Below are 288,358 nucleotides of genomic sequence, written 5' to 3'. Positions count from 1 at the left end.
GCAGATGACACAGCATTACTAACAGTCCACACATACACTCTCCAATTCAGTTATAGTAAACAAAACCAAAAAGCAAATGCTAATAGTAAAGAACCCTGGAATTATGCTCCCTGCATTATTAAGAATATATAGTCACACATACCATTGCATTAACCATGAAAGCTGCTACTATTCCGAAATTACACCCGTAACACACGCTAAATACCTCGGTTTATATACTGACAACAATCTTAAATGGACTAAACACATAGAATACCTTCATATCAAAACACTATGCACTACTGATGCTAAGTCTTTGAAGGAAAAGATATGATGCCAACCAATGTAAAAAACATCATATATCATGGAATTTGTGAAACGTTACTAAGGTACAGTATAACTATCTACGCAAACACAGCAAACCGTCACCTTCACCGAAAAATCGCTTCAACGGTGCTTTGGAGACCCAATTCACAACAGAAAATAACAGAATTCCCTAGTGGCAAAACACAAAATCCTGAGTATAAAGAAATTAAGACACTATTTCAACAACACTTACCGCAATAATAGAGAAACGTACTGCATAACCAGACTAAACACAACCAGACATTATAGAAATTTATATGGAGCAGCCATGAGAGAGCATCTTATACCCACATTATTCGACCAATTTCCATATAAGATAAAACTTCCGATCAGTTATAGATCGTTAAAAGACGAACTATGGAAATTATATCAGCACACTTAGAACTGCAACAGTTACCAGACATTTCACATAAAACATTTTAATCAACAGCAACAAACGCTAAGGAAAAAAAAAAGAGATTAAAAACGCTAAGATTAAAAGTTTAGTTAATCATTAATCTCAATGGCTTCAGAAAAGCTAACTCAAGCTTCGAAGTCAGTGGATAACTCCACCTCATCATTCATCATCCAATTACTGCGAATATTAGATTCGAACTGATTTTCATAAATATATCACTTCTGTTCCTTAAATCACATTACCCTATTATGTTACTACTACTATTATGTTGCTACTATTATTGCCCTTAATGTATAATTACGCTTTCACAAATTTTGAAGAAAAAAAAAGTGAATTATATATGGTAATATAGTAATTGTAAATTACGCATAGTAAATATGGTAACTTATCTCTGTGATTATCATTGAAAATAGCAATACATGGATGATTATAACAATGCGCGCTGTGCAAATTATAACGATATTATTTAAACTTTGTATTGAACCATAAAAAATGATTTAGTCTACTTACTCTAACATAAAAATACTCAGCAATGAAACGTTTAATCAAGATATTTAAAAAATGTGCAATTACTCTGGAATACTAGTAACATTATTATTGATATTGTTATTAAAATTATTATTTTATTCTATTACATATATCAATTATACCTATTGTAAAAAAGTTTGTGTTGCAGTGTTAATTTTGTTTATATGCTTTTGTGTCCATGTAATTTCTTTGAAGGAGAATAAAAAAAAAAAAAAATGAACAGAAAATGTATTAATAATACTTCAATTGTATGTTTGTAAATATTCCGAACATGTGTGAGGATAATAAACTTTGTCATTGTAAAAAAAATTACTTTCATGATGATTATTAATTAACTGTGATTAACAGCAAAATCGCCGATCACTACTTTGTATCAGTTTCATTTACACCACTTCCTCCTCCCCACAATACCACAAAACTTTACAAAACTCGATCATATTAAAGAACATTGTCGACAATCTTATAAAAATACAGACTGGAATTGCCTACTCAAAATAAATGACAAACAGACAATAATCCATGGAGTGGCTATTTAATAACGAGACTAGTTGCAAAAATGTGGTTTATTATTACAATCGTAGAACTTAATTGTTATCCCCTTCAACATGCTCCTTTCCTCTATCTATACACCGTTGCATAAGAATTTTCCATTTGGTAGCAGTGCTGCAAGTCATCAGGTGTTATCTGCTTCAGTAGCGTTGCCGTTTTCTCCTTTACCTCATCCGACTGACAGCGGAGCCGGACTTGCAGGAGAAGATCATTAGATGTGATGAGAAGTGGATTTTCCAGTACAATCCAGAAACAAAGAGACAATCGATGCACTGGAAAACTCCCACGTCACCGAGAATGAAAAAAGCAAGAACGAGCAAGTCAAAACTGAAGGCAGTGCTGATCTTTTCTTTTTCTTATATCAATGGTGTGGTAATAATTGAATGGGTACTTATTACCTTGAGGTTCTGGCCAAGCTGAAAGAACGAGTGAGGAAGAAGAGACCCGATCTGTGAGAACAACGCTTGGATTCACCATCAGGACAACGCTACAGCCCACAGTGCACTGTCTAAACAGTATCTGGCTGATAAGAAGGTCCCAGTGTTGGACCATTCACCTCACTCGCCGGACTTAGCTCCATGCCATTTTTACCTTTTTCTAAAGTTGAATCTGCATTGAAGGGCACCCATTTTCAGTCAGTGGATGAAGTAAAGGAGAAAACTCATTCAGCCACGCCTTCACAAACAATATCACACAACTAAAAAAAAAGATAATCTACCAACGGTCAACAAAAAATTACGAATACAAAGTCAACAGCAAACTATGTATTTTCCAGCTGTAACAAAAATCAGGAACTGAAGGAAGCGCTCTTGCAGCTAAAACCAAAGATCACTACAGGAACAGAGAAAATAAGACTCACAGACCTTTTCCACTGGCATTATTCCACAACAACTAAAAACTGCGATAATTACCACAATTTACAAACATGGCAAAAGAAATGATACACAGAACTACAAACCAATAGCTAATCTACCACTCATCTCCAAAATTCTTGAAAAAATAACACACACACACACACTAGACTACAGAACAACCAAATCTCACAAAACCAATACGGCTTTCAGAAAACAAAGAGCACCATCAACTTATTAGAAACAATTGCCGAAGCCATAAACAAAGCCTTCGATAAAAACAAGTACGCTGTCTTTATACTTCTTGACTTAACCAAAGCTTTTGATACACTAGAACATCGATTCCTAACCGGTGGTACGCGTATCCCCGGGTTCGTGCTGGGCCGTTCAGGGGGTACACGAAAAATATCCGGTAATGGGGGAAAAACAAGTAAAGTAAACAAAATGCAAAACGTTAGTTATGGAACAATAAATGTTAAGTTAGAATCACCGCTAATGGCGACACTTCAAAACTAGTCACATTAGCGAATGATGATTGGTGAGGGCGTGGCTAGGAACCGCTACCCCAAACCAATCTTCTACCGATCATTACGCACAGTTCATGCGTCACTTTGGTCACCCATCCTCCTTTCCAGAACAATCGCGTGTTACTAAGAAATGTTTCTAGAACTTCTCCAAAAATATAAATACATCCGTAGCCAGACTGTTTGATCAGTTCAGTTACTGACTGAGTATAAGTAAGTATGTTGTCTTTAATTGTGATTCTTTTCAAGTAGTTTTTTTTTTATTTAATGTTTAACGTAATTTCAGTTATTGTCAGTGATTTTTAAGCATGTCACTTATGGATCAGTGGTTGAAAACAGGAACGGTAAAAAACCAAAACTTGATGTGGATTGTGTGTTGTGTGTGTGGTGGGGGGGGGGGGGGAAGTATTATCCAACGGTTGCATGAAACCCTCTACTGATGCAACATTTAGAACCTACCGTATTACTTATCGCATAGCTGAATGTGATGCAAACCACACCATAGCTGAAGATTTAATTTCTCCTTGTATTAAGGATGCCGTTTTGCTGTATGTTTGGAGAAGAACATGTCCTCAAAATCCATGCGATCTCTTTTTCAAACAATACAATGCCTCGAAGAATTCAGGATATGTCTGACGATGTTGAAGCTGCAGTAGTAGATAGAATTAAAAAAGTAAATTCTTTTCCATCCAGGTCGATGAAAGTGTAGATGTTGTTGATTTATCTATTTGGCTCGTCATCGCAAGGTATTTGACAGAAAATGAAATTGAGGAAAACCTGTTGCTTTGTTACTCATTGACAGAGCGTACCACAGGGGAAGATATTTTTAATGTGATCGATGGTTATTTCATTGGAAAGGACATTAGTTGGTCGAATTGTTGTGGTTTATGCACTGACGGAGGAAGTCTATGTCAGTTATTTTATAGGTCTACTCGGCCGAGTTAAAGAAGTAGCTTCCCATGTACCATGGAGGCACTGCTGCATTCATAGACAAACACTTGCATCCAAGCCTCTTCCTAGTGAACTGAAAGACGTTCTTGATGAGGCTGTAAAAGTTGTAAATTTTATTAAGTCACGACCACGAACCTCCAGATTATTTAAAGCGCTGTCTGAAGAAATGAACAGGCTTCACAACACATTACTTTTGCATACGGAGGTAAGGTGACTATCTCGTGGTAAGGTACTTACACGGCTGTTTGAACTTAGACATGAAGTCCAGGTTTTTTTTTTTTTTTTTTTTGAAGCCCATTGTTTCCGTGTTGCTCCAAAGTTTCATGACAGTGGTTGGCTTCAAAGTCTTGCATTTTTATCAGATATTTTTCTAGAAATAAACAAACTCAACTTGGGACTTCAAAACAGCCCAATCACTATATTCAAAGTAACCGACAAAATTGAGTGAATGATTAAAAAACTGGACCTTTGGAAAGCGTGTATTGAAAGAGTTCAGCCTGGAGTTTTTGAAACTCTGCACAACCTCTTATCTGAGAAAGACTTGCACCTATCCCAAAAGGTGAAAGAGAATATTTTAAGTTCATTTTAGAAATTATGGACTTTACAACCGTGTTCTAAATAACTCTTTTAATTTCCCGACGATTGTATCTTCACATTAAGATCATTATCTGGAGTATATACAAATATACAAGGACAAGCTGAGTTACATTTCACACAGTAAGCTAAAGGAACAATGATTCGATCACCGGTTATTCTACTGGCATGATCTCTAGTGAAAGAAAAAAAAATTGCAAATTAATTAATTATTTAGAAAATACATCGAAGCTAAATTCTATTTAAGATAATATGAGAAAAACATTCTTTCTTATAGATAGTCTTCTTTCGGTAACAATGATGTCATATTTTTAACATTACAATTGTTATTTTAGATTTAGGATTATGGATTATCTACAGTCCTGTTTATAGTTAACTCTTAGAGAGAAAGGTTCCGTGAGTAGAATATGTGCCTTCCATATACTTGAGAATTTTCGACCATCAGTATTGTTCATATTGGGGTGGTTGATAAGAATCTCACAGGCTTCCTTAAATTTGCATTCATACCATGTTTTGGTGTGATGTAAACGACTGGTACTTTTCCAGTCAATTCTATGTAAAGTGTTCAGGGCATGATCAGAAAGATCATCATCACCATAGTTATTATATTTAATGCATCGTTTATGTTCCTTTTGTCTGATAGGAATTGTGCGTCCTGTTTCCCCTATATATGGTATATTACAGATGCAATAAATACGGTATACTCCAGGGTGGGCCAACGGAGGGAGTATGTTTTTGGATGAGTTGAGTAAGTTTTTAATTTTGCAGGAGGTTTAAAGGTAGCTTTGAGGTTTTTTGTAGTATTCTATTTATTTTATCTGATGTCCCTTTAATGTAAGGAATGGTTATAGTTTTATTCTAGTCTGGTTTTTGTCTTTGTTTTTTATTGTGTTCTTGTAGAGAATTTTGTTAATAGTGTTTTGGCTGTAATAATTTTTTAGAAAAGTATTGCTGATAATTTTAAATTCGTCTTTCAGCGCATGTTCATTGGAGCAGGTCTTCAAAGCCCTGTTTTTTAGAGTATTGATAACACCTAGTTTTTGTGTTGGGTAGTGGTAGGAAACCGATTCTTGATTTAAAAAAAAAAAAGTGGGAGAAAAATTGTCACAGCAGTGTAACACTCGGATCGAGAGATCTTACTCGCATTTTTTCATAATCAAAATTTAGTCGATCATTTGGATTCAACACGCCAACTGTTTTGTTTCTTTATCCGAAGAACACTTGTTGAAAATATTATGAAATGGTCTCAGTATTCATCTACACTATCACAACACCACAGATACAGAAGGATCACTTGGCCGATGGTACCATCTGACGACTAATGGTCAACTTATAAATAGTTCTCCCATCGTCTGGAAAGATGCTTGATAATAATAAGGAGAAAACAGAGAGAAAGACAGGCAGACAGACAGAGAGAGAGAGAGAGAGAGAGAGAGAACGCAAATACTACAGTTTAGAGCAGCGTTTCTCAACGGGGTTCCGCGAGAAATAATAATAAATAGCAGTGGCAAATAAATGAACTTAAACAGTGGAATAAAATAATAAACGTTCTCTGAAAGTAATAAATTCGAGTTCGCGTTAGTTGTATTAACTCCCACTAGGATGCGAGGCAATGCTGCCTGTGATCCACTTATCATACGGCAACTGGAGCTAGTTCTAGCGCTAGCTGGTGTTGCTTATGAGTCACTGTAAGCAAGAAACGCGAGGAGCGCAATCGTTCTCGTATCAATCCTATGTGTTTTCTGGCGTGTAGGTGCGTATTCACTCATTAATATGAAAAGTTTGAGCACTCGATTTTGCTATTTCATCAATTTATTAGTTATATCGTTCCAAATCGTGTGCATTTGGGTGTTATGTATTTATGAAAGTTAGACTCAAATAAATAATAATTATGTTTAAATAATATTATTAATTACATTATTTGGTACTTATGCATTAGCGGGAGTCAACCCGATTTTTCATGATTGTTTGTTTAATTTTTTTATTATACTTTTTCTATTATATTTTAATTAATTTACTAAATATTATATTACTAACATAACTGAATCTGTTTTATGAACAAATTTTCTCTGCCCTTTAATTTAACCATTTAAAAAAAAAAACGAATACCTTTAATGATAGTGTCGCATTATTAAGTATTTTTTATTGTTTCGAGACCAATTTCATTTGAGTTACGCGGCAACCACTGTTAGCTAACCTACGTGAAAATATATTCGCACTTTCAAATCTATATATCAATAGTTTGTTCTGAATGGTGAATAAGCTTACATAAGTGCTTTGCGCGATGTAAACAACAATCACCGTATACTGAAGTGTTCCGTTTTTTTTTTCTCTCTCTCTCTCTCTGTCTCTCCCGTTTTCCCATGTATTTCTTTTGTTTTCCTTTATTTATGTTTCGTGCTTCAGTTTTATTAGTCTAATTTTGATTTATCATCTTTTTTATATATTTTATTTTATAAAAAATAAAATGTGGAAATTTTTGAAGAGAAAAACTCCAGACAATTCTGATGAGGCTAGTGATGAATAATTAGAATCTCATACCGAATTTCAAAACACAAATACAAAAACGAATACAAAAAAAGTTCGTCTTTACAAAGAAAACTACTTATCAATGGACTTTACATTGACTGGTGATCGAGATTGTCCTCTTCCACTGTGTCTCGTCTGTGGCAAACAACTTTCAAATACAGCAATGGCTCCAGCAAAATTGAAAAGACATTTCAAGAAAAATCACAATGATATGGAAAATAAAAGTGCTGATTATTTTAAAACGCTATTGCAATCTCGAAAGAAACAGAGGGTAGTTTTTATAAATAAATTCAGTGTCAGTGAAAAGGTTCAGAAAGCAAGTTATTTGGTAGCAGAAATTATTGCACAGAAAAGGAAAAGTCACACAGTTGGTGAGAAGTTAATAATGCCAGCATGTAAAATTATAGTGGGTAAAATGCTGGGACAAGATGCAGTACGATAAATTGAAAATATTCCACTTTCAAACAGTACGATAAGTCTACGTATCCATGATATGTCAAATAACGGCGAGGAGGTTTTGTGTGATAAACTGAAAAATAGCAGTTTTTCCATCCACGTTGACGAGTCATCAGATCTTACCAATAACTGTTACAGTGTAGCTTTTGCAAGATTTGTTAATGAGGGTGAAATTCAAGAAAACTTTCTCTGTTGTGAAGAATTACCTAAGACAAGCAGAGGAATAGATATATTCAATATTTTATCCTCATATCTGGAAACAAAAGGTCTTTCTTGGAAGAACTGTATTGGTATCTGTACTGATGGTGCTCCATCCATCCATGGTTGGCTCCATAAGAGGTTTTGTTTCTCATGTAAAAGAAGAAAATGCTGATGCTGTCTCAACATTGTTTTATTCACAGAGAAGTGTTGATGTCAAAATCTATTGGAGATGAACTGAAAAACGTTTTTGGTGATGCCACAATGATGGTTAACTTGATTAAACAAAGGCCAGTTCACTCCAGAATGTTTAAAAGTTTGTGTGAAAACCTGGACAAAGAGCATATAAATCTTTTGCTCTATACAGAAATCTGGTGGCTAAGTAGAGGAAAGTTCTAAATAGGGTGTTTGAGTTAAAAGATGAATTGCAAAGATATTTTCAAGAAAGTCTTATTGTAACCCACCTGGAAGAACTGATGATAAAAATCGAACATTATTTTCCTTCCCTTCCAGCACAAATGTATGATTGGGTGAGAGATCCACACTCGGAATCTTCTGCTCATCCTTGACTTTAAGAGAAGAGGAAGAACTTTGTGGGCTACAATCTGATCGTACATTCAAGATGAGATTTAATGACCTGTCCCTGGTCACGTTCTGGATTTCTGCTAAAGAAGAGTATCCTACTATTCCTAGGAAAGCAATAAATATATTGCTGCAGTTTTCAACGTCTTACATGTGTGAGAAAGCTTTTTCTTGTTTGACAAGTATTAAGAGCAAAGACAGAAATCGTCATCTTTCTGTTGAAGAAGAAATCCGTGTTTGCTTATCTAAAATGCGACCCCGAATTAAGTATTTGTGTACCAAAAAACAAGCACAGGTTTCACATTAGAAAATTAAACTTTATTATTCATATTTGTTTCAAGAATAACAATTCGTTGGCACATATTTTTGTTCATATGACATTTTACTTTGATTTATCTTATTATTTTGAATATTACAAATAAATGATAAAGTTACAAGAGCACTTATTATTTGTTTTGTTTTCCTCGTGATCTTTAAATTCATAGATAATAAAGAAAGATACTAACAATAATATATAATAATTATTATGTAGAGGGGCTCCCTACAACATGGATATTATTTCAAGCGTTCCGCAAGGGGAAAAAGGTTGAGAAACGCTGCTCTAGAGGGAGATTTCGAACTAGATTTCTTGTATGTTCTATTAATGCAATATGGTTGTTCTGGTTTTTTATGCCGTCTATTGTGCTTTTACTATCACTGTAAATTGTTGCTGTCTTTTTTGAGAGGTGTTTAGTTTTAATTCTTGGAGATATGTAAGTGACTGAACTATAGCAAGTTGTTCTGCTTAGTTGTTGGAACAGAGAGGATGCAGTTTAGAGCAGTGTTCTTGTATAATGGACTGTCTGTTGTATGCAGTGAAAGAAGAACCGACGTTCCCTTCGGTTTTACTTCCGTCAGTGTATATTTGGAATTCGTCACTTTCAGAGCTTTCCTTCTCCTTAATATTTGTGTCCTTTGCTGGGTGAGGCCACTTACTGTAGTGAAGAGGACGTTCGTAGCAATTTGGATCGATGTTGCAACTTTCATTATATTTTCCGGAAGTGACGTCATATACAAGAGATAATTCTTGTATTTTCAGGCAGATCGGTATTAGAGTTGCAATAACACAAGCTGCTTCGAACGATATTGTCCTGTATCCTTTAATTATACGTATCCTATAAGGCGTTGAATTCTATTTAGTTTTTGTCGGTTTATATTTGATTTTAGTGTATGTTTCCAAGAAGGTACAGCATAAGATATCAGTGGTAATATAGCTCCGGTATATATTATTTTCAGCGCTCGTTGGCCTAATCCCCCACTTAATCCTTGTTGACTTAGCTAGGAGGTTTACTATTTGTAAACTTTTTTCGGCAACATATGAGATGTGCTTGTTGAAGGTAAATCTTTCATCTATTATTACTCCTAGGTATTTTAGCTCACTGGCTACCTCGAGAATTTCTCCGTTTAGGAAGACTGCAAAAGGTTGTTTTGATTTTTTACGTGAGATGTGAAGCACTTTAGACTTGCTGCTATTGAATGTAACTTTCTTCTCGCGTGCCCACTCTGCAATTTTAAGTTCTTCGTTGGCCGTTACTTCTAACTGTAAGCCGTCGCGTCCGCGAATCATTATCATCGCATCATCAGCGAAGGCTATGACTTTTGTTTCAGCAGTGAGAGGAAGTCTTAAAAGCGAGTCGTACTGGATGTTCCAGAAACCTGGCCCACAGCAGGAATCTTGCGGACAGCCTCGTTTGACCTTTTTCGTTACAGTTGTGGTTTTTAATGTCATAATTGCTCTTCTGTCTGAAAAATATTTTTTGTAAGGTAGAGTAAGTTTTTAGGGCATTTTAAATCTATTAATTGATTGATTATAGCTGGTCACCACGTAGTATCGAAGGCTCCTTGCACATCGAGTGAGATCAGTAGTACGTCTTTTTTTTTTTTTTTTTTGCTGTAGACTGTCTTCTGCGAACGCTTTAAGCTCCATAATTGCGTCTACTGGGCTGGACTGAGGTCTGAATGCGTACTAATTTTGCTTAATAGGTTTCTTGAGTAGACATAGTACATTATTCCTTTATTAGAAGTTTTTCTAGTACCTTACAGCAACGTTTATGAGACTGATTGGTCTGTATTTGTTAATTTCGTCGGATGTTTCTTTCCCTGGATTGATTATAGGTATATTTTTGAGTGTTTCCATATTCAAGGAAATCGTCCTCTTTTTAGGCATTTGTTCTAAACTGTTGTTATGAATTCGGGGAATTCGAGAAACGCTGTTAGGAGTATGTCGCTGCTTATTCCGTCTTTTCCAGGAGTTTTTTTTGGATCCATCGATCTTAATATTTACTTGATTTCATTGGTTGCAAATGAGTCGTCGTCAGGAAAGTCTATATCTGTTTCCATTCTCTTTCTGTAAGTTTTGAGGATTTCTTCATCTGTTGATTCATCATCATCGAGAATAAACTTCTCTATCATAATAGCTGCAGTTTCTGCTAAGTTTTTAGTGTAGGTGCCGTCTGTTTTCTTGATAGTTGATAGTATAGGTGTTGTCTAGTTCTTTCTTGCTGCTCATTTATACATGCAATTCCAAGGATTCGATACGGTTGAAACTGTAGAAATTTTTTCCCATGATTCTGTTTTAGCGTTTGTAATTTTGGACTGATACTGTATTTGGCTTTATAATAGTTCTGTCTTTTGCTCTCTCTTAAAACTTGGTTATTGTGTGGTCTTTGATGTAGTCGTCAGAGTGCGTTTTCTTAGGACTGTTAGTTCGTCGTTTCCACCAAGGTACTGATTTTCTTCCATCGATGTTTAGCTTCTTGGTTGTTCTGAGTGTTTGGTCGCTGGATTTTAACAGACCTGATGAAAGTGCAGAAGCAAGAAAGTTTATATAAATTTGTGCTGATGTCCAGATGGCTACGTTTTTGTCTAAGCTTAGCTGTTGTTCGCATTAAAGTGATATTCTGAGATTAAGCGTGATAATTCTCTTTTTAATGATTTTATAAATTTCTCTAGGTTGGTGTTATTGGTGACGTATTTGAAGTTAATGCGATAGTTTGTGTTGTCTATTCCGTTTAAATTTTTGTTACTGATGATGAAATTTATTATGCGATGGTCAGCACAGCTTTCCTTTTTGTGCGGTATCTGTTCGATACCGCACAAAATTATGGTAGAAGCAGGAGCGATTTCAGACATGTCCATTCACGTCCGCATTTCTTCTTCGTATTTTCGAAGGGCTTTTTCGAACTCTAATTCGTCCTGTGCCGCCATCTTAATTATTTAAAGTTGTAGTGTTATAGCTTTCTTATTGAACTGCTACTTTTTCTAAGGTACAAAGTTTAAGATAATGTACTTACAGTTTCCTGCTTGTTTCTAGAAGTGAAACAAGCAGGAATTGAGTTAGGCTTCAGACAGTTGTTTCTTGGGAATTTGTACCTCCCAGTGGCAGCAGATGAGAGAGGGGAAGGTGTTTGCCCTTGCTGTAGCAGTAATCCTATTATGACCGGCACATTGTCTTTCAGGTCGCTGAAAAATAGACAGTCGGACCAACAGTATTCAGTCCGTAAGGAAAAAATAAAATTTCACTCATACACGCTTAGAAATATGAAACTATATAGTAAATTATTCACGGTTAGATAGATCACTGTACAAGCTATCAGTCAATACGAGATACATCCAGTTTATCTGTTCGATACCGCACAAAATTATGGTATAAGCAGGAGCGATTTCAGACATGTCCATTCACGTCCGCGCGCGCATGCGCGTGCGTGTATGTGTTTTATTTCTCAACAAGTTAACGAAGATGCAACCGTGTGGAAAATCATGCGTCAAATACTGAGGTTTTTCGTGTCAGTAAGTTCATCTGAAGAAAGATATAGACAACATAGATATTTTAGTATTAACAGAAGTATCGACAACAAACGAATAGGCAAGTAGTTACCAAATGCCAAGCTTTCAATCAACAACACAAACACTGCAGACAAACTAAATGATACAGTAATATTATAATATTTAGCAAACATAAATGAGAAGTAACAGAAATAAACTATAAATTGGAATAGCAGTAAATATATTCATCAAAATAATATATATATATATAAACTCAAGAAAATCGACCGTAGGTCCTACGGTCGATTTTCTTGAGTTTAAAGACGAAAATCCCGAGTTTCCGGGAGAAAAAACTCGCTTGCTTGTGCCAGAGATTGACTAACTCGGGAGCCGGTCGAAGATAGGCTTAGAAAAAGCCTATTTCCTCCAGTCGGCAACTAGACTTAAACCTAAGTCTAACTTCGAGCGACCAAGCGCAGAAGACGCAAGCGCCACTTCCACTGAGCTACACAGGCCTATTAGGTAGGACATAAATATCAACATTATGAACATAAATAACAACACAGCACAATACCTAGACTTCCTATCAGCATATAACGAAAGGAGAAAGCCGAAAACACAATCATATCATCCTGTATTGACCACATAAATATACGGGTCTCTCCAAACAGTTATATAGCACCGTCAGTCATGATGTGTAAACTGACCATTATGTCACTGCACTACAGATGCATACTGAAATTGAAGCTGAGACTACAAAACCGAAACTATAGTAAATGACGAAATCGGAAAAATACACCGGAAACAGTAACATCTTCAGACTCTGCTGATTCTGTATATATCTAACCCTAAACTTAGATTTAATAAAATGCATAACAACTAACTCCTACTGTGAAGTTAAACACTCTCCTTTTTGATGATGATCAAATAATAATTACAAATTCTGAAGGTAACTTACAGAAAGCTATTTTAGATCTAAATGAGACAGCCAAAGATATTAAGGGAGGATAATATCAACAGAAAATAAAAAACGATGGCCCTTAAAGGACAAGATCCAATAAGAACTAAAATATTAATAGATAACAAGATTTTAGAACAGGTGAATTCATTTAACTACATAGGATGTATGATTACATATGAAAATGAAAAAGATATACACCTAAAAATTGCGACATATTTACAAATAACAGGTGTAATTAGCGCTAAGGTATCGAAGTGAAACCTGGACAATAAAGCAAAAAAGACAAAGTTTAATAACAGCTGAAATGAAGTTTATGAGAAAAACTGCAAAAGTATACTCTATTTGATCACAAAACAAATGAAGAAATTATGAAAGGATTAAATCAGGAATCAGTAATAGAAAAAATTATTTTTTTTTAAAATATAAACATAAATGGATGGAACACGTTGAAATAATGAAAATAGAAAGATTACCAAGCCAAGCTTTAAATTACAAACCACTAGGAAAAAGAAAACCAGGACATCCTCTTAAGAGATTCAATGAGGGCTTCTAAGGGTGGAACAGGCCACTCTAGGTTTAAATTCTTACAAGCATGATGATGACATAACAAATAAATAAGAATTAAAATACGCTCCCAAACCAGATGGAATCTTTGGATAACAGAAAACACATTAATAGATATACAAAGAAACGTTGCCCTGTGAAAACGATTTAAGAAGTCGCCTAACAATAGAGTTTTACAAGCGGAATACAAAACAAAATGAAATTACTTAACAACACAAATTAAAACCGCAAAAATAAACTGTTATAGTAACAAATTAACAACAGCTCAGATTAACGACAGCGAAATAAAGGAATCCTGGCAAAGGATAACTGAATGCTAGACAATGCACACAAAGCCACAGCCTCAGAAATGATAAAACACAGCTTTGTGTGAGCTAAAATCCGTCAAACAACAGGCAATCAACTTAATCAGCACTTTATGAACTATGTCCAACAACTGTAGGAAAAAGTTTTCCCTCATACAAAGAAATATTCTTTACTATGACAACGGGCAATCCAGTCAATGTGATAATAATACCTCACAGTAATTTAGTGAGTACAGGCATGGCAAACCCGAGGTACCTGATGCTGGACCATGGCTTACTTCATGTGATATACATCTGTTATATTATCTGTAGGCTGGTCCTCTCCCCTTCTTTCTTTGCTTCTTGCTCCTTGCCCGCAATGCTATTAGAGTATTCGAGGGCTAGGGGTGAATCTTTCCTATTTTGCTATTTCATCTTATGTGGAAAGGGCCTCTGCATCTCAACCACTTTCTTCATGCAGTGACTTCACTCCAAAATGCTAATATTATTGTGCCTTATAACGCATCCCATGCTGCGTCGACTGTCGCGCAAAATAATCAGAGCAGCTTTCAGGGCTTAGGCAGAGGGTCCTGTTCGAGAAGTATATTAGTCTCCATCAAAAGTCAGTGATACTGTGAATGAACAACACAGAAGGTCTAAGATTAATCTTAGAAAGGAATTTTACATAGGCACATGGAATGTCCGGGATTTACAGATGGGTACTCTTGAGATTGTCTGTAAAGAGATGGATAGGTATAACATTGACATCCTGGGAATTACAGAGACCAGATGGAATGGAGAAGGTCACTTCAAAAGACAGGACAGTAAGCTAGTTATTTACTCAGGTGGTGACTCAAAACATCATGGGGTAGCTGTGATACTGAAGACAGCTCAGGCAAGAAGCTTTCCTGGTTATAACCCCATTAATGATAGGACACTATTTATTAGACTTAAGGCTCAACCTACCAATGTATCAATTGGTCGGCTGAGCTATTTTATTCTAATTCCTATTCCAATTTCATAGGAATTCTATGGAAACTTTCAAACTGTTTTGGACAGCCTACCAAGGAGAGACATACTGTACATCTTAGGGTACTTAAATGCAAAAATGGGAAAGAGTATGAGAGTCAGGCCGGAGTGTGGTATATTTGGTCCTGTTGAACATAACACCCGTGGTGAAAGACTGTTAGAATTTGCCCGTGCTAACAGATTAGTTATTACCAATACCTGCTTCCAGAAACATTCACGATGGACCTATACTTGGACATCTAACATTTATAAGTCAAGGCACCAGATTGATTACATCTGTGCATACTTGTCCTGGAGCAGATTGTGGTACAGACCATCAGCTAGTAAGAGCCAAAGTAAGATTAAGATGCGAAAACTTCCAAGTCAGGCATCCCACTAGATTGGATGTTAGAGTAATTCCTAGTGGATTCACAGAAGAAACATCAACTCGGTTGGATGATTTTGTGGAGACCAATGAGGAAAACTCACCAGAAATGCTTTGGGAAGGAGTCAAGATGATAATACAGTATACAGCGAAGAAGTATCTCTGCCCAATAAGAAAACCAGGAGACCCATATATATCACATTCAACATGGGAACTAATCAAAAGAAGGCGGTTGGAAAAACAAAGAGACACAGGGACTGAAGAATACAAGAGATTATATAGAGAAGTCAGAAGAGCCATCAAGCAGGACCAGGAAAAGTTCTATACTATTAAATGTGAAGAAATAGAGTTTCAGATGAGAAGGCATAATTATAAAAGGATGTTTTATTTAGTTCGTGACTTAAAGCACAAGTTTAAGCCTAAATTGAATGTCATCAAAAACAGGTATGGATCATTACTAACAGAAGAGTTTGAAATCAAAAACAGATGTAAAGAATACTGTGAGGAACTGTACAGCAGAGTGGATAAAGAAAATGTGGAGCCCTCCCACCAAGAAAATTTTGATTTGGAACCTCCTCCACTTAGGAATGAAGTTGAAAGAGCAGTTAAGCTGCTTAACAGCAACAAGGCCCCAGGTGCAGATGAAATCCCAAAAGAGTTAATTAAGGCCACAGGGGACTGAGGTATGACAGTGTTTCATAGATTGATTACAATGATATGGGAGACAGGATCATTCTAGAGACTGGAAGAAGTCAGTTTTCATACCAATACATAAGAAAGGTGATATGAAGGCATGCAAGAATTATAGAACTATTAGTCATGCAAGCAACATTTTATTAAAGATCATGCTAAATAGGATTGAGGCCAAAGTTGAGGCAGAGATGCCCGAGGAACAAGCAGGTTTTAGGAAAGGTAAGGGCACCAGAGATCAGATCCTTTGCCTTAGACAGATAATAAAAAAATATAAAGAATTCAGACTCCCTCTAGTAATATGTTTCTTAGATTACTCTAAAGCTTTTGACTGTGCTCAGCATGTGAAACTGTGGGAAGTAATGAAAAGAATGGGTTTTCCTCAACACACTATCAGGTTAATAGCCAACTTGTATAAGGAGCAAGATGCCATGGTAAGAACAGATGTTGGATTGACTGACTGGCTTCAAGTTGGAAAAAAGGAGTTAGGTAAGGATGTTTACTTTCTTCTTACTTATTTAGTATATATGCAGAGGACATCATGCGTGAAGTATTGGATGAGCTCAGGACAGGAATTACGATAGGAGGTAGATTGATCAGTAATCTGAGTTATGGAAGAACTAGGACTAATTCTTGACAAAGTTAACAAGATCAGTATTAGCAGAGGACTTCAACTCAATCCTAGCAAGACAAAGATCATGATTCTCGAAGGAAAAACAAACAGAGAAGCTCAAGTGTACCTTATCGGAAAAAGAATTGAGTGAGTCAGCAAGTTTGAGTACCTGGGATGCATAATAGCCTATACTCATGCGGGCAGCAATGACAGAACACAAAATATTTTAGGCGGAACACTTAAGCCACTACACAGTCATGCTAAAACATATCAAATAACAAGACCACAGTTCATTTATTAGTATAAGGTTCCTTCTTTCTCTTCCATCCCTTTGGGGGAGGGTTGATCCCTCCTAATGAGGAATTAGGTATATATATATTTTATGACTAAATCCGTGTGTTTCACGGGGCAGGTTTGCCTGTTCTGAGGAACGAAAAGCCCAAGTTTCCGGGTGAAAATAAACCCTACCTCCATACGAGACCTTCTAACTCATCTTTAGTCGAAAGAGACCAGATAATACTTCCTCACATCTTGGACGAGAATCGAACCCAGGTCTTTCCGACCTAAATCGTCTATATCGACTGAGCTACGGAGGCTCTAAGACCACACTCAACAAACTACACAATACACGAGCCTAATAATCACCATGGCAAAGTCACCCAAAGCTTCTTCATTCCTGACATGATCAACAAACTCATTTGATGAGAGAAACGTAGAGACCTGCAGACAGCTGAAACCGGCGCTGTGTAGATATTGTAGAGAGATTGTAAATTAGAGGGAAATTCCACTACGAATTCCTCTCAAACATCAATACAAGGCACAAACACGTCATATCCACATCCAATCTCCCCCCCCCTTCAAAAAGGTTAAACTGTGCGCAAGTAAGTTCTTGTCAATGGGGTGCGTGTACTCGCTTCTACACGTTAACCGAGTACTTAAACGAGTACTCGTGATGGGTATTTGAACAAAACCACCATAGTCTATTATCTTCCTTAAAAAAGCTCAGCAGAACAGACAAATAAGTTTATTAAAAACGAATGAACGCAGTAATTTGTATAATCAATTTTTCTTGTGATAGAAAATGTAACAATAATGTTTTAATAGTATATATTCGGAGCTTCCGTATTATTCAGTCAGTATATACGAAGCCGTTTGGTCGGGAAGACCTCGGTTCGATTCCCGCCAGTGAAGTAAAGAACCTTTATCTAGTCTCTTTCAACTAAAGGTGAGTTAGCCAGTCTCGTACGGGTGGTAGGAGTTTTTTCACCTGGAAACTCAGGTTTTTCATCCCTCAAAACAGGCAAGCCGGTCACGTGAATACACATGGTTACAGTCATAAACGATACTACGGCAATGACGGCAACGTATATAAATATATAAAATAATATATATATATATATATATATAAAAATTATTGAGACATAAATGCAAATGACAAAATGCAGAAACGTTATGTATATTTTATAAAATTATTACTATTTAATTGTATTACTGGATTGTACAGTGAATTGTATGCACATTCGTGCTCATGCATATGTATACACTATGAATAAATATTTTGTTACGTAAATATATATATATATATATATATATATATATACTTATAAAAAATTAATGTACTTTGCATTTTGTACTGTACAGAAAATGTAATATGTTTCATTGTATATGTGAAAATACTCTATATGATAATAAACCTTGTGACTTTCAAAAAATAAAAGTTTTTTGTTATTATTTTTTTGAAATGGTAAACTCGGTGAAAGTTATGAAAGAAAACATAAAAATATAAAATAAAGAAAGAAAATAACGAACTAAGGACTGAATTAGCCTAACTGAATTAGACTAGCTGATTTATAGATCGAAAATTTTTAAAATCTGTAACATTTATTTTTAAGATGTATATGCACACTAATCGAATTTTAGAGTTGCACTAATCGAATTTGGGTATCCAAAAAAAGAAAAAATCACGCACTAACAGAAAACGCACTAATCGGAGGACATTAATCGAGGGATTACTGTATTCGTTACGGGCAACTTCTCAGATGCAGTTACTACATCAAGCACTCTTGAACCCCGAGTATACCATCACATGCTGTCACGGGTAATTATCCTTCAGTAACTGCATAAATTCAATTTCCTTCCTCTCATGTGTCCTCTCCTCCTTCCAATCTATGATCCCATAGTTGAAATCAACCATAATAATTACCTGTCCTCCAGCCATTGAGTCTATTTGTTGATTCATACTGTTTCCATCCAATGGTCTACAGCATCATCCAACTGTATATTGTGTTCTGCTGGCCTCTATCTCACTGCAGATAGCCTCAAATGTGTTAATTTCAATGTCCTGCAGTTGAACTTCTGCTCTCTTGCAGTTCATTCGCTATCATCAATAACACTCCTCCTACTCCCCTTCTTTTCTCTACATACTCCCGAAACTCAATACCTTTCACATTTTATCTCTCTAACTGAATCATCTTCTGTTAGTCATGTCTCGCTAATACCAATAACCTTTGGCCAGGATGAGCCAACCAATGCAAAAAATTCCTCCTGCTTGTTCTGAATGCTCCTGGCCATAGTGTACACAAGAGGTCGGAAACGTTCTCGGCCTCGACCAGAGATAGCAACACTATCGGCAAGATTTCTTTTCTAAGTTGACACATCTGTCATAAGTATCCATGTGAAATTGCAAGTCATTCTATAAAGTAATTTGTTTTATACAGCTGTCTGAAGCAAACGTGTTGTCTATATCCTTTTGAAATGGATACAATTGAGTATCGTGCGGTTATAAAATTCTTTGCAAAAGGAGGTTTAACGCTAAGCGAAATTCATTCCAAGTTCATAAAAGTTTACGGGCACTCTTCTCCTTCGTTTTCGACAATTACGATATGGGCTGCAGAGTTTAAACTGGCCGTACCAGCCTTGAAGGTGATCCACGTGAAGGACCTCCGAAAAGTGTAACAACACCAGAAATCATTGATCACTATAGGCATTTCAAAAGAACGTGTAGGATATATTTTGCATGAAGAATTGCAAATGAAAAAGCTTTGCGCAAGATGGGTGTCGCACTTGCTCACTGCAGATCAAAAACGCACTCGCATGAAAATCCATGAACACTGCTTGGAGCGTTTTAACAAGAATAAAAACAGTGGATATAAGCCGGTTGTTCAGCGCCAAAGAAGACAAAGTCGGTTCCATCAGCAGGAATGGTTATGGCATCGGTGTTTTGGGATGGTAAAGGCATTTTGTTTATTAATTATTTTGAAAAGGGTAAAACGATAACCGGAGAATATTATTCCGATCTTTTAACCACAGGTATTTTGGCAATGCGAAAATTAAGGGACCTGCATTATGAATTTTGGGAACATCCATCTTATATCCCCCAGATTTAGCTCCCTCTGACTTATCTCTTCCCAAAACTAAACCTCTTTCTCGCTGGTCAGCGTTTTTCTTCTAATCAAGATGTGATTTCAGCTGTAGAGGGTATTTTACAGATCTTACTGAGAACCACTACAGGGACGGGATAATGGCGCTGGAGCATTGCTGGAAAAAATGTATTAGTCTTAAGGGAGATTGAAAAATAAAAATAATTTAGAAATTATAAATTCGTTTTTTAATTGTTAGGGCGAGAGCCTTTCAGACGACTCTCGTATTATGGAAATTGTACCAGCACAATTAGCGTAATACACCGTGGAACTGAAAGGTTACACATTATCAGTTATCGAAGAGACTAAAGGGAAAGCACATGCACAGAGAACCCCAGCAGTAAATAAACAATTATCCGACTTATTCCAAAATGCTTATTCTAGCTTCGAAGACGGTGGGATTTATAAAGCAACACTATAATTCTATAAATACAATTAACATCCAGATTTTATTATCATAACCAATGTCCTCTATGGAACATTGTTCCTCTTCTTGAATCGCAAAGATATTATCTACTCTTACGAAAACCTGTTTCATCCCTAGTTACATATACTTCACTTTCTTTTGGCATGTCATAATATCTTTCTCTTATTCCACATCTATCAGTATTCTTTATAATTATTTATCTAAAAATGAATGTTGCACTGTATCATACATTTCATCTTGTAATATTCTGTTCTAAACGGAAAATATGATATACGAATAGTAGTAAAAAAGAGGATATATATATCTATAAAATGATATACTTTTTCTGAAATGAATATATTCAAATCGAAAATGAATTGTATAAATAATATTTATGATAAAAATAAAAATGTGCACAACTTCACATGGAAAGAAGATGCAAGGAATAAGAAATGCCTGATTGACTATGTTATCGTTGATATTTTTGTCATTTAGTCTTGAGGAGGATAAAATTGAATTTCATATTGAAAATAAGAACATGTAAGAATCTTTTAAAGCGAATAAAAGTTTATCAGCTCTCAGATGTGAACTGTACACTAAATTAACGCAAACATTATTCAAGAAAAATGAAACAGTTTGAGAACAGGAACCAAACTTTGGAGATACAGTGGGTGGGGTGGCAAATACTGAAGAAAACATTGATTGATTTAACTAGAGAGGCATGTGGTGAGGTTGTCTGCAAGGGCAGAAAAATCACAACTCCATGGTGTACACAGGAAGTTAAAGAGGCAGTGAAGGAAAAGAAGAAAGCGTATTGAAAGTTCCTGGCAAATAAATCAGCTTGTCCTCTTAGAGAATACAGAGACAAATGTAAGAAAGCTAAACACTTTGTAAAACTAGCTAAACAAAAGTCATGGGAAGACTTTGGTAAGAATATAGAAAATAAATATCAAGAAGGTGGTAAAATATTCTGTAGGTTGTTAAGTAGCTCAGAAATGGAGGAAAGAGTGTTGTAAAAGGAATTAGGATGATATGGGTGACATGAAAACTTGAGAAAAAGATATTCTTGATGTATGGAGTAATTATTTCGAACAATTACTAAATGAAACAATCAGGGACCACACATTGGTAAAAAAAAGCTCAACATGGATGCAGTCAGGAATACGTTTCCATACTTGAAGTAGAAAAAGATATCAAAAGAATGAAATTTGGAACGTCCGCAGGAGTAGATGATATTCGAGTAGAAATGCTCAAGTATGGAGGCATAAAAGTCTTACAGTGGGTGCACTGCATAGTTCAGAAGGCCTGGACAGAAGGACGAATTTCAGATGATTGGAGTAGAGCCCTAATAGACAGGATCTTGAAAATCACGCTTGATCTTGTTATTATTCAGGGAGTGAATGGTGTGATTTTAGTCTGATTAGTGGAATAATGAATTAATGACCATTTAAAACTATATATTTAGAAATGTATGTACATTTAATCATACAAATACAACACTTATTTTACAAATGATATTTTATCTTTTTCAATTTAGCTACTTGAATACAAATTCTACCTACGGTTTTTCTTTATGAACTGATCAATAACATCGTCATAAAAAGTTGGTTGTAACTTAATTTTCCCATGCAACACGCACGCTTGTAAAGGCTGGCTGAAGCTCACTGGCTAGAGCTACTTTGACAGCGTATGGCCTTGTGTTTAAGACGACGTGAAGGGAGCGAAAATGGCTATGCGCGCGCATGAAATCACAGTGATGCAGCGAGGACCTGGAAGCTCCTACAACCGAGCAAGACAAAGTAGCTTTCATTAAACGACCAAGCATCGGCCTTCGATACACAACGCAAAGCTCAATTATTGCCGGGCAAGCTTAAGACGTCTTCTCTCTACAAAAATAAAAAGCCTAAATGGAATGCTATAAATGCATACATTTATTAACAAATAAATATTACTTCTTTCTCAATTAATGAACTTGCGCAGCAAGCATGGAGAATTCGCCCCTGCTCATAGTACCCATATATAAAAAGGGAAATCAAAATAACACACGCTACCTCTGTTTATACATAGACAACCACCATAAATGTAAAAAACATGAGGGATGACAAACTACTCGATATTGCCGCTAAACTCTTCCAAGCAAAAGATGTGATGCTAACCAACGTGAAAAAAAAAAAAAAAAAACGCATATTTCATGGAATTTGTGAAACAATACTCAAGTACATTATGTAAATGAGTTCAAAGCAAACTATGATAGATACTGTGCGAATGCCAAATAGTTGTTCTTGATGTTCTTGATATGTCTCGATGAGTCTAAGGACTCCTTGAAGTTGCCTGTAGTACTACTACTACTAATAATAATTTGTATACTGAGTTTTCGTAGTAATAAAAAGAATAACAATGTTCTTAATTGTATATATGTAAATATGGTGTAATCATAATAAATTATGATATTGATATGAAAAAAATATTTATATTTATATTCCCAAAAAAAATTAATATATAGTGTAGACACTGTGTAGCGAATTTTTGTACATTTTTTATTATATACTCTGTATGATAATAAAAAATGTTATTATTGTTAAAAAATTAATTTTACACCTATCATTATTTTTTATATCTAAACTCTGATAAGACAAAATTAATGATTTTTAAAAATCCACCGACTCAAGCAGTTGATAATAAATATACAAGATGACCCATAAGTCACAATGGGATTTAAAATGTGATGAACTCATAACTAATAAAAACATCTCCAGGTTCTAAGAAAAAGAATGAAAAATAATAAATAAATAAAAGTTATGTAATGTTTCAATCCCTTCGTGACTTATGGATCACCCTGTATAACCATCGAACATACAAAGCACACAGAACAGTAAAACCACTACCATCACTCAGGTTTAAACAATACGATAGCTTGGAATTTACTGTGATGCAGATATGAACTGCAGAAGTCATATAGCCACATAAGTCGTCATTACAGTACAAATTAACGTAAATAAAGCTTACATCGAGTACATTTCCAGTTCTGCTTTCTCTCACTCTCTCTCTTTCTCTCTGTCGCTCTCTTCGACTGTCATATCTTTGCTAAAATTTGTTCACTCATCCCAGTTTTTCCTGAAATTCTCACTCTGTCTTCATTATCTGTATTCCACAATCGTGATATCATTTTGATGCTACTACGGATAACGTCATCAGGAGTTGTAGATACGCCATCAAGATACAGGAGACCACGATTGCGCACAATAGTCCAGAGATGTTTAATCAAAGATTTGTGGAGAGGCAAAATGACTTTTTCTCTTTATATGCCAAAGCTCCTTTCAGCATTGCAATTATCCTTTCGAGTTGTATTCGCAATCTTTGCTATTTTGTCCTGAATTTCAACTTGCTCTCTACTAACATTCCAAACTCCCTACCCTGATCAGTTTCTTCCAGCATAATCTCACCATTATAATATAATATTGGCTTCATATCAGCTTCATTCCTGATTATCCTGCCTATCTCTGTATCATCAGCAACCAGCTGTCGCCTGTCAAATCCTTCCCAATGTCATTAAAGTAAGATGAATAACAATGAACCAAGGGCTGATAGCCACGTCTCACTAATACGTGCAATCTGAACTCCCAACGGAGTGACCAGGGTATTAGTATACAATGAATTCATGCAAATTCTTCTTTTTATTTAATCACTTAAGTCCCATTTAATTAACGTTGAAAATTTAAGTTCCTAATAATCCATGAGAGAGAGATAATTAAAAGATCAAAGTTGTATTGATGAATTATTATTAGCTAACATCAATTGGTCCGGCAAAACAGCTATTCCAGAAAAGGCTATGAAACCCAGGGTGCCGGAAAACTGGTGGCAAACAAGTAATTAGATACTTTTACGAAGCTAAGCTTAGCTTCGTCAAGGTTACTCTGAATAATTCGCAATGGAAACCTATTCTTTCAATCATTTTATGGATCCATACAACTCCATCAGAAATCTGAATCCGGCTCATCTCCTCAGTGGAGGTATCTGACAACAATGCAACCTAGAGAGAAGACAACAATGTCACCCAGAACGAACACAACAATGAAGAACAATGCAACTGGAAACTATATTATTATTTCGAGTAACTAACATCTCCAAGATCTCAAAACAAAAATTTTATAGTTACGTAACGAACGCCAACAAAGGAATCGATAGTTTAAAAGTAGGTTTCCTTCCTCCACTCCATCAATGGCGTGGAGGGCGTGGGATACTTGGAAGTTTGACTTCTGTTGATTTCTCGTTCACTTTGATCACTATGCTTTATTTATGGAAGTGAGTGGTTACCAGTTCTGAGAGCACTACTTTGTCATGGAAGATGTGCTTTCCAAAGGGAACAGGGGACAAGTGAATGGTGGGGGACAATGGGTATTGAACTGACGACAAGTGGAGTGGTGAGGCGGGGATTCTTGTCGTTAGAAATGCCAATGATGATGATGACATCTTCCAAAAAATGAAAAAAAATGAATGAAGAAAAATATTAAAAAAAATGAATAGTTGCGTACTGTTTCTGGACGATCACTGTACGTTCTTACTATAGGTAAATTCCTCTATTAAGTAGATTCTGAGGAATAGTGATATTTTCTTCAAGCCATGCTTATAATTAGTAATCATTTTGGCAGCACGAAAGAGATATCTGTATCAGATTGCAAATCGTTTTCTACATTTTATGTAAGGAATTCAATAAATCGCCTCTAAAACGTTGTCTTTTTTCTCCGATCGTTAGGGGGGGAAAAACACGTGCGTGTGCATGCGTGCGCAATCTACAGGCTTGAATGATGTCGTTACTGCATATTATGTTAAGATATCTTGTACAGGTGCACCACTGATTTTTATCAATGATGGTTCATCAAATTCTTTGCCCGGACAACATTATGATGCAAACTTAATTATTTACATCTGTACTTGATATAGAAGTGTTTTGATTTTAGGCGTGTTCAGGAGTTATTTGTAGAAAACAGTTGTTCTAGCTGTATGAGTTAAACATGTAGTGGCAGATTATGAGAAGCATGTAGCCGTAATAGCACTTTACGGGGATGGAATTCTGCAAATGTTATTTTCAACACACTGAAAATTCTCAGCGTAAGTAGGATGTCTGTATCTGACTATTAACTGTTATATCGATATAGAAGACTTATCTGACCCCAAAAAATAGGTCGACCACGCTTTGTTAATTACAACAGCTTCTGATGGCTGTGAAGGACTCCTCTGTAAGCCTATGACTTTGACCCTGACTATGTAATCCTCTGTAATCCTAGATTAGGGGGTATCCTGTATCAAAAGCACTTCTCCGGCGAAGAAGTGCCTCTGACGCTAACAACAGACACATAGTCTCTTCAGAGATGAGATTTTCACCCTTGAAGAGTCGTTTAACGGCCAAAACGATCGGGTACCCAGTATTCAGAGAGGTCATCACCCTGCGTCGATTACAGTTTGGTGGAGGTATCCAACTTGCATTTCTGCAAGAAAGGAGACAAAACCTTCACCAATATGTATCAAGATAATGTGCTTGGCATCCTGTGGTACAGTCCTGAACATCATAGGCTTACAGAGGAGTCTCGGTTTCGCAGTTTGCAATGGTGGGAGGCGAATGTGCACGACCACATATCACCATTTGATTTGCCGTCTGGTAGTCCCGATCTGAATCCATTGATCTTCGAAGTGTAGTTGGAGCTTGAGAGAGTAGCCAATAAGAATCCGAGCATCGCAAGTCTGAAGATGGATTTGGAGCGAGTGGTGGTGGCAGCGTTTTCATTGGATGTTGTGCATATCGTCATCGATATGTGGCCCACAGACTTCGGATGTGCGTGTGTGTGTGTGTGTGTACATCCGAAAGGAGAAATTTCTTGATGAATTAATTTCTCCTTCTTCCACAGAAGGAGCCTCACAATACCTAATAATTTTATTCCCTTATAGGAAATAGGCGAGGCCTATAAACCCTATCTAGGTTTTGGAGACTAAGTGGGCAGTTCAATTTCCATTGGTAGCCAATACGAGATAGCTGGCCCATGTCTATCACTAATTACAGGCGGCCACTGATGAAGAGACCGGCAAACAAGTTCTGCCATCACTTGGTACCTAACCCTAACCGGTATGTTACTGTCTGAAATAATGTAGGTACTACGGTCGATTTTTTTGAGTTTACGGGAGGAAAAACCAGTGTTTCCGGGTGGAAAAATCCGCTGCTCGTTCCAGAGATCGAAGGAACGAGTTAGAGAGATCGAAGGAACGAGAGATAGGCTTTTTAAGCCTATTTCCTCCATTCGCGACTAGACTTGAACCTAGGTCTAATTTCGAGCGACCAAGTGCAGAAGACGCAAGCGCCACTTCCACTGAGCTACACAGGCCTATTAGGTAGGACATAAATATCAACATTATGAACATAAATAACAACACAGCACAATACCTAGACCTCCTATCAGCATATAACGAAAAGAGATAGCCGAAAACACAATCATATCATCCTGTATTGACCACATAAGTATACGGGTCTCTCCAAACAGTTATATGGCACCGTCAGTCATGATGTGTAAACTGACCATTATGTCACTGCACTACAGATGCATACTGAAATTGAAGCTGAGACTACAAAACAGCGTAACCGAAACTACAGTAAATGACGAATTCGGAAAAATAGACTGGATGCAGTAACATCTTCAGACTCTGCTGATTCTGTATATATATCTAACCCTAAAGTTAAATTTAATAAAATGCATAACAAATAACTTCTACTGTGAACTACTGTGAACTTATTTGATGATGACCAAATAATTACAAATTCTGAAGGTAACTTACAGAAAGCTATTTTAGATCTAAATGAGATAGCCAAAGATATTAAGGGAGGATAATCTCAACAGAAAATAAAACACGATGGCCCTTAAAGGACAAGATCCAATAAGAACTAAAATAGTAATAGATAATAAGATTTTAGAACAGGTGAATTCATTTAACTACATAGGATGTATGATTACATATGAAAATGAAAAAGATATAAATCTAAAAATTGCAAAATATTTAAAAATAACAGGTGTAATTAACTCTATGTTTAAACCAAACCTAGTTCAAAAACAAACCAGAATAAAAGTATACAATAAGTTAGTCCTACCAGTCCTATTGCATCGAAATGAAACCTGGACAATAAAAGAAAAAAGACAAAGATTAATAATAGCTGAAATGAAGTTTATGAGAAAAAGGGCAAAGGATGCTCTATTTGATCACAAAAGAAATGAAGAAATTATGAAAAATTAATCCAGGAATCAGTAATAGAAAAAATTTAAAAATATAAACATACAGTAAATGGATGGAACACGTTGAAAGAATGAAAATATAAAGATTACCAAACCAAGCTTTAAATTACAAACCCCTAGGGAAAAGAAAACCAGGACATCCTCTTAAGAGATTCAATATGGGCTTCTAAGGGCGGAACAGGTCACTCTAGATTTAAATCCTTACACGCATGATGATGACATAACAAATAAATAAGAATTAAAATACGCTCCCAAACCAGATGGAATCTTTGGATAACAGAAAACACGTTAATAGATATACAAAAAACGTTGCCCTGTGAAAATGATTTAAGAAGTCGCCTAACAATACAGTTTTACAAGCGGAATACAAAACACAATGAAATTACTTAACAACACAAATTAAAACCGCAAAAATAAACTGTTATAGTAACAAATTATCAACAGCTCATATTAACGACAGCGACATAAAGGAATCCTGGCAAAGGATTACTGAATGCTAGACAATGCACACAAAGCCACAGCCTCAGAAATGATAAAACACAGCTTTGGGTGAGCTAAAATCCTTCAAACAACTGGCAATCAACTTAATCAGCACTTTATGAACTCTTTCCAACAACTGTAGGAAAAGGTTTTCCCTCATGCAAAGAAATATTCTTTACTATGACAACGGGAAATCCAGTCAATGTGATAACAATACCTCACAGTAACTGTCACTTCTAATTCATCAAATTAATCCTAAGAAACGACAACTGATAGATGGAATTAGACCGCAAGATACTCAACTTACCTATGACCTAGTATGCTATAACTGTGAAATAAAATCTTCCAAACGGGGTACATGAATGAAACGCTAAAGACTGCATTAATGCCTCCCATACATAAACATGGAAAAAGAAACATCATAAATAACTGCAAACCCATCACCACATTGTCAATAATCAACCAAATCATGGAGTACATTGTGAATCACGAAGTCAACATACATAGAAAATTTCAAATCATTCCAATAAAAAACACAATATGTTTTTTTTTTTTAATTTAAAAAAAGGAATAGCAACACTCCTGGAAGATTTCACAGATCTAATAAATGCTATGTTAGATGAAAACAGAATAGTATTAGTTGTTTTATTGGCCTAACAAAACCGTTTAACACATTAAAACAAAAGTCCTGTTGAATAAACTAACACATATCGGAATCGGAGGTCGTCTACTCCAGTGGCTCAAAGAATACATGCAAAAACAGAAAGCACATCACACGTATAGGATCAGAGCAGCGGAAAGAGATATCGGTAACCAGTGGAAAACATTTTAAGAAATACAATTACATCATACGCATTTCGCACAGAATACAAACTTATCAGATTACAATCATTGCAAATTAAAATGTTAAAACTGATATTCTGGGAACAAAGATTATAGCCCATACTCATGCGGCAGCAATGACAGAACACAAAATGTTTTAGGCGGAACATTTAAGCTACTACACAGTCATGCTAAAACATTACTTTAGTCAAACTACAGAGTAGCATGAACAACATCTCAAATAACAAGACCACAGTTTATTTATTTATTTATTAGTATAGGGGTTCCTTCTTTCTCTCCCATCCCTTTTGGGGGGGGGGGGGTCGATCCCTCCTAATGAGGAATTAGGTATATATATATATATATATATATATATACATATGACTAAATCCGTGTGTTTCACGAGGCAGGTTTGCCTGTTCCGAGGAACGAAAAACCCAAGTTTCCGGGTGAAAATAAACCCCACCTTCATACGAGACCTTCTAACTCACCTTTAGTCGAAAGAAAGCAGATAATAGTTCCTCACGTCTTGGACGGAAATCGAACTCAGGTCTTTCGGACCAAATTTGTCTATACCGATTGAGCTACGAAGGCTCTAACACCACACTCAACAAACTATACAATACATGAGCATACTAATCACCATGTCAAAGTCACCCAAAGCTACTACATTCCTGACATTTTCAACAAACTCATTTGATGAGAGAAACATAGGGATATGTAGACAGCTTAAACCGGCGCTGTATAGATATTGTAGAGAGAGAGAGAGAGAGAGAGACTGCAAATTAGAGGGAAATTCCACTAAATTCCTCTCAAACATCAATACAAGGCACAAGCACGTGTATATCCAAATCCAACCCCACTCCCCTTCAAAAAAGGTTAAACTGTGCGCAAGTAAGTTCTTTGTCAACGGGTGCATGTACTCGCTTCTATGCGTTAACCGAGTACTTAAACGAGTACTCGTGATGGGTACTTAAACAACACCACCATAGTCTATTATCTTCCTTAAAAAAGCTCAGCAGAACAGACAAATAAGTTCATTAAAAACGAATGAACTCAGTAATTTGTATAATCAATTTTTGTTGTGATAGAAAATGTAACAATAATGTTTTAATAGTATATATTCGGAGCTTCCGTATTATTCAGTCGGTATATACGAAGCCGTTTGGTCGGGAAGACCTCGGTTCGATTCCCGCCAATGAAGAGAAGAACCTTTATCTGGTCTCTTTCGACTAAAGGTGAATTAGCCGGTCTTGTATGGGGTAGGAGTTTTTTCATCCGGAAACTCGGGTTTTTCATCCCTCAAAACAAACAAGCTGGTCTCCCAGCTTGCTTGTTTTGAGGGATGAAAAATGACTGTAGCCATTAATACACATGGTCATATCTTTTATGACTGTAGCCATTAATACACATGGTCATATCTTTTATGACTGTAGCCATGAATACACATGGCTACAGTCATAAAAGATACTACGGCAATGACGGCAACGTATATAAATATATAAAACAATATAAAAATAAAATTATTGAGGCATAAATGCAAATGACAAAATGCAGAAAAGTTATGTATATTTTATAAAATTATTACTATTTAATTGTATTACTGGATTGTACAGTGAACTGCATGCACATTCCTGCTCATGCATATGTATACACTATGAATAAATATTTTTTGTTAAATATATATATACTTATAAAAAATTAATGAAGTTTAATGTACTTTGCATTTTGTACTGTACAGAAAATGTAATATGTTTCATTGTATATGTGTAAATAATCTATTTGATACTTGTGAGACCTTGTGACTTTCAAAAAATAAAAGTTTTTTGTTATTATTTTTTTTGAATGGTAAACTCGGTGAAAATTATGAAAGAAAACATAAAATATAAAATAAAGAAAGAAAATAACGAACTAAGTGCTGAATTAGCCTAACTGAAGACAAAAGTTAAACAGTCTCACCAATTGTCTTGCAACTATTCAATACAAACGAAGGCATTCGGGAAGACAATTTGACGGCGGTCGTGCAAAAATTAGCGAAAAGTATGAAAACAGAACTCACTGGCGAAAAAATAAAATCTAGCCACCCGACCCCAAATAGAAGAAAAGGTCATCCCCATATATCATATTGCGTCTCGCTTCAAAATAAACTAAATAAAGATAAAGTAAAGGCAAAAAACCTTACATTTAGCCTGTACTGCTAATTTGCTTTCATAATCTGCTTTTGCCTTTCTTACTACTAGTTACCCTTCTGGCCTGAAACTTGTACTGTTCATGTGCCTTCAAGTCACGCTTCTCCTTAAATTCTCCCCCACAGTTGTTTCTTTTTCTTTGTAGCTCCAGCTTAGTGATGATATTCATCCATTTAACTCCCATCTGATTAACACTCCTGACTCTAGGTATGCAGTCAGCCATATATATATATATATATATATATATATATATATATATATATATATATATATATATATATACAGGGTGTTCGGGATAAATTTGACAGTTTCGTAAGGAAAACGAAAATCTTCTTTGTATCTATTAAATTTAATGAATTGACAAAAAAACATTACAGGCAGAGTTAATTACAATACTATCAACAAGATTTACTCAAAATAACCACCATTACCATCGATCACAGCTTCAATTCTGCTTCGGAACCTCGAACAAGCTGATGCTACAGTCTCCCTGGGAAGGGCCGCAAAAACTGTTTTAATTTTATCCATTAACTGGGCTTTTGTATTACTGGAAGTGCGATTGGTGTCTTTTTCAACTGCGCCCCATACAAAATATTCCATGGGGTTAAGGTCTGGGGAGTTTGGAGGCCAAACATTTGGACTGGTGAAGTCGTAGAAATTTTCAGACAACCATTTTTGACTTTTCCCAGAGGTGTGGCAAGGGGCCGAATCCTGCTGCCATACATACGGCCTACCCTTGTTATCCAGGGCTTGACTACAGTTAGCAACTCCACGAACAAAGCCCGAATTCCAATGCCAGGGTTCTTCAACACCTGTTCCTGCAGATTTGCGAGGAATTCTGCTGTACGAACGCAATCAGATCGTCTGCTAGGGATCTTTCTTCTTGCTACATCCTCGTAGTCACCATTGCAAGTCTCTAGTTCATGCCTGATTGTTTTTACTGTATTCAGGGAGCATTGGGCAGCAGTCGTAATATCCTTATTTTGATGGCGGGCACGAATCATCATGATACAAGTTATTCTCTTCCATGATTCAGGTGGGTTCCAGCTATCCATCCTTTCTGACATCTTGTATATGAATGAAGAAGGGTCCAAACTTTTAAATGAAGAGAAGTGTGTGTTAATACATGTAACTTACGGGAAAATATAATTAATTATAAATATGTCAAATTTATCCCGAACACCCTGTATATATATATATATATATATATATATATATATATATATATATATATATATATACCCTATCTTAACTGAACATTCCACACATTTAGTCACCTCCCAGGTTAAGACCACGTGATCACTCTCACTAATTGGGGACAACGTGGTCATAGGAGTACAGCAATCTCTCGATTAGTGTGCCTAATGCCTTTTTTAAAACAGGCGCATTAATAGAAAACGCACTAATCAAATATAATAACCTATGGGAAAATGTATAATTCGTTCCTCAGATTTCTTTTTTGATCCTTTATTTTTTTTTATAAAAGAATTAGGGTATGTCTCAGGGTCTAGTTAAAGGAAAACCATGAAGCTGCAAGATAATAAAACATATTCAGAATATAAATTTATTATTCTACTGCTTAACAAAGAATTGAGCTAACGTAGTTTTGCGGGCTTTTTGATTCTTTTTTTTCATACAACCGACGGTATTGCCCCATTGAGTCTTCTACTCTGCAAATTTTACTGCTTCTCTCTTCATCAGCCTCGAAGCATTGCTGCTTAAAAACTTCGATTGTACAAAAAATATGTGAAATCTCTTTTGACTGACTATCAGTCGTTAAATTTTCTTCATATTCTTCGGGATATTCCCGCTGTGCATCTAAATTTAGCAGGTCGAAATCACTCAATTCTTCAGAATGAGATTTAATGAACTCTTGGGCGTTATCATTGAAGGGGAGAAAGAAATGAAAGACGTTCGAATTGGTCGCCAACACGCGAAATCACGTACTTTATAAATAAAATTTCCCAACTGTTATACAAGCAAAATAGTTACCACTTTAAAAACTCCAATGATCATAAAAGAGAAGTTAATTTTCCGACGTGTAATAAACATCCCTTCAATGATAACTCATCCCAAAAAACGGATTGATTACTCTATTATCGGAATGTATTCTCCTTTTTGTGACATGCGCAGAAGTGTCGAAAGGTCTCGAATCTGTGGGCGTACTATAGCAGACGACATAAATCTTGGCGGTAAAAATTTGGAACATAGTATACATAGTCTACATGGAGGAAGTGTAGTATGCCATTAAAAATAACTTTGTAAAATGTTTTAAATCGATAACTAAATTATTTAATCATGGTGAGTGATTTTTTAAAAGAGTTAGCCATAAAAAATTTATAGATCGAAAATTTTTAAAATCTGTGACATTTATTTTTAAGATGTATATAGGTGCACTAATCGAATTTTAGAGTTGCACTAATCGAATCTGGGTATCGAAAAAAAAATGACGCACTAATCGAAAAGGCACTAATCGGGGGCATTAATCGAGGCATTACTGTATTCGTTATAGACAACTTCTCAGATGCAGTTACTACATCGAGCACTCTTGAATCCCCAGTATATACCATCACATGCTGTTACGGGTAATTATCCTTCAGTAAATGCATAAATTCAATTTCGTTCCTCTCATGTGTCCTCTCCTCCTTTCAATATATGCTCCCATAGTTGAAATCAACCATAATAAGTACCTGTCCTCTAGTCATTGAGTCTATTTGTTGATTCATACAGTTTCCGTATCCTGGTCTATTGCATCATCCAACTGTATATTGTGTTCTTCTGGGCTCTATCTCACAGCAGATAGCCTCAAATGTGTTAATTGCAATGTCCTGCAGTTGAGCGTCTACTCACTTTGGATGCAATTCATTCGCTATCATCAATAACATTCCTCCTCCTCCTCCTCCTCCTCCCATTCTTTTCTCTATATACTCCCTGAACACAGTATAGCATTCTCATTCAATCTCACTAACTATATCATCTTCTGTTAGCAATGTCTCACTAATACCAGTAACATTTGGCCAGGATGAGCCAACCAATGCAAAAAATTCCTCCGTTTGTTCCGAATTTTCCTGGCCTTAGTGTACATACGAAGGTGGTATGAAACGTTCTCGGCCTCGACCAACCACGGATAGCAACACTATCTGCAATGTTTCTTTTCTACGGTGGTACATCTGTCATAAATATCCACGTGAATGTGAAAATCATTCTATCAAGTAGTTTGTTTTATACAGCTGTCTGAAGCAAACGTGTTGTCTGTATCCCTTGAAATGATTACAACTGAGTATCGTGCGGTTATAAAATTCTTTGTCAAAGAAAGTTTAACGCGAAACGAAATTCATTCCAAGTTCATAAAAGTTTACGGGCACTTTTCGCCTTCGTTTTACGAAATGGGCTGCCGACTTTACACATGGACTTACTAGCCTTGAAGATGATCCATGTGAAGGACGTCCAAAAAGTGTAACAACACCAGAAATCATTGATCAAATGTACGATATGGTATTGGATGACCGGAGAGTCAAAGTGCGTGAAATTGCTGAGACTATATGCATTTCAAAAGAACGTGTAGGATATATTTCGGATGTAGAATTGCAAATGAAAAGCTTTGCGAAAGATGGGTGCCGCGCATGCTCATGCAGTTCAAAAACGCACATGCATGAAATTCTCTGAACAGTGATTGCAGCGTTTCAACAAGAATAAAACTGATTTTGTGCATCTATTTATTACTATATATGAGACTTGGATTCACCATTACACACCAGAATCCAAACAGCAGTCAAAACAGTGGACAGAAGTCGGTTCAAAGACAAAGTCGGTTCCATCAGCAGGAAAAGTTATGGCATCGGTGTTTTGGGATGCTAAAGGTATTTTGTTTATTATCTTGAAAAGGTAAAACAATAACCAGAGAATATTATTCCAATCTTTTAACCAGACTGGACGAAAAAATGCGTGAGAAAAGACCCGGTTTGCAAAGGAAAAAATCATCTTTCATCAGGATAATGCACCCGCCCACAAAGGTGTTTTGGCAATTGGAACATCATCCCGCAAGCAGGCAAACCGGCCCCGTGAACACACAGGTTACAGTCATAAATACTTACGGCAAGGAAGGCAACGGGAAACCACCTTGCTCATAATCATCTCTCCCTAGAATGGTAGCATATAGCTACCCTCCCGCGGCCGTATGGCAGATGGGAACCAGAAGAAGGGCTCTGCACTATGAATTGTTGAAACATCCATCCTATTCCCCCAGATTTGGCTACCTCTGACTTCTATCTCTTCCCAAAACTAAAACTCTTCAACGCTGTTCAGCGTTTTTCTTCGAATCAAGAGATGATTGCGGCTGAAGAGGGGTATTTTGCAGATCTTACTGAGAACCACTACACAGGGGCAGGATAATGGCGATGGAGCATCGCTGGGAAAAATGTATTAGTCTTAAGGGAGATTATGTTGAAAAATAAAAATAATTTTTGAAATTATAAATTCGTTTTTTCATTGTTAGGCCGAGATCCTTTCAGACCACTCTCGTATTATGGAAATTGTACCAGCACAATTAGCGTAATACACCGTGGAACTGAAAGGTTACACATTATCAGTTATCGAAGAGACTAAAGGGAAAGCACATGCACAGAGAACCCCAGCAGTAAATAAACAATTATCCGACTTATTCCAAAATGCTTATTCTAGCTTCGAAGACGGTGGGATTTATAAAGCTACACTATAATTCTATAAATACAATTAACATCCAGATTTTATTATCATAACCAATGTCCTCTATGGAACATTGTTCCTCTTCTGGAATAGCAAAGATATTATCTACTCCTACGAAAACCTTTTTCATCCCACTTCATTCTCTTTTGGCATGTCATAATATCTCTCTCTTATTCCACATCTATCAGTATTCTTTATAGCTATTTATCTAAAAATGAATGTTGCACTGTATCATACATTTCATCCTGTAATATTCTGTTCTAAACGGAAAATATGATATACGAATGGTAGTAAAAAAGAGGATATATATATATATATATATATATATATATATATATCTATAAAATGATATACTTTTTCTGAATTGAATATATTCAAATCGAAAGTGAATTGTATAAATAATATTTACGATAAAAATAAAAATGTGCACAACTTCACATGGAGAGAAGATGCAAGGAATAAGAAATGTCTGATTGACTATGTTATCGTTGATAGTTTTGTCATTTAGTCTTGCGCAGGATAAAATTGAATTTCATATTGAAAATAAGAAGATGTAAGAATCTTTTAAAGCGAATAAAAGTTTAGCAGCTCTCAGATGTGAACTGTACACTAAAATACACAAACATTATTCAAGAAACAATGAAATGAAAGTGAGAACAGGAGCCAAACCTTGGAGATTCAGTGGCAAACCTTGAAGAAAACCCTGATTGATTCAGCCAGAGAGGCATGTGGTGAGGTTGTCTGCAACGATAGAAAAATTAGAACTCCATGGTGGATACAGGATGTTAAAGAGGCAGTGAAAGAAAAGAAGAAAGCATATCAAAAGTTCCTGGCAAGTAAATCAGCTAGTGATCTTAGAGAATACAGAGACAAATGTAAGAAAGCTAAACACTGTGTAAAACTAGCTAAAAAACGTCATGGGAGGACTTTGGCAAGAACATAGAAAATAAATATTAAGAAGGTGAGAAGATATTCTGTAGGTTGTTCATGAAGCTCAGAAATGGAAGAAAGAGTGCTATAAAAGGAATTAAGGATGCTAAGGGTTACATGAAAACGGGAGAAAAAGATATCCTTCATGTATTGAGCAATTACTTCGAAAAATTTTGAGACCCAATACTTCTCCTAAGCTTCACGAACCCTAAAGATTCCTTAGCTGTCTTTAGACTTCGCAACCGTAACTCATGGATAAGATGATTAGCGCTATGCCTGTCGGTGTGTCCTATGTTTGTAAATGTGTGTGTTCACTGGACTGGTTTGCCTGTTCTATTGAACGAAAAAGTTTCGGGGTGAAAAAACCCCTACCTCCGTATGAAACCCGCTAACTCACCTTTCCTGGAAAGAGACCAGATAAAGGTTCCTCATGCCACTGACGGGAATCGAACTCAGGTCTTTCCGACAAAAGGGTTTCCTCTATATTGGCTGAGATATGGAAGTTGGGAGACCCAATACATATCAGGAAATAACCGAACCCCTAATGGCAAAACACAAAATCCTGGGTATGAAGAATCTAAGGCACAACGTGGTATTACTAAGACTATTTCAACAACGATTATCGTAATAACAGAGAAACGTACCGCATAACCAGACCAAACACATCCCGCTATACAACCAAGCATTACAACAATTTGTATGGAGCCACTGTGAGGGAGCACCTTATACTCACATTACTCAACAACTTGCCATATAACGTAAAATATCTAAACAGATACAGAACAATAAAAGCCGAACTATGAAAATTACATCGGCACACTTAGAACTGCAACAGTTGTCATACGTTTCACATAAAACATAGTAATCACAGCAACAAACGCTAAGAAAAACAAGAAGCAGTTTAGGTAATCGTCATCCCACCGGCTTCAAAAAAGCTACCTTCGAAATCAGTGGGTTACTCCATCCACCTCATTATCCTTTTACTGGGAATATTAGCACCTAACTCATATTCATAAATATACATGATGTATATATTTATGATGCATGTAATCTATGTCCATATATCTACTTGTATACATGTATACATTGTAAATAGCATGTATGTATTTATTCGTGTGGCGTCCCCCCCCGTTCCTCGAACTTCCCTTAGCACTGGTTGAGCCCTCCTAGTTATCTAGGAGGGCTCAACCCTCCTAGTCGTCTGGACTAGGAGGGATGAGATGTAGATCCGTGTGTGTGTGTGTGTGTGTGTGTGTGTGTGTGTGTGTGTGTGTGTGTGTGTGTGTGTGTGTGTGTGTGTGTGTGTGTGTGTGTGTGTGTGTGTGTGTGTGTGTGTGTGTTCACAGGACCGATTTTCCTTTTTTGAGGGATGAAAAATCCGATTTACCGGAGAAAAACCCTCGACTGGGTCGAAAGAGACCGGATAAGGGTTCCTCATGTCTATACAAACATTATAAAATTTTAATTGATAGAAGCATATTATTGTTATTAATATACTTCTATTATATTATTTTTCAAAAATGAATGTACTCAGTAATGTTTGACTGTAAACGAGTTCAAAGCAAAGTATGATAGATACTGTGCGATTGCCGAATAGTTGTTCTTGATATCACTGTATATATGCATATACTCCGCATGATAATAAAAAATGTTATTATTGTTAAAAAATTACTTTTACACCTATCATTATATTTTATATCTAAACTCTGATAAGACAAAATTAACGATATTCAAAAATCCACTGACTCAAGCAGTTGATAATAAATATACAAGATGATCCATAAGTCACGATGGGATATAAACTATGAAGAACTCATAAGTCATAAAAACATCTCCAGGTTCTAAGAAAAAGAATGAAAAATAATAAATAAATAAAAGTTATGTAATGTTTCAACCCCTTCGTAACTTATGGATCACCCTGTATAACCATCGAACATACAAAGCACACAGAACAGTAAAACCACTACCATCACTCAGGTTGAAACAATACGATAGCTTGGAATTTACTGTGATGCAGATATGAACTGCAGAAGTCATATAGCTACATAAGTCATCTACAAAACAAACAACGGAAAATAACTAGAAAATTCTAAAAGACGTAGTTCCTACACTCCTGAAAACACTATACAAGCGAAAACATAGTAAGATATCCTACAAACGTACGCATGTTGTGCATGTAATGAAAAATAAATAGATTAATGTCATTAAAGTACAAATGTAATGTAAATAGAAAAAGAGGACTACGAGACTGGAACAAAGAAATAGAAAATATAAAAAAAAAGGACAGTTACCAGAAAAGGTAACTGTCCTTTTGTACCTAAATTCCAAAACAATAGAATCAGAAATAGAGTATAAAAGAAACAGTGCAATTGCAAAACGAGAAGTGAGGAAAAAACATAGAGAAAGATGGAACAATTTCGTAACAGAACTAGAAAAGAATTTATTTAAGCCACAACAAAAAACCTATAAAGTAATAAAATATATTAATTAAAAAATAAAATAAAAGCTAAAAATACAAACAATAGATTTAGAAAAATGGGTGACCTATTTCCAAAATCTCTGGACAGATGAGAACAATAAAATAAAGTTTTATACGACAAAGAATGACCTAATAGAAAATATCACAATGTTAGAACTGAAAAATATAATAAAGAAGATGAAAAATAGGAAAATCGAAGGAGAGGACAATACAAATATAGAACTATATAAAATGTTTGGTAAAACATTTAATAAAAGACTTCTGAAATTTTTAATATGGTTTGGATGTGGAAAAACCCCTAACTCTTGGAAAAAAGCACTGGTTGCTATAACTATAGGGAAATAGTCTGCTGAATACAGGATATAAAATAAATGCAGGAATATTAAAAGAGAAACTAAGCATTATTGTAGAGGCCGAACTACTGGAAGAACAAAATGGTTCTAAAAGGCCGATCCTACATAGATTAAATTTTTACTTTAAAATTATTAATAGAAAAGAAAAGAGAATTTCAAAAAGAAACTCACGTGGCCTTGATTGATTATAAAAAAGCCTTTGAAAAAATTAGTAGACAAAAATTGTTTAAAATATTAACCGATTTAAACATGCCAAACCAACTTTTACAATCCATTCAAGAATATACGTGAAATAAAATAGCAGTTAAATTAGAACACATCTCAGAATGGAAAGATATATCAAGAGGAGCACGACAAGGATATACCCTCCAACTTCTGCTTTTCAATATATATATATATATATATATATATATATATATATATAACAATCTGGAAAAGTATAACACATTTGGTATACAAATGACCCCGCAAATGAAGATAGATACACTCCTATTCGCAGATGATCAAATAGTATTAGCTACCTCAGATGATTTACAAAGATCGTTAAAATCATTAAATGATATCTCAAAATAATATAATGTGACAGTATCTAAAGAATAAACAAATTAATGGCATTCGAAGGAGAAAACCCAATAAGAATTAAAATAGTGATAGATAAATACTAGAACAAGTAAACACTTTCAGATACTTGGGATGTGATCTATCATACGAAGAAGAAAAAGACATAGATACTAAAATATCAAACTTTGTCAAAGAAAATAGCATAATAAATAATGTATTTAAGCCATCCTTAGTACAAAAACACACTAGAATCAGACTATAATGTCTTGTCAAAACCAACTCTATTATACGGAAGCGAAACATGGACCACAAAAAGGAAAGATGAAAAACGAATTCAAACAGCAGAAATGAAGTTCTTCAGAAAAAAAGCTGGATATATCAAATGGGCCTACTAAACAAATGAAGAAATCTTACAATCTCTGATAATAAAACCAATTAATTACTACATAAGACAGTATAAACAAAAATGGATAGAACATTTAAATCGACTGGACAACAGCAGACTACCAAAAATATTATACAGATCAGTGTCGGCTCGTACATAAGCACTTCGACACTGCAGCACCCGTAAGAAAAAAATGAAAAAATTAAATTTTGTCTGTGTTTATAAATAATAACTGCTTACAAGATTATATAAATGCAATACAACATGTTAAAGGTTGCAGCTTATGTTTTGACATTGACTGAATAGGTAATAATTGGAATTGTTCGATTAACGCTTTAAATTACGAAACAAATGCACTGCCATCTAACGCCGATATTCGTTTGCGCTTGTCATTGCACGTTACAAGTGATTTCGACACTGCCTTTAGGGCAGTGTATCATATGCTTCCGCGCGTTATTTCTGTGAGATATGAAACGTTTATTATTGGTGCATGTTCGTGGTGAACTATTTTTTGTAAATGTTATTTTATTTTGTTAAGATAACATATAATTATTTATTTATTATAGATACAAGGCTGAATTATGACGAGTGTCACTGTTGAAAATATGAAAAGAATTACATTTTTTCAATTATCGTTACACGAAACAAATGCACTGCGATCTAACGCCGATATTCGTTTGCGCTTGTCATTGCTATTGATACGAAACTTTTATTATTGGTGTTTGTTCGTGGTGAGGATGAAATATTTTTAAGAAAGCAATTTTTAATATGTAAATTTATTTATTAATAAATTCGTTACTGATTAGGAAAAAAAAGTTTTTTTTTTTTTTTTTTTTTTTTTTTTTTTTTTTTTTTTTTGTATATGCAGCACCCCCACTTAAAATTTTCACCGGCCGCCACTGATACAAATACAAAATAAGTGGGGAAAAAAGAATCGGAAGACCAAGAAAGAGATGGCATGAGATCGGAACAGGCCACTTGGCCTAAAATACATGTTAGGTTTAATTTAACAAATGATAAAGCTAATTTTTTGGGAACAACGAGACGATATCAGCTTTATACACCGCTGGGTCTGAACACAAAATACTAACAGCAAAACACTTATGTTACTATGCAACTATGCTAAAATATTATTTCGATACCAACTAGAAATACATACTGTATAACAAGACCTCACACAACCAATTATATCACACATAAATAAAATAATCACTACGTAAAGATTACTCGAAGCTTCTACATGCCAGATATGCGAAATAAACTACCTTTTTGAATACAGAAACCAATCAATAAACTACTGTTTAAATACAGAAACTAATCTTTGTACGGGTTTATCGAGATAATTCTAATTACTTTCCAGCTCTGAAAGACAGCATATGTGCATGTGTGCAACATCAGTCCCGACCAGCTGCATTATGCCGTTGAACACGCTGTGCAAAGGATGCAGTTTGTGACATAGCGGGAAGGGTAGCACATTGCACAGTACAACCCGTGAATGCATAATAGAAGTGAATAAAAATGTGTCACTTGTGTCACTTTTCTCCTTCTTACACACACAAAGAAAACTCATCATACAGTGTCCCCGGCGGTGAATTTTGGAAATGTTTTTTTTTTTTTTTTTTTAAGATATCGCTTCCGCTTGAAGCACAATGTATTACTGCAAAGCTTCACGCTATTTGGATCATTGGGCGGGGCTCCACAAGGCCTTAAACAGGAATACTTTAATTTTCATTACTCTGTATCATTGCTTTACTGGGTGAGTCCACCTACTATAGTGAAGAGGATATTCGTTGTAGTTTGGATCAATGTTGGCATTTTCGTTATATCTTCCAAAAGTGACTTCATATATAAGATAGAACTCCTGCATCTTCAGGCAAATTGTTATTATATCAGGAATAACGTAAGCTGCCTCGAAAGATATTGTCTTCTGTCCTTTAGTTATTCGTATTGCTATAAAGCGTTGAACGCTGCTTAACTTTTGTTGGGTTTTTTTTCCTTAGATTTTAGCGCATCTTTCCAAGCGGGCGCAGGATGCGATATCAATGGTAGTATAGCTCCGGTAGTATAGTTCATTGGCCTAACTTCAGTTTTTCCTAGCCCACTTAGCTAGAACATTTACTATTTGCAAGATTTTTTCGACAACATATGAGAAGAAGATTCGCAATGCAAACCTACTGTTTCGATCAGTTTATGGATCCAGCTACAATTCCATCAGAAATCTGAATCCGGCTCATCTCTTCAATGTAGAGGTATCTGACAACAATGCAACCTAGAGAGAAGACAACAATGTCACCCAGAACGAACACAACAATGAAGAACAATGCAACTGGAAACCACATTATTATTTCGAGTAACTAACATCTCCAAGATCTCAAAACAAAAATTTTATAGTTACGTACGAACGCCAACAAAGGAATCGATAGTTTAAAAGTGGGTTTCCTTCCTCCACTCCATCGAGGGAAATTCTTCAGTGATTTCCTTCAATGGCGTGGAGGGCGTGGGATACTTGGAAGTTTGACTTCTGCTTATTTCCTATTCACTTTGATCACTCTGCTTGTATCACGCTGAACCTAGGTTTAGAAGATGGAAGTGAGTGGTTACCAGTTCCTGAAAGCATTACTTTGTCATGGAAGCACATGCTTTCCAAAGGGAACAGGGAATAAGTGAATAGTGGGTAATCTGTTGATCTGTTGATTTCTTGTTCACTTTGATCACTATGCTTGTGTCACGCTGAACCTAGGTTTAGAAGATGGAAGTGAGTGGTTACCAGTTCCTGAAAGCATAATTCTATCATGGAAGATGTGCTTTCCAAAGGGAACAGGGGACAAGTGAATGGTGGGGGACAATGGGTATTGAACTGATGACAAGTGGAGTGGCGAGGCGTGGGACTCTTGTCGTTAAAAATGCCAATGTTCTGCACTTAGAAATCAATCAATGATGACATCTTCCAACGAAAAAAAAAAACGAATAGTTGCATACTTTTCTGAACGACCTCTGTGCGTTCTTACTATAGGAGGAAAGGTACAGTCCTTAAGTAGATTATGAGCACTGCTATCATCATTATTCCTCATAATCTGCTTAAGAAAACTTTACTCTTCCTTCCATTTTGGCAGCTTGAAAGGCTCATTTGTACCGAATTGCCAACTTTTTGGTAGATTTTATGGAAGGAATGCTTTCTTATTCAATAAACCGCTTCTAATTAACTGGATATGTGATATTTTTCACCTTTTTTCTCAATTTAGAATAGCTGGCTTCTACTTTACATTTACTAAAATTAAAAAATAATACGGGTACGGGATATTTATTGTTATTTTTACGAAAAGCAAAGCGGCTGTAGCAATGTATGTGTGTGGGTAAGTGTCAAAAGTAGTAGATATGTTTTGTTCTTATCCATGAGTACTTGATATTTGTATGTATTCTTGATTTTTATCCTTCATCGCAACATGAAGCCAAGACTGATGTCTTGTCCTAGTCTTTAATTGATGTTAAAATGCTACTGTTAAGGGAAAGAAAAAAGAGTTTCCACAAATAGAGAAAAGTTGCACTCAAGAGGGACCAGAAGGTGCGACTGCTAGTTGCACGAGCTGCGGGGTTTTTTTTTTTACATTTATTCTGGTTTAATTTAGACTTTGCCCTTTTAAATGGTTTTACAAATATTGTGGACAACTGTAGGCTGTGAAGGAAGTTTGTGTTTTGGTCTCAGGCCATAAGTGAAAGGTTGCTTTTCTTGGACAACCCTGAGATGTAGTTACTGCATGTTATTTTAAATACCTTCTTAGAGTATTAGGAAATATCAGCTGGTATTATTACGAACTATTAAGAAAGGAACAGCGCAAGTGTAACAGCATAATTGCAAGTGCATTTTCTGTTTTATTTATGTGGAAGTTATCAAGAAAGGGGAAATAACTTCAGAAGTAGTTAAAAAATCGAACTTCAACATTGAAAAAACCCAAAAGACCAAAAGTAGGACACTTGCATTTGGAATTATTGCCGAATCAGTTCAGGCTATGAGGTCAGGATAATAAGTCAGTTAATTGCGTATTTTCTGCTGACGGTTTTACTGTTTTATTTTATAGATAATGTAAATAAAAACAGTATAAAACAGAGTATAATAAAAAATTTGGTCGTCATTTATATTCGACTACAAAATTAACAAGATAATGTTTTGCTTAAATATTTTATTTTTAACGGTGTCTCTGAAAGTGAGTATTTGATATAACAAACACTCTTAAATGCAAAATCCGGGTATCGAACAGAAATTGATCTACGACTCAACAGGCTCGCACGCAATGTAAATTACTCATCCCTATAAAAAAAAACAAGGGCTGCGAGCCTGTTGAGTCGTAGAAAAAGGAACCACTACAAGAATGAGTGACTAAGGTCTCTCGAGGACTACGTCAACCAGAACAGACCGTTATCTGGCTCTTAGCAGCAAGACAACCTACAATGACCTAACATTTCCATCCTGTGTTAAGAAGGAACAATTCAATAGGACTCTACGCAAGGAAGCCAGTAGTCTCTATCCCATTACTCATAAACCCACAGCACAGCTCAACAAAACTGGTGCCATAAGCATGTGATCGGTGACTTGGACACCCTGAGTGAGGTACACTTCTGTTCTCATATGAGTCCCATTTTGGCCTACAAACGGATTCAAGACGCTATGTGATCTGGAAAAAATGAGGAATGCAGTACTCTCAATCCGCTTTGTGTTTTTCGTAGGGATGCTGTAACAACGTTGAGGTATCTAGAACAGGTCCTCGAATCCCATGTGCGACTTTGTTGGAGGATAGTGCGGTTGGCCCAGAATTTCTTTTCGTGCATGACAATGCCACTTCCCATACAGTTCAAGTGGTGGAGGAGTATCTTTCAAATGTAGATATTCAACGACTTCTGTGTCCACGATCAAGAATTAAATCCGATTGAACATTTGGTACCTGTTTAGCAGTCAGAGGTGACCCTACGAAGTGCTGATGTTGTGTGACTATATTTTCGAGCATATTTTGTCGAGGCCTATAATGTGATATTTTTGGTAATTGTTATACATCCTTATGTAATTGCTCATGCTATTCCAACGTTTCTCGCTGTCTCCTCATCGCACTGTTATTTTCTTCTATGCGACTACACAAATTTTCTCCTGTTTCATCATTTCAGTTATATCACATTTTTAAGTTTTTATGCAAGCAGTGTGTGTGTGTGTGTGTGTGTGTGTGTGTACTTGAATTGTAATTACATTGTAATATATATATATATATATATATATATATATATATATATATATATATATATACAGGGCGTTCGGGATAAATTTGACAGTTTCGTAAGGAAAAAGAAAATCTTCTTTGTATCTATTAAATTTAATGAATTGACAAAAAAACATTACAGGCAGAGTTAATTACAATACTATCAACAAGATTTACTCAAAATAACCACCATTAGCATCGATCACAGTTCAATTCTGCTTCGGAACCTCGAACAAGCTGATGCTACAGTCTCCCTGGGAAGGGCCGCAAAAACTGTTTTAATTTTATCCATTAACTGGGCTTTTGTATTACTGGAAGTGCGATTGGTGTCTTTTTCAACTGCGCCCCATACAAAATAATCCATGGGGTTAAGGTCTGGGGAGTTTGGAGGCCAAACATTTGGACTGGTGAAGTCGTAGAAATTTTCAGACAACCATTTTTGACTTTTCCCAGAGGTGTGGCAAGGGGCCGAATCCTGCTGCCATACATACGGCCTACCATTGGCTACCCTTGTTATCCAGGGCTTGACTACAGTTAGCAACTCCACGAACAAAGCCCGAATTCCAATGCCAGGGTTCTTCAACACCTGTTCCTGCAGATTTGCGAGGAATTCTGCTGTACGAACGCAATCAGATCGTCTGCTAGGGATCTTTCTTCTTGCTACATCCTCGTAGTCACCATTGCAAGTCTCTAGTTCATGCCTGATTGTTTTTACTGTATTCAGGGAGCATTGGGCAGCAGTCGTAATATCCTTATTTTGATGGCGGGCACGAATCATCATGATACAAGTTATTCTCTTCCATGATTCAGGTGGGTTCCAGCTATCCATCCTTTCTGACATCTTGTATATGAATGAAGAAGGGTCCAAACTTTTAAATGAAGAGAAGTGTGTGTTAATACATGTAACTTACGGAAAAATATAATTAATTATAAATATGTCAAATTTATCCCGAACACCCTGTATATATGTATATATATATATATATATATATATATATATACATCCTCTGTCCAGAAAGAAACCAAACTTTTCGAAATTAGAAGAAACTAGTGGAGCCACCTGTTGTATCTTTTTGTTGTCAAAAGCGGCAACCTTCATTAGCTCTCTGTTTGAAACTCATTTTCCGACCGTTCATCAAAACACCCTATCACTGTTTATGACATTTGTTTCATTAGAAGCCGAGTTATAATGCCAAGAGTGATAGTGTGTTTTGACGAACAGTCGGAAAATGAGTTTCAAACAGAGAGCTGCGATTGACTTTTGTGTTTTAAACTTGGTAAAAGTTTTACCGAAACGCATCAAATGCTTCAAAAAGCATACGGTGATGAAGGTTTATCCCGTACTGAAGTTTTCGAGTGGTTTAAGCGATTTCAAAGTAGTCCTGAGACGATTGAGGGGCCAGGCCGTTCAAAAATTCGACAGAGCAAAGTTAATATCCAAAAATTGCGTTGATTTCATCAAAGAAAACCCGAAATCGTCTGTGAGATTGATTGAAGATGAATTGGGGATGACAAAATCAACTGTGCGCAACATTTTGACCGAGGGTTTGGGCCTTCGTAAATTGAATTCGCGATTTGTTCCTTACAAGTTGACCACGACCAAAAAATATATCCAATTGAACACTGCAAGGACCTCATTACAACCGCTCCTGAGAACTCAAACTTCTTTGAAACGATCATTACTGGTGACGAAACGTGGTGTTTTGAGTATGAGCCCGAAACAAAGGGCCAGAGTGCTGAGTGAAGACCACCAGATGAGGGGCATCCGAAAAAAAGGCGCTTGGAGAAGTTCAAAGTAAAATTCGTTACTTTGAATTCGTTAATTCGCTGATTTGTTTCTACGATTCCAAGGGCATTATCTACAACGAATTCGTTCCGCCTGGCCAAACGCTAATGGTGAGTTATATCTCCAAGTTTTGAAGCGATTGATGGCAAGAATTCCTCGAGTGCGGCATGAATAGCGTGATGCAGGCAGCTAGTCACTTTTGCACGATAATGCACCATCTCATCGTTGAACTGTGAGACAATTTTTGAGCAAAAACCAAGTTTGTGTGTTGGATCACTCGCCGTATTTACCTGATTTAGCACTCAATTGGCAGTAACCACAACCCTCAACAGTATCCCAGAAACCGATATAAAAAACTCATTTAACGAATTAATTGACCGCCCCAAACGCTGCATCGAAGCTGATGGGGAGTACATTGATTGAAATAAATGATTTGAATAATTATAATTGGCCTGTGTTTTGTTTTGTTTTTTATCAAAAGTTCGGGTTATATTATAGGGGAAAATTACATGAATATCATTTAAATTATTGTAGCATATTCAATGGACAAAACATTAGAGATACCTAACTCAGATGAGTGTTCCTCGAGCCATGTCTGTGTGGTTGCGGCCCGGTGAAGTGGCGCCTTGTCCTACTGAAACAGACCATCGGTTGCAGGATGAGCGAAGGCCATGAAAGTGTGTACCAGATATTCTAGTAACTCGCATCGTTTTATGACCTCTTCAGACACACTAAGTGACCACATGTGTCACATGAGAAGGCTCCCCAAACCATCGCAGAGCCACCACCACCTCCTTGAATAGAGCCGATCTGACACGATGGGGCCATGGTCCCATGCTGTCGACGCCATACACTCACGCTCCCGTCAGCTCGGTACAGCTGATAACGGGATTCATCAGACCACACGTCTCTAGTCCACTCTGCAGAGCTCCAGTTCTGATGGTCCTGAAACCAGGCAAGGCGCAATACCCGATGACGAGCTGTCAATAGCGGCAAGCAATTAGGGCGTCGGATCCATGGCATGCAGGGTACGCCGTACCATTCGCTCACTGACGATGCTTGGACCTCCGACATTGAAACTGGATGTGATTTGTGCCCACGTTGCCCTGCGGTTAGTGTGCACGAGCCTGGACAGTCCACGTCGATCCGGTGAGCAACGGCGTGTGATCAGCCACTATTTGCTCGGTGGGCGCTGGTACGTCCGTTGATGGTATACTCGCGGTAGACCCTTGATACGGTTGCCCTCGAGAAACCTAGGGTTCTTACCACTTGGTCGATAGAATGACCTATCTGCCTTGCGCCAATAATACGTCTATGATCAAAGTCGCTATGGGAAGCCGCGATGGCTGCCTATTTAAGCCTGCGTTCAGTTTTGGCACGGTTCATTCTGCGGGGAGGATGCAAGTGTCAACTCCCCATCACCCCCTATCTTTAATGTTTTGTCCATCGAGTGATATAAATACTTGGAAATAATGCTAGGAAAAAAAAACGTGTTATGCAGAATAACTTTTCTCCAGAGAAATACAAACACGCCTAGGAGATATTTTGTAGGTTGCCAGATGATTTTAAAAAAAAATGTTGTAATCGCCTGGAGAATGAATCAGAGGAGATATTCGGGTGGACTGAAGAAACTGTCATTGCAGGAATCGGAAAAGCATAATGCTGCACCAAGAAGAAGCACGAATAAATGAAGTGGGAGATTAATTTCATCGTCCGGTGTGACACCACTGCCGCACTTATTGGAGGCTTGAAGTGGCTTGAAAAAGTTCCATGTTTGGTCTCTAGAGCAGAGTTTCCGGACTATGTGAAAAATTAATAAAATACAATATATATATATATATATATATATATATATATATATATATATAAATCACTAAAAACTGGGGAAAATCGTTAGCCCACCCAAAGTACGAATGTAGTATAGTCTAAAAATAAAACTTTCGTGGATGGGAACTAAATAAAAAAAAAAAAGAATAAATAAGGAAAAACAGCTGTTGAGGGGGGGCTGGAAAGTTCTGATAAACACTTGGAACAAACAAATGAAATTAAAGCAACTATATAACCACAAGAAAGAACATATTAGTAGCAGGGTTATGAAGGAAACTTATGTTCTCATATTAAACTTATGTTCTTTCTTGTGGTTATTTCAGTTGCCTTAATTTCATTTTTGTTCTCGGTGTTTATCAGAACTTTTCAAACCTCCTCGTAACTATTACATATGTAATGTTAATAGTATTAATATAATAGTAATAGTATTACCTCGTAACTATAAGGTTAAAGAAGCTGGAGAATAAAAAACTGTCTTCTTTCCCAATGCAATGTGCGATCAAAGAGGAATCTGGATTTATAGTTGAGAAGAGAAGACGAAAGGAAACTATAGAATGAGAGATTTTAGGTATGTCTCTACACTATTTTTCGAATCTATAGTTTATTCATAGTATTCATGGTATATTTAAACTTATTTGGCTTTAAATTAAATTCTTTAAATTCTTAAATACTTGAAATTCTCATTGGGTGAACGGTAAAAGAATAAAACAGTACGATGCGGTAACATGAACTTCTATGTCCGATATCGAACATTCGCGATAATATGATAGAAGTCACCAACCAGAACATGAAATTTGACGCACGTTCGCTACACAAAAATAAATAAATAAATAAAAAGAATAACTTTAGACAATTCCTGTAACACACACACACATGCTTCGCGATACATATACCGTGTATATGTATATGTATCGCGAAGTACATTTATACTATATATATTTATATATAGTATAAATGTAGTCGATAGGACTACATTTATACTATATATAAATGTAGTCCTATCGACATTTTCACCCACACACACACACAAAAATTCGCACACTATTCTTTTGTTCTGCTTTCAAAGCCTGTCATTAGTCGAGATCATCCATCAAGTCTGATTCTCCACACTGCATGATCTTCTCTGTGAAATATTAACTTCGATTGATTTGCCGTATTCTTTTTTCCTTTTTTTTTTTTTAAATATCGAAAGCTCGCAAAATTACTGTGCCATTTCAGAAAAAGAGCAGGTCTCACACAGGACAGGCATTGGTGACAATCGTGTCTCAGTCAGCTACCCGAAGATCACATTGAAGACGAGCTGTGCTCATTTTGTTAAAAATAAACTGTTTATCTCGGTAAGTGTCACTCGGATTTCATTCTCTTGGAATTAACATTTCTGAAATGCAATGCACACGTTAAGTAGAAGTGTGGTTTAATCTACAAAATATTATTAGATCTTTAGCACGCACAGATATTTGTGAGTTCTCCACTGTCATTTATTTTTTATGTTTTCTCAATCCATAAATACCTTAGAAGTACATCAGAAATGATGAGGGAGAAAAATTGATTTTTTTTCCGAATATTTTTTGCAATTTACTTTAATAGAGAAATAATAAATGCACGTAGAAAACGAATCAAAAAATCAAAACCTTGACGAGATTCACTAAATATAAAGTGTAGCTTAAATTTGTCTTATCTTCTGTGTTCTGCTTATGTAAGATGCTGTACTTCTGTGTTATCTAGAGGCACAAATGGTGATGAGAATCACATTAATAGTTCTTAGATGTAGTATAACTTTGAATTCTTTTTTGCTAGCGTGCTATTATTACTTTTGCCACAGCGGAACCCAACAGGTTTGGGGGTATTTCGCTACTACTTGTCTCTACAGATTAATTTATAAACAATACCCTGTATATTAACCAACATGGAAATTTTATTGGGGGATCACATCAATAGTTGAAGAAATTTCATAACAAAAGGGACATACAAGCTAATGATGTCACGATGCTATCATATCAAGTATTTATTGAGACTTATGTATGTTAATGATGAAAAGTTGGAAAACATTGCTGTGCCATGTTTTCTCCATTAAATTTGCTTTGCAGCTAATCTTCTCATTAACCCAGTAAGCTCAATAGCCTGTCCCAGTCATGTAACATGGCTTTATAGACCCCTAATTAAAGCTATGATGGGACGAGTTTACAGGTTAATCCAAGTGAGGCTGGTTAACTCTCTCTCTCTCTCTCTCTCTCGAAATTATCGAAATTTTTATCGAAATTATCTTCAAATCCCTCTTTTAACATATTTAACATATTTACAAGGACTGAATTCTAGAACATCGTCATCAAATTCCTGTCATGTACCCTCAAGGGGTGTACAGGATATGATAGTATTACATGAAAAATTTACGTCATTACTAACTTCCTATCTACAATTTTCCTCCAAATCAGTCTGTTACTTCTCAAGACTCTAACATTACAAGATCTTATATTTCTATCGTCTAAGGCACTTTGTACCATATTAATCCACCTATATCTTGGTCTTCCACTGGGTCGTTTTCCTGCCAACTTGGCAGAGAACCCTTGTTTTACTAATCTTTCCTCGCCCATTCTGTTTAAGTAACCATACCACCTGAGATTAGCTCTGCTAATGCATTCCTGGATGCCGACAATGTCAAGTTCTTTTTTAATATTCTCATTTTTAATATGATATTGCCACTGATGCTATCTGTTCACGCCTCTAATCTTTCTCAGGACTCTCATATCTGCGGTCTCTAGTCTTTGGTCAAGTGTTTTACTTCTGACCCAGCTCTCAGATCCATAAGTTAAAACTGGTTTGAACACTGTCTTGTATACAGCTAATTTAGTATTCCGACTAATTTCTCTCTTATTCCATATGAATTTATTCAATTGACTTCCTACTATACCAGCTTTATTGATTCTGTTATCTATTTCCATATTTAATTTACCATTTTCACTAAAAACCGTGCCTAAATAGCTGAAATGTTTTACTTGTTCTATAGGTTCTCCATTCACAACATAGTTGATATTTTCAACGATTCTACCTATTTTCATTGTCTTTGTCTTTTTATTGCTGACCTTCATACCATATCTATTACAACAGTTATTCAATTTAGTCAGAGAGCCTTAAAGACTTGTAGCGGATTTATTTCGAAGTAAAACATCATCCGCATAAAGCAAAGAGCTGACATTAGCATCGCCAATTTTGATATCATGTTTAATAGCACTTTCCTGCATAATGTGATCATATAGATAATGAATAACAGAGGAGATAATGTACATCCTTGTCTCACACCAGATTTAACATTAAACCATCTTCCTGTACTTCCTTCAATTCTAACTGCTGACTTACAACTCAAATAAAGACTAAGTATTGCTTGATATAATGCCCCATTGACACCATATAACTGTAGCGTATTGAATAGCTTCTCTCTTGGCACCTTGTCATATGCATTTTCCAAATCGACAAAACTTAAATACAGATCTTTGTTATATTCTCATGATTTCTCCACTATTTGTCGTAAAGTGAAGATCTGATCCTGACAGCCTCTATTTGACATGAATCCAGCTTGTTCTTCACCAAGGTTTTCTTCCAAAATTCTTCTCAACTGTTTCTCAAGTATACTTGCATATATCTTACCAGGAACACCCAGTAGGGAAATACCTCTGTAATTCTCAGATTCAGTTTTAATTCCCTTTTTATATATGAGTACTATGAGAGCTCTACTCCAATCGTCTGGAATTCGTCCCTCTCTCCAGGCATTCTGAACTATGCAGTGCAGCCACTGTAAGACTTTTATACCACCATACTTCAGCATTTCTGGTCGAATATCATTTACTGCTGCTGCTGCCTTTCCACATTTCAAGCCTTTGATGGCTTTTTCTACTTCACGTATGGATATGTATTCCTGACTGTATGCTTGTTTTTACCACTGTGCTATCACTGCTTGTTTCATTTAGCAAATTTTCAAAGTAATTACTCCATACTTCAAGGATATCTTTTTCTCCCGTTTTCATGTCACCTTTATCATCTCTAACTCCTTTTACAGCACTCTTTCCTCCATTCCTAAGCTTCTTCAACAACCTGGATGCTAAAAAAGCTGCTAAAGAAACTAATAATCACTGCATTATTATCTCACTACCAAAAGAAAGCACTGGATTATAATCCTATGTTGATTATTACTTCTTAATAAATCGATATTTAAAAAAAAAATAGTTTTTTAATAGAATACAAATGCTATCTTAGTTGGGCGAGTGGTTTACATACCCGCTTTCCATCCATCAAGCTGTGGGTTTGAATCCCACCATGGGCACGGATGTTTCTGATGGTCTTAAGGTGGGAGATGGAATTTATTTATAACAGTAAAACGGAAGCTACACTATTTGAATAAATATTGTTAATAAACTCAAAAAATTCTTACTCAACAATGTATACTATAACAAAAAAAAAAATACGATTATGATATTTTTATTCGAGATACAAGTCTATGAAAGTTTAAACATACCAAAACCAATAACAGGTGATCAACTGAAATTTTCCAGTTTTTGTTTGTTGAAGAAATTAATACTTTTCTCTTTCAGAATATGTCAGCTTTCATTGTTATTTCGTTTGCCCTTGATATGTTTTTTTTTAATATTTGTATTTTTTTTTTCAGTGATTTTTCTTTTTAGCCTTCACTTCTTGGTGAGCTTTTACATCCTGGTAATCATTCTAGAATATTTGGTTTGGCTTTCGTTATCACTCTTTGCGTCTAAAGTAGTGATACTTCATACTAGTTATAAGGTACCTGAGGTAAATAAGGCCCATTTAAAAAAAAAAAACCTTATTAAACTGCTATAATTTATGATTTTATTTTTTAGTGCTTGCTCATAACAGTTACTTATTTTATTGCTAAAGACCTCTGAAAATGTCAGAAGTGAAGACGAAACGGAGTCTTTGGACTGATGAAAAACTAGAAGCAGCTATGAAAGCTATGCAAAGAGGACAACTATCACAACGTGCAGCATCAGAACGCTATGGAGTACCTAGAAGACCATTGAGGAACCATTTAAAGCCAGAGAAGATGACGAAAAGATTAGGAAGAAATACTGTGCTAACAAAAAAACAAGAGAAGAACTTGGTAGAAAGAATAGTAAAGATTGCTTCAAATGGCGTCCCTTTAACTCCGAAAGCTATACGCAGGCAAACTTTTATATTTTGCGAACAAAATGAAATTTCAGGAAAAAGATTGGTTGAAGTTATTTTTAAAGAGAAACCCAACAATTTCTAAACGTAAAACTCAATTTTTGAATCCTGCTTGAGCTGTAGTCCTAATCCTCCATCTTGTGATTCAGATAACTCCGATTATGAGATTCCATTGGCAAATCTAAAAACAAAGAACTCTTTGAAGTCATCGTTTCAGGAGTTAATGCCAAGGCCAAATTATCCAGTTGTAAAGGCAACACCACGAAGAAAAGCTTTTAAATTATAAGGGCCAGAGAGTGACCAAAGATCTTTTCAAAGAAAAGGATAGTAAGAAAGAGAAGGCTACCACTAAAAAACAGGAAGAACCCAAAAAATAAAAGAACAAAGAGTGTCCAAAGAGGGGTGGTATTGCCATGGATACAGAGAAGAAAAGGTTGCTGATATGAGGCAATGCACACAGTGTCTTAAATGGTACCATGAAGAGTGTGTTGGTCTCACCAAAGAAGAATGTGTTGGTCTCACCAAAGAAGAATGTGGCGTATTTGTATGCCCTTATGACTGTTCTTAAGCTAATAATTATGATTAAAATTAATAATGATTAAAAATAATTATATTCTTTTTTTTAAAATATTTAATTTTGGGCTTTATTAAACTACTGTGGTTTAATAAGGCCCACTCAAGTGTTTTTTAAAGACTTGGTTAAAATATAAATTACTGCAAGAATTGTTCCTATTTGCGTTTTTTTTTAAATTAGTGATAATATAAATAATATAAACATTAATATGAACACTGTTGTTTCAATTAATCTAAATAAGTCTAACTTATTCAAATTTTAAATAAGGCAGGCCTTGTTTGCCTCAGGTACTATATATGATTATTTTTAACAACAATCGATTTGAAACACGAAAACAGAGAGGCTCCAAGTGTTTTTTTTTTTCCTGAATCCTAAATGATCGCTGGCTGTTTCCTTCAAATCTATTGCGCATGTCTTATCTCTCGTACAAGGAAGTATCCGTTATATTGACATCTTGCTCAATATTTTGCAGAAGCTTTTTTTTTTTTTTTTGGTCGGGAAGTAATTAATCATATTGAATTACTCGTAAATGGGTCATTTGTATCAATCAGTTTTAACTATCAAGGTAAAAAAAAAAAGAACATGTGGCACGACATACTTGTTTTCTTCCTTCTCCAGTATTATAAGATTGATTTTGAACAGTATTGGAAATCCTCTCTCTCTCTCTCTCTCTCCATTAGGCGCATTCGACTGACGGGGACGATAAATATGATAGCATGATAATAGATAGAATAAAAATAGATAGCATGAGAAAAACAACTATTAACCAAAATATACAATCGCGTTTCATCAAGCATTTTTATGTGACTTACAACCCTATGTGAACCTGTGTGAACTTATAGTACATTAGTACGGAGCTGGCTAAGAATGTTTTTATCATATATATATATATATATTTTTTTGTTTGTTTTTCTATTTTTGCATTTACTTATGCATTTGAATAATTAAGAAAAAGCTCAGTGGTTGTGTCGTTTGCACACCACGGCGTTTGACTGCTCGAAGAAGACTTGCTTTCGAATCTAGTCGGTTAGTCGATCTCTGGCATGGGCAAGCGGATTTTTTCTTCCCGAAACTCGGGTTTTTCGTCCCGTAAACTCAAGAAAATTGACCGTAGAACCCATACTATTTCAGGCAATCAATGTATTGTGTTAGGATTATGGAACAACGAGATGGCGACACTTGTTGAGCCGTCTCTCTTCACTTCGTGCCGCTTAATTAGTGATAGCCTTGGCCAGCTATCTCTGATTGGGTACCAGTGGAGATTGCACTGCCCACTCAGTCTTCAAAAGTTAGATAGGGCTAAAACGGCCTTGCCTACTCCCTATACGGGAACAAAAAGGCGTTAGCTGATTTTTTTTATAATTATATGGATAAATTATTTTAGTAAATAGTGATATTTACCCAACTCCTGTTTTCTTAATATATTAATGAAACGCTATTTTTAATTCAATGAATCATCATAGAAAACCTGTGAATTTATCTAAAATGTGTTTGAAAATAAAATTGTAAATCGTTAGTTATTATTATTCTTGTTTTATTTTGAAATCAGTAAATTCCCCGGTCCCCAATCATCAACCACGTCACAAACTAAGCGTACTTTTCTGCTATGCGCTAAATGAAGGCAATGAAAATACATAACGCACACAATGTTTCTACCTTGGGAAACCAAAAATAACTGTGAAATTGGATGAAAAAGCGTACAAAGTTGGCAACTAGAACGTCGTGAAAGTAGCCAGAAGTTTATGCAGTTAACCATCAGAATGTAATACAACTAAATATTTCATTAAAATTTTTAATGATGCTATATGTGGAAAGAGAATTTAAATAAAATCCAAATAATGTTTGGAATATGTTAATAGGGTGCCTGTGTAGCCCTGCAATTGGTATTTGCACCGATAAAAGATGGCTATACATTCATGAGCCAAAACATTATATGACTATTTATATGACCAGTCTTGGCATTAACTCCACTAGGTCACGGAAGGTGTCCTGAGATATTCTGGACCAGCTAAGAAATTTGTGATATTGATGTTCGTAGTCATGTCCTCTTCGTCATTTATGAAGCGAATACTACTTTCAGAATACGTTTTATCAGGTCAATAAATACCAATGAAAAGTGTGCAGCTAATGCAGCAAATTTCATTGCTTCTAAAACTGAATCCTGGTTTAGAGAAGCCTACATCTCTAAACCAGTTTGTTAAATGCTTCCGTTCAAGGTGTGAAGATCATCAGTAATGCCTTTGCTGATGATCATCACACCTATGGCTTTGAATGACAGCAATATTATACAGAATGGTAGAAGTTCATTATTATTATTATTATTATTATTATTGGGTGCATGACCCCTTCAATGAGTCCAAGGACTCGTCGGGGGGGGGGGGGGGTAGAACTCTACTCTACTCTATTCCAGTACACACATCTCTCCGTCTCTCATATAACTTAATTCTCCACCTACTCACAATGACATCACTACCACCATCACCAACGCCATCTACTGCCTATCATCATCACCAGAAGTATTGTTGGTCCGTAAATAGTGTGTTCTGATGACTGATTTGTCTGTAAGTGGGATAAAAAAAATTGAGTTTCCGCCAGAAAAAAAAAAAAAAACCTACTACCTCCGTGTGATATCGGCTAACTCACTTTCAACAGAAAAAACCCATATAAAGATTTTTCTCATTGACTAGATCTTTCCACCCTTCATGTTGTTACTATTGATGCTATCAACTTATGCAGCTTGAAAAAAAAAAGCATACCGTATACAGAGCTATCTTTTTCGTTCTAAGACAGTGTTTCTCAAACTTCAGATATCCGTGTATCCCTTCTTAAATTTTCATTATTACCAAGTACCCCCTTATCAAAATAGTAATAAATAAATAAATAAAGTATATTTCATTGTAAATGTCTATTTTATTTGAATTTATATGTTCATGTAAACAAAAAAAATGATTTATTTTTAATAGAACAAAATTTGGAATAGGTTCCTCTTCATTTCCCGTCCATGAAAATCCACATTTCAAGTAATTCGTATCATACTTACGAAGATTTTTCATCTTCTTCCTAGTTGGTTCTCTAGAGATGTCAGACGACACACACACACACACACACAGACACACACACACCCTTATCAATTTCATTTGATCCAGATATAATATTAACGTTTTCTTGTTGCTTAGAGCTACTTGTATTTGCTATATTGCTCTCTTTTGTGAGTTTTATAAATCCAGTTTTTAACCAATGATCCATACTTCTTCTTCTTGTTGTGCTATCTTCTATCGAAGGTCAGCGACCATCTTGGCGAACAAACTGCGCTCTTGTGCTAATCTGAGCGGTTGTGCACTGCTCTTTCCTGTCCATTTCTTGATGTTGTCAAACCATGATATTCTTTTTCTTCCTCTAGTTCCTTTGCCACCAATTCTTCCTATCAAAATAGTTTGTAGAAGTTGGTATTTGCTGTTTCTCATGATGTGGCCAAGATATGATGTTTTTCGTTTCTTGATTATTTGTACAAGATGTTTAGCTTTGCCAATGGATTTTAAGACATCTTCATTGGTAATTTTTTCTGTCCATGATATCTTTAGCATTCCTCTGTATAGCCACATCTCAAAGGCTTCGATTTTCTTGATGGTTGTCGCCTTCAATGTCCATGTTTCAACTCCATAGAGCAGAATAGACCACACGTAGCATTTCAGCATTCGGCATCTGACTTCCATGTTTAGGTCTTTATTGCAGAATAGTGTTCTCATTTTCATGAAGGACTGCCGTGCAACCTCAATCCTTGTCTTTATATCTATTTCTGGATCCCACCGTTCATTAAGCCAGCAACCAAGATATTTATATCTTGACAATTGATCAATATTTTTCCCATTGAGTGTCAGTTTCATTGATGAGGCTGGATGTTTGCTGATGATCATGTATTTTGTCTTGTTGATGTTTATATTTATTCCCATTCTTTGGCTTTCTATGTATACTCTGTCAATGAGTTTTTGGAGATCCATAATATTATCTGCAATTAGCACGGTGTCATCTGCATATCGAAGGTTGTTAACAATCTTTCCATTTATTGTGATTCCCTCTGAACATTCTTCCAATGCTTTTTTAAAGATTAGCTCTGCATATATCTTGAACAGGAGTGGTGAGAGCACACATCCTTGTCTCACTCCTCTTTTGATGTTAATATCACTGGTGGTAATGTTGTCTAATTGAACGGTAGCTGACTGATTCCAATACAGATTTGTTATTAGTCTTATGTCTTGTTCGTCTAGCCTTATTTGTTGAAGGACTTCTATTAAGTTAGTGTGTCTGACTTTGTCGAATGCTTTTTCAAAATCTATGAAACACATAAAGACAGATTTCTGTTTTTCTATGCATTTTTGTATTATCAATATTTGGGTACAGAAAAGGGCCTCTCTAGTACCAAAACCATTCCGAAAGCCGAATTGTGTTTCACTTAGAGTTTCTTCACTTTCTATAAATACGATTCTGAATTACTTTCAAAAATATTTTTAATGTTTGGCTCATTAGACTAATAAGTCGGAAGTCACCACAGGAATTCGCTTTGGGTTTCTTTGGGACAGTGATAAATGTAGATTTGAGCCAATCTGATGGAAATTCATCACTTTCATATATTTTATTAAATAGTTTTTCAAGAAGTTTGATGTTATCTGGTTCTATTAATTTTAAAAATTCTGTTTGCACACCATCTGGTCCACTGGCTTTTCCTGTTTTGCTTGTTCGTATAGCATTCTCTATTTCGCATTTCATGATTGCTGGTCCTTGAATGTTATCTTTTATATTTATAGGCTTCTGTCTAGTATCATTGAAAAGTTCTGTTACATATTTTATCCAAATCTGTGCTTTATTCTCTTCTTCTAGAACTATTTTTCCATTTTCGTCTCTTAGAGACACTATTTGCTTTTTCCTCAGTTTTCCAGAAATTTCGTTGATTTTCTTCTGAAGCAGTTCAATTTCAGTACATAAATTTTTCATCCAATTTTCCTTGGCTTCTTTTATTTTTTTCTTGATGATGTTATGTGTTTCTGTATACCTGGCAAGGTCTTTGTTTTGTACATTCTTCTTGTATCAATAAGAGAAAGAATCTCATCTGTCATCCATTCCTGTTGTTTTATATTATTCACATAACCTACTTCTTCAATACTTGTTGTTACGATGGCATTCTTTAAGCTATTCCAAAGAGATTCCACACTTTTATTTTCTTCTATGTTAATCTGTTGTAATCGCAGGTTAAGCTGTGTCTTGGCACTTTTATTTATGTTCGGGTCTTTCAGTTTTTCTACAACAATTTTCTTTTTCTTCTTTTGTGATTTTTTAGCTGATTTTAATCTAAGACGTACTTCTGCAACTATGGGATTGTGGTCTGATGAGATATCTGCTCTAGGATAAGTCTTTTCACTCTTTATACTACTGTGGAATCTTTTATTTATCAGTATATAATCAATTTGATTTCTGACAATGTTATGTTGGTTATCTTGAGGCGATTTCCAAGTGTACAGTCTTCTGGGTGGAAGTTTAAAACCAGGTATTTGCTATTGTTAGATCTTCTTCCTGACAGAACTGGACTAGGCGATCTCCTCTGTCGTTTCTGGTGCCTACGCCATGTTCGCCAACAATTTTTCCATCACCCCCTCTTCCCACTTTTGCATTGAAGTCACCCATCACTATGTTTATATCATGTTTCTTTGTTAGGTTTTTAATCTCTTTTAGGTGTTCATAAAACTCTTCAACATCTTCTTCACTTTTGTCAGCTGTGGGTGCATAAGCTTGGATGATATTTATGTTAATGGGGTTTCCCTTAAGTTGTAACAGCATTATCCTTTCCGAAAATGGAATCCATACTTAAGAATTTGAAAACTAAAAAAATTACCGTATTTACTTGAATATAACTCGGACTTTTTTTCCCAAAATTAAAGCTAAAAAATCGTGTTGCGAGATATATGCGGGGATTTTCTGAAACTAAAGTTTTCAGAAAAAAAAACTGAAAATGGTATGACTTACCAAGAAGCTCCTATTCGCTATCGCTACTTTTGACATCGAGAACAGTTCCCTTGTGTGCATTGTCAAAGGCATCTACCCAAATAGCTTCATCTTCTTTCCCATTATTTCAAGCAAAAATTACCAGTAATATACAAGACTTGAGATACGTAATGAACAATCCTTCACGAATGACTAATGAGAAGTAAAAAGAAGAGCGCGAAACAGGCAGCAATGGCAGGCTGGTAGAAACAAGAGCAGCTATAAAGAAGTGCATATGACTGGTGCGGTATTAACAAAAGATCGCACTAACCAAAGACAAGTCAACAGTTGGGTTGAAATGTGCTAATTCTCTTCAACCGAATTCCATAATATCTGAAACACGTTCACTATATATTTCTTAGTTTGAACACGTTCATGATAGAGGTGATGTCAAGCAAAACCACATGTTGCACCGCAAAATATGGTTTTGCTTGAGTCTATACAGCTGTTTCTGTTGGAGGGGAGATGTGATTTATTAGTGCCGTTTTTATCTCAATTGTCAGATAGTTGCACTATTTGTTGAGAAATATATTACACATACTGCAAAAGTCTCCGTACCTTATTCAGTGATACAATAAAACTACTTATTTTTCTGGCGTCTTCAGTATAGTGACGCTGTTGGGGAGAGCGTGTTGTTTACCACAGGGAGCGAGTTACTATCGCCAGGACGCGAACGTCGTGGAGGTAGTAACTAGCAAATTGTGTAGGAGAATTCATACATAATATATAATTTATTGAGAAATATATACGTTTAAAATAATTCTTTTTTTCTTAATAATGATTCCATACGTTAATGATGCATAGCCGAACATTGCCACGTACCCCCGGGTGGTACGCGTACCACACTTTGAGAAACACTGTTCTAGGAGAACGATAAAGATGTGCGCATCGTCATTCACCGGGTAAAACATGAAAAAAAAAAAAAATTACGTCTTCGTTGGTTTTAATATCATGAAATTTACATTGCAAGATAAAATAATATAAAATTCTTCTCGCAAAGATTCATTTTACTACTTCTCTGATAACAACAACAACAAATGATATCCGAATTTGTTTCAGGTATAATTCTTCCCCATAAAAAAATAATAATAAAATAACATAAATATTTTGGGCCCAATTTCAAGAATGCATTCTTCCAAATTTCCTCAAGAAACATCGAGTCCTTGCATAATAACTCCAATAATCTGCGACTATTTTCTGCATGTAATATTTAGGAAATCACGAGAATCGTTTCACAGCAACCTCGGAAAGTATTATACTCTACTGTATAAACCTCACCGTTTCAACTACTTAATTAATCAACCAACTACACACAGCACCATTGTTTGTAAATTGTGTATATGTTCTCCTGGACTTTATCTGTCTGTAGGACGAAAAATCCGATTTTCTTGGAGAAAAAGCCCTAATACTTCCGTATGAGATCAGCTAATTCACCTTCGACTCAATTCCCAAATAGAGATTCTTCTTGTCATAGCGAGAGTCGAACGCATCTGCTTTCCAATCGAAGGACGAAATATACCTTCGTTCTTCCAATTACGCACGGAGGAAGACATTGGTTATTATTTTTCTTTAAGTGTAAACTTTAAACACAAATCCATCTGGGGATTTTCAAAATGTCTCCGACTCTGACAAAAATGCATTAAAACAAAGTCGATTTAAAACAACGAACACAGAAAGCATCCTGTATCATCCCCATCACAAAAGTAAGTTAAGCTTTTCTCTTTGTAGGTCTCAAGAAAACCAAAATGCATCATCTTAGAGTCACTTATGTGGAGGTAAGTTTTGATGCGAAACACTTTTAAGTTATTACGATTTCAACGTACATTGAAACGTAAGTTAATATAACTAAAAATAGTTTACCGAAAAAGTCGACCGAAATTATAATTTGAGATCATTTTAACTTTTTATTAACTAAAACACTAAATTAAAAATATATAAAAGCTCATTAATCATTAGATTTAAACTAACCTCAAGAACCTACTTTTAAAATTAATTTAGATTAGAATTATCGAGATGGTATTCGTCTATAAATAAAATATTGTTACCCTGATGACTTCTCATTGGATATATTTCCATTACAGATGCATCCATGGGTTACGGAAGAAGAAAATGATGGTCAGCTGACTCTGGGTGGATACCTGGGAGATGTGATCAAAACCCTGTCCGTATTTATGAACTTCAGGTACGAAAATCAAAAACAGAAACGGAAACGTGGAACACTTGAAAATAATTGGAATGTCTGCCAATGTGTTGTCTTGTCTTTGTTTCTAACGGAACAAAAGATGGTAACAGTTATGTCCTCATAGATGATGGGCCATCTCATGTTTTTCCTGATACATCGCATTCATAATTGATTCGTCTTTTTAAAGGTTTCATTATTCTACTTTTAATTGTACAAGATGATTTGGAAATCTAGAAAATGAATCCATACTGGCGATTGGTTATTAATTGTGAGATTTCCAAGCAGTGCCGAAGTTGCCTCTTAATGGATTTCATGATTATTTTATTCTATCTTTCCGATATAATGAAAGAACTGTTCCAGATTCTTACATTATGAGTTATTATAAGTATCTTTATTGACTCATTAATCGAATTTCTCTAATTAATCATGTTTTCTCTACATTTAAACTTATCTCGTACTATAAAATGAAAATTATTCCGAATGTGTTCAGTTTCAGCCTTATCACACCCGAAGACAGTGCATGGGGAATGAAGACAGTTTATGGAAATTTTTCTGGTATGATAGGCTTGCTACACAGAAATGTAAGTTCAAAATTTCCATTTTTGAAACTGTTCTATTCTTATATATGTGTATATGGAGATTCATTGACTCGGTTGAAATACATATTGTAAAAATATAGTTGAATGACTTAAACCGAGAGTTAAGTAAAAAAGGTTTAATAGTAAAACACGACTAGTTTCGGCTTATAACAGCCTTCATCAGGTGACATTATGAAAGAAAAGAAAAGACACTAAACACTGAAGCTTAAAGAAACTATGAACAACATAGAGAGTCTCTGTACATAATTAGGACAATTATGTATACATCCTAATTATGTATAGAGACTCTCTATGTTGTTCATAGTTTCTTTAAGCTTCAGTGTTTTTTTCTTTTCTTTTCTTTCATAATGTCACCTGATGAAGGCTGTTATAAGCCGAAACTAGTCGTGTTTTGCTATTAAACATTTTTTACTTAACTCTCTATTTAAGTCATTCAACTCTATTTTTCAATATATATATATATAAGTTGTCCAAAAAATTAGCCTTACTTACTCATTGCAAAATGAGTAAGTAAGGCTCAAAGCAAAATCATGGTCTAGCAATTGGTAATCCTTTATCTCCTGTACTTGCCAACATTTATCTGGAAGATTTTGAAGTTAAAGCTATCTCTTCCTCAGCAACTAGAATTTGGAAACGATATGTGGACGACATTTTCCTCATTTGGAGCCACGGACGTGATTCTCTCCTGGATTTCATTGAACATCTCAATAGTCAACACCCGAATATCCAATTCACGGCTGAGTTTGAAACTAATGGTTGCCTGCCTTTCCTGGACGTGAAACTGACCCGTTCTTCTGAAAAACTTAAACTTTCGATGTACAGAAAACCTACACACCGATAGATATCTCCATAGCCAGTCCTATCATTTCCCTCCTCAGAAACTTGGAATTATTTCTTCTACTTTGGGACATAGAGCTTGCTCTCTTCTTAACGACCCAGATGAACTTCGTAAAGAAATTAATTTTCTTAGATCTACTTTCAAACTGAATGGTTATTCTCAAAAAATTACTAAAAAATTCCTTTTTAATCCTTCTAGTCGCCATACTGATGAAATGAATAATGTTAAAGGCAATATATCTATACCATAAGTAAGCTCAGTTTCCCAAAATTTAACCAAGGTTCTCAAAAATATAACATTAGAACTTTATTTACTTCGCTTCCTTTCCTAAGATCCGCTCTCTAGTGAGCCGTCCAAAGCCTAGCCATCACAATCTAATATATCCCGATGTGTATAAGATATCGTGTGAATGCGACATTCCTTACTTTGGCCAGACGGATAAGTCTATTGAATTGCGTATGGAGGAGCACAGGAGGGACATCGCTTACAAGAGAACATGTGCCAGTGCTTTATCCAGCCATATCCTTTTTTCGGCTGATTCTGATGATGGAAACCATAGTCATACAATCTTTTGGGATAGATCTAACAACATTTTCCATTGCCATGACGAATTGAAGAGAAAAATTGTAGAATCTAGAGAAATCATCCTCAACCCTGTACATTTAAATAATAATTTAAGCTACAACCTCCCAGACTGTCATTCTGCTGTGATCAAATACTAGCGCTCACGAGATGCTATACACACGCACTCACCAAACAATGTGGCCAACGAAGGAATAGCTTTGAACACGTTAACTATAACGTTTTCACGTTAAATATGTATAGTAACTTTCCTGTGCTGTTTACAGTTTTTATCTTCAATGTTTAATGTTTTATCTTTTCTTTTATAAAAACACCTGAAGTTAGGCTGTAAAAAGCCGAAACTGGTCGTGTAATACTATTAAACCTTTTCCTTTTCTCTCGGTTTATATCATTCAATTCTTTAAAAAAAATATATAAATATAAATAATATATATATATATATATATATATATATATGTAATTAATTTTTTAACTTGGGGATACTGTATATTAGATAACCAAGTTATTTTATAAGCTTGATTATTTAACTCCTAATCCCAAGTATGCAAACAATTAAGTTTGCGCCTGAAACATAGTTCAAGTCTAAAAATGGTACAACACCAGGGCAACTCATTGTAAAGGTGGGTAAAGCTCTGATCTCTATTCTTATGTAAACCGGTCTGGGTAGTGACCTCACCCATAATGTATTGCAGTATACACTTTTAGTGAGATGTGCTTTACATTATGGGAAAATACTAAGAATAGTGATCAGAGCTTTACCCACCTTTACAATGAGTTGCCCTGGTGTTGTACCATTTTTAGACTTGAACTATGTTTCAGGTGCAAACTTAATTGTTTGAATACTTGGGATTAGGAGTTAAATAACCAAGCTTATAAAATTACTTGGTAACCCTAATATATATATATATATATATATATATATATATATATATATATATATATATATATATATATATATATATATATATATATATATATATATATATATATATATATGTTAAAGATACCAAGCAATTTTAAACCTGGTTTTATATAATACTTTCTACATATATATATATATATATATATCTTTAACATCAATAATAACTGCTGTAATTTTAATTCAGTTTTTGCTATGTGTGTTGCTATGTGTGTGCTACATGTAATTCCATATGTAGTTCCACAAATACCTCTTCTTGATAGAATATTCCTCATGTTTTACAATCTCCCAAGTCAAGATCGCATGGTCACCTTTGCCAATCGGAGGCAACGTGATTACATTGGTTATGGATAGCGCTTCTGATTCCATGACCAGGCCCAATACTCTCCAACCTCCAGTCCCCTCCATCAAGTGCTGCTCTAAGTTCCTTTCTTTAAGTTGCTTAAAGGATTTTATAGGATTAATAGGAGAAATGTTTCAGCACTTAGTTAGAGGGACCTGAACGAGAGGTCATCCCTTAAGTTGAATAAAGGTGTGGTTAGTAGGGGTGTGAGGACTAAATGTTTTGTTTGGAGAGCAGTGAATGAGTGGTATGGGTTGCCAGAGTCAGTTGTGAGTGCTTTTTCTGTTAATGGGTTCAAGGAGAGGTATGATAGATTGGTCTCCAGCGACGAGTCTTCTAACTAATAATAATATAAATGTAGAAAGTATTTTTAACTTGGGTATAATTATGTTAAAGATACCAAGCAATTTTAAACCTGGTTTTACTCCATTTCCCAAGTGAGCAAACAGACAATATGTCAAGTTTCTCCTGCAATTGATGCAAGACTAGCTGATCCCACAGGTAGCGCAAGATCGAGTCAACTCGTGGTAAAGGTGGAGCAAGCTCTGATCACTAATCTTAATATTTACCCTTAATGCCAAAACACATCTCCAAGAAGGGGATGTATGATGTTTTGTATTAAAAGCTAAGTAGTGGCCTTTAATACAAAACATCATACATCCCCTTCTTGGAGATGTGTTTTGGCATTAAGGGTAAATGTTAAGATTAGTGATCAGAACTTGCTCCACCTTTACCACGAGTTGACTCGATCTTGCACTACCTGTGGGATCAGCTAGTCTTGCATCAATTGCAGGCGCAAACTTGACATATTGTCTGTTTGCTCACTTGGGAAATGGAGTAAAACCAGGTTTAAAATTGCTTGGTATCTTTAACATAATAATAATATAATAATAGTAATAATATTTTCGAAGTGACTGCGCATCTACAGCATTCCTAACTTTAGTGTATACATCATATTCTTTACGTAACCCCACAGATAAAATCTAAGGGTGTAAGGAAGGGATGATGAGATTGTATAACCAGGAAATGTACGAACAAAGTTCACTGAGCTCTAACAGAGAGAGACAGAAAGATACAATGAAAGAATTTTCAAATAGTGCAAAGCGCGTAACAAGAGGGAAAGTAAACTCTTTGTCGGACAAAAGATGAAAAAATGCCCAGCTAACAATAACTGACAATTCAGCGTCTCGGCTGCGAATGTGCTTTTCGGTGGGATGATTAAGGAATAGAAGAGAATCTCAAGATTGGACAAGATGCCTTACTCTAGGGTGAAATCGCAGTGATAGTTTTCAACAGGAAACATCAGGATTTCTGTTCTAATTTGGCGATACATTCTCGACAAATACTAACTCCATTTTGTTTAGTCGGCCTGTTAATAGATACATAAAAAAATCCACTTTTTTTTTTTTTTTTCTTTTCCCCAGAGGAAGTAAGCGAAACTCAGCTGACAGCTATCAAAATGTCCGCGATCTCGTGACATCGATTTTCTTGAGGACTGAAAATCCTGAGCTTCCTTGCATGGCATGCCTGCATCAAGGATCAACTAATTCGGGAAAATGCTGGACAAAAAAAAAAAAAAAAAAAAAAAAAAATTCCAAGCGGAATCAAACCTAATCTTACTTCTTACTGTAAAGCATTGTGGAATAAGCAACATTTTCACAAGACTACCCGGTTTTCCGTTACCATCTCACTATGAAATATTAATAATAATCATAATGATCCAATTACTGATATTTAACCTTCCAAGAGGGAGGGGGGGGTACAGAATATTTATGATAATATTATCTGGAAAGTTTAAGTTATTACAAACTTCCTTTTGACAGTTTGTCTTCCAAATTAGTCTGCAGTCTGTCACTATTGTCAGATCTTATATTTCTGTCTTTTAAGGCACTATTTAATGTATAAATCCACCTAGATCTTGGGGGGGGGACTTGTTTTTTCAACCTCCCTTATTCTATGTAAGTTACCATAGCGCCTGACAACGTCAAGCATTGACTATTATTAACTGAATCATTATTGTGATTTAAAAGTATTTTATTATTAACGATTTCATACATGTAAATTAAAAAGTAATAAATTTCTAAATGTAAATAAACTTAAATTATTTAATTCCCGCTTGTGTAGAGAATACTGAATAGAGCAGCGGTTCCTAAACTGTGGGTCGCGATAAAGAAGGGGATTGCAGCAAACATTGTTAACCATAAGCAAATGAAATATTCATTATAGAACTGTTGAAATTATTATACACTACAATCTAAAAGTGTGTTTCTATATTTCTGTAGATTATTGCAAAAATAAGTGTCGTCAAACGTCATGATTACATGACACTAGAATATATAAAAAAAAAAAAAAAACTATCTTAAACCAATACTGCCAGGGTCCCTAATAATTTCGTCTTATGAAAAGGCATCGCGGATTTAAAAAAAAAAGTTTAAGAACCTTGGTATAGAGGACACATTCATTGTAAATTTTCGCTAGACTTTTCGAGCAATTTCGTCTGGAGTCATTTAAATGTCATTTAATTCATTCCTATATTCTAAATATAGAGTTCAACACAAAGGAAATCGAAAAAGAAAGCATCCGTATGAGTGATAATAGGAGTCCTTGATTGTTGTCAAGGAGGCCTTAAAAATTCCTCTCTCTTAGGTAGTTTTAGAACCATATTTCTTTACTCTAGGCTGGTTTCTAAAAGCAGTGGCGATTTAAAAAATAAAACACTCGTGTTTGTACTGGCTATAATATAGCATTTTTCTTTTCCGATTTGATTCCATGGGTAGACATGGTCTGCTAGACCTGACTGTCCATTATTATGGCGATAGATTTTTTTTATGTTCTTTCAGACGAATATTGACAGATCTTCCAGTCAGTCCAGAAAAGTCAAACTTGCAAGATCTCTCAACATCTGAATTCAGTATCTTCTGAATTTGTCTGGATATTCAATATAATTTCAATGTTTGTTCGAGTATATTAATAAATGGTGTCTTCTCCGTAGGAAGCTGATATTTCTATAGGTCCCTTTGTTCCCGTATTCTCACGTCTGGAAGCTGCCAGTTTCAGCAATCCCATATTGAATGGAGTATACACTATAGCTGGACGACAGCGCCCAAATTTGCAAAGCATGGATCTCTTGAATATATTTACACCAGAGGTAAAATTTCCCTAAATAATAATATTTCATTTTTGCCATGCATAGACGTAGTTAGAACGTAGTTACGCTATACACGAACGGTAACGTTAAAATTTATATCTGTATATGAATTTTTTATATTTCGTATTTTAAATTAATACTCGTAAATTATTAATAAAATAATTGATTTTTATTAAAATTCTTAGAATATAAATAACTAATCGAATAGTGATTAATTATGAGTTTAATAAAATAACTAATTCAGTTTAAAGCAATTATTTCATCGGTATCGTCAATAAACCAACCATGACTTTTCACTAATACCTCAGCCTATTTATAGGTTCATAATAGGAGGGCACCACCACCACACACAACTCATTGTGTGCCCTACTATTCTCTAGCTACACGCAAGGGCACTACCACCATTAGTGCACACAACGCCATCTAACGTCCACCAGGAGGAAAAAATTCTGCTGCCTCCACATGAGATCAGCTAACTCACCTTCAATTTTAAAAAAAAACGTATAAAAATTCTTCTGTCACGACGAGAATCGAAGTTCGGTCTTCCAGTCGAAGCGCGCAGTACCTTCTTCCAGTTGGGCTACGGAGGCTATTTATGAGGTTATATACTACTTTTATGCTATTTATGCATGTATATTATGAAATGCTGGTACATTGTCAATTTAATTGAATACTATAGTTTCAATCGAAAAAAATAATATTATTTCCTTTTGTGTAGTGACATCCTACAGGAAAGGAAGATCGTGTTTTAACAATGTATTTACTTAGAATAAAAGCCAAAAGGCTATTTTTCTGACAACTTTAATAATAATGAAGGGGATACAAATCCTTTGATGTTTATCTGCCAGTAAGCGAAACTCTAAGAACTAGGACTAAGATCTATGAGTTTCATACCGAAAAACTATCGGCAAATCCAAGTGTAAATAACCACTTGGTAGTACAACACCAAGGCAACTCGTATCAAAGGTGGAGCAAGCTCCCTCACTATCCTTGATATTTTATCATAATGTAAAAACACAGCCCCTAGGGGATGTAATACTGTATTTGCATTATGAGGAGAGGTCACTACCCAAACCGGTTTCAACCTTTTTTGAGGTCTCATCAGTGAGTAGGTAGACCTGGAAGATAACAAGGTCTACCTACTTCCAGGTCTACTTACTCACTGATGAGACCTCAAAAAAGGTTGAAACCGGTCTGGGTAGTGACCTCTCCTCATAATGTCATTACAGTATTACATCCCCTGGGGGGGGGTTTACATTATGGAAAATATCAAGGATAGTGAGGGAGCTTGCTCCACCTTTGATACGAGTTGCCTTGGTGTTGTACTACCAAGTGGTTATTTACACTTGGATTTGCCGATAGTTTTTCGGTATGAAACTCATAGATCTTAGTCCTAGTTCTTAGAGTTTCGCTTACTGGCAGATAAACATCAAAGGATTTGTATCCCCTTCATTAATGTATTTACTTATTATAACAAGGTGACAGATGCATCATAAAGGTGATGCATACCACCGTAGTATATTTAGATTTTGCAAAGGCCTTTGATAGATTGCCATATGACAAGCTGGTAATTAAATTGGGACGGGTAGAGTTAGACAGCAGGTTAGTGTGTTGGACTGGAGATTTGCTGTCAGAGAGAGAGATATATATCAGCCAATTGTCTATGGAAGAGCGATATCTCAGAAGAGGAAAGTCACTAGTGTGCTCCAAGGGTCTGTTTTGGGAACGCTGATGTTTAACTTGTATGTTAATGATACTGAGAGAGAGATCTGAGTGGTGATATGCAGTTGTTTCCAGATGATGTAAGTTGGAGAGAGGTTTCGAAAGTGGACTTAAATGCACTGGCTGAAAATGGAAAAGTGAGTATGACTACCAGTTAAATGTTCCAAAGTGTAAGTTTAAAATTTGGCAAGCAAAGATGAGATGTAGACTATACAATTGGTGGAAATATATTGGAGGAGATGAGAGAGATCTGGGAGTGATTGTGAACAGGGACCTAAAATTTCGGGACATATTGTTAAAATTGTGAGGAACGCTCAGCGAATTACTGGAATGATATGGAGGACAGTGACGTATGGAAGTAAAAATGTTATATAAGACTCTGTTCAGGCCACATATTGATCGCTGTGTACAGATTTGGTCACCTGGTTTTCAAATGGATGAAGAGACACTGGAAAGGATCTAGATACGATTGATTAAGATGGTTTCTGTTCTTTGGAATGTTGAGTATGAATACAGAGAATGTGGGAAGACAGGGGAGAACAAGAGATCATCCCTGAAAGCTGTATAAGAAGGGAGCAGTGAGATAAATGTAAGTTTTTTTGTTTTTTTTTGCATGATGAGTGGCGAGTGATGGAATGCATTGCCCGAGGAGATGGTGAATATATTTAAGGCGTAGTATGATTAACGGTGTGTGTGTGAGAGAGAGAGAGAGAGAGTGGAATTTCTTGCGATGAGTTTAGACTCCATGAAAGTCTGATGATGATCATGATAATAATAATAATAATAATAATCCTTCTGCATTACTTAACTTAAATTTCAAAGAAAAATACCAACACATTAACATTACGCTCTTCCAATATGGTGTGCCAATAATTAGAAGATCGTATACTAATACAGCGGCTGTAAGGTACACAAGGGCAGATATAGCAACATCTTATGCTATATAAGCCAGTGTAAGCCTATTAGTTATAATGTGTTTTTGTTTATAAATTGCGTGTGTTCTCCTGGAGGGTTTGCCTGGTTGTGAGACAAGAAAGTTTCCGGGAGAAAAATTCTTCTATCCCCGTACGAGACCGGCTGACTCATCTTCCAATGAAAATCTCTGATTTAAGGTACTTCACATTCCTAGATAGGATTCGAACCCAGTCTTTCTAACCGAAGGGACTTAGATACGGATGCTTGGTCTGACAATGGCAAGGTCAGTTGCAGAAATATCATACCGAAGTTTCAGGACGGAACCTCAGTTGTTGCCGCTGTAATAAGTGAGCAATTCGAGATGAGGCATTTCGACACCAACCAAAACCGTCAAGGTCATTAAAAATCAAATAAAAAGAAAGTGGTGATGGTTAAATATTCATTAGCGAATCCTTAGTAGGTTATGGGTGGATTAATGACTTTTATACTGATTAGGAAGGATGAATTTCATTCTCAACATTGTAGTTTCAATAAAATTCTTGTACAAGATGCTCGTTTAATTTTTGTTTTCAATAGTTATGTATTTTTTATCTTTTTTTAAGGTTTGGATCGCACTGATTTTGAGCTTTTTGTTAATAACTACTGTGTCTACTTTGTTGACTAAGATGGTGGAGAAAAGAAAGAGTTTAATCGGGCAGTGGTGGAAATATTTCTGGAATAACCTGGACCTGCTACTATATCAAGGTAAGATTGATAGTGATTGGCAATGCGAGGAGAAAAAATGAACTAAAATTGAAGCAATCTACTAAATAAAACTTTTACTCCTCCTCCTTTTGTTTAATGGTAGCCGCGCTGGCGATTATTTGAAGACAGTGAGCTCTTCATTTTTTATAAAGCTGTTCTGTCTTAAAACATATGAGTTATAATGAGGAACACTATGCATTTATTTTTTATTAATAAATCATTACAGATAAAAATGACTTATATCTTCCAAAATAAGTCTTCTTGTGCAATGCGTTGATCTTTGGATTTTCTGTTTTCTGAAAGACTTCTGTTATCACTTCAACTATGTTTCTGGGTTTAATTTTATGCTATCAGTTTTTGATTCGCCTTCCTTTACCATGAATATCATGCCTTAGAACAGGTGGAGGTTACAGAATGCAATATCAGAAGATGAAAGTGGTTAAGAGAGTAGAAGAATACTGTTTTTGTCAAAGGACCGAACTGTAGAGGCCAAATATGAGAGTAAATTTCCATGATGCCGAATCCAAACTATGGCTTTCACACTCACCAGCAGAACTTTCATTGCAAACACTGTTTATTTTTTCAGCTCTGTCTAATTTGTTTTATAGTACAATGACCTTTGTTTTTGGCTCGTTGATGCAATTCTTATAGAATAGCTTGGTACATTCCCTTCGACAGAAAGAGTTGAAAGACCAAAAAATTCAATAAAAGGAAAAAACTGAAGATATAGGATGATACAATCAAAGAAATAATCAAAATAAAAAAGAAGCCTATCAAAAATGGTTAAGCAGTAAAAGATTAGAAGATGAAATAGAATATAAAAGAATAAGAGTCATAGCTAAAAGAGAAGTCAGAAAAAGACATAGAGAATCATAGAACAAATTTGTTTCTAATTTAGAACATGATTTATATAAAATAAGATCCAATGTATATAAGATTTTGAAATACTTAAATAGAGATATTAAAGAAAACAAAATTAAACACTCAATGAAAATTATATGAATTTTTAAATTTCTATACATAATTGTGGACAGATAAATATTTTGAAAGACAACTGGCAAACATTTAATGAAAATGAAAAGAAATTAGCCTGAAAGAAACAAGAAAAGAGAAAATCCCCTGGAGAAGATAAGCTAGGTTCAGGACTATATAAATATGCAGGAAGAAGATTCAAAGAGAGACTCCTCTTATTTTTAAATAAAATCTATTCAACTGGTAACCCCCCCACAATAGAATGGAAAAAAGCAATTGTGATTCCTATCTTTAAGAAAGCTAATAGAGATGACCCTAAAAACTACAGATATATAAGTATACTAAATTCCTATTACAAAATATATATAGAATTTTAAATAACAAACTAATAAAATATTCTGAAAACTTCATTTTAGAAGTACAGAATGGATTTAGAAAAGGACGATCATGTATAGACCCGTCCTTTTGCCTAAACGTAATAATAGAGAAAAGAAGAGAATATAATTTAGAAACACATATTACATTTCTTGACTTTGAAAAAACATTCGACAAAGTTAAAAGAAGCATTTTATTTAACATATTAAAAGAAACACAAATACCAAATAATATCTTAAAAGCTATCATAAGTATATATGAAAATAATCAAATACAAATAAAATGAAATCATGAGCTATCATATACGAGAGCGAGAAACCAAGGAGTCCGACAGGGATGTCCCCTCTCGGCAACTATTTTTTAATATTTACCTAAATGAAATAATAATAAAATGGAATAAACATTTCCATCAATGTATTAAACTTTCTCCTACTGTGAACTTAAACAATATCCTTTCTGCCGATGACCAAATAATAATTACAAATTCTGAAGATAACTTACAGAAAGCTATTTTAAATCTAAATGAGATATCCAAAGATTATGGAATGATAACATCAACAGAAAAATAAAAAAAACTATGGCCTTTAAAGGACAAGATCCAGTAAGAACTAAAATAGTAAGAGACAACAAGATTTTAGAACAGGTGAATTCATTTAACTACCTAGGTTGTATGATTATATGAAAATAAAAAAGATATAAACCTAAAAATTGCAAAATATTTAAAAATAATCGGTGTAATGAACACTATATTTAAAACAAACGTAGTTCAAAAACAAACCAGACTAAAAGTATACAGTACATTAGCCCTACCAGTCCTATTGTATGGATGTGAACAAAGATGAAGTTTATGAGAAAAACTGCAAAGTATGCTCTATTTGATTACAAAAGAAACGAAGAAATTATGAAAGGATTAAAGCAGGAATCAGTAATAGAAAAAATTGAAAAATATAAATATAAATGGATGGAATGCGTTCAAAGAATGAAAAGAGAAAGATTATCAAAATTAGCCTTAAAGTACAAGCCATTAGGAAAAAGAAACCCAGGACGTCCTCTTAAAAGATTCAACGATGATTTCTAAGGTTGAACAGGCCACTCTAGGCCTGAATCCTTGATAGTGTTACGCCCTGATATCTTAAGAATGTAAAATTCTCAGTTATCATGGTGTAACATGAAGAGCGAATAAATTAAAATCCCTGCATGAAGGATAATAGATGAATTATTTAAGAGAAAAGGAAATATTCTTGCATCCAATAAAATATATAAAATATAAAGATTGTTGAACTAACTAACAAAAAGAAAGAATATATTAATGTTGTAATATGATATAAAAGAGAAAATTTAACTAAATAAGACAGAAAAGGATTAGTCATAAGAGATGGTATGTGAGAGGCTAGAGATTAAAATATTAAGTGAATTCATAGAGAAATTTTGGAAAGGGGGATTAAGTTAGAGGCTAGCGAAAGAAAAACAACAGACAATCGCTTAGGGTCAATTCCCGGACTGAGACATCGTTACGGGCTCGCGGACCAAAGGACGTTTGGCAGAAAAACGCCACCCTAATTGGTCGGTGAAGTAAAAATCGAGTAGGGGGCGGAGAAAAGAAGTTAAGGAAGGTGCCGTTAGGAGAGCAAGTATAAAAGGGTTGGGGTCAATTCCCGGACTGAGACATCGTTACGGGCTCGCGGACCAAAGGACGTTTGGCAGAAAAACGCCACCCTAATTGGTCGGTGAAGTAAAAATCGAGTAGGGGGCGGAGAAAAGAAGTTAAGGAAGGTGCCGTTAGGAGAGCAAGTATAAAAGGGTTGGAACCCCCCCCCCCACACACACACAGGGGCTTTTGGACTTTTTAGGGATTTTAGGCCTTTTTGGCTTTTGGTTTTTGGTTCTGTTCCAGGAGAGTTCTTCGCGAGCTCCTTCGTATGGGTTTCATGGTATTTTCCTGAGTGGCGAGATTGGAGTTATATCTTCGACATCACAACACGGAAACAAAAGTGAGCGGAATTTCGGTTCCGTATTTCCTATGTAAGAAGCGAAGAATGCCATATAGTCGAGGAAAAGAAAGCATATTCTTTGTGTTTCAACTTCAGTGACAACCACGAAAAAGGGAAAGCTGTAAAGAAATCGATATCCACGTCGCGAGTTGCACAGCCGTTATTTAGGCGATTCAAAGTGTGTCCTAAATAACGAAAGGTAAAGACCGCGTAGGCATAGTTCAATTCAAAAGGGAACATAGGAGAAGCAGATTATCGGAGAGGTTATACCAGGATACTTCAATCAGAAAAAGATAGAGGCCCATATGGAAAACCCAGGAAAGAAAGGTACTGTAAAATATATCTCGTGTTAACTAAGATTCGTCTGTATTAGTTAGCATTATTCTAATACTGAACTGTTGAAGTGACCAAGAAAACAATACTAGGACTTTAGTATCTGACAGAATATATTGAAAGTAAGCTGGCTAGTGTTAATGTTATATGAGTAATTAAGTGTCCTGAGAATTTTGCATGTCTATTATATTGTATAAGAAAGTTTAAATGTCTTAGTTATGTGTTAGTGCAGTAAATGGTTTAGTTAAGCTATTAAGTTTGGATAGTTAAATAGTGAGACTTAATCTTATATGTCCATGTCATATGAAGTTATGTGTTGAATGTGTATGGCGGCATGATTGTAATACCCATTATAGGATCATAGCTTAATTATTTATGATAAGCTAATGTCAGTTTGTAAATATTTAGTATAGCATTGAATTGAGTAATAACTAATATTTGAATTGTACCATGTTAAGGAATTTAATAAACCTTTTGTTCAATGATAAAAGAGTTGTCTGAAATTGCTATCCAATGCACCACTTGAAAATTACGAACGTAATCATGCGGGAAATTAATGTGTTAAGAAATGAGATAAAGTGTCACGACTGCAACATAGTTTCACTTTCAGACATATTTTAGTTATTTCTCCTTGTTTTTGTATATAATATCTTAAACTAAATGTCCCAAAAGGCGCAGCATAATACAAATATTAGGGATGATACTAAGGGGAGAATTAACTTAAGTATTAGTAAAAATTTTGGTGATATCTCGAGCATAGATAATAGTAGAACATAGATAAGAGGAAATTAATAGATAGAATAAAAATCATAAAATGGGACACAACAATAGGCATGATGATGATGATGATGATGAGAAAGAGTTGAAGTTCTTTCTGAGGAAGAAACTTCAGAAATTGTCGTATTACAAAATTTTCTGCCAAAATGTTTTTAATTTATTTTTTTTTTAATATTTCAGCCCAACATTAAAAGCTGGAAACCCATAGCACATTATAGTACTGTGGACGGGCTAAAGGTTAGGTAATTCGAAAGTCCCCTAATGATTAAACATGGAACTTTTTCGAGCCACTTTGCAAATCCATTAAATGGTCAAGTCCCATCAGTAACTGATGATCAGTTCATATGAATTAATCGTAACAACGCGAAACATATGGCCGAAAGTGTCTGGAATATGGTTCTATCTGGAGTTATGACATTCATTTTTCATTTTTGGAAACCATTCACTGATAACTTCGCAGTCGAAGACAATTATAAATATGCGCAGTATATTTTTAAATATAATTAAACATTTTATACTTATTTCCAACTTGTCCACTTTTCATTTGAATCACCCTAATGTTTTCTGAACCTGCGGCGTTGAATTAATTTCAATTGATTTTAATGAAATGTACTGATTTTTAAATTTCAATTTATTTTAAAATAAAATTAATTTCAACTTTATGAAAATGATACCAGACGAAAATAACGTACTTTGAATTTTTATATTGATAATTACCAAAATGTTCAGTTAACTTTCATTCTTTCTTATTTAAATTTTTATCCTTGTTTTGCATTCCTTTATGCAATCCTTCTTTTGCATGCAATTATTTTAGGAAATGTTAACGAAGGCATTTATAAGCCAATCAGTGGAGGTGCTTTGAGGATAGTAATGTTTGTATGGCTGATTGGTCCGGTCTTCATAGTCATGTGCACTTTTCGTGGGCTCCTAACTTCCACTCTTTCTGTTTACAAGACCAACCCCGAAATTGACAGCCTGGAAGATCTCCACAAGAGAGTGGGAATCATTCCAGTAGTCCAGAAAGCCACTTTTACCGAACTGTTGTTCAGGGTAAGTTGAAGCAAATTATTTGTATGTAAGGCAATTGAAAAGGCTGATATTTATATTATTATTACCAGCTTGTTTGTCTTTTTACACATGCCTCGTTTTTAGAACAAATGTAAATGGATTGAATATAATGGAGAGGGGGGGGGAGGTTTCAGGAAAGTTTTCATCAGATGCCAAAATTACAGCATTATATACCTTCTATCACAGGCGAATCAAGTGGGCATCGGACCTGGCGGCCTCCAAGGGCCCTGAGCTTATGTTATTATAAAGAAAAAATTATGTGTGTTTAATTTTTTTGTTATAGTGAAGCCCTAGTTCTCTTTGTAGCATGTACATATATAAACCGTTTTTTTATGAGTCCCCCAGCTAGCTTAATCCGCCCCTGCCTTCACTGAAATTATTTCTTCATACATGTTACAGAAGTCTAATTTAGGCTGACGTACAAGGTACGTTAATCTATTGTCAAGAAATAGCTTAAGGTAATATCCATTCAAATCTAGTTTGATTAATAGCATGAAAATAGGCTTTTCCATGATTCATTTTGCAACAGAAATATATTATAAGCTATTAAGCTACGGCGACATTTAAGTTAACATATATAGAAAATTAAAATACGTTCTATTTTACCAACTGATTTTTTTAAAAAAACATTTTTATATATAAATTATCTATATAAACTTCGAACAACTATTAGCAAGCATATAGTAAAAAACTCCGAAATTATACTTTTTCTCCTTTTACAGATCATAATTCTTATTTAATTACATTCAAATAATTTATTTACTTACGATTGATCTATATCTGTTGTCAACCGCAGACAACTGGAAGTGCATTTATTACATATATTTAATATCCAAAATACACAGTAAACAAGCTCAGAAGATGGTGTTGAAATATTGTACATTCGCTATAATAAGATTTTAACAAATATTTTAATCTCTGAAACTATAACATCCATTGCTCTAACTCACAGACATTATTTTATAATATAATATTTCGTTGGGTAAAAATTACGCAACGACCTATTACGAGAGTACGATAGAATATCTGAATATTTATTTTTTATTTTTTTTTAGTTATTAAAGCAGCTCTTAGCCCAATGTTATGAGAGGACTTTTCTAGAGTAGCATTTGCTAGTTATATAGCTCATTTCAGTCCATTTCATCCTTTTAATAAGAAAATCCTTTGAAGAAGAATAAGAGTATTTTTGATGTCTTTTGCTAATCAAAATCTCGTTACTTTAAAATCGAATCTCACAATTTTATTATTACTATAACTTGAAAGAAGTATTCGCAAGCGTATAATAAAAAATTGGAAATTATACTTTTATCATTTTATAGGGATCGTTATTTAATTACATTCAAATGATTTATTTACTTACGATTGATCTATATCTCTTGTTAACTGTAAACAACTGAAAGTTCATTTATTGCACATATTAAGTTTACCTTTCCTAAGAGATTTAGAAATGATATATAAATGATATATAAAAATGATATATAAATAGACTAAAGAGAATTATCAAAAATCAGCTAACGCCTTTTTATTCCCGTATATACGGGAGTAGGCGAGGCCATTTAGCCCTATCTAACTTTTGGAGACTGAGTGGGCAGTTCAATCTCCACTGGTACCCAATCAGAGACAGATGGCCCAAGGCTATCACTAATTAAGCGGTACGCAGTGAAGAGAGACGGCTCAAATGTGCCGCCATCTCGTGGTCTCTAACCCTAACACAATATATTTAATGTCTGAAATAATGTGGGTTCTACGGTCGATTTTCTTGAGTTTACAGGACGAAAAACCCGAGTTTCCGGGAGGAAAAACCTGCTTGCCCGTGCCAGAGATCGACTAACTCGGGAACCGGTCGAAAAAAGGCTTAGAAAAATTTCCTCTAGTCGCCGACTAGACTCGAAACCAAGACTTCCTTCGTGCGGCCTAGCGCGGTGGTGTGCAAACGCCACATCCACTGAGCTACACAGGCTCATAAAGAGAATTATATGTTCGATTATAATTGCTAATTATAGGAGCTATTATTATTATTAGTAGTATTATCCTTAAAATACTTCTACCACCTAAATACTGTTATTCTGTTTTAATATTAATTTTTTATTTTTTTTTTCGTGCCACAGGCATTTAACATCTTTTGCTTTCTAATCTCAAAATTTATGAAATATTGTTCCCCGTACTAAAAAATTAAATTTTGTAAACACATATTACAAAATAGAATCTAGTGTCAAGTTGCGTGTACAACTTTTACGTCGTCATGACCAAGCAACGATGGCCAACTTATACTTTTTTCACAAACCCCTCGTACTGTGATAGTCCACCATATCTGAAGTTTCAATTATTAGTTTTTCTTAGCATCACACCAAAGAGAAAATTACAGCAGGTTGATCACTTTTCAACACTTTTATTTATTTATTTTTCGAATATATATAATTCATTGAAAATAAATTAAAGGAATAAATAAATATAAATAAACAAAATCCTCTGATGCCTTTTTATTCTTCAAAGGGAGTGAAAAAAATTCTTTTTGCCATATTTGAAAATTAGTGGGCTCTCTACCTTTAGCTTATGAAATTTAATAATGAGATACCATTACGACTATTGAGAATAAAATGAGGGAATCTTAACAGAAACTTTCTTTTTAAGTAGGAAACCGAGAAAGGTGAAATAAGGCATGACATCTGGTTACGAATGAAAGATCATATGTGTGGAAGTAAGCCATCTAGCATTCGAGGAATCCTTCCATACGTGGAGCGTGGAAGTCATGCCATGATAGCTTCTAAAACTGACCTGAAAACTTTCATCGAGGAATATAAAGTATGCTATCAAAAATGCCAGTTCTACATTGCTAGATATCCAGTTTTCGAAACTCCTTGGACAATGGCTTTCAGAAAAACTATCCCAAAAGAAATTATGGAAAAACTAAATGTTAGGTAAAATATGTGGACAGCCATACGATGGCCATACTTATAGCACTCTATATTACTGTACTTTCATAATCTTGGCGATTATAACCTTTCTTTTTTTTTTAAATATTGGCATAATTAATCATTCTTGAGTACATTTCTTGTTTCATTATTCCCAGTTCAATGACCTGAATACAATTTCTTAGTATTTTGATTATGTCTTTATATGTAGGATATCTCAGGTGTATACATCTGACCTCATGACTAAATGGGAAAGAGACTTCAACTTAAGACATTCTGGATGTATCAGCAATGGCAATGAAGAAGAGGATCTTCATCCCCTTGGACTAAAAGATATGAAAGGGATTATTATAATATGGATAGTGGGGATTGTCCTTTCATTTGTTTGTTTACTATGTGAGAAGTTTTTGAAATATGTTGGTCATTAGAAATAGGGATGGGCAACTCATTTAATAAGAATTAAGTCGAAGAATAAATGTTGTTTAGAATCTTTAAGACCTTTCTGATACTACCGATTTGATAACTAGTTTCTCATGCTTAAAAAAAAATTGTATCTTAATTATGTACGTACGCTTTTCTATGATTTTTTTTTTTTTTGCAATAGAACTATATTTTGTTATAAATGCCATCAAGTTGGGATGGCATTTAAGTTAACATGTACAGAAAAAACTTAAGATACGTTCTTATTTTAGCAACATTTCTTTTAAATTTTTCTATATGGTTTAGCTATTTAATAACCAAAATACACAGTGAACAAACTCAGATGGTGTTGAAATATCTTACATCCTCTAAAATAAGATTTTAGTAAATATTTTAATCTCTATGCAATACAGTTTTATAGTAATAACACTATAATATTCATTGCTTTAACTTACAGACAAAAAATATATTTTTCGATATATCTTATAATTTTGTATAGCTTATCAAACGTACAACCATATGCAATAACATGTGCACTGTATTTCTGCTGAATATCATTCTTTATTGTTTAAAATGCTTTAGTTTTTGATACTTGGACAGAAAAAAACATGTCGTGTTATAGCTTTTTACTGATACCCACCTAAACTGCATACTGGATAATCGTAAGCTTCCGAAGAGCTTGTCTGCTGGATATTGATTCCAAGAGGTTCCAGAAATATTACACAAGTATTCTGTTTTACCTGTGGTTGATTGATACCCGCTGCTGGAAATATCTCATTCTACCACATCGAAAAGAAGCTCAATGATATTAAAAGCTGTTGTTGATAATGGTGGTGGGGTGGATTTAAAGTTAAGTCACTATGAAATTCCTACAAGGACTGCTCCTTTATGGGAAAGCCATGCTGTATCATCTTAGAATATCTATCACTTTCCATCCACCTGAATGCTGTATTGTTGATAACAATGTTTAGATGATCTGTATCATTCAGCTCTTAATCTGTTCGTCTCAAGGCGCCTACAAAGTGTAGGGAAAAGTTCTAAAACTGGGAATATTTCACAGTTTGAGATTTCTATAAGATGGGATTCCTCACTTCATGTAATTCGGTCCTCTATTGATTAATGCTAATTTCGCCTACTTTGGCATAACTGCATATTTTTTGCTGGATAGATGCAATGCCCTCAATAGCTGTACGCTGTTATATCTCATTTAGATAATGTCAGCAGATACATAATGTACTCACCAGATTTAGGACCTTTATTGAACACCGTTTTTGAATGCCGATAATCTCTTTGGAAGATACCTATGTAATATTAATAATAATATGACTAAAGAAAGATATATGATACCTGCTAAGTGACATTATTCAGGTATTACTGTGATTCTCTTTAGAATGGAATGGTTACGTGTAATATTTTGTCCACATGGCAGTGGAATCCACTAAAACTTGTTAGTTAGGTTAAAGAAACATGAGAAGAGATAGTGAAAACATCAGCTTCAGTATGAAAAATTCATTTGATTTAGATTAAGTTGTAGTTGACTTAAGAAGCACAAATATTATTCTAACTTATGAAGTTGGGGTCGAAACGTGAAATAGGAATTAGAGGTATGTCTGTGATGTGGCGCTTGCATCCTTTATGCTAGGCCGCATGAAGATAGACTTCAGTTGAAGTCTAGTTGCCGACTGGAGGAAATTTTTCTAAGCCTTTCTTTGATTGGTTCCCGTTAGTCGATCCCATGGCATGGGCAAGTGGATTTTTTCTCCAGGAAACTCAAGAAAATCGCCCGTAGAACCCGCATTATTTCAGACAGTAACATGTCCTCTTAGGGTGATTAGGTACCAATAGATGGCAGCACTTGATTTCCCTTCTCTTCATCGGTTTTCACACTAATAATTAGTGATAGTCATGGGCCAGCTGTCTCTGATTGGTTACCGATGGAAACTGAACTCATTCTCCAAAAGCTAGATAGGGTTAAAAGACCTCACCTACTCCCTATAAGGAAATAAAAGGCATTAGCTTATTATTATTTATAAGTATTAAAGCATCTACATATCAATAAAATTATGTCATTTGTACCTAAAGTAATGAGCATCCTTCAGACATCACAGAATGTTAAATCTATATTGCTAGTAGCATTTATTTTCAGGATGAAACATAACCCCAATATGTGCACATCGCCTTCCCACAATTCATGGTGATAAAAATGACTACCAATGATATGTCAAGCATTTACAGAGGAATTCATTTTGAGTGAGATGTCTGAATGACATGAACATGTAGATGAAATACGAGTATTATCAATCACCTTGCACTAATTGAAAACTACTGAAGCAAAACTCCAAGTGCAGTAAGTCTGCGCACATCAAACACCGAGAAAATTTGGAGAAAAGAGCTTTGCTCTTTTCTCCAAATTTTCCCAAAACACTTTTGTATGTCTGACAATTATTTCCTACTCTGCTATTTAGATCCCCGACAAGGACCAACTTTTCCTTTTTCATTGTGTCAGTTGTTTTCTCTAAAGCATGAAAAAATTCCTCCACTTCTACCTTAGTAGAACCTTCTGTGAGACCATAGGCAAAAATGAGTCTCATTGTCCAATTCCCTATTCTGATATTTGCCCACTTCACTCTATTGAGACTACTTGCCATTCAAGATTAGCCTCGTATTTAGTGTTGAATATTATGGCTACTCCTTCTTTTCCTTGATTGTTATTGCCTGAATATAACATTTTGTATTTATTGCTCAGAAATATCTCACCAGTTTTTGTATTTTTTGTTTCAGTCACCCCTATTATGTCGATCTGGTACTTATCTAATTCCTCAGCTAGCTCGTTTCTTTGCTATGCAGGCTTTTTATGTTGATAGTACCGATCTTTAACTCTGGAGATATTGAGTTGGAGTGTGTTTCAGGATTTGTTCCAGTAGCTGACTTTTTGCTGTGCCCTGGTTCCCTGGCGAAAACAACGTTGGCCTTGTTTAACCGGCGACGCTCCAGCCAGCATGAAATTCTGTAGTTTTACCATCATTTGAAATTTTGGTTTAAGCCAATAAGAATTCAATTTGGTCGGCAAAAATCCCAAATTGGCAGCCCATCCTCATCCTTTCAGTATCTAGGTAGATACCTAACAGAGTGCACCATGAGAAGGTGAGGATTGTACATTAGATCAGTTCTCTGCATTCTGTTGAAGGCTATTAGATGCTAGAAATATGTTCGACATCATTCGATGGTATTTCTTTCGAATATTCGATGTTCTTTTGATATTTAATAACGTATTCGATACTATAATACACGGCCATTTTCTTTAAGTTAGAAAATATAGCATTAAGGATGAGAACGTGGTTGCATTATTAAATAATCATGTCTACGGTTGGACTCTGATAACTAGTGGGCATCCACAGGAATCAGTGGTGAAACTACTGTTCTTAATTTTTTTTGATCATATTGATTATAGTTACTTTCATATTAATAAAATAAATCCTCCAACATCTATTCATAATAGCAGACTATTGTACCCCCTGAACTTTTTCTGGAAAGATTAGCAACATCTTTCTGGATGAAAGATGTTGCTCTGCACTAAATCGCTCGAAGAAGTGATTTAGTGCAGCGGGAGACACATGTCGCCTGACTAAATAAGTCTGAATAAATAATAAAGCTAACTAAATATAAGTTATATTATTATTATGTAAGGTTCCTCCATAGAGTCAAGACTCGTTGAGGGAGACCCAACATTGACATACTAACCGTTATTCACACAATACCTGTCATACTTCCCCTTAAACTCATTCACAACGACCTCTGGCAATGCATTCCACCCATTTACAACCCTCCAAGCAAAAAATCTAGTCCTAACACCTTTGTTAACCACTCTTACACAATCTCCAGGGATGATCCCTCATTCTCTCCCTTCCTTCACTGGTCTTAAAAAGGTTATCAGTATCAATCCTATAAAACCCTTTTAATAATTTATGACTTTATCATATCTCCTCTCATACATCTATCAACTAGTTTTTGAAGCCCACAGACCTTCAATCTATCCTCGTAGGAGACATCCCACAGACCTGCAACAATTTTCGTAACTCGCCTCTCCGCCATTTCCGCATCACCAAGAAATTCAGGTGACCAGATCTGTGCGCAATAGTCCACATGAGGTCTTATTAATACTTTATAAAGTGGGACAACCACTTCCTTATCCCTGTTTGTCAGTGTGTTCCTCAATAACCATGTAATCTGATGTGAAGTTTTGGCAACCTTTGCAATATGCCCTCGAAACTTAAGTTGTCTGTCCACAATAACTCCCAAGTCCCTAACCTCATCAACCTCCTGCAGTTCAGTTCCATCAATATAGTAAACAGTATGTGATCTCATCCTTCTGAAGTGCATCACCTTACACTTGGCCACATTAAACTGGCAGCCATTTAGTTTAGCCCGAACCACCAGCCTATTTAAGTCATCCTGTAAGATATCCACATCATCTGAATTAACTATCGCTCTTCCCAGTTTTGCATCATCAGCAAACAAGGGGATATCTCCTTTCAAACTATTCCCAATATCATTGATGTACAAATTAAATAACAGAGGACCAAGAACTGAGCCCTGAGGCACACCACTAGTCACCTGCCTTCTACTGGACTCCGCTCCATATAAATCTTAAAAGTATTTGTTTCTTGTAAGTGATTTGTTGCTTTCTGCTGACTATATCATGTTTTGCCAATTTGATGATCAACAGATAAGAGTTGATCTCTTAACTGATTTACATCGATAAGAGATCAACCAGGTAATAGCATTAAAGTCACTTATTTTATCCATACATGTGGGATAATTTCCTGTAATAATAACAAACCATAAAAATGCTTGACTTGTTAGATTAGTAATGAGGAAACTGTGACTGCAAAGTTATTGACAGTGAGCTGTGAGAGGCTGATTTGTCTGTAGGGGGTATACAAAAAATGGAGTTTCCTCTGTAAAAGGAATGGGTAAAAGGTATGATTATTAATATTATTAAAGAGAAAAAGCTTCTGTATTGTCCACAGTATTTTGAGTACTTTCATGATTTAAGATAATATGATAACATATCTAAATATTTTCAATTTTTACTTGAAACTATAGTTAACACTTTTTTTTCCTCAACTGCGTATTTCTCATGATGTATTTCATACTTTTATGGTGCTTATGCATCACGACATGCTACTTGTGAAATCTGGATGTTCATATTTAAAAAAAAAAATGAACCATATATTGTTTTAAATGTTTAGTGTTAATTTGTAAATTGCGACAATTTGTGGATTTCATTCTCAAGGCTGATATGAGTTAGGTACATTTGCTTCTCAGTTACAGATTTCAATAAACACCATCTCTTTTCATGAAACAAAGATTGTCTAACTCACACAAACTGATACCAACAGTCAAGTGGGTTAGTTATGTGTAGACTATTAGTGGTTACCACTGATCAATGTCACATCCTAATTATGAGAATCAATCCCAGTGGACAGGAAACAATTTCATGTTAAAATTTTCCCAATCCAAAGAATATGACTATTTACTAAAAGGAAGACGTACTGATATTCCTTTAAAAGCAGTTGGTTTTATTATGGTTCAAAATTTATTATTATTGTTTGCGGTATCATTTTAACTTCGTGAAATTCGTCTGCTATGGTGAAAAATGTATCGTCTGTTGCCTCACTGAAACAGAAAAAAGTAACAAAATGTTTGCAAAATAAGCAAATTTTTTTTTTTTTTTTTTTTTCAGATACAAAACTAAATGAGCTAAGCCTTTATCTCATAGCTGTAAAACTGTACTATAAGAAAAACCATTTCCAATAATCTTATAGCTTTGGAAATGTATATGGGTTGTCAAAATAATTCTTTATTAGCTACATAAAAAATATTTTATCTTCTACATATCAGGAAAAGAAAACATCCACCTTCTGAATTTAATATATCAGTCATAGTTATAGTTATCTTGCATTCTATGAGCTTTTATTATGTATGCTTCTCTAGGGAGTCCTTGGTAAAACATTTTCAAAAGTATATTATACAAGCTGTTTGAGAAGTAAAGAATCTTCAAATGACATAACATGGTTTATCTGAGCAAATCTCAGAAATTTATTGGCTTTTATTTTTACATCAAAATACCTCAACATCAAGCAATACAATCTTGAACAAATTCTGCAACAAACACAACTTTAAGGCACACTGACAATGTTTGCATATTAAAGTCAGCATGGAAGACACCTTAATATGAGCACAGAAAAAAATAATAAATTACAAAAGTTACAGTGAAAATGTTTGGGATTTGAAAAACAGCAGCTAAAATTTAAAATATCCAATTTATATATATAAAATTAGTTCAACATTTTCACACATTTAAGAAAACATCTGCACTAAAAAGTATGACCACCACAGTTCAATTAAGCTCTGAGTATTTTCATTACTCTATCTATACAGACAATTTGAAAAGCATTAACACACTACAAGCAACAGTTATTATTATTCAATGCTAATGGAAACAATTTTATTACTTTTGTATGTAAAGAGATCAATTAAACTAACTAACATTATAAATAAATGTTCAAAAGGTCTTTCAAAAAAAGAGAGGGGGGGAACAACTTATACAGATCATTCACTGTGTAGCAAAACATTAATATCTTATATTTTACACAGAAAGGTATATTAAGATTTTAAGTTGCTAGTCCTATCAATCCAATTAATGTATTATATACAAAATATCCACAATCTAAAAACCATCAGTTTAACAACATAACTGGAATGATACCTTTTTTTTTTTTTTTTGGTAATCTCACAATTTACAGAGTATGAATATTCTTGATAGGCTTTCCATTTGCAACTATAAAATCTGAAATTAGTAGTTTTGCTCCACTGCCAAACACAATCTGTTTCTTTATGGTGTGTTGAAAATCATGCCACTCACCACACACACACACACTAAAAACATCACATATTTTTAGGCTTTTTTTAAAGTAATGTACTACAATATAGCAAAGCTAAACAATTTTAAGAAATATACTCTTAGAAGTCTAACAAGGAATAGTAAAGCAGGTGTTTTCTATAAAACTTAATAAAACTATTTTGTTATTGAACAAAATGTAAAGGAAGTAAAATAAATATGCACATAAAAGAAAACAATTAGAGCATTACAAAAAACACAATTCAAAACTAGCAATTCAACTTGATGCAAGTTGAGAATGCATAGTATACCCAACAAATTGTTTAGGTGGCACTCAGTATGAATGCTCAATAACCAAAATACTTCAGTATATATAACATATTATACATATTCCCAATACAGTAATAATGTTACTGAAATATATAAAAAAAAAAAAAAAAAATCAGCTAACGCCTTTTTATTCCCGTATATACGGGAGTAGGCGAGGCCATTTAGCCCTATCTAACTTTTGGAGACTGAGTGGGCAGTTCAATCTCCACTGGTACCCAATCAGAGACAGATGGCCCAAGGCTATCACTAATTAAGCGGTACGCAGTGAAGAGAGACGGCTCAAATGTGCCGCCATCTCGTGGTCTCTAACCCTAACACAATATATTTAATGTCTGAAATAATGTGGGTTCTACGGTCGATTTTCTTGAGTTTACAGGACGAAAAACCCGAGTTTCCGGGAGGAAAAACCTGCTTGCCCGTGCCAGAGATCGACTAACTCAGGAACCGGTCGAAAAAAGGCTTAGAAAAATTTCCTCTAGTCGCCGACTAGACTCGAAACCAAGACTTCCTTCGTGCGGCCTAGCGCTGTGGTATGCAAACGCCACATCCACTGAGCTACACAGGCTCCTCTGAAATATATGTTACTCAATGTTTGAAAACAGATCAATTAAAAAAAATGACTGTATATCTTCTTATTAAGAATATATAGAGAGACATTTCAAATCACAGATGCAGGTTTTCTATTTGTTGTATATAAGTTTTTCTTTTATACTAAAATCCTGTTTTGGTTGTTAACATATGCTTACAGATATTATATATGCCAAATATATCTACATAAAAGATGAATCATAATACAAATTATGTCAATTTTTAAAATCATGATTGTTAGTCATGAAAATATAAATCAATATATCATAGTTATAATTACAAAGAGATGATTAATATTAATTAGGAATTATATACAGATAAGGATATAAATGACTGGAGCTAATTTAGTTTAGTTCAGCTAAAAAAATTCCCCTTCTTTTTCTATTATATATGCATAAAAAATTACCAGTAATCTACAAACAAGAAAAGCAACATACGCTTATATACACTCATAAGAGACCTTAGGCAATAATAATTTTTCACTTGAAAATACATTTTAACAACTGTATATCCCTACTATTTGAATTATTTATAAATTTTGATATAAATTGATTTACTGTTAACATATTCAATATGAATAAAAGTGAAATGAAGCTACAATTAAGATTATTTTAATACCTTCAATATTAATTTCTAAATGCAAGAATTCCACTTCAAATTTGATTATTCTAAAATTGCATTATATATCATGGAAATATCAATTTGCTTTTCTTGTGCATATTTAATTATTTTTGTTCCAACTAACTGAGCAAATTCACAATGATGTCAGTCATTTTACAGATAAAACAAGCATTATTAAATTTATTTCATGAAACTGTACATATTATCACATGACATCTCCAAGGAGTCAAAGGACTCGTCGGACTTAAAGGACTTAATATATATATTATCTACTGTAACACTGCAGTTTTTCAAATTGAGTCACTTAATCAGTTCAGAATAAAGTCTTCAAAATATTTATTTAAAATAAAGAGCCAATAGGCTTCATTTTGGTGATGTAAACATTATTTAAATTAAGGGGATATTAAATCCCACATTGTTTTAAAACCGAATAAGAAACTCAAAGATCGGAATCAAAGAGTTTCATGCAGAATACAGTAACTATAAAAGTATTGGCGACTACTAGCATAAGCTAAAGCATGTAGTTCAAGTATGTAGTACAAACTATGGCAACTCGTAGCAGAGTATATAAGTTCTTTTCGCTATACCCTTAGTATTATGCTTGGTCTAGCTACTCACTGATGAGATCTCAATAAAGATCGAAGGTGACCTCCCACCATAATGTATAACATCATATATCTCCTAGGAGATGTGTTTTACATTATGGGAAATACTAAGAATAGTCCACCTTTGCTACGAGTTGCCCTAGTTTGTACTACGTACTTGAACTACATGCTTTGGCTTACACTAGTAGTCGCCGATACTTTTATAGTTACTATATTCGGCATGAAACTCTTTGATTCCGATCTTTGAGTTTCTTATTTGGTTTGAAAACAACGTGGGATTTAACTTCCCTTAATTTAAATAATAGTCTTCAAAATAGAAAAGTACAATAATTCTCATATTATGGAAAGTATTAAAAAAAAAAAAAAAAAACATAAAATGAAGGCAAAAAGTAATACTATTCAGCAAGTGAAGAATGCAAAATTACTGCATTTCTCAGTTGTACACTCAACAGGGTTTGAATATTTTTATTCCTTAAGTCTGTTTTTTTTAGTGCCAACTAAAAAAAAAAAAGTATATACCAACAAATGAGAACTCGTAGAAACTGAATATTCATTAAATCTGCATTGTGTATAGAAGACGAGTACATACTGTTATGACTGAAACTATCCCATTTTCCTATCGAAGGATGTTATTCTTCTAATATCAACCCTCCCCTATCCTCCAACCAACAGGTCATGAATTCGAATCCCACTGTGGGCATGGATATTTGTGATTGTCTTACCTTGTGTACTACTATAACATTTGATATGATGCACTATGATCTTTGCTTTCCTTGTGCAATTAAAAAAAAAAAACATACATTACATAAATCACCCCCTATCCCTTATACACTTAGACTATAATGACTAATTTCTCTATGGCTTGCATCACTATTTTAACACTGATAAAAGTAAGTGTCAAGTCTCCACTTGCTCCCTAAATTTGTTGGCTTGGGTGGAAAAGTAGATAGTATCTGTTTTGCAAACATATGTGGGTTTGAACTCCATAGGTAATAAATGATTCTCATTGCAGTGTGAGATACCACCACCACCACCACCCTACTTATTGGAGGTCTGAAGTGACACAGAAATATATCATGTTTGATCTCTAGAATAGGGTTTCCAGATTAACAAAGTACAAGTCGCATATACCAATGTGCTATACTTTCCAATCTTTCATAAGTGGCAAACCAGAGAATTAAATTATATATATTTTTTATTCAATCTCTCTTGCAACTACAGCTAATGAACTAGAAATCTTTTTCCTCAAGAAAAAAGGAACAGTTATGAAAAACATCTTTAAAATCATTGCACATTTAGTTATTCTTCTTCCCCTCTGGAAACTTAACCTATGAAGGATGGTAATCTGCATTCGTGTCATGAGTTTGGTGGGCTGGTAACTCTACTAAGGAGACTGCACATGGTTATGCCAGTTTGAGACTCAAATAAGCATAATATCAAATAAGCATATAAATAAGCATCATGCCCAGAAGTGAAATCATCCACTACCTAATTAGAGCAAGCTCACAAGATATAATATGAGAATCAATGATAAATTGCCTAAGATATTCTTATATGAAGTTCACATCAGATATTTCACAATTATCAAGTGGTAAAATTCCTCTAATCTCTTTACACTGTATTTCTGCCATTCCTCACAATTTGGTTTGCAACAACAGTTGGACACAACTGGAATAACATTCTTTTGACCAGAAATTAAACATATGAAATTTAACCAACTGAATAACACTTAGATAAAAGATTAAACTAAATATATAATTTATAGTCTAACCAAATGGGAAAAAACTTCCAACATCTTTCTCTAATCCAGAATAATTTAATAATAAGGTGTGACACCTTTTGGCAACTGGTATATGGAAATATGAGTTCTGCATTGCTTCAACAAATTGGTATCATCTCTGGGTCTGGCTCCCACTGAAGAGACCACAATAAAGGTCAAAACCAGTCTGGGTAGTGACCCTTCCCATAATGCACAGCATTATACATGTCTGCAAGGAGATGTGCTTTGCATTATGGGATACTAAGGAGTGATCAGAACTTAGTCCACCTTTGCCACGAGTTGTCCCAGTCCTGAAGATACTTCAGGCGCAAACTTTGTTTGCTTACACTTGGATAAAGGATTAAACTAAATATATAATTTATTGTTCATTTTATTGTACATTTCTCAAAATAGAAGTATATTCACTCTTTGACAACTCATTATAACGAATAAACATATACTAAAATCATGGACAAGCCATCACATTCAAACAAAAGAATTACGCATTTGGTATACACTAAATGGGCAATTATCCAAGAAGCAACAAGTATTAAAAAGAAAAAATTGTTTGGGACACCAACTTCCCCATCCAGAGCATCAAAATAAAATATCTTAGGCCATCACAGACTTGCTCAAAAGAGTCTATAACAGAAATTAGTAGAATTTAGGACATATGCTAGAAAATATGAACTAGGCAAAACTGGTTGAAATGCATGCAAGAACAAAAATAGCAAATTCTGCAGGAAATTATATTCCTCAGCATTCAAAAGTTTTATCATAAATGATCTGTGAAGGATCAGAACAAAAGTTATCATTTAAACACTTAAAAAATTAGAAATTGTATAGCAAAGGCAATAAATGAAGATATGCAAGTGCTGTTTTTAATTATGTTTTCATTACTCTACATTTCAGTAAAGTGAGCAGCATTTGAAATGTCACTTCAAGTCACACATAATTACATATATTTTCCCTCTTTTGGGAGGATTAATTACTTTAATTAAGGATTAACGTGATGATGTCCCATATATAATACACCAAAAATATTTTAAAAAATCAAAATATATGTGAAACTGTTGTTTATACAGGATTACATTTGAGGCAAATGAGATCATGTAGAAAGTCTATTAAATGCATGGGAGCGAGGAGAGGAGGAAAGACCCAGGTTTCTAGAAAAGAAAAACTTGGCACACCTTCATAAAAGACTAACTCACCTTCAGTTAAAAAAAGCACTGAAAATATACACAAATGTAAGCAAAAATGAAAAACAGAGGTACTATAATCTGAAACTTTTATATGTAAGAATGACTAGTGCTCAAAAAAATAAAAATGAATTATCAGGCTTTAAAAAGTTAAACAACTTTTTTTAATTTGTTTAACTTTTTTTGTTTTTAAGTCTGTGCTAAAATTTTTTAGCACAGACCCAAAGCACTTTTTGTGATGATTCGAGCAAAGATATCAGTTTTGATACTATCCAGTGCTTTTTCTGTTAAAGACTAATGCAATATTAAGAAAATATTTAACATTTTCATTTCATTTTGAAAAGTGAGATCAAAACAGTTTGTAAGAACTTATTCTTGGAATAGACTTCAGTTTCCTTTGCTGCATGCAGTCACCATCAATACATTATCTTTGACTCTGGATACAATAACAGACAGACAGACAGACAGACACACACACACACACACACACACACGTTCAGCAAAATACATAATAAATAAATTGTTCAACCTTTCAGCATGTATACATACATATACTCTATATCCTACTTTATTTTAAAAAAAATTATAAATGATGAAAAACAATAAATTATATTTAATTTTTTTAATCCATTCTTTTGGGACCTCAACAGTTGGAAGATCTAACTAAATGTCATGAAATATATACTTATGTATATACTTATATATATATATATATTCAGCTGTGATATTTTAACAGTCATTAAAAGACACCCCCATCACACAAAGAAAACCCTGCTTATTGAAGACCTGTGAAGTGGCTGAATTCATGTTTGATCTAAAGCAGAGAGGTTTTGGATTATCTAATCCTTTGCCCACCTATGTTACTAATGTGTGATAGGTTTAAAATCTTTTATGGATGATTCACATAAATAAAATTAATTTCAATGAAAATTAATATATACAACCACTTTAAATATGCAAATAAATATCTATGCAACCAAACCAATCAATGTATCTAAATATTGAGGAATATCTTCAACAAAAGTATATTTAACCATCTCATGGTGAAGCAAATAAACACAAGCCTGCTGGCCATTAATGACAAATCACATTGCTTTGTCTTTTTACATACTAGCTAAATAAATTTAAAAAAATAGGAACTATTTCAATTGTGCATTAGATGATCCAATTCTGAAATGAGTACAAGAGTAATGAACTTTTCTGTCTTGATATGTGACAACAGTAACATTCATAACTACTTTTAAATATTACTTTTTTTTGTTAACCTACATACATTTTTTCCCTTCCTCAAATTCAGATTGCATGTTTCTATCATGAATGCACAAAAATGTATTCTGCATGTTTTAACATGAAGAAAACAAAAACATAGTTTAGAATTTTTTTCTTCCCTTGTGAAGAGGGTGTGTTGTGTGAGTGAGAATTTTTTTATTTATTTATTTTAACCAAAGCTATTTAGTCAAAACAGTCTGTCTGTATAGGTTTGGATGCATGTGTAAATGTATTACAGGCAGAATGTCTGATGAAATATTTTTACTTTTCCATGACAAATATTTCAGGATAGACCAATGGAAGCACATCTAGCTCTAATATATATTATATTTTCTCTGTTAACATGCTAGATCAAATGGCCTGTGATGACCAAGTAATTTGGCTTCATTAAACCTAATTAATGTCATGATAAGACACAGTTTCTTTGTCTGTTCTGCAGCAGGAAATCCCTGCCAATGCTAAATATGAAACCAGTTAACTCACCTTCAACTAAAATACTGTTATTAAAGATTCCTCATGTCCTAGACTGGATGCAAACTCAGGTCTTTCAAACCAAAGGATGTCATCAATATTGACTGCACTATGTTTCTATTATATATATAATCTGACTAAAATTTTAAATTGATGATATAAATAGAGAAAAAGTAATAAATAAAGCACACATTTTGATTTCATATAATAAACATGAAGTAACAATATTCAAGTTTCAATAATCATATGTGTACAGTATTCAGTATATGGTATTCAAGTTTCAGTAATCATGTGATGAACAATTTATAAATGAAATAAGTATAGCAATTGCAGCAAGGTGTAAAACTGTGTTGAAACATGACACTATACAATATAGTAAATCATCACCATATTGGATAATTAAGAGAATTTGAGTCTCCAAATGAGAAAATTCTTTTTGCTTGTCTAGAATAATTTGCTTTGCTAGACCATGCAACAAAGATAGGCCAAGTTTAAGAAGGCTAGAACATTTATGTGGAAAAACAGGAAATAATAAGATGAAATCTTTGCAGTTAAAAATAAATTTGATGAGAAATGAAGATATCGATGACTATGACGCAGTGAGTTAGCTTTGACCATGTTAAATGTTAACAATACCCTACAATTATCTACTGTTTTTTAAAATTAAAATTAATTTTAAAGCAGCCTCAGCAACATGTCTATCAATCATGTGATCAAATGATTTATATAGTTAACATGAAAGGAAGAAACTTCTAAATTTCCCTATACTTAATTGGATTTGTAAATTATAGAGAAACTACAGACATTTTTTTTTAAATCAATAAATATCTTCTTTTTAACCTCAACTTTTAATCCACTTAGTACTATTTTTTCTTGGACTTTGAAAGTGCTGAAAAGGAACAGATGTGTATGTGAGAGAGAGAGAAAATCATATCTTCAAAGTACTTGCAATCCATGTGTAAACTGCATTTGCTGCAGACTAAGGGTAACTAAACAAATGAACTCATCTATCCTTTCAAACTTCATTCTACAATCTACAGGTGTCATACTAGTATTAATTATATGTAGGTACTGCCAGGAGCTCATCAAGTTCCCTGGCATAAGTTTAGTAATTAAAAAATTATTACATTTGGTTAAATGAAACAAGTTTTATAAATTTTACAACACTACCTAAAATAATGACCACAAATAGAATTTTATTTATGGTAAAATTTCTCCATATAACTTAGCCAACAATCACACTGGCAGGGTTTAAACATTATCAGTGACAGTGATCATGACAAGGTTATTAGTTGAACAAATGCCTTCATTCTTATAACATATGATACCATTATCCATTATTCTGAATTTTAAGACTAGGATAGAATTGAATAACATAACTGTCATCTTCTCAACAAAGAGAATTAATGATTAAAAAAAATAATAACTTAAACACCTCTTTCTATATTTAAAATACATATGCAAGAAAATAGGTTAAAAAAACTACCCAAGAAACAATGATATCCTTAAAAATTGCAGTATAATTAACAAGTTTAATGATCGAGTGGCAACTATGTAGTTTCAAGAAAGGTGAAAAATAAAATATTGCTGAATAACTACAATTTTAAAAATAAAAAGTTCACAAGAGAACTTTTAAAACCAACTTAAAAATAGTGTAATATGACAAGAGTTCCATGGTTATTAGCTGAACAAATGCTCTCATTCTTATAATACATGATATCATCATCCATTAGTACCTAAAATACCAACCATGTTAAGAAGTATTTAAATCTAGGTTGATTATTCAATAACAAAAATCTTTTATTCAGAAATTGTCTCTTTAATCTGCACTAATTTTCATACATAAATACATAACATAAATCAGTCATGTAAACGGTTTTCTAAAAATAGCACCGAAACAAATTCTCATACAAATACAACCAAATACTAATAAATAACAAAGTGTAATAACATAGAAATTATGTCTCATTATTTATTAGGTGATCTTGTGCATAATTGAATAATATTTCACATATTATGAAATATGATAAATGATACTATATTACAATATTAACAAGTTCTGTGACATAGTCCATTTTCACTCTACATTGCCAAAATTACCTCTTTATTTCCTTTGTGAGAGTGAATACCAACACAAAGAATTTAATTTTAACTCAAAACAACAACTAAATCCCTCTAGGAATTTACGTATTGTTTTGAAACAAACAAAAAAAAAAAAAGTTAATTTCTTAATTATATGAATTTTAGCTAGCTAATTTTCTCTGTCACAAAAAAAAAAAATAAATAAATAGCTAGAAAGGATCCTATAAAAGGAAAAAATACTGGTCATAATAGGTAACAGCATTATCATGATTTATGATCATTACAACATACACTTGATTCAAAATATTCTGCTTACTATACATATTATTAAAAACATCTAGTATATTCATATAGCCAATTCAAATACATAACATCTTTTATATAAAATATATGATTACAAAAATTCTGGAATAAATTTATTATGCGCACATTATCAGTGACAAGTGCTTGACGATAGCAAGGATGTCTCTATGCTCCAAGAGAGGCTAAGTAAACAACAGTGAGAAATTGCATATACTGATCAGCCACAAACAGAACTCATCATATTTCAAATATACACAATAAAAGAGTAGCAAATCTGCATCAAATATGGAAACATTTTTGTAACTGAGAATGAGACTTGGCTATGATACACACACACATAAGTGAAGTCATGTTGAACATCAAATCCATCAAGGTCTAATAAAGTTCTTCCAGCAGAGAAAGCATTTAATCTGGAATCTATGTCTGGCAAATGGCACATGCCAAGCTCATTTAGCCAAGAAGTCATATTCATATTAAATTTCAATGAAAATAAAATTTGAAAACCTTAATTACTTGATTAAAACATTTGGCTAAACCTATAACAAGCAGTTTATCAGGTAAAAGAAAACTAAGAATCAATGTGAGTACTTCAATGTTGACTTGAAACATTAGCCAAAATTAATTATCCTTGTGATAAAAGCTTCACTCTCACAAAGCAACAATAAATTCCTCTTCTAAAAATAAACCAATTTATAAAATTCAGTATAATTTTTTCTATAAATGGAATATGCCATTTTAATGCATTATTGTTTCTATAATAGGACAATATTACTTGAAAAGCTGATTTGCTACTTATAATCTTATATATATGCATCATATGCTTGGAAGACATAACAGCAATTAGAAGTTGCTTTTTTTATATACATTCAGTTTAACATCCTAAAACACTGTAGAGCTTGAGATGAAATAATGAATAGATCATTACAGAGATGTGTATGTTGCATGATTTCAAATATACAACAAAATGAATTGTAATAATCTGAACATCTAATACAATGTTTCATCCTCTTTAAATTTCTTTCTATAACAAATCATGTCAACTACATCCAATCATCTTGACTAAGATAATCAAAGTTTATTAGAATATGGTAATTTCTACTTGTGTTTACAAAATTAAACACACATCTTATTTCCATATTAATGAACAAATGCACGAGAAGGATGAATATGCAATAAATATATAATTTTTATATATGTTACTGCATGAACACAAACTTATTTCTTATGATGTGATGAAGGAATGTAATGACTTAAATATATATATATAAAAAAAATACTACTGCAAAATATTTCATCATTTACGTTATACACATTCTATACCATAATGTTTATCTACATTTCACTGCGGAATGTGAATTACATTTTCTATTTCTGATTATTTAATATAAAATTCTGGAATGCTTAATATTTTTTTTCTGATCTATCTTATATCTAAAATATAAGAATGTGATGATCCCTTTCTTTCTTTTCTTCAAGGTTACACAATTCAATTACAATTCTTCATAAGGACTGTTTAAAATAACCATAGTGAAGTTTTAACTGTTCTTATAAAAACCAATGCTATCACAGTAAAAACTGATTTCTTTGGCAGTGATAGGCGATTTAAATAATAGGCTTGCACTCTGTTGAATTCTTAGTTTGCATATTACCAAAATTATGAATGACTTTTAGGATACTAGTATAAGTACCAATAATAAATATTGTTAATCCAAACAGACAAATTAGCACATCCTTGATCATTAAGCATATTAGCCTTCGCCTACCTAAATAAAAAAAAAAATTAAAATAATTACATATATATATATACACACATATATATATATACAGGGTGTTCGGGATAAATTTGACAGTTTCGTAAGGAAAAAGAAAATCTTCTTTGTATCTATTAAATTTAATGAATTGACAAAAAAAACATTACAGGCAGAGTTAATTACAATACTATCAACAAGATTTACTCAAAATAACCACCATTAGCATTGATCACAGCTTCAATTCTGCTTCGGAACCTCGAACAAACTGATGCTACAGTCTCCCTGGGAAGGGCTGCAAAAACTGTTTTAATTTTATCCATTAACTGGGCTTTTGTATTACTGGAAGTGCGATTGGTGTCTTTTTCAACTGCGCCCCATACAAAATAATCCATGGGGTTAAGGTCTGGGGAGTTTGGAGGCCAAACATTTGGACTGGTGAAGTCGTAGAAATTTTCAGACAACCATTTTTGACTTTTCCCAGAGGTGTGGCAAGGGGCCGAATCCTGCTGCCATACATACGGCCTACCATTGGCTACCCTTGTTATCCAGGGCTTGACTACAGTTAGCAACTCCACGAACAAAGCCCGAATTCCAATGCCAGGGTTCTTCAACACCTGTTCCTGCAGATTTGCGAGGAATTCTGCTGTACGAACGCAATCAGATCGTCTGCTAGGGATCTTTCTTCTTGCTACATCCTCGTAGTCACCATTGCAAGTCTCTAGTTCATGCCTGATTGTTTTTACTGTATTCAGGGAGCATTGGGCAGCAGTCGTAATATCCTTATTTTGATGGCGGGCACGAATCATCATGATACAAGTTATTCTCTTCCATGATTCAGGTGGGTTCCAGCTATCCATCCTTTCTGACATCTTGTATATGAATGAAGAAGGGTCCAAACTTTTAAATGAAGAGAAGTGTGTGTTAATACATGTAACTTACGGAAAAATATAATTAATTATAAATATGTCAAATTTATCCCGAACACCCTGTATATATATATGTTATACAATGTACACAATTAGTATATAATAACATTTTTCTCAGAATGATAATATGAACACAGTACTCACCTAGTATGAATATATATTATATTCTATGCATGTATTCATCAACAGGGGTACTATTAACTATTTCATGGTCCCATAAACCACCATTTCATAATCTTTAATGAGGTTAACAATCAAAAATATTTTACTTAAGAGTTTTGTGATGAAATAAAGGAAATTATTATTACGGGTTTCTCCATGGAGTCAGTAGACTCATCGTGGGAGACCCAAACTAGCGAAATAATATCTATCATATCTCTTCTTGAATTCATTTACAGACGAAGAACTCACAACTGAGTCAGGCAATGAATCCCATTCATTCATTCACCACCCTCCAGGCGAAAAACCTCGTTATTACACCCTTGTTAACCACACTTTTCTTTAATTTCCAGGGATGACCTCTTGCTCTTCCATCACTATCACACAGCTGAAACATTTCCCCTGCATCAATCTTATAAAAACCTTTTAGTAATTTAAATGTTTCTATCATATCCCCTCTTCTCCACCTATCAACCAACCTCTGCAATCCACAAGCTCTCAATCTATCAATGTAGGGACCATGTTTTACATCACTCACCAGCCTAGTCAACTCTCCTCTGAACCCTCTCCACAACCTCCTCATCTCCAAGGAATCCAGGTGACCAGACCTGAGCACAGTAATCCAAATGTGGAAGTATCAACGCTTTATAAAAGGCAATAATAACCTCTTTATCTCTGGATGTTAGTGTGTTCCTCAATAACCATGTAATCCTATGTGTAATCTTGGACACCTTAACAATGTGTCCCCTGAACTTCATCTCCTATTCACCAACACCCCTAAGTCCCTAGCCTCATCAATCTCTTTGAGTACCATTCCATTAATGTAGTACACAGCCAGTAATCTTTTAATCCCAAAATGCATAACCTTACACTTGTCCACGTTGAACTGATATCCATTACCCTTTGCCAGCTTATTTAAATCATTCTGCAAACTCTCAACATCAGCTTGATTTTTTATTGCACTACCCAACTTTGCATCATCGGCAAACAACTGAATATCTCCTTTCAAGCCATTTTCCTATATCATTTATGTACAAATTAAACAACAATGGCCCAAGCACAGAGTCCTGAGGCACACCACTGGTCACCTGCTTCATCCTGGACTCTGCTCCTCCATACACTACTTTCTGGTATCTCTCCATGAGCCATTGTCTTATCATATCACCAGTTTAGTATCTATTCCCATCTGCTCCAATTTGCGTAACAGTGTTCCATGGGGTATCCTGTCAAAAGCTTTAGCAAAATCCAGAAGTACCACTGTGTAGCCATTGCCTTTGTCCAACTCAGATGTCATTCTATTATAAAAAGTTAATAGATTGCTAAGGCAGGATCTACCTTTAACAAAACCATGTTAACCCCTACAGAGTATCATATCCTGATACACCCATTCTTGAATTTTGTCTTTAACCAACTTTTCCAATACTTTTACCAGCACTCACGAGATGGTGATTGGTCTGTAATTAACTACCGCAGTTTTAGAGCCACCTTTATGCAAAGGAACTACTTTGCCTTCCTTTCACTCCCTAGGGACCATACCAGAGTTCAAACTTAAGTTAAATAACCAAGTAAGAGGTGTTGACAATTCCTTTGCACATTCACACACCACCCAAGCTGATATTCCATCTAAACCTACAGTAGTGTTTGCATTTAAATTTTGCAATATATTTTAATACCTCTGATTTCTTAACTTCAATTCTCACATTAGTTATTGCTACAGGTACAAAGATATCCTCACTTGGGTGACAGACTTTTGAAAAGTGATCACTCAGTAACTCGACTATTACATCTGAATTTGTCACCTCAATACCATCAGCACTCACTAAAGTTATCCTTCCGAAGTCATTCTTCCTTTTACTTGCCACATAGCAGAAGAACTCTTTGGGATTACCCCTGATCTCATTGGCTAAGGTCTTCTCATAATCTGATTTAGCTTTTCTTACTATGCTGGTGGTAACCTTCCTAGCTTGAGCCTTGTACTGCTCATGGGTGTACTGATCACCTTTCTCCTTGTACATTCTGCATAACATTTTCTTTTTTTGCAGATCAAGCTTGATACTACTGCTCATCCATCTAATGCCAACCTTGTTTGTCTCCCTGACCATGGGGACACAATCTGACATTACTTTCCTCAGATACCCACTGATTTTATCCCATGCACTGCTAACATCTTCCCCTACAATATGTTCTGCCATGGGATGGCTGCAAGCTCACTCTGAAGCCTGTTATAATTGCCTAACTTGTAGTTCCATATATACCCCTTCTTAACAGAAAAATCCACAGATTTTGCAACCTCCCAAGTCAATACCACATGATCGCTCTCACCAATTGGAGATAACAAGGACACCTTACTTATGCATATATCCTCGGAACCAATGACCAGGTTCAACACTCTCACACCACGTGTCCCTTCAGTTATGTGCTGTTTCAAGTAATTATCTCGCAGAAGATGTATGAACTCCATTTCCTTTTTGCCACGTGATATTTCCTCCTTCCAATTGATATCACCATAATTAAAATCTCCCATAATAATCACTAAACCTGCACTCATTGCACTAATTTGCTGATGCATGAATTCAATATCCCCCTCCCCTGTACCCCCCGGCCTATAGCAGCAACCAACTGTATATTCGGTTGCGTTGTCACTATTTCACACCAGACCGCCTCAAATGAACTCTCATTTACATGTCTATCATCTTGATATACTACTTTCTTTGGTCTCTTGAAAAATGTGCAACATGAGTATGTTCAATAAATAAATAGCTTGCCTGTGCAAGTGGTTGTTTGTATAGTGGCGCCTCGCAATTCAACACTAATCATCGCCGAACTAATATCGAATTACAGGAGAATATTTCCCATATAAATCTATGGAAAATAGATTAATTCGTTGTCAGACCCTCCCCCCCATCCCATCATATTATTTACTTTACTTTACATATTTTACTATTGTATAACACACTAAATTACAAAACACACTATTGTATACACAATACATACAATCTATTCAGCTTAGATATTGGAAGGGAGTCTTCTTTATCCTGTTCTACCTCTTCTCGTCTCCTCTTTGTTTGAACAGGGATGAGGAACTGATCAAGGGTGGACTGTCTCTCTCTCTCTCTCTTTTTCAAGATGGTTTTGAAGTGATGCATGATGGTGTTGTTGAACAAGTCTGTCATTCTACTCACATCAGCAGTGTTGGGGTGCCATTCCAAACAAACAGACTGCACATTCTCCCAATGGAATAAAACTTTTTAATGGCAGCTATTGACATCGGCCCTTTTCCCTGCCATTCTCTTCTTCAGATGAAATTCCTCTTTCTCTCTCCTTTGTATATTAATTGTTCTTGTTTGCTGTTCGCTGAGTGCTCCGAGTTCTTCCACGGTCAGTTCGTCATCATGATACTTCACAAGTTCTTCTACATCAACTTCATCAACCTCTTCTATATCGAGATTCTCGCTGTCAAAATGATCTCTCGCATGGCTGCAGCTGCTTCTGATTCTCCATCTGCTTGGTCTGCACTGTTGTCATCCTGAGAAAAATTAGGAACTAGTTTCTTCCATGAGGCATGAAGGGTTCTCTGTGTCACTTCATCCCAGGCAGTTTTAATAAAGGAAATGGCATGGAGAATGTTGAACTCGGTCTTCCAGAAGTCCTTCAGTGTCTTGTCAAAAGAGTGAGTCAAGTCGAAAAGCCATGAGAACAAAGCCTTGGTGTAAAGTTTTTTAAAACACGCAATCAATTCTTGATCCATGGGTTGGATCAGTGACGTCATGTTTGGAGGCAAGAACTGGACTTTGATGAAGTCGAAGTCAATTTCAAGAATGTCCCCTAAGTCTTAAGGGCGGGCACTAGCATTGTCAAGGATCAGCAGTGCTTTCAAAGGCAAATTGTTATCAGTGAGGAACTTCTTCACACTAGGGGCAAACACTTCAAAAATCCATTCTTTGAAAACTTGCTGATCTACCCAGGCTTTTGCATCGGATTTCCACATCATTGGCAGTTTGGACTTAATTATTTTCTTCCCAAAGCACAGAGGATTTTCTGAGTGGTAGACCAGACAAAAGTGGCTTTAGTTTAAAGTCTCCACTTGCATTTGATGCCAATAATAAGGTAAGCCTATCTTTCATAGGCTTATGTCCTGGGAGCTGCACTTCTTGCATGATGTAAGTTTGATTTGGCAAGAGCTTCCAAAATAACTCAGTTTCATCCCCATTAAAAATTTGCTGTAGTAGGTAGCCTTCCTTCCTGATTAAATCTTCAAATTTTATCACAAACTTTTCTGTAGCCTCTTTATCTGCACTAGCAGCTTTTCCATCCCTTCATTGATTGAAGATCTATTCTTGTCAGAAATCTTCATTGCACCAGCAGACACCCTAGCACCCATAATCTTCTCTCTCTCTCTGTGTTACCAAAAAGTTGCCACAGTTGACCTAGGAACACCATATTCTTGAGCTACATCTGTAATTGTTCTACCTTTCTGCACTTTATCTACAATTTCTTTCTTCTTCTCTATGCTCAACTAAGTGTGCTTCTTTCCTGAGTTATTCCTCTGTTCACTTCTCTTTGGACTCATTCTTAAATTTCACTCAAAAAAATAATAATAACTGCAGCTTACTTTCTGAAAAATGCAGAAGTGAAAATTATCACAAACAACAAGAGCAAACACCAAAGCAGCTCAAGAAGAAATGACAAATAACAAATCACATTGCACAATTCTATGCAAGCACATGTGCCGGCACACAAAATTCAACTGTCGAATTGTGAGGCATCACTGTATACAATATGAAGAAGGACTGAATACTGAGAAGATGCATTCCAGAGATGTTAGAAGGAAAAGTGAAAATTTGTTAACTTACAAGAAGGTGACACCACACTGTCTGCGGATAACACACAGAAAAACTGAATAAAGAAAACTAGTTAAAAGAAGAAAAGAAAGAAAAAAACAGGTGAGAAAATAAACAGAACTGCACCCACTTAGTAAAATTTCTTGAATTGCAAGTAGTGAACAATGATCAAAACTTGAAAAAGAATTTTAAATTTAAAATTAAGTTGGACTCAATGTTTACTCTGCACACATGTATATTTCCTAGCCAATACATGTGTGTTGTATGGGAAATATAAAGACAATGCACAATCTTTCAGCATTTAAAAATTGAATCATGAACATATGTGAAATATCTAATTCAGAATAAAATTAATGTTTTTATGAATAACTTTCACTATCTTTAATTTATAAATTTCACTATTTTTAAATTTTAAAAGCATATATTTATGCATATTACCATATACTCTTTTTCTTGCCTGCAAATCAGTTGAACTTTTTTTATATATATTAAAGATTCCAAGAAATTATATTATTGATTTCGTCCTTTATCCAAGTGTAAGCAAATAAAGTGTGTGCATGAAGTCACTTCACAACTGGACTACTTGTATATAGAAGCTAATGACTTCACATCAATTGCCTTAGTATTCCATAATGCAAAACACATGTCCTTATGGACAAGCATAATGCTATGCATTATGGGAAAGGTCCAGACTACTTTCGACCTTTATTGAGGTCTCATCAGTGGGAGCCAGACCCCGAGGTGATACCAAGGTTGAAGTAATACAGATGTCATATTTCCATATACAAGTAGTCAAAAGGTGTCACACCTTATTACAGAAATACTCTTGATTAGAGATAGATGTTGAAAATTTTTTATAATTATGTAGCAAACAAATAATTTAAGTGTTTGCTATTAAAAATAATCCAAAATGAAGTTAAAAGTCCTCTTAACTATATTTGGTATGTGCAACAATGATCTCAAATGCACTTCTCTTAGTATAATGTAAATATAAGCTCCACATATGTAATGTTTTTATACTGCATCTCTCATGGATGTTGGTGAATTGCTGCACTTTACAGATTTTGTAGGTTAGGACTGGCCATCGTATTAATAAAGGTAGGAAAGTGCAAGCACTGCACACAGAAATTCAAATGATGAGCAGTTTTGCATTATGAAAGGATATATTAAAGAATTACTGAAAGAAGTGAAAAGAGAAGTGAGAGAGTAAAGACTGTCTATGACAGTAAGACAGGACAGAAATGACAGGAAGGCCAATAATTGTAAATGAGATTGTAAAGCTAGATTGTTCAGGTTAGAGATACTTTATATAAGATTTATGTTCTTCTTGTCAGACAAAGGCAGATCTTTATCTCCTTTATGGAAGATATTACTTTTTCAATCTGTTAACCTTTCCTAATTTATTTATTTATTTTTATTATATAATTATTTTTATTTTTTAATTAGTTAACCTTACTAAAGCTATGGTGGCATTTTTTCTAATTTTTCTGTCAACTGTAATGCTGCTCCATTTTTATAGTTCCCCACAAGATATCTTTGATACATAAGTGAAAATTCTATCATTAAAAATGAATTTACTTAACATAAGCTATCCGTTTCTTTTATTTCTAGTATTATACATATTTGACGAAGGATGATATAGAGGTAGAGTGCAAGGTATTCAATTTTCAAGAGAGAGAGAGAGAGAAAATAGAGAAAACAGAATGGAGGATAGGGCACTGTTGATCACAGCAGGAAGACAGAGATGTGGGAGACAATGCATTTGAAGCTACTAGCATGAGAAAGAGGCGGGGGGATGGGGTACAAGAGGATGATGTGAATGACAGGTATTAGCAAATCAGCACAATGGATGCAGAGCGAGCAGTTATTATGGGACTCTTTAACAGTAGCATTAAGGAGTCACATGGAAGAAAGGAAAGTTAATTCATAGAGATACTAAAGAATAATTATGTGAAATAGTATGAGATGGAGGGGATTCAGAGTTGAAGAGATGCTGATATGAGAGGGATGGCATCAGAGGATTTGTCCATAAACAAAGTAGCCTACAGTGCTTCTGACTATTGAATGTAAACATGCAATCTTGATATTATGGATTGCCAAATGTGGAGTGGAATTTTCAGTTAAGAGATCAGATTGCATATTAATAATCAGCAAGGGAAAAATTATAGCAATGCATGATGAATTATCAAGGGATGTTTGAAGGAAGCAGCATCAGATGTATACACAAGGTCAGGATAATAAATCAGGAGCTGAATGGATGAGCATCGTCATCACTAAACAGGAGCTGCTAAATAGAAAATGTTGTGAAGTCACGATGGTGGTCTGAAAAGTTCTCGGCCTAACATTGAAAAAGTGAATTTATAATTTCAAAATAATTTTTATTTTTCAACATAATCTCCTTTAAGACTAATACATTTATTCCAGTGATGCTCAAGCACCATTATCACGTTCCTGTAGTGGTTCGCAGTAAGATCTGCAAAATACCCCTCTACAGCTGCAATCACCTCTTGATTCGAAGAAAAACGCTGACCAGCGAGGATTTTAGTTTTTGGAGAGATAGAAGAAAGAGATTTTGATCTGCTGTGAGCAAGCGCAACACCCATCTTGTGCAAAGCTTTTTCATATGCAATTCTTCATTCAAAATAAATCCTATACATTCTTTTGAAATACCCATAGTCTCAGCAATTTCACACACTTTGACTTGCCGGCCATCCAATACCATATTGTGCACTTCATTAATGATTTCTGGTGTTGTTACAATTTTTGGACATTCCTTCACGTGGATCATCTTCAAGGCTGGTACGGCCATGTTTAAACTCGACAGCCCATTTCTTAATTGTTGAAAATGAAGGAGAAGAGTGCCCATAGACTTTAATGAACTTCGAATGAATTTATTTTGCCGTTAAACCTTCTTTTACAAAGAATTTTATAACTGCAAGATACTCAATTTTATCCATTTCAAGGGATACAGACAACACAGTCGTATAAAACAAACTACTTGATAGAATGACTAGCAATTTCACATGGATGCACACCAACGTAGAAAAAAAAAATTGCCGATAGTGTTGCCATGTATGGTCAAGGCTGAGAACTTTTCAGACCACCCTCATACAAAAAGAAAGGTGATAAGGTGATCAGCAGGCTCACAAGCAGTATGAAGCCCATGCAAGAAAGGTAACAGCATAGAAAAGAGAAGAGACAAAATCATAATATAAGAGGAAATCAGCTGAGCAGGCTGAAGGAAATCCTAGAGTTCTTTCACTATTTAGCAAGTAAAATGAAGCAAGGAAGGATAACTTTAATGAATGGTGATGGTGGAAAGATGACAAAAGGAGAAAAAAAAAAAAAACATGAGTTATTGAGTGATCACTTTGTGAGGACAGGAGGGGTATCATCTAGGGAAAGATACTGTAGTGACGGATGTCATGACTGATCTCTGAATAGAAGTAGATAAATCACAGGTACTTAAGGATATTCCTGAATCTTAATGAAAATACATTCTTGGAATTGAATTACATGAGCTGTATCTGTTATGAGACGATGCAAATGAATTGTTAGCGTTTCTGATCAGACTGTTTCATTTATGTATCAGCTTTGATAACATCCTAAAGTAGTAGAATGAGGGCAGTTCTACTGTATAAAGGAGGATCAAAGGCAGAGCATCAAATGATAGGCTGATCATTTATCAGGAATGGTGTTTATGGTAAAGGAGAAGTTGGTCAATGGCAAAATTCAGGAAATGGTGGATAGGAATATTCAGTGCCAGGTTTAAGCTTATTGCAGCTATAACTTTCAAGAGCTTCCCCTCTACTGAGTAAATTTTAGGTTTAATAGCTTTTTTTTGGGGGGGGGGGCCTTGTAATGATGAATGTCCTTATGTATCTAATTTATACATAAACCCAGCCATGGGAACATGGTATTTTACTATGGCAGTACAGTACTGGGAAAGATATATCTTGTTTTAGTAATTTATTCACCTCTACAATAAATCTGAGTTAGACAAAGAAATTACTACATCATAGTATTTCTGGACTTCACAAAGGCTACACTGACAAGATACTAAATAGAACCCAATTACAATTACAACAAATAAGGAAAGACATGAAGCTGACAATATGGATAAGAGGGTGGCTAATGAACACACAACTGAAGAGAATCCAGAAGAATGTGGTGACTAGTGAAGTGATACAGAACTCTATTGGTTGGACTGTATTGATTGGGATGGGACGTCGAGAGAGGTCACATACTATACACACACACACACCAGCTATCATATTTATTCTTGAAATCATTCACACTGCTTGTACACACAACATCCAATGGTAATCCATTCCAATCACACACTACTCTGTGAGAGAAAAATCTATCCCTCACCCCCATCTTAGCAGAATTCATTCTCAGCTTCCAAAGATGCTCTCTTGTCCTTTCCCCACCCTCCATAAAATAAAAAGTTCCATCAATTGAAATCTAGTATGACCCTCTCAGTAGTTTGTAAGTTTCAATCATATTACTCCTGTTTGCTTGTGTCTGCAGTCTACAAATCCTCAATCTGTCTTCATAATCAGTATTCCACAATCCTGGTATTATTTTTAATATTCTCCTTTTCTCTCTCTTTCTCCACTATATCAGAATCACAATGGAAACCAGGAGACCAGACCTGTGCACAACAGTCCAAGTGAGGTCTTATCAAGGCCTTGTAAAGAGGCAAAATGACATCCTTATGTTTACATGTGAACCTTCGCTTCAGCATTGCAATTATCTTTTGAGTTGTATTTGCAATCTTTCTTACATGGCCCCTGAACTTCAACTTGTTATCTACTAACACTCCAAGATCCTAGCCCCATCAGTTTCTTCTAGCATAATCCCACCAATATCATACGACATTGGATATCTAATCATGCCAAAGTGAATGACTTTACATTTACAGACATCCATTTTCCCATCCCCACAGTTCCAACCTATTCAAATCATTCTGCAAGACTGCATATCAGCAGCATTCCTGTTACCCTACCTATCTTGGCATCATCAGCAAATAGCTGTATGCCTAATTTGATGGGCAAATAGACTGTCAAATCCTTCCCAATGTCATTAATGTACAGATTGAATAACAGTGGGCCAAGGATTGATCCTTGAAGTACCCCACTGATGACTAAATTATGCAGATTCACCTCCCATGTATACTACTTTTTAATATCTGTCAGTCAGCCATCCTCTTATCCACACTAATATTTTATAATCCAAACCCATATTCTCCAATTTATGCAACAGTCTTCCATGACGTATTCTATCAAAAACATTAGCACAATCCAAAAGTACATTGGTGTATGCATTCCCATTGTCTAGCTTGATGGTAACATTATTGCAGAATGTGAGTCTCCATAGCTCAGTCGGTATAGATGAAGCCCTCTGGACGGAAAGACCTGAGTTCGACTCCCATCGATTACACGAAGCAACTTTATCTGGTCTCTTTCAATTAAAGGTGAGTTAGCCAGTCTCATATGCAAGTAGAGAGTTTTTCACCTGGAAACTCTGGTTTTTCATCCCTCAGAACAGGCAAACCTGGCCTGTGAACACACACCCATATGGATCTACAGTCATAAAATACATACTTAATCCCTCATCAGGAGAGTTCAACCAGTCCTAAGGGACAGTGGAGGAAAGGGCAGAAACCCACACGGATAAATAAAAATTACAGAATATGAGCAAGCTGTTAAAACATGACCTTCCCTTAGTAAAACCATTCTGTTCGTTATGAAGTAGAGATTCTCTGTCAACCCATTTCTGAATACGAGCCTTAACCCACTTTTCCAAAATCTTCACCACCATTCCTGAGATACTGAATGGTCAATAGCTGAAAACATCGGTCTTTGTGGTGCAACAGCTGTAATACCTCCTCCTCATACACCTGAGTTTCTTCATCCAGTACAGCAGGTTGATAGCTTTTAGCAAAATTGGCACTCATTAGTTGAACAACTTCTTCTTCATCTGTCACTCTCACACTATCTGCATTCAGCAGTTATTCTTTCATATTCATTCTTTCTTTTACTTGCAGCATATTGACAGAATTCTTTAAAGTTATCTTTAAGTTTGCAGAGCCAGTTTCTTTTCATATTCAGACTTAGCTTTCCATACAACAGTTGTCACTCTTCTGGCCTGCTGCTTATGATTTTCATAATGGACATCATCCTTATGCACACAATATTCCTTCCACATCATCCTTTTCTTAAAAATCTCTTGCTTGATAACATTATACATCCATATATAACCACACACAACCTATAATCAATAATCTATTTATATCCTCAGGATGACAGTGTATGTGTCATTTATATGAATGTCATTATTTATTGCAATATTTTATCATTATATTTTTATTATAAATGATAGCAAATTGATAGGCAACAGTAAAAAAACAAAAAAGTATAAGAGACAGATCTCTATCCTTTCAGGACACTACACCATGCTTAATCACTCTCTCTTTTCGATAGAGATGAAACAAAGCATTGGAATTATAATGGGACCCATTCTACACCCTCTGTCCAAAAAGAAACCTCATCATCATCAAATTCCTGCCATGTACCCTCAAGGGGTGTACAGGATATGACAGTACTACATGAAAAAATTACATCATTATTAACTTCCTATCTACAATTTTCCTCCAAATCAGTCTGTTACTTGTCAAGACTACAACATTATCAGATCTTATATTTCTATCATCTAAGGCACTTTGTACCCTATCAATCCACCTATATCTTGGTCTTCCTCTAGGTCGTTTTCCTGCCAACCTGGCAGAGAACACTTGTTTTGCTAATCTTTCCTCTCCCATTCTATTTAAGTGACCATACCACCTGAGATTAGCTCTGCTAACGCATTCCTGGATGCAGACAATGTCAAGTTCTTTCCTAATATCCTCATTTTTAATATGATATTGCCATTGATGCCATCTGTTCATGATTCTAATCTTTCTCAGGACTCTCATATCTCCGGTCTCTAGTCTTTGGTCAAATGTTTTACTTCTGACCCAGCTCTCAGATCCATAAGTTAAAACTGGTTTGAACACTGTCTTGTATACAGCTAATTTAGTGTTCCGACTAATTTCTCTCTTCTTCCATATGAATTTATTCAATTGACTTCCCACCATACCAGCTTTGCTGATTCTGTTGTCTATTTCTTTATTTAATTTACCATCTTCAGTAAAAATCGTGCCTAAGTAGCTGAAATGTTTTTACTTGTTCCACAGGTTCTCCATTCACAACACAGATGACATTTTCAATGATTCTGCCTATTTTCATTGTCTTTGTCTTTTTATTGCTGACCTTCATACCATATCTATTACAACAGCTATTCAATTTAGTCAGAGAATCTTGCAGACTTGTAGCGGATTTATTTAGAAGTATAACATCATCCGCATAAAGCAAAGAGCTGACATTAACATCTCCAATTTTGATATCAGGTTTAATACCACTTTCCTTCATAATGTGATCCATATAGATAATGAATAACAGAGGGGATAATGTACATCCTTGTCTCACACCAGATTTAACATTAAACCATCTTCCTGTACTTCCTTCAATTCTAACTGCTGACTTACAACTCAAATAAAGACTAAGTATTGCTTGATATAATGCCCCTTTGACACCATATAACTGCAGCGTATTGAATAGCTTCTCTCTTGAAAAAAGAAACCTAACTTTTTGAAAACAGAAGAAACTAGTGACGCCACCTGTTGTATCTTTTTGTTGTAGAAAGAGGCAATCTTCATTAGTGTTGTTTCAACTGTTTATTACATTTGTTTCATCAGAAGCCGAGTTATAATGCCAAGAGTGAGAGGGTGTTTTGATGAACGTCGGAAAATGAGTTTCAGAGAGCTGCATTTGACTTTCGTGTTAAACTTGGTAACAGTTTTACCAAAATGCGTCAAAAAGCATAAGTGATGAATGCTTATCCCATACTCAAGTTTACGAGTGGTTTAAACGATTTCAAAGTTCGTGAGATGATTGAGGACGACGAAAAGTCGGGTCGTCCAAAAACTGGACTGAGCAAAGTTAACATCAAAAAAGTGTGTGATTTCATCAAAGAAAACCTGAAATCATCCATGAGATTGATCAAGATGAATTGGGGATTCCAAAATCAACTGTGCACAACATTTTGATAGAGAGTTTGGGCCTTCGTAAATTGAATTCACGATTTGTTCCCCACAAGTTGACCAACAACCAAAAAATATGTTGAAAGTTTATTTTTTACTTGGTTAGACTATAATAAATTTAGTTTAATCCTTTATCCAAGTGTGAGCAAACAAAGTTTGCGCTTGAAAGTATCTTCAGGACTGGGGTAAGGTGGTACAACACCGGGCAACTCGTTGCATAGGTGGAGCAAGCTAACATCATTTCTATCTCAGTATCTCCCATAATGCAAAACACATTTCCTTGCAGATATGTCTAATGTTATGCATTAAGGGAAGGGCCACTACCCAGACTAGTTTCGACCTTTATTGAGGTCTCTTCAGTGGGAGCCATATATATACATATATATACATATCCGCAAGGAGATGTGTTTTGCATTATGGGAGATACTGAGATAGAAATGATGTTAGCTTGCTCCACCTATGCAACGAGTTGCCCGGTGTTGTACCACCTTACCCCAGTCCTGAAGATACTTTCAAGCACAAACTTTGTTTGCTCACACTTGGATAAAAGATTAAACTAAATTTATTATAGTCTAACCAAGTGAAAAATAAACTTTCAATTCAATAAGTTTACTTTAATCCTTTATCGAAGTGTGAGCAAACAAAGTTTGCGCTTAGATAAAGGATTAAACTAAATTTATTATAGTCTAACCAAGTGAAAAATCAACTTATAACATCTTTCTCTAAATCCAGAGAAATTCAATAAAAAGGTGGCACACCGTTTGGCAACTCCTATAGGTAGAGATGACCTTGCTAATGCTTCTGCCTGGTATCTCCACTTCGGCCTGGCTCCCAATGAAGAGACCTCAATAAAGATTAAAGGTGAAAACTAGTCTGGGTAGTAGCCCTTCCCTTAATGCATAACAATATACATATCTGCAAGGAGATGTGTTTTGCATTATAGGAGATACTGAGATAGGAGTGACGTTAACTTGCTCCACCTTTGCAACGAGTTGCCTGGTGTTGTACTGCCTTACCAGGGTCCTGAAGATACTTTCAGGCGCACTTGGATAAAGGATTAAACTAAATTTATTATAGTCTAACCAAGTGAAAAATAAACTTTCAACATCCTTCTCTTAATCCAGAGTAATTTAATAAAAAGGTGGCACACCGTTTGGCAACTCCTATAGGTAGAGATGAACTTGCTAATGCTTCTGCTTGGTATACTCCACTTGGGCCTGGCTCCCATTGAAGAGACCTCAATAAAGATTGAAACTAGTCTGGGTAGTGACCTTTCCCTTAATGCATAACATTATACATATCCACAGGGAGATGTGTTTGCATTATAGGAGATAATGACATAGTAGTGATGTTCGCTTGCTCCACCTTTGCAACGAGTTGCCCGGTGTTGTACTACCTTACCCCAGTCCTGAAGATACTTTCAGGCGCAAACTTTGTTTGCTCACACTTGGATAAAGGATTAAACTAAATTTATTATAACCAAAAAATATATTGAATTGAACACTGCAAGGACCACATTAACACTGCTCGTAAGGACTCAAACTTCCTTCAGACGATCATTACTGGTGACGAAACGTGGTGTTCTGAGTATGAGCCTGAAACAAAGTGCCAGAGTGCTGAGTAGAGACCACCAGAAGAGGGGCATCTGAAAAAAAGTCACTTGGAGAAGTCAAAAGTAAAGACAATGCTGATTTGTTTCTACGATTCCAAGGGCATTATCCACAAAGAATTCGTTCCCTGGCCAAACAGTCAATGGTCAGTTTTATCTTGAAGTTTTGAAGCGATTAATAGAGTTAATTCGTCGCATACGGGATGAATATCGTGATGCAGATAGCTGGTCACTTTTGCATGAAAATGCAATATCTCATCGTTCGAACATTGTGAGACAGTTTTTGAGCAAAAACCAAGTTTGTGTGTTGGATCGCTCGCCGTATTCACCTGATTTAGCACCCTGTGACTTCTTTCTCTTCCCCCAACTTCATTTGCCGATGAAAGGAAAGCGATATGACACCACTGAAAACGTTCAATCGGCAGTAACCACAACCCTCAACAGTATACCAAAAACCGATATAAAAAACTCATTTAATGAATTAAATGACCGTGCCAAATGCTGCATCGACGCTGAGGGAGAGAATATTGATTGAAATAAATGATTAGGATAATTATAATTGGCCTGTGTTTTATTTTCTGTCAAGAGTTCAGTTTCTCTTTGGACAGAGGGTGTAATGTGGAGGAAGGAGAGAAGTTTGGCAGTAATGTCGTTAAAAATTTCAAAGCAGCAACCTGATTATTTACCCTGTTTACTTGTTAATTATATATATCATCATCATCATTATTAGTCATCGTCGATCCACTGCTGGATGAAGGCCTTTCCAAGATTACTCCAAAACTGTCTGTCCATGGCTCTCCTTTTCCATGACACTCCTGCAAATCTGATCGTATCATCAATCCACCGTGATTTAGGTCGAATCCTTGGTCGTTTATCCTCTCATGGAATCCAATCCAGTACTTCTTTTGTCCATTGTTGATCTTGTCTTCAAGCAATATGTCCAGCCCATTGCCACTTCAGATGTTTCACTCTTCCTATGATGTCAGAGACTTTGGTTTGATTCTTATCCATGTATTCCTTTTGTGATCCAATCTTGTGATACCAAGCATAATTCTTTCCATACTAAATTATCTTGTTCTTAATTTTTGAATTTCCTTTGCATTCAGTGTCCATGTTTCACAGCCACATGTCAGTATAGGAAGAATACATTGGTTAAAAACTTTTCTCTTCAGGCATAATGGCAGTTGGCTTTTGAATATTGAATGTAATTTTCCAAATGCTCTCCACCCAAGCATCGTGAGTCTTTTAATTTCGTCCATGATATTTTGTTCCATTGATATCTGTAGTCTTAAGTATATGCAATGATCTACTTGTTTAATTTCCTCATTATTGATTTTTATTTTTTCTGGTTGGACATAGCTATGAAACATAACTTGGGTCTTCTTTAGATTTATCTTTAGGCCGGCTGTTTTCCTAGCAATTTGGAGTTCATAGACACGAGTCTGTAATTCATGTGCAGTTGAAGTAAAGATAACTATGTCGTCCGCAAAGCGTAAATTGCTCAAATATCTTCCATTTATCTTCAGACCTTTCCCTTCTCAATCAAGAAATTTGAATATTTCTTCTAGGCACGTTGTGAATAATTTTGGAGATATTGAGTCACCCTGTCTTATACCTCTCTGCATTCCCACAGTAGAGATGTTTCCATTGAAATGAATTGCTGCTGTGGCATTGATATGCTGATTTGATGGTGCTGATGTATGACTCCTCCACTTGTTGGGTTTGTAATGCTTTAAGTATTGCACAAGTTTTAAGTGAATCAAAGGCTTTCTCAAAGTCAATAAAACCAAGGCATAGTAGTAACTGATATTCATTGCCCCATTCAATAATCTGCTGTACAATTTGAATATGGTCCATTATACTAAAGCACCTTCAAAAGCCTGCCTGTTCTTTTGGTTGTGCTAGGTCTAGAGTTGCACCAAGCCTATGGAGCTAAGACTTTTGTAAACCACTGATAGTAGACTTATAGGTCAGTAGTTCGTCAAGTCTTCTATCTCATCTTTTTTATGTATCAGAATTAGGGTAGCCTTCTTCCATGTTGTTGGTACATCAGTTTTCTTCAGGCATAAAGTAAATAGTTTTGCTAAGAGTTTGTAGATTATTTCTCCACCTGCTTTTAGAAGTTCAGCTATAACTCCGTCCTCACCTGCAGCTTTCCAATTTTGCAAGCTTTGGATGCTCCACATAACTTCTTCTGGTAAAATCTGTGGTACTTAGCTGTGTTGTAGTTTTCTTCTTCATTGAATTCGTCATCCTGATATAATATTGAGTAAAATTCTTCAACACTTTTTACTATAGCATATCTATCTCTGGTGATAGTCCCATCTTGTAGTTTGATTGCAACCATCTGTTTGTTGCTGTTCATCAATTGCTCTTTGGCTTTTTTGAGATATGGTTTTCTCAATTGTTCATCATCATCAAATTTCTGCCATGCACTCTCAAGGGGTATACAGGATATGACAGTACTGTATGAAAAATTTGCATCATTACTAACTTTCAATCTATAATTTTCCTCCAAATCAGTCTGTTACTTGTCAAGACTCCAACATTATTAGAGCTTATATTTCTATCGTCTAAGGCACTTTGTACCATATCAATCCACCTATATCTTGGCTGGGTCATTTTCCTGCCAACCTGGCAAAGAACACTTGTTTTGCTACTCTTTCCTCTCCCATTCTGTTTAAGTGACCATACTGCCTGAGATTATCTGTGTTAATGCATTCCTGGATGCCAACAATGTCAAGTTCTTTCCTAATATCCTCGTTTTTAATATGATATTGCCATTGATGCCATCTGTTCACACCTCTAATCTAATTCAGGACTATCATATCTGTGGTCTCTAGTCTTTGGTCAAGTGTTTTAATTCTGACCCAACTCTCAGATCCATAAGTTAAAACTGGTTTGAACATCTTGCATACAGCTAATTTAGTGTTCCGACTAATTTTTCTCTTAATCCATATGAATTTATTCAATTGACTTCCTACCATACCAGCTTTGTTAATTCTGATGTCTATTTCCATATTTAATTTACCATCTTCACTAAAAATCGTGCCTAAGTACCTGAAATGTTTTACTTGTTCCACAGGTTCTCGTTCACAATGCAGTTGATATTTTCAACGATTCTGTCTATTTTCATATCATACATATCTATTACAACAGTTATTCGATTTAGTCAGGGAATCTTGCAGACTTGTAGCAGATTTATTTAGAAGTATAACATCATCCGCATAAAGCAAAGAGCTGACATTAACATCTCCAATTTTGATATCATGTTTAATACCACTTTCCTTCATAATGTGATCCATATAGATAATGAATAACAGAGGGGATAATGTACATCCTTGTCTCACACCAGATTTGACATTAAACCAACTTCCTGTACCTCCTTCAATTCTAACTGCTGACTTACAACTCAATTAAAGACTAAGTATTGCTTGATATAATGCCCCTTTGACACCATATAACTGCAGCGTATTGAATAGCTTCTCTCTTGGCACCTTGTCATATGCCTTTTCCAAATCGACAAACCTTAAATACAGATCTTTGTTATATTCCCATGCTTTCTCGACTATTTGTCGTAAATGAAGATCTGATCCTGACAGCCTCTATTTGGCCTGAATCCAGCTTGTTCTTCACCAAGCTTTCCCTCCACAATTCTTCTCAACCGTTTCTCAAGTATACTTGCATATATCTTACCAGGAACACCCAGTAGGGAAATACCTCTGTAATTCTCACATTCAGTTTTATTTCCCTTTTTATATATGGGTACTATGAGAGCTCTATTCCAGTCATCGGGAATTCGTCCCTCTGTCCATTGCTTCTGAACTATGCAGTGCAGCGACTGCAAGACTTTTATACCACCATACTTCAGCATTTCTGGTCGAATATCGAATATCTACTCCTGCTGCCTTTTCACATTTTAAGCCTTTGATGTCTTTTTTCCTTCAAGTATGGATATGTATTCCTGACTATATGCCTGTTGAGTGTTTTTAACCACTGTGCTATCACTGCTTGTTTCATTTAGCAATTTCTCGAAGTAATTACTCCATACTTCAAGGATATCTTTTTCTCCCGTTTTCATGTCACCTTTATCATCTCTCACTGGGTTTTACAGCACTCTTGACTGAATTTCTAAGCTTCTTCAACAACCTCCAGAATATTTTGACACCTTCTTGATATTCATTTTCTATATTCTTGCCAAAGTCCTCCAATGATTTTTGTTTAGCTACTTTTACACGGTGTTTAGCTTTCTCACATTTATCTCTGTATTTTCTAAGAGCACAAGCTGACTTGTTTGCCAGGAACTTTTGATATGCTTTCTTCTTTTCCTTCCCTGCCTTTTTAACTTCATGTTCCACCATGGAGTTCTGATTTTTCTATCCTTGCAGACAACCTCACTATACTTCTCTAGATGAATCAATCAGGGTTTTCTTCAAGGCTTGCCACTGAATCCTCAAGGTCTGGTTCCTGCTCTCAAACTATTTCATTTTTTCTTCAATAATCTTTGTGTATTTTAGTCTACAGTTGACATCTGAGAGCTGCTCAACTTTTATTCACTTTAAAACTTTCTTACATCTTATTCTTTTCAATATGAAATTCAATTTTATCCTGCTCAAACTAAATAGTGATCACTTCCAATTTCAAATCCTCTGTGTACTTTTCTCCCTGGTGTACTGCACCAGGGAGAAAACATCGCTATCAACAATAACACAGTCAATGAGACTTTTCTTATTCCTTGCCTCTTCTCTCCATGTGAATTTGTGCACATTTTTATGTGGGAACATGGTGTTAGTAATAACCAGTCCATGTCATGAGCAGAAATCCAACAGGTATTTGCCATTATTATTAGCTTTGCTCTTTTCTCCAAATTTTTTTTGTATGTCTGACAATCATTTCCTACTCTGCTATTTAGATTCCCAACAAGGACCAACTTTTTCTTTTTCATTGTGTCAGTTGCTTTTTCAAAAGCATCAAAAAATTCCTCCACTTCTACTTTAGTAGAATCTTCTGTGGGACCATAGGCACAATAAGTCTCATTGTCCATTTCTTTGCCATTCAGGCTTCTTATGTTGATAGTACCAATCTTCAACTTTGGTGGTGTTGAGTTGGGGTGTGTTTTCAGATTTGTTCCAGTAGCTGACTTTTTGCTGTTTGCCCTGGTTCCCTGGCGAAAACAACAGGGGCCTTGTTTAACCAGGCGATGCCCCAGCCAGCATGAAATTTTTCATGTTGCACCATCATTTTGTAATTTTGGTTTAAGTCAATAAGAATACAATTTGGCTGGCAAAATCTCAAATTGCCAGCCGATCATCGTTTGTTCAGTATCCAAGTTTTCAATTGTTTGTTGTATGAATTTACAATTGAATTTTCTTATTTCTTCAGTGATACGTTTATTGATTGTTTTGCACAATTCAGTGTATTCAATTTTATTTTGTAGGTTAATTGACTGTTAATGATATAATGTTAATAATTAACAGATAATGTTGGAGTCTTGACAAGTAACAGACTGATTTGGAGGAAAATTGTAGATAGGAAGTTAGTAACGATGTAATTTTTTTCATGTGGTACTATCATATCCTGTACACCACTTGAAGGTACATGGCAGGAATTTGATGTTGATGATGATGGTTAATTGACTGTTTCATTTCTCTTCGTTTCTTCATAAGCTGCTTTGTTTCTTCAGAGATTTTGTCTTGTTTCTGTTCTGTAGTACCAGCTATTTCAAGCAAGCATTGTAAAAGGTTTTGGGTAATAATGTCATTACTTTCTGATAGATCAGCAATGTCATCTATAATAAGATGTTTAAATCTATTGTTTAGTTTGTGTTGGAATATATCTTTTTTAATGTTGAGTTTGTGTACATCTATGTTTTGCTTTGATCTCCAAAACATTTTTCTTCTTTCTTTTTGACAGTTTATTTGGATTTTAATGCGTACCATACGATTGTCTCCAATGTTGAAGGTGTTCATAACAGAGCAGTCTTGAAAGATGTTTTTCTTATTACTGAGGATAAAGTCAATTTCACTAGTCTTTCCATTTGGACTTTTCCATGTCCACTTTCTATGTGTTTTTTTCTTGAAAAAGGAATTCATGATATACAGGTTTTCTTTTTCTGCAAATTTTATTAACCTTGCTCCTCTGTTATCTCTCATGCCATAACCAAAATTTCCTATTGAGCCTTCATCTGAATGTTGTATACCAATTCTAGCATTAAAGTCTCCCATTATAATTCTGAAATGATGTTTTCCTTTATTGTAGAGTTGGGATACATCATAGTAGAAGGCTTCAATTTCTTCGTCAGTATGACTTATTGTTAGCGCATAGACTTGAATGATCTTAAGAGTGTATCTTTTTAAGATTTGAACAACAATACTTGCTATTCGATAGGATACACTGTCAAATTCTATTATGTTCTTCAGTTTTTTGTTTATCAAGAATCCAACTCCACTGATTCTCTCCTTATCTTGGCCTCTATAATACAGTGTCTCCATTTTTTAATTGAAGAATTTATTCACCATTATGTATAGCTTTGCACAGTCCAAGAATGTGTGTGTGTGTGTATATGTGTGTGTGTATACATATACACACACACACACACACACACACACACACATATTTGTTTTTTATTTATTTTTTACGTAGGCCAGAAACCCTGCTCTAGAGACCAAACATGAACCTTTTTCAAACCGCTTCAAACCTCCAATAAGCAGGTAGGTGGTCTCACACTGGGCAATGAAATTCATCTACCATCTAAAGACAATCACAAACATCCATGTCCATGACAGGATTCAAAACCACACCTGTTGGTTGGAGAGCAGATATGCTAACGATTCGGCCAACCAGACCAGCAAAGGCATGCTAGGAAGTCATTGCATAACTGTTTTTGTTAAAACAATGTCCAATTTATTGTTAACAGCTATAATTAAGATGGTAACGAAATAAAAGTTACTGATTTCTTTTTTCATGGATGTATAAGTCTAATCATCAGATTAACTGAACAAAACTAAAACATATCACATAGAGATTGTGAGAAATATTTCAGTATTTTCTTGCATAATGTTTTAGGAATCCCAAGTATTGCAGTGTTTAATAAATGATCATATTTACTTGGAAAGTAACATTCTTTACATTTGTAACTTTGGATATAGAAGAAAAAATGTTATTTAAAATGCATCAAACATTCAACTTCAAATATTCTTTATTCACTTTTAATTACTAATCAGAAGAAATATAGGATACATTTCTGTCAAAACATTAATAAAATTTAAACTTACTTATATCAGTGCCCCAACAAGTGAAGATCTGTATCAAAGGAGGAAAAATAAGAGCCAAAGAACTACTAGCAAGTGCTCCAACAAGCGAAATGATGGAATCTAAATCAGGAATTGCTATAGCCAAAACAACTGCAAAAAATAATAATAATATTAAGCAGAGTAATACTGTGTACAAGTGAAGCAAAATAAGGCTATCAGTATAATAAATTAACAGTTTATCTAATGTAAATATACATACCAAAAACTAAAAAAAAAAAAAAGAAAATATCTATAAAACACTAAAAAAAAGTGATGGTCTTAAAACAAACTAAACAAGAACCTTGATAAGGTGCATTTCCCTCTCTAGTTTAGGGATAAATTGGCAGTCAAGATATAAGAAAAGTAGTTAAGAAATGGGTGAACAGAAATATAATACCGTAGAGAGAAACAGCATGGCTTTCTGAAGTAATCCTGCCTTAGCAACCTACTCACTTTCTATAATAGTGATAGCTGAATTACACAAATAAATAACTACACACCAATATTCCTAAACTCAGCAAATGCAACTTTGACAGGACACTGCATAGCAATTTATTATATTAATTGAGCAAATGAGATGACATGAATAAGAAGGTAGCTGACAGACATTTCAAAGATGGCAGAGAAGATTCAAGAGAAAGGCAGGTGAAAGTAGTTCATAACAAAACTGATTTTGGACTGCAGTTTAATTTTACATTAATGACAATGAGGGGGATTTGTGAACACACAAGATATAGTCATAGGATATACTGGGAGGCATAGGGCTAGTCACATTATCCTTGGGACAGGTACGATTTAGAAGAGCTCAAGTCAGCTCTGTAAGGCCTAATAAGCAGTAGGCAGAAGAGTTTATTTTATTGAGTTATTTTTAATAAATATTTATAGAAATATCATCATCATCAAATTCCGACATACCCTCAAGAGGTGTACAGGATATGAAAGTACTCCATAAAAAATTTACATCACCACTAACTACCTATCTACAATTTTCCTCCAAATCAATCTGTTACCCGTCAAGACTATTATCAGATCCTATATTTCTGTCTTCTAAGGCACTTTTTACTGTATCAATCCACCTATATCTTGGTTTTCCTCTAGGTCATTTTCCTGCCAACCTGGCAGAGAACACTTGCTTTGCTAATATTTCCTCATCCATTCTGTTTAAGTGACCATACCACCTGAGATTAGCTCTGCTAACACATTCCTGAATGCTAATAATGTCAAGTTCGTTCCTAATACCCTTGTTTTTTATATGATATTGCCACTGATGCCATCTGTTCATGCACCTAATCTTTCTCAGGACTCTCATATCTGCAGTCTCTAGTCTTTGGTCAAGTGTTTTATTTCTAACCCAGCTCTCAGATCCATAAGTTAAAATTGGTTTGAACACTGTCTTGTATACAGCTAATTTACTTTTGACTAATTTCTCTCTTAGTCCATATAATCTATTCAATTGACTTCCTACCATACAAGTTTTGTTGATTCTGGTGACTATTTCCATATTTAATTTACCACCTTCACTAAAAATAGTGCCTAAATAGCTGAAATGTTTTACTTGTTCTATAGGTTCTCCATTCCAAATGCAATTGATATTTTCAATGCTTTTGTCTATTTTAATTGTCTTTGTCTTGTTATTGCTGACCTTCATACCATATCCATTATAACAGTTATTCAATTTAGTCAGAGAATCTTGCAGACTTGTACTGGATTTATTTAGTAGTATAGCATCATCCACATAAAGTAAAAAGCTGAGATTAACATTTCCAATTTTGATATCAAGTTTAATATCACTTTCCTTCATAATGTGATCCATATAGATAATGAATAACAGAGAGGATAATGTACATCCTTGTCTGACACTAGATTTATCATTCAACCATCTTCATCTAACTGCTGACTTAGAACTCAAATAAAGACATAGTATTGCTTGATATAATGCCTCACTGACACCTTACAACTGTAGTGTTTAGAATAGTTTTTCTCTTGGCACCTTGTCATATGCCTTTTCCAGACTACAAAACTTAAATACAGATCTTTGTTATATTCCCATGATTTCTCAACTATTTGTTGTAAAGTGAAAATCTGATCTTGACAGCCTCTATTTGGTCTGAATCCAGCTTGTTCTCCACCAAGCTTCCCTTCCACAATCCTTCTCACCTTTTCTCAACTATACTTGCATAAATCTTACCAGGAACACTGAGTAGGGAAACACCTCTTAATTATCATATTCAGTTTTATTTTCCTTTTTTGTATTTGAATACTATGAGAGCTCTACTCCAATCATCTGGAATTCTTCCCTCTGTCCAGGCCTTCTGAACTATGCAGTGCAGCCACTATAAGACGTTTATACCTCCATACTTGAGCATTTCTGGTCGAATATCATCTACTCCTACTGTCTTTCCACATTTCAGGCTTTTTCTACTTCAAGTATGGATATGCATTCCTGATTGCACAACTGTTGAGTGTTTTTTACCACTGTGCTATTATCACTGCTTGTTTTATTTAGCAATTTTTTTCAAGGTAATTACTCCATACATCAACGATGTCTTTTTCTCTTCAGTTTGCATGTCACCTTTATCATCTCTAATTCCTTTTACAGCACTCTTTCCTTCATTTCTGAGCTGTTTCAACAACCTCCAGAATATCTTGCCACCTTCTTGATATTTATTTTCTATGTTCTTGCCAAAGTCCTCCCATGACTTTTGTATAGTTTTACATAGTGTTTCGCTTTCTTACATTTGTCTCTGTATTCTCTAAGAGTACAAGCTGACTTATTCGCCAAGAATTTTTGATTTGCTTTCTTCTTTTCCTTCACTGCCTTCTTTAACTTCCTGTGTCCACCATGGAGTTCATGCACCTAATTTTTCTGATTTTTCTATCCTTGCAGACAACTTCACCACATGTCTCTCTGGCTCAATCAATCAATGTTTTCTTCAGGATTTGCCACTGAATCTCCAAGGTTTGGTTCCTGTTCTCAAGCTCTTTCATTTTTTATTGAATAATGTTTGTGTATTTTAGTCTACAGAAATAATTTTATTCATAAATAAAAATAATATTAATAAATATTCATTAATATAAAAAATAAAAATTAATTATTAATTTTTACTAATAGTTATTTAAAAAACTATCAAGTCTTGTTTTGAACACCAATGTTCACATTTGCTGTAGTTACTTTAGTTATTCATAAGCATTAATAAAAGGTTTCTTGAGGTTATTAAAGACATAGTCTGTATAAATGGTTATAATAAAAGACAGAAAAACTTTATGCTGCTCTATCCACATTCCCCCTCATTAAAAAGTAAATGTAACAAGAAGGAATTCAAACCTATTAATCATATAAGAACAGTCCATTCATTCAAAATGCTTCCATATCCTTGGTAATGAGCATTCAAGTATATAAGTGTATATGAAATAACTAGCCAATGTCATATTTCATACTTTGGCCAAACAAGACAGGATGTTTAAAGTTAGGGAGAGAAAAAAATAGTTAAGTGGAATGATAACCCATAGACTTTACTTAAAGTCTATGGGTTATAAAAGAGGTTTCACATTGCAGTAGATAATCATGATCAGGGCCGGCGGAAGCAGGCATGCAGAGCATGCGGTGCATGTGGGCGCGGCCACGAAGGGGCACAGTTCATAAGTTAATTTTTAAGAAACAAATTTTTATCATAAAAACAAAAAATTCTTAGAATGATCAATATTAAAATAAATAAGGCCGGATACACTGAAAAAAATTTTTTTAAAAATTGTATATTGCTGCCTCTTTGATCAGCCAGCTGTTTACAATTTTGCAGCGAGAGCAGACGCTTGCCTACAGAATGTTGTGTCTACTGCAGTCTATCTAAAGTGAAATGGTGAACATGCGCAGAAACGAATTTTCATACAAAACATTTGTTGCTAGGTAAACCAGTCATATGGTACGCATCTCAGTAGGCTACTGACAGTAGCACAGTGAGGACTATTATTTCATCTCTGTGTCACGTTGTGTAATAATTTCTTGTGGATATAAAATAGAAATGGAATCAAAAATTTAAAAAAAAGTAGTTACCCAGTGCACAAAATCGTAAGTGTCATGCTGCGAAAGAAGCAGATATTAAGAAACAAACTGGGGCTCTTAATACATTTGTTAAAATATTAATATATTCTGATGTAGATTGTAATCAGAAATCAGAGTTGACGAACCATGCACATCATCTAGTTTTCATGAAAGTACTATTGCAACTACTGAACAAAATAACATGATGCATGATTTGAGTGAAAAACAGTTAGGAGAAGATTTAGTTGTAGTTGACCATAAAACTAACACATTGTTAGTCTCTGTAAATTTAGAAGATCCAGGTGAATGGGGAAATATTAATGCAAAATTTGGAGTTGTTTTAATTGAAATGGGGCCTGTTCAAAAGAAAAATATAATATATCCTAAAGATACATATGGTCGTACATTTGGCAACACATATTATAATAGAACAATGGAAAACGAGCAGCTCGTGCCAAGAAATGGCTCATTTATTCAAAAATTTTAAATTGTTTTTTGCTTTTGTTGCAAACTTTTTGCACCTACTGAATCAAGTAGTCTTGTAGAAGGTTATCACGATTGGAGAAATGTAAGTATAACTTTGCATAGACATGAGACTAGTTTTAACTCACATGAAAAATTTCTTAAAATGGATGGAACTTGATAAAAATTTAAAAAACAAAACTACTATTGATTGCCAGACTCAAAGCATGTATGAAATGGAAAAGAAACATTGGACAAGCCTTTTAGAACGCTTGATTGAAATTATAAAATTCCTTGGTAGCCAAAATTTAGCTTTTCGCGGATCACCTGATAAATTATATGAAAGGAATAACGGCAATTTTTTAAAATTAGTCGAACTGTTTGCTATGTTTGATCCCCTTATGGAAAATCATGTTGAAAGGGCCCTACAACGAAACAACACAGTACACTATTTGAATAAAGACAGTCGAAATGAAATATTGGAAACTTTAAGTAATGCAATCAGGGATACAATTTTAGTATCAATTCGAAAATCTAAATATTATTCCATAATTTTACACTGCACAACTGATGCAAGTAGAGCAGAACAAATGACCATTATTATTCGCTTTATTTCCTGTGACAATGGAATTGTCAAGATCAGGGAAAACTTTTTAGGTTTTGGAGATATATCAGATTCCACAAAACGTGATTTATGTGCAACAATAATGGAACAACTGGAAAAATGGAACATTCCCATTGAAGACATGCGAGGTCAAGGGTATGACAATGGGGCAAATATGAAAGGGAAAAAATATGGACTCCATAATTTGCTTTTGAACAAAAATCCTCAAGCTTTTTACATGCCATGTGCTGCACATACTCTAAATTTAATCATTAACGATGCAGCCAAAGTGAATGCAGATACAATTAGTTTCTTTGCATTTATTCAAGAAATATACAATTTCTTTTCATTCTCTTACAAACATTGGGCAACCCTTTTAAAGTTCGCAAAAAAATTTAACATTGAAATAGCCATCAGAAACACGATGGGAAAGTAAAATTAATGCAACCCGCCCTCTACGATATCAGTTAGGAGAAATTTACAATGCACTTTTTGAAATTTTAAATAATGAAAATTTTAATAAACTCAGCATGAAGCACAAACCTTATGTGCTAAAATAAAGGACTACAAATTTATTTGCTCTTTTATAACTTGGCATGATTTAACAGAACAAACACTGTGAGTAAAATGCTTCAAGACATGAACATTAACTTCAAGATATGAACATTACACTTGCTTTAGAATCTATTGAAAACTTAAAAATATTCTTACAACAGTATCGATCAGATACAAATTTTAAAGAAGTTCTAAAAATGGCAAAAGAATAGGTAGAAGGAGAACAAGAATTTAAAACTGGTACGGAAGTTCGACGACGAAAGAAGACACGACAATTTGACTACGAGCATCATTACGAAACGCCACAATCGCCAGAAGATAAATTAGAGTGAATGTATTTTATACACTTCTAGACGTTGCAATGTGTTCATTAATAGAACGTTTTGAACAACTAAAAACATATAATAATTTCAATTTCTTGTATAGATTACTACAAATTAACAAAGAAGATTTACGAAAAAAATTGTGACGATTTAGAGATTCTCTTGAAGGACTGCGACAATAAAGACGTAAATGCAATAGAACTATATGACAAGTTATGTGCTTTCCGGGATATTTTTCGGAAGAATAATTTAAATATTCGAAACTCTTTCGATATTCTTAATTTTATTGTGTCCAATAATTTATCTTTCCCTAACTTTTCAATTGCTTTAAGAATACTATTAACCTTACCTTTTAGTGTAGTGAGTGGAGAACATCTATTTTCCAAGTTGAAATTGATTAAAACCTACTTAAGAACAAGTATGTCACAAAATAGGCTTGTTAGTTTGGTGTTAATAGCTACTATTGACAATGATATATGTGCGGAACTAGATGTTAAGACCATTATTTCTAATTTTGTGAATATGAAATCAAAAACCACAGAATTTTAATTTAAAAAATTTCAAGTATATTTATGTAATTTAATTTATCTTCTGTTATTCTGTGAAGATTTTATTTTTCGAATAATTATATTAAATATTCTAATTATTTCTGAATTCTTTTATTATTTTCTCATCTATCTTGAGTTTCTTTTATTTTCCTAAAAGATAGTTCCACTTATAAAAATTATTAAAAAATTTTTTTACAACTTACTAAAAATTTAGTAAAATGCAAGAATTTTTTAAACTTTAGTTCAAATAAATTTTAACTTTAATTAAAATTCATTTTAATTTTGTTAGCAATTCGGATCGGTGAGAAGGCTATAATCCCTGTATCATCATATTCAACGATTAAAGTGAAGTGGTTTTATCAAAATTTGCTTTAAATTTTAAGAATTTTTTGAATATTCGGGTTTTTAACGATTATCCTGCCTAGTCAACACCCCCGGTTTATTACATTTAATGATTCAACATGTGGCTGTTCTGTCAAAATTTATTTAAGAAATTTCAAATAATTTAAATTTTTATTATCGTAAAAGAACCACACACGCCCTGATAGTTACAGGGGCACTTAGATAGAATTTGCATACAGGCGGCAAAGACCCTAGTGCTGGCACTGATCATGATTGCTCTTCAATCTAACAGAACAAATGCATGGCAAATGAAATGCCATGTGCAATAATAAATCAGATGTCATAGCTTTAAAAGACATTGAACTTTTATCATATCTTATATGTTTGTTGGATGCAGTTTAACTAAATTTGTGTATTTTATTCATCTACTGATTTTGCTCACTTTAATTAATGCATTGCAATTATTTTGCAGTTGTATGAAAAAGACTGACTACTGAAATATACAATGAAAACAAACACCAAAAATGTCCTGTTTATTGCCTATGTATGCAGAATGTTTCATTCAAATAATGGAAAATCAATAAAATATTTTTAACTTTATTCTAATTTCTTTTTAATTTGTAATTAACTATTTAATATTGGATTATTTAATAAAAAATCAACTCACATGTAAAAGTTACCATAGTGGCCCTGAAAGCATATTCAACAAAGCGTTTTCTGAGTGGTGTAAGCTTTTCCTTCAAATGAAGTTTTCCTTCAAACCACGGCCAAATGATTTGGAGAGGAACATACATCTGGAGGCCATAAGAGAAGAATATTGCTATTGCAAACATCAGTCGAACCGATTCACTAAACCTGAAGTAATTAGAGAAATTATTTTTAATGAAATAATCAGCCATTCATTTAAGACCTACCTAAATAATCAATCATCACACTATTAATTGTATCCATAAGTGACCAACATTAATCGCTGCATTTGAATGCATTTGGTAACAATACCGAGAGTTGGGGAACTAGCTTATGATGGGAAGAATGGTGGAAAACTGCGTGCGTGTAAGAGTGACTTAAGTTATGCTACTATATTATGATACATATATGCTAGATGATGGAGACGATCATGATGAAAAGATGATTGTGTGTTTGACAGGTAAGGATATTTGTATAAGTGAAGGCAGAAATTGTTAATCAGGATTCTAGCTTACCATTAAATTTTTAGATAATAATTTCTGAAAGTAATTTCCTAAAGTGAATGTGCACACTTAAAAATACAATAATGCTAGGCCCATTTTTCTTTGCAGTATACTTCCTCTCTCTCTCTTTCTCTTTCATAATGCTAGAAAATTATGCTCTTCTAGAGACTGAGGAATGCTCTGACATCAATTTTCCAACTGGAAGGGACAATCTCATAATGCTGTGCAACAAACATTGGATAGATACCCAATTTTCCAAAGAGGCTGGGGAGAAAGAGATAATTTCCTGGCAATACCCTTAAATTTATTTTTTATAGGACTGCCTAAAGAATACACTTTAGGCAGTCTTATAAAAAAACTTTACTATGAGAGTTGAAAATCAAATCAGAAAAAGTATTTCAGGATATATTGGAGTGTGTAGACCAAAACATTTATTTCAAACTATACAAAGAGCTCATAATGAAGTTGTCCATTCCAAGTAAATTTAAAAAAATGCTTTATGCACTATCATTCATCATATGTATTTCTTCTATATTTAATTTTTTTTTCAATAAATACTTACATTTAAATATAATAAATAAACATATAAGCCATTTCAGTCATAAGCAAGCAACAATGAAATCATTAATGGCAATCAACAGGATTATAGCATTCTGATAGCAAGGTAAATGTTTTAATACTAGATGATATTTAACAATATTTTTTTCTACAAATCCAATTCATTAATCATCCATCACTGATTATGGTTTGCAAAAAAACTATTTGATTATGCATAAACAAAATGTCATGTTATTTAATTATATAACTGGTTAAATGATCAGATATGGTGGCATGATATTTAAATTATGAATTCTCAAAAAACTAACAAAAGGGAAGGGAGATAATGACATGAATGATAAAGAAACTGCTAAGTTTTATGTGAATGCAGGAAATGATGGTGACACAACGATATTTTAAGAATAATGTTAATATCAGCCAGTTTATTATCTTATAAATGAATCTTGTGCAACTTTTAATTTAGAAGTCAAGAATTTTTTCATACACAGTATTGGTGTAGTACAAGTTTTGCAACCTCTTGTGTAGGGCTGATAAAAAAAAAAACTTTTGCTATATCATATCACAATAATGTAATTGATTAAATTTAGTCTGATCTGGAATAATTCATTTAAGCACAAAAAATTTTGAAAGCAACATTTCTGATATGTCAAAAACTACACTTTTGAAAGTAAGCACTGCAATCAATGGTGAATAATGCAAGTCATAAAAGTGCACTTATGAACAGAATTATCAATGGCATACATGGTATACCTCTTTCTAAATATTTCTGCATGGATATTGGGTAATCTGAAAAATTGGATGTGTTTACTAAGATTGTTCTTATATTAAATTAAACATGAACAGCAACATACCATCCTGGTGGAAGGTTGAGAGTAATGCTGCCCTTAACATCACTTCCATAGCAAAGATAGCCGTAAAATCCGACAGCAGTATAGAGACATGCCACAATCACCATTCCTGTGTTTAAGACTCCTGTTAAACCTCCAAAATCCTCAGGGGTTTCCATACTGTTTTCCAATGGGAGTATCTAAAAATAGAGTTCCCCTTATCAATAATATGGCTGTTACATTTATTCCATTTCTGTTTGTAATTCAAGCAATCGAGAAGCTCCAAGTAGTTAACATGAAATGCTCTTAAACACTAAACTTCATATATAAATACAGAAAATACTTCTCACAATGAAACAAAATTGGAAAAAAATTAACGCACATGTTCATTTCCAGATATATTGCTATTATTTTTATTATTATTCCATGGCCATCTCCATAGAGTCCTAAAACCCACTGTGGGAGACCTAAACTATCAACACAATATCTATCATACTTTTCCTTGAAAGGTACAACAGACAAAGCACTCACTCAGGCAACTCATTCACCACACTCCAAGCAAAATATCTAATCCTCATGCTCTTGTTAACCACACTCTTACCCAACTTCCAGGGATGACCTCTTGTTGTGCTCCCTCTAGCCAAGTGCTGAAACATTTTCTCTGCATCAATTTGATTAAAAGCTTTTTAAATAACTTAAATGTTTCTATCGTATCTTCCCCATTTTTTTTTTTTTTTTGCCTATCAACCAACTTTTGCAATCCACAAACCCTGAATCTATTCTCATAGGGAGCATTCCACAGACTGCTCACCATCTTGGTCACTCACCTCTGGATCCTCTCCACCACTTCCTCATCCCTAAAACCAAGTTGACCAGACCTGAGCACAGTAATCCAGATGTTATCATATCAAGGGTTTATAAAGAGGAATGATAACTCCCTTATCTCTGCTTGTCAGTGTGTTCTTCAATAACCAAGTAATCCGGTGACCCTGGATACTTTAACAATATCCCAAATCGTTGAAGTACAGTTCCCTCAATGAGGCACACAGCTTGTAATCTTTGTATCCCAAAATGCATAACTTTACACTTTTCCACACTAAAATGACATCCATTATGTTTTGCCCATACTGTCAGCCTATTTAAATCATCCTGCAATTTAAATCATCCTATCTATATCACCTTGATTAAGTATTACCCTACCAAACTTAGCATTATCAGCAAAACAACCGAGATGACGAAATTGTCGTTCAAATTATTTTCCATCTCATTTATGTAAAAATGAAACAGCAGTGGTTCAAGCAGAGAGCCTTGCAGCATACCACTAGTCACCTGCCTTTTCCTGGATTCTGCTTCTCCATATACTATTTTTTGGTATCTATCCATCACCATGCTTTTATCCATATCACCTGTTTCCTATCCATCCCCATTTGTTGCGGTTTGTGTAACTGAGTTCCATGTGGTGTCCTGTCAAATGCTTCTGCAAAATACAGCAGTATCATCATGTAGCCATTCCCAATATCCAACTTGGTTGTTACTATATTATAAAAAGTTAGTAGATTACTATGGCATGACTGATCCTTCACAAAGCCATGCTGGCCCTCATAGAATATCATATTCTTATCAATCCATTCCTGAATTCTTTTTGACCAACTTTTATCACCTCTCCTCAGATCCTAATTGGTCTATAATTTGTTAGCACAGATTTAGACCCTCCTTTATGCAAAGGAATTATTTTGCTCTAATTCCACTATTAGTGCTCAGTTAATGGCACTGGCAGTTACCCTGCACATACTCATAAAACACAAGCCAATATCACATCCCACAGGTGATATTGGCTTGTGGGTGTATCTGAATGCAGATACACCCACAGGTGTATCTGCATTCAGATTCTGCAATATACTAAGTACCTTCAATTCTTCAACCTCTGTTCTCACACCAGACTCTATTCACTTCTGTCATGCCAGTATCTTCACTAGGATGATTGTTATCCACCTTGCAAACTCAGTAGCTCAACATTACTTTGTAAGTTTCCTTTTTAAAACAGGGACATGACTAATATCATATATGAACATGTTTTGCATAGTCATTCATCTGTGTGATTAGTAAAGATGATTAGTTATACAGTATTCCACCATGGCTTAGTTATAAGCCATGGTGGAATACTTTAAGGAAATTTTATTGTCACATCAGAAATCAAATATATTTAAATTGTCTGATGAATTGAAGATGATTGTTTCCATAGCATGTCGCAGTAGCAAAGCTCTTATTGAAAGACTTGAGTTCAAATGTGATGCAATGATTATGAGTCTTATGGTGTGTTTCTGGAGCACTTGCTAGAAAGTAAGTGGGCCAGAAACATAAGCCATAAGAGACAGTTTAAGCTGAGTGCTGGTGTTCAATTATTTAAAAGCAAAACTTATGATTTCAGATTTTATTTCTATTTTAGGTCGTCAAATAAATTAAAAACGGTAGAATTCTATTGAAAATTCTGTTTTCAATAGGTAGTAACACAGTTTTCTGTGAAAAGTATAGGTTCTGTAGAATTAATAAGTGCTACAGAACAAAGAAATTTGGTTAAAAATATAAAAAGGTGATATATTTACAAATATTTCACCTTTTTATATTTTTAAATAAATACTCAGTAACAGTCAATTTCTTTCGAATGAGTAACTACTATAAAAACAGTCAATGCATGTCAAGTACAATATTGCATCACTTCTTGGATTTGGCAATCACTTTCATTGGATACCTTTTCTCTTTCTTAGTTCTCAATATCATGTGATTTTTTCTCTGCAGTTAACTTATATTTTTGGTGAGGAAACAGTGTGCCTTTTGGCAATAAGGCACTTAATACCAAATTAATTTTTTAGGATTTTTTTTTTGTTTAGTATTTTCTTCTATTTATTAAAAAAATAAATCAATAAATTCCAAAAAAAGTAATTTGGTATTAAGTGCCTTATTGCCAAAAGTCACAGTTTCTCAACCAGAGATATAAGTTTGCTGCAAAGAAAAAAACCATAATCAAATTAGAGGGTTGAAAGAGGAATCACTTGACTAGGATGAATGGATCATTTTAAAGATTTTAGAAATAAAGGTAAGTTAGCAAAGTCCTGAAGGATCAAAGCTGGATAACAAGGAGACCTTCACATAGCCTTTTAAGGAATGCAGAGACCCAACCAGGGCTTTTGACCTAATGTCCAATCCTCATCTTCCCATGGTGCACTCTGTTAGATATCCACCTGGATACTGAACAAATGAGGATGGGATTTAGCTGACCAAACTGCATTCTTAATAGTGTAAATCATAATGAAAAATGATAGTTATCTGATGAAAACAATGGAGATCTATTGTTTTGGTCATGAAAAAGGAAGAACAGTGGAAAGTCAGCTACTAGAACAAATCCCAACTCAACATTAGAGTTTAAGATTGGAACCATCAGCATAAAAAGCATTAATGGAAAAGAAATGGAACTAGCAGAAGAATTGGTTAAGTACCAGATCAGTATAATAGGAGTTACTAATTAATTACCATAGGCACAATAACTAATTGTGCCTATTGTCCCACAGAAAGTTCAACTAAGGAAGAAGTGAAGACATTTTTCAAGGCTTTAGAGAAGGAAGCTGACACAACGAAAAAGGAAAAGTTGGTCCTTTTATGGAGTTTTAAACAGTAGAGAGTAGAAAATGATTAAGACATATAGAAATGTGTTGGAAAAATTAAAAATTTGGAGAAGAGAAAAGCTAATAATAATGGTAAGTACCTGCTGGATTTCAGTTCAGAACATGGACTAGTTATTACTAACACTATGTTTCAAGATAAAATGTGCACATATTCACATGGAAAGAGAAGGCAAAAAATAAGAAAAGTGAAAAAACATTGTTGATAGCAATGAGCAGGATAAAACTGAATTTTTTACTGAAAAGAAGAGTGACTAAGAAAGTCTTCAAACAAATTTTGAAGGTGAATTGTAGACTAAAATATACAAACATTATTCAAGAAAAGAAATGACGGAGTTTCATTTTTCCTTGAAGAAGAGTTCTTGAAAAAAAAAAGAACCAAAACATGGAGATTCAGTGGCAAACCCCCCAAAAAACATTACTTGATTCAGTCAGAGAGGCATGTTGTGAGGATGTCTGCAAAGATAGAAAAAACAGAACTCCATGGTGAACTCAGAAAGTTAAAAAGATAGTCAAGGAAAAGAAGAAAGTATGTTGAAATTTCCTGGCAAGTAAGGAAATTACCATGGAGTTCTGTTTTTTCTATCTTTGCAGACATCCTCACAACATGCCTCTCTGGCTGAATCAAATAATGTTTTTTGGGGGGGTTGGCCACTGAATCTCCATCTTTAAGAGCTTGTGCTCTTAAAGAATACCAAGAAAAATGTAAGAAAATAAAGCACAGTGTAAAACTAGCTAAAAAAAAGTCATGGGAAGAATAAGAATATAGAAAATAAATATCCAAAAGATGGCAAAATATTCTAGAGGTTGTTGAAAAAGCTTATAAATGGAGGTACTGTAAAAGGAATCAGAGATGATAAAGGTAACATGAACTGAAGACAGATATTCAAGATATCTAGAGTAATTGCTCTGAAAGTCTGCTAAATGAAACAAGCACTGACAGTATGGTGGTAGAAAACACTCAACAGCAATACAATCATTAGTCATTCATATTTGAAGTAGAAAAAAAGCCTCAAAAAACTGAAATGTGGACAGGCAGTTAAATAGATGATATTTAAATATGGAGGTAAAGAAGGCTACACTGAATAATTCAGAAAGAATGGTCAGAGGGTTAAATTCTAGATGATCTGAGTATAGCTCTCATAATATCCATCTATAAAAAAAAAGAAATAAAACTTAATGTGAGAATTACATTGAAACTTCCTTACTGGCAGTAAAATATATGTCAATATATTTGAGAAAAGGATAAGAAAATTTGTGGAAGAGAAGCTTGGAGAAGAAAGTTGAGTTCAGGCCGAAAATCATTTGTCAAGATCAAGTTATCAAATTTTCCTTTCATGACAATTATTAACAAAAAAAACATAAAATAACATACAAAGAATCTGTATTTAAATTTTGTAGATCTGGAAAAGGTATATGACAAGGTGGCAAGAGAAAAGTTCAAAATGCTGCAGTCATATAGTGTAAATGGGACATTATATCAAGTAATACTTAGTTTATATTTGAGTTGTAAGCAGTTAGAATTAGAGGATGAAAGCGTACAGAAGATGGTGTGATGTTAAATCAGGTGTGTGACATGGGTACACAATTATGTCCACTGTTTTTCATCATCTACGCAGATCACATTATGAAGAAAAGTGGTATTAAACCTGATATTAAAATTGCAGATGTTAATCTCAGCCATTTACTCTATGCAGATGATGTCGTACGTCTAAATAAATTCAGTACAAGTCTGCAGGATTCCCTGGATAATTTGAATAGCAGCTGTAATAAATTTAGTATTTTTTTTTATAATACTAAAATTTTTTAGTATTATAAAAAAAAGTTTATAATTTTTTATAATACTAAAAATAAAATGACAGTGAATACAAACAAAACAATGAAAACATTAACTGCATTCTGAACTGTAGAAACTACAGAACAAGTAAACAGTTATTTTAGCATACCTTTTAGTGAAGATGGTGAATTAAATAATGAAATAGACAACAGAATTGATAAAACTGGTATGGCAAGAAGTCAACGTAATAAATTTATGTGGAATGAGAGAGAAATTAGTCAAAACACAAAACAAGATATATACTAGAATTATTAGATTTAGAATCCAATTTTAACTTATTGATCTGAGAGTTGGGTTAGAAATAAAATAATTGATCAAAGACTAAAGACCATGCAAGTTCTGACAAAGATTGGGAGTAAATAGGAATGGCAGTATCATATTAAAAATGAAGATATTAGGGAAGAACTTCACATTGTTAGTATTCAGGAATGTGTTAGGAGAGCTAATCTGAGGTTGTATATGGTCACTTAAACAGAATGAGAGAGGAAAGATTAACAAAACAAGTATTTTTTGCAAGGAAAAACACTCAGAAGAAGACCAAGATCTAGGTGGATTAACACAGTAAAAAAGTGCCTTAGAAGACAAAATTATAAGATCTGATAATATTGGAGGAAAATGGTGGATAGGAAGTTATTCTTTTTCATGTGGTACTATCATGTACACCTCTTGAGGGTGCATTTCAGGAATTTGATGATGAGGTGATATAGCCGGTCTTATATGAAAGTTTTAGCATTTTCCACCCTAAAAAACTGGATAGGAAACATATGCAATGACTAGCATAGCAGGTTATGGCCTTAATAGTCAAATTGTACAAAGTTAATTGACCATAACCAACTATTTGGATATATTTAGATCAAGTAGCTTAGCTCTGTATGTATATATAACAAATATATTATATTTATTATATAATTATATAATGCAATGTCAGAGCAAAACCACTGGACTTACTTCCTTTTTACTTACTTTCTTCTTTCCCAAAATCTTCTAGATCTTCAGATCAGGTAAATTTAAATACATTATTCCTTCATCTATTAGATTTTTTGTTCAACATTGCATACTACTATGTCTTGATTTTCTTGAATAAGCCTTTTGATGTTGCAACATCATTCCCTTTTCCACTACCTATTTCCTTCATATGCATAAGACTAGAGATCACAGATATGAGAGTCCAGAGAAAGATTAGAGGCGTGAACAGATGACATCAATGGCAATATCATATTAAAAACGAGGATATTAGGAAAGAACTTGACATTGTCACCATACAGAATGCGTTAGTAGAGCTAATCTCAGGTGGTATGGTCACTTAAACAGAATGGACGAGGAAAGATTAGCCTTGAGGGTACATGGCAGGCATTTGATGATGATGCATTGACATTGCAAGTAGTTGTCAGCAATGCAATCGATGCCCCATTCTATTAGACACTCACCTTACTGAATGCCAATAGCTGAACTTAGGATTTTTTGTTCGTAATAACATGTCTTCTATTTTCACAATTCTTTTAGTCTTTTTGGTGAATTCTGGTAAAAGGTATATAATTTTTTTACTACTGTTTCAATTTCAACAACAAAAGGAACATCTTTAGTAGAATTTAAAACAGCCGGATTCAGACATGTTTCTGTTTAATTTTGCCACTAGCCTATTATTTTTTCCCCAGAATGTTACCTGCTCCATCTGTTCCAATGCAAACTAACTAATTATACTTAAACCAATTACTCTGTAAGCAAACAAAGTTTGTGCGTTAGGCATCTTCATGACTAGTCATGAAGATACTTGACATGCAAACTTTGTTTCCTGGCCTGAAATGGAATGTGCTTTGCATTATGGGCTACTGAGGCAAGAATAACTTGCTGATTTCACTCTCAAATGTATCAAAGTATCCTGCAACTTCCAGCAGAATTACAGTAATACATGTCTCTTTCAGTTTCTGATTTTTACTATGTATCTTATAAAAATGGACAAGTTTATCCGCATCCAAAATATCTGTAGAAGCATCTAGAAGAAGCCTCACTCTTACTGAAGTATTCAATTTCCTTTATGTAATTCTTGTTTAATAACATCAGCAATAACTGACACATCATTCTGATACTGGCTAAATTAATTTAATGAGATAATTTCTTCATAATTACATAAGATGCTATCTATTGGTTGGAAATAAAACTTTAATAAATTTGTTGGCAATCATCCCTGATCAAATAACTTGATAGTGAATGCAATTATGTTTAAAAAAAGTGGGAGGGTTTAAATCATGCAAAGAAAAGAATATATTTTGAATGCATTTAGAACCTGGCTGAAAATCACTTGCCACTTGTCTCTAATAACTTGCATGTAGTAAAATTTCTGGAATCCAGTATATGAATATTTAATCAAGTATAGTTTCCCTTAAGGGTGCTTAAGGGTCAAAGCTATATAACTTTTAGTTCAGAGTAAGATAGATTTGGCCGAGCAGGCTTGCCATTAAAAAGAATTTTTGTACATTCAAATCTTGTCGTGTTAGCCGTTTTTTTTTGGGGGTAAGGATCGAATACCTCTGTCAATGCTATGAAAAAAAAAAAAAATCCATTATGGGTACCTTATTCGAAGCAACAGCAAAATTATGACCTTTTAACAAAATAAAACGTTCACTGTCTGTTAGCAGACGGCGAACACATTAATAACTACTTTATCTGTATCACAGACATTATTGCTGGATCTGGGGAGGTTGACCAGTGAATCAAACTTATGTTTTAATCTATCACGGGAAGCATTAAAAACCTTTCAGTATGACGTTGATGATATGCATAAAATGGTGTCAAAAGTTTCAGCCTCTAATACTGATTCAAGAGCATTCTTGATATCTACAATTTCGTTATTGAAGAGGGCAAGAGATTTTTTTGCTTCTTGTAGTTGATAATTTAACAGTGACCTACTGGCCTTTAAATAAATCCGATTGGCTCTTTGAGACCTAAAAATTTCTTTTAATTTACAGTAGGTAGGAATAACCTGAGCCATCTTACAACACTTTAGGAATATTATTCTGTTAATGCATTTAGCCTTCTTAACTAAGACACACTGTTTGGAAGTAGACTCTCTGTGAAGTCTCAATATAAGTTTCAGGAAGGAAATACCATGAGTAGACATATTACTTACAATTATAATAACGGAATTAACTCACATAAAATATTCTTTATTAGTAGAATTGTAGCTATCACAGGCATCATCAGTACAAGTACAAAGGCTAATTAAACAATAACTGACATATTCACAAGTCACCACCTAAGTAGCTAATGTAAGATAACTAAAAACGGTCCTTAAATTTCCTAAACTTATTTTAAAAAAAAAAAAAAAACGTTAATTCACTCCCCTACCTTAAACAGATCCGATGGTCTACCTACATCTTGTCCCTTTGTGGGAGATAGTACTCTATATATCAGCTAATCTTTCCTAACTTATGTATATTTATACATATATATATAGTTTTTTTTTTTTCTTTTTTTAATAAGTTTAGGAAATTTAAGGACCGTTTTCAATCATCTTACTTTAGCTACTTAGGTGGTGAATTGAGAATATGTCAGTTATCGTTTAATTAGCCTTTGTCCTTGTACTGATGATGCCTGTGATACTCAGGTGAAAATTCTACTAATAAAGAATATTTTACATGAGTTAATTCCATCATTATAATTGTAAGAAGACCAAGATATAGGTGGATTGATACAGTAAAAAGTGCCTTAGAAGACATAAATATAATATCTGATAATGATGGAGTCTTGACAGATAACAGATTGATTTGGAAGAAAATTGTTGACAGGAAGTTAGTAATGATGTAAGTTTATCATGCAGTACTATCATAATATCCTGTACACTCCTTGAGGGCATATGTCAGGAATTTTATGATGATAGTTTCCTTTATATGCATGAAACCATTATTTAAAAAACAGTATTATGAACATAAAATCTGTTATTCATGTGGCACAGCAAGAAATATAAAATGTTTTACTCATATAACAACATCTGAAAAACAAAAGAAAACTAAGCAAGGTACTATAACCAAGTAACTTTCGTTTTCTATATCACTTTTGTAGTTATATTCCATATCTTCATTTTTTCCTCTGATAAATTACCAAAAACTTTCATGATGTATTAAAAATTTTAAATAGTTCCAAAATATCATACCTACATGAAAACATCACATATTCAATTTACCTCATCACCTATGTACTTTAGTCCTTAAAAAAATATTGTATCTTACTAGACATACAACAAAGGTGCTTTGTTGAAAGTGGGATTGCTTAAAATTACTAGATCAGTGAAGTTGCATAAAATATTTGGAAAGGGGAAATTGACCAAATAACTTCTTATTTTAAAATAAACTATAAATCTATACTTACTACTGAAATTCCTTCAAAAGCATAAACTGCTGTACCAAAGTACAGCGGAAGTCTGGATAAGGATGCTGTTGCAGGTCTGGTTGTTACAGAAGGCAAATCTTGAACTACTATGTACAGAACTAGAACTAAACCAACTGACTGCAGTACATTTGCAATAGTAGATGGAAAAGATAGCTTTCTGAGACTCCGAATAAAGTTAAAGAGAATCATTAAGGGTAAGAACACTCCAAGCCATCCTTGAACAGTTAATGGTTCTTTGCAAGTAAGATTCTTAACAATCTAAAGGATTGGGGAAAAGACAAAATGATGATTATCAAACTAAAAAAAAAAAAAACTAAGTTTTTTAAAAGTGGAAATAAACTATTAAAAATACATTAAAATGTAGAAGTAATAAATTATTAATAAATTATTTTATTAAATGAATTAATAAACCTATTAAATCACTATAAGAAAAATGAGAAAACTGGAGTGTTTTGTATTGAAAATCAAACTAATTATGTTACATTATTCATCTCACTGTTCAAATGTGAAAACTTTAATGTTCACATTCAAAACAACAATGTACTGAATGTGTTCTAGCTTATGGATAATCACTATCGCATTATTAAAGACACTTCTGGACTAGAATGTCCATGGCATTTTTTGTGCATCATATTTAAATGCATGTGTTCTCATGCACAATTCTGCCTGTTTTGCAGAAGGAAAACTTTGTTACCAGCTATTAAACCAGATAACATCAACTCGGATAACTTCACCACCATTTTTTTTACCCCAGTTAACTTCCTTCCATTACAGATAAAATTTCAAAACAAACATAAGAGTTGCAGCAATGATTCCAGTCACTCACTGCTCTCATTATGAGAGCAGTGAACAACTGGAACAACGCAGAATATTATTGACTTCCACTTTTATTCGACAGAGGTATTCAATAGGACAGAGCCTATCAATTTTAAACAGATTGCTCTAATAAAATCTAGAGCATTTTGAAGATAGTGAAAAATACCCAAAACAAGTTTCATTTTTCTTTTCTTTTGCAGACACCTCTTTCTTTCTTTCTTACTTACACACTTTTTTTTTTTTATTTGCTCAATGTGATATTCAGTTTTATTCTGCTCAAAACTAAATCATGATAATGTCCCATTTTAAATTACATATACTATTGTGTCCTGTGCCAGCATGAAGGTATCGCTATCAACAATAATGTAGTAAGTCAATGAAAGTTTTCTTATTTCTTATGCCTTCATTCCTGTGAGTTTGTAAAACGTCTTTATGTTTATCTCATAGTGTGACTACTCCATGTCCTGAACTGAAATCTAGAATGGTTGTTATTAGCTTTACTCTTTTGTTCAAATTTTCCTAAAACATTCCAGTATATCTGGTAATTCATATCTTATTCTGCCGTTTAGATCTCCAACAACGACCAACCTTCCATTTTCTTTGTCATCAGAAGAACCCTTTGTGGGACCACAGGCACAAGGAAATCTCACAATCTGATTCCTCATCTTGATTTTTGCCCACATCACTCTACTTGATTTTTTTTTTCTTTTTAATGTTGTGTCCATACACAAGAGGTTGGTTGATCAACCTATAGTACATTAGTAATGTGTATGGGTAGTGGGTTGGGAAAGAAGGAACTTGTATACATTTGATTTAAATGACTGAAAATTGTTTCTTGGGAAACACAGCAGGTGGGAGACTGTTCCACAGTGCAGCAGTTGCAGGGATGAAGGAGGAAAAGAAACTTGTTCTGTTTGTTTCAAGGTGTACTGTGAAGGAAAGTTGAGCAACAGCTGCATGTGTTCCAACAAGCTTAGTACTGAGTGGAGAAATTATTGATGTTATTTCAGACGAGCATTTCCTAGGGAAATATTTGTAGAATATAAATACTGCAGAAACCAAACATCTGTGCAAAAGTGGGTGGGGGGGGGGGAGAATTTGGTAAGAGATGGGTCCTTAATAAGTCTAATTGCTCTCCTCTGTATTCAGTCAAGCATTTTGAGAGACCTTTTAGGGGCCCCGCCCCATATGTGGGAGCAGTATTCAATAGCTGGGCAGATTTGTGTTATATTAACAGATGTGAGGCGTGAAGCAATGTCTTGAGGAAAAGATAAATCCTAGTTTTTTTTTAAGCTGAGGATGCAATGGTTGTGACGTGTTCATGCCAAGAGAGGTTTGTGTGTATGTGTGTGGAGTGCTTAAGGGTCAAAGCTGTATAACTGAGAGGAGACCTCCACATAGGAATGCAGAGAAAAGACCAGGACTTCTGACCTAATGTCCAATCCTCACCTTCTCGTAATGCACCCTGTTGGGTATCTACCTGAATACTGAACGAACGAGGATGGGCTGGCAATTTGGGATTTAGCCAACCAAATTGTAATTCTTATTGGATTAAACCAAATTACAAAATGATGGTACAACATGACAAAATTTCATGACGGCTGGGGCATCGCACAGTTAAACAAGGCCCCAGTTGTTTTCACCAGGGAATCAGGGTGAACAGCGAAAAGTCAGCTACGAGGACAAATTTAAAAATCTGAAAAACACCCCCAACTGAACATCACCAGAGTTAAAAGATTGGTACTATCAACATAAGAGGCCTGAATGGCAAAGAAATGGAGCTAGCTGAGGAATAAGATAAGTACCAGATCGACATAATAGGGGTGACTGAAACAAAAAAAGACAAAAACTGGTGAAATCTTTCTGAGCAATAAATACAAAATGTTATATTCCAGCAATGACAATCAAAGAAAAGAAGGGGTAGCCACGGTATTCAGCACTAAATACGAGGCAATTTTCTTCTTGAATGGCAGGCAGTCTCAAGTAGAGTAATGTGGGCAAATATGAGAATGGGGAAGCGGACAATGAGACTTATTTGTGCCTATGGTTCCACAGAAGCTTCTACTAAGGCAGAAGTAGAGGAATTTTTTTGAGGATTTAGAGAAAGCATCTGACACAATGAAAAAGGAAAAGTTGGTCCTTGTTGGGGATCTAAATAGCAGAGTAGGAAATGATTGTCAGACATACAAAAATATATTGGGAAAATTTGGAGAAAAGAGGAAAGCTAATAATAATGGCAAATATTTGTAGGATTTCTGCTCAGGACATGGACTGGTTATTACTAAACACCATGTTCCAACATAAAAATGTGCACAAATTCACACGGAGAGAAGAAACAAGGAATGAGACAAGTCTCATTGACTATGTTATTGTTGATAGTGATGTTTTCTCCCTTGTGCAGGACACCAGAGTGTACAGAAGATTTGAAATTGGAAGTGATCACTATTTAGTCTTGAGCAGGATAAAAGTGAATTTCATATTGAAAAGAATAACATGTAAGAACCTTTAAAGCGAATTAAAGTTGAGCAGCTCTCAGATGTGAACTGTAGACTAAAATACAAAGATTATTGAAGAAAAAGTGAAAGAGTTTGAGAACAGGAACCAAGCTTTAGAGATTCAGTGGCAAGCTTTGAAAAACCTTGATTGATTCAGCCAGAGAGGCATGTGGTGAGGTTGTTTGCAAGGATAGAAAAATCAGAACTGCATGGTAGACACAGTAAATTAATGAGGCAGTGAAGGAAAAGAAGAAAGCATATCAAAAGTTCCTGGAAAATAAGTCAGCTTGTGCTCTTAGGTAATACAGAGACAAATGTAAGAAAGCTAAACACTACATAAAACTAGCTAAATAAAAGTCATGGAAGGACTTTGGCAAGAACATCGAAAATAAATATCAAGAAGGTGGCAAAATATTTTTGAGGTTGTTGAAGCTTAGAAATGGAGGAAAGAGTACTGTAAAAGGAGTTAGAGATGATAAAAGTGACATGAAAACGGGAGAAAAAGATATCCTTGAAGTATGGAATAATTACTTCGAGAAATTGCTAAATGAAACAAGCAGTGATAGTACAGTGGTTAAAAACACTCAACAGGCATATAGTCAGGAATATATATCCATACTTGAAGGAAAAAGACATCAAAGGCTTAAAATATGGAAAGGCAGCAGGAGTAGATATTCGATATTCGACCAGAAATGCTGACGTATGGTGGTATAAAAGTCTTGCAGTCGCTGCACTGCATAGTTCAGAAGGAATGGACAGAGGGACGAATTCCCGATGACTGGAATAGAGCTCTCATAGTACCCATATATAAAAAGGGAAATAAAACTGAATGTGAGAATTACAGAGGTATTTCCCTACTGGGTGTTCCTGGTAAGATATATGCAAGTATAATAAATTTAGTTTAATCCTTTATCCAAGTATGAGCAAACAAAGTTTGCACCTGAAAGTATCTCCAGGACTGGGGTAAGGTAGTACAACACCAGGCAACTCGTTGCAAAGGTGGAGCAAGCTAACATCACTCCTATCTCAGTATCTCCTATAATGCAAAACACATCACCTTGTGGATATGTATAATGTTATGCATTAAGGGAAGGGCCACTACCCAGACTAGTTTCGACCTTTATTGAGGTCTCTTCAGTGGGAGCCATATATACATATATATACATATCCGCAAGGAGATGTGTTTTGCATTATGGGAGATACTGAGATAGAAGTGATGTTAGCTTGCTCCACCTTTGCAAGGAGTTGCCCAGGTGTTGTACCACCTTACCCCAGTCCTGAAGATACTTTCAGGCACAAACTTTGTTTGCTCACACTTGGATAAAGGATTAAACTAAATTTATTATACTCTAACCAAGTGAAAAATAAACTTTCAACATCTTTCTCTAAATCCAGAGTAATTTATTAAAAAAGGGTGGCACACCATTTGGCAACGCCTATAGGTGATGACCATGCTTCTGCCTGGTATCTCCACTTGGGGCATGGCTCCCACTGAAGAGACCTCAATAAAGATTAAAGGTGAAAACTAGTCTGGGTAGTAGCCCTTCCCTTAATGCATAACAATATACATATCTGCAAGGAGATGTGTTTTGCATTATAGGAGATACTGAGATAGGAGTGTTGGTAGCTTGCTCCACCTTTGCAAGGAGTTGCCCTGGTGTTGTACCACCTAACCCCAGTCCTGAAGATACTTTCAGGCACAAACTTTGTTTGCTCACACTTGGATAAAGGATTAAACTAAATTTATTATACTCTAACCAAGTGAAAAATAAACTTTCAACATCTTTCTCTAAATCCAGAGTAATTTATTAAAAAAGGGTGGCACACCATTTGGCAACGCCTATAGGTGATGACCATGCTTCTGCCTGGTATCTCCACTTGGGGCATGGCTCCCACTGAAGAGACCTCAATAAAGATTAAAGGTGAAAACTAGTCTGGGTAGTAGCCCTTCCCTTAATGCATAACAATATACATATCTGCAAGGAGATGTGTTTTGCATTATAGGAGATACTGAGATAGGAGTGTTGGTAGCTTGCTCCACCTTTGCAAGGAGTTGCCCTGGTGTTGTACCACCTAACCCCAGTCCTGAAGATACTTTCAGGCGCAAACTTTGTTTGCTCACACTTGGAGAAAGGATTAAACTAAATTTATTATACTCTAACCAAGTGAAAAATAAACTTTAAACATCTATATGCAAGTATACTTGAGAAACTGTTGAGAAGAATTGTAGAAGATAAGCTTGGTGAAGAACAAGCTGGATTCCGGCCAAATAGAGGCTGTCAGGATCAGATCTTCATTTACGACAAATAGTGGAGAAATCATGGGAATATAACAAAGATCACTATTTGAGTTTTGTAGATCTGGAAAAGGCATATGATAAGGTGCGAAGAGAGAAGCTATTCAATACGGTATAGTTATATGGTGTCAATGGGGCATTAAATCAAGCAATACTTAGTATTTATTTGAGTTGTAAGTCAGCAGTTAGAAATGAAGGAAGTACAGGAAGATGGTTTAATGTTAAATCTGGTGTGAGACAAGGATGTACATTATCCCCCTCTGTTATTCACTATCTATATGGATCACATTATGAAGGAAAGTGGTATTAAATATGATATCAAAATTGGAGATGTTAATGTCAGCTCTTTGCTTTTTGTGGACGATGTTATACTTATCAATAAATCCGCTATGAGTCTGCAAGATTCCTTGACTAAATTGAATAACTGTTGTAATAGATATGATATGAAGGTCAGCAACAAAAAGACAAACACTATGAAAATAAACAGAATCGCTGAAAATGTCAACTGCATTGCAAACGGAGAACCTGTGGAACAAGTAAAACATTTCACCTACTTAGGCACGATTTTTAGTGAAGATGGTAAATTAAATATGGAAATAGAGAAGAGAATCAACAAAGCTTGCATGGTAGGAAGTCAACTGAATAGATTTATATGGACTAAGAGAGAAATTAGTCAAAAATTAGCTGTATATAACACAGTGTTCAAACCAGTTTTAACTTATGGATCTGAGGGCTTGGTCAGAAGTAAAACACTTGACCAAAGACTAGAGACCACAGATATGAGAATCCTGAGAAAGATTAGAGCCGTGAACAGATGGCATCAATGGCAATAACATATTAAAAACGAGGATATTAGGAAAGAACTTGACATTGTCAGCATCCAGGAATGTGTTAACAGAGCTAATCTCAGGTGGTATGGTCATTTAAACAGAATGGGCAAGGATAGATTGGCAAAACAAGTGTTCTCTGCCAGGTTGGCAGGAAAACGACCCAGAAGAAGACCAAGATATAGGTGGATTGATACGGTACAAAGTGCCTTGGACGATAGAAATATAAGATCTGATAATATTGGAGTCTTGACAAGTAACAGACTAATCTAGAGGAAAATTGTAGATAGGAAGTTAGTAATGATGTAAATTTTTCATGTAGTACTATCATATCCTGTGCACCCCTTGAGGGTACATGGCAGGAATTTGATGATGAGGTTTGATGTGAGGATAATTCCAAGAAGAGAGATCTCAAACTGTCTAGAAATTTGGCTATCGTCAAAAAGGATACTGTAAAAATTGTTTCTTTTTTATGGGAAATAGGACAGAACTGGGTTTAATTAGCATTGAAATTGATGAGGTTATCCGAACACCATCGTAGTATGGCCTGGAGATCGGAATTGAAGGTGGTGATGGTTGACGTTCTGTAGGTTGAGGCGAGTTGTGTAGGTTAAGGTTTATCAAATGAAAGCGAGGAGTGTAGTGTTCTGTTGTCTGCAAAACTGTGTATTGGGTTAGAGGTCAACTGAAGTAGGTCGTTGATATATAGCAAGAAGAGGGTTGGTGAGAGGACAGAACCTTATCAAACCCCAGCATTAATTGAATGCTGAGAGGATAGGAAGCCATCCACCATCACACACAGTGTGCATCCAGACAGAAAGCTGGCAATCCAACTACACAAAGATTCCTCATGTTTAGTGTTGAATACCATAGCTATTCATTCCTTTTACTGATCATTATTATCTGAATATAACATCACATATGTTATTTAGTAGAATCTCACCTGTGTTTTGTCTCCTTTCTTTTGGTAACACCAATTATGTTAGCCTGGTACTTCTCTAATTCTTCTACTGGTTTTACCTGTTTTTCATTTATACTTGTGACACCGAGAGGTCCCAAGTCCTATGACACTTGGGGAACAATGCTATTTTTATAATTCCTATGAGGAACAATGCCCATGAAAAATTCTACAGAAGAGATGTAATGCAGTAACAGAAACATCTATGGGAAAGTGACTAGAGGGAGGCATCATCAGTTAAGTGAATTGCTCACTTCCGTATATAATCAAACATTCTGCAGGAAGTTTTAGGTGCATCACCCCAAATGTGAGAACAGTATTCTAACGTTTTATTATTATTATTGTATGGGCATCGGCATGATGTTGGAAGACTCATTGCAGGAGACCCAAACTATTCACACAATTTATCATACCTTTCCTTGAACCCATTAACATACAAAGTGCTAACAACTGATTTTGGCAACCTATTTCATTCATTCACAACTCTCCAAGCGAAAAATCTAGTCCTCCCATGCCTACTAACCACACTTTTACTCAACTTTTAGGTATGACCTCTTATTCTTCCTCTCTAGCCACGTGCTGAAACATTTTTCCTGTATCAATTCTATAAAACCCTTTAACTCAAATGTTTCTATCACACTCTTTTTTGCCTGTCAACCAACTTCTGCACTTCACACACACACACCCTCAATCTATCCTCATAGGGAACATTTCACAGTTTGCTCATTATCTTTGTCGCTCACCTCTGAATCCTCTCTGAGACCTTCCCTCATCCCGAAGCAACTCAGGAGACCAGATCTGAGCAAAATAATCCAGATGTGGACCTTATCAATGCCTTATAAAGAGGAATAACAACTTTCTCATCTCTACTTGTTAGTCTATCTTCAACAGTCAAGCAATCTTATGAGTCACCTTAGCAATATGACCTTTAAACTACAACTCGCTGTTTACCACCACCCTTAAATCTCCAGCTCATCTATTTCATGGATTATAGTTCCATCAATATGGCAAGCATAACTTCACCTTTCTCCACATTAAACTGACACTAATTACTGTATCTGCCGGCGTATAAGACACACTTTTTTCTTTGAAAATAGGTCTGAAAAACAGGGTGCATCTTATAAGCTGATACTCAGTTTTTTTATTACTTTCATTTCTGGAAATTTTCTCTGTTCCGAGTTATGCAATTTTTTTATTGCTTCCTTGCGGTGTGTGAGAGCATTCCAGTTACATAGAGCAGTGTTTTTCAAACTTCAGACATCCGCGTTCATATGACTAGTGCGGTATTAAGAAAAGATCGTGCTACTAAATGACAAAGACAACCCGACAGTTGAGTTCAAATGCTAATTCTCTTCAACCGAATTCCTTATTTAATATCTGAAACACATTCACTATATATTTCTTCGTTTTAACACGTTCACTCAAACAAAACCATATGTTGCACCAGCAACATACAGGGTGTTCGGGATAAATTTGACAGTTTCGTAAGGAAAAAGAAAATCTTCTTTGTATCTATTAAATTTAATGAATTGACAAAAAAACATTACAGGCAGAGTTAATTACAATACTATCAACAAGATTTACTCAAAATAACCACCATTAGCATCGATCACAGCTTCAATTCTGCTTCGGAACCTCGAACAAGCTGATGCTACAGTCTCCCTGGGAAGGGCCGCAAAAACTGTTTTAATTTTATCCATTAACTGGGCTTTTGTATTACTGGAAGTGCGATTGGTGTCTTTTTCAACTGCGCCCCATACAAAATAATCCATGGGGTTAAGGTCTGGGGAGTTTGGAGGCCAAACATTTGGACTGGTGAAGTCGTAGAAATTTTCAGACAACCATTTTTGACTTTTCCCAGAGGTGTGGCAAGGGGCCGAATCCTGCTGCCATACATACGGCCTACCATTGGCTACCCTTGTTATCCAGGGCTTGACTACAGTTAGCAACTCCACGAACAAAGCCCGAATTCCAATGCCAGGGTTCTTCAACACCTGTTCCTGCAGATTTGCGAGGAATTCTGCTGTACGAACGCAATCAGATCGTCTGCTAGGGATCTTTCTTCTTGCTACATCCTCGTAGTCACCATTGCAAGTCTCTAGTTCATGCCTGATTGTTTTTACTGTATTCAGGGAGCATTGGGCAGCAGTCGTAATATCCTTATTTTGATGGCGGGCACGAATCATCATGATACAAGTTATTCTCTTCCATGATTCAGGTGGGTTCCAGCTATCCATCCTTTCTGACATCTTGTATATGAATGAAGAAGGGTCCAAACTTTTAAATGAAGAGAAGTGTGTGTTAATACATGTAACTTACGGAAAAATATAATTAATTATAAATATGTCAAATTTATCCCGAACACCCTGTATGGTTTTGCTAGAGTCATACAGCATTTTCTGTGGGAGGGGGGGCCCATGCGATTCATTAGTTAGTCCCGTTTTAATCCCAGTTGTTTCTAATTGCACTGTTTGTTAAGAAATATTAACAGCCTGCAGATGTCTCTGTACCTTATTCAGTGAAACAACAGGAACCTTTTACGATCTGGAACTTCATGGATACATTGAATTTTATTCTATGTATTAATGATGCATAGACGAAAATTGCCACAGACCGCCTGAAGACCTTTCGCGTACCCTCGGGGTAAGCGTACCACACTTTGAGAAACACTGATGTAGAGTTCCGTGGATGCGCATGTGCTGTCATCGATGATCACAGCCGTGTCCTGTTCGTTTAAACTTTCCAACTGTTGTTCCAATTGATAAATTTCTGCCGTTAAATTTTCTCTAAATTTCTTGGCAAATTATGGCTGAAAAAAAAAACCCGGAATTGTTACAATATTGCATACAAGCTACGTGTGATTGTGTATGTTAAAGAACATGGAAACAGGCTGCAGAGAGGCAATTCAGACCACCCCAACTGAGAAAATGATAAGAACTTGGCAGAATCAGGAAAAGGGTTTAAAAAAAGCAACTCACAGTAAACATAACCTACGAAGTGGAACTGCAAAATGGCCAGAACTCGAGGCAGAACTGAATACTTGGATTTTAGACCAAAGAAAAGTGGGACTTTCGGTGTCTACAAAATGATTATTCATCAAGCGAAAGCGATAGCCACTAAGAGAGGGATCGCCAACTTTACTGGATCAACATAGATTCATGAAGAGAAGCCAACTGTGTATGCGGACTAAAACAAAAATATCACAAAAGATGCCAGATGAATATGAAGAAAAAATGATTGAATTTCATTGATTCGTCATTAACGCAAGGAAATGAGAAAAGTTTTAACTTGCGCAAATAGGAAACATGGACGAAGTTTCACTGAATTTTGATGTTCCCTCAAACAAAACTGTAGATTCCAAGGGCATTAAAAGTGTTACTATTAAAATTTCAGGGCACGAAAAAACTCACTACATGGTTATTTTATCCTGCTGTGTTGTGATGGGACAAAATTGCTGCCACTATTGATTTTTAAAAGGAAGACGCTATCCAAAGAAAAACTGCTTAAAGGAGTGTTTGTATATGTTCACGCAAAAGGCTGGATGGATGGAGGAGGAATGAAGTTATGGATAGATAAAATTTGGTCTTGGCACCCTGGTAGGCTGTTGAAGAAGCCTGCCATGCTAGTATGGGATCAGTTTCGTTCTCACAGAACAGATGATGTTACAAATAAACTCAAGGAACTGAAAACTCAGTTAGCTGTAATTCCAGGAGGTCTAACCAGTCAGCTTCAACCTTTAGATGTCTGTATTAATAAACCATTTAAGGGATTTATGAAGGAGAAGTGGAACAGCTGGATGCAGTCATCGGATTTTGAGGTTACGCCATCAGGAAGAAAGAAGAGGCCTAGCATTTCACAAGTTTGTGAGTGGGTCAAAGCTTCATGGGATGCTGTGAAAAACTGAGACAGTAGTTAAATCATTTAAGAAGTGTGGAATTAGTAATGCACTGGATGGTACAGAGGACAATTTGTTGTATGAGGACTCAGATTCTGATTTAGAAAGTTTCAAGTTCGCTTCATTTAGCTCTGGAGATGAATTTCTGGGTTTTGATGATTAAAAGGTGGGTACTCTTTCCTAGTTAATTAGGTATTTGTTGAAAGTAGACCTACTTATTACTTTATATTTGAAATACTGTAAATTCATTATAATATTCAGTGATAAATTTTTTTTTCTAAAAAATGTGTACAAAAAAGGGGATGCATCCTATATGTCGGTGCGTCTTATACGCCAGCAAATACGGTATCTTTTCCCCATACCGACAACCTATATAAATCATCTTTAGGACTGGTGGTGGGAGGACTAGGGCCATGCTTGGAAGCTCGGCAAGAATGTGGTTAACAAGGCTGTTAGAGCTAGGTTTTTTACTTGGAGAGTGGTAAATGAGTGGAATAAGCTGCCAGAGTCTGTGGTGGGTGATATGACCGTGAATGAGTTCAAGGCAAGGTATGATAGATACTGTGTGAATGTCGAATAGTTGTTCTTGACATGATGTTAGGGCCTCCTTTGATGAGTCTGTTGACTCCTTGGAGTTGCCCGGAATAATAATAATAATAATAACAATAATAATAATAATCTTGCAAGCTCTCCACATTATCTTGATTAACTATTATTTGCCTAATTTTGTATCATCAGCAAACTGAATATTTCCTTTCAGGTTGTTTCCTATATCATTTATGTACAAATTAAAATTAGTGGTACTAACAATGAACCTTGTGGCACACCAATAGTCACTTGCTTTCGACTGTACTCTGCTCCTCCATATGCCATTTTTTGATATTTGTCCAGCAGCCATTCTCTTATCCACATAACCAATGTCATACCTACCCCAATGGTTCTAATTTGCATAATGGACTTCCATGTGGAATACTGTAAAATGGCTTTACAAAATCCAGCATTGTCATGATGTAGCCTTTTCCTTTATCCAACTCGTCATTCTAATATAAATAGTTAGTAGATTACTAAGACATGACAGATCCTACACAAAGCAAAGCTGCGCCTCCTAGAGTATCATATTCTTATCCACCCATTCTGGAATTCTATTTTTTGACCAATTTTTCAGTACTTTTACCACCATTCTTGAGATACTGATTGATCTATAAAAGACTGCTACTGCAGTCTTAGAAGACCCTCTCTCATGCAAGGGAATTATTTTGCTCTCTTTCCATGCCCTGGGAACTCTACCAAAGCTGAGGCTTCAATTAAAGTGGCTGGTCAGATGCATTGCCAGTTCTCTTGTACATTGCCACAAAATGCAAGCTGATATCCCATCTTAATCCCACAGCTGTATTTACATTGAGATTCTATAATATCCTAAGAATGTTCAATTCATCCACCTCTGTTCCTACATCACTCTCTGGTCACATCTCTGTGACATTAACCTCACTTGAATGACATACCCTTGCAAAGTGGTCACTCAATATCTCAACTATTTTATCTGCTTTTGTCACCCTGTGACCACAGCACCCAATAAGGTTATTCTTCCTCTTATTTGCCACATAATGAAAGAACTCTTTGGGATTTCAGTTGGCTTGCTTGGCTAGTTTCTTCTCAATCTGATTTTGCCTTTCTTACCATACTGGTCACCTTTTACCATGACCACGGTCTTCTTCTTTCGCTATGCCTTATCCCGTGTTAAATGGGGTTGGCATTCCCATCTTTAATCTTCTTCTTCCAGATTCTCCGGTCTAGGGAATCTTCCCGACTCCATCCTTTCTCTCTAAAGTCCTCTGCCACCTTATCCCTCCATCTCAGTTTGGGCCTGCCTCATTTCCTCCTTCCCTCCACATGCTCCACTCGTTTACCAAAATACTCCTCACTCCTTCTCTCTACATGACCGAACCACCTCAGCCTGCTTTCTTCTACCTTCTTACCAATTGGTCCCACCTTGATCGTCCCTCTGATGTAGTCATTCCTTCTCCTGTCCTTCTTTGTCACACCACTCATCCATCTCAACATCTGCATCTCCGCCACCTCCATCTTCTTCTCCTGTGCCTTTGTTATAGGCCATGTCTCCATGCCATAGAGCATCGCCGGCCTCACCATCATCTTATACAGCTTTCCTTTCATCTTACAACTCACTCTCTTGTCGCACAGGACCCTGCTCATCTTCCTCCAGCAGCATGTTATTCGGTGCTGTATTTCCTCATCCAGGTCACCATTCCTCTCGATAACAGACGCAAGGTACTTGAATTTCTTCCCTGAAGTTAACCTTTCACCCTGAAGTCATATGATCATATCCTCGTCACTCCTCGTTGACATATATTCAGTCTTTACCCGGCTAATTTTCATGCCTCTCTCCTCCAATACCTTTCTTCCAGGGTCTTTTCAAGCTTCTCTCAGGATGATTCGCAAAGAACAATATCATCGGCAAACATCATGCTCCCTGGCGCCTCCTTCTTGACGTCCTCCACTAGTACATCCATGACCAGATCAAAGGGGGTAGGGGCTCAGAGTTGATCCCTGATGGAGCCCTACGACAAATGGGGAACCCCTCTGCCATGCCGACACTATACCTGCCCTGAATTTTCGCTCCCTCATACATCTCCTTTACCAACCTAACGTACTTTTCCAACACCCCCCTTCTTCCTCATACACCTCCATACCTCCTGTCTGGTCACTCTGTCGTATGCCTTTTCCAGATCTATAAACACCATATGTAGCTCCACCTGCATCTCCCTATATTTCTCCATCAATCGCCTTAACACAAATATTGCATCCGTTGTCCCTCTTCCTGGCATAAATCCAAACTGCTCCTCACCAATTTTTGTTTCCCGCCGTATCCTTCCTTCAATTACTCTTTCCCATATCTTCAACGTGTGTGACATCAGCTTGATCCCTCTATAGTTGCCACAATCTTGAACATCTCCTTTTCCCTTGTAGATTAGGATGAGAATGCTTTTCCTCCATTCCTCTGGTATCTTTTCCTGTTGGGCTATTTTCCTCATCAGATCCCATAACATGTCTATGCCCTTGCTGCCCAAACTTCTCCGGTATCGGGTCAGTCCCCACAGCCTTTCCATTCTTCGTTTTTCTCAGTGCCCAATACACTTCCTCTCTGCTTATGTCCTGCACTGATCCTTCGTTTGCCTCTCCATCCTCACACCTCTCTCTTGGATTCTCCTCATTTAGTAGAATAGGAAAATATTCTTCCCATCTTCCTCTGATTTTGTCCTCCTCTTGTAGTACTATTCCTGTGGCATCCTTTATCTGCTAAACTGATGTTATGTCTTTCGAGGCCTTATCTCTAGCTTTTGCTATTCTCAACAACTTAGCTTCACCACTGTTTCTCTCCAGTACTTCATAAACCTCTTCAACTGCCCTCGCCTTTTCCCCTTGCCACAGCTCTCTTTGCACTTTACTTTGCTAATCTATATGCCTCCTTGTCGGCTCTGGTTACAGTCATGTCCCATTTTTTCTTTGCCTCTTTCTTTTCCCTGATCTCTAACTGCACCTCCTCATTCCACCACCATGCCTCCTTATCCTTGGGCGGCCCCTTTCCTGATGTTATACCAAGCACCTCTTCTCCAATTTTTCTAATATTCTGACTATTTACGTCCCACCATTCTTCCACATCCTCTGGTAACTTCATTTCTTTCAATACCTTTTCTTTAAACTCATTCCTTGGACCTTCCTCTTCCAATTTCCACGACTTTATTTTCCTATCTTTCTGCCACTTCTGTCTATTCTTCTTTTCCCCTTTTATATCACAGTCTACCACAACTAACCTGTGCCGTGCCGCTACACTTTCTCTATTAATCACTTTACAGTTTTTCACCTCCTTCAGATGTTTTCTTCTGCACATAATATAGTCAATCTGACTCATCCTATCCCAGCTCTTATAAGTTATCAGGTATCCAACTCATGACCACAGTACTGTTCATGAATTTGCCGGTCATATTTCTCCTTATATACCCCTCACAACATTTTCTTTTTCTGCAGTTCATGCTTAATGATATTACTCATCCATCTAACTTCTGCCTGATTAACCCTCCTTACCTTAGGTATACAATTTAATATTACTTCCTCTAGATGTCCTTTAACTATCTTCCATGCACTACTAACATCCTTCCATTGTAGGGTTTTATGCCATGGCACAGCTTCAAGTTTCTTCCTAAGCTTGTCATATTCACCTGTCTTGTAGTTCCATATATAGCCTTCCTGACAGAATATTCCTCGTGTTTTACAATCTCCTATGTCAAGGGATATTTGATTGGAAGGAGTTGAGTTTTATAACATGTCAAGAGTTGAGTAGGAGAAGTATGATTTGGAATGGTCAAGAATATCAAGTTTATTGGACGCTGAAGAAGATATGGAACTGATGTGTTTATACCAGGATAGATTAGATGTGATATGGTCCTTCTTCCTAGAAATGAGACAGAACTGCATTGTAGTGGCATTAAAATTCACCAAGTTATCCTCACCCCACTTGAGAATGGAAATAAGATCATTGAACATGACTTACCTGAGCACTACAAGGTGTTGAAAATGAAAGCAGGTTGGAGAGTAAAGCAAAGCTTTGAATAGGATTGGATGTCAAGAGAAGGAGATCATTGAAGTATAAGGGAAAAAGAGCATAGGTGATAGCATTGAGCCCTGGGATACATCATCATTAATTGAAAAATGTGATGAAAGGAAACCATCCACTGTATCCTGCAGTGAACAGCCTGCAAAGAGGCTGGCTATCCATTTGCAAAGGGATGGAGGAATACCATAAGATGATAGCTTAGTAAGAAGACAACATGAGGTTGGTCTTGATTCCTTAACAAATAAATAGTAGGTGGGAGTGAACTTGTTTACCCAGGCAATAGCCAAGCAAACATAAAATTTCAACATGATACCATCATTTTGTTTTAAGCCAATAAGAATACAGCTGGTTGCCTAAATTGTCAGACCATCCTTGTTACTTAAGTATCCAGACAGACCTACTATCAGAGTAAAATATGAAAAGGGAAGGATCGGATATTAGATCAGAAGCCAGTTCTCCCCATCCCCAAAAAGGGTATGTGGAGGTCTCCTCCCAATTATCTAGCTTTGATCCTTAAGCATTCCTGTAATGGTTCCAATTACACAATAAATTTTTACTATTTTGAGCAATTTTTCCTTTGGTACTTTAGGTATTCCTTTTCAAGATCCTTGTTATGTTCCCACCTCAACTAACTTCTCTCAACATGTTGAGCTCAACTGTCTTTTATGGCCAAATTAATAGAAATCTAATTAATATTATGATAGAGCAGTTAATCCTATCCACAGAGTCTTTATGTCTAATTGTGGCTGATTTCTCTGTCATGCAGGATGAAAATTCCAGGAGAAAAAATTTTGCGACCTCCACATCCCACTGGCAACTTCAGTGGAAAAGCACTTACAAAGGTTTTTCATGTACTAGGTCCTTCCATACAAAGGGTATCTTCAATCATTAACGACTGAGCTATTGAACAGCTTGGTTTCCCCTATTTTTAATATTTTTCTCATCCCACTGGCAACTTCAGTGGAAAAGCACTTACAAAGGTTTTTCATGTACTAGGTCCTTCCATACAAAGGGTATCTTCAATCATTAACGATTGAGCTATTGAACAGCTTGGTTTCCCCTATTTTTAATATTTTTCTCATCTGTCCCTCAACTATATTAGCAGATCAAAATCTGATTTCATAAATGCCAACAGCAAAAAAACTTAACTCCTGTCCCAAATGGAAGCTGTGCCTTCTGGTCACTTGCTAAGGACAATGGATGAAACTTCTCTAGTCCTGACTATATGTCTCCAATTTTTCTCTAACATTGCTCCAGAGCTAACACCAACCTTTATTAATTTATTATACATATCTGGTACTTATCTCAAACACATGAAACCAATCTCATATCTGTCCTATTCCAAAAAAAAGAGCAATACAAGTCTACAATCAAACTACCAACCAAATGCCATCATCTCTATCCTCTCCAAAAAATGGAAAAGTCATTAATAGCCAACTCCTCCACTAATTAGAGGCCCACTAATTAATCCACAACTACAGTATGCATTCTGACATTCAAGATCCACAGCTGACCTTGTAGCTTCTCTCCTGTACCTCCACTTCCTTCTCATCCTGATGGAACCACTGTTACCTCACCCAAAGATAAAGCTGACCTCCTGGCATCACTCTTTTCCTTAAACTCCTGCATAGATGACCAAGGGAAATCACCTCCCATACTGGAATCCAAGCATTGTATGCCTTCCTCTGGTCCTGACTATATGTCTCCAATTGTTCTCTAACATTGCTCCAGAGCTAACACCAACCTTGCATTGCCTTTATAATTTATTATACATATCTGGTACTTATCTCAAATGCATGAAAGCAATCTCATATCCGGCCTATTCCAAAAAAAAAAAAGAGTGATACAAGTCTACCATCAAACTACCAACCAAATGCCATCACCTCTATCCTCTCCAAAAAATGGAAAAGTCATTAATATCCAATTCCTCCACTACTTAGAAATGGCAAGTCATGGTAGATGGCTCCCTCTCTTCAAGCTTCACCACCAATGCTGAGTGCATCAAGGTTCTGTCCTATCACCTACTCTCATTCTCCTGTACATAAATGATCTACTCACAATAACCACTAATCCTATCCACACTTTGCAGACAAACGACAGTACTCTTCACACATCCAACTCATTTCACAAATCATGCAGTACTCTGACAGCCTGGCTACAAGATCATCCACAACTAATGCCTTAAACATTGATCTACATACTATCCTTCAATAGGACAAGAACAACCTTGTCATGTCCAATGCCACCAAAAACAGACTTGCCATTTCTCATGCAAAAGAGATCCCAGCTCACCTACCATTAGTAATACACAAATCACCAGACAAGATCAGTATCTTTGTCTAAACTAACATTTACCTCCGGTCTCCGAGCACAAACCCATCACATCAATAACCTCCTCAACATCCAAGAAACTTTGCATTCTCTTTCATTCAAGAGCCTGTTTTATGCCCAGTCAACTACATACAAATTCCAAATCAGCCCATGTTTAGAATACTTCTCATGTTTGGGGGCGGTGTACCTAAGACTTCCCTTAAAATCTTGATGTCATTTACAGGCAAAAAATTAGGTTCACAGATGATCCCTCTTTTACAGATTTACTTTGTCTATCTCACAGGCACAGTGCTTCAGTACTTTCATAGTCAGTGCTCCAGTGAATTAGCAACTATCATTCCTCCAAAATGAATTAATATCAAAGAGAGCGATGTTAATGAAAATAGATAGTGAAAATGACTAATCATCATCGAGTATGCATCTGATGATAATGAAGCATAAACATTCTTTAACATTTGTATATGGCATAAGTTCCTTTATTATTATAATTTGCTTGATTTTAAAGACTGTGTTTTCATTTTTTGGGGGGGGGGGGTAAATTAAGTTTTAACATTAAACTTTTAAAAATTTTAATGTAAAATTTGAAAATTAAGTCTATTTTATATACTTATTTGCTTAAATTACATAAGAAAATAAAGACTCAAATACATTGGAATGTGAGTAGAGGTGGATAGTATGCGTGTGTAGAGGCTTAAGTGCTGTGAGAACATCATGTTGGAGGCTTAATAGATTGTATACAGCACTCAGAAAGGATTAAAACAGAATTTAATACTTCCTATATTCGTCTCAGTCACTGAGACATCTTCAGGGATTACAAAACAACTAATGTAAAATATATACAAATAACACACAATACTAAGCCCAACCACGTGGGTGACACTAAAGTCCTATCTAGGTGGAGTGCCCTCTAAGGGTGGTTGTAAGAGGCCTGGAATGTAAAGTGGGACCTCTGGTGATAAGCATTTCACAAATCTTAGGAAGCTTAATGCAACCGTATTTATTAAGATTTGGTTGATTCCTGAGAGCTGCTGCTGATTCTAAAAATAATCTCTTTTTTTTTTTTTTTTTCAATTTGCTGTGGTGGAGCATGCTGATTTTTTCCATGAGATTCTGTGGGTCGTATCCAAGACATGGTCAGCCTGGCCTGACTGACCATGGTCGTGGTTGCAGATGTATGACTTATGTTCCTCTAGGCAGATGGTTGCTGATCTGCCTGTCTGTCCAAAGTATGCCAGTTTACAGGAACAGGATAATTTATAGATTTCAGGCACTGAGAGAGGAGGGCGCTGATCTTTCATAGAGTGGACAAGGGTAGCAAGTTTGTGGTGAGGCTTAAATGCTGTGTGTAGGTTGTACTTTTATTAAATTTTTGGCTATTTTTTCGGATGTGCCACGGATGTAGGGTATGGTGACAGCATTTCTAAACTCTTTCTGAAGAGAAGACTGGGGAATGGGAGAGGACCTGATTATTTTTTTAATATTGTGATCGTTGTAGCTATTGGAGAGAAAAGTGTTGTGTGTGTGTGGTCAAGCTCAGTTGTAAGGGCAGTTCCAGTGGAACAAAGATTGTGGGCTCTCTTGGTAAGAGTTTTAATAATGCCATATTGTTGAGCGGGATGGTGGTGGGAGAGTTTGTGAATGTATCTGCCTGTGTGCGTGGGTTTTTTATATACAGTGAAGGAAAGTGTACCATTAGGAAGGTGTGTAACTAAGGTGTCTAGGAAGGTTAAACAATTGTCCTTTTCCTTTTCCATTGTAAACTGGATTCTTGGATGTAGGCTGTTGAGGAAGGGGTCTAATGTGTCTGGGCCATGAGGCCAAATAGAGAACAGATCGTTAACATATCTTAGTCAGATAGAAGGTTTGAGAGGGGCTGAATCTATGGCTCGTTTTTCAAAATCTTCCATATAAAAATTGGCAAGAGGGGACGAGAGGGTGACCCATGGCGGTATACTCTATCTGCTTGTAGATTTTTTTCCTCCAAGAAAAATAACCAGAATTGATAGCGAAGGAAAAGAGATCTAAGATGTCAGAAGAAAAAACATTTTTAAGAGTGTTAAGGTATCAATTAAAGGAATATTGGTAAACAATGAGGAGTTGTCAAAGCTTACCAATATGTCTGTGTTATTTAAGGTTAAATTTTCTATTAGGGTTTTAAAATGGGTAGTTTTTTATATAGGATGTGGAAAGTCCAGTGGGGGAGGTTAGAGAGAGTTGGCTAGCTGTTTTGACAGTTTGTAGCAAGGTGCATTAGTGGCATCTACTATAGGTCTTAGTGTGGAATTGGGTTTGTGGATTTTCCGTAAACCGTATATTTGGGGGGGGGGGGACATGTCTGAGTCTTTTCGTGATCTCCAGGGGCTAGGAAGACACTTTTTTAAGCAAGTTTTTTAATTTTTTTAACTTGTGATTTTATGGGATCGTGTTCTAGCAAGGTGTAGGTAGAGCGATCTCTGAGGATTATCTCCATTTTTCGATTGTATTCCATGGCATCAAGAACGACCGTGGCATTACCCTTATCTGCTCTGGTGATGACGATACTTTTTTCTTTTCATAATTTCATGAGAGCAGTGCGTTGGGAAAACAATAAATTACTTTTTTTGGAGGTGAAGACTGGACGATGATGTTGGTGACGTCAAGTCTGATGCCATTTGCTATATCTGGTGCTAAGCGACAGAGCCCGCGTTCGATATTGACATCACATCAAGCACCGGCACTTCTTTCGGAGTGACCACGAAATTGTGGCCAAGGCTTAGGACACTGACATCATCGTCGTTGAGCCTTTTGGACAAATAATCTCTTTTTTTTTTTTGAATATGATGTGGTTGATAAGTTAACTACTGTCTGGAGCGGTTGAATTTGCGATTGTGGTTTGGCTTTACACAGGTTGTAAAATTTCTTGATATGTTTATTTTTTAATTTTTGAAATTCTTTCTGTGTGGAAGCTTCTGAGATGCCAGAGAGAATAGACCAAAGTTCAGGGTTCAGTACAGCGGAGAGCTCTGCTTGTAAGGAGCTAATGGCGCTGTTCGTCATGGAGAGGGTGGCACGAGTAGCGACGATTTGTTCCCGCAGTAATGCAAAGCTGATGCGGTTATATATGTGGAGGGCTTTTTTGGAATGAAAGATTTTAAAAAAGTACAACCTACACACAGCATTTAAGCCCCACTGCAAACATGCTATCCTTGTTCACTCTACGAAAGATCAGCTCCCTCCTCTCTCAGTGCCTGGAGTCTATAAAGTACCCTGTTACTGTAAACTGGCGTACATTGGACGGACAGGCAGATCAGCAACCATCTGCCTGGAGGAACATAAGTCATACATCTGCAACCACGACTATGGTCAGTTAGGCCTGGCTGACCATGTCTTGGATACGACCCACAGGATCTCATGGAAAAAAACCACCATGCTCAACCACAGCAAATTCAAAAAAAAAAAAAGATTATTCTTAGAATCAGCAGCAGCTCTCAGGAATCAACCAAATCTTAATAAATATGGTTGCATTGAGCTTCCTAAGATTTGCGAAATGCTTATCACCAGAGGTCCCAAATTACATTCCAGGCTTCTTAAAACTGCCCTTAGAGGGCACTCCACCTAGATAGGACTTTAGTGTCAACCACGTGGCTGGGCTTAGTATTGTGTGTTATTTGTATATATGTTACATTAGTTTTTTTATAATCCCTGAAGATGTCTCATATTAAATTCTATTGTATTCCTTTCTGAGTGCTGTATATAATCCATTAAGCCCCCAATATGATGATAGTATGAAATGAAATAAAATAAAACATCTGAAGAAAGTTAGTAAGCTAAAATGTATATATAAGATTAATACTATATAATTCTGCAAACTTTTAATTAAAAGCAAATCAACTTACTGTCTGGAAGCTTGTAGCAATAAACACAAAATATACACAACAAAAACCAAACTGAGTGATCATCAGCATTGTATTTACGAGGAATCTAGATGCATAAAAAATATCAATTTTTTTTTTTAATCATAGCTTTTTTTACATGATAAAATGTATGAAATAATAAAAGATGAACAATAAATGTTTTCAAATGAAACTGAGCACCAGAAGGCTAATGGTATTTAGGTAAAAATGATCTTAAATTAATAGTGTTTAAGTGAAAACACTATTAATATCAGAGTAAACTTTATATCAGTGTAAACAAGGTACAAAAGCATAAAAACAGTTTTATATTATGCATATGAAATAAGATTAGTTTAACTATCCATCATGATATAAATTAACTTAAAAATTAGTCTAATATTTGAATTTTTTTTCTTTTCACTTGAGTATAATATCTCCTAGGAATATCAAGACTGCTGCATCGATTTATAACTAATGCAGCAGACCTTATCTAATAGGATATGCTTCGATAATTATTGAACTTCAACAGCTGAAAAATGATCCATCTAGGATCATTGAAAGATTTCCAAATGTATTTGCTGCAAGAATGTAGTGAGCATTTGTAAAATATCTCAGAAAGAGAACAACTTCAGAAGAATTGTAACAACATAAACTAATTTCTTTTTTCCTCCAATATGTAGCTATGTTTTTTTAACCTACAAATACTATGTAAAAAAGGAACAATTTGGTCAGTTGGTTACTGTTACTATATGGGAAAGAGAAATAAGTACAGGTGCTAATGCATAGTTCATAGGTCAATCCTCTGTTCCAGGTTCACTTGCAAAATACCTTCCAACTCAAAATGAGTGGGTGGAGGGTAGTCTAAAACCATCTTTATATGAGATAAGTTAACTCATCTACGTTTTTTTTACGTCAGAAAAAATCTTTCTCATTTTTGAAGAACTGAACTAGGTTTTTTTTGTAATTAAAAAGGCACATACATCATCCTTCCAGTTATACTAAAAAAAATGCATTGAACAATGTGATAATCGAAATATTACAATTACTAAATGAAAGTATTTAATACCAAAGAACTTCTGACAAATAGCAAATTATGACCATGCAAAATATACAGAACACAGTTCATCTACAGCTGGAGTTGTAGGTTATTTGTCTCATACAAATAATTATGAAATATATTTAATCAAAAATCTAAGGTACACGTTTTACTTTATTAAAGAACATTAGCATACAGCTGAGATATTGTGCTTAAAATCAGATTTTAAACACAATAAAGAAAGCACAATTACCCAAATTCTCAAGAAGTGAATAAACAGCATATCCTATTATTACTTTTTTTTTTTTAAATACAGAGTCCAAATGTGAACGTTTCTTCAATCCACAACACCTGCACCATTCCAAGGTAAAAGTTTATTAACATTAGATTTGGAGACCTACAGAGTATTTTTTTTTAAGGAGATTGCCTACATGGCTGAGTGGGTATGCAACATATAACTTGTTTGGCAAAAGATCTGATTATTTTGTTGCTGTTTTTTCCTTTTTTGCTTTCTGGATGATGATAAGTTAATCATAGTTGAATGGATTTGTAACAGATCACATGTCTGATAAGAAAATCTAATTATACGAGGGCTGTTCAATAAGTAATAAGACTAATTTTACTGTCGTGAAACCACTCATCACAATATTAATTTCTGTGGAATAAAGAAATGTTGCTGTCTGTATTAACAAAAGAGGTTAATAGATGGCGTATACGGGCTGATGTGCCAGAATGTCAAGTGACTAAACGCAAGCTTGTTTTGCCACGCCTATGAGCCGCGACCAGTCATCAAAATGGAAGCATCTTTGGAACAGCGTTATGCGATTAAATTTTCTGTGCATTTGCAAAAATCGGCATCAGACACTTTTAACATGATACGTGAAGCTTTCCATGATGAAGCAATGTCGAGGGCAAGTGTTTTTCGCTGGCATAAAACTTTTAAGGAAGGAAGGCAAAATGTGGAAGATCTTGAACGTGAGAGAAGACCTTTAATGTCCATCAGAGACAATGATCAACACAGCAGCGATTATCATCAAGGAGGATCGCAGAATTACAGTATGCCAGCTGCATGTTGTCCTGAATATTTCTGTGGGAAGTGTTCACTCAATCATGGCTGAACATTTGGGACTGAAACGTGTTTGCGCCCGATGGATTCCCAAACTCTTGACACTGGAGCAAATGCAGCATCAAGTGGATGTGTGCACAGAATGGAAAGAAAGACTGGAACAAGAAGGCGATAACTTCTTAAAACGCATCATTACAGCAGATGAAGCTTGGTTGTATCACTATAGAACAGAATGAATACAGCAAATAGAATGAAGAGAAGAATAAATCTGTTCTGTGAGTTTAGAAGTGAACAAACAGTTGCTGGCTTAGAGGAAAGTGTGATACAAATCACTGATACAAACTTTGATGAATAATGACCATGAAAATAATGCATCAGTAGAGAATGTCTGAAAAGAAATTGAACGACTGACTAGTAATACCTTCTCGGAATGTAAGCTCTCTTACCAGGTTAGAAAAAAGATTGATTAAGCTTTGGGTTATGTAGACTAGCAGCTAAATGACAGAAAGTAACGTTATTAACTAATGACAGAGAGAGAGAGAGAAGGGGATGAGGAATGATAGTCACCTAGCTGCTTTGTTTTATGCACAAAATCAAATATTTTAATATTATTATGATTATCCCTTCCAAGAGCTAGGAAGAGAAGTTTAATATATATATATATATATATATATATATATATATATATATATATATATATATATATGTGTGTGTGTGTTAAAGATACCAAGCTATTTTAAACCTGGTTTTACTCCATTTCCCAAGTAAGCAAACAGACAAGTAAGTCAAATTTGCACCTGCAAGTAGTGCAAGTCTGGGTGACCCCGCACGTAGTGTAAATCTAGGCAACTCGTGGTAAAGGTGGAATAAGCTCTGATCACTATTCTTAATATTTACCCTTAATGCAAAGCACACCTCCTGGAGGAGATGTATAATGCTATGTATTAAAGGCAAGGGGCCACTAGACTTGCTGATCAGACCTGCCACATCAGACTTGCACTATTTGCAGGCAAACTTGACTAACTTGTCTGTTTGCTTACTTGGGAAATGGAGTAAAACCAGGTTTAAAATAGCTTGGTATCTTTAACGTATATTATACCCAAGGTAAAAAAGCTTCTACATCTATCTCTCATCCTGAGATTTTTATTTAATAAGGTCAAAGCACCTTATGGTAACTTGTTTTGGTAAAATACTTATAAGCTCTGTATTACTTAAATCTTAGTATTTCTAAGTCTGGCTCCCACTGATGAGACTTCAATAAAGGTCGAAACCGGTCTGGGTAGTGGCCCCTTGCCTTTAATACATAGCATCATACATCTCCTCCAGGAGATGTGCTTTGCATTAAGGGTAAATATTAAGAATAGTGAACAGAGCTTTTCCACCTTTACCAAGAGTTGCACTACGTGCGAGGTCACCCAGACTTGCACTACTTGCATGCACAGACTTGCCTGTGTGTTTACTTACTTGGGAAATGGAATAAAACCAGGTTTAAAATAGCTTGGTATCAAAATTAAGGGGATAAAAATCCCTTATTATTTTACAGCCAGTATGCGATCAAGGATAGCAAGGGAGCTTGCTCCACCTTTGCTTCGAGTTGCCTTGGTGTGGTACTACCAGGTGGTCACTTACACTTGGATTCGCCAATAGTTCATCGCCATGAAACTCTTAGATCGTAGTTTACGATCTTAATACTGGCTGTAAAATAATAAGGGATTTTTATCCCCTTAATTTAATTAACTTCACCAGAAAAATAGCCGTTTGGCTTTTCTTCATAGCTTGGTATCTTTTACGTATAGTATACCCAAGGTAAAAAACTTTCTACATATATATATATATTTACCCCCCCCTAAGGGTACATGTTCCAGGAATTTTATGTTTTAAGGTATTCAGGTTTGTAAACACAGTTAACATTATCTGACCTTAATGAATAATAGTTTGGAGAACAGAGTTTCAAGAAGTGAAGTAGATATTCTGTGTATGTGTACTGTAAAGTTTAGAAAATAATATCTGCATATCCCTAATAGACACTTGAAGATGCTGGAAATACTTTGCAAGAATATTAGCAGCGAGTACATTTTTAACTGACCTCCCATAAGAAATTTTATCAATGTAACTGCCATATCCAACAGTTTTTTACATATATAGGCCATACTGACAATTAGGCAGGTGATGTATATCAATAATTAGAATCAGTCACTACCTCAGAGCACATTCAATTGTGACTTATGATCATGCCATGAATTATAATCACATTCAATTGGTATAAAATACAAACAAATAATGTTATTCTTTATTATTTAAATGCTGCTTGGCTTGAAAATTGGGTAGCATGGCTAGCTGAATAGTTAATGTACTCACTTTCTGCCAGCACATGGTACTAATGTACTACAGATTTATAACCTACCTTTTATGGGTTGGAAACACATTAAGAAGTACATAGTGAAACTGTAAACAACTGTACTACTTAGAATCAACTGTTTTACAATCTTAAATCCTAAATAAATCATGAAGTAATATTTTACCTCTCCGGATATCTAAATTTTTTAATAACATTGTAATTTCCAGATTTCCAAAATTTTTAAAATAATGAATGTATTCATGATAAAGAAATACACAAGACACCTTCAATTAATAAGCACTTAATTGAGCTGTAATTATTCAAATCAAAAAATGCAATTAACAAAAAAGTTGCTAGAAATGATCTTCAGAAAAGACATAGCATTAAAAATGCATGAAACATTACCTTGCACATTTACTGAGGTGTCGAAATTTTGGTGGACCAAGATGGAAGGCATATTCCATTACACTTGAGTAGTCTAATGAGTGGCGTCCTATCCTAAAAGAAAAGTTTTAATAGCACTTAGCTAAGTTCTGTTACTAACATAAATCTGTTTGTTAATAATCAACAGAGAAAAGGGACATTCTGAAAGTAATGTTCTGTTGGACAATGGTTCTCCATCCAAAAAAAAGAGAGATGTCAGCGAAACAAAAAACCAAAAGACAGCTTGAAGTCGACTTTATTTTTGTATGCTATTTCTCAATTATCTCCCTTTCCTTTCAATACATTTTCTCTACAGCATTAACAAGTTTTCAAAGTTTTCTGTACCATTTCTTCAACTGTGATCTATTTGTCAGTTTCAAAATAGATATCTTTGAGTTTCTGCTTCAGGAAATGATCAGAAGTCTGATGGAGTTAAGTCTGGATTGTAGAAAGTTCCATAACTGCAAATCCAATCTCTTTAACCATTGAAATGGATGCACTCACATGTAGCTTTATCATCATCAAATTCCTGACATGTACCCTCACAAGGGGTGTACAGGATATTATGACAGTACTATATGAAGACCCTACATCATTACTAACTTCCTATCAACAATTTCCCTCCAAATCAATTTGTTATCTGTCAAGACTCCAACATTATCAGATCTTATATTTCTGTCTTCTAAGGCACTTTTTACTATATCAATCCACCACTATCTGGGTTTTTTTACCTGCCAACCTGGCAGAGAACACTTGTTTTACTAATGTAGCTTTGCCATCTTGCAAAAACAATGGTACTGTTCCTCAGCATGAACATGATAAATTTGTTGTTTCAACTTTCTCAAGGTCTTGCAGTTGTGTACTCTTGTTGAGGTAGGTGACACTTCCACAGACTGAAAATTTTCATTTTGAGATCATAATAATGAGCCCAACTTTCATTCCCAGTCATGATTTTGTGAACTAAATCATTGCCTATCCTTTTATAATGTTGATGAAATTAGGAACAAACTCTCAGTCTTTTCTCTGTTTCCTGGCAGAGAACACTTGATTTGCTAATCTTTCCTCTCCCTTTCACTAGTCAATTGATGTGGCATCTACATATGCACAGTTTATTGTAGCCCAATTTTGTGATGATTTGGTTGAATCATGCTAATCCAATGTTCATCATCATCAAATTCCTGCCATGCACCCTCAAGGGGTGTACAGGATATGATAGTACTACATGAAATATTTACATCATTACTAACTTCCTATCTACAATTTTCCTCCAGATTAGTCTGTTACTTGTCAAGACTCCAATATTATCAGATCTTATATTTCTGTCATCCAAGGCACTTTTTACCATATCAATCCGCCTATGATCTTCCTCTGGGTCTTTTTTTCCTGCCAACCTGGCAGAGAATACTTGTTTTGCTAATCTTTCCTCTCCCATTCTGTTTAAGTGACCATACCATTTGAGATTAGCTCTGCTAGTGCATTCCTGGATGCTGACAATGTCAAGTTCTTTCCTAAGATCCTCGTTTTTAATATAATATAGCTTGATGCCATCTGTTCATGCCCCTTATATTTCTCAGGACTCTCATATCTGCAGTCTAGTCTTTGGTCAAGTGTTTTACTTCTGACCCAGATCTCAGATCCATAAGTTAAAACTGGTTTGAACACTGTCTTGTATACAGCTAATTTTTGACTAATTTCTCTCTTATTCCATATAAATTTATTTAACTGACTTCCTACTATACCAGCTTTGTTGATTCTGTTGTCTACTTCCATATTTAATTTACCATCTTCACTAAAAATCGTGTCTAAGTAGCTGAAATGTTTTACTTGTTCTATAGGTTTTCCATTCCCAATGATCAATTGCTGGTAATTTGCCAATTGTTTCTGATTTAATGATCAGCTTTCTGCTTAAAGAAGTCATCAGCTGCAGTTTTTGAAAGACCATTGCTTCATCATGAAAACCTTGTAACTGATGGTGAATTTCGATAGTATGCACATTTTCAAGCATCAAAAATTCAATTACTGTGTGCACTTTTTTTAGATAGCAAACTTGTAAATGATTCATCTACTGTGTATAAAATAAAATGAGGTAGTCCAATTTCAATTATACACCGCTGTATACAAAATTGTAGTTGAGGAATGAAAGAATATATCAAGAATAGACAAATTTCAAGAATATTTGCACTTCAACCCACTGTGCCTGCATAAGACATTACTTTTAGAATAACACTTAATATATGACATTAATATCAGATAATGACCAATACTGGAATCTTAATTGGCATTCATGAATGGTTTCAAGAATGAAAATAAACCTTTAGTTTTTATTTGACTATGTTTTCAAAGTACTAAAAACTGCTTTATATTCATATATTAATCACCAGTTAAAAAGTCACTCACCTTTTAGATAACTGCTTGCTACTCTGAACTAGAAGATGCATACAGTGAATGCAAATCACTCCCATAAGTGGTACTCCCAGTGTACCAACCTATAAAAATAAAATAATAAAATAAAAAAATATATATACCTTGAGGGTACATGGGAATTTGATGATGATGATATATAAAACAAAAAAAAAAAAAAAATGGGGAGGATGGCCAGTAGAAGACAAAATGGCAAAGAGTATGTAGAAAGATAAGCAACATTTTCAAATTTAGTTAATAATATTAGGTTGTATTTTGCTAGTTTGTGTGTGGTAGAGGATACTGCTTGGCTATTTACAAAAAAAAAACCTGTAAACTATATATTGAACTGGATATTATCAATATGCCACCAATATGAAAAAGAAGAATAATGGCAGGCAAAACATCTTTATTAGGAAAATTTAACATAAAGGATACTATTTGATGCAGTGTGCATGAAATTTATTCTTTACAAAAGGTGAAAGATTTGTGGAAGGAGAGCAACACACAATGGTGAGCGGCTGTGTATGCTCATCAATGTTTTGAGAGTGAGTGGTAGAAGAGCAGGATGGAGAAAAAGTAAGTCAGGAGAAGGATGGGTCATAATGACAAAAATTTCTGTGAAATTTTTGTCATTATGACCCATCCTTCTTTCATATGAAAGATTCCACATACTTAATGTGGAATCTTTCATATGAAAAAGTGTGCGAGCTCAAACATCTGGAGAAATGGCTGGAAAGTGGAAAAGCTGAGAAGAGAATGGAAAAAAAAAAAAAAAAAGGGTACAAGGGAAAAGAAAAGACTGCATGAAAAAGTGTGAGAGAGGGAAAACCTAATTTCTTGGATGAAAGGAGGTGATATTTGTAGTATGTTTATGCAAGAAAGATTAGAATAGGTTTGAGTTATCCCAAGAAGAAACACCTTGTCTTGTCTGGAGTTTTTTTTTTTTTTTTTTTTTGCAAGAAGTAAGACAGGATTGAGTTTTACTAGTATTAGTTATCAGAACTAAACTGAAGTATGGTTAGGAGATCATAATTTAAAGTAGTAGAATTGGATGTTTTGGTAGTTCAGTTAATCTGCATAGTGCAAGATTTGTCAAAAGAGAAATACTCTGGACTGCATTGGATTTGCATTCAAAATTGTAGACTGGATTTGCATTCATTTGGAGATCATTACATAAAAATATCTATGAAGAAGAATGAGAAAGTAGAAGTATGAATATGCATGCATGCATGCACCATTCTAGCTTTAGCTAGAAAGTTTGAGGGTAAAGATCCAGCCATTCCACAAAATGTGCATCCAGAGAAAAAGCCAATCAGTTTGCAAAAATCAGAAAACAAACAATATGATGGTAACGTACTTAATGGGTCCTTCTGCCAAATAATTAAATACTATAAAATATCAAGAGTAACTACTAAGAATCCCCAAACATTCTCAATGATATCTGTCCAAAGTGGGTGATATATACAAGATGATTCTATATTGATTCCACCATAGTCAATCAACAGTCAATACTACTTGCACACCTCTTCAACTAATATACAAGTTGAGTGTTTATGTTTCCTTCAATATTTAAGAAAGAACTGAAGTGAGAGAATTGAATGGTAATTTAGGAATGGGTTGATTTAGATAATTTCTGCAATATGGTTATACAGAGCAATACACAGTCATCCATATGTAAGTTATAAGTCAGCAGTTAGAATTGAAGGAAATACAGAAAGATGGTTTCATGTAAAATCAGGTGTAAGATATTGATGCACATATTATTATTATGTAACACCTCCAGGGAGTACAAAGACTGATCAAGGGAGGGCACTTACTCTACATCTCTCTGTCTTCACCAATCTACCACCTGCAACTACCTTCATCATCTACACCAACGACATCTACTGCCAATCACCATCCCTAGTATTTTCATAGAAAATCACAAACATCCATGCCCACAGCGAGATTCGAACCCGCAACCTTTTGGCTGGAGAGCGGATATGCTAACCACTCAGCCAACCAGGCTGGCAATCCACTCATTCTTCATCTATGTTAATCACATTATGAAAGAAAGTGGCATGAAACCGAATATTAGAATTGGAGATGTCATGCTTAGCTCTTTGCTTTATGCAGATGATGCACTCCTAAACACATCGAGTGCAAGTCTGAAGGAATCTCTAAATTGAATAGCAGTTTTAACAAATTTGGAATGAAAATCAGCAATAAAAACACCAAAACTGTGGAAATAGGCAAGAACATTGAAAACTTCAGCTGCATTCTCAATGGATAACCTATAGAACAAGTAAAATATTTTGGCTATTTAGGCAGTTTTTAGTGAAGATGGCAAATTAAATTTGGAAATAGATAACAGAAAAGCAAATCTGGTATGGTGCAGAGCCATTTTAATAAATATACGCTATGTTGACAAACGTATTTGGACACCTTATGTGACATGCAAATATCAGATCCTACCACATGCAAATATTTCAGTGAGTGTCTGAATAACTCTGGTAATAAAAGGTGAGATGTGCTGCATGTTTTGTACTGTACTTAATGTTAAGATGCCACATTCAGCTGAAGTGACAGGTGTCCAACATGGAATGGTAGGTGAGTGTCACATCAGTGTTTTTTTCTGGTCACTTGGACAGAATGGGAGAGGAAAGATTAGCAAAACAAGTGTTCTCAGGCAGATTGATAGGAAAAAGACCGAGATAAGTGTATTGATACATTAAAATTGCCTTAGAAGACAAATACGAGGGTGGTCTGAAAAGTTCTTGGCCTCGATCATAGATGACAACACTATCGGCAAGATTTTTTTTTTCTAAGTTGGTACATCTGTCATAAGAATCCATGTAAAATTGCAACTCATTCTATCAAGTAGTTTGTTTTATACAGCTGTCTGAAGCAAAAGTATTGTCTGTATCCCTTGAAATTGAGTATCGTAAAGTTATAAAATTCTTTGTAAACGGTTTAACGGCAAAATAAATTCATTCGAAGTTCATAAAAGTTTATGTGCATTCTTCTCCTTCGTTTTCAACAATTAAGAAATAGGCGTCCACATGAAGGACGTCCAAAAAGTGTAACAACACCAGAAATCATTGATCAAGTACCCGATATGGTATTGGATGACCGGCGAGTCAAAGTGCGTGAATTTCTGAGACTATGGGCATTTCAAAAGAATGTGTAGGATATATTTTGCATAAAGAATTGAGAATGAAAAAGCTTTGCACAAAATGGGTGCTGCGCATGCTCACAGCAGATCAAAAACACACTCGCAAGAAAATCTCTGAACAGTGCCCGGAGCGTTTTAACAAGAATAAAACTGATTTTGTGCATCGATTATTACTATGTATGAGACTTAGATTCACCATAACACACCAGAATCCAAACAGCAGTCAAAACAGTGGACAGAAGCCAGTTGTTTAGCACCAAAGAAGACAAAGTCGGTTCCATCAGCAGGAAAGATCATGGCATCGGTGCTTTGGAATGCTAAAGGCATTTTGTTTATTAATTATCTTGAAAAGGATAAAACAATAACCGGGGAATATTATTCCAATATTTTAACCAGACTAGATGAAAAAATTCATGAAAAAAGACCCAGTTTGCAGAAGAAAAAACAATGCACCTGCCCACAAAGATGTTTTTGGCAATGGGAAAATTAAAGGATCTGCACTATGAATTATTGGAACATCCACCCTATTCCCCAGATTTGGCTCCCTCTGACATCTATCTCTTCCCAAAACTAAAACTCTTCCTCGCTGGTCAGCGTTTTTCTTCGAATCAAGGTTTGCAAAATACCCCTCTACAGCTGCAGTGATTGTAGCTGTAGAGGGATATTTTGCAGATCTTACTGAGAACCACTACAGGGATGGGATGATGATGCTGGAGCATCGTTGGAATAAACGTATTAGTCTTAAGGGATATTATGTTGAAAAATAAAAATAATTTTGAAATTATAAATTCGTTTTTTCATTGTTAGGCCAAGAACTTTTCAGACTGCTCTCATATAAGATCTGATAATGTTGGAGTCTTGGCAGATAACAGATTGATTTGGAGGAAAATTGTTGATAGGAAGTTAGTAATGTTAGTAAGTTATTAATGTAGTACTATCATAATATCCTGTATGCCCCTTGAGGGTACATGTTAGGAATTATGATGATGACTAAAGATGTTGCAACTGTAGTTAAACAGGTCAAATGAGAATGCCATAGGCTCATGAACTGCACATTCTGTAGCAATACAATTACATTTGCTATAGACAATGGTATGGAGAACTTTGCGTAAAGCATGCAATGTACCTATATAAATTCAGCTACAGCCGAAAGTTGCAAACAAGAGATACCAGCATTCGAAAAATGCTTTCAATTACATTTCTGTTACGCAGACAAGGATTGGTTCCCTTTACATTGATGAAGTGCATGTTTGTAAAATGGTAAATACTCACAACTGCCACATCTGGACTACAGAGAATCTGTTCATTTCAACAAGTTCCCTTGCATTTGCTAAAGGTTAGAACATGGATAAGATTTATAGCCAAGTTCTTTATTTGGCCATTTTTCTTCAAAGAAATCCATCAAACTGGACATGTGACTGGCATGGTCACAGACACCCATTATTGGGACATGTTGAGCTATTTCTTCATACCACAACTGCAGCAAAAAGGGTGCCTGAACACAATGGTGTTGATGCAAGATGGAGCACCTTTCCACATAGGACATGACATTCAATTATTGCATCAACATTTCACAGAAGAAAGCGTTATCAGTCGCTCATTTTTTGAAAAATGACCACTGCATTCACCAGATCTTAACCCCTGTGACTTTTTGGCTTTGGGGTTACCTCAAAAGCATGGTGCATCGGAGCAAAGTTTTTCCTGAATAAGTCATCGCATATGTGCAAAACCTTTCACCATATCAGTTGCATGCTGTATCAACTATTCGTCATACACAAACGTCAACACACTGAATGTCATCTCCACTGATCATCCAGATCTCCTTGAAAGCTCCTTGAAGTATGTCAGCTCTTGTGTGATATGTTTTTTGTATCACATTATTTTATGAAAGGACCGAAATAAACATCATCAAATGTTTGTCATTAACTCTGAATCATTCCACAATAACATATTATCTGATTTACATTAATGTAAAATTTCTCCCACTCATAGCACCATTTCTCCTATTGGACATATTTATCCCCCCCCCAACACCAAATCTCTTCCCCATAATCGGGTTAGGATATCCACCAAGTTTGAGGGTATTTCATCTATTGGTTCTCTCTACACATTACTATGAATAGGGGTACTTTAATTTGAAATATCTTGTATCTGCATTCTTAATCCTTCTTGTCACATATGCTTATGCTTACTATTAATGCATATTTCAAATAGTTACCAGACACATGCATGATGCTTTGGGACAAAATTCTACAAATAGAAGAAGTTATTTTTCTCATTGCATGTTTTTTATATATGTATATGTAGTTTTTCTACATATATCCTGGCCATGGATATGTATATATATATGAGTAGCCAAACACATAAACATGCACAGTGTGTGTGCTCAAGAATGCAACACATGACTAGACATATTTTAAAATCATGAGATTCCTGCATAACTATATAATGGTTGTCATCTTGTTAATCTTTTACTGTTTCTTTGTTTACTAGTTTTCTTTTTACACCTGAAGAAGTCCTATGTAATTAGGTTTAAACACTGTTTTTTGTTTTGATTAAAGTAATTATTTATATTTTATTCCAGTTTACTACTCAATATATATATCTACTCTATAATATAAAATGATAAGCCTTTTTTTGTAACGTTTTTTGTCACTCGACATTCGGGCTAGCCTGAGTGTCGAGTCTTCAAAATTTGAGTCATCAGAATTCAAGAACCAGCTTACCAGTCTGGAACTCGGGGGGATTGGGCACCATAGGCGCCCAATCCCCCCGAGAGGGCTCGTTGGCCAGTTCAAGGAGAACTGGCCAACGAGTCCGGAACTCAGTGGGGGGGGGGGGCCTCTAGTATATATATATATATATATATATATAAGAAACACAAGACGTCTCAAAAACTGATAACCCAAGATTAGGTTATCATATGGTTTATGAAGAAACCTGGTGATGTGTTTCTTGAACATCTGGCAGTTCTGGAAAAAAAACAGTGATAAAAGGTTTGTGTGTGTTCCAAAGAATGAAGAACAGAAGGAAACCGTTTCTCTTGTTTTGAAGGAAACAAGAGAGGAAGGTGAGAAGTTATTTTGGTACACCGTATTTATTACTAGTGTGTTATGTCAACTTATGTCTCGATTAAAACATTGAGAGCATCAGAATATCAAATTACCATATGATAATGGCCATTATGTGTAAACTCTGGAAGCTTAGTTTATACCTTCATAAAATTATGACAAATACTCATGTCATTTTAAAAATATTCTGGAATCAGGTTTGATTTTAAGCTTAGAAGATGGGGAGAGGGAAAGGTTTCTACTTACTGCAAGACCTGCATTACTAAAAGCTTCTGGCATTGCTAAAATTCCTGTTCCTATGTTTCCTTTTAAGAGATGCATCATAGTTTGGCAGTTTCTGTTAAAAAACAAACAAAAAAAAAAAAGATAAGAAGTTAAAGCAAAGGAAAGTAGTTCATGTGATACTGTGATTTTTTTTTTTTTTTTTTCAGAATTTAACCAACATACATACATCTTCAAGGCCCACTCTTCCTAATTGGATTGTGGGGGCAGCAGCTGCAAGAGGAACTTCCAATGGTCACGATCCTCTGCCACCAAGCTCAGGTGTTCTGGTGGGATTCCCAAACGTGTCCACCCAAGGTTTTGGATATAATCTATCCAGCGACTCTTTGGCCTTCCACGTGGCCTCCCACCCTCTGGCTTGGCAAAGAGGGCCTGCTGAGGGAGCCTCTCTTGTGGCATTCTGACCAGGTGCCCATACCAACGTAACTGTGCTCTCTCAACATGGAGAAGCAGTGGTTGAGTATTGAGGGTTTCCCGAATTGCAGAGCTTCTGACTCTGTTGAATTTTGTCAGCCCTGCAACCTCTCGAAGGAACCTCATTTCAGCCGCTTGGATTCGTGTCCACATTCTTTCGGTCATTACCCAACTCTCGTGACCATGGGTGAGGATGGGGACATAGACTGTATTGAATACAGCCAGCTTTGCCTTCTGGCTTAACTCCCGCTTCAATACTACCGAACGGCCAAGCTCCTGCAATATTGAGCTTGCTAAGCCAATTCGAGTATCTAGCTCTACGTCCCATTTTCCATCATTCGTGAATATGGACCCAAGGTATTTAAACTTCTCCACCTGCCTCATTGGGACTCCACTTACATTTAGAGTGCACTGGGATGGTTGTCTTGAGACCACAAATGTTTCAGTTTTGGCCACACTGATCTTCATTCCGGCATCTGCACAAACAGCTAGAAACCTATCCAGGGTCCACTGGAGGTCATCTGTGGAAGAGCTAAGAAGAACTAGGTCATCTGCAAAAAAGCAGATGTCCAATGCTACATTTTCCAATTCTGACACACTCACTGCCTCGGCTGTGCCTATCAATCCAGTCCATAAATATTATGAAAAGGAGGGGTGACAGAACGCACCCTTGGCAGAGGCCAACGGAGACTGCGACAACGGAGACCCTGACACAAAACTCTGGGCATTCATACAGGGACTTGATGGCAGCTAATAGTTGACCATCCACTCCATACTCCTGTACTACTTGCCAAAGCTTATCCCGAGGAACCCGGTCATATGCCTTCTCCAAGTCCACAAAACATGTGTAGACATTCTTGGCATATTCCCAAGATTTCTCAAAGACTTGCCTTAAAGTGAAGATTTGGTCAGTTGTGCTTCTACTAGGATGAAAGCCACATTGTTCTTCCTGGAACTTTGACTCACACCGTCAAAGCACCATCTTTCCAAGCACTTAGCATTTCCCAGGCAGGCTGAGCAGAGAGATGCCACGATAGTTACTGCAATCCTTCTGGTCTCCCTTCTTAAAGACTGGTATTATTATGCCTGTCTGCCATTGCTTTGGTGCTCGCCCAGATATCCAAGCAGCCTGACACACTCGAGTCAGCCAGAGAACACCGTCTCAATTTAAGGCTTTTAGCATTTCAGGCCGAATTTCATCATTGCCAGCAGCCTTGCCCGATTTTAGCAATTTTATTGCTAAATGGACTTCTGCTGTGAGACTAGTCATTGCCCTGATCTGCACCTCTTGGATGTCCACAACTGCTGAGCCACCCGGGTTAAGAAGGCTCTCAAAGTATTCCCTCCATCTGTGGAAGATATCCTTCTCAGTTATTAAAAGTGCACCATCAGAGGCCTTAATTGCCTTTGCTGTGCACGATTTCCTCCCTCGAAGGCAGCGGATGGTCTGCCAGAATACTTTGTTTGCATTTGCATAGGATGAGTCTAATCTTTCTCCAAAGGATTCCCAAGCCTTCTGCTTTGCTGTCTTTACTGCCTTAGCAGCAGCTTTGCGTGCCTCAGCATACCGCAAACACATCTCAGGTGATCTGACTCTAAGTCATGTTAGGTAGGACTCCTTTTTTGCCTGGACAGTTTTTCTGACTTCTTGGTTCCACCAAGGTGCCCTTTTCTCACTGCCTGTTGCCAAGCTGCTTTCTGCCACACCATGAGAGTGCAGAGGCAGTGACAGCTGTTCTAAACAGCTTCCATTCCTCCTCAACATCTCTAATTTAACCAAAGAAAATAAAATTTGTAAATCTGTATTTTCCTCTAAAATAACATTTTCCAGAATCTAATATTTGAGGATAATACCATATTTTAAAAAAACTTTTTTTTTCAATGAATTAATTTTTTTAATAACTATAAGTTTGGGGAGGGGGGGTATCACAATTATAGATCAAAGCAAATTTCCACACACTAAGGAATGCAGAGAAAGAAACAGAATTCTCACTATGCTCTATTAGAGGTATCCATTTGCTGAATGAATGAGAACAGGCTGGCAACTACAACCAAACTGCATTTCATATTAGCTGAAACTATATATACATTGTGATGATACAACATAATCAAATATCATACCAGATGGGACAGTGCCTAATAATACACAATACTGACAGTTTTGTCAAGTGATCAAGGCAACGGGTACAATTACTATATATAAGAAGCACTGATGGAAAAGAAGGGAAGCTAGCAGAGGAATTAAGAGATACCATAATGGCATGAGTATTACTGAGACTAAGAAGAACAAAACAGGTGGATCCATCTAAATAAGATTATGTATTCATTCACTAGGTATCAGAGGTAGTTAATATTATTAATGCAAGACCTCCAGGGAATCAAAAGACCCACTGCAAGACATAGTCACAGTCAGACACACATACAAAAAAACTCAAACTGTGTTTTAAACTGTTTCGATGTGTTCACATTCACCACACTTTTACACAATGCATTCCACTTATCAACCGCTCTCCATGCAAAGAACCTTCTCCTCACTCTTTTGCTTAATCTTCCTTCTACAATTTCCAGGGATGGTCTTTTCTTCTATCTCCATCTCCATGCTATAAAACGCTCTTCCACATAAACCTGGTAACAACCCTGACCAACTTATATATATATCTCAATCATATCTCTTCTCCTCCTATTCATGAGGCATTGCAGATAGCATTCTCTCAATGTCATACCCCACATTCCCAAAAACCAATTACTACTGAATTTTCTATGGACTCTTTCTAATATACCCTCATCACCATGAAAACCAGGTGACCAAATCTGTGCACAATAATCCATACGAGGCCTTCTCAAGAAACATAACCTCTCTATTTCTGTTTGCATGTCAAAGTCCTCTACATCATTGTCATAATTTAATGTGTGAACTTCATAATGTGTGCAATGTGATCCTTGAAATTCAGGTCCCTGTTCACTACCACTACTCCTAGATCTTTTATTTTCTCTACCTCCTTCAAAATTTTCCCACCAAGTGTATACTTTGCATTCCATCACTGCTTACCAAATTTCAGAATCTTACACTTTGCAACAGTGAACTAACAGTTCCATTCACTTATCCATTCATAAAATCTATTCAAGTCCTCCTGTGGGTCACAACATCTGCTTGACTCCTCATTGTTTCCAATTTTGCATCATCTGCAAACAGTTGCATATGATCCCAAAACAGACTGCTTTAGCACACCACTAGTGACTTCCCCTTTTGAGATACCACACTCCCCCCATATACAACTTGCTGATACCAATCTGACAGCAAGTTACCTATTAAACTCACTAGTCTGTTATCCGATCCCATCCATTTCAATGTAGTTAGCAACGTGCTGTATAGCAATATATCTAAAGCCTAATATATGCCATTGCATGAGCATCTGCCCTATTGCATTCATCACGTTGTTATAAATACATAAGCAAATCGTAAAACATGACTTTCCTTTAACAAACCCATGCCAACAATCACAGAGAATACTGCTGTTATCAATCCATTTCTGTATCCAAGTTCTCACTATCCTCTCCAATACTTTAACCACAACTCAAGATCACAATAAACTGGCCTATAATTTGTAGTCACAGCTTATCTCCATCTTTGTGAAGTTGATTAATTTTACTTTCTTTCCACTTCCTTGGGACCTATGCTGTTTCAAACCTCATATTAAACAGGCATGCCAATGCTATCACCCCCTGGAAGACACGAATATATGGCTTATTGACATTAAGCTTACTTAATTCCTCATATATCTCCTGCCTGCTCATGAGTAAGCTATCCTCTCCATTTTCCTCTACGCTCAAGTTTATCATGATTTCACACCAATGAGGATGAAACATACTGATGAACTGTTCACTGTATACTTCAAATATGTCCTTTACAGCAGCCATTACCAATCTATCATCATCATCTTATCATAATCATTCTTCTTTCTACTTGTGACATATTGGAGAAACTCTCCAGGCTTTTTCTTGGCCTGATTTGCTAATTTCTGCTCATGCTGCACTTTAACTGTTCTTACCAAGTAACTCATTTTCCTGGCCTGCTCTTTATACTCCTCAAGCAAATGATTGTTACCATTATTCATCTTGTGCTGCATCCACAGCACCTTCTTCTTCTCCTAGATTCCATGCCTAATCCACTCATCTATTTGACAGCTACCTTATTCAGCTTTTTGACCTTGGGGATACATTCATACATTGATATTACCTATCTGTTTGTCAGTGCTCAAGTGGCATTCATCTCCTTCAATCATGTGTGGTTTTCAAAACAAAATATGAAGACAGTAATATCAGCAAACTTCAAGATAGGAAACAGCTATTCAATGAAAAGATATTTAATATCCATTATTCTTTCATGCAAATGGCATTTGAAACACTATGTTTTAAAAATGACTAAACTGTAGGGAAATTATATAATGACTTATTTGTGACAAAGAAAATTAAAGTACAAAACATGTAGTGGAAATATTTCAGAGGGCAAGTGATATATAAAAAAGTGTTCTTGATATACAGAAATGTTTTGTAAATTTGTAGAAAAGGACACAAAGAATAATAATAATAATAACTAATCTCCTTATGATATGGACTAGTCATTAGTGATCCCATATTCCTATATAAAAATATGGTGATTCATTGATAAGAGGAGTCAGAGTCCTTAAGGAGTGTGTGACAAAATCATGTTTTCCTGGTGCTTAGATTAAGGATGTCAGTGATGCTGTAAGGATAAAGAGAGTTAAGGTGACATATGCTTATTTCGACTGGTATAAATGATTTAGCAGGTGACAAGTGTGATATGCAAGAGGACATGAAAGTATTGCTAGTGCATGTACAAAAGTACAGAAGGTGAGAAAGTAAAAATTGTGAGCCTGTTGCCAAAGTATGATAGTGTGGAGCTGAGATAGAAAAATATGATTGCGAACGAGCTGGCGGCAGATTGTGGATTTGTGAAGTGAGTTTGATGGAAGAATTATGAGGTGGATGGCTTGCATCTAAATAGATTTAGTGTCAGGAGTCTTGAGAAACTGTAGTTCAGTGAGAGTTCAGAGGTGCAAAGTCAGGGAAACTAGAATGTTTAGGAGAGATGCAAGTGAGCATGGGTCCTGGCAACCTAGAAGTTATAAGTGGACGAGTGATCATGTGATGTAAAATAGTGCCCTAGGTTCTTAACTTTAGTGGGCTAAGTAACACAAAGTGTAAAAGAGATTGTGGGATGAAAGGGTATTGCAATTGATGTATATTAATGCCAGAAGTATTCAAAATAAGGTTGAGGAGTTTTTGGCATTGGTTAGCGCAACTTGTCCAAAAGTTATAGGCATTATAACTGGTTGACCAAGCATGATATGATCATAGGAATAGAATGCAAGGGATAGTGTCTACAGAGAGGATGGGGCAGGGAGAAGTTTTGCTAATGATAGCAGCAAAGGAAATGGAGCCTAAAAAAGAGTAGAGGTACAACAGGGGGGATTGAGTTCATTTGAGGCTATCCGGTGAGATAGAGGCCAAGAAGAATATAATTCATTGCTGCTATAATTCAGGGAGTGTAAGGAAGAATGTAGATAACATGCACTCCAAATGGAAACATGTAATGGAGGGGACACAAGGTTCAAGAGTGCTGGATCTGATCATAATATCAGAATACTTACCCCTAACCAATCTAGATATGCTGCCTATGCTTAAAGAAAGTGATCATGTGGCCTTGACCTGGGAAACTGCCAGACATGCAGAATTTGTCTGTTAAGAAGGGATGTATGTGTGGAATTACAAAACAGGTGATTATGACATCAATTCATCTTCCAGTAGTGTCATCAGAATGTATACCCAAGAGGATAAATAAGTTAGGAGTTAGATGAATGAATAGCATCGTTAAGCAGGAGTTACAAACAAAGAAAATGCTGTGAAGGGATTATTAAAAAAAAATGATGATCAGCATGTCCATGAGCAGTACAAGGCAAAGGCAAGAAGGGAGACTTGTATGATAAGGAAGGGTAAAACTAATTATGAGAAAAAGCTAGCAGATGAGGCCAAAAGAAATCCTGAAGAGTTTTTTGCTATTAAAAGGATTTGTATCCCCTTCATTATTATTAAGGTTGCCAGAAAAATAGCCTTTTGGCTTTCATTCTATAGTATTTGATAAGATTTCCACATAGAACTCTATTGCATAAACTGGAGCAAATAGAGATAGATATGAATTTGGTGATTTGGATTAGAGAGTGACTGATGGACAGATATCAAGAAGTGATTTATGGAGGAGTTAAGTCCAGAAGAAGGCAAGTGACCAGCGGTGTACAACGGAGGCTCAGTACTTGATAGGAGAAAAGAGGTTGAAGTTATTGGTCCTCTCTTGTTTAATTTGTATGTCAATGATATAGGAAATGATTTGACAGGAAATATTCAGTTATCTGCTAATGATGCTAAACTGGGAAGAGCAATAGTAATTGAAAGTGATGTAGAGACCCTGCAGGATGACTTAAATAGACTAGCAGTATGGGCAAAGGTCAAGTGTAAGCTGATGCACTTTAGAAAGAGATCACAAGCTGTGTACTATATTGATCGAAATGAACTGCAGGAAACTTATGAGGGCAGGGACTAGAGTGTGATTGTGGACAGGGAGTTGCAGTTTAGAGGACATATTGCGAAGGTAACCAAAACAGCACATCAAATTACATCATCATCATCAAATTCCTGCCATGTACCCTCAAGGGGTGTACAGGATATGATAGTACTATATGAAAAATTTACTTCATTACTAACTTCCTACTTCCTATCTACAATTTTCCTCCAAATCAGTCTGTTAGTTGTCAAGACTCCAACATTATCAGATCTTATATTTCTATCGTCTAAGGCACTTTGTACCGTATCAATCCACCTATACCTTGGTCTTCCTCTGGGTCGTTTTCCTGCCAACTTGGCAGAGAACACTTCTTTTGCTAATCTTTCCTTGCCCATTCTGATTAAGTGACCATACCACCTGAGATTAGCTCTGCTAACGCATTCCTGGATGCTGACAATGTCAAGTTCTTTCCTAATATCCTCATTTTAAATATGATATTGCCATTGATGCCACCTGTTCACACCTCTAATCTTTCTCAGGACTCTCATATCTGTGGTCTCTAGTCTCTGGTCAAGTGTTTTACTTCTGACCCAGCTCTCAGATCCATAAGTTAAAACTGGTTTGAAAACTGTCTTGCATACAGCTAATTTAGTGTTCCGACTAATTTCTCTCTTATTCCATATGAATTGACTTCAATTGACTTCCCACCATACCAGCTTTGCTGATTCTGTTGTCTATTTCTTTATTTAATTTACCATCTTCAGTAAAAATCGTGCCTAAGTAGCTGAAATGTTTTACTTGTTCCACAGGTTCTCCATTCACAACACAGATGACATTTTCAATGATTCTGCCTATTTTCATTGTCTTTGTCTTTTTATTGCTGACCTTCATACCATATCTATTACAACAGCTATTCAATTTAGTCAGAGAATCTTGCAGACTTGTAGCAGATTTATTTAGAAGTATAACATCATCTGCATAAAGCAAAGAGCTGACATTAACATCTCCAATTTTGATATCAGGTTTAATACCACTTTCCTTCATAATGTGATCCATATAGATAATGAATAACAGAGGGGATAATGTACATCCTTGTCTCACACCAGATTTAACATTAAACCATCTTCCTGTACTTCCTTCAATTCTAACTGCTGACTTACAACTCAAATAAAGACTAAGTATTGCTTGATATAATGCCCCATTGACATCATATAACTGTAGCATATTGAATGGCTTCTCTCTTGGCACCTTGTCATATGCTTTTTCCAGATCGACAAAACTTAAATACAGATCTTTGTTATAAAATCAAATTACATGGTTGTTAAAGAACACATTGACAGAACAGAGAGGGTATTTTTTCCCTAAGTAAGGCTTTAATAAAATCACATCTGGGCTACTGCACACAGATCTGGATTCTCAGATTCTGTGGAGATGATTAAGTGGTGGAAGGGATCTAGAGATTAGTGACAAAGATTGTGACAGGTCTATGGAATGTTCCCTATGAGAATAGATTGATGGTCTGTAGGCTTCAAAAATTATCTGATAGGAAAAAAAAGGCCACATGATAGAAGTGTTTAAGCTATTAAGGGGGGTTTTAAGGATTAACACTGAAGTTTTTTTCAGTATATGGCAAGAAGGGAGAGAACAATAGGTCACCAGTGGACATTGTGTAAGAATGTTAGGACCAGATTTTTTGCTTGAGGGGTGGTGAATGGATGGAATAGGTTGCCAGAGGTGGTTGTGAGCTTCATCAAGAAATGAGTTTAAGAAGAGGTATGATAAGCATTGTGTGAATAATGGATCTCCCATAATGAGTCTTCTGAAGCCATGGAGATACCTGACTTTCTTGTGCATTCTCTCTCTCCATGTGCATAACTTTACATGGATAGAGAATGCACAAGAGAGTCATTTTTTAGACAGTGTTATATCAGACTACATCAGGAAGCCAAAATATACAATAGATAGAAATAAGACGTAATCGGTATTTAGTTTTGAATAGGAAAAATGGGTATCACGTTGAAAAGAAAAATATGTACAAAAGATTTTAAAAAATTAATTGTGAATAGCTTTCGGATGTGAATTGAAATTCAAATATAAAAACATTATTGGAGAAAGAGTTTGAAAACAAGAACAAAACATCAGTAAGTCAAAGTCAAAATCTGAAGAAAACAATGATTCAGAAAATGAATACGTGATAAAGTTGTCTGCCAGAACAGAAAAGATCATGATGAAATAAAGAAGTTGAAGAGAGTGTTAACCAAGAAGAAATTGCATCAAAAAGTTAATGGAGTAAATCAGCATATATTCAGAGAATACAGGGAAAAATTAAACAAAGCTAACTTATGGTAAAAGTAGTTAAACAAAAGTTACAAGAAGAATATAGAGCAATGTTTCTTAAACTATTCTTCAGAACGCTGGGGTTCTGCAAAAGCTCACAGGGTTCCCAGACATTTACAGCTTGTATTAGATATAGTTCCTGAAAAAAAAAAAAACCTTCAGAGAATGGAGAAACTAATTTTTATTAAATTAACTTATTTCTAAGAATGGTTATGTTTCTTTATTATTGGAAATATTATGTATGTTTTCTTGATTAAAATATTTTGCAGTAAACAATTCATATAATTCCTTTCTGATAATGTTTTTCATGAAAATTTTCATAAGGAATGTCTTATTCCAAAAAAAAGACATTTTCATGAAGGTTCTGCAGTCCCATAAAGTTTAAGAAACACTGATATAGAAGATAAATATCAAAGATGGCAAAAGCATTATGAGGTTAAGGAAAACACTTAGGAATGGAGGAAAGAGTATCATAAAAGAAATCAGGGATCACAAAGGCAACCTAAAAAGTTAAGGAAATAAGTGATGTCAAAAGTAACTGCATTTTGAAAAATTATTAAATGAAATAAGTATTGACAGAAAAGCAACAAAATATTCAAGAAGAAATCAACTGTGATTACATTAGAGTATAAGAAGCAGAAAAGCCGTAAGAAATATCAAAGTGGATAAAGTAGCAAATCATCTTATATACAATTTGTTGTGCTTATTATGTGTATTTATTTTTAAGTTTTATTTATATTTTGCATCTTTTTCTAAGAATTTTCTTTCATTCACTATGATCAGCATACACTTTTTTACATTGTAATTTCAATGTAAATTACAATTACAATGTAATTGTAATTTACATTGTAAAATACAGAAATAATTTCAATCATCATTACAATTTATGCATCATTTCTGTTACATAATTTTATTCTTTTTGTCAGAGGTTCTTTTGTCTTATCAATAATAGATATCATGCATATTATCACATTTGGTTGGCGATCTCTATTTTGGATAAAATCCTATGTATTATAAGAAGTGGACTGACTTATAATATATAGGATTTTTTTTTTTTTTTTATTCAGGCAGGAATAGATGAATTTTTACTTATTACATTTGTTTTTTTTAGAAGAATAGAATGAAAATGTTTCTATAGCATGGAAAACATTTCTTCCTAAACAGACACTATGCTGCAGAAACAAGAAAAGCAAGTAGTTTTTATTTTATCACAAAATACAGTACAGAGACATTGATTGTCTATGTACTATATTTAGCAACAATTGGTATAGTTATAAGTAGAAGAATCATAAGGAAACAAAGGCATGTGTTGAGGTTTAAGTGCTGTGACGAATTTATGTTGGAGGTTTAATGGAATATTATCAGCACTGAGAAAGGATTAAAACTAATTTTAATGCTTCCAATATTTCATCTCAGTCACAGAGCCATTTTCAGGGGAAAAAAAACTTTGTAACAACACACACAAATATAATACAATGATAATAAAACTAAAGTTCCTATCTAGGTGGTGCACCCTCTATGGGAAACATTAATTATCAGAGGGATCTCTAATAATTAATGTTTCCCAAATTTTGGGAAGTTTTATGCAACCGTACTTGTTTAAATTAGGTTGATTCCCGAGTGTAGATGCAGATTCAAAAAACAGTCTTTCTTTTTTGAATTTACTATAGTGGAGCATGATGGTTTTTTTCCAGGAAATCCTGTATATTGTATCCAAAACATGGTCTGCAAAGCCAGATTAATCGTGATTGCAGCTATATGACTTGTGTTCTTCCAACAGGATGGTTGCTGCCTGTGTGTTTTTGGGAAGTTGCTTTACCTATGCCATCGATTCTGGTTATTTTTCTTGGAAGAACAAAATCTACAAACAGATAGAGAGAACTGCCATGGGTTCCCCCCCCCCATCCCCTCTTGCCAATTTTTACATGGAAAATTTTGAAAAACGAGCCATAGACTCTTCCCCTCTAAAACCTTCTATCTGGCCAAGATATGTAGATGATGTGTTCTCTATTTGGCCTCATGGCCCAGACACATTAGACTCCTTCCTCAGTCACCTCAATAGCCTACATCCGAGAATCCAGTTTACGATGGAAAAGGAAAATAACAATAGTTTACCCTTCCTAGACACCTTAGTAACACACCTTCCTATTGGTAACCTTTCTTTCTCTGTATATAGAAAACCTACTCATACAGGCAGATACATTCACAAACTCTCCCACCACAATCCCTCTTAACAATATGGCCTTATTAAAACTCTAACCAATAGATCTTTGTTCCAGTGAACAAACCTTTTCAACCAAACTGAAGACATACACAACACCTTCCTTTCCAATGGCTACAGTGATTTCAAAATTTAAAAAATAATCAAGTCCGTCCCAATTCCCCAACCATCTCTTCAGAAGGACTTCAAAAATTCCATCACCATACCTTACATCCATGGCACATCAGAAAAAATAGCCAGATCGTTAAAAAAGTACAACCTCCAAACAGCTTTTAAGCCGCACCATAAACTTACTACCCTTATCCGTTCCACCAAAGATCAGCTCCTTCCTCTCTCAGTGCCTGGAGTATATAGAGTATCCTGTTCCTGTAAGCTGGCTTACTTCGGACAGACAGGCAGATCGGCAACCATCCAGTTAGAAGAACACAAGTCATACATCTGCAATCACGATTATTGTCAATCTGGCTATGCAGACCATGTTTTGGATACAACCCACAGGATTTCCTGAAAAAGAACCACCATGCTCCACTATAGTAAATTCAAAAAAGAAAGATTGTTTTGAATCTGCATCTGCACTCAGGAATCAAATTAATTTAAATAAATACGGTTGCATAAAACTTCCCAAAATTTGTGAAACAAATTTTGGATTTTTGGAACTCCATATATACGTGGAATAAGAGGATGGAGAGAGCATAGAGACAGGCGAATGTTTCGAGACAGTTCAGTGGTAGTTTTTAATAAGTTGTTGGTATGATTTTGACACCCCTGCTAACCAAGAGTGTGGTTAGCAGGGGTGTTAGAGCTGGGTTCTTTACTTTTAGAGTGGTAAATGAGTGGAATAAGCTGCCAGAGTCTGTTGTGGGTGCTATGACGGTGAACGAGTTCAAGAAGAGGTATGATAGATACTGTGAGAATGTAATCGCATAGTTGTGTGGACATGATGTTTAGGGCCTCCCTCGATGAGTCTAAGGACTCCTGGAGTCGCCCGAAATAATAATAATAATAATAATAATAATGATGATTTTGAAGTTCTCGAGTTGGGTCTCTCTCAAGTAATAAGTAGGTATCACTTTGTAGTAATTCAAGCATCTTATTTTGGTAATCTATATATAATTACCATTAATTGCATTAATTTTGCATAATTACCATTAATGTTAAAATGAAAATACAGGTATCCCTCGATTAACGTAGTTATTAATCCCTCAATGTTACCACGTATATCAAAATCACATTAATCAAATCTAATAATCAATGGTAAAAATTACAATTCGTAGATGATCGATTACTGTATTAATAATTCGTTTTATATGGTACTTTTTAAGAAAGATAAAAAATGAATTCAAAGTAAATATTTAATAAATACTTGGACCTACATTATTTATTGCAATTTTTTTATCAAGGGAAGTTATCAAGAGTCATTTGAACAGTTTTAGATTTTTCCTTATCGGCATAAATTCTGCGATAACAAACAAAATGACTCTCCAGACCTCGGCAAACAAGCAATAAAACAAAGAAAAAACACTGCAAATATAATACATGATGGTGCAAATTAAGTGGATATTGAATCCAACATTATTTCATAGCCGAATATAGAAGCTACAAGAGTTTCGTGCTGAACATATAGAAATTAAAAGTTTCGGTGGATGCAAGCATAAGCAACCTTATGGGCAACTCGTAGTAAAGGCAGAATAAGCTCCAGATCACTTTCCTTAGTATTTTTCATAATGTAAAGCACATCTCCTAGAGGAGATGTATGATAAATATTGAATCCAACATTATTTCATAGCTGAATATAGAAACTACAAGAGTTTCGTGCCGAATATATAGAAACTAGAAGTTTCGGCAGATGCAAGCATAAGCAACCTTATAGGCAACTTGTAGTAAAGGTGGAGTAAGCTGCAGATCACTTTCCTTAGTATTTTCCATAATGTAAAGCAAATCTCCTAGAGGAGATGTATGATAAATAAGCCTTTGGCTCTCTATTTCAGTAATGCATGATGGTTTATTTATTTTCAGTTACAATCTAGAAACTATTGAACAAAGAATAGGAAAAAATAACTAAACCATACTATACTGACAACAGAGGTCGCAGTATCTTTCAGATACAATTTACTGTCAAATATCACAAACCTTTACATAACATGTGTTAAACAAAACTGGCAGCAAAAAACAGTGTGGAATATCACTTGTAACATATGAATGCACATCTGTTCATGGCCTCCAAGCTATGCACCGAATTGTGTAAGAATATTTATATTAAACATTTTGCATATATCTGTCAGATCAGCTGCGAGCTCCGCAGGGTTAAAGGAAGTAAATTATTACTTCCTTTAATCCTGTGGTTAATTCTTTTAACCTTGCAGGGTTAAAGGAAGTAATAATTTGGATTAATTTTTTTTTTGTTTTACAAAGAAGTAAGTACAGTTTTTTTCTCATTATTAATTTAATTCACTAACATTTTTTTTTCCTAAAGAATAAGTATGTATAGAAAGTATTTTTAACTTGGGTATAATTATGTTAAAGATACCAACAAATTTTAAACCTGGTTTTACTCCATTTTTCCCAAGTGAGCAAACAGACAAAATGTCAAGTTTGCACCTGCAATTGATGCAAGACTAGCTGATCCCACAGGTAGTGCTAGACCAAGGCAACTCGTGGTAAAAGTGGAGCAAGCTCTGATCACTAATCTTAATATCTTAATATTTACCCTTAATGCCAAAACACATCTCCAAGAAGGGGATGTATGATGTTTTGTATTAAAGGCAAGGGGCCACTACCCAGACCGGTTTCAACCTTTATTAAGGTCTCATCAGTGGGAGCCAGGCTAGAAATACCAAGATTTAGTAATGCAGAGCTTATAAGTATATAAGTATTTTACCAAAAAAAGTTACCATAAGGTGTTTTAACCTTATTAAATAAAAATCTCAGGAGGAGATCTAAATGTAGAAAGTATTTTTAACTTGGGTATAATTATGTTAAAGATACCAAGCAATTTTAAACCTGGTTTTACTCCATTTTTCCCAAGTGAGCAAACAGACAAAATGTCAAGTTTGCGCCTGCAATTGATGCAAGACTAGCTGATCCCACAGGTAGTGCAAGACCAAGGCAACTCGTGGTAAAGGTGGAGCAAGCTTAAAATTAGTGATCAGAGCTTGCTCCACCTTTACCACGAGTTGCCTTGGTCTTGCACTACCTGTGGGATCAGCTAGTCTTGCATCAATTGCAGGCGCAAACTTGACATTTTGTCTGTTTGCTCACTTGGGAAAAATGGAGTAAAACCAGGTTTAAAATTGCTTGGTATCTTTAACAGAATAAGTATGTAGATTTTCACTTTTTTACTATCACATAAATAAATGAAACGATTCCTATAAACTTTCTATAAATATATATAATGATATAATTAATTTCTTATATCATTAAGTGATATAAAAATATAATTCTGAGTTAAACTTCAGAACCAATAATGTAATGAAATATACAAAGATTTAAATAAATGCAGTTTTTACATAACGTTCATCCTTCAACAGCACTTACGTTGTCTTATGATGTGGCCGTTCTTCATTTACTAAAGCAGCTTCTTCATCAGCAGTTTCAACTATTGGATTTGACAAAGGGTTTATGGGTCCTGCATACCTATCTACATCTGTAGTAGCAATAAGGCTGTCATTCTGGTAGTTTCCAACTGCAATTGGCATTTTGTCCTAAAAAAAAAAAAAACAGTTAAGGGATATGAGTATTAAAGATAAACACAGCCATATTTTATTTCCATATATTATGTTCATTTGACATCCATATCACATCTTTCTACCCTTTACTAGCATATATCCTTTTTAGAAAGAAATATCAGATGGAAAATTTGAAGATTTGAAAAAATAAATGAATTTCAAAAGACTTCAGTACAAAATTATTATTTAATTCCTGATAAGCCAATGCATAGTAAAGCTTTTCTAAAATTAGAACATTTTGTCCATTAGTATTAAATTACTAATTTAGTTTTCTCATAAAAAAATCCAAATGTTGAGCACTTTGGATTTTTACAACTTACCACAAGAAAACCAACATGTAATAACAGTGTAATAATATTACAACATGGAAGATATACTAATTAAAGTAATTTAATTGATGCTTCCAATATTTCGACAAATCAAAATGGCATCATCAGGGAGCAACAAACAAAATGATGCAAACAGGCACCACATGAGGTAAGGGAGACTGAAGCAAAAGGTCCAAAAGTCCTAGACCGGTTTCAACCTTCATTGAGGTCTCGTCAGTGGGAGCCAGACCCAGAGGTGGTGATATGACTTCTGCATTACTTCCACCTTAGTATCACCACCTCTAGGTCTGGCTCCCACTGACGAGACCTCAATAAAGGTCGAAACCGGTCTGGGTAGTGACCCTTCCCTTAATGCACAGCATTATACATTTCCGCAAAGAGATGTGGCTTGCATTATGGGATACTAAGGCAAGTGATGAGAACTTATACCACCTTTACCACGAATTGCCCCAGTCCTGAAAATACTTCAGGCATAAACTTTATTTGCTCACACTTGAATAAAGGATTAAACCAAATATATAATTGGTAGCATAGCCAAGTGAAAAAAATTCCATCACCCTATACCCTCTACTGAACAGGACAGGTGTGGTAGATGTCCTTTTTCTCCTGGTTTGATCTTGGACCTCTGTTTGTGTGCCATGAACACTGAACTTTGGGAGATATCTGAATATTCTGGACAATGCAATGCTTCCTACTTTGTGGCATTTCTACAGAAATTCCCATTGATCCTTATAATAAGCCAATGCACTGTGTCATAAGGGTTGCTGCTTTAACTGTGTGGTTTGTGTACATGAACACCACCACACTTGACTGGCCTCCACAGAGCCCCTGATTTCAATCTTATTGAACATCTGTGGGATGAATTGGAGCAATGGTTTCACTTGCATCAAGGGACGTCTTCCATCCTATAATAGTCCAGAACCTCATTACATGATTATATGAAGAATGATCCAAAATTCCCATTGATTGCTATTGTATGCTTGTGGAAAGTATGCCCCCATAGAATTGCTGCAATCATCACAGCAAAAGGAAATCCTACATTTTATTAAGATGAGTGCTGTGGCTGTTTCTTCCTCACACTATGGTGTATGCTGACTTCTTTCAAAGCAGTGTATGATTGTACAACCTCAGATTAGCTTATTATAAATTCTTGAATGTGCAATATTATGTGTAATATAGACATTTGTAATATATCTATACTTGTTTTACATTATGTATATAATGTAAAACTATACTTGTAATATAATATGTGCTTCTCATATAATGAGTAACTGTTAATGGTATATAACCCCCCACACTTGATGAGTCTTTGACTCCAAGAGAATTAATATAATAATAATTAATACTACAGAAGTTCATTCGTGATATATTTCTTCTATTTGCATAATCTGTTATTTTCTTCAGATTTCTCATATTCATAGCCTCCAATCTCTGATTATGATAGCACAGATAACTAGATAAAACACCCTGTTTTGTTGTTTCTCTTTATTAATGGACTTAAGATTATCATTTATATACAGAGTAAAAAACTGAACGTATATCTTGTTTTGATATCAAATTTAACATCACTTTCCTCAATAACAAGGTCAATATAAATCAGTTCTTGAACCAGAAAGTGACCCAGGTGAGAGAAGAATCAGAACATGTGAATAGTCCATGGAGAGGTGTGAAACATTCTTGACCCAATCAGTTTTGTCTCAAAAACTGATATATATATATACAGGGTGTTCGGGATAAATTTGACAGTTTCGTAAGGAAAAAGAAAATCTTCTTTGTATCTATTAAATTTAATGAATTGACAAAAAAACATTACAGGCAGAGTTAATTACAATACTATCAACAAGATTTACTCAAAATAACCACCATTAGCATCGATCACAGCTTCAATTCTGCTTCGGAACCTCGAACAAGCTGATGCTACAGTCTCCCTGGGAAGGGCCGCAAAAACTGTTTTAATTTTATCCATTAACTGGGCTTTTGTATTACTGGAAGTGCGATTGGTGTCTTTTTCAACTGCGCCCCATACAAAATAATCCATGGGGTTAAGGTCTGGGGAGTTTGGAGGCCAAACATTTGGACTGGTGAAGTCGTAGAAATTTTCAGACAACCATTTTTGACTTTTCCCAGAGGTGTGGCAAGGGGCCGAATCCTGCTGCCATACATACGGCCTACCATTGGCTACCCTTGTTATCCAGGGCTTGACTACAGTTAGCAACTCCACGAACAAAGCCCGAATTCCAATGCCAGGGTTCTTCAACACCTGTTCCTGCAGATTTGCGAGGAATTCTGCTGTACGAACGCAATCAGATCGTCTGCTAGGGATCTTTCTTCTTGCTACATCCTCGTAGTCACCATTGCAAGTCTCTAGTTCATGCCTGATTGTTTTTACTGTATTCAGGGAGCATTGGGCAGCAGTCGTAATATCCTTATTTTGATGGCGGGCACGAATCATCATGATACAAGTTATTCTCTTCCATGATTCAGGTGGGTTCCAGCTATCCATCCTTTCTGACATCTTGTATATGAATGAAGAAGGGTCCAAACTTTTAAATGAAGAGAAGTGTGTTTTAATACATGTAACTTATGGAAAAATATAATTAATTATAAATATGTCAAATTTATCCCGAACACCCTGTATATATATATATTTTAAACAAATCCACATACCCATTCAAAACTGTCTGCAACATGGTGCAGGTTTTTTAGCTGCAAGTTTTGCAATCAAATTCAAAATATAAATGAAGAACAGATGTTGCTAAATAATTTTACACAAACTGACTCATTTGCCCAGATTAAAAACCTAGGTAAAAGAAAACTGATTAATATGTTTCTTGAAATAAAATACAGACTATCTGGTGATTACTACTGATTTATGAAAGTAAAGATTCAGTGACCATCTCAATGGCTGTTCTCAAAACAAAAGCATACAATTTAGACCAAAAGGGATCTTTAAGGTATACTCTCTTTGAGATCAAAGCAAAAACTGACTAAGTAATAGCAAATAAATACAAAAAAAAAAAAATTTACATCTTCTAATGGCATTCATGTAAAAGTACTTTTTTTTGTTTGCTTATTTTCTTTTTCCTAATTCTGTCACCAAAAATGAGTGCAATATCTGCAGTACTTTGTAGTAACAAAGAAGTTTTTATTACAGCCATTATATTAACTTATCTGTGTTGTGTTTGTTCTTAACTGGCTATATGAATTATCTATATCAATTGATATTTTTAGGAAGATATAACAAAATGTGTTATTTGAATTATATGTATAGAAAATATAAATATATAAATGATTAATTATATGTCATCTGTTTAACTTGAAATCTTTTATTTATTTATTTTTTGTTTGCTTATTTGTTCTTAATTTTGTCGTCAAAAGTGGTCTGACCAAATGCAAACTTGAGACAGCTAGTATTTTAAAATCGATTTCCAATGCCAAATTTTCATTAAATTCTATCCAGATAGAGCAGAATTATTACTATTCTTGCAAAATTTACTTTGCCAAATTTTGCAAATAAAAATGGCTCTACTAAAATCAAAACTGAACTGAGTGGACATCCCAAATTCGAAATGTTATTAACTTCCTCTATCTAAAATTTCAAAATATTTTGTTAAATTTTGTCTTTGCAATGGCCAAATATAGCAAAATGTGAAATGACCAATATTTGTAAGAATTCCAAGCATGGAATTTTAATAAAAGCCATATAATTCGAGTGAAAGATGGGCATGCATGTGCATAGATGAACAAATCATACCTAATGAGTGTTAATGCATTTTTCAAAATACAAAACAGTGGAAAAATATAGGTCAGTAATCAAAAATAATAATATTAAACATTTTTCATCAAACAATCTCAATTTCTGTTTCTATCTGACCATTTAAAACAGATAATATTTGGATCAATATTATTGTCCAACTGGTTGGCCGAGTAGATTGCATGTCTGCTCGCCAATCTTCAGGTTATGGATTTAAATCCTACTGTGGCATGGATGCTTGAAAATGTTTTATGTAACAGATGAATTTCATACACAGGGCAGTGTAAGAACACCACTGTGCTTAGTGAAAGCCTGAGGTGACTTAAAAAAAATCTTCCGCATTTAATCTTTTAAGTAGGATTTCTGGATTAATTAATTATTTTTATAATCACTGCTAGTCAGAAAGTAGCAGCAGTAATTCTCCCACTCTAAAATCTGTTAAAATACATGTTGCAACCCGCTTTACAATTCAACTCTAAACACAGAGAACAATTTTTTTTCCCCACTTCATTCATTCCCTATACTGCACTCCTTTGAAACAGCCTCCCTCCTTACATATTTCCTAAGGAGGGCAATATGAAGATCATTACCAAAAAAAAAAAAAAAATTGAAAGGTAATGTCTTTCTTTATCCTCGAAATTTCACATCCCCAGTATTTCACATATAGGGGAGGGTATATTATTATTATTAGACACCTCCAGGGAGTCCAAAGACTCATCGAGGGAGAGTGTGCCAACAGCATCGAACGATTGGTCCCCTTCCAACTACTAACCGCACTCAAACTTACTTAACTGAGCCATTAGTAGCAGAGGCTCTACCAATCGACCAACCTTTACCGGCATTTAAAAAGGAAAGTTTTTGCAATAACACTCTTATATAGTGACAACACTCATTATTATAGTAATTGAACCTAGAGCTGTTTTTGGTTGTAAACTGTGAATAGTTTATTTAATATTCTTTGTAGTGAAATTTGGCAAAATGCATGTTATTTTGCCAAATTTCACTACAAAGAATGGTCTAATAAAAACTGAGAAGACATTAAACATTTTAGGGGAATTCCAATTTCATCAAATTTCATCCAGCTAGATCAGAATTATTAGTATCATTATGAATTTTTTTTGTTAAATTATACTACAAAGATCAGTTCAATCAAAACAAACTCAAAAGCATATACTTCCATACTTCAGCATTTTATTATTATTATTATTATATGATTATTTGAGGGAGTCCAAAGACTCATCTACAACTCTGTCTCAACCACTCAATCCACCAACTGACCGCAACTACACTAACGCCATCTACCACCACTACTAGTACTTCCACGGTCAATCACAAACATCCATGCCAATGGTGGGATTCAAACCCACAGCCTTTTGGATGAAGAGCGGATATGCTAACCACTCGGCCAGCCAGGCTAGCCTGGTCAAATATTATCTACTCCAGCTGCCTTTCCATATTTCAGGCTTTTGATGGCTTTTTCTACTTCAAGTATGGATACATGTTCCTGACTGCATGTTTGTTGAGTGTTTTTACCACTGTGCTGTCATCACTGCTTGTTTCATTTAGTAATTTTTTGAAGTAATTACTCCATACATCAAGGATGTCTTTATCTCCACTTTTCATGTCACCTTTATCATTCTCTAATTCCTTTAACAGCACTCTTTTCTTCATTTCTGAGTTTCTTCAACAACCTCCAGAATACTTTGCCATCTTCTTGATATTTATTTTCTATGTTCTTACCAAAGTCTTCCCGTGAGTTTTGTTTAGCTAGTTTTACAAAGTGTTTAGCTTTCTTACTTTTGTCTCTGTATTCTCTAAGAGCAAAAGCTGACTTATTTGCCAGGAACTATGGATATGCTTTCTTCTTTTCCTTCACTGCCTCTTTAACTTCCTGTGTCCATCATGGAGTTCTGATTTTTCTATCCTTGCAGACAACCTCACTACATGCCACTCTGGCTGAATCAATCAATGTTTTCTTCAGGGCTTTGTACCGAATCTCCAAGTTTGGTTCCTGTTTTCAAACGTTTTCATTTTTTCTTCAATAATGTTTGTGTATTTTAGTCTACAGTTCACATCTGAGAGCTGATCTACTTTTATTTGCTGTAAAACTTTCTTACATGTTCTTCTTTACAATATGAAATTCAATTTTATTCTGCACAAGACTAAATGGAGATCACTTCCAATTTCAAATCCTCTGTACACTCTGGTGTCCTGCACCAGAGAGAGAAAACATCACTATCAACAATAACACAGTCAATGAGACTTTTCTTATTCCTTGCCTCTTCTCTTCATGTGAATTTGTGCACATCTTTATGTTGGAATACTGTGTTAGTAATAACCGGTCCACGTCCTGAGCAGAAATCCAACAGGTACTGTATTTGCCATTATTATTAGCTTTGCATTTTTTTTCATATTTTCCCAAAATATTTTTGTGTGTCTGACAATCATTTCCTACTCTGTTATTTAGATCCCCAACAAGGACCAACTTTTCATTGTGTCAGTTGCTTTCTCTAAAGCCTCAAAAATATTGCTCCACTTCTACCTTATTAGAACCTTCTGTGGACCATAGGCACAAGTAAGTCTCATTGTCCAGTTCCCCATTCTGATATGTGCTCACATCACTCTACTTGAAATTACTTGTTATTCATTAGCCTTGTATACATGTATACTCCAGATTATTATTATTATTATTATTAATTTCCTCTCAGGGGACTCTGTAGCCCCTAGAGAGCACGTCCGGTGGCGGATAGGGGAGCCCACCATGTGTGTGTGTGTACATGCGCGTGCGTGTGTGTATATATATATATATATGGTGGGGTGGTCCGAATATACTGAATAAGGACTCGTGGACCAACAGGGCCATAAGGGGCAATCATCTTGATTGTAAGGGAAGCGGCACTCCCATGGACCCCTAGCTGGATCTATCCTCTCCTTCTTCTACTTTGAGGAAGACCCACTTACTTTAATCTTTCCTATAAGGCCTTATCAGCCAACTCTTCTTACTTTATGACCCTTGTGCTATTAGAGTACTCAAGGGCCATGGGGTCTTTTCATTTCTGGCCTTACAACTATGTCCTCTCTATAAACCTTACTATATTTCTTCTATAATCTACCCTTTCCCCTTCAATATACCCTATTCCTCCTATGGGTTTAAATTCGGAAGAAGGCGAGTTCAGAAGCCTTAAGGTAGCAGCCCTACCACTGAACTATTCCATCGTCAGGCTAGTCCCCTGACATGGAGAACATAACCATACTTGTAAGCTGACAGAAAAAGATAATCGGATTGAATCTATGGGAAACGACCCTGGAATGGAAAAGGGAAAACGAAAATGGAAACGACAAAATATAATACACATAGCAAACTGGAATGTAAGAGGAATAGCATATAAAGAAATAGAATTAGACCAGTTATTAAATGAAAGAAATTTTAAAATAGCAGTAATCACTGAAACAAAAAAGAAATTAAAAGGAACTATGAGAACTGAAAATTTTAATGTGATATACAGTGGAGTCGACAGAGACCAAAGAGCACAAGCAGGAGTCATGATTTGGATTCATAACTCCCTTTCAAAACAGTTAAAACATTATAAATTATGGAATGAAAGAATAACAGAAGCTAGAATAAAAATAGATAGAGGCTATTTAACAATAATTGGTTTATATGCCCCAGAAGAAGGAAGAGAACAGGATAATATTGATTTTCATAATCAGCTACAAAACATATATAATAAAATAAATAAAAATGATTACATAATTTTAGCAGGAGACTTAAATGCAAGAATTGGAAACACGAAAATTAATAATAATATAGGAATACATGGAGAACACACTCTAAACAGAAATGGTAAAAAATTGATTGACTTTGTAGTTTATAATAACCTAAAAATAATGAATTCCTTCTATAAACATAAAGACATACATAAATATACTTGGGCAGCAAGAGGATGGAAATCAATATTAGATTACTTCATATTAAATGAAAAGACATCAAAATTTTCACTAGATGTTAGAGTTCACAGAGGATATGAAATAAGCAGTGACCACTTCCTTGTTAAAATAAAATTAAGATTACCACCTAAATGGTTACAAGTAACAAGAACAGAAAGAAAAATTGAAACATTTGTTTATAAAACTAGACTATTGAATGACACAAATGTACAATGGCAATATGAACAAAGAATTAACCAGTATCTAGATAAAATAAAACAAAATGAAGAAATAGAAATAGAATGGCTTAATATAAAAACGATGCAGCAGCAAATGAAAGCTTAGGAAAGACCAAAAAAATTCAATAAGAGAAAAAAAACTGAAGATCTGGGATGATACAATCAAAGAAATAATCAAAAAGAAAAAAGAAGCCTATCGCAAATGGTTAAACAGTAAAAGATTAGAAGATGAAATAGAATATAAAAGAATAAGAGCCATAGCTAAAAGAGAAGTCAGAAAAAGACAGAGAATCATGGAATAAATTTGTTTCTAATTTAGAACATGATTTATATAAAATAAGACCCAATGTATATAAGATTTTGAAACACCTAAATGCAGATACCAAAGAAAACATAAAATTAAACACTGAATTGAAATTAGAAGAATTTCTAAATTACTACACAGAACTGTGGACAGACAAATATTTTAAAAAAGACAACTGGCAAACAATTAACGAAAATGAAAAGGAAATAACTGAAGAAGAATTAGAAATCAGCCTGAAAGAAACAAGAAACGGAAAATCACCTGGAGAAGATAAGCTAGGTTCAGAACTATATAAATACGCAGGAACAAGATTCAAAGGAAGATTCTTATTATTTTTAAATAAAATTTACTCAACTGGTATCCCCCCAATAGAATGGAAAAAAGCAATTGTGATTCCTATCTTTAAGAAAGGTAATAGAGATGACCCTAAAAACTATAGAGGTATCAGTATACTAAATTCATGTTACAAAATATGCAGCAGAATCTTAAATAACAAACTAATGAAATATTCCGAAAACTTTATTCTAGAGGTACAAAATGGATTTAGAAAAGGACGATCATGTATAGACCCAGCCTTCTGCCTAAAATTAATAATAGAGAAAAGAAGAGAATATAATTTAGAAACACATATTGCATTTATTGACTTTGAAAAAGCATTTGACAAAGTTAAAAGAAACATATTATTTAACATATTAAAAGAAAGACAAATACCAAATAATATCCTAAAAGCTGTCACAAGTATATATGAAAATAATCAAATACAAATAAGATTAAATCATGAGCTATCATATACAAGAGAGATAAACCGAGGGGTCCGACAGGGATGTCCCCTCTCAGCAACTCTTTTTAATATCTACTTAAATGAAATAATAATAAAATGGAGTAAAAATTTACATCAAGGAATTAAACTTTCACCTACAGTTAACTTAAACACTCTCCTCTTTGCAGATGACCAAATAATAATTACAAATTCTGAAGATAACTTACAGAAAGCTATTTTAAATCTAAATGAGATATCCAAAGATTATGGTATGATAATATCAACAGAAAAATCAAAAACTATGGCCTTTAAAGGACAAGATCCAGCAAGAACTAAAATAGTATTAGATAACAAGATCTTAGAACAGGTAAATTCATTTAACTACCTAGGATGTATGATCACTTATGAAAATGAAAAAGATATAAACATAAAAATTGCAAAATATTTAAAAATAACAGGAGTAATTAACTCTATATTTAAACCAAATCTAGTTCAAAAACAAACCAGGCTAAAAGTATACAATACATTAGCCCTACCGGTCTTAATGTATGGAAGCGAAATCTGGACAATAAAACAAAAAGACAAACAAAGATTAACAACAGCAGAAATGAAGTTTATGAGAAAAACTGCAAAGTATACCCTATTTGATCACAAAAGAAACGAAGATATTATGAAAGAATTAAACCAAGAACCAGTAATTGAAAAAATTAAAAAATATAAACATAGATGGATGGAACACGTTCAAAGAATGAAAACAGAAAGATTACCAAAACAAGCCTTAAAGTACAAGCCATTAGGAAAAAGAAAACCAGGACGTCCTCTTAAACGATGACTTCTAAGGCCGGAACAGGCCATACTAGGCCTAAATCCTTGATACGTATGATGATGATGATGATGATGATTAATTTCATCTCCGTGGAGTTGGGAGACTCATCACAGGGGACCCAAATCAATCATCATACACACAAATCCTATCATGCCTCTCTTTGAATTCATTCACTGTCAGGGAACTTACAACAAATTCTGGCAATCAATCCATTCCACTCACTCACCACTTTCCATGCAAAAAATCTTGTCAACACACACCCCTATTAACCACACTCTTACACAATTTCCATAGATGGCTCCTAGTTCTCTGACTGTCAAATATTGAAAAATTTCACTTTCATCAATTTTATAAAACCCCTTTATATCTTAAAAGTTTCTATTATGTACCCTCTTTTCTGCCTATCAACCTAACTTTGTAACCCACAAACATATCCTCGTAAGGAGTATTCCACAGTCCTATCACTATCTTGGTCACTCGTCTCTGAATCTTTTCAACCACCTCTTGGTCCTCAAGAAACCGAGGTGACCAAATCTGTGTGCAGTATTCAAGATGTGTACAAATCATAGAAGAGGGATAATAACTTCCATATCTTTACTTGTTAGGGTGTTTCTCAACATCCAAGTAATTTGGTTGAGCTATTTTACCAACTTCTGCAATATGCCCTCTGAACTTTAACGCTTTGTTCATCATTATCCCCAAGTCTAGCCTCAACAATTTCCTGTAAACGAATACCATCAACATGATACACCATGTGCAACCTTTTCAACCCAACATTTTGCAACATTAAATTGACAATCATTATCCTTTGTCAACAATGCAAATTTATTTAAATCATCCTGCAGGATATCTACATCACCTTTATCAACTATTGCTCTCCTGAGTTTTGCATCATCAGCAAACAACTGAGTATTCCTCTTAAATCTTTTCATAATGTTACTGATATACAAATTAAAAAGTAGTGGCCCTGGTACCAAACTCTGAGGTACTCCACTAGTCACCATCATTTTCCTAGGCTCTACTCCACCATATACTGCTCTCTGGTGTCTGTCAGCCATCTCTCTAACTATGCTACTAGCCTCATATCCATTCTCATCCTCTCCAGTTTTTGTAATAGTTTTCCATGTGATATTCTATCCAATTCTACTTCACTTTATTATAAAATGTGAATAATTTCTAAAATAGGATCTACCTTTTTACATAGCCATGCTGCCCACTATAGAGTACTGCATCCCTATCCACCCACTGTTGTATTTTACCTTTCACCAACTTTTCCAACATTTTAATAACCACTCGCAATATATTAATTGGTCTATAATTAATTTGCTACCTTTGTTCAAAGCATTAGTGAAGAGAATAACACCTCTTTTCTTTTAAAATTCCCATTCATGCCACATAACTTCTTTTAAGTTCTCCAGAAAATCTTCACTTTAAGGATTAAGCAATAATTTCAGCTCTTAATGGCCACCATCAACACCTTTTTTGTTCTAATTTATTTTTATTTTATTTATTGATCAGATGATGACGTTGAAATGAAGGCTGAAATGTCGGGTGATTATTTTGGTGTATATTAAACTGAAGTTTTACTATAATACTGTAGATGTTTTCATAACTTAAAAAATGAATAACCACCTCTTTTCTGTAGTTATTAACATACACATTACAGCAGCAATGTTACAGATAGTGAAAATGATATTCAAGTCATTTTCACTATTTGTAACAAGCTCAATATCCTCTCTTTCTCTCACACCATATGGCAATACTACACTGACAACATTTACTTTAGTCACACAGTCCAGAAGAGGTGGGGGTGGGGCTTTCTAACATTCTTTGCAATCTGCTGTTATAATGCAACACTGCCATGAAATCAAGTCAGTCCACTAAATTACAAAAGAATAATGAATTCTCTTTTTTAGATATCATAATCAAGAAAACAAGAAATGATATCTCATTAAGAATATATTAGAAAGGCCTCCTCAACACAGGACTCAAACAATAGACAGGACTCAAACAACATGAACACTCCTGCATGTCTATTCACCTTCCAAGTGGAAGATGAATAGACATGCAATAGTATCAAAGAAAAGGGAACGTATATGGAATTATAAGGTGGGTGATTATAATAGTCTCAGATATCAACTTGAAGCAGTTCCATGGCTTTCCAGAATTGGAAAGCCAGGATATCATTAGTGCTTGAGAAATTGTGAAGGAATATTTGTTAGCAGCAATAGTAAGCTGTATTCCATGAGTGAAGAAGCAGACACAATTTGGTGTAAAGTGGATGATAAACAATATCCAATAGGAATTGTAGGTGAAAAAGAGATTATGGAAGAGATATAAGGAGACAGGTATAGAGCAGATGCATGAAGAATATAAGACTCGGGCCAGGAGAGTGACTAGTATGGTACGGAAGACGAAACTGGAATATGAGAAGACATTAGACCTAACAACCAAAGAAAATCCTAGGGAATTTTTTAGCTATGTGGCCAGTAGAAGGAGAAATCATTGTGGAAGAATGATATTGTGGGATAAAAATGGGAATACAGTGACTGATGCAGAGGACATAGTGGAGTTGTTCAATGAACACTTTATTGGAGTATTTCATCCTGGAGGAGTCAGTTTTAATACTAGTGGGATAGGGCAGGTTCAAAGTTTAGAGGTGCAAGAGAAGAGTGTGTTCCAAATACTGAATACTCTGGATGTCAGTAAAGCTGTAAGAATGGATAGTATTTCACCAAGGGATTTTGAGAGAATATGCAAAAGAACTGACAGCTCTGTTGACCTGGCTTTTCAATGAAAGTCTGGCTACAGGAAAGGTATACCCAAGGAATGGAAGGAAGGTAAGATACTGCCATTGCATAAGGGCAGTAGCAGACTGGAAGTCTAATTATAAGCCAGTTTGTGTATCATCAATAATTGTTAAGGTCTTGGAGAAATTAGTGAGGGACCATATACAGCATTGGGCAGATGACGGTAATGCTATCTGTGAAAGTCAATCTGAATTTGTTAATGGGCCCTCTCCTTATATCTCTTCCAAGTGCAGTTGATGAGGGAAAGACATATACTGCCATTTTTTGGATTTTGCATAGGCATTTGACAGGGTGCCACATGATAAGATGATAGCTAAGTTGCAGGACATGGGTTTAGATGTTGGGTTAGTCAACTGGATTCAGGATTGGCTGTCTGATAGGTATCAGAGAGTTATGGGGGGAATATGAGTATGGGGCAATATCAAGGAGGCAGAATAACACAAGTGGGATCCCACAGGGCTCAGTACTGGGACCTGTATTGTTTAACCTTTATATCAAACAACTGAATATTTCCTTGCAATCCAATGACAATGTTACAGATGATGTGAAGCTGGGAAGGGTAATTAGTAATAGTGCAGATGTGGCAGTCCTGCAAGAGGATTTGAATAAACTAGACATGTGGGAAAATGAATGGGGATACTGGTTTAATGCAGCAAAATGTAAAGCCTTGAAGTTTGGGATACATCGATGCATACTCGAATGGAGGAGCTGTACTGGAGGAAGTAGGGGAGACAAGAGATCTGGAGGTTATGATCCATAGAAAACTGAAATTCAGGGGGCATATTGCAAAGGTGGTGAAGGTAACCAAGAGGATTGCTGCAATACTGAGAAGGATGCTGATCTGCAGAGATAAGAGAATTATCATTCCATTCTATAAGATCCTGATCAGACCACACTTAGACTACTATTTTCAAATTTGGTTCCCAGGATTTGAAGGGGATAAAATTAACTGTGGAAAGGATACAGAGGTGAATAACAAAGATGGTTTCAGGACTGTACAATGTTAGTTATGAGGATCAGCTGAGGGAATGTGGGCTGTAGAGTTTGGTGAATAGAAGGAGGAGAGGTGATACGATCGAGACTTTTAAACCATTGAGAGGCAGTTACAGTGTAGACACTGGGGAGTTCTTTCACTTGGTGGAACAGCAGTGAGGAATTATGACAAGGGGGCCATCCCTGGAAGTTACGAAAGGAAGCTGTAAGCAAGAGTGTGAGGAGTGGTTTCTTTGCATGGAAGGTGGTTGAACCATGGAACGCATTGCCTGATAGTGGTGGGAGCAAGAAAGTTTAATAAGTTCAAGGAGTGGTATGATAGACTGTGTTTCCTAGGAAGGACCTCCCAGAAATTTGTTTCTTGACTCCATGTAGGCCTGAATAATAATAATAATAATAAAAAGATCACCCTTTGCACAAATAGCATGTCCAAAATGGATATCTTAAAGATGCTATATTATTATTATTACAATAACCTCCATGGAGTCAGCACACTCATTGTGGGAAGTCCACTACTCAATCATTAAAATATCATACTAACCTTAAACCTCTTAACACTTCCTTACATTCATAACACATTCTGGCAATGTGTTCCATTCACCCAGTCCCCATGTTAAAATATTACTCTCACACTTCTTTACTAAACCTTTACAAATTCTAGGGATGGCCTCTTGTTTTTCCTCCTTTCAACTTCCACTCTTTTTATAATCCCCTCAATAACTTCAATGTCTTTATAATTTACCTCTTTTCAGCCTATCCATCAAACTACAATTTACATTCCTTTAACTTCTCTTCATAGAAGTTAAAGTTCCAGAGTTTTGATATCAACCTGCCATTGGAGAAAGTCCACTATGGACTTTCTCCAATGTTCTCATATAACAATGAAGACCAAATTTGATCAACATGTGGTCTGATTAATGCTTTACACAGCAGCACAGCCACCTCCTTATCCCTATTTGTCAATGTACTTCTTATCATAGCAGCAATACAATGTGCAGTCTTTGCACATTTTATTGTTGATAATAATGTACAGTCTTTGCACATTTTATTGTTGATAATAATGTACAGTCTTTGCAATACTCACAATGTACCCTAGTCTGCTGTCAACTATCACACCCAGATTTGAATCTCATTTATTTCCTGAAGCAGAGTTCCACCAACATAATAGTATACAGCCTTATATCTATGCTCCCCAATACCTTGCAGTTATTCATATTAAAACTGCAACCCCACTCATATATGTTCAAGTTAACACTCTATTCAAATCTGTTGGAGGCATAACTCAGATGGTAGGGCACTTGCTTAGTGTGCAAGAGGTAGTGAAATCAATGCCTAGCATCTGCAAAGAAGCATCCATTATTCAGCAGCAGGGGTTTCAGAGTGTTGGATCTGGTAATAGCATTAGAAGATCTATTTCTTACTACAGTAGCAACTCTACCTCCAAATGGGAAAAGTAATCATGCAGTCTTGTTCTAGAAGGTTCCTCAACAAGTGAAATTCTCAGTCTAGAAAGAGTTTATGTGGAACAACAAAGTTGCCAATTATGACAAACTGAGGTGGCAGCTTGGAGCAGTGCACACGGCAAAAGAAGCTGCACGGCAAAAGAAGCTTTTATGAACATATGTAGTTCATAAAAAGTAGTCAGGGATTGTTTACGAGGGCTATCAGACTGCATACCCAGGATCAGGAGGATAAATCAAGTAGGGATTAAATGGATCAGTAGTAATCTAAAACAGGGGCTGCAAAAAAAAGAAAGCATTGTGGAGGGAATATAAATAAATAAAATCGTGATCAGCATGCTCATGAGCAATACAAAGCACACGTAAGAGTGACTAGTATGGTAAGGAAGGCTAAATTACATTATGAGAAAAAAATTAGCTAAAAGCAGGCAAGAGTAAATACAAAACGTTTTTTTTTATGTAGCAAGTGAAAAAAAGAATGATTATGGAAGGATAACTTTACTCAGTGCTGATGGCAAGAAAGTAACAGAAGCAGAAGAAACAGTTGAGCTACTTAGCAATTAGTTTGTAAGGGTGTACCAGGTGGAGACTTTGCAGTTACTGACAGAAGCTGATGTGAGAATTGAAGTACACTCAGGTCTCTTTTTATGTAGTAGATACGTTCCACAGAAAACCACATATATAAAAAATCGCACATATAAAAATAAAAAGACCTAACTTACGTTGAAAAATTAGGGATACATTCTATACTTTTCTAAAACTGCATAAAACAGAAGCAATGAATTAAAATAAACCTAAATTCGCATAAAACAGTTTATAAAAATTCAGGAAAATAAGAATGCCTATGTTTGTTTTAAAGCTTTATTCATTTAATTTCATTGAAAAGTAACAATTTTTTTTTTTTTTTACATTTTGTCATCAGAATTATCGTCGCTATTAGAATATATTCTGCAACGTTTGCGAACTGGTGCGAAATCACTTTCATCAGCAGAAGAGATAGTCAGCGCATTAGATCTGTATGGTAAACGCAATGGTTCTTCACAAACAGAATTAGCTTCACCCTCGTCCTGTGCTGATTTTTTTCTTCTGACAATGTAATCAGTGATTAAAGTTTGCGATGATGATTTTACTAATTTGTTACACGACTTGCAATATCCAGACATACAGTTCTTCAGCTCATGTTGGAATGTAAAGGCTTGTTCAGAATTTGTGTCATTAACAAGAAAATGATTTTCCAATTTATTGCACAGTTCAAGACCTTCTCGAATTATATTTGCAGTGAGGGGGAGCACAGGTTTTTCTTCCGCTTCACTATCATTTTCTGGATCTTTGACGATATCTAAAGTTAATCGATATCCAATAATATCATCATCACTTAAGGCATCATCCACAAGCAATTCGTCTACATCATTCTGGCTATATGTATCAAAACCTTCTCCACCAATTTTCTGTGCTAAAGTAATGGTTTCAGCTGATAGCGTAGATGTTTGCATGGTTGCACTGTTTGCAACACATCCAGGCTAAGCTGCTTTCCAGCAGGCATTTAAAGTTTGTGGTCTTATTTCAGCGATAGCAGATGCAACATGATTTAAGCAGTCCAAATAGAAATTTTTTTTCCAAATGTCAGTTACTGTTAATGATTCATTTTCTAGTTTATCCAATATAAATTGAAAAGTGTGCTTAACGTAATATTTTTTAAAGGTAGCAATTATGCCTTGATCTAATGGCTGAATAATGCTTGTTGTATAGAGTGGAAAAAACACTACCTGTACATTTGGATGTTCTAAATGCGGATGAATTGGTGAATTTTCAACAATTAATAAAACTTTAAAATCGAGAACTTTTTGCTTCATATATGTTTCCACTTCTGGTACAAAGCAATTATTGAACCACTCAATAAATACCTGTTACCAGGCCTTTGTATTAGCCATCCAATGTATCAGTAGCTGTTTTAGATCTTTGCCTTTTAGAGCACGTGGTCTTAGAGATCGATTTACTAGGAGGGGTTTGAACATTCGATTTCCTGCTGCATTGCTACAAAATAACAACGTTACTCAATCTTTGCTTGCTTTAAACCTACTTGCTTTTTTCTCAGACTTTGTGATGTAAATTCGACTAGGCATTTTCTTCCAAAACAATCCTGTTCAGCCAGCGTTAAACACTTGATGAGGACAATATCCACCATCTTCAATAATTTTGGCTAACTTCTCTTGAAAATTTTTGGCTGCTTCTTCATCTGCTGCTGCAACCTCACCGGTAATCTTCAAGTTATGAAGTGCATTCCTTTTTAAAAACCCGGTTAACCATACTTTGCTAGCTGAAAATTCTTTATCAGCCTGGGAAGCAGAAGTAGACAGCTCCAACTGCTTCGTCTGTTCATAAAACTGAAGAGCTTTTTGTTTAATTAAATAATCACTTATAGGAATTCTTCTTTGAGTTAATTCTTCAATCCAAATTACGAGCGCTCATTCTGTTTTTTCTAATAAAGCATCTCTCGAGTACGATGATAATTTGGTACTTAGTGTTGTGCCAAAAATGACAGATTTTCTTATTGCAATTTCATTCTTTTTAATTGCTCTTATAGTAGATTTACCTAAATTAAAATGTTTACCAATCCCTCTCCTTTTGCTAAGTGATCTAAAATTGCAATTTTCATTTCCAAAGAAATTGCTTTCTTTTGGTGCTTTTTTATCTCCATTGGGCCAAATTAAATCCTTTAAAATAAAAATTAGCAAAATTTAGACTTTCGATAATGAAAAGACAAACACTTACTCACATGCAAAATTAAACTTCACGGACACTCACTGCTTACACATTATTCACGTTACGCCAAAATGTGCTGCAACATGCTGTTCATTATGTACAACAGTACATAAGTGTTGAAGTTATGCGGTGTATAACTTCAAATCTGCATAAAAAGAGACCGGAGTGTAGATGAACTGGAGATGCTCAGTATATTGTCGGCAAAGGTTGGTCGATTGGTAGAGCCTCTGCTACTAATGGCTCAGTTAAGTAAGCTTGAGCGCGGTTAGTAGTTGGAAGGGGCCCAATCGTTCGATGCTGTTGGCACACTCTCCCTCGATGAGTCTTTGGACTCCCTGGAGGTGTCTAATAATAATAATAATAATACTGAAACATAATCAATGCAAATGCAGCAGTAGGACTGGATGGTATGTCAGCCCACATGCTACGAGAATGCAAGAGAACTCACAGTGCCTCTAATGAAAATGCTTAAAAGTCTCGGGTCTTGCAAGGTTCCAAAGGAGAGGAAAGAGGGTAAGATAGTTCCAATACATAGAGGTGACTCCAAGACAGAAGCAGCAATTACAGACCAATTAATATCTCAGGAGTGGTGGTTCAAATATTATAAAATGTGGTTATTCACATTTACAATAAAGTGACAAAGAAATTGGATAAAGGAAATTATTACACCACGATACTGCTAAACTTTTCAAAAGGTATTTGACAGAATATTACATGGAAAACTATTACATAAGTTGGAGCAAGTGGGAATGGATGTGAAGTTAGTGGCATGGTGGGGGGGGGGGGGTAAGGGTGACTAGTAGAAGTTGCCTCAGGGTTCCTGACTAGAGTTACTATTTTAATCTGTACATTAATACATTAATGATATAGAGAATAATTTAAAGGATTAAGGGGAATATTTGTTTGTTTACTGATGTAAAACTCGGGAGGGATAGTAGATAAAGATGATGAAAAAATCCTGTGGGACGATTTGAATAAATTGCCAGTATGGGCAAAGGACAATGGTTGCCAATTTAATGTTGCAAAATGTAAGGTAATGCAATTCAAGATGAAAAGATTAGATATTTTGTATAATATACATAGTATTGATGGTGGATGTTGGTGGACAGAGACTTTAAGGTCAGAGTACACATTACAAAAGTCTGCATAATAGCTCAAAGGATTACTTGGACATTGAAGAACACACACTGACAAGTAAAGATGGGGAAGTTATTATCCCTTTTTATAAGGCTGTGATTCAGTCTTATCTTGACTTCTCTGCACAGATTTGGTCACCTGGGTTTCTTAGGAGATCAAGAGATGATGGAGAATATTCAAAGACAAGTATCCAAGCTGATGGTATTGCACAGGACTGTGGAATATTCCCTATGAGGATATGTAGACAGACTGTGGGTTGTAGAGTCTAGTTGACAAGCAGAGAAGGGACATGATAGAAAGTTACTAAAGGGATTCTTATAAGACTGACACAAAAATTTTTCAGTACATGACGAGTAGAACAGAATAAGAGAGTGACTCCTGGAGGTTGTGTAAGAAGAGTGTGCAGACTAGATTTTTTTGCTTGGAGAGGCAAATGAGTGCAATAGAATGGCAGAGGAAGTTGTGTCTTGATGGGTGAATGAGTTCAAGCAGAGCTATAATACACATTGTGTGAATAATGATTAGCATGGGTCTTCTGCAATGAGTATTTTGTACGTAAATAATGGTCCCTATAATTCTCCCTTACTTTGCATCATCAGCAAACAACTGAAGATCCCAGCCACTCCATATCTGTTGGCAAAATAGTAGATGAAATCTGCTCTTTCCTTAATCAATTATTTGCTTAATAATAATAATTATTATTATTATTCAGGCCTCCATGGAGTCAAAAGACTCATCGTGGGAGGTCCTTCCTAAGAACATAAAGTCTGTCACGACTCATCGAGGGGAGGTCTCCCCCTAAGAAACACAAAGTCTATCATACCACTCCTTAAACTCGTTGACTGTTCTCGCTCTCACCACTCCATCAGGCAATGCATTCCATGGTTCAACCACCCTCTATGCAAAGAAACCACTCCTCACCCTCTTGCTCACAGTTTCCTTTCGTAACTTCCAGGGATGGCCTCTTGTCATCACTCCTTCCCGCTGTTCAACCAAGCAAAAGAATTCCCCAGTGTCAACCCTGTAACCACCTCTCAACAGTTTAAAAGTCTCAATCATATCACCTCTCCTTCTTCTATCCACCAAACTCTGCAGTCCACATTCCCTCAGCCGATCCTCATAACCAAAATTGTACAGTCCTGAAACCATCTTTGTCATCCGTCTTTGTACCCTTTCCACAGTTAATTTATCCTCTTCAAATCCTGGGGACCAAATCTGAGAACAATAGTCTAAGTGTGGTCTGATCTTATACAATGGAATGATAACTCTTTTATCTCTGCAGGTCAGTGTCCTTCTCATAATTGCAGCAATCCTCTGTTTTACCTTCACCACCTTTGCAATATGTCCCCTAAATTTCAGGTTTCTATCAATCATCAACCCCAGATCTCTTGTCTCCCCTACTTCCTCCAGTATAACTCCTCCCATAGAGTATGCAGCATCTCATCGATGTTTCCCAAACCTCAAGACCTTACATTCTGCTGCATTAAACTGACACTCCCCCCCCCATTCATTTGCCCATCTATCTAGCTTATTCAAATCCTCTTGCAGGGCCACATCTGCACTATTACTAATAATCCTTCCCAGCTTCGCATCATCCGCAAACAACTGAATATCCCCTTGCAATCTACTGGCAATGTCACTGATATAAAGGTTAAACAATATAGGTCCTAGTACTGAGCCCTGTGGGGCCTCATATGTAACCCTCTGGCTCCTTGAAACTGCTCCACCACACACAACTCTCTGATACCTATCAGACAGTAAATCCTGAATCCAGTTGACCAATTCTGACATCCAGACCCATGCGCTGCAACTTAAATATCAGCTTATCATGTGGCACCCTGTCAAATGCTTTTGCTAAGTCTAAGAAAATTGTAGTATATGCCTTTCCCTCATCTAATGCTCTTGTAACTTTATTATAGAAGGCTAGCATATTGCTAAAACAAGAGCACCCTTTTTGTGGTAACAGACACTTCCAGTCTGTTACCACCCTTATGCAATGGCACTATCTTACCTTCCTTCCATTCCCTGGGCACCTTTCCCGCAGTCAGACTTTCATTGAAAAGCGAGGTTAAAGGTACTGTCAGTTCCTTAGCACATTCTCTCAAAACTCGTGGTGAAATGCCATCCAGTCCCAAACTTTACTAACATCCAGAGTACTCAGTATCTGAAACACACTCTCCTCCTGTACCTCTAAACCTTGAACCTGCCTTATCCCTCTAGCATTAAAACTGACTCCTCGGATGAAATACTCCAATAAAGTGTTCATTGAACAATTACACTATGTCCTCTGCATCAGTCACTATATTCCCATTTTTATCCCACAATATCATTCTTCCACAGTCATTTCTCCTCTTACTGGCCATATAGCTAAAAAATTACCTAGGATTTTCTTTGGATCTTAGGGCCAATCTCCTCTCATATTCCAGTTTCGCTTTCCTTACCACACTAGTCACTCTTCTGGCCCGTGTCTTATATTCTTCATGCATCTTCTCTCCACATGTCTCTTTATATCTCTTCCATAGCCTCCTTTTCGCATGCAATTTGTCATCCACTTTACTCCAAATTGTGTCCTCTTTTTCACTCGTGTTATACAACTTACCATTGCTGCTAACAAATATTCTTTCACAATTTCCCACGCACTAATGATATCCCGGCCTTCCAATTCCTCCCTTCATGAAACTTCCTGAAGTTGACGTCTAAGACTATTATAATCACCTGCTTTATAATTCCACATAAGTTCCTGTCTCTTTGATACTCCTGCATGTCAATTCATTTTCGAAGTCAAAACCATATGGTCTGGAAGAGATGTCATCTCAGTTATTATCAACACTTCTGATGCTATAACTAAATCCAAAACTCTTGAACCTCTTATTCCCTCTGTTACATGTTGTCTAAGACATTTGTCCCTCAAGAAATGATCTAACAGATGGCAGAATTCATCTAATTCCATATATATATATATACAGGGTGTCCCAAAATTCACACAAGAAGTAATTTTGATAGAAAACACAGGTTTTTAATTAAAAATTGTAATTTCTTATTGATTCATAAAGTATAGGGTTATGCATGGAATAGCATGTCGGGTAAATGGCCTCCACGGCTTTGCTGGCACATATGCACTCTTTTCTCGAAATTTTCCATGACCATTTTGCATAAATGTGGCTAAATTTCGTTGATACAGTGCTCAATTTCCTCCTTCAAGGCGTGGGTGGTCGTGGGCTTGTTGGCATAAACCTTAGACTTCAAAAAACCCCAAAGAAAAAAGTCCAATGGCGTTAAGTCACATGATCTGGGCGGCCAATTCTGTTCACCAAAACAGGAAATTACACGACAGGAAATGACTCATGCAGTAATTGAATTGTTTCTCGGGCTGTATGGCATGCATGTGGCACCGTCTTGTTGAAACCATATGTCGTCCAAATCCATATCTTGCAATTTAGGCACAAAAAACTCAATTATCATGTCACGATAGCGAGCACCATTAACTGTTATTGCCTTACCAGCCGCATTTTCGAAGAAGAAGAATGGACTGATGATGCCTCCAGCCCAAAATCCACACCAAACAGTGACACGTTGTGGATGCATTTGTTTATCAACAATCACTCGTGGATTTTCTGAACCCCAAATGCGACAATTTTGTCGATTAACAAAGCTATCAAGATGAAAATGAGCCCTATCGCTGAGGATGATTTTGTTCGAAAAATAAGCATCCACTTGTTGTTGTTCCATAATCCATTCAACGAGCTCTCTTCGCTGTGTGTGTGGTCAGTAGGGTTCAGTTCTTAAATCAATTGAACTTTGTAAGCATAAAGATGCAAATCTTTCGTGAGAATACGCTGTAGAGAGCTTCTCGAAATGCCCAATTCAAGACCACGGTGTCGAATTGATGTTCCTGGACTCTCAGCAACACTCTCACGAACTGCTTCGATGTTTTCTGTTGAACGACAGCCAGAGTGTATAAGATCACTAATTGATCCAGTTTCCTTGAATGTTTTAATTAATCTTTTCACAGTTGAAGTTAAATCACTATTCCAACCATATTTTGTACGAAAATTGCGAACTGTAGCTGCCAAACCTTCATTATTTTTAAAATATTGCTCAACAATGAAAATGCGTTGTTCTTTCGTGTAGCGCTCCATTTTTAATAACCCTGAACTTTCAGCTGTCATGCTGTCTTTTTTTTCTCGTTGGCAACACTTTACCGCACAAATGGTGCTAAATTTAAATCCTGCGTGAATTTTGGGACACCCTTTACAAAATAAATAAATACAAAATGTAAACTTTCATCCAAATCAATTGCTGAAGTCTCATGCATGCGTTTATTTATTTGGGTGAGTAAAGGCAGGTAAGTAAAAAAAACAGAAATTTAACATTGAGGCCTAATATGAAACAAAACTGACCATACAACAAAATATAATGGACAGTTTATATTACAAAAGCACCATGACCTTTCTTATAGTTACTAAAGTGACTAATGTAATATCTAACTATTCATTTTCTTCCTTGTGCCACTAACTGGTACCTCTACTCTCTGGTCATATAGTGATGAGTTGAAAGCTAGATGTTAGCTTTGAAGACAGACATCACACAAATTACTAGACTATGTTTTTTTTTGTTTTGTTTTTTTTTAAATTTAACATGTGAGTTGATGTATGTATGTAATTCATTACAACAGTTTTTTTGCATTTGTATAGGACAACATTCTCAACGTAAAAATTAAAGGAAATGCATGTGGGCAATTAAATGATTTTTTGGGGAGAGGAGGATCAGTACAGTGTGTTTTATTAGAAACTTTGTAATGTTTAAAAAATAGAGCAAAAGTAAACCAGCATTAATGCAAAGTATAATGTCTAAAAGCAAGTTTTTCACAATAGAAAAAATAATTTTGAACAAGACTTAAGTTTAATCAACATAAATCAAGAAAAACATATTGAATTTTATATATATGTTCTGCATAATCTAAACTTACTGGTAACAGTGGTATGAAGTCACACATCTTGAAGAGAGTGATAAATTCAACTGAAATGACAGTATATATCCACATAATCATACATATATATAAATTAAGCTCAAGGTCAGCAAGGAGAAAAACCCAGAAACTGTCTCATTCATTTCCTTGACACTAGACATGAATCAAATATGAAAGTAATTCTCATGGACATGCATGCCAAAATATGTTGTCTGAAGACTATTTCTGCTTGAACTAAGAGGAGGGGGGGAGAAAAGCTACAGACAGCATGCCTTCCTTTACCAATTATCTCCATAAAGAAGTATGAAATATCTATTTAAGTCTTTATTTTTTGAAAAAAAAAATTATGATTAAACTTTTTCTTGATTTGTATTAATGATATGGATTTCAGATAATCCATTGTATCAATATCCACTGTTCTTAATTTTTTTATTAATGTAAAACTTTTGATATAAAAACAATCTAAATTTTTACAATATAGAGAACAGTTCATTAATAATGAGAGAATTAAAGAAATACCACAAAAATAAAACTCATTCAATTTATTAGTGACTATATATGTCACTAATACTTGGAAATTTTTTTGTCACCCACCCATGAAAGGTTGTAAAACCTAACAAATGTGCTATGGACAGGCAATAGAATTTTTCTTTTAATCATTTTTATATTTTACTGATTTTTTTTATGTTTCTATTTATTTGTGGTAACTTATTCTGGAGACCAAACAAGAAACTCTTTTTTCAATTCACTTCTGGTGTCCAGTAAATCTATAGTGGTCTCACACTAGCATTGAAATTTATCTCCCATTTAAAAGTAGAACAATTCTAAGATTTAGATAATTTACAATTTTTAATGACTGGTGCAATACCATCATCCTGCTTACTAGCAGAATAAGAACTATAGCCTCCAGAGGAAAGTAAAAATCACCCACTTCTAATTTAGTTTAGGGAGTAGGAAAAAACAAATGATTGATTTTGAGAGACATTCTTACAGCATTTTCTTTCCTATTCAGCTAATCCTTCTCAAACTTCCTCCTAGAAAAGGATAGGAAGTAATTATTTTGTTTAAAAATAATAATAATAATAATAAGTAAAGGTAAAATCATATTCATAATTATTTCTTTGATATGGTTAACACATCCCCTCTCCAGGATACAGGCTCTGGGTTCAAATCCTACTATGGAATAGATAGCTGCAAATGTCTTTAGGTGGTAGACAAATTTCAATGCCTAGTGCAAGACTGGTATCTAACCCTCAGCCCATCCACCTATACTAAAATGTAAAATAGGTTTCAAATCTTTGACAGGTGGAATTTGAAAAAAATAAATAAATAAATAGATAAATAAAAAAATAAAAATAAATGCAGAAATAACATGAGTTATTCAATATCTTCCCCTTCCCAATTTCTTAAAATGTCCACTGGCTTCAATATCATTATGTTAACAGTCAATTACCTAAAAGGTTTACCAAAGGTATATTTTTTAAGTTAGGATTTGCAATCATACATCAGTTTACAGTCTCATATCCTTTGGCACTACAAGGATGCCAAATGAGAGGCCCTCCATGATTTTTATTCCTCCTTCCCATGATCTGACTACTGTTTCAGGTGTTTTGATCTTCTGATCAAAACACCTGTTCAGACCGAATAACAGAAATCATCCTCACAGGAATGAAGACTTTCATCCCTTATTCCACTCCACATTCTCAGCCACCATCCAAGCTTTGGTTCTCAACAAAGTGAGTCGATGCAGTAAAAGAAAAAACTATGCTTACGACAAATGACTCAAGACCAAAACTCTAGTTGCCCACTCTGCAGCTCACAACAATTGCAAAAGAATCATCACCAAGTCCAAGTAAGACTTTAAAGGATCAAATGCTGCAAACTCGCCTTGTGCTCAAATGACATTTGCTCCTTCTGGTCCCTTGCCAAGAGCACTGGGTGCAATTTCTTGTCACCCAGGTTTCCACCACTCTCACATCCTGATAATACTGTAGTTACCTCACCTAAAGACAAGGCCAACTTACTGGCATCACTCTTCTCTTCCAATTCCTGCACTGATGACCTGGGCAAAGTTCCCTCCACTCCACCATGAATGGCTCTCTTCATTCTCCCATAGTCTTCTGACAAAAAGAAATCCAAAGAATCCTTAATAATCTGAACACAAACAAGGCATCTGATCCTGATTCCATCTATACTATTCAACTGGCATCTACTCTACAACATGGAAAGAGGTCCACATCCAGCCCATCCCAAAGAAAGGGGATAAAAATTCAACCAACAAACTAACGTCCAATTGTTCTCACCTCTGTTTTTTCTCAAATTATGCAAGAAGGTCATCAACAACCAATTCTTGAACCACCTAGAGACATACCAATTAATCAGTGACCAGCAGTATGGAATTCTGCCATTCACAATCTGCTCTTCGTGCTTTCACCACCCACCTATGGACTCAGGCCATAGAGAAATTTGGAGAAACTCACATGGTTGCTCTTGACATTTCAAAGGCATTTGATCTAGTTTGACATAGAGGGCTACTTAACAACCTGTTGTTCTATGGTCAGCCTTCCTCATGCCAACTTTCTCACTGGTGACTCAATATGTATCATGGTGGACAGTTTACTCTCCTCACATATCCCCACCAATTCAGGAGTATCTGTTCTGTTCTTTCACGCACTCTCTTCTTCCTACTCTCACAGACTTCCAATCCTCTCCATAGCTGTTGCAACGACAACTATTAGAGTCCCCAAGATCCACCATGACCAGAGACCTGAACTCAGATCTCCTAGCTATATCCCAGTGGGGCAAGGACAACCTTGTAAACTAACAATGCCACCAAACTCTGTTCTGCCTGATCTCTCACAAAAAAAAAAAAAAAAAAAGCTCACTTCCAAACCCAATCAGATTTCTCTCCTTGGACTGACCTGCACCTCCAATCTTTCCTATTGGTGTACTTTTTCACACAAGACACTACTTGACACCTTCACAGCTGCTAACTCTATACAAAGCCCAAATCTGCTCTGCCCTGCCATGGAATATTGCTCCCATATTTGAGGTGATGCACCAAAATTCTCTATTGCTTGGTTCTATTCAGAAGAGGGCAATCTGACTAATTAACGATCCCTCTCTCAGACATTCAGTTTCTGTTGTCTTGTGCCTCTTCTACAGACACTTTCATGGAGAGTGCTCTACTGAATTGGCCATTATTATTCCCCCACTCTCCTCCAAAATCATTAAAACAAGAGTGGCAGCTAACCAACACCTTTTTACAGTCCATTTCTAAACTCACCATACCAACGTCACTGCCTTTTCTTTCATTCCATCTACTTCCCTTTGGAACAGTCTCCTTTGTTCTGCCTTACCCAAAGATGACAATCCTCAGCTGTTCAAGTAAAATATGAAAAGATTCCTCCTTTCTTCTATTCCTTTTACCCATACACGCACACAGCACTGATGTGCTATAGGTATTGTGGCCTCTGTGCATGGATCATATACAGTATATATATATATATATATTAAAAAAAAAAAAGTCACTGAAGTAATCTGACTCACTTAAATTTCACAACTCAGTATATGAAGATGTTTCACATCTTGGTACAAGTGTAATAGATGTAGCCCAAACAGATGTGAAAGTAGTTTGTCACATCTATTAAGTCATATCATAAAAACTATATTGTACAAAGTTTTTTCACTAGTTTAAATTAAATATAGTTGTCAAGAAATTATGTTCTTGCTTAATCCTTTATCCAAGTGTAAGCAAACAAAGTTTGAACGTGAAGTAACTTCACGATTAGACTACTTGTATATAGGGCTAATGACTTCACATTAACTGTCTTAGTATCCCATAATGCAATGCACACATCCTTTTGGGTGTGTATAATGCTATGCATTATGGGAAGGGCCACTACCTAGACCAGTTTCAGCCTTTATTGAGGGAATGCTAAGATGCAGAGACACCTCTCTCCAAAAACTCCAAGTAATCTACAAGACTGCTCTAAATTCTAATGAGTTGAGTGACCCAAAAGGATTACTCCTAAACTAAACTCTTCAAAACTCTCATCAGTGTCTCTACTCAGTAACAGTGCCACCAAGCAAAACTGCTCTACTCTCCAGAATTAAGTCCAAAATGGAGGCCATATCCAAAAAAGATGCCAAAGTTGAAGTAATGCAGAGATCATATATTTCCTATATACAACAACTAGTGAAAAGGTGTTGCACATTATTATTAAAATACTCTGGATTAGAGCTTGTTGCAAAAAGTTTTTTTCACTTGGTTATAAATTAAATTAAACTTGCCAAGGAATTATATTCTTGTTTAATCCTAAAACAAAGTTTGCAGATGAAGTAACTTCATGATTAAGCTACTTGTATATCATTACTTGGCAAGTTCAATTTAATTTATAACCAAGTGAAAAAACTATCTACATCTAGCTGTAAGTATTTTAATAAGGTGTGACAGCTTTTCACTAGTTGTATATGGAAAATAGATAAATGACTTTTGCATTACTTCAACCTTGGTATCTCTTCCTCCAACTAATGGTGACTTGCTTCCTGGGGAGTGAAGAGGTTCTGCTTGGTGGCTTATTTCTGACTGTCTCTGGGTGGAACCACTGCTGAGTTTCCTGTCCTGAAGCAATTCAGGTCAGCAGTGACAAGTTTAGTAATGATCCTTTATGGTCACTCAGTGAGATTCAGAGTTTTTAGAGAGGTATCCCCACATTTTAACATACCTCAATAAATTGAAATTGGTCTGGGTTGTGGCCCTTCCCATAATGCATAGTATTATACATTATGTATAATGAATAATTTCATTAGATAACAAATGATATCTAATGAAAATTAGATATTAATGTTATCTAATGAAAATAATTGAATACAATTAACTAAATCATAATCACATACTCAATTATGAGATACTAAGGCAATTAATAGAAATTATTAGCCCCTACAAGTAGCCTAATCATGAAATTATTTCATGTGCAAAATTGTTTCCTTACACTTGGATAAAGGATTAAACAAGAATATAATTTCTAGGCAAGTTTAATGCAAACTATATTTATGGCACTGGAAATAAATAACTGAATCTTAAATGCTTTGCTGATGTTGAATAACAAATATGCAAGAACTGAACTTCTTTCATATTAAAAATTATAAACATAGTTCAAAATTTGCCTTTAACTCAATTTCTGGTTGCATATGGAATATACTTAAAGAACTCTTGCAGTTTTGTTAAAAATTATATAATGAAAATAACTGAATACAATTAACTAAATCATAATCACATACTCAAATTACCTGAAGTATTTGAGAAGGAAATTACACTGCAGTAAAACCTGAAGGTCATTTGCATGTATACTTACGGAGTGTGATCCAACAGATTCCCCTGTAGAATGTCTACTCATTTTCCGAATAGCTAAATTGGCAGCTTCAAATGCTGAAGCACTATCTTCACCTTTGTTATTCATTGTGGCTTGTTAAAATTGCCACAGCAAATGTAGGACCCTTTATTTCAAAACCACCTTAGTATAAAACTTAGTCTGTTGCCCACAACCTTTACCATCACCAAGAACTGCAAATTTTAAGCACCACCACCACCAATATGATAGAAGGCTGAAACACCAAAGTATATAAAGCAGTTGAGATAACAGTTTATCTTTTCTAGGTATTAATATCTATAATGTTAAAAAGAAGTTAAGAACAATAAAGAACAATACTAATTGTTTTACTTTGAGACTATGAACTAATAGAGATTCAGAGATAAAGTACCTCCAATCAAAGTAAGAGCATACTTGCTCTCTATATATTTCTGGGTGGTAATACATAAACTAGATAAGTAGTTCAAAAGTTTCTATCTTATATTACTCATTATTATAAAAGTTAAATAACTGCACAAGCTTTTAATTATATTAATCAAAATGTGAAATTTAATATTATCTACTTTTGCTGGAAATGATAACAATTTTATATCAATAGCTGTTTGAAGTTTTGCTGGAATGTATTTTCAATAAAATTGCTTGCTAGTACCTTGAAACATGCTTCTATTATACATTATTTTTAATTCAAAAATAGCAAAATAAAAACTATTATACATTAATAGGCACAATTTTTTGTAGTCAACTTAAAAAATCTGAAATAATTTCCTTTCTTTTAAATGATAGATTTATCATTACAATGAAGATTTGTTTTTAAAAAAAAAAGTCTTTTCATGATAACTTTAATTAATTCATAGTACATGAGACCAATGCTAAATTTCATTGCAAAAAATAATTTATTGGCTTCTGAAAAATGACTTTGATTTTAAAGTTACAAAGGCAAACATTTCTTTGCTATGTGGTTATAAAACAATAATGGATATTTATGATACTTTTTTTTAAGTTTTTCTTTAACAATTTAGTTTTACATACCAATACAGAAAGAGAGAGTTCACTTATATAGAAATACAACTTTCACACATAGGATTCTTGTGATAGTGAGAAGTGCTTTTCTCTTGTAAGTTTTCTGCTGTGTCTAATGACAATGAATAGTTTTAAAAACAATCTGTGAAATCTTATCAAAAGACTATTATTATCATATGGTCAACTCCATGGAGTCCAAACATTCATTGCAGGAATCTCACACTAACCATTATTCACAAAATACCTATCATCTTTCCTTAAGCTCTTTTACTGACAAAGCACTCACAATCACTTGTGACAACTCACTCTGCTCATTCAGTAATCTACAATTCTAAAATTCTAAATTCTAAAAACAAAAATCCAGTCCAGATGCTCTTTGTTAACCATACTCTTACATATCTGAAGCAAATTTCTTAGGTGTACAAAGAGTCAAAATGTAATTATTACTAAAACATACACATAATGGTTATGAGCATATAATGGTTATGAGCATAGCGTATAATAAGCTAAACTCATAGAATTACATTTCATGAAGGAAAAGAGGTATTCATCCATATTATTTCTCTTTACTATACCAAATATAGGAAAATTAAGTATAATCTTTAGGAAGTTTCTAGAAATAAATGTCAAGTGTCATATTGACTTTTTTTTACCCACTAATATTAGTGGGTAATAAATCTGCTTTGGATTTTTTTTTTTTTTTATGAGAGCTAATCTAATCAGTAGATTGAGTCACGGGCCAAGGTTGTCAGTTCTATTGTCATTAATGCAGTCAAGCAAATGATCATTAACTGGAAATTATTTGAGTGAGTAGCTGTAAATGGTAAGTCAGTTACATGACTAATACAGTGGTATCTCGCTAATCCGAACCTCGTTAGTCCGAACCCTCCAGTAATCCGAACTGCGGTTTGAAGAAAAAAGTTTTATTTATTACGTATTATTATTTTGTGTACTATTATTTGTATTTAATAATTATTATTTTAACTATTATTATTTATTTTATTATTAGTAGTACAGTATTTTTTTCATACTGTCAATTGTACGGTTATACTGGAGGACTATTTTGATGTATTGTGTTTCACATTTGCTTTTTTTATACTGTACAGTACATACTGTATTGTCGGCATGAATCACAAATATACACAAAAAGAGGAAAGTCAAAACATGCATAATTTGATTAAAAATATAAACCCATATGTTGAAATTTCACAAACAGTTGTTTCAAAATGGATTACAGATAGAACCGAAAGTGAATTCGAAATCGAATCAGATGCTGAAATTATAAATATGACGCTACAGAATGAATTAGAAGACGATGATGACGATGAAGAACTCCAAGAAAAAAAAGTAAAACATGAAGAGGCAGCTGAGTTTTAATATGTGTATAGAATGTTCTAAGCAGAATGATACGCCATTCCACAAAATTTTATTGCTAATGCAGCTCCGAGAAGAAGCATTCGAAAAAAGTTTAGCTTCCAAGAAGCAAAAGAAAATCAGTGGCTTTTTTACAAAAAAATAAACTTTTTTTGTGTTGTGTACAAAAAAGTGATATTTTTTATGCAAATTAAGTTACGTACCAAACTATGCAGTTTTATTAAATCAGAATCCTCAACAATACAAATTAAATCCTCAACATACAAATTAAATTTTTTACTAAAAGAAACTTGTGTACTGTATTATTTTTTGTTTTACATTACAGTATAGTAACTTTTTTTCTCTCAGTTACTTCATTTATTTACAGAATTTAATTGATGTACCATTAGAATCTGATTATTTTTTGTCTAAACGCTAGTTATTGTTGTCTCTTGGGGAAAAATTCGTTAATCTGAATGGGCACGGTTTTTATTAGTTCGGATTAGCGAGATACCACTGTAAGTCCAATAAACAGGCTGCTGTTTACCAATTGTGGTACCATTAAAGAATAACTGGTGAGTCAATCACAATCTCATTTCAACCTGAATGTCCTTCTTCAGTTAGAAGACTGCAATTTTTACAATTAATTTATATACATATTAATATGCAGATCTTTCCAAAATATTTCATAACTTATCATTACAACAAAAATTGACAACAGGGCCAATTTAATTCCATCACCCAAGAGAGTGGTTTTCCAACAAATATCTCAAAGCAGTCCTAGTTAAAAATGTACACACTCATCAATGACTTAAGCTAAAAACCAGTCTTGCACTCAGCTTACACTTAGGTCATAACTGGAAAAAAAAAAAAAAAAATCCAAAGCAGATTTTGTAAGGGTCAAATACATTAAGCTTACTCTTGCTCAAATACCAGTGAAGCCTTCTGGATCACTGCCAAAGCTGTGGAGAAAAACTTCTCCTATTGATTGAACAATTGGCACCATCTCTAAAGATAAGGCAGACCATAGGCATCAGGCTTCTCCTCCAACTCTAGTTTAGACAACCAACACAAATCCCCACCCCCACTATTCTACAAACCACCCTCACCCTCAGTATACCTCTACTCTTTTGACAGAAGGACATCAGAAATATAATCACTAGTCTTGATCTAATAAGTCCTACAAGTCCAGATAACAGTATCCCTCAATGTACTAAGCACTTATGCTCAGAGTTAACATTTATAATATTATCATTATTATTCGTGACACCTCTAAGGAGTCCGAAGACTCATCGCAGGGAGGACACTCACTGTACAACTCTCCATCTCCACCACTACCAATCACCTACATCAACGCCATCCGCTGCCCACAACCACCACCACAGCCAGTATTTTTTGTCTGCAAATTGCATGTGTTCTGAAGGGCCAATTTGTCTGTATGCAGGATGAAAAACCAGAGTTTCCCAGAGAAAAAACCCTGCTACCTCCGTATGAGATCGGCTAACTCACCTTCAACTGAGAAAGTCCATATAAAGATTCCTCCCGTCATGACGAGAATTGAACCTAGGCCTTTTCTAATCGAAGGGCACAACGTACCGTCATTCTTCCAATTGCGCTAATATATCACCTTACAAGCAGTCCTACTCATCTAGCATCATCTATCCAACATGTAAGCAAGCTTTCATCCAGCCTGTTCCTAAAAAAGGGAGATAAAAGTGAGCCATGAAATTACTGTTCCCACTGCCCTCACTTTAGTACTCTCAAAAGTGATGGAGAAGACCACCAACACTAGCTTCTTCTTGATATTTCCAGAAGACACGAAAGATTTCGAGAATCTCCAAATATTTTCAAAGCGTTTCATCAAGTCTGACACTGTGGCCTTCTTTACAAACTGCCATCTCATGGTCTCTATCCTACCTTCTGTGAATAGATTGCCAGCTTCCTCTCTAGTTGCTCATTACATATCATGGTGGATAGTTTACCTCTCATCTGATTTTTCCATCAATGACAGAGTACCCAAGGCACTGTGCTCTCACCTACTCTTTCTCCTATATTTCAATGATTGTTTTTTGGAAAGCATAGTGTCTACTCCTATTCATAGCTCTGCCAATGACAGTACACTCCATTTCTCTTCATCATTCACAAAAACTCAGATGATTCAAGCTTCAAGATCTTCTAAACTGATCATCTATTGAAGTAGGATGAAGATAATTTATCGAATTTCAATGCTACCAAAATACAATCCTGCCTTATTTCCAGAAGAAAGTTAATGCTTCACTCTCCCTTACTTCTGATAACACTCTGTTCACTAACCAAAATCAGTTATCTCTTCTTGGGCTGACTTTTGCATCTGGCATAAATACATCATGTCTGAAGCCTCTTCTGCCTCCAAAAAACTTGATATTCTTTTTCTCATTCTAAACATTACTTATTTTTGCTCAACCCTTAACACTTTTATGCTAATATAAATGTCATATCTACCCAACCTTAGAATATTATTCTTACATCTGGGTTGGTGCAATAAAAAAAACTCCCTCAGATTGAATAACTTTCACTTGATACTCTATTTCTGCATTATGTATTTTTATGGGTATTTCCATGGACACTGCTCCACTGAACTAGCTGCCTATTCCTCCACTTCCCTCTAATCACAGATGAGCAAGAAGAGAACATAATCTATATACTGTTCTGCTCCAGACATATAGAACCAACTTTTCATCTGCTTTTCATTAACAGATTCCTTTCTTCTCTCTGATCACTTGTTCATGAAAAGCATTCTTGTGTTATGTCTTGAGACTTCTCATTCATGGGTGGAGTTGATATTAAAACAAAAAAAAATACCACACACACACACAGAGTGGCCACTTTATTAAGAACACTCCCATTATTGTCTTAAATGAGTGTTACTAATCAAGTAGCCACTCAGTGCATATACTAGTAGCTCCTGAAGTACTCCAATGCAAAATGGTAACCTAATTAACTTCAGTGTTTTAAAATAAATGTAATTTATCTTATTTCTCATAATGTATTTCATCCATACAAGAGAAGTTGCCATTATTTTGTCAAATAAATCCAAAATTTTGCTGATATGAGCATTACATCAACTCCTGCTTCTTCTAGATTCAAAAGACTGATCCTCTTTGTTGCTCCAAGTATTAGTCTTCCTCTGAAATTATTCTTCTCTAAAAAACTACAATCCATTTGATGATAATCAATGTTTTCATTTAAGGTAGCAATCCTAATACTTCTCTGAAAATTCCTCAATTCTGATTACAAAAAAGTTATTACATAAATCCCACTCAGTGATTTATTCCACTTTCAGATACAGATGCTTACTTCTGTTTCTAAAAATACTTTCATAACTGTTCCTTTATAACTTCAACAATTCTAAACCTATCAGAACACAAACAGCCACTATCACATTCACAATTCAATACATAGACTAAATCAACTCTTCTTCAATTCTTTGAAATAGGAGATGACTGAAAGCTTAGAATCTACATATTCAAATCCATAGTTACTAGGTTTCCTCTATCTTTCTTTCAAACCTTCAATCCATCCAAAATGTTAGGATATTCAAATTTAAATATTTTCCAGCTTGAATTATATATGCTGAATATCAGATAGTTGAAATATATGACAGTAAAAAACCTTTATAAGCTTTACTTCTTTGGGATGGTGTTATGAATTCCCCATTAATTAATTTCAATCGTCCTCCAGTGTTTCAATATTTTTCTTGTTGTTGCTGAAGCATTTATCCAGCTAAATTTCATTTTTCTTCTTTTCTTTAAATATTTTTCTTGGCATTTTACTTCTTACACATTAAAATAACTTATTCTACAATTAAGAAATAACAACAGAATAAAGTTGGGTAAAAAAAAAAACTATGCTAAATTTCAGAAATTTTTCAATATTAAAAAAGTTTTTTTTTTTTAATTTCACCAAAGGCCGGATTATTTTACTCCTATTAATGCATAGTAGAAAAGATAAACAGATGATATCAATAAATGATGAAAAAGCAAGAGCAAATATTTAAGTGATTCAATATAGCTATTATCATCCTACTCAAGAATAGTTTTGGGATGGTAATCAAAAAAAGAAAAAAAGTCAATTACTCACATAATGAACTGAGGCAAGAAAACAAGTGAGAAATCAATATATATATATATATATAATTACAATAAAATAAGCAGATAATATAAGAATATTTCATTAAAAAACAGTACCTTAAAACAGTTATTATGTATTACACTTATAGAAGCTTATAAAGTCCACTTGTGACAATATTATCCATGAATCCACTCCAAAATCATAAGCTTTCAGAAAGCTAACTATATTCTGAAATGAAACTTCAAGAAAAGCATCCTTTATGGCCCATAAATAGAAAATGTCAAAGATAGATCTTTAGAAGTAATGGAAAATTTCCAGGTCATATGTGCCTTGAACTTTGAACCATGTTATCAGCTATCTGACCAGCAGGAAAAGAAACCAAATCAGCACAGTTCTGCACAAGTATGACATGTGTAAGTATTAAATACCACATCTCCTTGAAAAAAAAGTGAAGCAATTAAATGTAACACTATGAGCAATGTCACTAACTGCTAACCCCATACACCTCATATATACTTTATTCTTATAAACACAAACATATCTTTAAGTGATAAAATGCATTTTTTCCCCTCCTCTTCAGGATTATAGAGGCTGTAATGCATATAATTTATTAATAAGATCATCAACAATCATTCAACATTTGAAATAGTTATAATTCATAAAGAAACAAATTTTAAATCCATGAATTTAATAAATTTCATACAAATGTACAAAAAACTTCTACTTTAGCAGGTTAAGTGCAATTTATTTCAGTACTTCAAAATATTTATGTAATGATAATCTTAGACAAAATTAATTATAATAATAAATACACAGTTCCTCATTTTTCATAAAAATCTACTCAGCCATTAGTTGAGAGGAGTATATAAAAAAACTAAGTTTTTTTAAGGTTAAGTGCAATTTTTTCCAGTAGTTAAAATATTTATGATAATCTTAGACAAAATTAATTATAATACACACGCGCGCACACGCACACACACGTCTTTTACACTGTCCAGAAATCCTGCCCTAGATACCAAACATGGAACCTTTTCAAGCTACTTTAGACCTTCAATAAGTGAAGCAGTGGCATCATACTAGGCAATGAAATTCATCTGCCACCAAAAGTGTATACATATAAAAAGATGATCAAACTAAATATGTACATATATATATATACACACACACACACATATATACACACACACTAGGGGGGGACTCTTCCCCCCTAGCACCTACGGTGCCCAATCCCCCCGAGTTCTGGGCTGGTAAGCCGGAGACAAAAAACGTGACATTAAAATATTTCAAATTTCGGCTTATCTTTTTATATATACACACACACACACATATATACACACACACTAGGGGGGGACTCTTCCCCCCTAGCACCTACGGTGCCCAATCCCCCCGAGTTCTGGGCTGGTAAGCCGGAGACAAAAAATGTGACATTAAAATATTTCAAATTTCGGCTTATCTTTTTATATATACAGAGTACATATATACGAGCTAAAATATAAGAGATTATAAAACAGTTTGTAAAGTGCACATAATACTGTCTTCTCAACCAAGTTCATATGGAATAAACTTGATATACTCAAGTTTTCCATACCTTTTTAATGAATGGTATGAAAACAATTTTATTCATTAAATTTTTTGAAAGAAAGGGGATCCAAGAAGCTTATTAGTAAGCTTGAAATTCTTAAGATCTTATAAACATTTATTATTTTTTGTGCAATTCTATTGTTTATGCATTTTAATAGGATTCCTGCATTTTTTAAAAGATAATTTTTTTTCTTTTTAATTTATCCTGAATTAACAGTATAAGACACAAAATGCTGCTTACGCTATTGATTTATTTACTAATACTAATACAATGCTAATACAATTTACTAATACTGATACAACAAACAAAATTCAACAGTGATTTGGTGAAAGTCATCAAAACATGGTGATAAATTGTAATTTTGGTGCACTTCTCTTTCACCCTTCTTAATGGGGTTTAAGTAAGAACTCTTATACAAGCTATTCCACTTTATATGTACCCTGCATATTAAAGTAAGGAAAAAATCCCTTAAATGGTATTTGCAATGACATGATGCTACATTAAAAGTTGTATTATTATTATTACCACGTGACACCTCCAGGGAGTCCAAGGACCCATCGCGGTAAGGCACACTACTCTTTTGCTAAATACATCTCATCCTCTCCACTACTACTTAATTCTCCAACTACGACACTACTACCATCAATGCCATCCATCGCCCATCATCACCAACAACAGTATTTTTTGTCTGTAAATTGAGTGTGTTCTGAGGGCCAATTTTTCTATACACAGGATGAAAAACCCAAGTTTCCAGACAAGATTGAAACTGTTACCAAGTCTGAAGCCTTAAATGCTTTAAACTTGGTTAACTAAATGGTCATGTGAGATATCCAAACACCAAACCAAACCACCAAACCAAAATTAAGCAGTACATACATACATACTTACTTATGATATTGGAAAGGATTTTCATTCAGCCAAAACACCTCAAAACAAAATTACTCCTAAAGTTATTGAAAGTTCAAAATTATGCCCTATAAATTTCTTTATAAGATATTCCTTGTTAAGAAATGTTTTTTGCTGTTTTATTAATTATTATTATTGTTATTATTCTACTTCTTTTATTATATATTCCATTTGTTGTTTTTATATGGGCCTTGTTATTCACATTACTTCATAACACTTTCTTTCTTGTAAATAAGCTTACATTGGTTACACACAGCTTTTAATTTTTCAGGAAATAACAATGTATACTAGAATATTAATTGTAAAAAACTTTAATTAATAGCTTCCTATATTTCAGCAATGTTACATTGCCATCATCAGAGATCACAAGAAACAATGATATGTTCACACAGGCACTAGCACTAAGCAAATGCGGCTGAATATAGGCAATAGAAGTCAAGCCTAGAGTCCTAAACGGTGCTCTCTAGTGAGCTAAATTAGGTTGTCTTGGCTGCTGAGCTGACGATCTTAAAATGAATGCTTCCCAAATTTGGGCCAGTCTCATGCACCCAAATTTGTTGAGGCTTGGAAAGTTTTTCAGAGCTGAGGTAGATTTCGGAAAAAGTCTTTCATACTTGTATTTTCTGTGGTGTAATAGAGTGGCCTTCTTCCAGCATATTTTGTGGTGAGTGTCCAAAGAATGGTCAGCAAGTCCCGAGTGGCTGTAATGTCAGAACTGGATGTAGTCCTTGTTCAGTTCCCAGTTCCACCAATACAGCCAATCAGCAAGTCACAATTAACTTCCAATAACTTTAGGAATAATTTTGTTTCAAAGCCAAACCAACAGATTTATTTATTTTTAGTCTTTTAACTTTATGAAAGATACTTTAGTACCCATATCCCAAAATTTTAATATCCAAATATAATGCATTTAAATACCATATTGTATAAATACCAAATAAAAAAAAACTCTCCTTGCAATAAACAGGTTTTTAAAACAATGAATCTCTGTGCATTTTTTTTTAAATATAATACAGCTTTGCAGGGTTTTTTTTTTTTTTTTTTTTTTAAGTACGGTAATAAGAAATACAGATCTTGTTCATATGGTACTGTTTTATTTGCTTAGTAGGTATCCTCAAAGGAGTATAGGGGATAATTAATAATCCAACACAATTATGTTTTTGCTAATCCTATCAACTTCTTTAGAATTAATCTTTAAGTTTCCAATATTGTTAGTTCTTATATTCTAGCCTTCTAAAGCAGATTTTAAATGCATCAATCCATCAGCATATCATAGTCTTCCTCTGGATCTTTTTCCTGCCTTCTTATGTTATTACTTGCCTAATCTACTGCTAATGCATTCTTGACTGCTAATAATATAAAGTTTCTTTCTAATATCTTCATTTTTAATATGATTCTGCCACTGGTGCTATCAGTTCATTCCCTAATTTTCTTTATAATTATATATAGTCTCCAATCTTCATTTATCTGGTTTATTTCTAATTTAACAATTTAACTCTCAAATACTTAAGTTAAAACTGATTTGAATCTTGTATGCTGTTATTCTGGCACTGGCTAATTTCTCTTATATTCCATATAAATTAGATTTAAATGGCTCCCCAGCATACCCAACCCTGCTTATTCATTTATCTATTATCATATGTAATTTGTGATCTTTATTAAAAAAATTGTACCTAAATGGCTGAAACTAGTTTCATAATTTCCATATTTTTATACCAAATTTCTTAAAGCTGTTGCATTTTGGTTAATAAGTCCCAAAGATTTGTAGTAGATTTATTTAGGAGTGCAATATCAAATATATAAAAAATATATTTGATATAAAATAAAGAACTAAGTTCTTTATTTATAAAATGTATAAAATAAAGAACTAAGTTGAATATCTGTGATTATGATACTGGGTGGAATGCTGGTAAGGAGAGAGAGAGAGAGAGAAACAGAAGCTTTGCCTTATACCAGATTTTACATTAAATCATCTTCCTAATATTCAAAAGGTAATGTACCTGTGGCATAATAATCAAACAATGAAAATAGCACGATAACCACAGTAATAAGCTTTAATGAAAAGCACTTTTTCCTTTGAGGAAAAGCTATTTTTTGTTGCTAAATCATCTTCTTATGCACCCCTCAAATTCCAACAGGCTACACAATGTTCTGTATAATGTCCCATTTATTATGCTACAAATGAATGTATTTTTGGGTGAGAGCAGTACAATTCCTCTGAATATTTGCTTTTCATTACAGGTTACTTAAAATAATTCATGATGTAGTTAAAACAGTAAATTAGTAACATATATACATTTCCTATTAAAAGGTTGGTCGATTAGTAGAGCCTCTGCTACTAATGGCTTGCAAAAAGTTAAGCAAGTTTGAGCGCAGTTAGTAGGTGGAAGCTGTTGGCACACACTCTCCCTCGATGAGTCTTTGGACTCCCTGGAGGTGTCTAATAATAATAATACTGACATACTAGTAATGTGTACTTGCAATTAGATACCACATATGAATATTATTGTCTGCACGGTTAGCCTAGTGGCTGTGCGCTTCACAACCATATGCCTGGGGAAGGAGTGTCCTAGGTTCGATTCCCATCGGTGACGTTAGGAGCTGAAGGATCTTCCTCAGCCATAAGCCAAGTTAGCCGGTCTTGGGCGTGGACAGTAGGGTTTTTTCCCCAGTTTATCCTGGTTTTTCATCCTGCAAAGCAGGCAAACAGGCCTTGAGAACTCAACACTACTGGGCATGGGATACACCGGGGCATAGAGCTGACAACCTTATCCTGTGAACGGTTTGAGGTCTGATGATTAATAAACCCTCGACACCACAAGGTAAAAGAGGGTATAAAGAAGATGAGATGAGATATGAATATTACCAATATGATTACTATTATAAAATTACAGAAGCATTCTGTAATTTTATAATGCTAATTATAATCTTGGAAAACAAAGATTATAATTAATGGAATTGACAACCTTATCCTGTGAACGGTTTGAGGTCTGATGATTAATAAACCCTCGACACCACAAGGTAAAAGAGGGTATAAAGAAGATGAGATGAGATATGAATATTACCAATATGATTACTATTATAAAATTACAGAAGCATTCTGTAATTTTATAATGCTAATTATAATCTTGGAAAACAAAGATTATAATTAATGGAATTGAAATGTTTAAATGAAGGCAAGAGATGATTTTTTTTTTTTAATCAGACTTCCAAATTGGGTAACTGTATGGTACTGCCCTTCAGAAATCTACCATCTATATCAAGATCTCACTTACATCATTCCAGTTTCCTTGAATGTGATCCTTATCTTATGTTACAAAGTCTATTAGTCAGCAGGGTCAACAGAAAAGCCCCAACAGTGTCACCCAGAAAAACAGTAAGGAAAGTGGGCCAAGTGTTTATGAGAAGATAAAAGGGCACTGACCCAGAAGCCCTGCAAAAATTTTCTTAATGAACATATGTTAATCATATTTGATTTGAATTTTCCTAAATTTTTTCCCATTACTGTAAACAATAAATGCTTCAGATGATAAGATACTTTTCAATAAAACATTTAATAATAAAAAAAAAACATGCATCTGATTGAAAATGTCTAAAAATAATAAATAAATTAATAAATACCATATGAAACTTAATTTTATTGGTGAGTTTTGATTACGCTATTTGTAACTCCAAATAAAATTATCTAACATGTGTACCACCATGTTCAAACTCATCTGCAGACAATTTTGTTCTTTAAATCAATCAATTTAAATTGCATGACTAATGAAAGTATTATACAAATTCTACAGAAGTAAACTAACACAGAGATTGACGCAGAGCTATTTTTTACAGTGAAAATTTTCTAACAAATGAAGTTTCCAGCAGTGTTGTATGCATATTTTCCAAAGCAAGATTAAACTACAGTAAAACTGGATCATTCAAAAATTCAGTTTGAAAGACTAAGTAGAGCTTATCACAAAATGCATTCCGATACACTGGTACCAAATTCACTAGTATACTAAGAAATATTATCCTCATCCAACACGGCAAATTCATGACAATGTTCTATTAAATGATCTACATAATATAAAACGCTGGGATTCTCTCTCATGCATAACAACTGACCTTAGAATACACACAGATCATTATCCCATTCCACTTGGGGTCATGTTTAAAAAATAAAGCAAATATTTTTTATAAAAAAAAAAAAATTATATTTCTGGTTAGCATCCGCTAAGAAACTCGCATTTCAATAAATCAATGTAATCTTCAGATGATACAAAATAATCATGACTTTTAAAAAGGATATCAAATTTTAACAAACCAACCTGCAGTATATAACAAACGAAGTCGACTCCTCATTCTGCCATCCTATGAAGTAGAGCAAGTGATTAAAAGTTTTATTATGGTAACATTGTTTTGTTTGTTTATAGTATGCTGTCCCTGTGTACTTGAGTGCTACAGTACATGCCAGGTAATATATGAAGTGCTGTATTTAAAATGACTGAAATGATTGTTTATTATTTATGTTTATTCATATTCATTTACGATATTTTTTTTTCATGGATGTAGTACACAACGTGGTATCTAACTAATATATAAAAGCTATGTATTTAAGATTCATATTATTATTATAACAATTCAAAAATATTCCGGATTAAGAGAACATAGCAGGGATACTTTGTATTTCTCAGGTAAGAAATGCGCTAAAGAAACCCAAAACACTTATCCATTCCCAGAATTTGCAAGTATGTTATAACATATCTATTTATTATACATATATATCATCAGCGTGACTGACATCAGTTCTTAAACAATATTTCGATTTCTACAGTACATAATTCCTCGTATTTAGGGATTTACTATACGGAAAAACAGGAAAAAATATTGAATTTTTTAAAGTCTGAAAGCATTAACGATTAAAAAATTCATTTAGAACTCTTGATTGATAAAATAATTAAAATAAGGCAAGTTCCAGACAATTAAAAATGCATTCAACTTCAACACAGCTGATTTTTCCAAATAACTGTCTATGAAAACATAAGGTACATTTAACAAAAATGAAAGTTTGAAATACAAAAAAAAAATCAGACATCAAAGAGGTAAAGAAAGAAACTTACTTTTAGTTATTTTATCAAAGCATATGCCATCACTTCTACATAGCTTCCAGGAATCACCTTCTGTAACTCCCCAAAAAAGTGCCAGACAAGGCCCAAACACGTGATCAAGCAAAACAAAGACAGCGGAACAGATGTTACCAGACTACGCAACTGCCAGGTTCGAAACGTCATTGATACTAACTAGCGGAAACTTCGTGTTCCAAGAGAAAGAAACTATGTCACATACACACAGGAGTGCTTACTTTCTCTGAGCATTCTTTATTCTAGTTACGTAACGAAAACTGATTATCGTTCAGAGTCACTTTCTGTAAACTGTACATTGTATCTGTTAATGCACAAAATTATTCGAAATTTATTGTTGCAATCTGCTTTTAATACAGATAGTTTTGCTACAGATATGTCATATTTGCATTCAACAAACCAACGACGTCCTGATCATACTAATAATGCAGCTCCCTATAGATTTATTATAAGAGAAAGTAAAAATGTTCCATTTTCCTCATCATGCAATGTTTTCCCACACATTTCAAAACATCTGAATAATCACTTTACGAAGCAAAAGAATAAACAGCGGCGAAAAGCCCTCATTTTGTGAAAATCTAAACATAAATAATCACTAAAAGGCAAAAGGAGTACAAAAGCAATATTAATTATAAGAATAATAATGCACCCTGTTTCACCAAGAACTCATGCGATGAAATTTTGATATATTATGTTTTGAGGGTATACGATGAATTACAAATAAAATAAACAAGCGCCATGATTCGGTGGATAAATACTGGGGCGAAAAATGCAAATTTTTATATTGTTTGCATGTGCTCCCTCTCGATGAGGGATGAGGCACATTACTAATGGTAGCAGATATGACTATGGCCATTCAATGGTAGAAATAATAAACTGGTGGTGGTGGTGGTGGCATTGAGTTTGAAAAATTATTATGCAAAGTAGAGATACGAATTTTAGCAGTATGCTGACATAGGCGAGGAAATGTGAAAGTGGGGAATGATGGCCAAATCATCACCAGATTGACTCACCAAACGAAGGTAATCATGTTAATCTTTTGGGAATATCACCTGCATCAATATAGAATGGAGAAAGAAATCAATATATGAAAATAAAGAGAATTCATTTCTGAATTATTCGGGAATAATTATCTTGGGCAACATGTAATAGATGTAGCACGCTGGTCAAAAGACTTGGACTAATTAATAGCATATATAGATTTTACTGGCTATGAAGTACTACTACCTTTGTCTCCAGCTGGGAAGAGTAATCGAGTAATTTTGATCCAGGCAAGTGGAATTAGATATCGTACTCACCTAGGAAGAAGTCCCAACAACAAAAAACAAGATATATGTGGAACTAGAGAAAAGAGTATTATAGTAGACCAGTGGCGCACTCAGAAAGGGGGAAAGGGGCCCGGGCATCCCCCTCAAAGAAAAGGAAAAAACAAAAACACTAGAAAAATTTCCAAAAATCTTTTCCTAATTAAAATTCATTTTTTTTATTTATGTTGTGTGCTACTTATGAATTAGCGATCACTGCAGATGCTCAGTTATAGGTCGTATGCGATGTGTAGTGTGTATTCTCAAAACGTCTACTCAACTCGCCCTCCCCCAAAGGTTAAATCCTGAGAGCTCGGCCCCTCCAAGATTAAATCCTGAGTGCGCCAATGTGGTAGACAGTTTGGACCAGGACTTGAAGGGAGGAATGCTACTGGACATTAGCAAAATAAATTAGCATGAAATGGATAACTGCCAAAATTAGGAAGGAGATGCAGAAGAGGAAAATATTAAAAAAATATGAGGAGAAAGGTTGAACAACTGTGAGAGTATTAATCTGAGATATACTTGGACAGATAAAGAAGATGAAGTTGGTAAATCAAAACTAGTTGACTAATCCCAGGGATTATTTAGCAAGCAAAAGAATAAACAGCGGCGAAAACCCTCAGTTTATGAAAATCTAAAAATAAATAATCGCTAAAAGGCAAAAGAAGGAGTAAAAAATTAATATTAAGTATAACAATAATAATACATAGGCCTGTGTAGCTCGGTGGAAGTGGCGCTTGTGTTCTCTGTGCTTGAAGTCAGACTTAAGTTCAAATCTAGTCGCTGACTGCAGGAACGTTTTCTTCAAAGCCTTTCTTCGACTGATTCCCGATTTAGTCGATCTCTGGCACGGGCAAGCAGGTTTTTCCTCCCGGAAACTTGGGTCTTTTTATCCTGTACACTCAAGGAAATCGGTACCCACATTATTTCAGACAGTACCATATCTTGTTAGGGTTAGGTACCAAGAAATGGCAGCACTTGTTTGCCATCGGTGGCTGCTATAATTAGTGATAGACATGGGCCAGCTATTTCTGATTGGCTACCGGTGGAGATTGAACTGCCCACTCAGTCTCCAAAAAAAATGCTAGATAGGGTATAAAGGCCTCGTCTACTCCCGATAAGGGAATAAAAGGCTTTAGCTGATTATTTTTTTGACAATAAACAAAGGAATTATTATAGAAGAACGATTTCGTTGGACAAGACAGTAAAATAGGGTAGAAAAAGGAGTGGGACATTGTCTTCTGCTCTATTTATTATTGTTGTTGTTGTTGTTGTTACGTGACACCTCCAAGGATTCATTGTAAATGAGTACTTGGAGATGTCACAAAGAAATAAATATGTAAGGATGTTTGAGTGCTCTGGATGTTAGCATAGATGAAAATGAGAAATGAGAATGGATGAAATCTCATCCATATAAATGTGCCCTGAGTCTGTTATTAAAGACTGAAGTATTCAGATAAGGACAAGGTAATATTGAGTTATACTTCTAGATTTTACAAGCTCTTCTGCAAGATTGCCATATGACAAACTGGTATTTATCTTAAGAATATTAAAATAAGGGAACAGGATTGATTGGCTAAGTGGTAGATGTCGAGAAACTGTTTTTGCTCAGGAGAAGTGTCAAAGAGGAGGGTAGCCAGTGAAATACTGATGGACTCTTCCCCTGTGCTACTGTTGTTTATTATATAGATAATACAAGAAATATTTTTGGGAAGACATGACATTCAGTTGTTTGTGAACAAGGCTAACCTATAGATTAATAATCCAAAGTAGATTCAGAAGTATGTATGAAATTCTTAAAATCTATTTATATGGTGAGCAGAGGAAAAATGATGCCATTTTTGTGTATCTAAATGCAAAATCTGGAACTTACGATTTCAGAGATGGAGAGACTATTTCTGCTTTGGTAGAATTATTACATTCAACAGAGGAGGCATAAGATCTTGAAGTAACAGTTGATAAAGAACAAAGTTTGAGAGACACGTTGCACAGATATGTCCCTCGATAAGCAAAGGAGTGATAGTCCTGTTGTAATTTTTTAGGTCATGTTTCGATAATATTTAAAGTAGTGTGGGAAGATTTGGTTGCCCTCATTTGGAAGAAATGAGGGGAAAACAGGAGAGAGTTCAGCAAAGAAATGCCTTCCTTATGAACTGTAGAACTTGTTGATTTTTGAATTTGTTACCAGGAATCAAACGGTAAAGATCTGTTCAGATACCTGTAGCATCTACTACGTGCGTCAAAAAGTGATTGAAATAGGAGTGAGAACAAGGAACCATCCTAGGAAGTTGTATAAGAGTGGTGGGAAAAGAGTCAGAAGTTAATGTTTTGAATGGAGGGTGATACGTAAATGGAATTCATTGGCAGAGTCCGCGGGAGTGCACAGATCGTGAATTAATTTAAAGCGTGATATAGTAGTGTATCGCCAAGTCTTTTGACTTCGGTTTATTTGCTATAATGTTGGTGCAGCTTTAAATTTCCAGAGCTGCATTTAAGGAAAGAAAGTTAAAAATTTTCCGGTGTTCTAAAACTAGTACTTTTTTTTTTTTAAATAAATGCAACAAGCAGTTTAACATGAAAGCAGGGGGTGCAAAGAATTCCGGGATAACTGGATCGCACTGCGATCAGAAACTAGACCTGGGAACTTTAAACTGTACAACTTTCTGCTAACCGAAATAACAGAAAATCGAAAACAACAAATGGAGTATTCTTATATTGTGTAAGTCCTTACATATAATGTTAAAGAAAATTTTCAATTTAAAAATTGGGACATCAGCAGAGTTGGGTTCCTGATCAACAGAAAATTATGATTATCACTGAATTTCAGTTGTAATGGAATATCAAGTATTATTGTAAAGATCTCAAAAAGACACACCCCAAAGGCAATCCAAACCTACCTACAGACATTAAGTTATAAAGAAATTGAACCTTTTTATCATGGTCTATCAAAAGTGCACAACAAAATTTCAAAATCATAAATGTGCCAGATACAAAAGAATCAGATGAATACTCGATTTGGAAAAATTGGATATGGCACAAGAGATGGTGGAAGAGTAAGAATCATAGTTTGCAGAAAACGAAAACTCTACATATTGAACTCATTTAAAAAGAACCACATACAAAGTGGACATGGAAAATTAGAAATGAAAGAACTAGTGGAATGAGCTATTCTCGCTAACAGAAACACATATTTCAGGACTGTTCTTAGCACTTTCAACACTGGAAATGATCAAAGTGTGGTATGTAGTAAGATTCAAATCAACTGCTAAAAAGGAAATAAGAAAAAGTTTCGATGATCAAAACAAAAGTACTCGATCTTAACATAAAAAAAAAAAAAAAAAATCAGCTAACGCCTTTTTTATTCCCGTATATACGGGAGTAGGCGAGGCCATTTAGCCCTATCTAACTTTTGGAGACTGAGTGGGCAGTTCAATCTCCACTGGTACCCAATCAGAGACAGATGGCCCAAGGCTATCACTAATTAAGCGGTACGCAATGAAGAGAGACGGCTCAAATGTGCCGCCATCTCGTGGTCTCTAACCCTAACACAATATATTTTAATGTCTGAAATAATGTGGGTTCTACGGTCGATTTTCTTGAGTTTACAGGACGAAAAACCCGAGTTTCCGGGAGGAAAAACCTGCTTGCCCGTGCCAGAGATCGACTAACTCGGGAACCGGTCGAAAAAAGGCTTAGAAAAATTTCCTCTAGTCGCCGACTAGACTCGAAACCAAGACTTCCTTCGTGCGGCCTAGCGCGGTGGTGTGCAAACGCCACATCCACTGAGCTACATAGGCTTAACATTAAAAAAGAAATTTTAATTGAACAACATATTTAAATAAATCATTATACAAATGACATTGTTTATCTATCAGTCCAATAAAGATTGCTGGTGCCACGAAATAAGCGAGACCAAATTTTCAAAAAAAAAAAAAACGAGACAGCTTATGAAGAAAAGAAGATAAAGGAAACAAACTGGGAAACCTACTGAACAAATCAAAATATATTGAGCTATGCAAAATAATCAGTAAACGTGTGGAGCGAGAAATGCGAAAATCCAACTGTAAAATCATGCAACACACTATTGAAGAAGTTCGTGCCTCTAAAAAACCCAAAAAGCAATTGATGAACAAAGACGAACAAATATTGTAGTCAAACTGAAAGATGTGGGCATAATAATAGATAGGTAGATAGCTTGTGGCAGAAAAGAACTGAGGAATTTTAATCGATATAATATCAGGATGACGAAATAAATGATAAACAGTGAAGAATTGAATAATGAACTTTCTTCGAAGTAGTTGTGTGGAGCATGCAAAGCGGAAAAGCTATAGGATAAGATGGAATCATAACAGAACTTCTAGGAGGAGGTGGAGAAGTGATCTACAAAATCTTGACCAAACTTATTACAGTGTGGGAAGAAAAATTAATGTAGCAACAGCGTGGGAAAAGGCTACTATTTTCAAAATAGTACACAGAAACGCTGTGACATAGAAGACTTGAAGAGATACCGATCCATCAGTCTACTATCGGTAATATACAAAGCGTTTACAAAGTATTAGCTTGCAGACTTTGTGCAACTCCAGACCTTTCGCAGACAAAATAACGAACACGTTTCGAAGTGGCTTTAGCACAATGGACCATATTCAAGCTATACAACAGATTATTGAACAGTGCAATGAATACTAATTACCATTGTTTTGGTTTTATTGATTATCAGAAAGGCTTTTGATTTTATAAAAACCTGTATGCGCTACTTAATACACGGCGAAATCAGCAAGTAGATGTGTCATACATAAGGACCGTCAAATCAGCATATGCTAATACTACAACAACAGTTTATTTAAATGGAAACATCTTCACTGCAGAAATACAGACAGACATGAGATAAAGTAATACAATATCTCCAAAATTATCCACAGCAAGTTTAGGACAACTATTTGAACTACTTCATTGGAAAGAAAAAGATCGAAAGATAAACGGCAGACAATCACACTGGCAAATGACATGGTTATCTTTACTTGAAATTTAGATAATCCTCAGAGTAGTATCTGTGAACCAGAAATTACTGGAAAAAAACAGGCGAGTTAAAGTTATAACTAACGAAGACCAAAGTTATGTTATGTGCTAGATGAAATAATAAAAATTAGTGGTGATGATGATGATGATGATAATGATGATATTAAACAAGTGAATCCCCACATATACTCTTACAACAAAGAATAGCAATAAAAAACTGCACCGTCGATATTCAAGAACCAATTGCTTCTATGCTTAAAACCAAAAGTTTTAACCAGAGAATTCTCATCAGTAAAGTACTTACTGCTATATGTACTGAATAAATAAATGTAAAGGAAAGTAAAAACAATAAAATTACAAAGATACAGGTTTAATATCACAAGACTGTATCAGAAAAGAAATATTTGGATAAGAAATCAAAAACTCTGACATAACAGAAAAAGTGAAATATGTGATATGGCAGTAGATTGTGCATAATACTCGAAGACAAGACCAATGAGGTACGTAAGTACTGGAGTGAATGATAAAGGAGGATAAAATAACCATAGCACTGCCTAGCGTCACGAGCGATTGGTTCAATGATCAGGTTGGCAACAACATGAAAAAGACATTGGACTTCAGCCAAAAAAGACAAAGGACTTCATCCAGCAGTAAATCGATACTGACTAATGATGATGAGTGGAAGAATCTAACTATGAAATTGTTCAACAAAGAGTATAGCCCAATTAATAATAATGATAATAATAAAAATCTCATGTGATTTGTTAAATTAGGAAAGCAATGTAGGGTGCAAAAGGAATGTATCAAACGACATATACCAGCCACTGAATTAGAAACTTTTATTTTATGTATAGGCATGCGGCTGCCGATACCGATCTCTTCAATTCCCTGAACGGCCTTCATTAAATGCTTCGGTCAATTGCTGCACTGAGAAGCTATGTTTGTCCATACAAGTCTTCTCAGATAACGGCGATCTTGTTTCTGACAGATCACATGCCTGTTAGACAAGTAAAATGAGTTATTTTTCCATTGATTAACCATTCGGGATATCTCGTCTTTTGAGAAACCATCCATCTCTGCTGTTTACAAAACTGTGACTCTAACCACACTGGCATCCACAATAAGACCTTTATCGAAATCCGAAAGATCCTTTGTTTTTTTACCCACTGTGATCAACACTATTGACGATACTGACTGACAGCGTTCATAAATAGCTGCTTAGAACAGGTGGTTACTAAGTATTTTTGCATATGCGTTGCATAAGTGATATTGCCATTACCATTGATAATAATCTACGTCTGCATAAAGGTTTCTAATTCAGTGGCTAGACTGTCTTTAACAGCTGCCAATTAGAAGCACTTATGTGTTATGCTCATGTGACCAATCGCTAGGCCATTAACTATTGTGGAACTATAGACTACTAATGTTCACTCAGTGACGTATAAAGCTTTCTACCGCACTCGAATCGAAAAAAGAAAATAATTTTCTTAACCTAATAGTGCTTATATAATAGAATTAAAATTGCTCAAATTAGATTACTTTAAATAGATGCTGGTGTTTATATTATTAGATCGTTCAGAAGCTGAATTGCACTAATGGTCTATGTGTGCTCAGAGGTTCTTAGGAGAAATGAAGTGATCAATGTGGTGAGTAAAGTCAGTAATCTGGTGTTATTTATAAGCCTAATTTACATGGGACGATTAGCATTGTATTGGTTAAACAAAATTGCTAATTTATAAAGATGGAAGCTCAGCATATCTGTTTAAAATAATCACCATGTCAATGTATTAACTGCTTTTAATGAATTACCGCTCTTGTGAAACTTTGTAGATGTGACTGGAGTACCTCAAAGTAAGAGACTTAAAAGATTATTTTTCACTTGGTTAGAGTATAATAATTTAGTTTAATCCTTTATCCAAGTGTGAGCAAACAAAGTTTGCACCTGAAAGTACCTTCAGGACTGGAGTAAGGTGGTACAACACCAGGGCACTCCTTGCAAAGGTGGAGCAAGCTACCAACACTCCTATCTCACACTTGGATAAAGGATTAAACTAAATTTATTATACTCTAACCAAGTGAAAAATAAACTTTCAGCATCTTTCTCTAAATCCAGAGTAATTTATTAAAAAAGGGTGGAACACCATTTGGCAACTCCTATAGGTAGAGATGACCTGCTAATGCTTCTGCGTGGTATCTCCACTTGGGCCTGGCTCCCACTGAAGGGACCTCAATAAAGGTCGAAACTAGTCTGGGTTATGGCCCTTCCCTTAATGCATAACATTAGACATATCCGCAAGGAGATGTGTTTTGCATTATGGGAGATACTGAGATAGGAGTGTCGGTAGCTTGCTCCACCTTTGCAAGGAGTGCCCTGGTGTTGTACCACCTTACCTCAGTCCTGAAGATACTTTCAGGCGCAAACTTTGTTTGCTCACACTTGGATAAAGGATTAAACTAAATTTATTATAAGAGACTTAAAGCACACAAAATGGTGCTGTCTGCCTGCTGTTGTTTCTTTTATAGCACATTTCTTAAAAACTAGTGTAAACATCCAGTTGTTATTCTCAAAGATTTAAAATACACAGATTTAAAAATGATAATAGATTTTATGCACAAGGGTGGAGTGAACATTTCGCAGGACCAATTTTCCATGTTACATAGTGCTGTTAAAAGTCTGAATGTGCAGATCTGTATACAGACGTTGCACATTGGAATGCTTCAAATATTAATCTTCAGGAGAAGATTGAACATGACTCCAGTAACCAGGCCTTGTTACTTGCTAAGGTGCAACCAAAAAAAAAAAAAAAAAAAAAGAATTGCCATCGTTAAATAAGAGGAAACCTCGGATTAGATTTCTTAGTAGTTCTAACAGTAAAGGCACAAAAACCAACGTATCATCAAGAATTAATGAACTAGACACAAAAGAAGATATTAAGAGGCCAATGAAGTCGTTCACAAGTGAGGGAAGGAGGAATGTCAAAAACTGACTATCCACTAAGTGATGTCTATGTTTCTCATTGAAATATATGTCGTAGTCCAGCTTAGAACTTACTTCCATCTGTGCAAAGCTCAGTGATAGTAGAAGGATTGCAACAAATTGAAGATACAGTAATAGAAATGAAGGAACCACAAGTGGTGACAACATCTTTTGACAATTTGCTCCAAGATACGATCTTAATTCTAGTTATAAATACGACGCCTATTCTTAATACTGTTGAGTTATTCTAAACTCAACCAGATAACGTAGAATCAGGGCTACGTGGAGATAGCTAATTATTAGTTCCGTGTTCTGTATTACCTGAATTATCTACTTCTTGACAAGTTTCACAAAGTATAATACACGCAGGGCCTCCCCTAGGAATTTTGCCGCCCCGTGAAGTAGCATATTTTGCCGCCCCTTCTCCCTTATTTTTGTTATAGTTTATGCCAACTTTGCCACCCCTAAAAAACTTGCCGCCCCGTGCAAATGCACGTCTTGCACCGTCGGTAGAGCCGGCCCTGGATACACGATATTGAATCTAGTGTCGCACTCTTATAACCTGGAATTGCAGTTTCGCCTGCCATTCCTTCACATAAAGGTGGTAATAGTTTCATGATGATGATGTCTTGCATACATCCAGACTGCCTGCTGCTGTTTCTTTGCGCAACAGCAGTAGGCAGTCTGCTGTTCTTCTGTCAAGTAATCATGAAGTTCATGATAAGCAGCTTCAACTACAAGGTCAGCAGGTCACTCAGGGGAAGATACACGACATGAGTCAATTCACTACTTGAAGATCCTTGTCGCAACATGAGTGTGAGGTCTGCTGCAAATGCTGCAGAATTTTGCAAATGCTGCAAAAGCATCATATGAAACTGCATGAAAATATCAGACATGAATCTTCGTTTTACCATATTTGGATCCAAACATGAAAGCAGAGTTGATGAAGAGGAGGCAACAGATGAAGTGCGTGCAAAATGAAATGAAAAGAACTACTGACATACACGGAAGAGTGGAAGGAAAGATGGCCATGTGTAGGGCCCTACACATGGCCATCTTTCACAGGCACATGAGACTCAAGCCAGGGACCCCGAAAATTAGGGCCAATTAAAGGGATACCAAACAATGAGAGGGGCCCCCGGAGGAATAGCGCTCGGTCCACGCCCGCCTCGGGAAAAGTGTAAGTACTGCCCTGCCCATGCGAAAGATATCACGAACAATGCGAGAGTGCCTCTCTATAGAGATTCTATTATTAGAGGTGTGGTGAACGAGAAGGTGCATAAGTTTTGTTTTTCTGTATGTAGAATGATCACAGTGACTGCAGCGTTAGATATGAGGAATAAAAGCACAAAAAGAGTTGGTGGTTTGTAGTAAGGACGATCAATTTCGATGGGAACAACGAAAATGTCAAATTGGATATTAGGAGTTAATTAAAGAGACTAAAAGATAATAGTGTGGTAGGAAAGATAGTCAGTGTGTTGCTTGCCAAGGTACACTGCTGTCCAAAACCTAAGGACGAACTACATTTTTACTTGTATATGAAAAACTTTTCATGACTGCAGCCAAATTTCTTAAGAACGTAGATAAGGAATTTATGTACAGTGCTTGCAAAAAACTATGCGGAGAGACATTTTATTATGCAGTATGTCCACCCCGAACTGCGATGCAGCTCTCACAACGTCGAGCATTCTTAGCGCCAAGTGATTCATGAGTTATTGAGGTAAACTGGCCCATTCCTCCTTAAGAGCAAGGATAAGGTCTTGTTTGTTTCTTGGGGTGAAATCTCGAGTAGCAATGTGTCTCCCTGTTGTGTCCTAAATGTGTTCTATGGGGCTGAGATCAGGGGAGTGTGCTGACCACTGTATTTGATTAATATTCTCGATCTCCAGAGGTATCTCCACTGCTCATGTACGATGTGATATGGCATTATCATCCATAAAAATGAATTCTATACATACAGCACCACAGAACAATCGAACATGACGTTGAAAAACTTCGCTGCAATATCGTTCACCAGTCATAGTCACTTTTTACAGTAACTTATTGTGTCCATAATGCCATGGCTCCAGCACCGTCGTAATCTATCCCTTCATTCTCATGATGCTTATCATCGCGAGAAGAACATTCTCGCGATGATAAGCAGTACCACTTTCCCCGCCAGATCAGATGTCGTCTAGAATTGGATGAAAAACTGAAACGACTCTCATCTGTAAAGAGTGCAATTTTTATGGATACAACATCATTAAAAACGTGCTCTACGATGAGCTGTGAACAAAGAGAGAGGCCTGCCTTCGTGCGTATGGGCCGACTTGTAGCGGATGTCTTGCCACAATTGTCGAAATATCCGTGTACCTGTGTTTGAATGGAGCAGACATGTAAGCTGACCTGCCGTGGTGCATCGAATACTAATTTGCTCTTGTAACCAAAAGTCTGTCCTCATACTCCGTGGTAGAGCAGTGCGATCTCTTAGCAAACGTCTGGAACACATACTATTGGATTTAAACACCCTCTGCAGCCTTCTTCAAGTTTTCCAATAATTCTTCCCCCGCATGAAATCGGGAGGGGAGAGTTTCAATGTGAGAAAAGTTGTAAAATTGATGGCAATATAGAGGGAGAGACTGGGGAAAGTACTGAAGAGTCTCATGGGAGAAATGTAGGACTTGTAGAAGCAAAAATGATTTCTTGTCTGTTTACTAATGCCGGAAGTATTCGAAATAAGGGGAACAAAACTGTTGCATTGATTTAGTATATTCGTCCCAAAAATTCATTGTATAAACGAGACATGATTAGATGAGGATGATATCCTGACAGGAATAGAGATGAATGGATATGATATTTTTCGTTAAGACAGGACGGGAAGAGGAGTATATTGCTAATGGTAGTAGATGAGTTGTGCCCATCTAAGGTGCATTTGCAAGGTGTAAAAAAAGCGGCTGCGGTTCTGAGGCAGTATGGTATGAGGTAGAGGTGAACAGGATGAAATATTTAGTTGCATATTGCTATAGACCTGATAGTATGGAAGTTAATGAGAAGAAAGTGTATAGGCAAATTAACCTCGTTAACAAGAAACGAGTGATCATTATGGGTGACTTTCATTATACTTATTATTTCAATATAGACTGGAATCAAGAGACTGCATCTGGGGGCAAAGAAAATAAATTTCTGGAGTTTTGAGAAACAATTACCTTAGGCTGTATGTAACAGCGGTACACGAGGACCAAGGGTGTTGGATTGGCTCATCTTATCAAATGATGTCATTAAAAAGGGGGTGTCAAATCATAAACTTGGTGAGAGTGACCGGTAGATGTATACTTGCAGAGTGGTCAGTCATTTGAGGACTTCTGTTAGAAAGGAATACACATGGAATTATAAGGGTGGTTATTATGAAAAGCTCAGGAAACAGCTTGCAGTAATAACTTGGAATGAGGAACTGGATGGAAAGGATATCGATGCTGCTTGAGCCTTATTCCAGCACTATCTGGTGGAGACAATATCAGAATATATTCCAAAGATCAATAGGGTAAATAGAGCAGGTGTAAAATTGATGAATCAAGATATAATCTGGAAGAAGTTTTATGGAAGAAGCATAAGGTGAGTGGTTATAACAACCAGTTGCAAGAGAAGTATAAAAAGCAGGAGAAGAATGTAACTCGCTTAATAATGATAGTAAAAATGCAGAATGAGCAACAATTAGTTAATGTGGCTAAAAAAATCTTAAGGAATTTTTTCGATATGTGGCCAGTAGAAGAAAGAATTATTATGGAAGGATGACACTGACTGGTAAAAATGGAGGAATGATAACCGCTACAGAGGATATAGTTGGGTATTTAATGAGCGCTTTATAAAAGTGTTTCGTTATTATGGATGCAGGGCCGGCTATACCGACGATGCAACACGTGCATTTGCACGGGGCGACTAGTTTTTTGGGGTGGCAAAATTGGCCTAAACTATGCGAAAAATAAATAATAAAAAAGTCATTTACTCTTTCTCTGTTGAAACCAGACTTCAGGATGTCATTAGTTAAATTTTACGTAATAAAACTTCATTGTGCATTGTATATATTTTTAAAAATCTTAATCATTTAAAATAATGTAGTATTATGTTGCTTTTAATATCGCACTGGCAGTGTTAATATCAGACAACGTGACAATAGAACACCTTCTATCTTGCATTTATTTCCACTGTTGGCCGTGAGTTGACCTTCACCTGAGGTTAAATCTCATTTAACCAATGAGACCAAACGATCATTGATAATTGGTTTAAGAGTAAACCAATTAAAGAAATAGAATCAAAATACATAAATATGTTGTGCAGTGATTGTTAATAATACTTTTTTGATACAGTTATTAGGTTTTGGTTTTTAAAATAATTTCAATATTCCAATATGTCTGATAAAAGGGGGAAAAAACTATCAGGTGCAAAATATCGCAAACGAAAATTGGAAAAAGAACGCGATATTCAGAAACAAAGCGGTGCTTTGCATAAATATCTAAAAACTGAAACAGCTGATGTAGTACAAGAGAAAATAAGAGAAAGGACCGAAACCAAAAATTCTGAGCTCATGGCAAGTACTTCTGGTTGCAATCCCAGTAATGTCGGTATTAGTAACAATGAGGGCGAAAGCGAAACTGATTTAACATCTTCCTCTTCAAAAACTCAATTGATGAACTCGAAATGAACGTTGATCTCTTTAAGTGATGCCGAAAGACTGGAAATTGTAATGGAAAGGCACGCCGGCGAGCCCAAAAATTCCATAAAATTATTGATTTTTTAAATAAACTAATTTTTTAATTTTTTAATTTAACTAAATTAACAAAGTGGCAATTATTAAATTGCCACTTTGTTATAATTTAATTAAAATTTACAGTAGCTGCATTTAATCTGCGTTAGACGAGTATACTCGTCCTCGCTTGATTTTAATTAGCCATGCAGAAAAAAAAAAAAAAAAAAAAAAACGCGATATTCAGAAACAAAGCAGGGCTTCGCATAAATATATAAAAATATATTTTTTTGTTTTTTTTTGCTGGCCTGGTTGGCCGAGTGGCTAGCGTATCCGTTCCCCAGACAAAAGGCTGCGGATTCGAATTCCTCCGAGGGCACGGATGTTTGTGATTGTCTGTGGAAATACTAGTGGTGGTTGGCGGTAGATGCCATTGGTGTAATTCTGGTTCGTTGTAGCTGGTGGATTGAGTGGTGGAGACAGAGAGTTGTAGAGTAGGTACCCTCCCCCGAGGAGTCTTTGGACTCCCTGGAGGTGTCACGTAATAATAATAATAATAATAATAATAATAATAATAATAATAATGCAGATGCACATTTTCAGAACAAAATTACACCGCTGAAGGGTTAATTGCCTCTCTCTTTCTGCAAAAAATTTCATTAACTTATGAATTTTCATTAGCTAATGCTATTTAGAATATATGATCAGACATGTTGGAAGCCTAGCTTAATATCATAGCTTTTAAGACGTCATTAAGAGTTTTTTTAGGGAGCAAAGGGGGGGGGGAATATGCTATTGCACTGGGTGACTAAATTCCTAGGGTCGGCCCTGTGTGGATGTGACAACATGCAGAACTTGAATGTAGTGGGAAAGGAGGGGGAACTGTTAGTAAGTGAGTAGGAGATATATCAGGAATTGAAGAAACTTGATGTTAATAAGGCTGTAGAACTTGATGCTCTTTCGCCAAATATTTTGAGGGAATGTTCCCAACAGCTTTTACATATCGTTTTAACACGAGTCTTGCACTGGCCAAGTTCCAGAGGAATGGAAAGAGGACAAAATTGTTCCAGTTCATAAGGGAGGTGATAGAAATGGGGCTTTGAATTAGCCAGTATGTGTGTCTGGAGTCTGTGTGATTAAAGTGTAATGCTAGAATTGGTATACAGCATTCAGATGAAAGTTCAATGGGAAATTTTGGATATGTCTTGAGAGATGATAGAGGAGTAAGACTAATAGAATTTGCAGAAAAAGAAAACTTGTACATCGTGAATTCTTTTTTCAAGAAAACAACACATAGGAAATGGACACGGAAAAGTTCAAATGGAAAAACTAGTGAAATTGACTTCATTTTCAGCAATCAGAAAAACATCTTTCGGGACTGTTCTGTTATCAATACCTTCGACATTGGAAATGACCATCGTATGGAACGCAGTAAGATTCAAATAAACTGCCAAAAAGAAAGAAGAAAATTGTTTGAAACATATAACGTACACAAACTCAACATTAAAATATATATATATTCCAGCATGAACTAAACAATAGATTCAAAAATCTTATTATAAATGACAATACTGATCCATCAGAAAGTAATGACATTATTACCCCAAACCTTTCACAATGCTCACTTGAAATAGCTAATATCATAGAACAGAAACGACATAAAATTTCTGAAGAAACAAAACAGCTTATGAAGAAATGAAACAAGCAAATGACCTACAGAATAAAACTGAATGCACTGAATTATGCAAAACAATCAGAAAACGTATCACGGAAGAAATAAAAAAATTGTATTGTAAATTCATACAACAAACAATTAAAAACAACCGTAGTGTTAAAAAAGCCAAATAGCAATTGATGAACAGCAATAAACAAATGGTTGCAGTCAAACTACAAGATGGAACTATAACCAGAGATAGATATGCTATAGCAAAAAGAATTGAAGAATTTTTACTAAGTATTATATCAGGATGACTAATTAAATGAAGAAAAAGGAGAAGACAACTACAAAATAACTGAAGTGCCACAGGTTCTACCAGAACCAGTTATGTGAAGCATCCAAAGCTTGCAAAATGGAAAAGCTGCAAGTGAAGGTGGAATTATAGCTGAATTTCTAAAAGCAGATGGGGAAAATGATCTACAAAATCTTAGCAAAACTATTTACGTTATGTCTGAAGAAAAATGATGTACCAAGAAAATAGAAGAGGGCTACCCTCATTCTGATACATAAAAAAGGTGAAGTGGAAGACTTGATAAACTACCGAGCCATCAGTCTACTATCGGTGGTTTACAGTGTTTACAAAAGTCTTGGCTCAGAGGCTTTGTGCAACTCTAGACCAAGCAGAACCAAAAGAACAGGCAGGCCTTCGAAGTGGCTTTAGTACAATGGATCATATTCAAGTTGTACAACAGATTATCGATTAAAGGTCAATATGAGTTTGACTGCTGTACAGATTTTTTTTATTTTTATTTTTTATTTTATTTTTTTTTTTGTTCAAGGGAGATCTTCTTTTAGCATTGTAGGTACTTTTTACAGTAAGGTGATTACAGCAATGGATAGCGATTCGTATACTTCTTTTTTATCCCTTAGCTGGTGTCCAGATGGGGCTGTCCCTCCCCCCCTCTTTAACTAGGCACACTACTGTGGGTGCCGCTGGACTATTTGCCTATTGGTTTCTTGCCTAATTTTACTTAATTTTACAGTATGTATAATTAAGTAGCTACTAGAGGATGTGGTAGAGTTGCAGATGCCCTTTCCAGAGAGCGTGTTGGAAGGACAATCATGACCTAGGCGGAATTCAAATCCGCAGCCTTTTGCCTGGAGAGCAGATACGCTAACCACTCGGCCATCCAGGCCGGCATTCGTATACTCCTATATTTCTGGATTTTTGAAAAGGCGTCTAACAGATTGCCATATTGTAACTTTATATATACGCAAATTGGTTTGGATAATTGTTTGGCTGGATAAAAATCTGGCTCTCTAATAGATATCAAAGAATTGTGAAAAGGAGCAAACAGTTTTAAATAACAAACCAATTGAACAATTATCAGTGGAGTTTAACATGGTTCTATCAATATCACTGCTATTTAATATGTATGTTAATGATACAGCGAGTGGTTTGCGAGCAGATATTCAAAACTGTTTGTAGACGGAGCAGAGTTGGGCAAAACTATTGACAATGATACTGATGTACGTGCTTCAGACGAAGTGAATAGTCTGGCTATGTGGACAGTTGAATGGAGACAACAGTTCAACGCCAACAAATGTGAGGCATTGAACTTTAAAAATCGAAAATATAACGCTGTGCATCACATTATTATGCTGCATTACAAGTAGTAGAGGAAGCGAGAAATCTTGAGACATGATGGATAGACAGTTGAAGTTCAACGGAGACGGTATAGAGGTGGATAACGTAGATGGTATTGGACTTGTGGAATACTCGCGAGGATGACGTCGAGGGAATGTAAATTGCAGAGCAAACAGGCAGAGCTAAGCTGATGTGACTGAGACATATACACTACTAAACAATTAGATGATATTCTAATTCCATAAAACAGCGCCCCCATAAAATAGCTTCCTAAAAAGGAAACTATTTTATGGGGGCGCTGAAAGTATAAGTTTGAACAAAGGCGCCACTATATATAATTATGTCGGATAATTATAAATTTCTGCAAATAATTATAACTGGGTATATATACATATATATTTTTTTTCAGTGAATATATATATATATATATATATATATATATACCCAACAGTTATAATTATTTGCAGAAATTTATAATTATCCGACATAATTATATATAGTGGCGCCTTTGTTCAAACTTATACTTTCAGCGCCCCCATAAAATAGAATTGAAATTAATTTCAAGAAATTTTTATTTACTTTATTTTATTTTTTTATTTATGTAAATACAAGATATACATGTGTGAACATAAAATTAGAGCAGCTCAAAAAAAAAAAAAAAAAAAATTCAATTATCACAAAAAAATCACAACACAATAATACATTTTGGACTTATATATGATATGTCATTTGTTACATATTTATCCTCCTAGCTTTAGCTGCCACAAAATTTTTAATTAGATCTTTTATATCTAAAGTATCAAAAATAATATCATTTTCTATTGATGTTATTGATAAATAGGTAAGACGTTCTTCGGCATTGGTGAAATGGCGCCTTCGTGTGGTGCACAACCTGCACACCCGCACGGGGCGGCCCTGTATATATTAATAGTAAGGGAAGGTAGGGTTGTATCTTGTCTTCAGTCTTTTTTAATATATATACAGTTACAATTCAAATTACGGAGTAAATACGTTAGCATAGGCAAATAATCAAATATTAATTACAAAACAGATGATAAATTCCAAGATAAACTTGACAAGATTGTTGCGATATGTGGTATGAGAGCATTATTATTATTATGTGACACCTCCAGGGAGTCCAAAGACTCATCGAGGGAGAGTGTGTCAACAGCATCGAATGATTGTCCCTCTTCCAACTACTAACCGCGCTCAAACTTGTTTAACTTTTTGCGTGAGCCATTAGTAGCAGAGGCTCTACCAATCGACCAACCTTTGCTGGCATATTCGGATTAAAACAACAGTTACATCGTTTAAAGAAAGCAAGCTAATAAAATAGTTTTAAATAACAAGCCAATTGAACAAGTTAATCATTTGAATAATCTTGGCTGTAATATAAGCTACACTTCCAAAACATGAAATTAATAAATTCACCAAAATTATAGGCATAATTAACGATATCTATAAACCAAATTTAATACAAAGAAATACATGATTAAGCAATATTCGATGTTTTAGCTAAATGCAAAAGTTATTACATGGAAATGAAATAATGAAAACAACAGACTAACGAAAAATAACATCGGCAGAAATGAAATATTTGAGAACTGCAAGTTACATTAAACTTGATAATTAAAGGAAACAGAGAAACGAAACCGGAACAGTCTACTAGGCTTAACAGCGTGCGAGATAAACATGGCGATGGTTAATCGTTTGGATAAAGAGAAAAAAAAATCACAATCAAGATTAAATCGATATCTCTGAAAGAATTTTTTTTTTTTTCGAAAATATTAATGAGATTAAATTAAGAATTTGATTGAAACAAATAATTGGAATAATTTGATAGTAAAATGTCATGTCAAAGCATTAAGTAAATATGTTATTTAAGTAACCAGTCATAACAAACAGATAATCAACTTCGGTGGAGTAAACAATTTTAATGTAAATATTTTTATGTAAAAATATTCCCTCACTTTTAACCATGCATCAAATGATGCTTTTATAAATCCTAAGTGAGAAAGGTTGTTTTCATTACTTCGTTAAGCGATAAAAAATCCTATTATCTTAATTACTGTTGTTTCACTTGTTGACTATAAATACTGATGAATTTATTATACCTTGTAATTTTATAAGCACGTTTACGAAAATTATTTAACTCCCTGTTTTCGAAGTTTCGTTTTCAACTTCCTCATTCGGTTAATCTTCGTTCGTAACTAGTTCCTGGTGTAAGCTTTTGTTATGTTGCAAACACGCATTTCCTGACAGACGGATAGCAAGATGAGTACATTATAAAACGAGTCTGCGAAATTCAATTACAAATGGGTTCCTCCCTCCCTCCGTAAAACAAAACAGCCTCGCCAGAGAGCATATGCGCATGACAAACATTTAAACACTCACGCCTGTCATGGTTGCTGCTTTGGTATTAATTTACAAGCAATCTAATCCAACGTATTCTATTTTGTTCTCCTGCAGTGAAAAAAATAAATAAATAAATAAAAATCTAGGCTCGTAATATTAATGGAACTTGTACATATGGCATATTATTGCGATCGTATAAGGGCTACAAGATTCAGGTATCATGTTCTAGTGACCAAAATGTGCATTCTTTCTCTCTCTCTCTCCCCCCCCCCCAATATTATGGCTTCCAAGAAGGGAAGTAGGTGGTACTTAGCGATGATTAGTCACTTGCGATGTTTCGTTTTCGACGACTTCCTCTTTCGGTAAGTTATCGTTCGTAACTGGTTCCTGGTATAACCTCCTTTCATTATTTAAATACGAATTTCCTGGAAAACAGATCGACAGCAGAGTAAGTACTTAACTGAGGACTGAGTCAGCGAATTTCAACCACAAATGGTTTTTCCCTACTAGCAAATGAGACAGTCACGCCTGAGACTGTGTACGTGTTCTAGAGCCCAGTGCTTCGCAAACTTCTGGATGTCAGGGCCCACTTTGGAAAAATTAAAATATTTCACGCCCCCCCCCCCTTGAAAAAAAAATCGTAATATAGACATATATTATTATAATATTTCTTGTATTTCTATTCAATACAAAGCATACACAGCGAATATTGCAAAAATCAAATGCATATATTACATTTTTAGCATGCATATTTACACATACACATATAGCATGCATACATACACATTTGACATGGCACATTATCTCATATTTTTATATAGATAGATATATTGTTATTGTACATTTGCAGTACAAGCACATGAAACGTAAAACGATTAGTAATAAAGAAAGAATTAAAAACATAAAAGAAGTTTAATAACAATTTAATGTGATAGATGTGTTTCAATACTGCTACACAAAAAGTCAATATCAGGTGAAATATTTGAAATTGCAGTTCTTAGATTTCTGCTTCGAAATGAAACTTATATGAATAAGCATATATTCATTAAGTTTACTCATTTACTAATATTCATTAAGTGCCGAAATATGAAGGAAGCAAAATTTGTGAACCCTCACCAATGTGTGATTTTTTTTCATTAAAATATAAAAAATAACAAAAAAAGAAATAATAAATAATAAAAATTAAATACGTTTCTTTTAAGATAAAAAAAATCTACTTAGTCTTAAAACATTTTCAATTTGTTTTCATTATTTCACGGCTCCCCCCTCAACAAAACCTACGGCCCACAGTTTGGGAAGCGGTGTTCTAGGCAACTATTTAAGAATGTTACTGGTCAGTTGATCGCAGTGGAAAAAAACAAAGGATCTTTTGGAGTTCGATGAAGGGTTTATTGTGGGTGCCCGTCTGGCTGGAGCCATGATTTTGAAAACAGCAGAGCTGACTGGTTTCTCAAGAGATGAGATATCCCGGGTTTTTAATCAGTGGAAAAAGAATCCACATTGCTTGTCTAAGAAGCATAACAGTCAACCTAAGACAGTCTGTCAGAAATGAGATCACCGTCATCTGCGAAGGCTTGTACAGAAAAACAGAACTACCTATGTGCAGCAATTGACCAGTGTTTAATGTATACATACATTAAACACTTGTGTCTCTCATGATGTTTGTCACTTTAAACAACTCAATCTAACGTTTTTTTTTTTTCTGCAATGAAAAACTAGTAAAAAATCGGGGCTCATAATATTAATGGAATTTTTATACATGACACAATTTAGCATTGCCTCGGATAGGCTAAGAACTATACGATCCAGCTACCCAAATGTAGTGATCGAAATGAACATGCTTAAGGCATCCAGTCGGGGCGGTGGTGATGCCTAACGATGATCATACCCCCCTCCAGTTTCACAAACAACCATGCAAAAGTAGAGAGGATTAATATTGTCTTTTATTTGGTTCGAGTTCTGTCTAGAATGCAAGAAGCTTTTATAAGTGATTTTCAACTTAAGTTAGTTGGTGAATTAGTAGCAGACAAACCTCTCACCAAACAGACAAATCGGCTAAAAAACACAGAGTTAACAGACAAACATATTGTTTGTCTGTTAACTCTGTGTAATAATAATAATATCATAAAAACAGTCTCTGACGGCTGCTTTGAAACCTTCCACACTTATTATCTGGAAAATAAAATCAGCTGGAATGGAAAAATATTCTCCTTGATGAGATTTTGTTTATCGCATAATTTTAAGTGACTATATTAAATTATTGTCTGCTGAATCTACTGTTAAAGTGTTCCCCTATAAGCTATACTTCAGCAAGATGATGGATGTATTCGAACAAATACGCCAACTCTTTCCACAAACAAACAAGCAAAACACTATTGACTGCTTAAGCAATTTATCCACATCATGATATAAGGGTTTTTCTTGTACCCAGAGCCTCCGTAGCTCACTCGGTATAGACGAAGCCCTTTTGTCGGAAAGACCTGGGTTCGATTATCGTCTATGACGTCAGGAACTTTTATCTGGTCTCTTTCGACTAAAGGTGAGTTAGCCGGTCTCATACGGAGATAAAGGGTTTTTTCTTCGGAAACTCGGATTTTTCGTCCCCCAGAATAGGCAAACCGGTCCCGTGAACACACACATGGATTACAGTCATGAATAGGCCCAGCCATATGCCGGTCCCAAGTCCAAATAAATTGGTGTGTGTGTGGGGGGGGGGGAGCAATGGTGAACTACCCTGTAAAAATCTTACCAGGAATACTTTGTGGTCAACGCCTAAAACGTCACCTAGGGTTGGAAACGACTGAAAGGAAAACCAAGTCTTGCACCCAAAAAAAATAGTATTTTGGCCAAGATTTTCCGCATTTCCTAAGTATGGGATATTGTGTTGTTATAAGTCTTGAGACCTCTCGTTGTGGGTTCTTACGGCTTCAACCCTTATTATTATTTTTCCTTATTTTCCGTAATGTCGAACGAGCAATTCCTAATTCTGAATATTTGCGCGTTGATTTGTGTTGGAGACTGTCAATAAATTGCTTCAACAGAGTTAATGCTTCTGCATGAATATAATAATAATAATACAGATATTTTACTGAACGACCAGTATCTTAAAGGTCAGTAGTATTTCCTTTTAATAAAACTTTCCCCCGATTTTATATGCAAGAGACGATTTTCTTGTCTTCTATTTCATGTGACACAAACCTAAAATGCTAGGCATTTTACTGTCCCATAATCAATATGCTTTTTTTCCAAGACATATTTGCCAGAACGTCATGAGGTATTATTATTATTACGTAACACCTCCAGGGAGTCCAAGCACCCATCGTGGGAGGGGACCACTACCCCACTGCACACAACTCACTGTCTCTTAACTTCTAATTAGATTCAAGAACATGTGAACGTTGCCTGCCAAAACCATGAGTGATATACACCAACCTTATTATGAGTAGTATCTGAACTCCTTTAGAAAAATAAATAAATAAAATAATAAAAGAAATACTCGTAGAAACCCAATTTTTCAATGACATGTCTCAATAAAGCAATTGGAGTTCCATAAAGTGGTTGATGGTGCTGAACCATAATGAAGTTATTTATAATAAATAAAAAATATTATATTTTTTCATTCTGCAGCTACTCGCCAGGAGGAAGCGGGCGTATTATATCTCATCCATCACTTTATGTCTAGTTTTGCAATCTAATCCCACTCCCCTACGTTTTTTTGTTTTGTTTTTTTCACCGTGATAGCCCATGAATAACTTCTTTTAATCTGCAGTCTACGCTTAAATTGGCAGATATGACTTATCTTTGACATGGACGTTGATTGAGATAAGTAGTTCATGGAACACCTGCATATTTATGTGAAAATTCTGAATTCTGCTTTCTTGCTTTTGTTTAGACAGACTTCTAGACTGTTTGTAATTTAGACCAATTTGTAACTTAAATATTTTTTTTCTTTTTTTTTTAACGAAATGTGAAAATTCTGAATTCTGCTTTCTTGCTTTTGTTTAGACAGACTTTTAGACTGTTTGTAATTTAGACCAATTTGTAACTTAAATATGTTTTCTTTTTTTTTAACGAAATGATTACATTTATTATTAATATTTTACTTACGTTTATATTTACATATATTTGCATTTATACTTTATTTTACATTTACGTATTAACATATACATTTCACTTATTCAATAATTTCTCTCAAGCTCATCATAGCATCTAAAAATATATTCTGATTTCTTCGAGATAGCTGTGCACTGATAGTCTTCATCGTCAGGGTTAGCAGAATTATAAGAACGTGATTAGATAGAGTGGTGGCTCTAGTTCGGCCATATGTGATGTCTCTCACGTGCTCCTGTAATACGTGGTTCAGTGAATTTTTCGTCTGACCAAAATACGTCACATTGCAATTATGCCAAATACTGGAAATGCCTGGATATTTTAAGCCGTCATGTTTAGGTTTGGGTGTACCGAGTAAGGAATGGAGTTTAGTTATGGAAGTGAAAGAAGTGCGTATTTTATATTTTTTGAGAATTCTGGCCAACTTTGGTAAAAACGCAACTGATATACTAACTCACCTTCGATTTCAATCGAAGGTGAGTTAGCCGATCTCATACGGAGGTAGCAGGGTTATTTCTCCCGGAAACTCGGGTTTTTCATCCCGCATACAGACAAATCGGCCCTTCAGAACACACGCAATTTACAGACAAAAAAAATACTAGTTGTGGTAGTGGTGAAGGTGGGCGGTAGATGGCGTTGATGGAGATGATTCGTAGTAGAAGTTCGGTGTAGTGGTTGAGACAGTTGTAGGTGTCCTCCCGCGATGACTCTTCGGACTCCTTGGAGGTGTCACGAATAATAATAATAATAATAATAATAATAATAATAATAATAATAATAATAATAATAATATACGGAAGAGGTATAAAACCTTGAGCATCATTATTTTTTCAATACGATGAGTAGGCGGATTAAACAGCAACTTATGAATAGCCTGCTTACTATAACTATCCTCCTGAGAGGTTGTTAGACGAAATTTTAGTTCTTTGGCGATCTCTTCTTCACTGAAGAGGGAGCGAGCACGTTTACCTAATGTAGAAATGATGCCAAGCTTTTTTTTTGGGGGGGGGGGATAATGATGAAATTGAGCATGAAGGTATGGTGGATTTTCTGTAAATAGAGATCTTCAGTTTTTCTGGCAGACACGTGTAAGGTTGACATTCAGAAACAATAGAGAACCATTAACTTCCAATTCCGAGACACAATTTACCGCGGAGTTGGTATTATTATATTTTGTATTTTCTATTATGTTATGCACCCATACTCCATAATGCAGTTTTTCTTTCCCGTCAAGATTGCTGTTTTCTAAAAGGATAAGGATCCAGTTGATTGCCCAAAGGCAAATGGAATTATTGGTTACCTTCTGGAGTACAAGTCAAAGCTACCAATGAACTGAAGTTTCTCATGTAAAAGCAGTTATCTATAAAGAATCTGAAGATGAGTTAGCCAGTTTCATAGGGAGGCTGAGAGGGGTTCCCCATCTCCGGGCAACTGGAGGTTTTCACCTCGCAAAATATGCAAATCGCCCAATTAGAACACACTTAACAATCGCAATCACCTGCGAAGGTTATTCACTTGATTCGAAGTTAAGGGGTATCACTGCACTCACGTCCCTTCGCAGCTAGCCAGGGTCCTACTGAGTGACATTTTGATAGTTTCATATATCTAATTATTATAATCATTATAATAATTTATTTATAATTATTAAAGGATTAAAATTATTATAATGATTATTATGGTAAGTTTATTCACAAATAAATAAGTTTCTTCTTTTATGTATTAGGCCTAGTGGCTATTTACGAATTCGAAACCGGAAATTCCACCGAATAGGTCGGTCAATCCTATTCCAGGAGTGTCCTATGTCTGTAGATGCGTGTATTCACGGGCCAATTTGCCTATTCTGGGGGACAAAAAACCCGAGTTTCCGGTGAAAAAAAAAATGAATTCCTACCACCGTATGAGACAGGCTAACTCACCATGCGTAGAAAGGGACCACATAAAGATTCCTCACACCATGAACGGGAATCGAACCCAAGACAAGACAAGACTAAAGGACTTTGTCTATATCGACTGAGCTACGAAGGCTCAAATAAATAAATAAATATAAATGTACTTTTATTTAATTTAAACGTAATTAATGAGGATATGGTGAATATATGAATTGTGTGTGTAATGTTGGGATCTCCCGTTATGAATCTCTTGATTCCATTGAGGTTTGATGATGATGGTAATAATAAATAATAATAATTATTATTATTTTTACATTTAATTATGTTGGTACTAATAATTATTATTATTACATTAAATTAATGGATTATTAATGAAGCAATCGATGAAAATATTAATAATTTTTAAAATTATGATACAGGATGACTTTATTATATTACTTGATCCATCATCAAACTATTGCAAGTTTACTTTAGTTAGTAGTATAAATCTTTAAACAAATGCATAAACATACCATATTAGGAAATTAGTTTTAGTCAGTTTATTCTTGATAAAAGAAAATAAAAAATAAAGTCAAGATCGCGAGGTTATTTTCGTCACCAACTATCTGAAGTAATTTATTTCAGACATACATTTTTGTGCGTTGGCTAGTGACGTACAAACCCGTAGATTAAATAACTACGTGTAATCTGTGCATTTATTAAATGATTATTTATCGGTATTTTCTATGTTAGGGTTTTAGCCACAAAGCTCAAGCATAGTTGTGAATCGCATACTGATATATAACTGATAGCACCCGGTATAAAGAAAGAAAAAAAAAATCATCAGCTAAGATCGCCAGTGACATCAGCAACGCCTACAACATAAAAATCTATCATATTCCATCCCCCTTATCTCACCCTCAAACTCAAGGTTAGTAGTTTTTTGTAGCCTGACTGTCAGGTACGTGTATAACACTTTGCTCCACCTAGTGTTTAATTCTATAATTACCAAGAGAAGTGTGGACATTTAATAAATTTTACATTTATACGTCGGCATTACGAATCTGACACGAAATGCAGACATGAATGAGAAATAAAAATAACCGATTTATGCACATTCGGATCAATAAATACTTCACAAAATTGTTACGGTTTATTATCCCGCTTTACGCTTCTCAGTGGAGTGGGGGCGCAGCTTCTCTCGGTCAAGAAATCAGAATGAAATAATGGAAATTTTCAGTGAAATAACAAAATGTATATAATTTTTGTTGTATTAATTAAATATTGTTTTTATTATTATTGTAGTTGTTGTTAAATTTTAATGATATGTTTCATTTATTATTAATTAAATATATTTTAATTAAAGTAATTAATTAATTAAATTAATTAAATATATTTAATTAATTAAATATACTATAATGAATAATATATTTAATTAATTAAATATAATATAATGAATAATATATTTAATTAATTAAATATAATATAATGAATAATATATTTAATTAATTAAATATAATATAATGAATAATATATTTAATTAATTAAATATAATATAATGAATAATATATTTAATTAATTAAATATAATATAATGAATAATATATTTAATTAATTAAATATAATATAATGAATAATATATTTAATTAATAATAAATTAAATTTATTTTGATTAAATTTTAACAATATTACTAAAAATATTATTTATTATTATTATTATTATTATTAAATATTGCTTACTTTTGTTATTTCAACTACTTTAAAATTAAAGGTTATTATATAATATAAATATTAATAAAACCTAATGAGTATTTCCATTTCTCAGTCACACTCCCTGATTTGCCAATTGTCCTCCTCACCCTCAAAAAAAAAAAAAAAAAAAAAGCAAATAACCTTATTTAATATGCTTAGTTCACTCCTAGATCCTAGGAATTCTCCTAGAATCTAGAAGAATTCCATACCACACGTGGTCCGTGAGCAGCACGTGTGAACCGTGATGAAAAATATTTTGCCCCTCTATCAGAACAGACCACGAAGTCAACTAGATATCCCTATCACTGCTCTAGGATCAACTAGGGCAGCGATAGGAAAGTTTTCTTTAGAAATATGTCCATTTATCTTTTTTTTTTTTTTTTTTTGTTATCTACAGAAGCTTCAGCAGATATTGTTCGCATCTCCAAAATGGAATAGGGTAGAACTAAATTTATGTCACCTGTGCCGATAAAACAAGGCATAATCAGTAGAAAATAATCGAAAATATAAACGCCTAACAAATAGGGTGTCCATATTCCACAGAAAACCGGGACATATTTTGTTCCGGGAACCCAGCCATAACAGCAACACGAAGTTCTAGTTTTTTGTATTAGTTATATAAATGATCTTACGTAAATACATTTTGGTGATTCAAATATAAACAGAAAATTATATCATTTTTAAATAATTTATCAAAAAACAAAAGTACTTAGTAAATTTGTTGACACTGCAGATTTGCAATGCGACATTTCTAATTTCTCGTAATCATATGGAAAAAAAAGAGTAAATTATAAATAAATGCTTCGCTTTCTACTTAAGGAGTTACACATAAAAGCCTGTTACAGAAGTAACGGACTTCATATAAACCTTACTGTAGTTATGAGATGTTGGTTAATGCTATCTCTAGTCTGCTGTCTGTGGGATACTAAGGCAAATGATGTGATGTCATCAACTTCTATATACGAGTTGCCTAGTCCTAAAAATACAAAAAAAAAAAAATAAATAAACTAACGCCTTTTATTCCCTAACAGGGAGTAGGCGAGGTCTTTATACCCTATCTAGCTTTTGGAGACTGAGTGGGCAGTTCAGTCTCCACCGGTAGCCAATCAGAGATAGCTGGCCCATGTCTGTCACTAATTATAGCAGCCACCGATGAAGAGGCTGGAAAACAAGTGCTGCCATCTCTTGGTACCTAATAACGAGTTATGTCACTGTCTGAAATAATGTGGGTACTACGGTCGATTTTCTTGAGTTTCCCGGAGGAAAAACCCGCTTGCCCATCCCAGAGATCGACTAACTCGGGAATAAAAATACTTCAGGCCCAAACTTTGTTTTCTTACACTTGGATAAAGGATTAAACCAAGTACCGTCCGATCACAGATGCGAGCCTTTCGGTTGGCAATATGCCAAGAAGAGTCATTCATATTGAAGGGGAGAAAGGAATAAGGCGATGTACGAATTCGTTACCAACATGCGAAATCACGTGCTTCATGCATAAATTTTCCAACTGTTCTACAAGGAAAATATTTACCACTTTAAAAACCAGAATTTTCATGAAAGAAAAGCTCATTTTCCCACACACTGATCTCACGAAACGCATTGATTATTCTATTATAATAGATTCACCTGCTTCTGTCATGCGTAGAAGTGTCGAGAGGTCTGGCATTTGTGGTTTGCACAGTATATAATTTCTTGGTATCTTTAATTAATTAAAACCAATAAGTTTGTTTTTCCAATCTACACGCACAGAAGGTCCACGAGATATGCACACAGATCCCAAAATATATAAATTATCACACGAGAAACTTTAACTCTTATTTATGTATTTTGTAAGACTTTTCGCAACTTTTAGTATTTCGTTATTCCCTTTAATTAAATTCACGACGATTGTTTCAGTTAAGGCCTATGTAGCTCAGTGGAAGTGTGGCGCTTGCATCCTCTGTGCTTGGTCGCTTGAAGTCAGACTTCAGTTCAAGTCTAGTCGCTGACTGGAGGAACTTTTTCTAAGCCTTTCTTCGACCGATTCCCGACTTAGTCGATCTCTGGCATGGGCAAGCGGGTTTTTCCTCCCGGAAACTCGGGTTTTTTATCCCGTAAACTCAAGAAAATCGACCGGAGTACCCACATTATTTCAGACAGTAAACATATCTTGTTAGGGTTAGGTACCAAGAGATGGCAGCACTTTTTTGTCAGCCTCTTCATCGGTGGCTTCTATAACTAGTGATAGACATGGGCCAGCTATTTCTGATTAGCTACCGATGGAGATTGAACTGCCCACTCAGTCTCCAAAAGCTAGATAGGGTATAAAGGCCTCGCCTACTCCCTATTTGGGAATAAAAGGCGTTAGCTGATTTTTTTTTTTTTTGTTTTTTGTTTTCAGTTAATAATACCACTACGTTAGCACTGCGTATTTGTATGCATGCGGGAGAATTACATTTGGTCTTGCTGGAAAGACTTGGGTTCAAATTCTGTCTATGACTTAAGGAACCTAAATTTAAAAGAATTTTCCAATAAAAAGTAAGTCGGTTTTACGGATGTAGGAGAGCATGGTGAACTGGCCGAGGAACACAGTTAACAGACATAATATACATAGACTTAGTTGCTTCGATCGTAATTCCAATTCATACCCTAATTTATCACCTATTTGGTTCGACAGTGCATTTACTTTGGTCCTCTACCAAACAGAATTTAGTTGATTCCATTTAAACGGGATACGTTAATATAGAAATGCCAAAACCGTTACCATATTAATATTGGATGGAATAAACAGCTGATTCTCGATTTCTCAGAGAAATGTTTCCTTATCAAGTGAAACCAAAATGATTTCGAACAGCAAATTTGATACGTGAAGTGGTTTCGGTTTTGGTTTCATTCCAACTATGTTAACTTTTTGTTTTCCATTTAATCAGCTTACACGCAAGTTGTTATTGTTTTAAAGTAAATCCTCTTCTGAATTATTTAGTTAAAAATGTCCAAGCCTTTTCAGTTTTCATTAACTATAATTAAAATTAATTGATTAGCTAAATAAATATTGTATAAAATAAGTAAACTTAATTTTATTGATTTAAATCGAAAGCATCTATTTTATAGATTGAACTGCACAGACTCTTTGAAACAAAATTGGCTAGTAGTGTATGTCAGTGTTTTTTTTTTTTTTTTTTTCTTAAAACAAGTTTCTCCGATATGCTTTCGTACAGCTGTTGCGAGTACGTCATGATATTTGGCCTTCAGGTTGGAAAAACTCGGTTTCTTTTCGTCTAGAACTTGATTTTTTTTTTTTTTTCAACAGAAGATACATGAACTGGTGTCATATGGAGATGGCGGCTTTTCCTCCAGGAAAATCAAGATTTTCATCCCGCAAAACAGCCAAAAGAATGCGCACACTTATAAAATAAATCTGGTAACACTTTTTATTGAAAGAGGGAAACTGTTTAGCCCTAACTTTTTTGGAAAATACAGGACAGCCAAATAGGCCTAATATATTGACTTTATATGTACAAGCCTTAGTACATTTTCATTATCAAAGAGAAAAAACTGATTATTAATTATATGAAGAGCCAAAGGCTTCAATTCGGCGACATAAACTTATTTAAGTTAAGGGATATTCCCTTAACTTAAAAAAAGAAAAAACTGATTTTGTGAATTTTGTTGTAATTTCAATCAATTGACTGAGTTGTTGATGAGGACTGGCATTTTAACCCTGAACTATATAACAGCATCTAATTTCTCTTAATAGGTCGCGTCGGGTTAAGTATTTTGTTTTCTTAGCAAAATGGTAGAAAATTATTATCTATATAACATACCAGACACGTAATAAAGTGGGACACAGATCTCTTGCACCAATATAATCATGAGCTTGAAATATATTCCGCTAACACCTTTTATTTCCTAAAAGGAATAAGTACCACATATAGTTATTTATATATATATATATTTTTTATTTTTTTGGGTGCTTTTGCAAGCACAGTACTGGGTTCGTTATGTTTATCAATTTGTTAATGTGCCTGAAAGACATTGAGAATAAATGAATCTGCACGAAAAAATTGATCGGGTATATACATCCTGTTCAAGTTGCAGGTAACCGTATAGCTTTGTGATAAATGTCATGATACAGGGTCTGCAGAAGAAAGATTTAATATAAGTTCGTATTTTACTCATCGACTACAGGAACTTTCTGTAGGCTTATTTTTTAGCCGATTCCAGAGTAAGCTCATCTTTGGGGCACATAAGTTTGTTTTTTTCTCCTCTTTAAAAAAACTTGGCTTTTAAAATCTGAAACTCAATACAATCGACTGCAAACCGCGCGCACACACACACACACAAAGAGTACATCCATATAATGCTACTTAGGATTAGGAACATCACCGTCAGAAACAGTCAAACATGAAGTCCGACTGCCGACCGATTTCCGAAAAAAAAAAAAAAAAGTTAGAGTAAAACAACGTCAACCTATTGCTCAATAATACTTTAAATTCTGCCTTCTCTTTCCTCTTCTCTATTGCGGTATATTTTAGAATAACTAGATCATAACTAACACCAACCGAATCATAAATGGCACATATCGTAATCAGGATTCGTGTATAGTGGCACAATTTATTATCGTATAATCTGAATCTAGTACAAAACCATTCGAGCTGTTTTTGAATTATGTACCACAGACATCATTGTTATCGTGTAACAATTCCAAGGATTAATCGTGAATCGAACTTTACACCACATAACCTACTGTCCACTACTTAATCATCCATCTACGCACTACACCATCGGCTATCTACTAATAATATTTCTGACTTAACTGTATGCGAGTTGAAAAATCCAAATTTCAGGGAGAGAGAAAAAAAAAAAACACCTACTACCTCCATGTGAGGTTGGTCAACTCATCTTCAATTGAAAAATCCATCTAAAAAGTACTCTCTTAATGACAAAAATCGAAATCACATCATTTTTTTTTTTTTTTTTTGATCTATGTACAATGAATTATCGTGCTTCCAATTACTTGGCTGAAGTAGCAACCTTTTTTGATTTGCCTCATTTTGTCATTAAAATGGTCCGATTAAAACTTTTTTTCAGCGTTTCAAGTTCTTTCGGCGCTACTATCAGATAGTGCAGATCGCGTGGTTCCACACACGCACAAGTGTACAATAATAGAACTTTAACACGGACTATAGCTCAAGTTCATAATAACTGTAATTCACAGTCGAATATCATAACTTTATAATTGCATAGTTTTAGTGTCTCAATGTTTATTTCAGTGTCTTTTAATATCTTTCTATGTTCTTAACGCCTGATGAAGTCAATCGCGACGAAACATGTTGAGTTTTCAAATAAATCTCAATTTATTATAATAATGAATATATACAGTATATATATATATTTTTTTTTAATATAAATTCATATATATATATATATATATATATATATATATATATATAAGTTCTCGGCCTAACAGTGAAAAAACGAATTTATAATTTCAAAATTATTTATATTTTTAAACATAATCTCCTTTAAGACTAATACATTTATTGCAGTGATGCTCAAGCACCATTATCACATTCCTGTAGTGGTTCGCAGTAAGATCTGCAAAATACCCCTCTACAGCTGCAATCACCTCTTGATTCGAAGAAAAACGCTGACCAGCGAGGAAGAGTTTCAATTTTGGAAAGAGATAGCAGTCAAAGAGAGCCAAATCTGGGGGAATAGGGTGGATGTTCCAACAATTCATAATGCAGATCCCTTAATTTTCCCATTGCCAAAACGCCCTTTGTGGGCGGTGCATTGTCCTGATTAAAGATGATTTTGTTTCTTCCGCAAACCGGGTCTTTTCTCACGAATTTCTTCGTCTAGTCTGGTTAAAAGATCGGAATAATAAAAAACCGGTTATTGTTTTACCCTTTTCAAGATAAGTAATAAACAAAATGCCTTTATTATCCCATGACCTTTCCTGCTGATGGAACCGACTTTGTCCTCTTTGGCGCTGAACAACCGACTTCTGTTTTGACTGCTGTTTGGTTTCTGGTGTGTAATGGTGAATCCAAGTCTCACCCATAGTAATAAATAGATGTACAAAATCGGTTTTATTCTTCTTAAAACGCTCCAAGCACTGTTCAGAGATTTTCATGCGAGTGCGTTTTTGATCTGCTGTGAGCAATTGCGGCACCCATCTTGCGTATAGCTTTTTTATTTGCAATTCTTCATGCAAAATATATTCTACACGTTCGTTTGCAATGCCTATAGTCTCAGAATTTCACGCACTTTCACTCGCCGGTCATCCAATACATTATCGTGCACTTGATCAATTCATTCATTCATTTCATATAGTGATTCAACGGCCGTGAGTCCCTTTTAAGGGGAAGTAAAAGGAGCTACCTCAATTTCCCCCTACTTTTATCCGGCTCGGGACTGGCATAGCTGACAATTCAGACCTATGGTCTGGAGGGATTAAGTATTCTTGACTGTATCCTTGTGTGTTCATGGGGCCGGTTTGCTTGCGGGATGAAAAATCCCAGATAAACTGGGGTAAAAATCCTGCTGTCCACGTCTGGCTAACTTGGCTATGGCTGAAGAAGAAGATCCTTAAGCTCCTCAGTCATCGACGGGAATCGAACCTAGGACTCTCCTTCCCCAGGTTGCGAAGCACATAGCCACTAGGCTAACCGCGTGGACATTTGATCAATGATTTCTGGTTTTGTTACACTTTTTGGACGTCCTTCACGTGGATCATCTTCAAGGCTGGTACGGCCACGTTTAAACTCGGCAGCCCATTTCTTAATTGTCGAAAACGAAGGAGAAGAGTGCCCATAAACCTTTATGAACTTCGAATGAATTTCTTTTGGTGTTAAACCTTACAAAGAATTTTATAACCGTATGATACTCAATTTTATCCATTTCAAGGGATACAGACAACACTTTTGCTTCGGCAGCTGTATACAACAAACCACTTGATAGAATGACTTGCAATTTTACATGGATGCTTATGACAGATGTACCAACTTAGAGAAAAATCTCTTGCCGATAGTGTTGCCATCTATGGTCGAGGCCAAGAGCTTTTCAGACCACCCTCGTGTGTGTATGTATATATATATATATATATATATATATATATATATATATTTATTTATTTATTTATTTATTTATTTATTTAATAGCACTAAATTTGTGCAATTAAACACTTTTCAGTAGCACAGTTTCACGATATGATCGAATTTCAGATGTCACTAAAATATTTTTAAAATATTAAAAATGCAAAAATAAATAAACAAAATCCTACTTTACTAGTTCAACACGGACTCGATATGGCAGTTATAAAGAAACAATAAAATTAATATAATTTCGTCTATGTCAACTGGCTCATTGGTTATTTATCATCGTAAAGTATAATCACGAAAGGACAGACGATGACTATTTAAAAATAAAGTAATACAATACTGAGATAAACGCATGGCGAAGGTAAATGAACCTGAGCGAACGCTAGTTTACTTTTGTTTTCTCAAGAAAACAAAAGTAAACTAGCTATTTACATGGAAGGAATGTTTACTTGTGTTTGCATGGAAGGAATACTTAATAATATTATGTCAAACTTTTCGTGCAACTTTTGGTGACCATGTCGATAGATATTGAGGAAAATTTAGCCCGATAATTACAGAGAAGATACATGTATGTAAAGAAGTCATTTCAAATGAAATGTTACATAAGCGACACAAAGCTTAATACCGAGAATGCGATAGCCAGAACATATTCTCACCAACGGTTGCAATGATACTTGGACAGCATTTACTGAAAACATTTACTGAAGCTTTCCCAATGGAAAGCTTCAGTGAATGCTCTGAACGCGACTGCATTGTTCCAATGTACGTCGACATGATGTGCCGTTTTTCGCACCATGGAATCGGTTTATTTTGTTTGTTTGTTGAAATAAGGATGAGATGGAACCAGTCCACTATTGGTCGAAACTATCATGAACGAACAATGTTGCACCTACAGAATGTTACCGTGAATGGCTAGACGTATTCCAGTAAGACAATTCTCCTGTCACGGAACATACCGTAGTCTATGATGGTATAGAGATAATGCTTTTATCTTTGTGTACATCGGGATTTCCAAAACTTTTGGCTGCACTGTTCCTGATCTATACATGTAATAATAAAAATTAAAAAAAAAATAATAAAAAGAAACTTGGTTTTCCCGATTTTTAAAAATTTTCCTAGTTAATAAATAAATAAATAAAATACAAGCCATCCCAAAGGATCTTATCCAGTGTCTTAAGCTAGGTAAGTACTATAGAGGTTATTGACCTATAAATCAAGGTCAAATTCCTCCCAGAAACAGCATAGTGATGAAGAAAAGTGTGAATGGCGTGAAAGTGTTTTGCAATCTTAATCTCTGTTGAAAGGGCATGAACTGATGAATGATTACGACTAGACGTCTAGAGTGGTGTGTTTCTCAGGTACAGTTGCTACCGTGGTAGAGAATGGCAATCGGAAGACCACCAAGAGTGTCAAATCCTCATCTACTAAATAAATACAGTATTTAGATTGGAATTCGGTTAAATAAATATTTAAGCAACTTGCATGATCGATGTAACTACAGGTTAGTGACCGGAGTACATTTCCACTATTATATTTCACCAATTCGGTTAATCTATAACGATTCACTATAAATGTAGTGAGTTCCTGTTGCTGGCTAGCAACAATATAATATAAAATCTATGTGCATATGAAATACACACACATACATTATATTTTTTAGGCGATCTCAAAACATAACGAAAAAAATATTTACTGATAGATAAATTATACGAAGAATAATCTAGCCAAATTTTTCGCAGTTTTAGCATTACCACATGTTAACTACATCTTTGGCAGCATGGGGGGGGGGGGTTGAATACTGCCTACAAAAGACCGCATTTTAAACTCAGAATGGAATGCTTTTATTTTTTATATAATTTATTCAAAAATCAGCTAACGCCTTTCATTCTCTTATTTATTTATTGTAGGTTTTTTTACTTAAGTATAAAGAGCTAATAAGCTTCATTTCGGCAATGAAAACATTACTTAAATTAAGGGGATATTAAATCCCACGTAGTTTTAAAACCGAATAAGAAACTCAAAAAAAATATTGTGAGTTCAACGTATCTCATCATTGGCCTGTGGAGTAAGATAGGCTGAGATTCAGCAGATAGTAGGAGAGGAAATAAAGATAGAGTGCATAGTGGTAGAGTAGATGAATGAGGCCTCAGCTGACCTGTTTTAGCTGTTGACCCCCCAGGGGTGCTTCTAAAACGGTCGTTGATTTTTCACTTTTAAAAAGGAAAAATCCTGAAAAGGAAAAAAAAGGAGAGACTAGGCAAACTTAACAAGTGTAAATAAATCTAAAGACTATGTGGAAGACAATTCTATAGAGGAATGAGTTTGCCGAGCAAACCCAGAACAGTATAACCAGGAAAAGAAGGGAGATGACCTGGCCCGGAAGACCCCGCCCTGAAAAGGGCTTGGGACCACCTCGATGTTGGCCTTCGCAGTCCGGGTTTGTTCAGGTCAACCCCAACCTGGGGACAGAAAAACTTTCAACTGTGAAAGGACTAGACCTACCTGTGGGTTAAACGCTGATCAGGAAGGAAGATCGGGATAGCGTCAACACCTACAACTTGAAGGTGTTATAGGTGCAGACACAGCCGGATTCCCCCCTGTATGATCTGGCAGATGGTTGGTGGATCACACCATCTCCTCAGGAACCGCTCTTCTCCCCGTAAGTACCTTTCCTGCTCCAGGAAGCGGCGGAGGTAGGCTGAGAGACAGTTCTTAACACGGAGATAGATGCGATCCCCCTCGTTAAGAAGGTGTTTTTTCCTGGTTTTCCAAATGTGGTGCTTAATCACATTTATTAGGAAAATCAGGTGTTTCTTGTTTTTGGTTACTGGGGGAGGAAACTGTAGAAATACTATTTCGGGGAATGTGAGCGCTGGGATCGCAAGCACCTCAGCCAGTCTGTGCCAAACACGCTGTGCTGGCGGGCAGTGAAAGAAGAGGTGCCCTACGGTTTCTATCGCATCGCAGAAGGGGTTGCATGGTCGCGGGTTGTAAGCTGATTTTACGAGTTTCACCGGGAGTCTGCCGTAGGCGATTCTCCAGGCTAAGTCCCGGTGAAATGGTTGCCCCCAGCTGTTTTTTATGTTGGTGAACAGCACCTCTTCGTTTGTGCCCAGATCGGGTTTTTCCCAGTCAAAGCTGTCAAAAATTTTCCAGTACAGCTTGTTTGGGCTGAGCTGAAGCACTCGAACTCCATCCGTTGCCAATTTTTTAAAAAGTTTACATATTGTGTAGTACCACTCAGGCACCGTCTCTGCACATGGTCCGGCGTGGCCAGTAATCCCGAAGTAGGGTAGGAAAAATCCTAAGAAGTATTTCATCAGATTGCCGGAAGGGTGATTTGATGCCAGTGCTTTCCGTATGGTCTGAGCAGCGTTGGTTAGGTGGCAGTATTTGAGGATTGGCAGGGCGAATCCCCCTTGTGTGTGTGGGGGGGGAAGATGGAGAAATGCCCTGCGCACCTCGTGTTTCCTGTTGTTCCAGAAAAAATTAGTGATATGTTTGTGAATGGCGTTGTCTTGTGTGTCTGTTATGTTTGTGAGGTTAATGGTGTGCAGTAACATTGGTTTTAGGACTGTTTTGATAACTGTTGCTCTACCTTCGAATGATAGGTAGTTGGGACTGAAGGGTTTTAGTTTTTCGCAACACATGTCTATTAAGTGTTGTGTTTGCAACACTGGGGTCTCTAGGAAGGGAATTCCTAGTATTGTTAATGGGCCGGTTGTGGGTTTCAGACCATACGGAAGACTGGCAGGGTCGAATTTCCCATAAATTTTGATTCTTGTTTTTTCTGGGTTGGTGTGAAGACCACTGAGCACGCTGAACTCTCGCAGTATGCCGAAGAAGATGTAAATCGATTCGGAATCCCTAAGGGTTCCGACAATGTCATCGGCATATGCGACAGTTTTGCTCTGTTTGGAGCCTAAGGGTAGCGGTATTCCTCTTACTGCGCGCGTCTCATCAATTTTTTTTAGAAGAGGCTCTAGTACTAAAGAGAAAAGAAGGGGGCTAAGGGGGCAGCCTTGCCGAACCCCTCTGCGTATGGGAATGGGTTCTGAAAGAAACCCATTAATCGCAATGTGCTCAAAGATTGGAATCAGAGAGTTTCTTGCCGAATATAGTATAGTTTTCATTGCCGAAATGAAGCTTATTAGCTCTTTATACTTAAGTAACTTAATGGTTGCACCTGTTTGGAAAACTCGTTCGCAGAGTACATAAGTTCTTTTCGCTATAGACTTCGGTATTAGGTCTAGCTACTCACTGATGAAGCCTCAAAAAAGGCTGAAACCGGTCTGGGTAGTGACCTCCCTCCATAATGTAATAACAGCATACATTTCCTAGGAAATGTGTTTTTACATTATGGAAAATACCTAAGAATAGCGATCTGAACTTCCTCCACCTTTGCAACGAGTCGTCCGGTATTGTACTACGTACCAGGATCACTTGCATTGGCTAACGCTAGTGTCGCGGATACTTTATAGTTTACTATATTCGGCAAGAAACTCTCTGATTCCAATCTTTGAGTTTCTTATTCGGTTTTAAAACTACGTGGGATTTAATATCCCCTTAATTTAAGTAGGTTTTTTTTTTAATTTTTATTACGTACTTTAAAATCTGTTTTTATTATTTTTTACATAATCCGGTAACCTAGTTCCACACACTAAACCTTTCCGTGACACTTCAGGCTGCTAATAAGCAGGATGATGGGTTCGCATGCCATAGTAAGATACGAACCTACAACCCATTGAAGACGCTATCCAGTTGGCCAACCAGGCCGGATCAATTTAATCACTCTAATTTAAACTATTTAATCATCTAATCAATTTAATACATAGTTTGGAGGGGGGGGTGAAATACTAAATACTCGTAATTCTGCACGATTTTTTCAAAAAACTACTTTGCAAAGAAATAAAAAAAAAGAAGTTAAATTTGATTTAGTATATGGTATTCTCACTTTCATTTAGCGAAAACAAAGATATGCAATATAAATGTTTATATTGAGAAACTAGACAAGCAAACGAATGTTTCAAAAGTTGATATATTAAACGATCACAGTGCCATCTCATGTCAGGTAAGTAGTATATTCTTTCCTAAAGAGCACGACGAAGCTATATTAAATAATAATAAGTGCACTTTTAGCTTCAAAACTCGTTATGCGATTTGTAATCTTTGTTACTTCACTCAGCATAATATTATATACTGATTATATAACTTCCTATCGCATCAACAATTCTCTAGAAAGAACCAAGTAAGCAAGCGTCTTGTTCTCGTTTACAAATACCGTATAATGATTATAGGTTATTTAGATATAATATTCAACACCGTTATTTCGGTATTTATTTTCAGTTACAAATATAATGATTACAGACACAGGCCATTTAAAATTATTCAATATTATTATTTCGGTATTTACCGTGTATTGATAATACATATTTTATAGACAAAAAAATACTGTTGTTGGTGGTGATGGGCGGTAGACGGCGTTAAGTAGTAGAAATGTTACGAAGTTATCTCTGAAAAATTCAACTGCACATATATTCCATCGAATGCAACACCAGGTTCCAAACAATTATAACATGCGGGGCTTATTTATACTATAATTCTAGGTCGTTTATTTGAAAGATAACCTCCCTAATACAATGCAGGATTTCCAGTATTTCGTTAGTGATTTTATGCCATCTTAATAATTCCAGCCCTTCTAAGATAGCAGTTTTCACACACACACACACACACACACACACACACACACACACACACACACACACACACACACTAGAAACACAATCAAGGTAAGAATGTTTTTAATTTCAATTTATGATTGTTATCATTTCCTATTTCTTGGTGATGGTACATTTATAAAATAATCACTAAATCATGAATCGATAGACTTTTTATTCTGTCACTACGACTAAACGTGCACGAACTTAAAAATATAACTTCTTAATAACTGAATAAAAAATAAGTAAAAATATTATAAAGTGTTGAGAATCGCGATTATTTTAATAATTAAAAACTATAATATAAAATAATAATACAAATAGACAATTAAAAATAACTAAAACTTATTTACTCTTCATATAAAAATTTCTGTTGCATTTTTCAATGAGGAATATACGTTATACTTATTGTTTTCATTATAATAAGGAAGTTATTAGCCGCTGATCATAATGTTGGAATTCATCCCCGATCCTCATATTTTAGAGAAAGCGTATTATGTAAAAATTAATGATTTTACCCAGGAACTTGTTCTGAACAGATATATGGAAGTTTGCCTCTATGTGCATTTTACGGAGGGCCTATGTATAGTACACTAGTGTGTTTAATAATGTATTGTTTTATTTATTTTTGGTGAATCGCGTGTTTTTTTTTGTTTTTTTCTCTCTTGAAGAACTGTGTCCCCATTTTTCCGATTTTAGTGATCTTGCATCATGCTTTCCCGTTTTCCACACAAGTTGAAAACCACTGAAGCTAGAACACTAGCATATTCAAGGGGAAAGAGATGAGCTGTCCCTTACTTCTTAAATTCCAGAAAATATTACAGGAATCAAAAATTTGTCAAAATATATTTCTCAGATATTTCATTCCCTGAATATTTGACAGTTAGGAAGAAATTTTCAACGATTTTGATGTCTGCTGTTGCATTCATTTTAATTATGTAAACTCACACCTTCATTGGCAGATCCAGACTTCAGTTTTTTCGGACCGGTGATTGACAAATATTAGGAACGATTCAGAAATCTCCACTAGTATACAAATGTCATAAAAATAGTCAGTTTTTAATGGATGATGTAACACGTCTAGTTTGGCTTCTTCAATTGCGCCAGTAATTCTTTCCTAGAGATCTTCAATATTTGTTGGCAAAAGTGGTACGTACGCTACCTTTTGCACCTCCCCACAGGAAAAAAAGTTTAAAGTTAAGTCCAAGGAACAAGATAGCCACAATCAGGGAGTATCCAATCCAATATAATCTAGGAAACGACGCCGTTCCATGCACATCCGCATGGAGACACTCCCACAATTATAAAAGTTTACTGGGAGGATCCTTATCAGTGGCGCACCCAGGAAGGAGGCCAAGGCGATCTTTCCCCCCCCCCCAAAAAAAAGGAAAAGGAAAAAAACACTAGAAAATTTTCCAAAAATCTTTTGGAAAAATATAGCTCTCGGGAATCACGGCCACTGTTGAACGCGAGGCGAACGAAGTATTGCTCCGTCGGACCGAGCGCTACTTCGTTTGCCCGAGCCGGGCCAAAGGAGATCATGTGTATAATGTATTAGTGATAACTGCAGATGCTCATTCATAGTTCGTATGCAATGCGTAGTGTGTATTCTCAAATCATATACTTAACTCCCCCCCCCCTACCCAAGATTAAATATTGAGTGCTCCACTGATCCTTACTATATTACTAAATAATAGTTACATTATTAGATTATCCTCACAGGATTATGAAAACTTCTCCAAACTTTTTAGCATACTTAGTTTCTTTTAACCAAAAAATAAATATATAAATCACACGAGCTCGTTCGGTATTAATAAAAGTTGTCATTTCCTGTTGATTGGAACATAGCAATATGTGCTAAGTAACATAATACAGACAATGTTCTCACTTATGTCACAAATCCAGAAACGCATAATCCCCCCCCCCCCCGAATTTACTGCTGCTTGAGATTGCAAACACCTTGTGTTTACCTCGTGTAAATATCTTTGTGTGTGTGTGTACGCGCGGCACACATTCTTAAGCACATATATGCATTCTTAAGGAACTCCCTCAGCTCGGCTGACCAAGTTGCATAAGAAACTACTGTATACATATACTTCTGCAAACCATTTTGATGAAACATTTAGTTGATTATATTTCACGTTTGCTGATCAAGGGGGAAAAATGCATTAACTTTTAAGTTCATATTCCGGTTACAATTTATCATGAATATACTGTATACAGAAAGAAGTTTAAAGCAATTCAGCTGATCATATTCTTGATGATGTAAACTGGAATCTATTTAGATCATTAAAACCTCACCACATAAGGAAAGCATTTGTCTGATCAGAACATATCCATCAAGAAATTTTCAACCATATCCTAAAGCACGCCATTAATAATTTTAACAAATTCCTCAAATACATTTTTCTTATAGTGTGATTTTATAAGAATTGAAATCAATTTAGTTTAAGAAAAAATATACACAAAGCGACAGCATATGCTTAGTTTTCAATATATAAACACTGCGCTCACCCGACTCGCTTTTTTTATCGTACTTTTCTTCAGCATTTGAAAAATGCAACATAATTCGTCTTAATCAAAGATAAGTAACCAGACAAGAAAATTATTAAATTTAGGTCTAATTTAATTTAGTCAAATGAAATTTTAATACTACTTTGATAAGTTATTTAATCCAGTTACATAAGAATATGGTATATTATGATATTACATACTAATATAAACAACGATTTTAGCCTACAGTGAAATGAAATTACATAATTCAAAATAATTCAAAAATTGCCAACATTTGCAAATAGCAAATGCATAGCTGTTTGCTATTTTTTTTTTAATTACGTTTTCAGCTGTGTAATTTGAAATGCGAAGTTATATTATTACTACAGTATTGCCTAATTCTTAAAAATTCTTAAATAAGTTTAAAGCAATTCAGTTGAATTGATTATTATTATTATTATTTATTCAAAAATAAATGAGATGAAGATAATGCTTATTAAACTGCGTGGCATTCTTTTAATCTTCCTTATTGGCTGACTGCTGTCGTGGGACTAAATTAAAGAACAGTCATAATAAGAACAATTAAACGTACTTACTTTTGATGCTTTGAATGCAAACGGCATGATTTTGTATGGCGCTACCTTCCACAGTGTTTTAAAACAGAAAATATGTCTTCATGCGCCTGAGTCACAATTATTGCTCTGCCGTCGGGAACATTCGCTTTACTGTTTCGTGAGTTGTCTGCATCTTTCATTTATAAGAGCCATATTTGGGACACCACCGAATCTTAACATTCCTTGACCGCATGCAAATACCTTCTATTTCTTATGACATGTTGTTTATGTAAACATTTCTCAAGTTCTAATTCTCGGAGAGCAATTCAATGCGATAAAGCAAAGCTGGCTCAAGGATTATCCCCCCTCCCTCTTATCATTTTTTTTTTTCAAATGATTTTTTACGGCGCCTTTCGTATTGCTAAATGCGTGAACAGCGACCATTTGAAGTAGTTTAAATAAATGTTATATTTTTTTAGTACAGAGTTATCTAATACTATCGTCATTGATGTGTTGCGAATTTATGTCCAGCTATATAAGATACTAAAATGTAATGTTTTTTTTTTTTTTTTTTTTTTTTGCAATATTTTGCAAATATTGATGGTACAGAAAACCTTTATTACCAGAAATCCTTATTTGTTAAGATCCTCTTTAACCCGATCCTAATTAAAAATATTCTCGATATAACATAATATAAAATAAAATAATAATTATTATATATATATATATATAAAGAATATATATATTGTATGTAAAATTTGTATGGAAGCCTGGTAGTGACTGAATAGGCTTGACAATGTTCTTGCTTTTGATTACCAGAATATTTTAATGCGAGATTACCAGAAAAAGTATTTAAGTTAGATAATTTTGCATTAGAAACAGGAACATTATCACAAGCTTATACAGTCATTACCAGGCTACCATACAAATTTAAGATATGTGCATTTTATATATCATCATCATCATGCGTATCAAGGATTTAGGCCTAGCATGGCCTGTTCCGGCCTTAGAAGTCATCGTTGAATCGTTTAAGAGGACGTCCTGATTTTCTTTTTCCTAATGGCTTGTACTTTAAGGCTTGTTTTGGTAATCTTTCTGTTTCCATTCTTTGAACGTGTTCCATCCATCTATGTTTATATTTTTGAATTTTTTCAATTACTGGTTCTTGGTTTATATTTTATTTTATATATAATATATTAATATATTAGATACTTCTCATAGCTTGTGGTCCATGATGCTAGGTTAGAAGAAGAAAGACCTTATAAGTTTAATTCTAGTCAATAACTGAAGGAACTTTCGATATTTGGTTTGTTAGTCAGTTCCCCACATCGTGCAGGTAAATTTTCTCCACGAAGAAACTTGTTTTTAATTGCGCATCTCAAACGAATCTACTGTAAAACAATTACACAAAGAATTGTGTAAATATTTACACAATTACAGAATGTTTTCAAAATAATGCTAGCCGGGTTTTAAAAAAAAAGTGATATAAAATGTTTTCAGCATTTTATGTCACTTTAGTCTAGTACCTCAGCTAAAGACTGCACTAATCTTCCAGTGGTGACGAAGATGGCTCCCGATTTTTATTAAAAAAACAAAAACAAAAAAACTAAGACTTAGGAGTGGGCAGCACTCTCCACCTTCTCTAATTAAGCATTCCGAGAAAAAACAGCCTAAAGAATTTACTATTATTATTATTATTCAGTCTAGTGAATTAATTTACTAAATAATAAAATGATCTCTGCATAGTTGATGTTAAAGTTGTAACCAACGAATGTTTGTTACAACTTTGTCAACATATCTTTCTGCAGCACTTGCACCCTGTTGATCAATGAATTTAATTTTTTCTTATATGTTTATATTTTCTTCTGGGAAAGTTGTAATCCCCTACTCATCAGGCTGTGCTTGTTTAAGGAGAGTGATGAAGGAGCTCTTTACTGGTGACTGAGGCCCTGTTGAACTATACTAGCTATATATGAAAGGGCATTGTACTATAGTTTCAGTACTTCGGATTGCAGCATGTTTCGTTGCAACTTTTTCATTCGGTATTCTGCCAAATTCTGAATTTCATTCGGACTGGCAGTCTGCCAAAATGATCTTTGGCTGCAAAGCACATTAGAATTACCTGCTGTTTGAAGTTCGATCGACCAGGTCATTTTCACGTCGTTGATATCGGTAGTCAGTATTCATTTTGAATTGGTGTCACCATCAGTTCTCCTGATAAATGTCTGTAGGTGTAATAAGACCATAACAATCATAGACCTGTTCCTGTCATAGAGGTACATTTTGCATGATCGAAACAGGTAATGTGGTGTCGTCACCTGTAAGAAAAAATATATAATATTTTAAGGATACTTTTTTTTATTTGTATATTCAGAAATATCCATGTGCTACATAAATGTCGGAAATACGTATATGCTTTACAATATGTCAGAAATATCCTTGTGACATAAAATATGTCAAAAATATCTCTGACATGAAATATGTCAAATAATAATAAACCGTAGCATAAACGTTTCTATTTATTCTTGTTTTTCCTGTCTGTTTCCTCCAAGTGAAAAAAAGCAATGTCTACTTGCATGCAACGTTTAGTAATATGAATGACCTTGAAACGTGACTAATATTGTTTTGTTCTTTCAACACCTGGCTACAGTTCAGTGTGCAGCGGTGGCTTTATGATTGTAATTGTATTGCTAATGTTATGGCGTACACAATATAGAAGGCTCACAAGTTTGTCGAAGCACAAAAACAATGCGCAGTAATTGATTTAACGCATAAAAATGTTAGTATTATTGAAATCCACTGCTGATTACAAGGCTTTTATAGTGAAACAACTACAAGTGTGATATATATAGTGTGGATAGTTTGGGTCCCGGGATTCTACCGTCGCCCACCTAAATAAGATGCCGAACCTAATTTTATTGTGAAAATTATAGCAAATCCTATGGCCACAAGTCTACAATAGCGATCAGTGGGAATTTTTGGCTCTCTTTCATCCCGAGATGTTCAATAGGGTAGAGATCAAGGCTCTCTGGAGGCCAGTCAGATGTGGCGACGTTCATGTCCACACACCACGCGGTTACAGCGGCAGCCTTATGGTACGGTGCATTGTCTTGCTGAAAGAGAAAATGGTCAGTTCCGTAGAAATGCCACAAAGTAGGAAGCATTGTATGGCCAAGAATGTTTGCCCACCTCTTGGAGTTCAATGTACATGGCACCACAAACATAGATCCTAGGCCAAACCAGGAAAAACGGGACCATATCATCACACTGCCACCACTACCGAAATTCATAGTCGGAGTTACACATTCTGGTATGAGATGTTCACGGGCATCCGCCACCCCCACACCCGTCCATCTGCTCGTAAAGGATGTTGCGTGATTCGTCGCTCAGTAACACAGCTTTCCAAACGTCCACATCCCACTGTACACGCTGTTGGCATGCTACGTCTGTTCCATAACTATAGAATAACACATAATACCACAATAAAATAAATTTATTATGTAAATATTTCGTGGCACGTATCGTAAGACATCATCAGTGTAAACATAAACAACGATAACAGTAAGGAACTGAATAAAGAGACGGTAGAGCGCTTGTGTTAAATTGGAATGACTCTATGTATACAGTCGCGTGTTCATGGATTAACACTACTGAGCTAAACTATATATATATATATAAGAAATTACAATTTATTTGATACATTCGAGGATAACAATTTCCCACACTGTTGGAATAGTGAATAGTGAGGCAGTCGTTACGATTCAGGTTAGGTCAAATTGAATCATATTGACCTAACCTGAATCGCAACGACTACCTGTCTGTCCCAAAAGTATGAGAAAGTGTCCTCAATTGCATTAAATAAGGATTCCAATTTAACGTATGTGCTCTACTGTTACTTGATTCAGTTCCTTGTTGTTTGCTGTCTGTACAGATGATGTCTTAGGATACGTAAGACGAAATATTTACATAATAAATTTATTTTTACTGTGGTATCACGTTATTTTAGTTATGGATACTCCACAGGTGTCATTATACAAGAACGTCTATTATATGTTGTATGAGATATTTATTCCGAGTAATCCAGAAATGAATTCTCTTTATTTTCACGTACTGATTTCTTTCTCTATTTTACAGTACATAAAAATGCTAAAAATATATAATTGCCAAATGGGTTCTAAATAATAGATGCGAGAAATTTTTGAATACATGACTTGAGAGGAAGAATAAAAGGTGTAATCCATCCTTAGAAGTTGAGTAATAGGGTGATTTGCAGGAATGTGATGGCTACATTTTTTTGTTATAGAGTGGTGAATGAGTGGAATGGATTGCTAGAGGTTATTATCATGAATTATCAAAATTCTCATGAATGAATTTAAGACGGATATGACAGGCCTCCAATAGTGAGTCTTGTTGGTCATATTCTCTTCTCGTTACCTTTCACAACTGCCATCTTACAGCCAGTTGGACTATCTTTTCTACATGCAACCATACTACTATCTTCAACATGTGTATCGCACCATATTTCTTTCAAAATTGCCCACTTTCAACTCCAGTCTCTACAACACTCTCGATTTCAAGCCTTTCACTATCAATGGAGTAACATTCGTTTCTCCATTTTTCTGCTTCAGAGATGTCCACCTATTTTAGCATTCTTCAGATCACAAAACTTAAGCACAACAATAATATATTGTGCTTAAGTTATATATCTGATATAATAATAATAATAATTATTATTATTATTATTATTACATCAGAACATTGATGGAATCTAAAATATTCACAAGAGGCCCACTAACAATTATTCATACAATACCTATCATACCTTTTCTTAAACTCATTCACAGATAAAGCACTCAGGACTTTATCTGTGAATAAAGATAAAGTTTATTCACAGCCCATTCCACTCATTCACCACTCTCCAAGCTAAATATTGTCCTTGTAGGACCGTACTTATGCACAGGCACACGAGGCTCTAGCCCCTCCCCACCATCATCACCGTCGGATTAGGGCAACTTTAAGTGCCCCAAACAATGAGAGGTCCTCGGAACACTAGCGCCTCGGGAAAAGTGTAAGTATGGCCCCGAGTCCTTGTGCTCTGCTAAACATACTTTTACAAATTTCCAGAGGTCTCATTTCTTCTCTTTCTTGTCACATACAGTAAACCCCCGATTAGTACGTCATTTTTTTTCGATCATTTTATGATCATTTATGGTAATTTTATGATCATTGTAGTTTTTAAAGTGGTAACTATTTGCTTGTATAACAGTTGGGAAATTTTATTTATAAAGCACGTGATTTCGCGTGTTTGCGACCAATTTATTAATTATTTAATAAATTGCTTGTAACTTGTAACTATTTGCTTGTATAACAGTTGGGAAATTTTATTTATAAAGCACGTGATTTCGCGTGTTTGCGACCAATTCCTACGTCCTTCATTTCTTTCTCCCCTTCAATGAAAACGTCCAACAATTCATTAAATCTCATTCTGAAGAATTGAGTGATTCCAACCTGCTAAATTTAGATGCACAGCGGGAAGATCCCGAAGAATATGAAAAAAATTTAACCACTGATAGTCAGCCAAAAGAGATTTCACAGAAACAATTTGAAAATATTTTTCGTACAATCGAAGTTTTTAAGCAGCAATGCTTCCAGGCTGACCCTGATGAAGAGAGAAGCAGTAATATTTGCAGAAGATTAGAAAGGCAATAGGGCCATACCGTCGGTAGTATGAAAAATAGAAACAAAATGCCTGCCAAACTACGTTAGCTCAATTCCTTGTTAAGAAGCAGAATAATAAAATTTATATTCTGAATATGTTTTATTGTCTTTCAACTTCATGGTTTTCCTTTAACTAGGCCCTGAGACATAACTTAATTCTTTTATAAAAAAATTCAGCTAACGCCTTTTTATTCCCGTATACGGGGAGTAGGCGAGGCCATTTAGCCCTATCTAACTTTTGGAGACTGAGTGGGCAGTTCAATCTCCACTGGTACCAATCAAAGATAGATGGCCCAAGGCTATCACTAATTAAGCGGTACTCAGTGAAGAGAGACGGCTCAAATGTGCCGCCATCTCGTGGTCCCTAACCCTAACACAATATATTTAATGTCTGAAATAATGTGGGTTCTACGGTCGATTTTCTTGAGTTTACAGGACGAAAAACCCGAGTTTCCGGGAGGAAAAACCTGCTTGCCCCTGCCAGAGATCGACTAACTCGGGAACCGGTCGAAAAAAGGCTTGGAAAAATTTCCTCTAGTCGCCGACTAGGCTCGAAATCAAGTCTTCCTTCGTGCGGCCAAGCGCCGTGGGTGGCAAACGCCACATCCACTGAGCTACACAGGCTCCAGGTTCAAAAAAAGAAATCTGAGGAACGAATTGTACATTTTCCCATATGGTATTGTATTCGATTAGTGCGTTTTCGATTAATGCGCCTGTTTTAAAGACCTCATTAGACGCACGAATCAAGGGATTGCTGTACTGAAATTTTTTTCTGTGTAGATCAATCTTTTAAAACATTTTTAGTATGTTTCTATCATATCCTTTTTTTTCCCTGCCTATCAACCAAATTTTGTAACCCAAAATTTTCAATCCATTCTCAATGGGGACATTACATCTTAGTCACTTGCATCTGGATCCTCTCCACCTTCGTCATCCCCCAAGAAACCTGGGTTAGTAATACAAGTACTTCTGAACTACTGCAGAAGTGGTTGTATTAAAGCCTTATAATAACCTCCTTATGTCAGTTTTTCTTTGATCTTTTAAGTGGTTCTACCGACTTTCGCAATATCTCCCCTGAACTTCCAAGTTCTTGTCGACTATCACTTCCAAATACTAGCCTCATCAATTTTCTGTAGTCCTGTTCCATCAATGTACTATTATAATACATACGTTTATGATTTCTCAATGGTCTACCTATCAATCAATTTCTGCAACCAAAAATCCCTCAATCTATGCTCGTATGCATTTCATAAACCATCCCACTTAATGCAGGCCTGAAATAATTGGTCTCTAGAGCAGGTTGCCATATATGAAAATAAATTAAAAATACAATATATATTATAAAATTAATAAAAAACAGAACAAGCCCATCCACTGTTCTAACATACTGGAGGTTTTACTTTTCGTGTGTTGCGAGTCGCGTAATAAAGTTGTTTGTATGCCACAACTTTATAAAGGAAATCCACTATTATTTGTGAAACTGTCCAAAGGCAAGCCATGGCAATCCGTACATGCCAAGCATCGTTAAACGATATACACCTTTTCGTTTACCAATTTGAGTGCATCCTTTGCATCTTTTTCTGAAAAATCTTTTCGCTTCTTGAGCTGGAGGAATTTTTGATAGCATGTGAGAAAAAAAAAACCATTGGAATAATGGATGATACCAGAGGTAACATTGCTTTAATTACATATAAATGGAAATCATATCGACTTATAGACTGTAACTTATATTTCTTGTATAAAAAAATACAAATCCAGGAGTTAATATAGGACGTGGATGTGATTTTTTTCATGTTATTATAATGTTTTCCCATTGCAGGAATAATATGTGAGAATTGATCTTGAGTCTATCCTCCAACGTCTGTTCCCGAAAACTAATCGAGGGAGACCCAAACTATCCTCGAAACTATTAACAGACAAAGCACTCTTAACTGACTCTTGCAGCCCATTTCATTCATTCACACTCT

General features: G+C 35.2%; 2 protein-coding genes across 6 annotated transcripts; one reads left to right on the top strand and one right to left on the bottom strand.

Moving 5' to 3' along the window:
• Window positions 1-7,350: 7,350 nt before the first annotated feature.
• On the top strand, window positions 7,351-7,710 carry LOC150099956 (zinc finger BED domain-containing protein 5-like). The gene has a single exon (XM_090403183.1). The coding sequence runs from the start codon at window positions 7,351-7,353 to the stop codon at window positions 7,708-7,710; it is 360 nt and encodes a 119-aa protein (XP_090259309.1).
• An 89,517-nt stretch (window positions 7,711-97,227) lies between these two features.
• Window positions 97,228-280,758, bottom strand: LOC150099955 (proton-coupled amino acid transporter 1-like). Of its 5 annotated transcripts, none has more exons than XM_090402515.1 (12): window positions 237,395-237,543; window positions 223,307-223,556; window positions 193,488-193,654; window positions 178,366-178,456; window positions 171,889-171,977; window positions 169,474-169,566; window positions 164,632-164,716; window positions 142,488-142,766; window positions 132,633-132,808; window positions 130,701-130,888; window positions 123,143-123,271; window positions 97,228-100,199 (listed from the first exon to the last, which is right to left on the bottom strand). In XM_090402515.1, the coding sequence occupies exons 2-12, from the start codon at window positions 223,409-223,411 to the stop codon at window positions 100,039-100,041; spliced, it is 1,563 nt and encodes a 520-aa protein (XP_090258641.1). In that variant the 5' UTR covers window positions 223,412-223,556; window positions 237,395-237,543; the 3' UTR covers window positions 97,228-100,038. The 5 variants fall into 5 exon arrangements, with proteins under 5 accessions (XP_090258641.1, XP_090258640.1, XP_090258642.1 ...); XM_090402514.1 differs by lacking the exon at window positions 237,395-237,543 and adding an exon at window positions 236,603-236,738; XM_090402516.1 differs by lacking the exon at window positions 237,395-237,543 and adding an exon at window positions 229,921-230,038.
• Between the last annotated feature and the right edge of the window lie 7,600 nt (window positions 280,759-288,358).

This window comes from Typopeltis vanoorti, chromosome 13 (genome assembly GCF_054136105.1).
Source record: "Typopeltis vanoorti isolate ZY-2024b chromosome 13, IOZ_Tvanoo_1.0, whole genome shotgun sequence".
NCBI classification, from domain to species: Eukaryota; Metazoa; Arthropoda; class Arachnida; order Uropygi; family Thelyphonidae; genus Typopeltis; species Typopeltis vanoorti.
The sequence above is the reverse complement of the archived record's forward strand: the minus strand, read 5'-3'. Positions and strand labels throughout refer to the sequence as shown.

Bases quoted from the DNA above. Each gene is read 5' to 3' on its own strand.
- LOC150099955 (XM_090402515.1), bottom strand. From the start codon at position 223,411: ATGAATAACAAAGGTGAAGATAGTGCTTCAGCATTTGAAGCTGCCAAT. The intron at 178,457-193,487 runs GTAAGTGCTGTT...GTTTTTTAACAG, and splicing joins CGGCCACATCATAAGACAAC to AAACTGCCAAACTATGATGC. The intron at 171,978-178,365 runs GTAAGTAGAAAC...TTATTTTTATAG, and splicing joins TTAGTAATGCAGGTCTTGCA to GTTGGTACACTGGGAGTACC.
- LOC150099956 (XM_090403183.1), top strand. From the start codon at position 7,351: ATGGACTTTACATTGACTGGTGATCGAGATTGTCCTCTTCCACTGTGT.